A 244,040-nucleotide genomic window follows, 5' to 3' on the forward strand; every position below is an offset into this window, starting at 1 on the left:
CTACCACTTGGTAAGCAAGCATATTCTTGAAATCCAGTGACAAGTTCGCATACAAAATTAGCACATCCAAAGCAAGAATTCGGATCTTCAAAAGTACATGTCTTGAAAAACACTTCGTTACAATCCAATTGTGTTGTTGTTGTTGTTGGAAAAGGTGTCGTGCTAGAAACCTGTTGTTGGAAAAGGCAGAACGGTTAATAATGTTCTCTAATACAATGTCTGAGTTTTACAAATTTGACTCAATCTAGTTTCCTTGTAAAACAACACTGCCACATATCTTTGAATTGTAATAAGTTATACGTATTCATACTTACAGGTGCAGCCTTAGAAAACATAGAGATTGATAGTAGCAACATGAATAATAAAACGAGCTTCATCATGGCTAACAATTAAAAAATTAAAATTAATAAAATCGATAACTAAAAAAATAAAATATATATATGGGTTTTCACTACAATTTTTACCAACAACAACAAAAAGTTTCAGAATGGTAAAAACTATACTATTTTGTGGGTTTAAATTATCTCGGTAAGATATGTGACACAAAGCAACTTGACTGGTAATAATTATGAGAACTACCTACCACTAAATTTTGCACTTACATCTTTTTTTTAAAAAAAAATCTATTATTTGCTTATCTTCCTTTAGTCAAAAAACAAACCGACTAGCAGTAATAACTGCTTCTATATAAATTAATTGATCTATGATAAGGTATATATACATACATACAAGTATGTGGAGGAGGGGCATAAAATTCAAAATGTGTTACTAAGGTGGATTACAACTTCCGTTACTGGTTTTCCTTCTTGTTTGTTAATTGTAGGTCGGACCCAATTACGATCCTCGTTTTCACCTTTTCATCCACCATAACCACCTTATATAACCTTTGATATAGCCTTATCTGCTTTATCTTAAAAAAAATCTACCATATCTCTTCCAATTAAAGAATTGCACACAATTGGATGACTACAGCCAATTCACGTCAACATTTTTGACTGCTCTAGCCATTCCGTCAACTCTAAACTTTGCTTTGCGAAGGTCGATGTCAACTGTAGTATTACCTCCCACTTCTCCTCAGCCAACATTAGTAAACTTTAACATACACCTCCTTCTATTACCCAGTAAACACAAAGACGTCTTAAAGACGTCTTTTCTCGTCTCTAATCTCGTTCAAAAGAAACGTCTTAAAGACGTTTTTATTTGGTCTCCGTTAGACCAGTTATATCTCATTCTAAAGAAACGTCTCAAAGACGTCTTTATTTGGTTTCTGTAAGACCAGTTATATCTCGTTCTAAAGAAACGTCTCAAAGACGTCTTTATTTGGTCTCTGTAATACCAGTAAAATCTCGTTCGAAAGAAACGTCTGAAAGACGTCTTCATTTGGTCTCTGTAAGACCAGTAAAATCTCGTTGAAAATAAACGTCTCAAAGACGTCTTTATTTGGTCTCTCTAGACAAGTATAATCTCGTTCGAAATAAATGTCATCATTTCAAAGATAATTTCACAAGAAACAAATAACTACGTTATTTTTTTTGCTTATTCGCAATAATTGGCGTAGAAATAAACGCTTTTGATATTTACGAATTTTTTATACAGAGGTAGCCAAAAATTCGAATTAAATTTGTCCAAAAAAGGATACATTTTACAATGAAAATAGCGTTCGAAATACCACATAGAATAAACTTGTAAAGAACATCGTTCTATTTCAACAAATGTTGCATTTGACGTTTACTTTTGAACAAAAATCAATAATTTGCTCCATAACACAACAAGTAAATAGTAGCTAAAGCAAAAGGCTGTATTTATCCGAGATATGAATAGACAATAAAGAAAATATTTTGCTGATTAAAAGTAAGTATCTTAAATATTTTTGTACTTTCTCGGGCAGAAACATTTGTGATTTTTGGTTTTCAAGGGGAGCTTTCATCAATACTTGGGAAAATAATACTTTAAATGCTTAGTTTTAGCTTCACTATCCCTTCCCCTTCAATTGCACGTTACACATGGTCTAAAGTTTTAGACCTATAAAGTTTGGTATTGAAAAAAAAAAACAGTAGCTACTTTATATATTGGCGTACTGACTGAAATGCATTTTATTAAAGGATTGTTTGGAATATTTTTTCAAAGAATAAACACATCATCCAACGTGCACAATATGCACATATATTTTACAAGCAGAGCTCAGACCGAAGTGTTAGTGATTGGCGAAAATAAATTGACGCTGTTGTTCAAGACAACCTTCAAAGATACTAACTGTTATTGTTCATGGTCAACAATTTTAATTTTGTAGTATTACACTGTATATTTTGTGTTATACATGCACGTTTTTTTATAAGCAAAACAGCTTCAAATGCTTGATTGTTGCTTATCTGTTGCTCATTGAACATTCATCTTTTAGAACAAGAAAAGTTTCCTAAAGTAACGATTTTGTTTTCGTTGTTGTTTCTTATATAAAAGCTTGTATGTGATATCATTTTATTCTGATTAAACTGTTTTTTATATAAATGATAAAAATATAATTTTTCTATTAAATTCTTCATCATCGTTTTCTTAACCCTTTTTTTGTTTTGGTTTGTCACATCTCCATCAGAATTAAAATTACTAAAATCTTAGTACGCATAGGCTAAAATTATTTGAAGCAGGCCTGCCTTGGCAGTATAACGTTTAAAAGAGACTAAATAAAGACGTCTTTAAGACGTTTCGGTATCTACGGGAACGTCTCAAAAACGTCTTTAAAACGTCTTTTTACGTTTCTCAAAGACGTCTTTACGCGTTACGCTTTTAGACGGGTCAAAGACGTCTTAGAGACGTCTCATCTGGTCTCCAAAAGACGTTTTTAAAACGTCTCGTGTTTACTGGGTAGTGGACGTCATTTGAGAGCAGTCTCTAGCAATAAAAATTCACTGTAAACGTACTAATTAACATAATCATTTCTACTTCTTGTAAACGTCATCTTTAACATATGCCTGTTTGTTGCAGGCTGCGCATATGCACTTATTAACTAACGAAAATGTTTATAAATGTTTAAAATAATTACAGCAGATAGCTTGTTGGGTACCTACTTAATTGTCGATAAAGCAATTGGCTATACATGTGCGAAAAAGCATTGAGACTAACGAACTTTTGACAAAACATTCTCCCTGTACATTTGACAAACAATCGTTACTCCTATTTCAATGGCAAAATACCGTTAGTGAGTTTCTTTGGTCTTCGGCAATACAAAGAGGTCTTTTTTTAAAACAAATTTCTGTGCATTTGTTCCAATATATTATTGACATCATCTGTTTCTTTTTTCGGTTTTGTCGCGCATTTTGTGTTTTTCTGAGCTAACAATCAATATTCAAAGATAATAAATAAAATGTAGTTCGTATCAACTTTTTTATGAGAATAAAATTAAGTTCTTGATCTAATTGAGATGAAACGGAACATGACAGTAAAAAAGTAGATAGGTTTCCTATATCATAAAAGAAAAAAAAGGATGGAGAAATTTTATTTTATGTTAACGATGATCATTCATTACTACAACATGATTAATACTGAAATAGTGCCAATACAGATCTTCCCACTGTTAATGCATAGGAAATATCATTGCCAACATTCACATTACTTCAACTTTTTGTATATTAAAATGTCTTTCTAACAGTTGTAATTATTTTAAAGTCATTTTTGAACATATTTCTAATATAATACCGTTTGTAGGGATAAAATTTGGTAACAGATAAAAAGTAAGACACCTTTTTTAAGACGCATTTGTGATAAAAAAACAACTAATACCACTGAACATATTCTGAAGTCCAAAACATATTTTTAACAGGCACAAATATCACAAAACAATATATAATTATTATCTGTTATTGTTATCTGTGAAAAATCACATCCATCTGAAATTGGAAAGTTTAGCAAACTTACTTCCTAATAAGTTCACCGTTTTAATTATATTATATACGTTACGCAGTGCTCTCACAAACAACTATTAATTCTAGGCCAATTTTTCTGCGAATCTCTTTATAAAAACTGCGAATTCTGAGCTTTATTTCTTTATTATTAATTTGCTTTTATATTTTTCGTTGCGTTCACTTTGGTATTAAAATTTCGATTTATTCTAATTTCACACACATAGAAAACATAATTTTTAATCTTGGTCTATAAGTTGCTATTCAAATATAAAATTAAAATTTTTCCTAAAGAAATTTAATTGATGAACAACAACTGCATGTCAAAGCGATATCTATCATTTCATGCTTACAGTGATGGACATACTTTTGCATTTTCGGACTTTTAATATTTTATACAAGTTAACAAATATTCAAGCAATATAAAAAACTATAGAATTGATAACGTGCTTAGCTCTCTAATAGCTGGTCTGTGTTTTCTCAATTTCCGGTCTGCAAAACATACTACCTGTATTGTTTCACCAAATAATAAATACAATACTTCATACATTACACCAAATACTCAAGTTATATATAAAAGTTGAAAAAACATCATATATATATATTCCATATAAATGGAATATAAAAGAACAAATTTCAGCTTCTTTATCCCCCGCAAAAAATGCCTTACCCTCATCATAACGACTGATATTTTCCAAATATTTTTTCATCTCCGTAATACCAGATAAAAGTTAGGAAATGCCACGGAATATAAAGCATTCAAAAAACGTTACAGCACATTGAATATGGCGCAGGTTTTTTATGCCACGTGCAAAAATTTACTCAACCAATGTACAATTCGAATATAAGACAGTGTCTTCTAAAACTTCAAAACGTGCCTGTCACGGTCATGTCTTGATGGCGTTATACAATGTGTCACAATAAGTACAAATAGCCCGTTAAAAAACGAACGACATTTGTTTCGACGCGTGTCGGGTATGAACACATCTTTTAAAGAATAACAGTGCTGTTAGCGATCACTTGCGGGTTTGTGAAAATGGACAATTATCGTTTGGCCCACGAATTAAAAGAGAGCCTGCTAATTATACGTGATTATATATTATATATTATACGTCAACGAACATGCACTAAACATATTATATCATCAAATTGTTAGAAGAAGTCACAGTCTTAACTTACTATGTGCTTTATAGTAACTACCCGTTATGCTACAGTTAGAATTTGTTTCATTGTTAAAAAATCTGTATTATCGTCCTCTAATCCGGCGGTTGTTTAGATTTTTTAAGGAAAAAAAGGGCTAAGTGCGGCAATCACATATGTTTGAACGCGCGTAACCATGTTTTTGCTCCTAAGAATTTGTAACAATGTAAAAATCAAATGGGAGAAAAATCAAGTTGGTAATATAAAATAAACATAACAATATCTTTAGAAAAAAAGAATGGTATTTGAAAGTAGAAATCGTCAGTTATCCATCGAGAAAGTTTAAGAAAGAAGAAAGTGACTACGAAGTTTTGATGGTTAAGACTCTAACAGAAAGATTGCCTTCCCATTTTGTATAAAGTTAATGCGTAATCCGATTTAAACATTTCGAGGGGAATTGGCTTGTGAATATTGCTATCATATCCATAAAACGTAAGTTGTAATCTCCTTTTGCTTTCTTTGCCAATCAGAAAAAGTCAAATGCAAGAAATAATATACAATAGGCAGGTGTCGCTACTTTAAGACCTTCTTAATAATTATCTTTTGTTGGCTCATATGTAATAAATAATCATACATTTGATGTCCTCTCTTTATAGCAACCCAAACATCTGGCCAATCGACAACGAAAAAATAATGCCAGGAAATGTGAAAAGAGATAAATTTCTGGAAATGATCATTCAGAATCTACAATGTTTTTGTATCAACAAAGAACACAGATGTTGCTGGCAAGGAAGAATTGCTGAAGTTGAAGTAAGATTGTTTAACTGCAAACAAATGTTTTGAGAATGTCAATTAATAATCTCCTGCCGGAGATCGAATAAAGATGGAACCTTAATTTAGAGAAAGGTTTTACTTTTAAATTCATCAATTTTAAAAGCTAGAAAATTTAGGCAAACGAATGCCTTTCTTTAAAATAAATCACTTCAGTTTAAATGCTTTTAGAGTACATCAAAACTTTTTAATTATAAAGATTGTTTGTTGCAAAAAAATTTAAAAGAATTACTTTTTCGTATACGCGACTTGCATTATGGATAACTATATATACATTGTCAAATAACGCTGAACTCGAACTCTCGTACACCCATGTACTCCTTTAAAGAAGTTTGTTCTCAGCAAAAGTTCAGAGCAGATAAAAAACCATTTAAAAAGATTTATAAAATATATCTGATAAGAAAGAACGTGTCACTCTTAAATGACGTCAATATATATATACACAGTCATAGAATTATTTTTAAAGTATACTAAGCATTACAAACAAACTAAGACAACTGCGAGGGAGATCCCTAATTGTTTTCGTTGCAGCTTAGTTTCAGAACTAGTTGCGAAATCATTCAACAAGTAGGCACTTTTATGGTCCTGAAAAAGTCTGAAGCCTATTAAAGAAGATCTCTGAGCGTAGGCCTATTAGGCATTATTCAATCACATCATTGCCTTATAAAAACGCTTCAATAACTTCACGAACATGCACTAAACATATTATATCATCAAATTGATAAAAAATGTCAACGAAGTTACAGACTTACTTATTTCGCGGTATATAGTAACTAGCCGTTATGCTACAGTTAGAATTTGTTTCATTATTAAGAAATCTATATTATCTTCCTCTACTCCGGCGGTTGTGTAGATTAACTGAATCCATAGATTTAATGTCGGAAGGCTTTTAGGGACAATAGAAGCCATAGCTAAGCGCGGCAGTCATATATGTTTGAACGCGCGCTAAGCCATGTTTTTACTCCTAAGGATCTGTAACATCAATGTGAAAATCAAATTGGAGAAAAATAAATAAACATAAAATATTTTCAGAAAAAAATAAAATAAAAAAGAAATGGTATTTGAAAGTAAAAATCGTCGGCTATCCATCGAAAAAGCTCAAGACAGAAAAGAAAGTGGCTACGACGTTTTGTTGGTTAAGCCATTAACAGAAAGATTGACATGCCCATTTTGTATGAAGTTGATGCGCAATCCGATTCAAACATTTCGAGGCGAATTAGCTTGTGAATATTGCTATCAAATCCATAAAACGTAAGTTGCAATCTCCTTTTGCTTTCTTTGCCAATCAGAAAAAGTCAAATGCAAGAATTAATATATAATAGGCAGGTGTGGCTACTTTAGGTCTTCTTAATAATTATCTTTTTTTTTGGCTCATATGTAATAAATAATCATGCATTTGATGCTATCTTTTTGTAGTGACGCAAACATATGCCCAATCGACAAAGAAAAAATAATACCAGGAAATGTGAATAGAGATAAATTTCAGGAAATGATCATTCAGAATCTACAATGTTTTTGTATCAACAAAGAACGCGGATGTTGTTGGCAAGAAAGAGTTGCTAAAGTTGAGGCAAGAATGTTTGTTGCAAAAAATTTTTTTAAGAAACTGAATTAATAATCTGCTACCTGAGATCGAATTGAGATGAAACTTTAGTTTAAGGAAAAGGTTGACGTTCGATTTCATCAATTTTTAAAGCAAACAAAATTTAAGCAAACGAATGCCTGTCTTTAAAATATATCACTTCAGTTTAAATGTTTTAAAAGTACATCAAAACTCTATAAATAACCAGAAATAAGTACAAAATAATTAATGCTTTAAGTTGCATATCTAGGATCACCAGAGCAACTGTTGTTTCAAGCCAATGAAATGCTTCTTCTGCCACGAGAAACTTAAAAAAACGGCAAATCACTGATTTCCATTTGAAACGATGTTCTTTTTTTTTAGACAGAACTACATGTATTCATAAAGCAGATGGATGTTCATTTAAGGTATAACTTATATTTAATACCGTTTATTATTATTTTTCAAATAAACGTGTGAGTATGAGGTCTGAGGAAATTACTCACTTTTAATAAGTTTGTTAATATGTTTGTTTATGTTTAAGTCAGATCTGTCAAAATTTATTTTTCATGAGACAGCTAAGAGTCTTTTTTTTTTAGATAAGTCATGTTTTCTTTGAATTATAGTTTTAAAGTTCTGCAATTGATTGAATTTATTTATTCATTCCTCATTTCTCTTATACTGTTTTATTACACAGGTATTAACCTTCTTTTCACTCATCTTTTTATAGCGTCCTTATAATTTTTACATTTTCCCACATTAAAAGACGAAGGTATTATTGTACGAATTCTTTTAGCCATCTTGTATCGAAAAGCATGTCATTCAGCTATTTATAACACAAATTAATAACATTAAGTTTGTAAGTACAGGTTGACCGTTGTGTCTCAAGTAAAATTTGTCTATGGAGGAACATCACAATCCAAAATTTCTAACTCTATTACAATGCAAAACAATATATAAAATTGCCATAGCCTTTCATCAGTTTGTGCAACAATCCATAATAGCAATCGCAATTAAAAAAGTGTCTATAAACTTTACCGAAAGTAGCTAGAAGTTTTTAGAGGACTTGATATAAAATTTCCTGATTGTCCAACGTTCAGCTACTGAATTTCAAGGAAATCATTTAGTGCTCTCTAAAAAACTTTAAGCCAACTTAGTGCAAGATGATAGCTATCCAGCAGTTGCTAGTTAGCTGAATTACAATTTTAAACTAACCTTTACAAATTTTTACTTTATATAACGAAGTTATATTTTGATAGCAGTTCTCCTGCCAGTTTTCTTTCCCCTTTCTTATGTGATTGATACTAAGCAATCAAACGCAAAAATCGAAGTTTTTTGTCATATCCCATTCCCTACACACACAGATATGCTGTGCTGACTATGTTGCCGACTCTTTATAGAGCAGCAATAAAACCTATCCATAACAGTAAACACTTCTTAACTTGACCTTAACCTTTAATTATGAAAATAGTTTGTTTAACACACTTGTGACATCAATCATACACATGAATGTTGGTTATTGGAATTGAATTAAAGTTTGGGAAATTTCAATCTTTAACTTGCATTTCTCTAGTTATGTTCTTTAACTCACCACATTAAAAAGATATCGGATTTACGTATGTTTCAGTTCTACTTAAATAATTCTATTTTCACATATTTTCTTACAATTAAAAAATTCCTCATTTAAATTTCATAATTTTATTGTGACTCAATCACAAAAGTTGGTGCATTTTTCTTTTTTCTTAATGTTGAAGTGTTTATTTTAACGTGTCTGATTTCATCAAGTACATCCATTTACTTTGCAGATATCTCAATGAAAATCGAGTCGTCTTTGATAAAACCTTCGTTTAAAAGCTTTTCCTTGGATACAAACAATGGGCAACCAGCTGCTACATTCATCTCTTTAGTGGGCTTGCGAAAACTGGATGAAGTACCATCTGGTAAAAAACTCTCCTCTATGCTCTTGCTGTAATCTCTTTGGTTGATCAATTTGAACATCACATGTTTATTGAAAGGCCATTCCAGCAAATTATCATACTCAGATTTCATTACAACCATAAACAAAGACAAATGAGAGCATCTCCCCATTCCATCTCCATTCAGATATAATCGTCCACAGAATTTGTATCCATATCTACTTGTAAAACAAGGAGCACTGTGTAATGCTGTCACTTTGCCTGTAACAGCTTGTTGCATTCTATACGTTACGTTATCAATTTTCCATAGCATTCTTCCATTGTAGGACGTGTTCTCACTTAACTGCTGTTTTAATTCCAAAGTTGAAGTTTTTTGTTTCAGCTCGTTCATTTCAAATGTGGTCGATAAATCAGGTGTCGCGAGATGGTCTTGTGTCGGCCTCTTCTTAACTGCATTTGATAGCTCAATAAGTTCCGCATTAGTCATTTCCATGTGTTTCTTCATGTTTTCGATTTCTGCCAGCAACAACTCGACGGTGTTTTTTAATGATGAAATATTAGAATTTAACTCGACTTTGCTTTTTTGGATTTCTAATTCTTGTTGGGCAAGTTTTTCTTTTAGATGTTCGCACTGAGTATTGCAATCTTGAAGATTTCGCTGTTGCAAAAATGCATGGTGATGGGTATTCTCTTTTAGGTGAATTACATGCTCTTCGATGCCAGATGGCTAAAAGAATTCGTGCAATAATACGTTCGTCTTTTAATGTGGGAAAATATAGAAATTATAAAGACGCTATAAAAAGATGAGTGATAAGAAGGTTAATACTTGTGTAATAAAATAGTATAGGAGTAAAGTGGGATGAATGTTCAAACGATTTTTAAGGAAAGCAATAAATGCAGAGTTTAAAACGATAATTCAAAGAAAATATGATTTATCTCCATTACTTAACTGTCTCATGAAATATAAAACGTGAAGAGTAAACTCGAGAGGTCCGATGTGAACATAAACAAACATATTTATAAATTATAAAAATACTAATATAAGGCCTTACATGTTTATTTGAAAAATTATAATAACGGTAATACCTTAAATGAACATCCATCTGCTTTATGAATACATGTAGTTCTCTCTAAAAGAGCTGGACATTGTTTCAAATGGAAATCAGTGATATGGCTTTCTTCAAGTTTCTCGTGGCAGAAGAAGCATTTCATTGGCTTGAAGCAACAGTTGCTCTGGTGGTCCTAGATATGCAACTTAAAGCATTAATTATTTTGTACTTATTTTTGATGTACTTTTAAAACATTTAAACTGAAGTAATTTATTTCGAAGATAGGCATTCGTTTGCTTAAATTTTGTTTGCTTTAAAAATTGATGAAATCGAAGGTCAACCTTTTCCTTAAACTAAAGTTTCATCTCAATTCGATCTCAGGTAGCAGATTATTAATTCAGTTTCTTTAAAAAATTTTTTTGCAACAAACAATCTTGCCTCAACTTCAGCAACTCTTCCTTGCCAACAACATCTGCGTTCTTTGTTGATACAAAAACATTGTAGATTCTGAATGATCATTTCCTGAAATTTATCTCTATTCACATTTCCTGGTATTATTTTTTCTTTGTCGATTGGGCATATGTTTGCGTCACTACAAAAAGATAGCATCAAATGCATGATTATTTATTACATATGAGCCAACAAAAGATAATTATTAAAAAGGCCTTAAAGTAGCGACACCTGCCTATTATGTATTATTTCTTGCATTTGAATTTTTCTGATTGGCAAAGAAAGCAAAAGGAAATTGCAACTTACGTTATATGGATTTGATAGCAATATTCACAAGCTAATTCGCCTCGAAATGTTTGTATCGGATTACGCATCAACTTCTTACAAAATGGACATGTCAATCTTTCTGTTAATGGCTTCACTAACAAAACGTCGTACCCACTTCCTTTTCTTCCTTGAGCTTTTTCGATGGATAATCGACGATTTCTACTTTCAAGTACCATTTTTTTTTTTTATTCTGAAAATATTTTATGTTTATTTACTTTATCTTAGCAATCTTATTTTTCTTCGATTTGATTTTCACTGTGGTGTTACAAATCCTTAGGAGTAAAAACATGGCTTAGGGTGCGTTCACACATATATAACTGCCGCGCTTAGCTATGGCTTCTCTTGTCCCTAAAAGCCTTTCGACATTAAATCTATGGATTCAGTTAATCTACACAACCGCCGGAGTAGAGGGAGATAATACAGATTTCTTTATAATGAAACAAATTCTAACTGTAACATAACGGCTAGTTACTATATACCGCGAAATAAGTAAGTCTGTAACTTCGTTGACATTTTTTAACAATTTGATGGTATAATATGTTTAGTGCATGTTCGTTGACGTTATTAAAGCGTTTTTATAAGGCAATGATATGATTGGATAATGACTAAAGGCCTACGCTCAGAGATCTGCTTTAATAGGCTTCAGACTTTTTCAGTACCATAAAAGTACCTACTTGTTGAATGATTTCGCAACTAGTTCTGAAACTACGCTGCAACGAAAACAATTAGGGATCTCCCTCGCACTTGTCCTAATTTGTTTGTAATGCTTAGTATAGTTTAAAAATAGTTCTATGACTGTGTATATATATTGACGTCATTTAAGAGTGACACGTTCTTTCTTATCAGATATATTTTATAAATCTTTTTAAATGGTTTTTTATCTGCTGTGAACTTTTGCTGAGAACATACTTCTTTAAAGGAGTACATTGGTGTACGAGAGTTCGTGTTCAGCGTTATTCGACAATGTATATATAATTATCCACAATGCAAGTCGCGTATACGAAAAAGTAATGAAATTTTTGTAGAGAGATATGGGCCAACCCTATTTTTTTATATTTCGGTGTTTTATTTCTAGATGTGGTTTTGGTTTCAAATTTTACGAAATTTCCTTTTTTTCTATCATAGATATGAAAAGTTTATTACCATTACTAAAACAAAAGTGGGATTTGGGAGAAAAAGATGACGTCATTAAAAAATAATGACGTCATAATTAATTTTTTGACGTCAAATCATTTCTTCTATTTTGCTTAGTTACTGCGCCAATTTTTATTATTATTCAAATTTTAAAGCGTTAAAAAGAGCACTTGAAGGAGACTTTATCAAATCTTGTGGTGTATGTATAGTACGTATAGCTAGGGTAATAAAATGCTCTTATTTGTTTCCATACTCTGACATAACTAATAAAAGTTATAACGTTGTTATCAGTTAAAGCAGCTTCGTCATTGCTATAAGCTGTATTCAACATCTGTACAAAACTACAATTAATTTGTTATTACTAATATTAAATACAAAAATCAATATCTAAGCAAACAGTATTGTCGTAGTAGAAACATGACGTATACTTTCACTTTCGCATATGATTCACGTCCTTCAACTCCTTCTAGATATTAAATTTTTAACGAAACATAGAACAAACTTTTTGTCGTATACAAAAGGAAAAATCAGCCTAATTGTTTTTGCTACACAATTAGAGGTTTCTAAATAGTCGAAAATGATAAAAACGCCCAGCTTTTCAAAAACGGAAGTCTAACCGTTTAAAAAAATAGAAAAGAAATGTTCCATTAGCTTACCCTTACTTGTTAGGCTGAAATAACTTAAGACTAAATTGGACCCCTTTTAAAACATTCTTGTTGAAATCGAACTTTTGCCTTTGATCTATCTCTATTATACTTATTTTGTTTTAAATTTTTTTTATATCGCCACGTTACTGCATCGTTTATTAATGCTCAACCAGATATTGTGTCTTGTGCGTTTTTTTACAACCCTGGTATGCCCCAGTTAATAGCCCTACTGTAGTTATGTAGGTATAACCTACAAAAAAAAGGAAAAAATGAAGAAAGTAACAATAAATGCATAGATAGCGTTAGAGTTACTACTAATATTTAATTTAACGCATTTACACATATTGCCCAAATATGGCTCATGTAACTCTTTCAGTAACACAACCAAATGCAGGTACCAGACAAATTCACAGGCAGGTATATATATAGCTACCTGACAGAATGTGTCTTTGATTGTTGCGTAAAAAGAATTACAAAAAGAATTCTAAATATCTTGTTTTGTTTACTGAATTCTTTCTTTAGCTTTATTTGTTTTCTAAACATAGATTTTGACGTACTATTTTACTTATATAAGCAATTACAGAAATATATTTTAAAAAACACAGTATGTTCTCATGTTATGAGCCTACATGGACATGTATTGCATTATTTGTCTTGAAACCTCTTTTAGTGACCTTTATTTCGTTATGAGTTTTTTTATGTAACGCGCTTCAAAACAATTTTTCGAGGTGCTAATAGACGTTTGAAAGACAACGAGACATAAAAAAGAGAGCTGAGAGACTAGCGATGTAGCAGTGAGACGAAAAAAAGTAAGACCTTTACAACTTGCAAAAGTACTAAGACCTTTGATGACGTAGCAGAAGTACTAAGACCTTTGATGACGTAGCAAAAGTACTAAGACTTGTGATGACGTAGCAAAAGTACTAAGATCTGTGATGACGTAGCAAAAGTACTAAGACCTTTACAACTTGCAGAAGTACTAAGACCTTTGATGACGTAGCAAAAGTACTAAGACTTGTGATGACGTAGCAAAAGTACTAAGATCTGTGATGACGTAGCAAAAGTACTGACACGTTTGATGACTTGGCAAAAGTACTGAAACCTTAAATGACTTGGCAAATGTACTGACACGTTTGATGACCTAGTAAAAGTACTGAGACCAGTTATTCAGTAAACGTACCGACACACATGTGATTTGTCACAAACACTGTGATGTACAGAACTATTGACACATTTGTGACAGAGCAACAACACTGAGATGTCGAGGAGTGCTGTTTTCCCACAATATAATACAAACACAAAAGTTCCCTGTAACATGTTTATTCCTATATTAATTTGATTCTGTTGTGTAAAGACTCGTTTCTATTTTACTTCATTTATTACTAGAGCGCAAATAGCTTATAAGTAATTTTGTTAGTGCGTGCGCACTTGAAAAAAATTAGGGACTCTGTTTGTGTGACTCTGTTTGTGCGTCCCCCCCCCCCCCCCTCAATAACTTTTGATAGGGTCGTTCAAAGTAATGAAACTTGGTACAGTTGTAGAACGCCTTAGTACAAACTCATTCAGATCAAAATATAATTTGATTACGTTATTTCGGTCTCCTTTATATAAACCTATTGGTATGCATCTTTGGTAACACAAAAATATTTATTAGCATATATAAAGATATTTAAAAAACAAAACAATGCAACAAAATTGTTTTATATTAACTTGCTGGAAAAAGAATTTCAAAAAACCCAGACTGTTGTTCAAAAATGGCAAAAAGTTTCAAGAAATTAAATTTATTTTTACTCAAATTTTTTTTCGGCTGAATCTGTGATAACAGTTAGACAAAGTCAACAAATTACAATATTCAATGTTATACACAAAAAAAGTTATCCTATTTAAAATTGCCGCGGGCTCTTTATTCCCCTCCCCTCCTAATCTCCCCTGCCCAGGTATAATAGGGTTAAATGACAAAAGCATCAATAGATCTGAAAAGAGAGTCTTTTTATCTTTATCCCTATAACATGAAGCTTTTTTGAAGAAATGACTTAATTTTTCTTGTGAATGGCGTTATCAAAATAGATTTTTTTATGTGAAGCCCGTTTTTTAGTATTCAGTCTTTAGATCCGCGAAAAATTAAAACCATAGGACTAGCAATTCTTGGCAAATTATAATATATTGTAAAATTGAACGATATGCAATGTATGACGTCATTTTTGACGTCACTAAATTGATTTCTAGCCTGCAAGAACATTTCTATTAAAATTATGCGAGCGTGCCAAGTTTCGTCACTTAAAGGAAAAAAGTGATAAAAAAATTTTTCTTGAATCTGGTAACTTAAAAATGCATAAATGTTTGTCTCAAAAAACCGAAACAGTCCTAAAATACCCCATTATTTTATCCTACGTTGTTATGTGCATTCCGTTGCCCTATATTTTACATTGTCGTGTCGCGTTACTATTGAGATAAATAGATAGAATATATGAAGCATTAAAAGTTTGTGTGGCTTCTATGTAAGAATCTCCTAGAATAAGTCTTGTAGTTATAAAAATGTAAGTGAATTATCCTTTGTATAAAATATAATATCCTAACATTAAGATTTAGTTGTGGCTGTTGTTTTTACGCAAAAAGCAGTTACGCTTTTTATGTTATGACTCTTGCTGGTGATATTTACCCAAGAGTTTATGACCTACAGTTTTTTTATGCCTATCCCAAGGTTAGTAGGATCAAACAAGCCCAGATAAAGTAGGGCTAAGGGCTGTTCAAAACTTTATGTCGAGGTCTCAGATTGTTGACAAACTAGTTTAAAAAATTTAATTGCATTCAAATGGAAAAACATTTCCCCGTTACATAGATCTTCGATGCGCATGGTCTAGATCTCGGCAAACATGCAGCATATATTACCATACATGAACCATTTCTTCAGCGAGATAATTAAAAAAAATAATAAAAATTAAACAATAAACTCTTATCACATGGTAATTTTTTTTCAGAAACTAAGAATAATATCATTGTGAAAGATTTCCCTACCACGGCCCTGTTAAAAACATTAAAGTTTTGGGCATTTTAAAGAATCGCACTAAAATAATTTTATGTAAAATGTTATAAGTACCCCTGGACTATAATGCTTCCAATGGTGGAAAATTGCAATGAAATAAAAGAAATTTTTTTGTCTTGTGGCAACCATTAGCATAATCATTTCATAAGTATGCATTTAACTAAACAACCTAACGTCTGAAGTCCTAAAACCTCTGTACCAGAGTGTCTTGAAAAGTTCAAAACGCGCGGCTCTATTACAGAAATACAGAAGTAATGGTGTAATCACCTTTGGCAGCAAAATTAACTGCCAATTATTTTATTATATTTTGTCCATTATTTTAGATGATCCTATAAACTTTAATATGAATTAAACTTACTCCTGTTTTTGTTATATATTGTGTTTCTAAGATGTCTTTTTCGTTCTGTTCTGCTTCTGTACAGAATTATTTTCTGCATACTGTTTTATTTGCCAATGGGTACGTTTCTAAGAAAAATGGAAAAACCCAATGGCCGAAGAAAACCCGACATGCACTTACTATATTCTTAGAAAAATTGAAATTCTATCGGGTTTAAAAGACTTTGATCTGGAGTCTATTTGGAGTCTGTATAGACTGTTTGCCAGCGGTTCTTGCAGTCAAAATAATGAAAGAAAAATATAAAAATTATACAAAGAATTTTCTTTCTTTTAATTGACTTTTTTTTAAAAAAAGAACGTTCCCTGAATCTCTCATTTCTTATGAAAATAACATTAATTTTTAATTAGCTAATTAAGTTTCGCATTGAATAAGTGTAGAATCGGGGGAAAACAATTGTTGAAAAGGCGAACGAGATTTCGCGGAATTAGCGAGAATACAAGTTACCAATTTTTGTGACTTCCGAAATCACTCCAAGTAAGTAATTATTAGTCCAAAGGTTCTTTATTCACTAGTCAAAAGTTGTTAACAAAAAGCCATTCAATATTTCGAAAATTTTGACTGCAGAAGACTTTGGTGGAAATGTATCTGTGGATTCTGTACTAAAGATATTTAAAGATTGTTGTGATCAAACTGCATCGTTAAAATTTATCAGACAGTTAGCTCATGACCTATTTGCTATACTAAAACCGTTTTCAATGCAATCTCCGTAGCTTTTTTTAGCACTTCTACTAAAGTATTTCTGAGAATTTAGTTAGAAGAGTTTTGTTTTTATATTAACATTCGCAAACCATTCAAAAATAATTTTTTATGCTTATGTGAGTATTAGTTTAGTTTTTTTAAAACGATGGGTAATTCCCTTGATGAAATAATTTATGCAGCAGGCAAAACAGCAATTGTTTTAGAAAGTTGGGAAATTCCCTTTTAACACTTAAATCACAGGGAGAATCTTTTGTAAAAAAAATTATCATAATTAATTTTTGCTGATGAAAAAGGGTATTTCACGTGGAAATAAATTTTGTAATCAGAAGAAAAAAATAAAATAGAAGAAATAGAATAAATAAACTGTATGGAGAATCTTACAAATACGGCAGAAATGCACGATCCGGTAAAACCTGACGAATCACCTGTAGGGAAAACTTTGAGAAAGGTTTCTTGTCTACACGTAATCAACTTAAACACACAACATGCTTTAAAAAGTCATTCGAATCATGGCAAGCAAGATGAAAAGACGTGTCGCTCCGGTTCCTGCCTCCCGGATTATCATAGCAAACGTTTTTTAAAAAAGAAAGAAAAAAATGAAGAGATTCATATGGTTAAAACCCTTGCTAAAACGAAGGGTAAATCTGGCGTAACATTAAGACCGAATCCAGATGTTTTTGATAAATTCGCCATATTCTCTTAATTTCATCTTGATTGTTTTTACTGTAGCTATCTTATTTTTAACTGTATTTTGCAAAATATTCCAAAAGTGATACATGACGTCACCGTTTAAAACAAGAGATTTACGGAAATTCAACAATATCATCCGTTTGATCGAAAAAGATAAAACCGGTCATCGTTTAGAAATGACGGGTGGGCATAAAACCTGTTCCATTTTGACCTATGGCTCATCTGTCAGGTTAAGACCTTCGGTTTAAACGGATTGTAGAGACCAACAATGAAATTTTTTTGACGTTCCCCGCTAATTTAAAACTTACTTAAAGAAATCTGGATTGGTTCTCAAGAATTTTGGCTTTAACGTTTGGATAATTTATGTATTAATACGCCTTGTGTGTTTTTGTGCACGGCAAATTCAAGGACAAAAAATTACGAGTTTCCTACCCTGAGTCCTTCATGGCGTGGACAAGTGGGAACTTTTTTAAGGAACTCAATTTTTTTGTTTTTGCTTCGCAACGGTATTGTTGTCATGTGACGTTTTTCGAATGCGTTCATTGCTTCAGAACGTTCGATTAAGAATCGAATCCTGTTTTGTGCCAAGAAAAAAAAAGGCAAACTGTGTAAAACGATAAAAGCTGAAGTTTTATGTTTAAGAAAATAACTATGGTTTAAACCGAGAAGAGAAAAAAGAGGGGAAATTCAGTGAATTCATTTACAAAAACATATGAAGAACTGAAGAACAGGATGGTTTTAGAGATGCAGCTTAGCAAGGTTTGATGTAGCTAGGTATATTTTCTGGATAGCATAAAACCAGCCACCCGTAACCAGGAAGTAGAACTTTTTTTCTATCTGATATAGCTAGCTAGCCAGCCATAGGCATTTCGGACCTAGCTTCATGGAGAAATAAAGTTTCCATTTTATCTCCCCAGCAACCCCAGATAACCCTTGAGTTATATTCTTTTAGTTATTTGTATCAAACTAGCCTTATAATATTTGCTAAAAATATGACTCCAAATTATTTGACTTGAGCTTTTAAGCATAAATCGCGGAAGATTTTACAAGCCACGACATCTTTGAAGAAGAAAGCGTTACAACCAATAGCCTTCATATTTTTACTGATATTTACTATTATTTTAGGGAAAATTAAACAATACTTTTATGCCTCAAAATAGTGTAGTTTTCGCATCTCTTGAAACTTACATGGGTGAGGAGCACATGTAATATCGGACAATGATTTTTACGTAACAAGTGGTGGTAAACATGTGTAGGATTTCGTTGTTCTGATGTTCTGAAAAAATATTTTGAAATTTCGTGCTAAATTTTGTTAGCCAGGCAGTGCTACATGTAAAATATCAAAATGACTGGCTTTTGTAAAATCTTATTTTACAAGGGTTTTTGACAATTTTGGTAAAAAAAATATGCAGAAGAGGATAATTGTCCATTTATGATATGTGTGTGTGCAAACGGGTTGAAATTTTATGTGCTGTAAACTTCTGTTGGAGAAAGAACTGATTTTTTATTTCAGAATTACTCTGCACTACCATTCCTTCTGAATTTCATGTAAATCTTAATTTATTATAATGTTTAATACACTCCTAAAAGACCTACTTGTGTTATTCCAATTTACTCTTTACAAACCTTTTTTCTTTTTTGACATCCATCCAATAAACATAATAACGAAATGATTGAATTTTGCAAATCAGTTTTTATCTGTTTATTTTCAAGCGTTTTTTTTTACAACTTGTGTAAGCTTTTGTGTGAATGGACTGTATGCAATATTATCAAAATGCTGATTTTGGTTGGTTTAGAACTATTTTATGCAAACATACTTCTTTGATATTTTGGATTAAAGTATTGTTTTAGAGATCATATACATGCAATTTACCGAAATAATTAAAGTTAAAGATTTTGAATTTGTCCACATTTTGATTAAACTTTAAAGTTTTATATCAAAAAAGTTAAATTTTTTCAAATTACATTTGTGAGGAAGGACTATAAATATGGCGTACTAAAAAAACCGTATTGTGCGTAGATTTCACCCTTTAACCCTATTCGATATTGGCTATTACTCGAAACTACCCATCAAATCTCCATGAAACCCTTATAATAGGGAAAATATAATAACTCTTGCTAAGAATATCATTGGTATTTTAACTTACAACACAACTTTTGTTTTATTAAGACGAATTATTTTTCATGTTTTGAACACGTGATTAGTCTAGTTTCTCGACAAAAACCGGATTTTCGGGCAATATTTGGCAACTTTTAAGGCGATCCATGTAAAATCCGTAAAATATGTTAAATAAATTGTATTTAGCTTTAAGAAATTTTAAACATAATGTAAAATTCGCTCTAGAACTAAAGTAATTGAATTTTAAGCAGATGGTGGCATTCCCCCCACACACTCTTTTGCTTAATAATAATTTTTTATTTTATGCCAATAAGTGTCTCTATCACTGCATGAAAATTGTTGTTATCCAACCAGAGAATCTGCCTCGTTAATTATAGCCTTTAAATATGCGTTGGCTTCTAGGGATTTCGCCCCTGTACCCTACTAGGTGGCTTACAGCATCCCCTGGAACCCATCTGTTTCGGCAACTCACTCGTTGATTGCCACTAAAATCTCAAAATCTACCACTATGCCTAAGCCCCCCTTTGGAAATTGTGTCCCCCTCCCCCCTCCCCCCTAGTTTTTTTAATGTTTTTAGGCGTTAGGGAATAAAGGGAAATTTTGTTACCTATTTTTGTTAAAATAGAAAATAAACAAAACATAATAGTCCAGGAGCTCATAACAGAACTTTAGGTCCCATTTTCTACAAAAGGTTTGACCCTCTAAATAGGTTGGTAGTATCACGGACAATAAAAATCACATGGTCAGCTGACCCAATTTGGGGGCGTTTGGGTCCCAGGCCCCTAAAATTACCCTAATTCGAGACTCCTATTTGGTCCCATAATTCTCAAAGCTTAAAAGTTAGTAACGTGTGTCATTATATGAGAGAATCTGAAAAATGATAAAGCTTACCGAAAAATTGGGTCTTAAGACTGGGTCAGACCCCCCTCAAAGACCATATTTAGGACCTTAATTTGTCCCCATAAGCTACAAACTCCAAATTTTGCACAAACATTCTCTAACATAGTGTAATGTCAGTGGTCATAAAGCTGACCAAAAATTTGGGTCTCTTGGCCTAGTCAGACCAAGTCTCGCCCCAAATCCCTATTTTAAACAACTTTTAGAGGGTAAAAAAAACCAATGACTACAAAGCCCAAACTCAATATTTGTGTTCTATACTAACTATGTAATACATAAATGGTCGAGCTTACCAAAAAATGCGGTCCTATCAGCAGGTCAGACAAAGATCTGAACAGGGACTCAAATTAGACCTCATAAGGTACAAACTTAAAATTTTGTAAGACTATTGTGATTTGGCAAAAAGCAAACCAAAAATTACGGTCTCTTGATCAGGTCAGACAATAGTTAGCGATATCAAATTAAAAAAGAAATGCTCTGATAGCATTTAATAAAATATAAATATGTACAATAGGTTATAGCAGCATGATTGATATTGTTCTGCATCAGCATCTAAAGATGAGAAATGTCATTCAGTCATAAGATCTAGTTTAAACTACAATACAACATTAAAAAATATTAAAAAGGTTACTCAGTTCTAGAATATATGACATTGAATCCTATTCTGTAAATTTTTTGTCATATCCCACAAAAAAAATCTAACCTTAAATTATCATTACACGTCTTCGTCACTAGTTTCGTCATCACTGTCTGAATCGTCATCACTTGACAGTTCATCAAACCCTTCAAAATCTTAAGGAGAATGAAATACTTTTAATATTTAAAATAGCGGCGGCAGTAGCGGAAATAAAGAATTGCTTCCGAGTAATAATTAAAAAACTAAGTGACTAGATTGTAAAACTTAATATCCAAAATTTTACCTTCTACTTCTCTGGAGAATCCATAATAATTTTCATTGCTGGTGACATCTACTGCTTTTGGAGACATTTCGCCTTCGTACCACTTAATGATATAGCTGCCATCTTTCAGCAGCCAACCCATGTCTTCAGGAAGGTGATTTGGAGGCTCGGACGTTATTGATGACATCCATAACTGTGCAACATACTTTGTTCGATAAATCTTTTGACGCAACACTCGTAAACAAGGTGGTAGAGAACTTCCATCAAACTTTTTAACACAGGAAATTGCTTCATTTTCTCCTTTTGGTTTATACTTTTCCAAAAACATTACCAACCTAGCTTCATCTACAGATGATAGATTCCTTTTTCCATATGGGGCGAGACGCGGTCTGACTAGGCCAAGAGACCCAAATTTTTGGTCAGCTTTATGACCACTGACATTACACTATGTTAGAGAATGTTTGTGCAAAATTTGGAGTTTGTAGCTTATGGGGACAAATTAAGGTCCTAAATATGGTCTTTGAGGGGGGTCTGACCCAGTCTTAAGACCCAATTTTTCGGTAAGCTTTATCATTTTTCAGATTCTCTCATATAATGACACACGTTACTAACTTTTAAGCTTTGAGAATTATGGGACCAAATAGGAGTCTCGAATTAGGGTAATTTTAGGGGCCTGGGACCCAAACGCCCCCAAATTGGGTCAGCTGACCATGTGATTTTTATTGTCCGTGATACTACCAACCTATTTAGAGGGTCAAACCTTTTGTAGAAAATGGGACCTAAAGTTCTGTTATGAGCTCCTGGACTATAATAATTATTTTTATTTCCCGTTCTGACATCAAAAAAAGTAGAAATGGTTATTTATGCTATGCACAATGTTAATCAACCCGTCCTAGTGATAACTTTTACTTTCTTTTTCTTCTAAACTGGAAACGAAACAGATGTGGAATGAATCGACATGGTTGAAACTCTGAATCAACACTTTCTCTATGACGTAATCAGAAATCTTGTAAATGGCGGAAAAGAAAGTACTCCCACATAAATTATAGAAACTCATTAATCTATAATCAATCAATAAGAAAGGCCCAAGCAAAACGTACAATTGGTTGACAAAAACATCAACATAACATTCTTTTTGATTAACATATTACTTGTAGTTGCTGAAATGTAACGTGACAAATTCCTCGTAATATTGTTTCAAATTGGCTTTGAATAAACTTTCTTTAAAAGTTTCGAAACCTTTTGAAAAAAACAAAAATATTATCCCTTCGCTTTAACAACTAAATAGCTCCATCCATGTCAGAATGAACTAACAACCACAGCTTGGAAGATCTTTCCTCTAGAGTCACATCCATCCCAAAAAATTATTTAAAACTGACCAAATCTTCCACTTTTAACTCTTTGACGATGCAGTTAAAGAATCCTGTATCATATCTTCTTTTCAGCGAATTTTTTGTTTTTACCTCTGACAAGTATATCATTGTCAGAATCTAGTACAAACATCTGAGTAAGCAACAGGAAAATGCTCCGTACTTTTTAAGCTAGTAAAGACTCTTCTGTAGATCCGGGAGAGCAAGCTATAGCCACCTTAAAAGTTTGACATTTACTTTTCAGAGTAGAAGGACATTTAAATATTGCCTATCCTGCAATAGAAACTCCTTAAAAGCCCACAATGTGGTTTAGATATTTTTAAATAGACACACATTTTTCAAAATCTTTTATAACTAAATGCTTTCTTTCTTACCCTCACTAATATTGTTGCTTGAGTAAATACACCGTTCTCGTAACTGATAGCGCAATGTTTTGGTTTACGTAAAAACCAAAACGGGACACATTTATTATTGTCAGTGTATAAAGACCTTGTGAAAATGGACTTTTTTATTGCTTTTGGACCAAGAAATGCCGATAGCATTTACTAACGAAGAATATGAGAGGCATATCGACATTTTGTGTGAAACCTTTTTAGAAAAAGTAGCTACTTTCGTTTAAAAAAGACAACAGATTTTTAGTGGTAAAACTTCCAACTAAGGGATATAGAAAAACAAAATTCAGGAATAACACATTGTATTTTTTCTTGTAAACTCTTTAGTATATTTTACTTTGTGTAAAGGAATCTTATTAAACAGCTTTTCTCATTGTAGGGACCAAAGGTTCCCTGGTTAACGAGAAAGTTTGCTAGCTAATCAAAATATATCTAGCACAAATTCATGAGGCAAAATTAATTAAAGGCGAGTAATCACCCTTATCGAAAAAAATTAACATATCCATTTTTTATATTTATTTTAAAGTTCAGACGGAGTTATGACTTTCCTGAAAATTTGAGGATATAAAACCTACTAAAAATGGAAATAATGGTACTTCAATATCTTGAATTTATTGAGGTTTTTTTCCAGCCGCTATATTTAACTTGTCTTGTTGATCTCTCATTCTCGTCTAATAATAAGCGGGCCATCGCAAAATGTTCGTGCGAAACCGTAGGTAAACAAACGGCCTTATCTTTAAATGAGCACTGAGATGGAGTTCGATAAAATCGCCATTATGGTCGGCTCCGTTCACGCTGTTCTTTTTTGGGTTGTTTTTCTTTGTAAAACATGGCATCAAAGAGTGGAAAGAAATTTTGGTTCTGTTTAAAAAGAGGCCGCGCGTAAAAATATCCGTATCACTTTCTCCACTTAAATTTAATTTTCGTCTATTCTATTTGTCATTGTTTTTGGACACAAGACAAAACAAAACAGAAAGAAGAAATCACAGCATTGCCTCGTGGTTGTTAATTATGATAATTAATGCTTATCACGCTCTTTCTTTTTTTATTAGCTGACCGGGATTATTAATTAATTAATATATTTTCTTTATCACCAAAAAGGTACATCTCGTTTATAAACTATTTACAGTGTTTTTTTTTATTTTATTATCTTATATATTCTTCCATAACTTCTTTGAAACAAAGTCTACTGTTTGTAAGGTACCAAGATAACATGCAATTTTTAATTAGTTTTATGTTTTCAATTCTTTCTACAGTTGCTGGATAATCCATAATATTAAAACGAGGAATTTTCCGCGTTATAAGAACAGTCCCAAAATTTATGTTTGAAGTTGAGCAAATTCTAATCAAATCCGAGATGAAGGAATTTGGTGCATTGTGTTGTAGTTGATACATAGATAGTTTCTTTGTTGTCGTATTGTTCATTAATATGAAAAATGCAGTGATTTTGTTACTGTATATTGTGTATTTAATATATGGTATGTTCAAAGCATCGAAAAGTAAGTTCCTGCTAAACTTCGAAACATTGAATAAACATTTTATCATCATGTTTGCATGACGTTCAAGTAATGATATAAATGAATCAGACAGTCTACAAAGTTCAAGTCCATAGGTTATGTTTGGTATTACTTGAGAAAGAAAAATAGATTTAATTGTATTGGGATGGCAAAATCGTATTCCTGATAAAATTAAAACAATCACTGATGCCCACGCTTCCTGTATTCGGTGTGATGAAAGGGAGAACTGTAAATCGACACAGCGGTCATGACTCAACTTCTAGTGAAATCCCAAATGAACAAGAGAAAACTTTGGATAAATGATGTTGCTATCAATTTTAATTTGATGATTTGTTAAATGACTTTTTCCAGAAACAATAAATTCTGCTTTTTTGTAGTTGAATTTTATTGAATGACTTTTTCCATACTCAACGCACGTATCGATCAATTTCTATAAACCAGAAAGGGTTGAACTCATTAGTGTATTATGTCATCTGCATAAGCTGTAATCGATGTACCTACTCCTTCAATGGTGGTTCCAACATTTAGTGATTCTATTTTTAATAAGAGTTGATTGGTGTAGATGTTATATAAATAAGGTGACAAAATGGAACCTTGATGTACTCCTTGAGTAAGTTTAAATTCTGAAGATACTTGATCGAGATAAGAAACAGATGCGGTACCATTTATATATATTTTATAAATAATATTTATGACAGATGAAGGAAGATGAGTATCAGATGTCAGTTTGTTGAAAAGTGATGACCAATTACATGATTCAAATGCCTTTTCAGCGTCAAGACTGCAAATGTAAACAGTGCTTCCCTTTGAGTTGTATGATTTGATTGTTTCATTAATAACATATTCACCATGAAGCGTAGACGATTTATTTTTAAAACCATATTGAGACGAAAAGCTATCTTTAATATTTGAAAATTTAATAATTAATTGCATATTATAAGCTAAAAACCCAACGGGGGAGAATGCTCATTGTGATAGTTGAAGATAGTTGAAGCACTATGGAGATAATTAAATTTCGAGCCTGGAAGGGGAAATTCTAAATGTTTGGGTATTCTAATTGTGTAGATTTGATACTGTCTCCATAAGGAAACGACTAACTGTTTGAACAAAGGAAAATAATAAAAAAGTAAGACAGCTAGCGAGGCGAAGCTGTCTTCAGAAACAACAAGAAGAAGTGATCAGTGTTGCAAAGAAGTCTGATTTCAGTAAGTTAAAACGTTTAAATAATAAAGAATAACACAGAAACTTCGATTGATTTATCTGATTTATCATGTTCGGAACTTTGTTGATACATTTGTAAAAGCATTACGATGGAAACACAGCTACGGATACTCTTCCTCCTTCATTATTTTTTCTGTAATGGCAACCATGTGATCGATTTTGCTGTGCGTTTATTATCGCATGATTCGTGCAATGAAATGCAATGGCGGTTCTGTAGGCGAAGAGAAATTGGGGTTAGTTTGTTATTTCCATGAAACATTTATACATGTTCTGGCTGTCAGTTTTCAATAAAATTTTCTGGGTAATGTTTTCTCATGTATATCTTTAAATTCTGTAGGCACCTCAAAAAAAGTTGCCTACAGGGTGATTACGTGCCTTTAAACGAACCTTTTCAGTTTTTTTATTAGCTAAAAACACTAAAACCAAATGCAAATAAATCTTTTAACGCATTAAAAAAACTTTGCGAAGGAATTAACGGTTTAAATAAATTACTTCTTCGGTATATATATCATTTTATTTTGCCTGCAACCTTGTGATCATGATTTGTTATCAGCTCACGTGTAAATACGCGAAATGTGGTTTTGGTATGAAATTTTGCCAATAACTAACAATTCAATCTATATCTCAATGCTTCTCTAGTTTTGCAACTAGGACAAGTAAGAAGGGCTGGTTAAGAAAAGGTTGATAATGTGTTGTTGTGCACGTAAAGTACTCTGTAAACATGACAATGTTCTCAGTACAATCTGCACGATGTGGTAGTAGATTTGTAATCTATTAACAATCTATTATTAAAAGTGATGACTCACTAGTGGTAAAATTAAAAGTGATGACTCACTAGTGGTAAAATTAAAAGTGATGAATAATACTGGTAAAAATTCCAACCAAGCTGTTAGCTAATATCCTGGGAAATAAAGCATATCATGTAGGGCTTCTTACCAATAAAAGTTTCACTTTTACACATATTTTTTAAAAAATGTATGACTTTGTAGAATTTAGAGCCTAGAATGCTCTTAACTTTGTAAAATTTATGAACTTAAGATCTAGCTTGCATTGTCAATTTTTAGGCTCTAGTAAATACTAAAATGAAATGAAAAATTTCTCGCGTATCTAAAATATTGTTTAAGATAAGCATATATCAGGTTTTGCAGAAGGTTTAGCATAATTGTGGCTAAAATAGTAGAATCTCCCCTGTCTTTATTACAATCTTTAAAGGCACAATTAATTGCACTTTTTTTGTAATAACTTTCACTAAGAATAATTACAGAATAAAAACAGTCTCTGTCATTTATTTGAATATTTTCAGTTTGAAAATAACATGTACATATACTATGATGTATTTGTCGAAAAATCTTTCCAACATGCGAAACTCGTCCAGCAATTTGATAAGTAGGGCATATGCAGGTTATTCGGCAGGGAAGCAGTCTTTTCTACAAAATCTATAAGAGGATTTTGAATTGTGTAAAATTATTTATGTTATGAAAGTATTATACAAGCAACTTTTATCAGGCAACAATAAACCACTGAAAAAAAACCCGATATCATAGCTAGTACTCTGTACATAGAAAAAAGTTGAAATAACCAATTAACATAACGAAAACAAAAGTCAAACTTCTTAGAACTAATTATCATATAGTTATTGACCCATTATGTATCAACCTCGTTTCTCCAGGGCTGCTTTTTATTTTCTGCTGCGCGAGTGAGGTAGCTAAGGTACTTGCTTGTCGAAGTTTGAATTCGATTAGCTTCCAACTATTTTTAAACATGTCGGATAAATTTCTTGTGTTTTGTGTTTTAATTTTTCACTTGTACTTGTAGTGAAAGTTTCTTTAAAAATAAAAAGAGGTAATGCTTAGAGAAATGAGAATATGTAAAAAATAACACTAACCGACACTATGTTGGGAAATATCAAGAAAATAACAATCAGGAGAGAAAATTATTCTGCACAAAAAATGAGTGTTTACAAGCTTTAGCAATCTCGTGATGGTTGCAACCTTCAACGCAACAATTTCTTCACATCGTTTTCTGATCATATTTCCCAAAAATGCGCTGGCATCTTTTTCAGGTAGCACCAGTAAAATAAGGTTAAAAAGTTACATGAACGGAAGTCCATGGTCACAGAGCATCTGTTCTTATGGTCCATTTATGCCACTGTTTTGGTTTCAGAATCATTTGTTTGGTCCCATTTTTTACGATAGCATTAGCATTAAAATTGTGTTTAAGTAACCAAAAGGTAAAATGACAATCATGGCGTCAATTTTGAACTCAACAAAAATGTGTCTATATTTTTCATTTATTCTGGTTCCAAAGAACTTATAGTCATTTCTTGAGCTTGTGGAAATTTTGCATGCAGATAAAGAAAAAAATACTCCAGCAAAATAATCGTAATGGTAGAAAAATAAATATGAGTTTAGATAATATACTATACGGATCTAGGAAAGAATTATTGCATTAGGCAAAGCTATAAGCCATTAAGCCTGGCGTAGGAACTTACTTATGCTTACCACAGGCTCTCCTTTTTCCTTTTAAACCTAACAGGTTTAAAAGGCTTTAAAAATACGTTAGATCCCCTAGTTGTATCTCGACGCTTTCGCTTTAGGTGACATATCGCTTTATACTTCTTCAACAACGCACGGCCACAATATTTTTTAGCTGCAGTCATCTCAGGATATGAGATGCACAGCAAGAGAATCAATACAACGCAAAGTTTGAGATGTAACATCTATGGAGAAGAAGAAAACAAAATTCTAGTAAAAAACGTCAACAATATTGTTTGGTTCATTGCTTTTTAAAGGGATATAGAAAAACATTTTGTTGGGAAAAGGGCATTAAGAAGTTTCAAGAATAACAAAATGTTCTTCTAAAACATTTTAATATATTTCACTTTGCATAAAAGAATTTTATTAAACAGCTTATTACAATGTAGAGAACCAAATAGGTTCCCTGGTTAACGACAAATGTCACTAGGTAATCAAAATACATCTAGCACAAAAGTGTCTTCTTTCGGAGGTAGAATTAATTAAACAAACCTTATTAGTTTTTTTATTTGCTCGCAACACTGAAACTAAATGCAAATGAATCTTCTAACGCATCAAAAACTTTGTAAAGGGCTGAACGCTTTAAATAAGTTGCTTCTTCTTCCTATATATCATTTCAAGTTGCGTGCGGTCGGCCAACCTTGTCACCATGATGTGTTATCAGCTCAGCTAAATATGTGAAAGTTAGTTTGGGTATGAAATTTATTACCAATCTAGTTCTCGTGCTTCTCTAGTTTCAAAACATGGACAAGGGCTGGAAACGAGAACGTTAATAATGTGTGGCTGTGCACGTAGAGTACTTTGTAAACATAGCAATATTGTCACTAATCTGTTTAAGATAACCCATAACCAAAAGTAATTAAAGTAGAAGGCTCTCTACTAAAAACCAGATGACCCTTCATCTGGTTTTAAGTAGAGAGCCTGCTCAAAAAGTGGGGGGTCTTCACAGCAACTGGTGAAACTACAACAACCATTAAATTAAGCAAGAAGAAAGCCGAAGAAGTCGGATGTAACAGTACTTCTTTGTAGTGCGAAAGGTAATCTTGCTTATATTGGTGGAAGTTGGTAAATATGCGATAAAAAATTTATTATGCAGCATGCATCTTTTTTTATCACTCAACTGTAAAATACTTTTATCACTTAACTTCTTGAAGAAAATAGTTTTTCTGTATCATTAGGTTTCTTTTATTATGTTAGACAATACGTTGTATTTTGATTGGTTTATTTTTACGCCTCATGCGTTAATGTAAAAAAGTTGTAAATTTTAAAACAGCGTGGTTAGACCAGCAAAGAATTTGATAAACACAGACAGAGTTATTTATCTTTTTCTGGTTTTCTAACTTCTTTCAGCTGGTATACACAAAGCCGAATGTATCGTGTTCCACTCAACATTGATTGTAGCAACACTAGCACCACCACAGGCGGCGCCAGAATGAGAATCTTCTCCATTTATAAGTTTCCTACAATTATGTGCTTTCTTAAATTGTTGATATCAAACGGGACTTTCCACAACCTGCACTTCCTATCAGAAAGATGTGAAGCTTAACTAATTCTCCTTAACAAATCCATCAATTCCCCTCAATATGGGCAAGTGAATGTTAACCCAAGCCATGCAAGAGAAATTGGGAAAATGGCACACTGTGTGAGCCGTTGGATGTTGCAAGGAGCCATTTCCCGTTTTGGAAATAATAGACAGGGTATATCCCACGATATTTGTGAGGCTAGCCCTGTATCTATTTTCAGTGTCGGACACAAAAAGCGTTCCCAATGATTTTCATACAAATACAAAAAACGACGATGTTTTCGGTAGGATAAGCAATATTAATAACACGGCGATGACGAAGTTCAAAATGAAAGTGAAATAGGCGCTTTTTCCATTATAATGACCTTCTTTTCGTCATTATTATTTTTTGGCTAAGAAGTTGGTTTAAGATAAAAATACAACATTTAGAAACGAAAAATATTTCTTGATTTTGGTGTAAATTTAAAATGTTTTAGTTCTTATTCAATTTTTTATTTATTTATTTATTTTGTTAAAACTATATGTCTAATTAATGATAGTTCTAAATTTTTTTTTTTATTTATAGGCATAACTGAAATAAAAGAAAACAGTGTATTTTGTTCGAAATTTTAAGAATTTTTTAACACAACACAAAATGTAACAAATATAAACTATAGAGGCATGAAATTAAATGCATCATTAATCTAGTCAACAAAATCAAGTCTACTCCGTTAAAATCGTCCAACTTTAAGTAATCCTCCGAATTATCTGCATATAAGACATGCCACTCGTTCAATTTGACGTTGTACCATCTGGTAACACTAACGTGCCATTCTTCATAACATATAGTAAAATATCTATTTACAAGTGGATTTTTGTAGTTTCTGTCGACTGCAAGATCTATTATTCTTTGGAAACTTTTTCGGTTACTCTGGAATAACAGATTCTATAGCAACTTTAGCCGTTTGCTTAGTAAGCCCCATTTAGAATCGTAGTTCATTGCATTGCTTTTTTGTAGATATGCTGCCTCTTGCGTTTTTGGTTAACCAGGCTGGCTCGGATGGCAGGCTGATATTTTGTTACGTTCATATGAGGCGAGCTGGACCGGTTAAGGCAACTGAAAATAGTAACAAAAGTTGGTTCATAGATTTTATATCGTGTTCCAAGGAAATTTAAATTACAGGGAGTTCTTCAAAAAATGCAATGCATGAAAAAACTACAAATAATGATTGTTTTGTCAAAACAACGATAAATACACAACAATAAAATTTGATGATAATGTTATTCTTCTGAAGTGTTTTTATATATTTATTGTTCTAATGAATATGTGATATTATTTTCACCAAAAAAGTTAAACCTTCAATATTTTTGGCATTTCTGTACAGAAAGAAAATGCTTTCTACAAATAAAATAATCTTGATCATGCTCAAAAGTAAATAAAGTCAGCCCCCGCCTGACCGTTCATATGGACAATTTTAATCCCGCCTAGCCAACATCTTGGTAAAAACAAGCGAGTTCTCACCCGGGTAACTGATCCATCCCGCTTCAATATAGAACAGCCCCTTAATTTTATTTTGTATTTTTGAATAAATGGACAAGCAGTAATAGCAGTCTTTATTTAAAGATTATTATTTTTGTGCGAAGCTGTATGAAAATTGTTTGCGTTTGCACCCAACCATGCAAATGAGATACGTAATTTTTTTCTTTTTTCCGTTTTAATTTTATTGTAAAGTTGTCTGTAAACAGCATAGTGCCCTTTACTCGGTCGATTTTTTTTCAGAATTTTGAAGTTGCTTTAGAAGTGAAGCATCGCATATTTTCTTCTCCTGTTTTTCCACTTTGAGACAAGTGATTTGCCAATTCCAGATTTTATTGCCATGTCCTGGTCAGAAATTCTCTTTTTCTTGGATGCCTTAATTACTCTCACCTTAAAACTGTTGTTGCTCCCTAAAGACAATCGTAGACGAGCACGAAGAAGGCGATAAAGATATTGAAATCGATTAGTGTTTGTTTTTATTATACTTTTACAAAGATATGTTGTGATGTGTTTATTAAAATCGTTGTTTTTATTTTTTAGCGCACTAGATTTTTGCATAATTTTTAAACCTTCCTCCCATTTAACCCCACCCAGACACTGCCCTAACTAGGATGGACAATGTTTTCAATACATCCATATAAAAATCTCATTTCGGGTCTATTCAAAGGTAATCTAAGAGGTAAGTTATTAGAGGTAACGTTAGGAAACAATTGGTGACATAAATTGATGAGAAAGGCTGCTATAGGTTAATTTTTGCATGTGATTTCTGCGGCTGAAATTTAACAATGGAGTGAGACGAAACTAGAGAATATCTCGCTTTATTTGAAACCATAAAGCAATATGGCAGTCAGGGGTAACTGGAAATGAGGCTAAAGTAGGGTTAGCTTAGTTAGAAGGGCTTCTTCTATGTCAGCGATATGTCATCTTTTTGTACAATTGTTCAGACAACGTATGATCGCGTTATCTTATCTGGAGTAAAGTTACTCTGTTAAAAAAAATTTGTCTACTTTGCTTAGTGGGACTAAAAATTACACGTCAAATCTTTGCATCATCTAATTAGGCCATGAATAGATCATTAAGGCGATTCACATCCATGTGGAAGTTATCCCACGGCGAATTAAGTCTGTACTAAACTGTAACCGTGGCCACAAAACAAAGTAGATTCGACATAACATAGACTTGCGTCACTAAATCAATAAAACTATACCATTTATATTTTAGTCATGGAAAGCAGATTATATAGAATGTTTAAATGACTATGTAACGTAAGAACGACAGGCGGCAAAAGTTATGTCAATAATCAAAACCAACTACTGCTGTTAACATGTGTCCTGTTTAATAAGTACAATTAAAAAAAATCTAAAAAGTACTCATTAAAAATTATCATAAATGTTAAAAACATGTAAAGTTAAAAAAAACCAGCAACAACAACAACAACAACATCAACAACAACAACAACAACAACAATATTCTTTTCAGTAAGATGTCAAGAACATGAGGCTCAAAAGTCAAGGAAAGGCACTATAAAAACTCTCTGGTCGTGAGATTAATGCCAAAATGTATTTTGTTGAAGATATTTTCCTGAGGACGACTTATATAAACTGTAAGTTCCGCAGTTTCTAATGTCTTCCACTCACACTCGAAGACACGCAGATGCAGACCATTACAAGCAGATAACTGGGGATACAGAAAAGCTAAATGGAAACTCATTCTACGGTGGGACAATCAAGGAATTGGCAAGGCATGCCAATACAACCTTCACCCGCGACAAAAAGAAAATAGATCAAGCCATGCGATCGTCATTTCTCCATGACCTTAATGAGAGGACACAAAAGATATTCTAAAACTTTAACAAATATTTTATTCCTAAAACTTTTAAGCCATGGTGAGAAACAACGCAAAGGGCATGACAAAGCTGTAGAACAAATACAGGTTGCCAAGCACAACCAAGAATAGACAAGCATAACTGGATTGGTTTTCTGAAGAAAGTGAATGCCAACGCAAAGCAAGCGTAGATCTCACCTAGTTGACCCAGAAAGTACTACATTGCTACGCTAAACAAGGCTCCAAACCTCTCTGATTTCTTCGTTTGAGGAACAAAAGAACAGTGAACTTACGTTTATTTCGGGATCCTTGGCTCTTTTAGGGTACGCCTTGTACAACTACAACTGAGCAGAGCGCGTTTTAAAAACACAATGTTTTGTCGGGTAATAGGGACATGACAAAAGCACGTACGATGTCTGACGAAAAGGCGAAGAAGCTTAGCAAGTTATTCTACCAGCCAGTGCATCTCTGAAGCGGACGAAAGGCGATAAAACTTCTAGCTGCAGAAAGCAAGTTGTTGCGAAACAAAGTCACACACTAGCTTTTGCGCCAGCTACCTTGCCTTGAGCATAGTCTTGCATCAACCGAGATTCAGACCAAATTCTCGGCGATTAAAGAGACCCCGATAAAAACAGTAGAATGCAACAATTCTAGCAAGGAGAAGCTCAAGATTCTGTTCAAGGAGCAGCAAATTATCGTAACTACTGTCAGTAAGCTGATCTCTACAATAATACCTCTAGTTACAGGTGGAAGTGGAGCAGCGGGTGCCGTGAGCAATAAGTTCTTAACGCGCCGATGTTGTTCTGGGAGGTGTAACGTTAGCGATGGGAGTCAGCAAAGCGATCTGAGGAATTGCCCGTTTCGAAAGAAAGCCTAGAATAAACTCGCTTGTTCATGAAAAATAATTTGTATATTATTTAATAACAATGACTAAACAAATGAGTGGTAATATTTTTAAAGGATGATTTTTGGTGGCAATAATACGAATGAAAACCAAACTTTACCAAAGTGTAACTTTTTGGTTGCGATTGCTTAAATAGCGTACTGTAGTTTTACATTTCTAACCACAACAGAATATGATGAGGCTTTAGATTAATTTGAAAGTATATTTTTTCATTGTGAAAATTACAAAAAATCGTTCAGTATACAAAACTTTAACGTGCAAAAATATGCAAAATCTATCAATATCACGGACACCCAAAGTTTCACATACAAACCAAACCAAGTGTTCTGTCTATTTAAGTTTGCATATTATCGGTTACATTTTATTGTGGCTGTCGCAATGCAATATAAAAAGCGTAAGGGATTCTCTCAGCTGTTTTCTCAGTTTGAAACACTCTTTGTTTTACAAATACGTAAAAGAAATTATGACACCAATAAAAAAAATACAACATATATTCTAACAATATTCCGCAATCTCGTGGTTAGTGCATCCTGTATCTCTATCGCAACATTCGTGGATTATATTATGCGCAGCACGACGGTTTCGAGTGTTATGAACCAAGAATTTGCTAGCTTCCTTTGCAGATAACACCACTAAAATAAAAGTATAACATTAAGTTAATAGAGCTACTGCTTAACGCCATGCCTAAAGTAACTTATTTATATCATACTGATAGACACGCCTACCTGTATCTCGACGCTGCCTTAATTGTTCGTTACATACAAACTGGATTCGATTTGACAAAACTGCACCACAAGTTTTTAAACTTTTTTGAATCTTCTGAGAACATGAGATGTCAAATAGGAGAATTACAACAACCCAAATTTTTAGATACATCATCTATGAAGAAAAAAAAGTTAGCTAAGCCGTAAACTAGAAATGTTGTTCTGCAAATGATGTATCGTCTCCCATTTTTTGACACTGCATTTACTTTAATTGGATACTAATGCATCACAAACCTTTTCGTCTTCTTGTCTTCCTTGCAACACAAAAACTAATTTTTTTAGATCAACAACTGCTTGGTATATGTTCTTGAATGTTTTTTATCAACCTGATTCCCACGATTTATTTACAGGTTTCAATCAAATAGAAAAAAATAATCTTAAACGTTTAAGAATTTTTATAATCTCTAACTCTATAGCGCCCAACAGTTCAAATGAAATTCTACTTAAAAAACAAATAACTTAGTTATGTCCCAAGCTGTTAGAAATATACATAGATAATCTTGCATTTTCTGAGTCCACAAAAAATCTACGTTTTCATAATCATATGCATAAATTGCGTTACCAAGAAGACAGGTTAAGGGTTAAAAAAATGCCAAATGGTAACCAAGACTTCAGGAAACCGTCAAAAATCTCTAACTCTTTAGCACCCTACAGTTCAAATGAAATTCTACTTAAAAAACAAATGGCTTAGTTATGTTCCAAGCTGTGAGAAATAAACCCAGATAAACATGCATTTTCTGAGCCATTAAATCCATGTTTTCATATGCATAATTTACGTTACCGAGAAAACAGATTAAGGGTTAAAAAATGCAAAATGGTAACTGAAATGGTAACTGTCAAGTAGTTTTAATATAACTAAAATTGCCAACCGACCCTTGACTTTTTTGTAGCTGATTTTGTAAGTCAGACCAGAAAATATTTGTAGAAATTTTAAGCAGGTAGTATGCCACGCCCATTTTTAAAAGCTATATCTTATAATGTTCGAATTAATTAATATGTCAATAACTTTTTCATTAAAATTCTACATGTCAAACACATAAGTTGAAAATAGTTTAAATACATTACGCCCATACTGCAAACACTCATTATCTCCCACAAGGCGTTAATGTTTTCTTAACGGCTGTTGGTTTTTGACTTTAGTAACCTACACGAAAGTCGAGCTAATTGGCGGTGGAAAGGTTTTTAATTACTGAGGAAAGAAACAACAACTTTAATCATCTTAAATATCATATTGGACACCAAATATAACTAAAAATGACAGAAAAGTTAACCACATATATTGAAAATCAATGATTTATTCGACATAAGTACTTCTTACATTGTTTTCAACTTTTCTAATAAAATAAACTATAAACCTTTTGAACTAGCTAGCTAGCTATATCTTCCGAAGTTTAGCAAAGAAGTCTATTGGAATTTTAATCAACAGCAATGGCTTTAAAAGCTCCTCGTTTTGTCTCTGTACCCTCGTCAAAACAAACTTGCGATTTTCTATTTAATATATTTTACAGACCGTAGCTTACTTTGCCGCCAGAAAGAATAAGGAAACTTTTCCCTTTTTTTGAAAATAAAAGTAAAAAAGTAGCTAATTAACCATAAAAAAATAATTATTCATAAACAGGTTGTCTAGACGTCTATATGTTCCTAAAGTGTGTATAATTTCTTGCACCTTGACCTTTTAAGTGGGATGTTTATTGCATTCATTCTCCGGAAATTGCGGGGATTGAGCTTATTGAGTCGTTTCGAAGCCCCTTTAGAGTTACCGTCACTCACTTTTTCAATTTTAGTGTTTCGTTTTTTGAGGTATTTGTGGGCTTTGCGTCATGTAAATTTTTTTTGATCCAACAAGAACGAGTTAATATATTAATTAATAGCAACCTACACGAGTGGACCTGCACCACTGTGTTACTTTTGCCAATAAAAACTACCGTGGAGAAGTCGTTCTTACGTAACGACTGATTGAGATAGAAGCCCATTAATAAGGTGTTCTCGTTGTAGATATACAGAAATCAAAAACGTTCAAACAAGAAACAGTGCAACCTGCAACTTGCAGCAGACATCATTAGTGTATTTTCCTACATTTGTATTAAAATTTTTCTTTAGTTATTATTTCCTATTTTCACGAATGATTGCCACCAATACGACCGTATCATAAAGAAATATTACTTTTATTGATATATAAACCAGTCGCGAAAGGGTTAAAATATTAGCTAATTTACGCGAACATAATGAATTATCATTTTATGTATATTCTGTTATTTTATTTCTCCTTATCTCATTTAATCCTTTAGCAGAGCAGTTAAGCCGCCTTGCTAAAATTTTAGATCTAAATATTAAAAGTTTTAACAATAAAGATTAACGACATTCATGACATTTTTGTAGTGAAAGTGTATATTATCTTTAAAATTTGTTATTACATCAGCAGTAACAGAATTTCAAAAGCATTAACTGGCTGCTTCTCCCATTGACTTCAGGGCATGAGTCATAATAAACTCAACAAGCTTCAGCAATCTCGTGTTGGCTGCAACCTTCAAGGCAACATTCTTCATGCAAACTACGTCGATTTCTGATCTTATGCACCAAGAACGCATTAGCTTGTTTTTCAGGTAACACAGCTAAAAAAATGTTAAGAAACTATATTACCCTAAAAAAAAAATACAGCTGACTGGGAGGGCTGTGTTATGGCCGTTACCATAGTGACACTATTTGTATCCTTGACTGTTTTGACATCAGTTAAACAATCTCTGATTATAGCCATCGTAAATTCTCTTGATTTAGCCCAAAAACATGATAGATAATTAAAGTGTCAAGTTTAGAATATAAGAACGTTTACATATCCGTTTCTGATCATCCTACCTGTATCTCGTCGTTTTCTCTTTAAGTGACATATCTGTTTGTACTTCAGCAATAACGATCGACCGCAAATAATCCTTCTAGCTGCAGTCATCTCAGGATATGAGATGCACAATAAGAGAATTACTACAACGCAAACTTTAAGATACACATCTATTGAGAAGTAAACAAATAAAATTAGAAAAATGTTACTCATTGGATACTTATTAAACACAAAAATCAGTCAAACCCACCGTCTATACTTCACGTGTTTGCAACACCCAAACGAATCTTCTAAAGCATTAAAAGTCATGTATATCATTATGTGATCATTTCCATCAACCTTTTGCCCATGCTTTTCCTGTTAGTTTTTAGGCAATGCGTAAAAAATGTTTGGGCATGAACTTACCGATTGAAACTGAGATGACAGAAACTAAAATATGCACAGTAATCGTGAAGAACTTTCTAACCTACTTAATCTGCTCTCAAAAATGATAACACTCAACAATTTTTCTACTAAAAATAAAGTTCACGATATGTCAAATGATGCACGAAAGCTGTTTCTCATTACTATACTTCCTAGAAATTTTTTTACTAATCTACAGAATAAAATGTATTTTTTGAAAGCTTGATAACTTTAAACATATTAATAGATTTTCTGACCTTTTCTAACATGATACCATTTCACCCCTTTTTACGCTGGCTACATAGTGTTATTAAACACTATGTATATCAACGCCACACAACCTTATTATACATTATATGGCGGCAACTTCTTAAAAATAATTTGAGCATCAGTAAATGTTATCAGAAGTTTCAGGAAGAATTTGATTTTTCGCCGCCCTAAATAATTTGCAACAGTCTATAGAAAAACAAACCGAACGACACCATATAACATAGAAGAAGATGTAATAGAGGGAGTATAAGTAAGCCATAACATGACATCAACAAGACAATAATAATTGACGTAACTGATTATTTTGGTTTAAAGAAATAAGGGAAAATACAACACGAATTAATCAAATACTCGATTCTCCTCTTTTCTTGTAATTGATTGGTATGAAGCGCGATCTTAAAATGCAGACTGGCAAAACAAGAAGCGGAGTTTAATTAACGCAAACATAAGCTCGTTACGGCAAATTAATTAGGGTCTCACAAATAAATAGGCGCACTTCACATTGATATACTTGTTGTGATGGGATTGTTGTAGATAATAATAATCAAAATGTATTATTGGTTAACCTGCTCGGGAATGGGATATCTATACATCTTTGGCAATCTGAGACGATCAGGAATATGAATGCGTAAATTGTTATAAAAAACCTTGAACGTTTGCCAAAATCCCATATAAAGCGGACTCCTTCACTGTGCTTTAGTGATTATATGATATGGTCTAATTGCTAATTTTATATATATCTTACAATATGCAATGAGTTTTACTTTTAATTCAAGAGCTTTTAACAAAGTTAGACATTGAATTCTTCTCCCTGGCTATAAGAAAAGAATCTTTATTTAACAGATTGTCCAAGTTAGCATGCCAATATTTTTAACCGTACAACTTCTAGCTACCTGTGATGGAGTTCGAAAGTACATTTTTTACATTCTTCTTCGCTAATGTCTTTACAATCAGTACATACGTTAAAACATTTTAATTAATCTTTCATTGATTCCATTAAAGGTGATTACCCTGCTATGAACACTCCATGCAACACATCCCATCACCAATACGCCAGCACACAAAATTAATCCATTTAAAACATAATATGGAAGTTTATATGCGTGTTCTGTTCCTGGAAGAAAAACATCTTTATACTTCAAGACAGAGTGATGGTAATCAGGGTCCATTTTCTGTAAAATTTCAATCGCTGCTCTTTGTCCTGATTGTATTGCGCCATCAATAAGTCCGCGCCATATAGTCGCTGATTCGGTACCGGCAAAGTGAACGCTAAAAATAGGAAATAGGACTCGAAATAACACAAACTTTGTTGGGACAAAAACTTGTTGTTGCTGATAAAAAAGTAAAAATTTGAAAAAAATGAGTTTTTAATTCGTAAAAACATCAGTTTTTATTTTACACAAAGCAGATAAGCACTTGTCGGTCTAAAATAAAAACAACATTTTCGGATTAAACATTATTACTATTATAAAAGTTATTGATTAGTAAAATAGAATGAAAACCGAGCATAATTTAAATCAAAATAACATACTTATAAAAAGGCTTTCTCAACCAGACATCGCCATATAAAGAGATCGCACCTGGTGCAGAAAAATCCACAGGACAACCGCCGTTGTATGGTTCTTTTTCCCAGTTCTATAACCCAAATAAGAAATTTGATATTCTAAAATAAACAGTGTCATTTTTTATCAAAGTATTGAAGGTGACCTAGTTGAAAGACACTCTTAGTAAAATCATTAATTCTTCTTCTTAACTGCTTAATTTGATAATTACCGTTTTTTTGGGACCTACAGGGTCCTACTCGCATCTTTTAACTGGCCTCCGGGCTGTTTTGAGAGGTCCCCTGCTGGTTGTGACAGTTTATTAATACTTTCTTGTATTTATTCAGTTTAATTTTTGTAAACTTTCATTCCCAGAAAAGATTATCTGTATCTGTATCTTTTGCTCACCGTTTTGTGTAAAGTCATTCTCGCCAATCTTTCTTATATTTTTTTGATGTTATTTACATGACTGTATTATTAATACGTCGGCGTTCGCGTCAGCAATTGCCGAGTGTTGACGTAAATTAGAAAGGATTTTTCTAAGGATGAGACTAGGCGGTTGACGGTTAAAGATGGCGGACGTCTCCAATGCCGATTGATCGGAACAAAGTAAATGATCCGTCATGCAAGTTTCAATTAAGTGTCAAAACGCGAAGAATTAATTGAAGTAACGACGAAACATCATTTTCACAGTTTATTGGATAAAAATGATTAAAAGAGGTCATAAGCAACCATCGTCATCGAATTCAAGAATTGATAGTGTTGAGCAGAGTCAAGAGACTTTTCCGTGTATGAAATGTCACCGAAAGTTTAAAACATATAGAGGTTTGGTACAGCACTTGAAGTATTGTAAAGTGTTGACACAGAACATTGCACAAACACAACAGGATACAAATCAACAAAGTAACGTTCCCGAAGACGCAACTTCATCTCAACATCATTTTGCTGATGCTCCAGAGAAGTTTTATTGGAGTAATGTGAAGTGAAGCAGTCAATGACATCGAGGAATGTTACAGCAGAATTGTTTATTGGAAACGAAACTTGTTTATGCTGCCTAATGGAAACGCAGGTAAATCCTACATACGTGAGACCACAAGATTGCTCAATGCGTGGATTGAAAACACACCTTTAAGAGCTATAGCATTAAAAGCTATACATATCATGCCTGCTCTGCTGCTGCAAAAACCATCACAAGCATCGAAATCTAAGGAGCACGTAGAAGCATTAAACAGACGTCTAACACAATGGTTTAAAGGAGATTTTATGAGCTTAATGGATGAGGCACAGACGATTCAAAGCCGACTACCTAAAGTAATAAAAAAGCAAGATATTGCAGTTATTTCAAGGAAGTTCCGGAACCATATGCAAAAAGGAGATGTTCATAAAGCGATTAATGTGGTGACGAACAATATGTCTGGAGGAATACTTCCTTTGAATGACGAAACTCTTGAAATGCTAAGACAAAAGCATCCTGAAGGAAGTGAATCATACGAAGACACGCTGATACAAGGTCCGATCAAATCAGTTAATGCCGTTGTATATGACGTCATTGACGAAGACATGATAATGCGAGCAGCGAAGACAACAAAAGGCGGCTCCGGACCATCTGGAATGGATGCGAATGGATGGATCAAAATCATAGCGTCTAGAGTTTATGGCGACACTGGAACAGATTTACGGAAAGCGATAGCTAAGTTTGCAAGAAGACTTTGCCATGAAGAAGTAAACGATAATTCTTTAGAGGCGTTTTTAGGATGTCGTCTTGTGCCTTTAGACAAGAACCCTGGTCTTAGACCTATCGGAGTAGGAGAGGTTTCAAGACGCATTATTGGAAAAGCCGTGATGTACGCATCAAAGAATGATGTTATTGAATCTTGTTCAAAAATTCAAATGTGCTCCGGTCATGAATCTGGGTGCGAAGCTGCTATACATGCAATGAAAGATGCATACTCTAGTGAAGAAGCCGAATGTGTCTTATTAGTTGATGCTGCAAATGCCTTCAATAGCTTGAACCGTAGTGCAACACTTCATAATACCAAGATCATTTGCCCGATTCTAGCAACATACATCAACAACTGCTACATAAAGCCTGCGAGACTTTTTGTGATTGGTGGAACTGAACTGAGTTCAAGAGAAGGTACCACTCAAGGCGACCCGTTGGGGATGGCCATTTACGCAATAGGACTCACACCATTACTTGATAGAATGAAAAACATTACTGATATTGATATGAAATTGGTAGCTTTTGCTGATGACTTAACAGCTGTTGGAAATTTTTCCACCATTCGGAAATGGTGGGACGAGCTCATTGTGGAAGGCCCAAAATTTGGTTACCAACCACAGCCAAAGAAATCATGGCTTATTGTGAAAGATAAGAACATTGAAGGAGCAAAAACACACTTCAAAGAAACAAATATCCAAATTACATGTACAGGAGAACGACATCTCGGAGCAGTTATTGGCAGTGAGACTTTTCGAAAAGAGTACGTTGAAGACATTGTCGCGAAATGGGTGAAAGAAATCACACTAATTTCAGAAATAGCTGTTATCGAACCACAAGCAGCTTACACATGCTATGTTAGTGGATATCAACATCGCTTCACATACTATTTACGGACCATCCCAGAAATATCATCATTACTGCGACCAGTGGAAAGTGTAATAAGACACCAACTGTTGCCGGCTATTACTGGTGGTCATATTGTAAACGATGTAGAGAGGGAGCTAATGTCTTTGCCACCACGTCTCGGGGGTCTAGGAATAAAAATCCTTGAGAATGTTTCTGACACAGAATACGAGAATTCTCGGAAAATGACGACGGAGCTCGTAAATATTCTTCTCAGACAAAATGAAAATGCGAACGAGATCAGCAAAACGAAAAGCCAAATAAAGTCTGAGAGAAATAAAAGCCATCAAAACATTCTGCAAGGACTATTGTCACAAATGGATGAAAGTGCTAAGAGGCAGAACGAAGCAAATCAGGAAATAGGTGCGTCAAAATGGTTGACGACTCTGCCAATAAAAGAGAGTGGTTACTACCTCACAAAGGAGCAGTTTTTCGACGCATTGAGAATTCGATATAACTGGGAATTACCCAGGTTACCATTTGAATGTGCATGTGGCTCAAAGTTTGATCTTGCTCATGCGTTATCCTGCAAAAAGGGTGGGTTTGTCACACAACGTCATAACGAAGGTCGTGATATAACTGCTCAGCTTTTGAAAGAAGTGTGTAAAGACGTACGAATTGAACCGATGCTTGCTCCACTACAAAACGAACGCTTTGACCAGAAAAGTGCGATCACATCCAATGAAGCTCGATTAGATGTTAGCGCACTTGGTTTCTGGATTCCTGGCCAACGGGTATTCTGCGATGCCAGGGTCTTTGACCTTAACGCCCAGAGGTATAGGAACACAGAAATCAAACGTTGCTATGAAAGAAATGAGCAAGAAAAGAAAAGGTTATACAACGAAAGGGTTTTGCAGGTTGAAAATGGTTCTTTTACACCTTTGGTGTTTTCTACACACGGTGGGTTAGGAAGAGAATGCAAGAGATTCTATCAACATCTTGCTGAGTTGATAGCAGATAAACGTGGTATACCAACGTCTATCGCTACGACGTTTGTCAGAACGAAAATTTGCTTTTCGTTACTCCGATCGACATTGCTATGCCTGCGTGGATCAAGATCATTGCGGCGGGATGTTAACATATCTGATATCGACATGTCTTTGACCAACACACTATCGGAAATAAGGGAATTCCGATAGCCGAAATAGTATTATATATATATTATATATTTTGAGCGGCGGTCTCTCGCTATAGAAATAGACCAAAACAAAATTATATAAAATAACGTATGTTTGAATTTTCAAGGTATCAAGCCGAATAAACGGATGATACTATGTAATTTTATAATTTCTAAATATAATATAGTCAATTTTAAAAAAATTAGAAAGGATTGTGGCGCAAACATTACGTAGTATAATACTGTATAGACTAATTTTTACGAAGAGCAGCCTTTTTTGCCAAAAAGCCATAAGTTCGCAGCACAGTTAAAAATAATGACAAAAATAAATACGACACGACAAACCTGTACAACTAAATCCATCGGTGTTTCGGCGTCAGGTCCAAAAAATAAAACCAACGATCTAAGAATGCCTTCCTCTAACTCAGCCTAAAGAATACGTAAAAAGCACACTGAAAAATGTGTTCAATTACCATCGATTTTTTGTAATTTTTAAAATTGTGGTAAAGAGTTTGTGGCCAAAAAATATTGTCTTTTTTTTTGACCGCTTTTTTTATCACTTGCAGTATCGAAAGATTAAAACAAATAGTTGCGTGATTAAGATAAAGTACTAGTCTTAAGTATTATTTAAATCTTTGCATATTAAAACAATAGTAAGCAGACTTCTAAATACAACAAATATATAATATATATAAAGATTTTCTATTTTCTTATTCCAATTTTCTAAGGTCTGTACAAAAAATTTTTTTTTGGGCAGTTTGAAATATAAATTTTGAAACGTTTATTACATGCGTTTTAAAGTTAAACCCTAATAAACTTTAATCTGCAATCATTCTTACTGCCTAAAAGTTACCCTGCAAATTAAACTCACAGCTGTTCTATCACCAAATGATCCTTCAATAAAACCAAGGATTGCCGGGCTTCCTAAGGTAGTGGTTGCATCAAATGTTATATGTACTGGATGTGGTGTTTCCATCTCATAAAAAGGCCAGTGGAACGTTAACCCAGACAAGCCATGATCAACCCAAAATCTTCTTTCGTAGGTAGCAACAAACTTAATAAGATGACCAGGGTGCTGATGTTCAATAAATTTTGAGTGATAACACGGTAGTGGAGGAGAGAATTCAATTTTAGCTATATCGAATATAGATGAAAACTATGAAACCAAAGTGGGCTTAAACCGGTTTGAGTCCTTTAGGTCCGCGGTGTATTCCTAAAACTTAATATGAGTTTTTTGGGCAGTATTTTAGCCGGATCTTTATGCTTTCGATCAATGGAACACAAAAAATACGGCTTCAAAACTGCCACCCCCTAAATAAAAATTCAACTAACACCATGCTGCAGCTTGGAAATCTACTTCGTTTAATTTCCACATTGCTCAAAAAACTAAATTTACAAAATCAGACTGTTGCTACAAAAGCTGATCTTGTTTCAAACAAACATCCAGGAATTTAGAGGAAAAGTATCGATGACAAGATGTTATACCAATAGTTAAATAGGAGATTAACTGTCAAGGATCTGTTCTATAAACTTACATCGAAGGTGTGGTGGAATAGTTAGGATAACATACTTCGAAGCAAACGTTTGCCCATCTAGGGTTCCAATTCGACATATACCTTCTTCAGACTAAAAGAGAAATTCCCATTAATTTTCGTAGTACCAGTTGGTATTTTTAAAACCAACCAATTATACATATTTTGACATAAAATCACATCTCTGGCATCAACATGCTTTACACCCAGTACTATTTGTGACTAAAACTGTGCGAGACAAAAAAACTTTCGAAACATTTAAATTCAGGCATATAAATACGAAGCCTAAATATGGGAGAATTTCATCTTGTTATAGTTGAGACTATAAAACAAAGTTTTTCGTTAAAAGGTAATGAAAGAAGGTTTTACCATGTCAATCTTGGTGACAGGTGTATTGGTCAGTATGTTTTCGTGTCTAATACAATCAGCAAGTCTGTCTACCAATTGAAACATACCACCCTTTAAAAAAGTAACATCAATCAATTTGGACGTTTGAATGTCGATTAAACGTTTGTAGGAAAACAGCAGAGCTCAAGCAAATTCAAAGTTACTGACGTTAGGATTTTTTTAATACTTTCCACTTTGTTTCTGTAAACTTTATAATAAATCTATATTTTTTCACAGGTCAAAAATTATGAGAACAGAAAAATATTGAGGATTTCTGGCCAATATTTTCTAATTTATGCTGATTAATGACAACTCAAAAACTTTCAACATATGCTGAGGAAAAAAACTTTTTCAAAAACTTAACTTGAAGAACACATAATGTTTAACTCCTACGTTAAGCATCATCCAAAAGGAAATTTTATGTTTGGCATGGATTTAGGAAATAATGTGAAATCATTACCATCTACACTGTGTAAAGCATGTTTGTTTTACTTAAGGTTAAATACTTGTCTACCTGACTTAAAATAAAACTCACGAAAAATTTTACATCAAAAGATCCTCATTATAATGTAATTACATGTGGCACACTAAGATTAAATGCAAAACCAAAATTTAAAGGTATACCTTCACTTTATATTCTTGTGCATTTCCTTCAAAAGTATCGTCCAGCATTGATGCACATCCTCCACCGCATTTGAAGTACATCAACACATAAAGAAACGACACTTGGCGTGGATGCAGCCCAAACACACTTAATACACTAAGGTCCAACAATTTTCGACAGGCTGTATGAAATAAAGCAAAAATTTGCATATATCTTTGTATAACAAAACTGGCTTACTCTAAAATGGTTTTTATTTCCACTACTGTGAAGTATTATATAGGTGAATATTTATCATATCATAGCATTCTCTGTTGAGAATGAAATACGGATGTGCTATGATAAATATTCACCTATACGATACACACCATCCGGATAAACTATCTGAGTTCATCACTAACATATTGCCGCACGTAGTGTAGTGGGTTCGTTTGCGGCTTCCAGTTCTGGGGGACCGCGAATCGAATACCGCTCACTGCTTGGCAGTATGTTAGTGATGAACAAAGTAGTTCTTCTTCAATGTGAAGTATTACTTGCAAAATTTCACTGATTAAATTTTTTATGTGAATAGTTATGCTCACATTACTGTGGAAAGTTTATCATTTCTTGAACACGATAGTTTAGTAGGCGACGTTTCGGGAGATCCTTCTCCCATGATCGGGCAAAGTAAAATTGTGTTGAGTATGTATTTATATAATTGCAGAGGATCGAAATTCATAAAAATTAACCAATCAGAAACGAGCTGATAATTACAGTTAATTACGGTAATTAACATTTTTTTTTATGCTCATAGTTATGCTCATAGCTATAATTTTTCTAGAATTCCTGTTTCCCGTCGGATTGTTGTTATCAAAGAAACAAATGGCAACAGGGATCAAAATAAAACACTGATCACAAACCCTGTGTAAAAAACAACCAATTCTTTGCAGTCTCCATCGTCATGGAGTCCCATTCTCTTGCTGATGGATGAGACATGGGGTCCTCAATTGATATCATTTGTGCCAAATCATCAAACTATACCAAAAACAAAATTAATGAGTAATGAAGTAAGTTCTTGGGGGAAATTATTAATATTAAGAGCATATATTAACCTTTTTAAAGCCTCTAACCAAATCATAAATGTGCGGCAAGGCATCCAACGTGACATCGAGCAAATCATTTGTGTAAAATTTTTTTCCTTTGTCTAAAATATTCATTGTTTTGCCATCTGTGTATTGTTTATATGTTTCTAAACCATGTTCTTCCAATAAACGCACAACATTCTTCTGAGTGCTAAAATGTTTAATACTCACATTCAATACAAGTTCTATTTATGTCATTTTTAGATAAAGATGATGTGTTACACAATAAAAATGCCGAGTTGGTCTGGGTGACATTCAAGTTGGATTATACTTTAGTAATGGATATAAAAAATCGACCTTTTCTGTATGATTAGTGCAATTCTTTAAAGTATGTACTGAAATAACAGGTTTACTATTATTTAATTTTTCAAAAAAGTACAATTCTCTTACAGACTAGAGGAAGCTGCTAAATAAAATAATGCAATAAGAGTTTAGGTATATGAACAGGACATTACTTAAAGTCATCAAAATAATTAAATGCGTTTTAACACTTCGTCTACCTAAATGGAAATTTTAATGGCACTTACAGGTAATCACTAACCTATTAGTGCCTGCTAACATTTTTAACAGGTGTATCTTCGCAGATATTATTTTGAATATAAATAAGTTTTGACTACAGAATAATTATACAGTAGCAAATAATTAAACTTTTTTTCGTAAAAAACTTGTACCCAGGGCACGCGCTTTATGTTTCATTCATGATAAGAACCATCTTTCAATGACGTACAAGTCACATTGTATATTCAGCGCTAAATAATTTTTCTTTTTCTGCCAAACTATTTAGAATGATTATCCTTCTTCTAGACAAAAGCCATATGATTAGAAGGATAAGAATAACACCACAAGGCTTTGGGGACTATATACTTCAAGATTCCAACAAATATTTTAAAATTGCACAAAAAAATTTGTGCTAAAATTATTTTCCTACAAAGTCCTTCCAAAGTCAAGTCCAATTCAGTGGCAAAGAGATTTTTACATCCTTATGCTGGGAACATTATTTTAGGAATCTGCAAGAACTTCATGGCTCAACTCGCAAAGGCCATTTATAACCAACCTTGCAAACCATTGACCACCAAGATCGAAACTTTCAGTTCCATTTGCCGTAGACAGCTTTTTACCAAGTACTCGACCACCACATCTGCCTAAAACAATCACAAAGTTTCTACCAGTGTAGTGTTGACTTTACTATTTCAGCAAACATTATAAAAGGGAGCTTAGTTATCAAGCAGTTTGTAAAAACACAAAAGGTGAAAGCTCCTTTCCAAATATTCACATTTAAGGAAAATCAGAATTAATTATGCTGCATAAATTATGATGTCATTAATTTATGGAGGATAGTTAAATCTGAAATCTGAATTAAAAATTCTTTAAATGTAAATATGTGAGAACGAAAAAAGCTTTTTAAAAATTTAAAAACTTAGGGTGAGGTAGGGGATAAGGGTGCAAATGGGCCTACAGGCAGTTACTCTACTCTTGCTTAGGTAAGGTAATAAAACTTGACATACTTTCAGAAAGTATTAATATAAACATAGATGTCCAAAATATATTTTTGAAATAATTTTAAATTGTTTAAGCAATACTAATGCCGCAGCCTTATCTTTTGCCAGACTTACTGACTGGACTACAAAAAGTTGATTTCTTGTAATAAAAAAAAATCTTGATTATGCCATTGGGATAGAAAATGACATCATATTTGTGGGAAAATTCAATATTTTAACGATAAAAGTAACAAGATCGCGGTAGTTAAATTAAGGTTACTGTAACACTTGATGAGTAGTCTCAGAAAACCCCTATAATTTATCAATACTTTTATCTTTTTTTTGTTTGTTTCTGAATGGTGAAGGGTCTCCTTAAGACACAAGAGAGGAGTTGAACGTCCTCCACCATACCTTAGTTTAAAGGAGCGATTGTGGAAGTCCCATGAAATGCCACATAGTGATGGTGTCACTTTAAAAAACACCCAGTCCGGTCTGTGAACGGTTGGCGCTAGGAAGGGCATCCAGCTGTAAAACAATGCAAAAACTCTTTATTAATGGCCGTAAGAATAGTTGATCAGACAAACTGCGTAAACGGGGCTGGAACTCTAAGGACTGAAGGTGTCGCGCACGGTAGGACAGATGTCAGGTGTGAGCATCGTCAGACCGTTACCCAGCTATCACATCACAAGGTAGATAACACTAGGTTGAGGATAGCTAGTGTAAATGTTGGTACTCTGAGAGGTAGAGCAGGTGAAGTAGTTGAAATGTTAGAACGTAGATCAGTTGATATGTGTTGTGTGCAGGAAGTCAGGTGGAGAGGAGCTTCAGTGAGATTTGTGGAAGGTAGGAGGGCAAGGTATAAGCTTTTTTGGATTGGTAATAGTGATGGATATGGAGGAGTTGGCATATTCGTTGCAGAGAAGTGAGTAGAAAAAGTAATAGATGTTATGCGTGGTAATAGTCGTATTATAGTGATAAAGTTTTTGATAGGTAATAGGATTGTCACTTTTCTGTCAGTTTATGCTCCACAGTGTGGACTCAGTGAGGAAGATAAAGATAAGTTTTATGATGAGTTAATAGCAGTCACATCAAAGTTTGGAGACACTGAACTTGTCATGGTGGGCGGCGACTTTAATGGTCATGTTGGGAAGTCATCTGAAGGTTATAGAGGTGTGCATGGAGGCTATGGATTTGGGAGCAGAAATAAGGAAGGGGAGAGATTGCTTGAGTTTGGAATGGCAACGGACATGGTGGTTTGCAACACATCATTCAGTAAGAGACAGAGTAGGCTGATAACATATGAGTCAGGTGGTTGTAAGACACAGATAGATTACTTCCTGGTTAGAAAGTTAGACAAGAAAGTGGTGAAGGACGTGAAAGTTATATCAGGGGAAGAGTGTGATTCCCAGCATAGGTTGCTGGTTTGTGATATTATCTTGAAGAGTGTTAAAGAAGCCAAGGGAAAGTACAGGCCCCGTCGAAAAGTCTGGAAGCTGAAGGAAGAGATTGTAGCAAGACAATTTAGTTCAAAAGTTCAGCAGTTAGCCTACAATAGTCAATGTGATAGTGATAATGTTGAAAGTACTTGGACTACTTTGAAGAATTGTCTTCTAGAAGCTTCTGATGATACCTGTGGGTGGACGAAAGGACCAGCTAGACATAGACAGACCTGATGGTGGAATAATGAGGTTGACCAGTGTATAAAGGAAAAGAGGAAACTTTGGAAAGAGTGGAAGTCAGGTGGTAGTAAAAATATTTACTTAGAAGCTAAGTGTCGCGCTCGTACAGCAGTGTATAAGGCAAAATCAGAAGCAGAGAGAAACAGATTTGCAGATGTGTTAAGAAGGGAAGACCAGCGCAATGAGGTATTCAAGATAGCAAAGCAAATGAAGAAGACTAATCAAGATGTTGTAGGTGAGAAGTGTATACGTAATGATGAAGGTGTTTTGGCTAGCACAGAGGAGGAGAAAAGGGTAGCTTGGAAGAATCATTATCAGAGGTTGCTTAACACTGAGTTTGATTGGGACGAGGATAATTTGTCTGATGATGATGTTGTAGAAGGGACAGCTATTCAGACCAAGACAGAATGGGTAGTAGAGGCTATTAGGAAATTGAAGATTGGCAAGGCTGCAGGAGTACCAGGTATTGTTGCAGAGATGGTAAAAGCATCTGGATATATTGGAGTTGAGCTTATTACAAGTCTTGCTAACCAGATTATAAAGGATGGTGCTATTCCGAGTGAGTGGCAGTCGAGTGTAATAGTGAATTGTTTCAAGGACAAGGGTGATGCATTAGAAAGGGGTAACTATAGAGGTTTGAAGTTGGTTGATCAAGTAATGAAAGTTATTGAAAGAGTGATTGATAAGTTACTTAGAGAAAGAATTGATATAGATAGATTGATATAGATGCATTAGAAAGGGGTAACTATAGAGGTTTGAAGTTGGTTGATCAAGTAATGAAAGTTATTGGAAGAGTGATTGATAAGTTACTTAGAGAAAGAATTGATATAGATGCATTAGAAAGGGGTAACTATAGAGGTTTGAAGTTGGTTGATCAAGTAATGAAAGTTATTGAAAGAGTGATTGATAAGTTACTTAGAGAAAGAATTGATATAGATAAGATGCAATTTGGTTTTGTTCCAGGGCGTGGCACTACAGTTGCAATATTTTCACTCAGACAGCTTCAGGAAAAGTATTTAGGAAAGAGAAAGAATCTCTATTTTGCCTTTGTAGATTTAGAGAAAGCTTTTGATAGAGTGCCACGTAAAGTTATTTGGTGGATTAACGATTCACTTAGTGATGAATTTAGTGTAAATGTTGGTGTACATCAGGGTTCTGTACTTAGTCCTTTGTTGTTTATTCTAGTCTTAGAAGCGCTGTCGATGGAGTTCAGAACAGGTTGTCCATGGGAGTTATTGTATGCAGATGATTTGGTTCTCATAGCAGAGTCGATGGAAGAATTAGTTAAAAAGTTTGAGAAGTGGAAGTAAGGACTACAAGAGAAAGGGCTAAAGGTAAACACAGCAAAGTGTAAAGTCATGATTAGTAGCATTGCAGCCACGTGTGACCTTGTAGTTGGAAAGTGGCCTTGTGGAGTTTGCAGGAAAGGGGTTGGTAGTAACTCAATTTTTTGTCAGACTTGCAAGCATTGGGTACATAAGAAGTGCAGTGGTATTAGTGGAAGGTTAAGAGCTGACATACAGTTTGAATGCAAGCGTTGCAAAGGTGATATTATAGAGAATGAAGTATTTCCAGCTTTAATGATGTACAACAGTGGCTCGTTAGAGATAGTTGAGAACTTCTGTTACTTAGGTGATATGTTGGGCAGTGAAGGGGGTGTTGGAAGAAGTGTTACTTGCAGGATAGGTTCTGCTTGGAAAAAGTTCAGAGAGTTACTTCCTTTGTTGACTAGTAGAGTCCTGTCAATTGAGGTAAAGGTAGGTTGTATGAGGCCTGTGTAAGAAGTGTTATGTTGTACAGTAGTGAGACATGGGCAGTGAAGCAGGAAGATCTTGACCGTTTAGAAAGGAATGATATGAGAATGGTAAGGTGGATGTGTAACACCAGTCTGAGAGACAGAAAGAGTTCAGATAAGCTAAGAAGCAGGCTAAGTCTCCGTAGAATTAAGGATGTTATCCAGATAAGAAGATTGAACTGGCTGGGGCACTTGGAAAGAATGGAGGAGGATAATTGGGTAAGAAAGTGTAGAGACTTGATAGTTCCTGGGGCAAAGCCCAGAGGCAGACCGAGAAAGACTTGGCAGGAGGTTATAAGGACAGACTTAGAGGAAGTTGAGTTTAGATCTAATACAGTCTAGATCAGATTGGAAGAGGGTCATTAATATACCCCGTCCAACCCATGCTAGCATGGAAAACGGACGTTAAGCCGAGAATGATGATGATGATGATGAATGCTAGATGAAAGACTTATTTGATGGTTTTATTTTCGTGAGATGTTAATTTTCCAAAAAGAAAATATAATTAAATAAACACACACCTTTTTTTTCACCGTACATTTTAAAATGGCTTCTTTTTCCGTAAGCGTGGTTGCAGACTTCTCGTTTTTGCACCATTATATTCAGCATAAATTAAATTCAAAAAGGTTCTCGGTTTTTTTTTAATAACATCGTTTTCAATGAGTCTATAGGAAGCTTTCGGAAGAAGAGATCACAAACGTAAAGGCTATAAGGATATAACACCTCTGAAAAGGCTTTTCTACAAAAAAGGGATGATTGAAATATTTTCATGGAATTTAAAATTTGCCATTCAAAGGAGAATTTCTTTTTCTATATATCATGAATTTTTTTGCAAAAAAACTCAAAGAAAAATTTGTTTCCTTTACAGTAACCCTAATGAATAAATATAAACAACAATGTAAAATTTATTTTAAAAATAAATCTTCAGGTCTAAATTGAATCAACAAAAACAGTTAAAACCATTTAAAAAATATCAACACACGTACGTAAGGTTCTAAGGACCTTAAAATAATATTTGTCAGCCAGAATTTTTTAGGATTTTCAGACTGAATAAAGTTAATTTGCTTCTACTGTCCCACAAAAAACAACTTAAAGGCAAACTCACCACAAAGAATTTTCTATAAGTTTAATGCCCTGAGTAAGGTTTGAGAACTGAGCACCACTGAATTAACTGTCAATGGGCAGATGTGAAAACATTTACATACACATTCAAAAATAAAGAAAAATGGGTGCGAAGATTGCAATCTAGAGCTTCCTATTGAAACATTGAATTCCCTTTTTTAACATACAAACTTCTTAATTGCAATAAGTGGGTCGGTCAAAACAAGAATGCATATAACATTCTTTCTTAATAGCAACTTTATCAAAATTTCTGATGAATACTGTATATAATGGTTGACACACATTCAGTACTTTCATTACTTCTCAAAAATTCTGTTTTTTTTTTTTTAAAAAAAAATTATTTACTGCTTATATATGATAGCAAATTAAGGTTACTGTAAAGGAAACAATTTTTTTTTTCCGTTTTTGAAAAAAATTCATCACATATAGAAAAAAAAATTATCTTTAGAATGACATACTTTATATTCCATAAAAATATTTGGAACATCCTTTTTTCTGGAAAGAGCCTTTTCAGAGGTGTTATATCGTTCACACCTATCAGAAAATATGTGCAAAATGAGTTGAGCATATTTTTAGTAAACATTATGCATGATATGGAGCTATCATATAAATATATGTATAATAATATTTTTTAAGATAGTTTATATTCACCATCGATATATATAATGTTGTTGCATAAAAAATCATCAAAAAAATCAAAATTAAGGAGTATGCATATGAGTTTTCTTTCGAACCCTGACTTCCGTCTGTTAATAATTCTGGATGCGTGCACGTATATTCAGCATAAAGAAAAAGTTCGCACTTCTATCATCTTTCTGCATACTCAGTTCATACATTTCCATAACACCTACAAAAATCTTTATAAACAAATATCTCGTTAGTAAATTTTCGCATACATGCTATTTCGTTTGTGGTCTCTTTTCCGAAAGCTTCCTATTGGGTCATTGAAAGTTTCGGTCATGGAAAGTTGAACAATTTATGCACAAAAAGTTCCTGGATTTTTTTGTATAAATTACTGATTAGCGAATTATGACGACAGAAAAAAATATGCATTTCTTTGAATGATTATATATAATTACAAATAATTTCATAACAGTTAGAAAAAAAACACGGGAACCTTTTTGAAGTTAATTTATGCTAAATATTATGGTGCAAAAACAAGAAGTCTGCAAGCATGCGTTTAACAAAAGAAGCCATTTTAAAATAAACGGTGAAAAAAAATGATGTGTGTTTATTTATTTTTTCTTTTTGGAAAATTAACATCTCACAAAAATAACACTATGAAAGAAGTCTTTCATCAAGCATTCAGAAACAAAAAAAAAATACAGAAAAATATAAAAGTATTGATAAATTATAAGGGTTTTACCGAGTCTACTCATCAAGTGATTTTTTTTATTTACAGTAACCTTAAATTTATGTATATAAGATCATATAAATATGAAATTTAATTTTTTCCAGGTATAGCAATCTACATTTTTGTCATTTTGTAAAATGTTCGAAATTCCCATGTTTAATTTTTTTGTTGCATAATATTTCTCAACCAGTTCATCATTATCATAGCAACAATTTTCGCTTGCTTTTTTGCGCATCTTTTCTCTAAATTTATGGCTACTTAAACTAAGAAATTATATAAATTTTATATTTATAATTACCTTATAGACAATGTAATTTGCTTTTATTATCAGTAAATACGTTTTTTAAAAATAACAGAATAATGAATACACGTCTGAACCATTACAGTATATATCCTTGAGCACCATCTTGGATTTTGATTTCCTTTATTATCCTGTTAACAAAGTTGAAATGCAATCTCTTCTTTTTTGTGATGATAAAAAACAAAATTTTAGCAATAAAAACAGAAAAAACCCATAACAACCTACCCTTGGCCTCCAACATCTTTATCTTCACATTTTCTGTATACTTTTGTAAAAAATTAGCAGCAGCAAGGCCACTAACACCAGCACCAATTATTATTACATCATCAATTGTGGTTGTTTGGGCCATAGCACCGATCAGCAATAATTATGCTACTAAAGAAATTAAACATACCCTATATGTAATGCTAGGCTAATACTAACATGGAGACGTTTGCCTACAGATTAACAAAGATTATTAAGCTACGTCATATTTATAACTGATAGCTACATAATCCAAAAGTTAATGCCATTTTTTTCTTAAAAGAGGATAACTAGCTACCTATCACTAGCTTTGTCAGCTTGTTACTAGCTCTAGCTAGATAGCTAGCTAGCTTATAGCGACCGTTAAAAAATATTATTTGGCACTTATAAAAGGAACATAATCTATTATTATTATGTTCCTTTTATGTTATGTCCTTTTATTTTCCCTTTATGTTTTATATTATCTCTTACGTATTATAGAACACATTGAGGCCAACTGACAACTATCACTTCTGGCCAAGCAAAAATCCCTTGTGGCATAGCTATACTTTCTGAATTTAGCCATTTAAAGCAGGGCGATAAGTTTTTTAAAAGACAATTATAAATTTTGACCTAACAATTGTAAAATTTTTTAGACAATATGATTTTATTTAGGTGTATATGCACGTTACTACAATAACAGACAAAAGGAGCCAGTTATTATATACGTCAAAACGTATATATCTGATCTATATCTGACTGACACATGGTTACGTTGATGACTCAATATTAGTATAATATATAGCTACACCATGCCACTATAATGCCGGCGTGATAAAGCCTCAACTTAGGTTTATAGAGGTTCACGTCAGCAATAAATCGCCCGCAAGACAAAAATGGAATTAGAAAGACTGCATGTGTCTAAAAAAATACTGAAAACTTAACTAGCTAGCTTTGTGGTAGAGCGTTCGCTTTTTGAGTGCGGAAGGTCTTGGGTTCAAACCCCACCGAATCATGTCAGAGACTATAAAAGTGTGAATCTATCCTTTCTGCTTAGAGTTCAGCATGAGAATAGGATTGATATCTTATGCGGTTGTCTAGTTGAGTGATTGCTGTGCTTGCACAACTTTCATAGCTCAAATGGCTTTAAATGTGCTAGGACTTTCTTCGCAGGACCCTTGTTGATAGCAGTACCAACAGGAACTAAAGAGGCTATCCTGGGTAAATAATTTCAATAATAAAATAATAATAGGCATCTTCAGTAATTCTAATCACAAAACCCTCTGAGAATTCTGTGGCTTGGTAGCTAGCTATAGGTAGCTAAAAGTACTTTCACTTTTAACTATAATATGAAATAAAGATAGCTAAAAATCATAATTAAAAAAGTGTATAGCTACCTAGCTACCTTGGTTTGCACAACCTTTGTGTAGCTACAAAAGTACGTCTTGGACCTTTGCTAGCTAGCTAGCATAGATGGCTGAAAACTTTAAAATAAATATATATTTAAAATTTGTTTGTAGCCAAAAAAAGCGAAGCAACACTGCAATCATGTTTTCTTGAAGCAAAAACACTTTAGCTAACTTGTTTCAGATTAAAAATAAAACTCTATCCTTGATTTCGATCCAAGATTGTTCTGCATAAATTATAGCAATACGATGTTCTCGGCGGTCCGCATGCAATTCTTAACAAAATGACCAAATTTTGCATAAATTAAAAATCAGCACGAATCGTGCTGATTTTAACCAGCCTGGCCAGGGTCATTTCTTCGCGCCGTCTCGGATATTAAAAAAGCGAAAAATTGCCCTGGGAACGAGGTTGAGCAAACTGGAAAAATACCCAACAAAGCAACACAATAACATAAAATTTCACGCACGTGGTTTTTCTATTTAGTAGAAAAGTGTGAGATTTGCAATTTATATAAAATTGATAACTCGTGCTTTTTTTAATGTTAGTTCATTTCATTTAAAAACATTTCACGATCGATTCGCCTTCATTTTGGCGTGAGAGGTAAACAGATTGGGGAAAGGACAAAAAGAAGATATATGGCTGATTAATAAAACTTAATGAAAGTACAGTTTTTGTTATTATCTGTTATTGTTAGTACTTGTTCTGGTTTCCATTTTCACTGATTGAATGTTTTTTTACCAACTAAATGTTTTTCTTTACCAAATGGCGGAGGTTATTCATAATCCAATCTCGTTAGGTAAGTTTAGAACTGTAAAGAAATTGCTTGTTCTTGTGTTACATTAGAAAAAAATGGTCCTATAAAGCCTCTTTTTTTAGATTCATCGAGTGATGAATAATTATAAAAAGCTATACCGAATGAATTAATTAATGAAATGGACATGTGAGGTTAAAAATGAGAATCTTGAAGACGATGAAAATATAAACGCTGTAGGGGTAGAGGAAATCAGTGCCAAAAGATTGTGATGTACATGTGGACTGTTCGGAAAATGACGAAGTACGAATCATAAGCAAAAAAGGCCCCATGGAAGGACTGAAAAGAACCCAGAGGATACTTTGTTTTTCACCTGAGGAGAAAGACGTCATATTGGGAAACAAAAAGCTCACCGATGAATCCATCAACATGGCACAAAATCTACTGCGTAAACAGTTCCCAATATTTGTTAGATTCCATGATACAACGCTTGCGCTGGCTAACGGTTTTGAAAAAATCAAAACATACATATCTAGAAAGTGAAAGCTCTGGAAACGAGATTGACACATAGGATCCCTGCACTGGATATGCATAGGTTATGTGAAACACCCTCGTGAAACAAACAGCGTGTGTATCTATACGAAATCTAAATTCGAGTACTTTTTATGTCTTCTTAGTATCCCAAATGGCGGACATGAGCAACCGCAAGGAGAATATGCTAAATGTTGAGATCGAACAGCTGCAGCGGCAGCTCAATTACGTCGATGGCGGGCTTTTTGCAATAGCATTTGCGACAAGTATTGCTTTCGGCAAAGATTCGAGGAAACAGAATTACGAAGACGCATCGCTATTATGTAACCATCTGGTTAAATGCTTTGAACAAAACAAAATGGAACCTATTCCAACCCTTAAAAATAAATTGTTGCGTTGTAGAAGAAAATCTACAACTGTTGAATTATTTTGCTCCTGTAGAATGCCATACGGCAGAACTGATAAAAATGAAGGCAAGGATATGGTGGAATGCAAAAAATGTATGGATTGGTTCCAATAAATAAAAATACGAAGAAAAAGAAAAATACGAAGACATACCTCACTATGTTTTTGAAAGAAGTTATCGCAAAAAATGGTTTTGTTCCAGCTGCAATTGATTTCAGCCCTCACATTAAGTAAGCTAACTGGTATTATTTTGTTATTTTTATTTTAAAGCTAACTAAATCTGTTGAGGAATTTTTTCCCTACATCCCATGATCCCATGACGCGCGGGGAAGGAGGAAGGGGGTGGGGAGCGTGTAAGCAAAGAAATCCTGGAAATGAAGTGTGAACGTATTTTTGGATATTTTTGGCTGATTTGGATAAGAGTTATTGCTTTGCTGCATTATACTGGCTGAACTTGAATTATTTTTTTTTTTTGCAACTTTGAACCTACCAATGGACTCTTGTAACTATTGTTTTCCACTTTCCACAGCGTTACACAGTTTCGTATCTCTAGATTTGTCCCATATATGGTGAAATTGTGTCCATATAACGCAAATATTTTCGTCTAGAAAAAAATAATGACGCGACAGCTGCAGCAGAATGTAAAGGCAGTTCTGTAAGAGCAGGGCAGAAAATACATAATCAGGGCAACATAATCAGTACATGTTGTGTTTGAGGTTATCGAGACGTTAAGTTCAGTAGCGTTCGCACATACAACAATGGCGACGAGTACCTTTTTACCAGATTTTCTTAAATTTTCCTCTCGACGAAAGTGAAATGCACAGTGTTGGTATACGTTGGAAGAAATATGTTAGTAGATTTAATAACTTTATAATGGCAATGAACATCGAAGACCAAACAAGAAAGAGAGCTTTGGTTTTACATTACGGAGGATTTGAATTACAAGATATTTTTGAAGTACTTGACAATACTGGAACTACGATCGAAGATTTAACTAATGCATTTAGTCGATATTTTGAGCCGAAAATGAACGAATGTTTTGAAGTTTGGAATTTTCAAAAAACAATACAGAATGATGGCGAAACTTTACACTCTTATTATGTACGACTTAAACTATTGCTTCACGTGGTAAGTTCGACAGTATCAACCAACAGATCAAAACACAGCTAATTTTAGAAACAACGTCAAACAAGCTTAGAAAATACTGTTTCAGTAACAAAGAAGCATCTCTACAGGACATTCTCACACGAGGTAAATTAACGAAGACGTGGAGCATCAATCTCAAGAAATTGAAGCTGGAGCAACAAACCATATAGGTGACGCTTCACAAGCAGAGGAAGTTCAAGTTTTACGTAAACAAATTGCTGATCTACAAATACAAGCCCAAAAAAAAGAAACACCAAGTAAGTCATGTTTTAACTGCGGAAATGCTTGGCCCCATGCAAAACAGTGCCCTGCTAAAAATCAAGTATGTCGATCGTGTGGAAAATTGAATCACTTCGCACGTGTATGTCGCTCATCTCGTAAACATAGTATGAACCCACCACCTTCTCGTTACCTTGTTCGTTTCGTTCAACCAGGCACCGAACAGTCTGTCGACCCTTCGGCAGAAAATTGCTTCTCCATTATTCGCGTCAACTCGCTTCATCCTAAGGACAAACTCAGGACATTCAAAACCAGCATTAAGGTATCTGGACATTTTATTCCAGTTTTAATAGACACAGGTTGTAGTACAAACATATTGAATATAGAAACGTTTCAACGTTTACAAAAAACGAAACAACATAAGTTAAGAAAATCGGAAGTGTGTTTAGTACCTTACGGATCATCAACAGAAACTTCACAGCTGAAAATAGTGGGCGTGGTTCAGTGTCTCTCTGAGTCAAAAAGGAAACTCATTCTTGATGAGTTTTTTGTTCTTAACACAAAAGCACCGAATCTGATTGGCGGAAATCTTGCAATTGAATTAGGACTATTGAGCACAACGTTTCAAGAAATACTCTTCCGATCGTACAACTTATATTTCGGAGCGTCTCCATTCTCTTCCTACAGAATATACAGCAGTTTTTAATGGGACAGGAAAGCTCAAAGATCAGCCAGTAAAATTACACATCGATGAAAGCGTTAAACCTGTCGCTCAAAAGCCACGACGTATCCCTTTTCACCTCCGTCAAAAAGTTGAAAAAGAACTAGACAAACTCAGAAAAGCCGATATAATCGAGGACGTCACTGACCAGCCGACACCCTGGGTTTCACCGATCGTTGTTGTACCAAAAAAAAAAGAATCCGCACGAAATTCGTTTGTGTATAGACATGCGCCAAGCAAACAGAGCCATAAAGCGCACACGTCATCCTGCGCCATCTATAGACGATCTGATTCACGACCTAAACGGCGCGAAATACTTTTGTAAACTCGACATGACCAGTGCCTTTTTTTAGCTTGAGTTAGAGCCTGGTTCAAGATCATTAACAACATTTTCGACACACCAGGGTTTGCATCGATACAAACGGCTTAACTTTGGTACCTCATCGGCCTCTGAAGAGCTACAAATAAAACTAGAGATTATTTTAAGAGACATCCCAGGCTGCAAGAATATAGCAAGCTAACGACATCATCCTCTTTGCCCAAAGTCTAGAAGAACTGGACACAATCTTGGAGAAAGTCTTATAACGTTTCCAGTCATACGGACTAACATTGAATCTTGAAAAATGTGAGTTCGATAAATCATCAGTAGAATTTTTTGGCTTAATCTTTTCAGCCGCAGGAATAAGCCCAAGCCCAGAGAAATTCAGAGCGATACAGCTGTTAGCACCACCGACCAATCCAACCGAAATGCGATCTTTCCTAGATATGACGAATTTCTTAGGTCAATTTTTACCCCATTACGCTGACATGGCTACACTGCTGCGAAATCTCACCAAACAAGGTACAACATGGTCCTTGTGACCAGTCGAGCACTCTGCGTTGAATCAACTGAAACAATCCCTGTCATCAAATACTGTTATGAGCTATTTCTCACCACAGAAGTCCACCGCGATTGTAACTGATGCTGGTCCACATGGCATCAGTGCTATACTACTGCAACACACGCCACAAACGGAAGACTATCGCGTTATGGCATACTCAAGCCGAGCATTATCAGGTACAGAATCTCGTTATAGTCAATTAGAAAAGGAATGTTTAGCAATTGTCCACGGATGCAAAAAAATCTCCTTATATATACTAGGCATAGATTTTGAAATTCTTACAGACCGCAAACCATTGGTATCATTACTCAGTAACCCGAAGTCAACTTTACCTTTACGTATAGAACGATGGTGTTTACGGCTACAAGGGTTTAGCTTCAATATTTATCATATCAATGGTTTTTTCAACCCGGCAGACTATTGTTCCCGACACACCGTTCCCGACAGTAATACAAACTCTACCAGAATCATCGAAGAATACGTAAATTTTACAACAAAGCATGCAGAACCGATAGCCATTACCTTAGACGAGATAAAATTGCACACGAAAAATGACCCGATCCTGCAATGTCTGAAAGAACTTATTCGCTCTACTAAATGGTATTCAATAGACACAATATCCACACAATATCCCGACTGTAACGTTAAAGACCTTCACCTTTATAACAAAATACGCAACGAGTTGATTGTAACAACGACGAATCCTTGATGCTTAGCGGAAATCGAATTGTAGCACCGACCAGCTTACGCCACAGAATGCTTAAACTAGCTCATGAAACACACCTTGGAATGACAAAAACGAAATCCATACTGCGTGACAAAACTTATTTTCCGGATATTAACCAACAAGTCGAAACACTTTGCAAGAACTGTTCACTGTGTATCGTAAATTCAAGAATGAATCCACCGCCACCACTGAAACCATCCCCCCTACCACTATCGCCGTGGCACACATTGAACATAGACTTTCTGGGACCGTTACCAAATCGCACACACTAACTGGTAGTAATAGACCAACGTACACGCTTTTCCGAAGTTGAAATCGCGGGCTCAACAGCTGCTTTACCGACTTTAGGAGCTCTCAGTAAAATTTTTGCAACGCATGGACTCCCTTATAAAATCATTTCTGATAACGGCAGTCCATTTCACAGCAACGAATTTAAACGCTACATGCATGCTAAAGGAATAGACCATCACAGAATCACACCGCTACATCCGAAAGCAAATTCAACTGCCGAAAATTTTATGCGCAACCTTAACAAAACCCTACGGATCGCTACTATAGAAGGGAAGTCTTGAAAAATCGCACTCTATAATTTCCTGTTAAATTATCGCATATCAACACATTCAACAATCGGAGTCATTCCAGCTGAAGCGCTTTTTCAACGACAAGTTAGAGGAAAATTGCCCAGTCTTAACAACCAACCGAACAGGGATGCCATCAAGGAGGCACCACACCGTGATGCACAACAAAAACTTCAAATGAAAAAGTATGTCGACGCCCGATTTCATGCTCGCCAACCAGCTATAGACAAAGGTGACTACGTGTTGGTAAAACAGTCGAAACGCAACAAGCTTTCAAGCCCTTTTGCTCCAAAACCATACTGCATCATACGAGTTCAAGGTATGAAATTGACGACAAGCCGACCGGGACATACTATCACACGCAACGTTCAACAACTTTGATCAAGAGGGGAGGAAGAGGACGATATTGATACTCCAGGAGAATACGAAACTACCACCAGACCTACGGAGTTATATGTACGAAAATATCCTCAAAGAATTAAAAGAAGACCAGACTATTTTCATGAAAATGTACCTACCTGAGCAACAGTAACGGATTTATTGTAAATCTATATAAAAAAAAAGACAATCGCGAAACTTGTTATGTTTAGTAAAGTGACAATGGACACATTGAACTAAAGAGAGGGGAAATGTTGTGTTTGATGTTATCGAGACGTTAAGTTCAGTTGAAAATATATAGAGTAGCGTTTGTACGTGTTTTTATTGCTTCTAAGTACAACAGGACAGGCTGGCTTATTATTCAAAACATATTATTTGGCACTTAAAAAAGGGCAGGCCAGTTTATATACGACAGTCTAATATCATTTCTCACTTATTATAGAACGCACATAATCGGGGAAGGCCAGCTTATGTATGACAGTCAAAATTATTCGAGACTTATAGAGCAAATATAATCGGGGCGACCGCTTTCATATCATTTGTCATCACTTCTGACAAGCAAATAGCCCTGGTAGCAAAGTTGTTGTTGATCTCAAATGAAACGAAATTTTGGTATTCACAAGCTTAATAACTTTTCACCAAACTTAATTCCCGCAAAAAGAATAATTTAGGTTTCGTGAGATTTAGTTGCTTCAAAGTGTATTATGTTGAAATGTATTTACTACAAGAGGAGTTTATAGTAAGAATTACATTGATACTTTTTTCTTTCACCATGTCTAGTTTGTAGGGGTGTTGAAGAAAATGCCAATCACAGCGTTCATAATCCGGTCACCGCGACATAACCAGTGCAAAAAAAACATAATCGGACCATGCGTGCATAATATCCGGCTGTCCCGGTTGGGCAGAACAGTTCTGACTTGGATTTTAAACGTTCTTGCTGAAAAAACTGAATATTATCGGAGTCGCAAGGAATGCTAACTATATACAACAGGATACCTTTACTTTTTACCTTTTTTGGTAGCTAAACATTTTTCGTTGAGGTAATTACAACACTAGCTAGCTTTAGTCTAGCTGATTGTTGACACAATACTATTGTGTCAACAGTCAGGTATCACCTAACTTTTCTTTTTCTTTTGGCTAGCTTAATAGCAATTTGCATGAAAATGTAGCTAGCTATGTTGCATCAGCATTCACTGATGATACGCACTCTAGTAGAGTACTCCAAAGCCTTTCTAATGCACTTCAAAAGGACATGTACTTTGTAGACTTTGTAGGTGTTATGAGTGTTATTAAACGTACTAGATAAATGCACATATTTGACATGGCTGGACTCACAAATTTAAGGGATATACCCTGTTTATTACTTCCAGGAAAGGCCTGGAAGTAATATAGATGGGAAATCCTAGAGTATTTAATGCTCATTTTAAGGTTTTGCAGACCTTTTTAAAAAAAGCCTTCACTCTTTTAATCAACTGTTTCATAAAGCCCGACTCACACCAGACATAAACATTTCAGAAATAACGTGTCATGAACTGTTGTGTACATTATAACATGTTGCGCATTCGAAGCGGTAGTTGCATTCATTTCGTTTTTATCTATTTAACTAATCGTTCTCTTGTGGTTACTTAAAAAAACTGCTGTTTCTCTGTTGGTTAGTTCAAAATACTGGTGGTTATCTGGTGGTTACTTTAAAATACTGCTGATTACTGCTGGTTCCTACTTTTAGGAAAAGCGGCCATGCCCCAATTTCCCTTAATGGCCTGGGTTTTGGTAACATTTACTTGCCCATATTAAATCGCTACCAAGAGGAATTGAGCCCCAGTCTCCCACAAAAAGTTAGAGAGTTAAAACCACTAATCTACGGCGCCACAATAATTATTTACATATTTGGCGGTTGGCAATGTAAAACTGTGTATTTATTATTAGATAACATAATTTCCTTATTTATATAGCTTCGGAAGAAATGAGATTTTCAATGTGAATAATGAGATACGAAATGGATCTACGAAAAGATTGGCATACAAATTTAGCAGCACATTCTATGGTCATAGAGAAAGACAATATGTTGCCTTAGTTATATATATTTTGTTTTCATTTGTTATATATCTTATACTCAGTAGCAGCATGAACACTCAGGAAAGTTATAAAAACTTAAATTATTGTTTGTTCAAGCATGTATATATGTAAACCAAAAACATATTTGCTTTATTTTATGTACATAAAATAATTTCGTTGAAAGCACTCCTTTTCTATTCCTAAGGCAGATTTTCAAATAGAATTTATTAAATATTTAAACACAGCTTTAATTAAAGTCAGGAAGAAGTCTGTGTTAAATATCAAGAGCTTTGTTACCTGAACTTGACATTATAGAAAAAGTTATTAACACCTTTTACACCTACGCAGACTACATATCTTGGTAAAGTCGTACAATGTTAGCTCCTTAGTGTGAACAAGGCGTTAGGATCAGTGACAATAAGAATTTCATGACAGTTAGATATTTATGTTAACAAATTATGAAACAAACAATGATAGAAGCTCCAGTACAGTGATTGTATTATAATATACGTGGATATTTTTTATTACTTTTGTAAATATTCAGGCTTTTATATAAAATCACGCAGCATATTTAATAATGGAAATGTCGTTTTGCACAATCTTCTTAGTCACTCTGTACTCAAACGTACCGTATTAACCAATCTTCACTCTGGTCCGGCTACTATTAAAAACTTTAATATTCCACTGCTGTATGAAAAATTGAACGTAAATCGTAAAATGCGTTTGTTCCATTAATTGTGCCGAGGCTTTAATTTCATTCCACTTAATCTGCTACTGTTGTAGGCTTGAGAGCATTTATTACTAAGTCTGTGGAACACATCTTGAAAAAAACGCGTGCCTTGAAAATACCCAGATTCTCGATTTTTGGCGTGCTCGCTTAAGCCACAAGCAAAATCGTAAAAAATGGTTTCGTACCCTTTTTCCAAATGGGTATACAATGATGTCAGTGCGTCCTTTCTTCCTTCCGTCCTGGTATAATGTGAAACCCAAGACAGTGACCATGATAAGGACAAAACCACAAAAAAGATATGTTGTTCCTCTTTTGGACACGTCCGTGTACATCTTCCGACATTTAACCTCCGGGGTGTCATCATTTGCGGTGTCATTTATTTCCCTTTTATCCATAGAAAAACTTTGCATTCTTCTTAATTGCTCTCCATTCTCAGTAAAGTAGTACGCTCGACCGTACTTCGCCGGGTTTTAAGTACCTTCTAATTTCTGAGTTGGTGCAGGTGGAGTATTAAAAGAATGTATAGATTTTACACGCTCGCATACGTGTGCAAAAAAGCTAAGCGTGTCGTCGTCGGGAATCGTCCCATTATGAACGAGGAATGATTGTATCATTAACCATGTCATCTCAGGACAATATGTCTCAACATCTTCGGCTAACGCCAAATACAATATTTCCCGAATTTAAATTATCGATTACATCATCGGCATGAAAATGAGCCACTTCTTAGTAAACTTTGTAAACATAAAGAATACAGCTGGTGAGTGTGATACTTTTATGCGTTGTGAATGATCTTTTATTGTGTATTTTTCTAAAGGATTGCAGGTTTTTCTAAACGAAACTACTTATAATGTATTTAAAAACATACTTGTCTTGTAAAAGAAAAAAATGTATTTGTGATGGCAAGTAGCAATCAGAAAAGTCAGCAAGAAATTGATCATAATTTAATCTATCCAGGTATATCGATCTCTCGACCTGGTAACTTTTGTTGCGTACTGTTATGCAAAAGTGCTATTCTTAATAAACCCAGAGTTAACAGGCATTGAAAAATTTTCATTTCCATCGGATCCAAGTTTGAGAAAACAATGGGTAAGTATCATTTCAAGATATCGTAGAAGGGGAGGTGTGATGTGTTCACAGTAAACAAGAACACAAAAGTTGCGAAGTGTACTTTGAAGTACACTGTGTAAAATTGGGTTTTGGTTGTGGACGGAAAACATCAATGGCTCTGTGCCAAATATATTTACATTCAAACAAAATAATACAACAAAAAAAGGAAAAGTCGGAAAAAAAGAGCACTTCCAGTAGTATTCAAAACAGATTCTGAAAGCATATATGCTGAGGTCACTGAAAAACAACCTGGTTTTTCCACTCCTGATGAATTAGAAACTATCAAAACTGAGAATTCAATGTTAAAAGAAACACTAATTGATGATGCTATAAACGAATTTACTGAACAGCTAGGCGTGTGTAATGTTGATCCAATCTTTTGGGATGAATACAGGATCTACATCAATAAACTCATAGGGTTGTATTTCGTTATGTTTTGATTTATTTGAAGTATTTAATATATTAATATTAGTGACAACCTTAAAGTTATGTCCTGATGGTAGAAGTTTGTGTAACAAAGTAGATCCGCCAAGAAGGTTCCCATATTTGGTGTTGTTTCTTCTTTTTCGTGTAACGTCAATACAGTGAGCAAAACCAACCCGTATGTATGTAGATCCGACAAGAAATTTCCCATATTTAGTGTTGTTTTTTCTTTTTCATGTACTGTTAATACAGTGAGTATAACCAACCTGTATGTATGTAGATCCGACAAGAAATTTCCCATATTTAGTGTTGTTTTTTCTTTTTCATGTACTGTTAATACAGTGAGTATAACCAACCCGTATGTATGTAGATCCGACAAGAAATTTCCCATCTTTAGTGTTGTTTTTTCTTTTTCATGTACTGTTAATACAGTGAGTATAACCAACCCGTATGTATGTAGATCCGACAAGAAAGTTCCCATATTTAGTGTTGTTTTTTCTTTTTCGTGTACTGTTAATACAGTGAGCAAAACCAACCCGTCTGTCAACCATAAGCGTATCTTCTTGAAGTTTTAATCTTGGATTTATGTTACACAAGCTATCATTAATTCTAGGATCATATAACGTTAGATGTATACCTTTTTGTCAGCATTACTTTTTACAGGGCTGAGCATAACTAAGTCTTTAAAAATTCTATTTGCACTTGGTCATTGTCTGGTCTTGCTTGTGGACGAGATTACTTCGGGAATTTTGTTTTTAAACGATATAATGAAAAGTCTGCTATCTCAAGTAATAATGCCATTATGTGATTGCAATATGACCTTTCTCCTGCAGGAAAAGTATATACAGCTGATGCTACTGTACCATTCACTTTGTCAAGACATTACATCTTGCTTTGACATAAAGAGCAAATGTAGTTGTTGTTGTGAAAATGCTACCAGCAGATACTTATCGTTATCCCTAAACTTTCTGCCACGCTCCAAAGTCTTAATAATTTCCACACCATGTTGTTTACCACGATGCATTTCAATTTCTTTTATCGTAAACAGTGGCATTCCCTCTAGGTTCCCCCCCCCTGTTTTTTCTTGAGTTTCATCGAAGACTAAATCTATATTTTTCTCAATTTTATTAAGCAAAATATCTCTCATAGTATTGTCTTTCTCCATGTTTATATGAATGCGAAAAATGTTTACCAAGATTTGCCTCGTTTTCATGCACACAATATTTTACAAAATATATATTCGAGAAAAGTGTATTGTCCATACTGCTAGTGTTAAAAAACTGATCAGCTTTTCTGCTAAAGCGATAGAACATATGACATCAACGAAACAATCAGTAAACAGCATCGATAACAACTTGACGGCTGCCAGTTGTTCGTTTCGATCTATACCTTCCTGTTGCATATTGAAAACGCGAAAAATAAATGGTACAACTCGATCATCATGTAACTGCCTTATTCTTCGAACATGAGTGAAGAAATCTGGTTATAATCCTCATCAATTATAAATCGACACATTTGTTGAAAAGTGTCTCGCGTCAATTTGCAAAATGCTGCGAGGTTGTTCATGGATGTGAGAATAAAGCTCCGATCAAATCATCTCAGTTTTTGTTTCCAAAATTTAAGATTCATTGAAGCGTTCAATAGGTGAAACAAATGCTTGTTTAAAATTTTATCTAATTTTTGTTCCATCACAACCAAGTGCACTATATTTTCCGCCGCACCAAGAGCAGGACATACGAAAGTCGATTTTTATATATATATATATATATATATATATATATATATATATATATATATATATATATATATATATATATATATATATATATATATATATATATATATATATATATATATATATATATATATATATATATATATATATATATATATATATATATATATATATATATATATATATATATATATATATATATATATATATATATATATATATATATATATATATATATATATATATATATATATATATATATATATATATATATATATATATATATATATATATATATATATATATATATAGTTAACGGGTAAGTATTATCAGGAATTTTAAGGAATACTCATGATAACGACGCTAGTGTTGGAGGTTATAAAATTTCGAGTTGTTTAGAGTTTCGGGAGTTTACAGGCAAAATCTGTTGACTTCTAAACCACTTTCAATAATAACTTTGGGAGTAACCTCCATGTCTTCAACTAACACCTCCGGAACTTTTTCTAATGATGTCACCATTGCATCATATTCTACTTCATCCGCACTTATGGTGTCCATACTTAACTTATTAACTATGAAATTAAAAAATAACTACATCTGTGAAAGGGGATAACAGTTCGAATTAATAAACACAGCACAGTCGCACATCGCGCACACGCGCATGCCCACAGTCAAACCCAACAAGTCAACGTCATGCTGTGTTTATCCATACATAGTCCCTAGTATGCTGTGCTTAATCATGGAGTTCAGGGGTAAGTCCCTATCATACGCAAATGAGTTAAAATTTCTAGCACATACTGCAGGGAAAATTCCCTCCGCTAATAATTAACGCATGCGCAGTAAAGATGTGAACAAACGTCCCCCCTTCAAGGCTGAGTTGCATACGCAGGGGGAAGAAGAATTGGAGTCAAGAAAAGTCGGAGAAAATGATTGGGAAGGATCCCCCGGTGATCATGCACGTGCCAGATCAATTCAAGACACCAGGCATGTGCAACAAGGTTGTTAGAAGGAATTCATGGCTATTCAAGTGTATCCCAAGAGGTTCAAAACGTGATACATGTGCAACAAAGCTGTTGAGGAGTATCCTGGGATGGTCATGCACGTGCCCGAGAGGTTCAAAACGCGATACAAGTGGCGCAGCGCCGTTAAAAGAAATCCCCGTCTGTTTGAATATGTCCCGGATTGGTTTGTAACCTGCGACATGCTACACCGATACTGGATTACTCGATGCCTATTGTCAGAGGAAAGCTGAGAAGGGCAGAATTAAGGAGGAGCTGCTTCCATTGGCCTGGCATCCCGGCAGGGCTGTGGACTGGTGCTTTTCGGAGGATGAAAAGGCAGATATCGAAAAGTTGTGGTCTTAGGCGCGACAACATACGTATAGGTTTTAATTGGTTTTTGACCAAATAAAACTTTGCACCTTGTTGGAATGTATATAAAATAGTACATATATAATAGTACTCTGTTACTGGTGCTCTGTAGAACTGTGCGAGAAAGTCAAGTTCCCCAAGAGATACAACCCTCTACAGGTGAGTACAAAATATACGGCCAAATCTGGATTTTTCATGTCAAGGAAAACATAGCTGCTCATATGGCCGAACATGACGACGACGGTGACGACGGGTATGTGTACGAGGACTACTTTTGTAGTAATGCGTGCTGCCTGGCTTACATGGAGGACCGAAAGTATGACAGCGCGTACAAAATGTCGGTGTGGTTGTTGAAAAGGCGCTGTAAAGGCTTACCTGCCCCGGACTGGAGACGCCTTAAAAGAGTTTGGGGCGATTTGACGCAGAAGGAATTTTTGGAGTTGGCTTAAAAAAATTCTGAAAATACTACTAATAAATGTGCATTAACTGTCAGCAAACATTTGGAAATGCTGTAATCATGACCTTTATACCCGGCATAGGACTTTCTCTACCACTAATGGCTGATGAACGAAGGATGAAAGACGTAATATTATGGAGAATTCAAAACCTAGACGATTGCCTTAATGACTTAGAATTAGATTCAAAAAACCATATATTTTGTAGGCCACGCAAGACCTATAAAATATAAAAAATTAAGGGCTGTAAACAGGTAGGGAATCTAGGTAGTGCTTGCATACTGGACAGATGCTAGTTTTTTTTAAAACCTCCTCCTTTCCCTCCTGTTTTCCCTTAGCAACTAGTTCACCCCGCTTCTGTTCATTGATGGCATTAACAACACGGCTAACACGTTGACGTATCTGTTCCTTAAGTGTTGTGAGGGTGAACTCATAGTCTCTGATGACTCCGTTCTCAATTGTTTTTGAGATTAATCGATCATAAATTTCAATTTACTTTCGCTGACTAGCCTAATACCCTCGTGTTTCTTAGATTTAATAGCTGATCTCTTTGAGGCGTTTCTGAGACCTGCTTGACCTATACCTGCGGCAATCGCAATACCGCCCATGGCAATACAGAGGGGGCTTCGTGGGCCGAGGCTAACGCCCCGTTCTCAACGCCCGATGTAATGATGCTAATACTCAGCAGTCCATGGTCGCAGAATCTGACCCAGGTCCCATGCATTTTAAAATTTTTTGCAAGCCTATCCCGCTCTTTGATTTCCTTTCGCAGGTACTGTTCTATTCTCTCAATACTTTTGAGCCTGTAGACCTGGCTTTCCTCCGCCATGTCGGCGCTTTGTATAGGTGCACTCGGTAAATTTGGGTACAGCTTAGCTATATCATTCGTTTCTTCTATAAGAATCTGCATTGTAATCCCAGTGAAGGATACATTTTTTTCATGATGATATTCTTCTGTTAGCATAAACTTCAGGCGATCCGTGGAGCCCTTTAGAGGTAGGTAGATAGGAGTATCAAAAGAGCAAGTCAGCATGTCCCCCCAAGTGTTTAGCTTCTTGGTGGAAAGCATAGCCAGAATTTTAGACTTTTTACCATCAAATAGGCAGTCATCTTCATCCAGCTGCGGGTAAACAAGGCGTAGTCGAATATAGACGTCGGTTTTATAATATGCATCATAATCACCCTTTATATAGTACTTTGTCGGGGGATGGTAGGGTAGGCCCAATAGCTCTTGCAAGGCTCTGGTAATCACCACCGAGTACCCGTCACTGACACAGAGCCTACAGAGCCCATTTTTCAAAACGTAGAGTTTGATTTTGTCCTCTGCGTGACTGTTGACGATAGCAGCCAAATCTTCGATGTTGTACAGACCATTAAGGATCTCAATCCTTGTCACTCTTTGATGGGACACTATTTTACGTATGGTATACAGTTATGGAAGGTCAAAACCAACACAAGGATACCAAGACTACATTAATCACAAAGGGGATCGGTATCATCATTGCCTACATCTTGCTTACAAATAGCTAATATTAGGTCTTTTCATGTAGACCACGACAGAACCCAACAGAAGCAGCGATGCTCATGTACAGATGTTTGGTCACATATTCGATAACTTTGGCAGCTACTCTGAAAAAGAACGAGACTATGGCACCCATAATCCCAGGAAGGGCAGCACCTGATTTACCTGCCAGATATTTCAGGAATCTGCCAAGCCTTTGTCGAGAGCTACAACAAGGTACTTGCCGAAAGACTTTTTAAACAGCGACATGCACAGGAGGTGGTTTCTGGGGAGTCTAGTACCATTTGGATGAAACACCTGCACGATATCGTCAAAAATTTCAACAATACCAAGACGGCTATGATGGAGATGAAGCCCAAGAAAGCAATTAAACTTGATAAGGTACCACTTGCCAAGGGGCAACACTATTCCGAGGAAAAGCCCTTACCTGAAAATGGGTTTACTTATATCTGTTACAACCAGGAGAGGAGCGTGGTGACTCGAAAAGACGTGCAACTGATGCCTTTCGGACGAAACATACTTAAAGGTTGGATCGTATAGTAGCAGGTAGTCGCGTGCTGTACTATTTAGAAAATGGTCCTGATCTTAGCTTCGTGTCTGAGGAATTGATGCTAATTGCCGAGGATGTTCAGGTACCTCCGGATGTTATCAAGGAGTGGTAATAGCTTTTCATTCGTTCCTCTAGGGTATCCAGATATATTTCATCTTCACATAGATCATCTTCATTTAGATACCCTAAATATTTCAAAGGGTGTAGGGTATAGAACGGGTATCCATAGACGATACCTTTGATAACATTGGTTCAATATCAAGGTCAATATGGACTAAGCGTCTATCTTTTATGGCAAACTTAAGTATGTCACCTATTATTGTGATATCTGCCAAATCCGATAGCTTCAACTCTTTATCCTTGATGACCTGATAACAGATTGAGCCATACTTGTTCTCTTTAATATCAACAATATGCAGCCCTAGACGTTCAATATCATCCTCAAGATCCTCGTCGATCTCGCTTCTTGCAAATGTTCCCTGCGTGACGCTACCCTGCTTAAAAGATCTTCGTCAGTAGGGTATTCAAATCCTTCGTAGTATAGTCTGTCCCAAACCTAAAATGTTCCAGGCAGGTAGGGCAATAACCAGTCACAGATGCGCCCCGATACAACAGCGTAGCACAAGTATTTGTATATCATAGTTGATTGTAAATTGATTTTTTTGTACATATTCTTCCATCTTTTGATATTTCACTGGCTTTTAACATACAACCGAAAGGGTCAAAAATGATAATTTTACTATTCATAAGAGTAGTAAAATTAGTGCTTGCCCCTAGTCCTCTAGTGCTGGAGCATCCAGGCCGTAAATGTCATCCCAAGTAAGGTCGATAAGCCTGAAATGGTTTCTATAACGGTCCACTTCAAACCGATTAAAGGCGTGATACCGTTGGGATTGTCTATAACTACAATCTCCTCCGCACCTGGGTAGTTGTTCTTGAACCCAATCTCTACTTGCTAATATTGCACCTCTGAACACGCGTGCAGTGATAGGGAAAATGATGGTATTCGTCGTCATCCTGTGCGCTGCGCTTGCGATGAATTATGATGACGTTGTCTTTACCTGAATCTTGGGCACATGCCCAAGATTCAGGTAAAGACAACGCACATGTCTTTCTCTAAGCCTTGCATTTTCCTGGGTCTGTGCTGCAAGTTGCTGATCTCTATCCTCAATTTCATCCCCCAGTACCACGAGTTGCTTGTCTTTGTCGTCTAAGTCACCTTCAAGGATGGCAATATTTATATCCCTGGGTAGCACCTCTTCTACAACTCACTCCAAACAGGGTTCTGCTTTGGGATGACCACATCATAACAGGAAACAACAGTGTCTGAATGTAGTGTCCAGCTCCTGAGGACCAGCGTCGCCTATCCGCATTTTATACTTCTTAGGAACATATCGCTGAATAGCTTTTACTCCCGCTTCTCGCTTATAGCCTGATGCTCTCCAAACATCGGAGGCTACAATACATTGACTTTTATCCTCGACATAAAATGATCGGACTTGTTTTCCTTGGAAATAATCAAACGTTGCAAGAGACATTTCTAATATAACAAAGCCAGCTGGAAGATTTTCCAAGTCCTAGGGTGCTCCAATCTCACATACAGGCAGGTATGTTTGGATTTCCTCAATTCAATTTTAATCTCATCCCAGTGTGAGATGAGATTCATTTTTTCGTCCAGCAGCTTCATGTCCAATACTTCGTGGGGGTACCATGAAAACAACTGTTTCTTCTGCCTTCTCAAATTTTTAGGCAAGACAGTATAGCTCTGGGTTAAGAGCTAAAGACTATGCTTTCGATGTCTACTTGAAATAGCCAATTCAAGAAGGGCTTGTCGCCGCTTGTCGCCGCTTGTCAAGGCTTTCATCGGCTATGACGTCATTAATCACAAACAACGTCTCTTCGCCTGCTAGTAAAGATGATAATCTTTGGGTCCATTTAAAGAGTTGATCTTTAGAGTCTATAAGGAACACATAGGGGTCTTTTCAGATGGACGCTCTCTAAAGGTAGGTAAAGGTAATCAATACACCACCAGATTATTCACCAAGGACCTAATGCCTTTCATATTCAGATTTCTGTAAAATGATTCCTTTGGAGGTAGCTCCAACTCTTCAAATTTTTGCTAATCATCCATATACTCATAAAGGTATACGCCTTTTTCAAGCATCAGGCGGAATACGTCGTCCTTATCGATGAATTTTACCATGGAGGGCACGTTTGCCCTTAGTTTCTCCTTGTCCAATTGCTTCGTGGTTTTCGAGTTGCAATTTTTACACCAAACTTTTGCCACATATTTGGCGTCTATACCCTGAAATTCTAGACAGGTATCTGCACAATGTTGACATTTCATACCTGCTGCGTTTGTTCCAATAAGATTGCTTGCCAATTTGTTTAATGAGGATGGCATGAATCGGCAGCTATCGATGAACCTAGTCTCGATCTTCTTATAGACTTCTCCATCGCCATACCCCATACCTGCAAGCAGTACCTTGATTTTAACGTTGAAACTGGTATACTTTTCACTATTCTCTGCTATGCATCCAATGTCCCGGGTGTCATATTTTTCCCCCAATTCCTGGATGAAGAGATGGGCATCATACCCGGAGAGATTATGAAAGATGACAGGTATTTTGTATTTGAGGTTACAGCTGTTATGCGCAGCGCCTCTATATAGTCCCGCATAGTGACAGTGGTTCCGGACCTTCTGGTTATTTTCGCAGCCGTCAAACGGCTTTAAGCAGATATGGCAGTGCGTGGTCTCGTCATGTTCTCTTTTTAGGACCTCTGTTAAAGGCATCATGGCTTGCTGCGGGTATGTAATGTATAGTCTCTTCATCTCATCCTCCAGGTGGTCCCAGTTTTTCCTTTATATGGTTCAGATTCTACCCTTTTGTATCTCAATAATAATAAGTAGTCCATAAATTAAATAGAGTATATATTGTTTAAATGAATTTCTGTGCAACTCATTATTTTGATTTTGCATTAAGCACAATAAACACATATAAGCAAAAAAATTAAAGTAATCAAAGAAATAAATCAAAAAAAGAACTATTTACTAAAAAGATTAATTCCAGTGCCTTTTAGATCTTGCCTCTAAAAAATCTACGATTTACATTTCATTTAGCCCTGTCGTTTTGCTTTTTTACCTACTAACTAGCGTGTGTACAAAAATTATAAATTTTAAGTAATTTCGGAAATTCATTTATTGTACAGATTTCATACTCAGGAACTATTCACCAGATGTTTTAATTTTTGCTGTCGATGGATATAAATATATATTGGCGTTGATTCCATATGGGTAAGTAAATATTAGCACAGCCCTGGGTTAACCTAAGTGGTGGGCCATTTAAAGGTGCTGGAAGTCATCTAATAGAGTACAGACCCTAACTATGTCTGTGTATAACTCAAAATGAGCATTAATGTAGGTAGCTATAGCTAGATGTACATGAGAATATGTCACAACAGTCGTGTTATTTTAACAAACATTTTAGAGAGTAAGAACAAAGCTAGTTTAAATTATATCATAATAATCTTTTAACAACGACATATGAGCACATTAAAACAACACTCCTTTCCACAACAATATTAGAAGAGAAGGAATCCTTCTTTCACTAATTAGCAAAGATTTTTTGTAGCTAACTGGTTGATTAGGCTAGTCAGTTCTCGACACATTAAGCTTCATCAACTTAAAAAGTTCTAGCTAAAGGCAACAATAACAAAGCCTTGCATTGTTATCTTAGGGTGTCTTAGCTATAAACGGCTTACTTCGCGTTTTTTGTGACTGATGCTAGTGGAATGTTGCAGCTACGCTACATCCTTTCTGCCATCTTTGTTTGCATTTTTACTTTCACGGATGTTACGTACACCACAGCACGTGCAGCATCTCTAGCCAATCAGAAAGCTGGAAATTTGAGATACAAAACTGTGAGCGTAATACACTCGTAAAACTGAATGTTTGCTTTCCTTTAACTCAAATATTTAAAAAAATTTTAATAAAATTTTACGGCGTGGCTAAAGAACCGGTACCGGCTCTTTAACTAAAGTCACGTGATTTATGTAGACCGCCATGCTATACGGCGTGCATTCCCTCCATGCGCGCTCTTTCCAAAATGGTTCTCATTGCGGAAGGTCAGTTGTACTCTTCATTTGAAGAATTATAACAAAAATGTGCTTGTATAAACAGAGAAATTTTGCTGAATTGTGGATAAGGGATTGTACAACTATGAAAGCAGCACAGGGAAGGGTTAAAAATCAATTAAATCCTGATTTGAAATATTGCGAGTTAAAGTATGTATGTGTTAGAGGAGGAAAGTCGCTCAAATCTCGTGGGTCATCAGGATTGCGAACTTCATCGTAAGTAATTTCTTTTTTATTTATGCTTTTTTGTGAGAAGATTCTCCTAAATTGACAGCTTCATTATTTTTTGATGTTTTCCATAGAACTATGTAACAAGGATGCCCCTTTACCATAGCTGTAAGAGTGTCTATAAGGATGGAAAACACTTGCAAGTAAATCCTGTCAGTGAGGTAAGTATGCCTTATTTCAATGCACATCTACCTGTTCAAAGTTTTACATTTTTCTTGGTTAATCTTTGCCTTTAACAATTATAAGATGTCCATCTGCAGTAAAAAATCTTTTGTATAATTTCCGTAAGTTTAATAAAAAGAACAAGAGGCATATTTCCCTGTTTTTAGTCAACGAGCTAAGAGGGTTCCTTTCATACTCATGCTGCCATTACATAACGTTTGATGTTTCAAGTGGAGTTTATGACTGTGACAAATAACGTACCACAGAATTTATTAATTAGAGCTGTTATTGCGCTAAATGTTTTTGAATAAGTTTTACAGTAATGCAATTCTCACAGTTCCTTAGGAATTGTGTAAAACTACTGTGGTCTAAAGGTAAGATTCTTGTGGAGAATTTCATAAGAGATCCAGGTTCAAATCCTGACAGGAGTTAATATGGCCAAGGGTAATGCCTCTCTTTGATCATGCTACTTTGTTTTTTGCAGATACAGTGTGCAAAAGCAGCATTTGGAAATATGGCGTGACAAGTGAATAAATGTATATTCAAGTTCTTAGAATGTTTTCTTCCCGTTGCATTTTTTGATCATATATTACTCCAATATCCACTTTTATTTCATAAGTTACTGATTATTTAAAAACTTTTAACCAGTCTCTAAGTATATCTGAGAAAAAACCAGTGCTTTAAGTCTATTGAATCGCACGTAAAAAAACAGGCGCTCCTAATGTGTCTCACGAAAAAAAAACGGCACTCTAATATCTCTACAAGAACCGGCACTTCAAGGTAACCTTGTCTTCTACAAAAAAACCGGCACTCTAAATCTCGTAAGTATCTTACAAAAAACCCGGCTCTCTAGGTCTAATGAGTCTTACGAAAAAAACCGGTGCTCCAATATCTCTACAAGAGCCGGCACTCCAAATGTAAACTTGTCTTCTACAAAAAACGACACTCTAAAGGTAACCTTGTCTCGTGTACAAAGTAACCGGCACTCTAAGTCTAATGAGTATCTTCCATAAAAAACGACACTAACTGTTACGAGAAAAACCCGGTTCCCTAAGTATTACTGAAAACAAACCGGCACTCTATGTCTACTATCTTTTACAAAAAAACTCGGCACTTTAAACTTGAGAACGCTCACCAAAAATATTTAGCCTCAATAGCATATAAACTTTAAAATAAAGTATTGTTCATTGGATAATAAAACAATTTTTGTCTGTTAGGATTCTTGTTGGCTTAAAACTCATTTTAGCCTTGTTCCCAGAAAAAATTCTATCAAAACGAGGATAAGTTTAAGGCGTCCAGCCTAGCTGCGCTGTCTCTGTCTATCTCTCCATCTATCTCCTCAGACGATTTTAAAGATTCCGCCTTCCCTGGCGGAAATCAAATATAGTTTTTTGCTTTCTAGGAAGAAAACTGCATGTTCACATTGCGCCGTGCAAACACACAGGTCCATATGAAATAGGAAAATCCATATACCTAGTTAGAAAAACAATGGTAAAGGTAACTAATTTTGGGGATTTGGTGCTGTCAAGAACTACTCGTACAATGACTCCTATGAGAAAATGAATAAACTTCTTTAGGTATTTGGCAAGTCGAACATTTTTTGTATCACAGTAGTTGTTAATAATATACTAATTTATTCAGACCAAACATATTAACAGTTTCAGTTTCTACTTTATTAGAGAGTTATTAAACACTATCTCCTTCACCTCAACTGATAACAGTTCTATTAGAAACGAAAGCGAATACATACTTGTTTAATCAAACAAAAGCAACACAAGCCATGAATGATCTATTTTAATGTTTTTCAAAATAACTTCTATTATATTCTGCGTCTGCAAATAGGGAATCTCTTATTTTTATGGTTATGGTATTAAACACAAAATATTACTTTGCGATGACAAAATAAGAAAAATCTTACGAAAAAAGGCACATTTAAATCATTGACCTTTTGCAATAGCTGTCTTCATTGTTATGTGCCAATCCTAGAGATTCAAGCATTGTATCGAGGAGTATCGAGTCTGAGGTGCTGCATCACAACGAGCCCGGGTTAGAGTACCTAGGTTTCCGAAGTGGTCTTTGTGTAAATCCTTCACTTTACGTTTTATCTTGTTCAAAATATATACTTGTTTTTTCTCTCGATAATTGGAATACATATAATACACCTTCTCCAAATTAGTTTTCTTTGATGTACCCCTGCTATTTCTAAACTTTTTCGAGCAAAATGAATGTGATTTTTGATGTCCTTACCTGCAGTATATAGAATGTGAAATGTTCATGCAGCAAACAATCAACTTGCTGTAACAGGTTCAGATCAAACTCTGCTTAAAATCTAAGCTTATTAGTACAAGTCCAAAATTAAGAAGATTTTAATCTTGCCACCTCTTACAGGTATAACGTGAACACTATTTTGTTTCAATTACTCCGATCATGTTTCATATCTGCGTGAATTAAAAGCTGATATAAAAGCTGATATTATTGCATGAGCAATCTGCTATTTGTTAATAAACAAGGCAGGCCAGTAAGGAAAGCGTTTTATAAAAAAAAATTAATAGGAATTGAGTTAAAATATGTTTTCTTTGTGTATGCAAGTAGTCCTTGAATCGGATTTGACACATGGATTTGGCGTAAACCCACATAATTTTCGTCAAATCGCATATAGAACTGACGGATTAGTCATAGTACTAGTGGAATCCAAAGTGTAGTAGTCGGAGTTGGCACTTTACATAAGTGTACAATTAGTGACAGTCTTCGTATTACACTCAAGTCCTCAATACTATATTTGATATCTTAATACTTTGCTGTGTTTCTTTATCATAGAGTTTTACTGATTGTACGTGTTTATTTTCATAATTACGATCCGTTACTTATCTGTATTTCTTAACAGGAACTTTAACCGTCTGTAAACAATTTGAAGACACAACAGGGCAATTTGTTTTTTCTAACAGTCATCCACATAACCAATTGCTTTTGTTAGGCACAAGTTTGTAATTTTTGCGCCACTTTGTAATACCTGCGCTACTTTGTAATTATTTTGGGCCACTTTGTAATTTCTGCGCCACTTTGTAATTATTTTGCACCACTTGGTAATTTTCAAGCTGCGCCACTTTGTAATTCATTTCTGCGCCACTAAATGATGATGATGATGATGATGGTGATGGTGATGGTGATGATGATGATGATGATGATGATGATGGTGACGGTGACGGTGACGGTGACGGTGACGGTGACGGTGATGATGATGATGATGATGACAAAAATAAATGAAGCTGCGTATATAAACAATTAAATCAGCGTCAGTTTTGCCAAAAATCTTTTCTCTTTTTAAAGTATAATACAAATAATACAATATAAAGACTAACTTCCAAAAAAAGTAAATGAAACATAAAGAAATGAATGAAACAATGGAATCCTCTTTTACACACTAAAAAGCGGCAGCAAAAGAAAGATTTAAAAAATAAAAGAGTGTTATTCTTTAAAGCATTCGCTGGCTTGTTTTATAAAAATTTTTCCTCTGCACGCTTACGTCTTTGCTTTTTCAATTTTAAATACTCATTGTCATAATCATATGTAAAGACTGAAGCTTGGACAAAAAAAATGTTGTTCCTATAAAAGAAGAGAGTTTTTACAAATAGTCATTTTTGAGACAAACGTGAAAGAAGGCGAAACAAATAAACGTACTTCATTTGCCGTTACTGGTCTTGGTATGGCTTTATTTGTGAACTTGACCGTATATCTCTTAAACTCGGCGTCGTTTGATGTGACTCGTAAGATGTTGCTACGACTGATTCCAGCGTAGCCGTTCAAAGCACGCGTTCGCAGCTTCTTGTAACCTACAGACTTTTTTTAAAGGTCTTCCAAACACACTGCTTGACCTCATCTTTTTTCAAAACCCGCTGTCTGTCAAACAAAAGTAACCCATGTGCACCAAGAGACAGTTTTTCCTTCAATCGCCAGTATTTTACATATGCACTCCTTTGTTCTTTTGTCTTGTCGTTTGAAGGTACAGTGAATCGTCCATCCTTTTTTAACAATTGACTTATCATTTCATACTCTTGTTTTTCATAGCATGTATGTATGCTCCCAAAATATGGCTTACATAAAAGCATACTAAAATAATTACTTTCATGAACATTTTCAACTGACAATACAACCTTAACTGCATGTAGTTCAAATTATTTCGGTGCATCAAGTATTAACGCTATATAGCAGTTAGGCAGACAAAACACCTGTCGATAATGCTACATCACTTGCAGAGTAACTCATTTTCAATATTTTATTTCCTTTGTTATTTAATAGATGTGTTAAGAACACCTGTTGCTCAAATACCTGCCGCCGCCAAACATGTTGCTTTCTATCTATTTTAAGTGCGATAATAGAACTCATGATAAACACTTTTCTTATAAATAAAAAAATTGCTAAAAAAATCAATGTGCATTTTATATATTTTATATATAAAACACGTAAGATACAAAGTGCACAGCTTTCCTAATTACAAAGTGGCGCAGAAATGAATTACAAAGTGGAGCAGCTTAAAAATTACACAGTTGCGCAGAAATGAATTACAAAGTGGCGCAGAAATGAATTACAAAGTGGCGCAGAAATGAATTACAAAGTGGTGCAGAAATTACAGAGCGGCACAAAATAATTACAAAGTAGCGCACGTATTACAAAGTGGCGCAAAAATTACAAAGTGGCGCATAACAACTTTATTTTTTTCTTGTTTAGTTTTTTTCTTGCTTAATTGGAAAATGATGTACGAAAAAAAAGAAACTCTTATCAGATGTAGACTTTGTATGCACCACAACTTCCTACCTTCTAGCACATTTGAAGCAGTGGTTCTGATTAGACACTAATTCAAATTTCCATTTTGAAAAAGTACTTTTCATAAGATAAACAAGGTTTTCTTTATTTGCAAAAAATCAATTCATTGCCATAGAAAGTACAAAAGAATAAGTGTACACAGTTCTACAAAAAGGGATCGAGCAAACTACACCCTACTATTTTAACATAAAGGAAGAAAATGCAATTTTGGGTGTAGTTGTAAAAAGCGTTTCCTCAAACAACCTCCTTATTACATCTCTTGGCATCTGTTAGATGACTGTTCAAAATAAATCATTTGACATAATAGTGATTTTCGTTAACCTATCTCAACAAGTCTACATTTGCATTTTTCGCAGGATTATTCTTCGGAAGGTGATGTCCGTTTTTGAAGATAATGAAACTTGTCAAAAAAAAAATCTGGCAATTTGTAAAAAAAGTAATCAAACAATACAAAGCGTGGTGTAACGTTCAGCCAAAAGTTGATTTAAGCACTGCCAGTCTAGGTACGTTGAGTTTGTGACGTGCTTTCCTTGAAACTGTTGCAAGAATATTATTGACCCTGAGGAAGAAGGACGTTGTGTTTAAGGGGAAAGCGAGAATAGACCACAAGAACAAAAGCAAACGAGATGTTCGTATTATTATAGCGATGGCTATATATTGTCATGTCTACTTACTCAAAAGACTCTTTTTAGCTATCCCGATGGCTATGCTACATGTTGAGATTAAGCAAGATTAAAACTTGCTTTAGAACTAAAGTAATTAAATTTTAAGCACATAGTGGTATCTTACTGATGCAGAAAGCACAGCATCCCCACAATTTTTAAAATTTATTGCAGAGTGGGAATACGAACATCAACTAAATATTGCGTACTGAACCGCATACAACAATCAAGAAACTTTTAAATGTTTAGTGACAATAAATCTAGAAGTAAACAAAAAAACCTTTTCACAGTGAGAATAAACCCCAGGGAACAAACTTTCGCAAAGACCAAAAATGGTAATTTCTGTTTAGAATATGTTTACTTTTTCGAAAAAAGAAAAATAACCAAACATGCGCAATGCGCTATATGCAACATTTACATTTTACAAATAAAAAAATCTGTTGTTGAACTGATGTGTGTTTGTGAGGTGACATGGCCTTTAAAAGCTTGAAAATTTCAAAACTAACTTTCATAAACACGTTTTCTTTCAGCCCGTTTACAATTGAACAACGCAAACCACTGACCCGAAACATTGCTAAAATAAGCAAGAATGCAAAACCCATTACCTGGAAAGGTAATGGGTTTGGTAATATAGGTAATAAAGGTAATATAGGCATGACAAATTAAATAGACTTGTCCAAATTCATCTGTACGGGTATTATATGCATTTAGTTGAGATGAAGGTTGTTGTCCAGTCGAAGATAAACAAAGTGTATACAGTACGTAAATTATCTCAACTAAGATGGCCATGTCATGCATTTTTACGACATGTTGAATTAGCACCTTGTTCACACCATTGAGATGATTAAAGAATGTGAATAGTACTGACATTAACTGGCTTCCTGTCTCCTAAATGTATTAATCTTACCTGCGAGAAACATTCTTGGCACAGATATATACATCAAATTAATATTTTCTAGAACACTTCGTACATATTTCCTATCTATTTACTTTATGTTTACATAAGGAAATCTTCGCCTTGCTCTGGGATTTATAAATAATTTTTATTCTACCTTTATGTATTTAAAATTATATATTCTAATAGTTTATACTTCTTTATGAAAAAAATTTAGATTTAATGTGGTTGGTGTTGTTTTGTACGATGTAAACAAAAATTAATTAACGGTGATAACGAGATGACTTTTGGAAAGTCGAACGTTTTTTTCTCGCAGTAGTTATTAATAACGGACCAATCATATTAGATCACACATACTTAGAGTTCTAATTAGTACTTTAATATTACGGAGTCTCATACCGCGCAGGTCTGGCCACTAGGGAAGCCCTTGTAGGAGCAAAATTTTATATCCCCCGCATAGAGTAAGGCATTTGCCAAGAAAAACATGCAGTACGCAGAGAACTATTCACTTTTTCCTTTGTATTCTCACTTTTTAAACTGGTGCGATATATTGAATTTACAATTATTTAAAGGAAGGATACTCAGTATTGACATTAGATTGCATATTATGAAAGTTCAAGACCTAAACTTGGTTATTAATTTAATTGCTTCAAGTTGTGGGGTACACTCATCATGAAAAGTTGGCAGTCAAAAGAGAAAGAAACCTTATTTTGGTAGCTAGTTACATCACAAGTTTTAATATTGTCTTAAAAATATCACAGTGTTGATCAAAGAGGAATTGCTAGCATGTCATTCAAGATTTATATAGCTACTAGTACAGCCAAAATAATGTAGCTCATTAAACACAAGTAAAGAAAAAAATGGGTTTTTTTCTAAAATAATAGTTTCATGCTCATTAAACAGATACCTAGCTAGCTATAATATTAAAAAATCCAAAATTTCCTATTTTGTGTTTGCTAGGAAACTTTATTTAACTAACCAGGACGAAGCAACCTACATTTTTTATAAAACAAATTAAAAAGTGTCAAAAAGCTGGCTGTATCTGTCTCGTAGTCTTTGTTAGCTAGGGGTCACACTGGGTCACTCATATATATCGTAGCCTTATTCATAGAGTAGTCAGATATATAGGTGGGCAAGTGCCAAGATGCTAAAAATAGGATCATAAAAACTCATTTCTAATATCACTCAACTTCAAAAAACATCAAACAGTGTAGTTTGAACACCAACTTAGCCTTAAAAATTGCTACGCCTCAATTTTGCATTGGAATAATTTTTATCTGTAAAGTACAAAGTTTCGACCGCTGTGAAAAATAAAAGAACATAATATACTGTGGTTAAAATAAACAAATTTAATGGAAAATAACTTTTTTAAAAATTTAGTGACTTTAACTGTTTTCGTCAAATATTTTCGGTTGCCAATTTTTTCTTATGTCAATGTACCAAAATTACTATGCTATCACAAAATTGTAAAAGTGGACCTTGCCTAAATTTATTCCTGCATTTTACCAAAATTAAGAGCACAGTAATACAGTGTAACATGCTATTATATGTATCCCTTCCTAGCTAGTTAGGTAATATTTATATACAATAATTTCTAACGAAAAGTCAAAGCCAGTCATTATATCGTTGAAGTGTGTATTTTATTTTCAATCGATTTCATCTGTGCTTTTTTATATAACTAGTTAGCTATACTTTGCAAATAAATCCTTTATTAAATGCTCTTCCACGTTAATCCATGTCAAACTTGCAGATCCATATATAGCTAGCTAGCTAGCTATAGCTTACTGTAAAAAAACTTCCTTTAAGTCTTTTTATAGCTAGCTGTAATTTTTATTTCTTCTTGCCAAAGTGCACTGATAATGATAGAATAGTGTTTCTTTTTAACCATTACTTTATTCCTCACAACACAAAATGTATGGTATATGTAGCTTGCAACAGGAAGCAAATCCCTAAAACCAACATCAACAATATGTCCTCTCTTGCCTCTCTATAAAAGTCAGTAATTTAAGTTTTCTTCGATTCCAACATCTTACCCATGCCAATATACCACAAAGAGGGTTAGCAACACCATTTAAACGTGTTATGAAAAAGCAAAACGTCAGTTGGCCGAGTGTCTGGTCTTTCAGAGGTGTCCTCACACCTGTCCTCACAGGTCTCCAATTAAATTCTATTCCATTCGACAAATATTCTACGCAAAGATTCCAACTTTTTCACATGAATTATTCATTATTCAAGAAGTACCCACAAATAATGAAATAAAATTGTAGATATATTCGTTGGAAAAGTGAGGTTATTCCAAGAACACAAAACCTCGAGGGACCCAGGACAGAAAGACAAAACAATAGTTTTTATACGAACAAGGAAGTTCTTAAATTTTCTTCTTTATAGCTCTTAAAAATTCCAATGATTTATATGTAATTAAAAGAACTAAACTAAACTTTAATCCCTATTTCTCGTATATTAATTTAAAATAATTCAAATTCTCAAAAACTTCTTGTCCTTCTACTCTCCTTCAGAACTTTTTAAAAAACTCGTTTCGTAATAAATGTAAGCTCAACAATACCCGCAAACTCTAAGCAATAAACACCTATGATTTCTAGCAAACGGAAAAGTGATTAAATATGAAAATTTTATGTTATTCTTTACTTTGCACACCAAATATTTTTCGTCAAGAATAAGAGATCCCGAATGTGTTAACGCCAATGAAATTGTAGTAATTACTGTAGGGGAAATCCCTATCAGTACGAGGACACTCCTGCTAAATTGTCAGTGATTATTTCTAATGATCGTTATCGTTAAAACTATACCGACAAACGCAAAAAACACTGGTTTTGCAATACAATAGAAAATTGAATAGAATATTTTCTCGTTGTGTATCCATCTCTTTTCGTATGTTTTGACGTATCAACTTGGCGTGAACCAGAACTTACATGTAACGCGCATTGGTAATGATGTTTACATATATTCTTTTACATTAACATGTCAAGACTAAAAATAAATCCACACAAAGAGTTTTCTCCTAGGGCAGAAATATATACGCATTTTTGACTTTTCTAGAAGGAACAAAACCTATTAATATCTGTTTAATAATCGCGTGCGGCTAAACTTTAGACCTGCATTGTATATATCAACAGAAATAGCAACAGGTAGTTACCCTCCTACTCAGCCGGAACTAAGGGGCTGTTCATGGGGGGGATCTCGCTACTATCAAGAAACACATACAAAATAAAAAATGTGTTTATATGACAACCGAGACAATCCGCCTTGCCGAGATCTCGCTTGTTTGTACCGGGATCTCGGCTAGGCTGGATGGAAATTTTCTATATGAACGGGCCAGCCCTGCCAGGCGGGCTGACTCACTCTATTTTTAAGCATATCAGGATTATTTTTTGTAGAAAACATTCTTTTTTCTTTACAGAAATGCCAAAAATATTGAAGATTTAACTTTTTTGGGCAAAATAATATCACATATTCATTGGAACAATAAATATATGAAAACGCTTCAGAAGAACAACATTATCATTAAATTTTATTGTTGTGTATTTATCGTTGCTTTGACGAAATAATCATTATTTGTAGTTTTTCATGCATTGCATTTTTTGAAGAATTCCTTGTAATTTAAATTTCCATTAAAACGCCAACAAAAATTTATGAATAAAATATCGTGACTATTTTCAGCCCGCCTTAACCGGTCCAGGTCGCCTCATATGAACGTAACAAAATATCAGCCCATCTAATCGAGCCAGCCCGGTCAACCGGGCCAGCTGGCCTCATATGAACAGCCCCTGAGCCTATCAACAGGAAAACCTAATAATCTATTTTGTGTACTGTTACTACGCAACCAATTAATTTACTTTCTACCAATAACACTTGCTCCTTGCTTATGTAGGAATAAAAACATACGCGAAGATTAAAAGAAAACAACTCTTCTTGAAAAGGATGATTCAAATTGTAAAATGAATAGCACGGTTTATTTTGCCTAAAAATGAATCAACCTTATGCAGAAGGATTCAAATTGCTATAGTTGTAACTTCAGGAAAACTTGTCATATAACCGAAGACATAACCAATGTCTGTGTATTTGCATACTTTCTTTATAGTATAACAATCAATAAAAACAAACACTATTAGAAGTTTGTTACAACAGACGAGTTCAAAAATATATATCTATTAATTGTAATATGGTAACAAAGGTGGATCACGCTAACTTTATCCTGATAATTAATTGGTATCTTCACCAAAATGGAAGTACATATATCTGTCAGTGTGATTGTTGTGAGGAACATTTTCACAAAAAACTATTTGTTACATCTTTTTCGTGTGTTAAAAGAGTTATAAAATAGATGATATGTCGTCATGGTGATATAATATTTTGTTTACTTATCCTAATCAATCCATTATTGGATTTTCCGCAGGAAAATCCATTGAAGAGTGGAACTCCGCTTTTTTTAGGTATTTGTTTCAATTTGTATGTAAATTGTATATAAACCTACCTTTCGATTATTAGAGAAGAAAAATCAGGTTATCTGCAATCGAATAACAAAAGCGACCTATGAGGATAGTAAATAGGGGAAAAAATACTCAATGATAATATATTCGTTATCGAAATTGCATTTTTTCTCACTTCCTCATTCCTGAAGAATATCACAAACTTGAAGCTTTTCTGCACGTTAAACGTTCATAAGACACATTTACTCTTAAACACCAATTCTTTTCCTCGCACTTTTATTTGCATATATGCTAGGCGGAGATGGTGTAGTGGTAACGTGTTCAGCCTGCAATCATAAGATTTCAGTTTTCAGTTACCACTACGGTGCCCTCTAAATATAGAGTTGTCAGCCTATTTGGTGCTATCTACTGACTGCTAATCTTGTGTGGCAGACAGGCAAGCAAGTTAAAAGCAATGCTATACGTAATTATAACAGTATTGTAACATAATTACAGCCAGCTGTTAAAATGGAATCTCAAACTACTAGATTTGTTTATTATATGACTGAAACCGTAGTTGAAACTAGATTGACATTTGGAACATTGAAAAAAATATATATATGTATGGACAACGTTTCGGGTTTTCACACCCGTTTTCAAGTCATATATAATATAATATAATATAATATAATATAATATAATATAATATAATATAATATAATATAATATAATATAATATAATATAATATAATATAATATAATATAATATAATATAATATAATATAATATAATATAATATAATATAATATAATATAATATAATATATGTATTACAAAACGTATTAAAACGTAAATAATGAAAAATTACGCCTAATTAAGTAAATACAACTGTGCTGACCTGATGTTATTATTAAGTACGGGATTATCACGCAAGATGAAAAGGCTCTCTTTGATTTCAAGTGAGAAACGGCTATTCCCATGAGCAAGATTGCTGAAATTGTCAAGACACGAAACGTAGTTGTTGCATTGTTTCAGATGGTCTTTGATAGCAAATTGTTGCGTTGACAACGATTTCTTACCTGTCAGTGGTGTAACACCAAGGTACTCGTTTATTCTATCTTTGAGATGTCTCGATGTCTCATCTATATAGGTGGCATTGCCGCCACCTCACATAACATCATATGACACCGGACATCTACCATAGTTATTTAAAATCTTTTTTGGTTGAAGATTTCTTGCCTTTCCTTAATTACCAGTTTGAAACTACTTCAGTAGTTTTCTCGTGTTCTTATCAACTATTACTACCAGAACGATTTAATTCATAATGTTCACAAGCTTCTGTACCAACTTTGTCAACAATTAGTTTAAATACAACTCGTGGGCGTATTAACATAGAGATATTTTTGAACCAATTTAACTTAACATTTTTAATTTTATTCAACCACTAGTATAAAGACAAAGATTTTAATTCAATTTAGTCAGGCTGTCAGGGAACAACTTTAGATATGTTGAACCAAACAAACTCGACACAAGTGTTCACCGAAAGGTTGTCAACATTGAATCGTTGTTTAATCTTTGGTTTCTCTCTTGTATTCTGCATCGGCGTTCTGGGGAATTCTTTTATTATTTACGTATTTGGAAATAAACGTAATAAAGTTCTTTCAAAGGTTGAAATCTCAATACTTTTTCTGGCAGTAGCTGATTTAATTGCATCTACTGGAAATCCACTAATGTTTATATACTACACAGTTACAAACTATCAGAGATGGGATTTTGGTGAAGTTGGTTGTAAAACTCTGCCTGTTCTTGGGCCTGTAGCCACATGTTGGTCTCAAGGTATAATCCTTATTATGGCTATTGACAGAGATCGATCAATCGTCACCCCGTTAAAAAGTCAATTCACAAAACGCAAAATTTGTTGGGCGGTACTTTTCGCAGCAATTTATGCGATAGCGTCTTACTTCGACTATATATGGCATGTAACATCTCATGGTTTGCATTGTATGACACCAAATCCAAACAATCTTGACAATGTGATTCCGCGAGTTTTTTCTCTACTGTTAACGGATTTGATTTTCTTGATTGCTTTCCTGATAACCGTACCAAGAGTATTAATCATACTCAAAAAGAAGAACTTCGTGTTTAAGGGAAAAGCGAGAAGAGCCCAAAAAAACAAAAGCAAACGAGCTGTTCGTATAATTCTAGCGATGGCTGTTGCCTTTGTTATATGTATTTACCCAAGAGATTTGCTTCAGGTATCGTTTCATATGACCGAGGTGTTTCCACCGCGTATCCTTCCTGATTATGAGGTAGCCAATGTTGTAAATGCATCTTTGAAACTTCTTCATGCTGGAAACAGCTGCGTAAACATTTTCATCTACTCAATACTGAATAAAAAAGTGAGAAGAGAGATGCGAAAATTTTTTGGCATTTTGGAAGCTGCGAAGTGCAAAAAGGAAAATTTAAAGACAATTAAAGAAATGGCACAGGTTGTTCCTGTTAACACAGGAACCGATACTCGTGTGGAGGATGGTGGTATGCGGAACAGGACGGCATCAATCGAAACAATACTAACAGATATCTAAATAAAAACATGATAAAAACGTTATATCTTTGTTTGTATGAATTTTCAGGATGTTGAAATGAAAATAACTTGTAAACGTCTCCCTTGACGCAAGGAAATTTTTGGCTTCTTAATATGAGAGATCCAAAAGACAATAATCGCTGGGACAAGGGGCTTGTAAATGTTTGTTTATTTTTATATACACATGCATGAAAGTGCATTGAAAAAAAATATTTTTAATCTTAGATTTTTTTGATTTTTTTTGCTTGTTTAACCTTACTTATTATATCTTATTGTCAATGAAAATGAAATATACACAAGATTAATAATTCCGATTTGACATTTAACGAAATGCGACTTTTTGCAAAGTACCTCCAAATTTGGCCATTATTTAAAAGGAAGAAGGTCGTTTTTCAAGCACACAAAATTTGATTAATGTAAGCTAAGAAAAAAGTGTATATAGTCGCGAAAATGAATATAAGGGAGATAAATTCCCGTTCCTACCAAAGACTGCTGTCCTTCAAATTACATACAGTTGACAACCGAGACATAACCATACTTACTATACGCTTTCTTGATCACACCATTAAAATTAACAGTGCCAATAATTCTTTCTTTCTTATGACAGCGATATAAAAGACAAGCTCTTAAGGCTTACACTATTAAACTTCGTGATAGAGAAGGTCATAAAAATTAAGCCAGAACGGCTTCTTATCAAACGTAAGTGTGTGAAACGCAATAAATATATAACCTATTCACGTTACGCGTGTTGAAAAAGTATTTAAAATCGTATATTTGTCCCTTGTGTATGCATACCGAACAAATCTTCAAAAGTGTGAATGATAAAGAGACATTATTAGTTGCTCTCAGGATAATGAAATTGGCTGGTGTGGAAGATAAAATCAAGAATTATCAGTGATAGGTCCAGATAACTTGCCTTTACATAATACAGCTGTATCGTAGAGTTTTATACAAACCGCATTAAGAGAACTTGGGTGAGATAATTATCTACCAGAGGATTGTGAGGATCGATATAAAAAATGACCTTTTAAAATTAGAGCTGGCGTAGACTGGATTGCTGTTTAATTAGAATCTGCGTCATCAATACGGCCTGATGGTCGTATTATTCTTAATGCCGTGTGGTAAGTGTAATTGTATTTCTGCTCGATCTGGATATATTAGGTAATATTTCCATACGGCGACTTACATATCACGTAATTTGTATGCGTCCCATAGTGAGAACTGGGTCATCTTTGTTTATATTAACCATATTTTCGTCATCAAAGTAACTGTGCTTTGCTTAACACAAAGTTTATTGTCGAAAGAAATAAACAAGTATCTTCAGGATTTAATTCAGATTTTATCACCACTGAATCGCACCTGTAAAGAGTTAGAAACATTTCAGTGTTTTTCAACAGTGAACAATGCGTAACAAAAGTTTTCTTAGAGAAATAATAAAAATAAAAAAGAACAACTTGTAACGTTAATCTGCTCACCAAGTTGGATTAAGTTCCTTACGTTATGCTTTGATATGATATCATCTACACCATACCTTTCTGTGGTTGTACACAAACTAGTTCAATAAGCGACCAGTTGCTGAGGATCTAGGCCTCAAATTAGGCTAAAACTTCAGCAACTTAACAACGTTTACGCCTCACATTTATTCCCAGAACACCCTTACTTAGCATAGATATTATGTTAAAAGCAATTATTTTTGCGTCGTGAAATAGGGTCGTAATCTATCATTAGAATCACGGTGTAAGTTGAAATTTGTCATACATAATGACGAACACAGTTCAAGGTCAAGGTATGGTTCACGATATCATTTCTGTGTCGGTAAAGAATTTAGATGCTAAGCAACCAGATATATAATTTCAGGGATAGCAATGTTTCTGCCCATAGCAGCCTAAGAATTGACTGAAAAATAGGCTTCTTATAAAATACATATACTTATTTATCTTTGGCATCTGTTACTTCTGAGAAGCAATTATATAAAGTTTATTTACATCGTCATGGCTATCGTCAAGATTATTCATTTACCTGCTTGATTAAATCCGGAGTCCGAAAATCCTACCGAAAGTGACACAGCTTTACTCATATCCTTGTGATATTTGTAATTAATAAATTATCCATACAAAGGTTTCCAACTCAATGGGAAAAAGGGGCTTTAAGTACATTATCTCTTTCAGGAAAGAATAACTAATTACACTTGTGATAACAAAGAGGATTTAATACAAACAAATAACGCACATATTTTGATGATTAATATTTTTTTTGTATTAATAACAGAATATATTTTTTATTACTTCAATCTGATCAATTTTTAGGTGAACTTTTATTGGGGAGCGGCACATTGAGGTAAATTTGGCAACATCGTAGCTAAGTATAACCAGTAAGGGACTTAAATTTATAAGTACTCGTATTATCATTGTCATTTCATATCATTCTTTGGAAAGAAGAAAGTTGTAATCCTGTTTAGCAAAGAAAAGTTGTCTAAATTCTAACTATTTCATCTATTTGTTTTTTCCAATTTTGTTTTCTGCTTTTTTTATCACGTTATCTTTTTAGGGGCAAACGGACTACTTACCTTACAGTCTAGTCTGCCAAATGTAATCGCATTTTTTTAAATACCAGAAAATATGTCGTATAATATTTCTCTTTTTTAAAAATAAAAAACAAATTTGAGTTTCTCCTATGCTTGATTATTAACTATCGGAAAGAATACACGTTTTTTTTACAAAATTAACGACCTTACAAATGAAGAAAGAAAATACTTTTTTTATTTTTAATGAGTATCCAGATTGAGGTAAAAAAAACCAAACAAGGAAACATTGTGGTTGTATGTAGAACGTCAAACGTTTTACTGAAGTAAATGTGTTATATAAAAAATCCTACTGACAAAATCACTTAGAAAAATCGTTAATAAGTTGTTTTGTTGTTTTACCTGTTCAACAGTTTGAACAGGTGAGATGAAGAAAAGTTTTAACTTGCAAGTTCCCTTGTCAGTTTCGCAATTCGAGTCGTTTTGAATGAAGCAATATTTTTTTCAATTTTCTTTTTTTCTTCTTCTTTCAACGTTGTCGCTTTCTTGTAGTGTTACGTAATCAACTTTTGGTGCCTTTTCCATATGACAGGTCTCATAAAAACTAATAACATCGTTCTGGTTTCATAAAGTTCCTGTTAACGTTATTCAAAAATGTCTTCTTTGAATCCCTTTTCTAAACCACTTATATGAGCTGTGCCTCGCTAAAGGACACTGCTTATTTTATATGTTCAAAGCTTATTATATAATTAGAGGCCTTTGTTAAATCCTCCATCAAAATCTCTTGAAGAATAGGTTCTTATCTTCTATAAAATAAATATCTTCTTATCTTCTTAATGATAAGAAGACAATTTTCTCAGAAAATATTTCCCGATTGTCGTACATGTTGCCATATGACCGTTTCATCGTGAAATTCAAGAAATTTTCCTGTTTCTATTTCCACCGAAATTATAGAAAAAGTCATTTAGTGGATTTCTGCTTGTGAAGCGTGCTTAGGGTGAACTGTAATAAATGACGTTAGCTTCCGTACCAACATTATAAACAATTAAAATCTAATTTGTCACCAAGTGAATAATTAACTTTTATTAAATCACGTTTTAACGTCGTACTACGTCAGTACCCCAGTTAAAAGGCACGCTATTTTTTTGATTTAGTCAAACAGTGCTTTAGCAAATAATTTGGATACAATGAACCTAACAAACACGACACAAGCTGTTACCGAAAGGTTGTCAACATTGAATCGTTGTTTAATCTTTGGTTTCTCTCTTGTATTCTGCATCGGTGTTCTGGGGAATTCTTTTATTATTTACGTATTTGGAATTAAACGTAAAAAAGTACTTTCAAAGGTTGAAATTTCAATACTTTTTCTGGCAGTAGCTGATTTGATTGCATCTATTGGAAATCCACTAATGTTTATATACTACACAGTTACAAACTATCAGAGATGGGATTTTGGTGAAGTTGGTTGTAAAACTCTGCCTGTCCTTGGCCCTGTAGCAACATGTTGGTCTCAAGGTATAATTCTTATTATGGCTATTGACCGAGATCGCTTAATCGTATCACCCTTAAGAAGACAATTCACGAAAAGAATAATATGTTGGGCGGTACTTTTGGCGGCGATTTACGCGATAGCTTCTTATTTTGATTACATATGGCATGTGACATCCCACGGAAAGCATTGTATGACACCAAATCCAAGCAATCTCGACAATGTTATTCCGCGAGTTCTTTCTCTCTTGTTAACAGATTTGATTTTCTTGATTGCTTTTCTTGTAACTGTTCCAAGGATATTAATGACCCTGAGGAAGAAGAATCTTGTGTTTAATGGGAAAGCGAGAATAGATCACAAAAACAAAAATAAACGAGCTGTTCGTATAATTCTAGCGATGGCTGTTGCCTTTGTTATATGTATTTACCCAAGAGATTTGCTTCAAGTATCGTTTCATTTGACCGAGTTGTTTCCTGTGCGTATCCTTCCTGATTATGAGGTAGCCAATGTTGTGAATGCATTTTTGAAACTTCTTCATGCTGGAAACAGCTGCATAAATATTTTCATCTACTCAATACTGAATAATAAAGTGAAAAGAGAGATGCAAATATATTTTAGTTTTCGAAAAATAGGAAATAGCAGAGAGAGAAGATTGAAAGAGATTGCGGCAGTGCTAAGCAGTGTTCCTGCTTCTGTGGAATGCGACAACTCCATGAAAAAAGACGTAATGCGAAATAGAACGGTATCGACTGAGACAATTTTAACAGAAAACTTATGACCTAAGTGTTGATATCTGTGCAAGATTGGACACGAAAGTGCTTGCGAAGTATATAGAAAATACAGCCATGATGACAGGAATAAAGAATTAGAACGCAAGAATCCCTATTATTTTTTCAATGTAAATATTTAAATACTTATGCTCACACATTATTTTGTCGCATTCGATTTCTTTGATATACAAGGGCTAGATTTTACAAAATTAAGGGGCTGTTCACATGGAGGCGGGCTGCCATATTCATATAAAGTTTTTTACATCTCGGCCAGCCGGGATGGAAAAGTTCTTTACATTTCACAAAAGATTCATAAACAATGAAGACAAAAGAACATATTTCAAACTTTAAATAATTGATGACAATTTTTTTAAATCTAATATTAATTTCATCTCGCCTAGGCGGGCTGGCTCGCCTGTCATATGAACGCATTTTTATATTTCTATGCGTTGCTTAAGAACAGCGAGATCCCGCCTGACCGAGATCTCGGTACAAACAAGCGATATCTCGGCAAGGTGGGCTGGCTCGGTTATCATATGAACACATTTTTATTTTTTCATGTGTTTCTTATAGCAGTAAATGCTGAAACTTCCAAATCACATCACAAGTCAATAACCAATCAAATCCGTTTCTCCAGTAAGTAGAATATCAGAAAGTCTATCACAGAATCTCATTTTGTTAGACAACATTGTTTTTACAGGCGTTTTTGAAATTGGAAAAAAAAATTGATAATCTAATGGTTTCAACATAGCGAAATTAAAAATGTACTACTCGGTAGGCCCCGAAAAACCCAGCGAATCTACCGTCATACATATTCCCCGCATCGCCATTTTCGGCCATCCTGTTATCATGACGTAATAAAATTTATTTGGACGTGGCTTATTACTCTGGTTATATGTGCAATTATGATGCTTTTAAAAAAAAATTGTGGAAAGATTGCAGGAATATAAGCCACCATTTTGAACAGACTAATATAAGGCTTAAAAGTCACCTGACGATATAGTATACAATACAATGAGAAAAATAGAGGGGTAAATAAAAAAGTGGAAATATGAATATATGTTTTTATCAACATTGTTTTTCTAACCCACTGTAACAACAGATGTTCTCAGATCATAGTTTTTTTAACCTTAATGAAATTTTTCAAAATTAACTGAATATCAACCATAAAACAGCATAACTTTATAGCTTTTGATCAAAAGGGGTTAATTTCCAGCCTGTGAACAGTACTTAAATTCCACAGACGGCTATTCTGTAACCACCAGAGAAGGAGACTATCTCCAATACAATTACTTTAAAGGAATATAATAATAAAGGAAAATCTGCAATACAATTACTTTAAAGGAAAAAACTTTCGCAAATTCGCGATTTTGTCGCCTCGCGAAAGTTTCTTCCTTTAACGTAAGATCATTATAATGATTCTGCAATGTTGGTATGTGACGGTAAGTTCAAGAAGGTGATGACAGCATGTGACTTTGTTTAACCCGAAGCGTTTTTATGCTTTTATTCCTTGTTATATGTTTCTCTTTGTGAACTTCAAAGTTCATTAGTTCAAATAATAGTTACTCAATTGATTTAAGACACAAAATTATCCTTTGCGAGAGTTCTTAGCCGAGGGAAAGTTTACTCACCGACCCTCAAAATTATTCAACTCTCCCCAATTTTTTCTCGATCAGGCTAAATTTTATTATAATTTAATACTTTACTTTTAAGAAAAGTTGGGTTGGGATTGAAGAACACAATGTGTATGATTATAATCGTAGAATAACTCCTTCGTCCCGGTTGGCAAACCTGCCTTCCGAAGTGCACAAAAGATACATATTTCGCATACCAAGATTTACTTGAACACAACACAAATGCATCTAGAACTATACATGGTTGCGTAAGTTAACTTGGTACACTTATAAAATATCTTGACACAAGTGCATTCCTAGAAATGGTGACGTCATTGAATCGAAGTGACGTTACACAGGCCAATGGTTTTCTTTTCCTGCAAAACTTCTTATGAAACTTCTTATTAAATGAAAAAAAAACAGCTGGGCTGGAGCGTTCACATTAGAAATTTCCAGTCTGCCGAACCCAGATCTCGGTTCAACGTAACAAAACCTCGGTGAACCGAGCTGGCTCATTTAAATGATCACATTTTTACTTTTTTAAGGGAAATCGTTAATAGAAGTAAGGTCATTGCAAAATGGTAGAAACGCAAATGAATAAATGGTGAAATAAATAATTTTATCTCTACGTCTGGTATGATAATAACTACATCAAAAAAAAATATTTTTAACTTTAAACGCCAGTTGAAATACTACATTAAGAACTAAAATTTTTGAGGGAAAAAATGTCGGACACAATTTTTTACTTCAACGGAAAAATTTTAACCGAATTTCAAAAGTAATAATTACGGAAAATGGCATTAAAGAAGAAGGATAGACCCATTTATAGCGTACATATATTCAATCAAGATCTAAAAAAGGGTCTTCAGGATCCAACTTTATAGATAGAGCCTTAGCAAAATGTGAAAGTAACAAAAATAATAGATTCTAGAACTTCAGTTTTTATTGATTTTCTGATTACCCTATATATAACTTCTATGCACTGGTCCTTTTAAAAAGAATTAGAAAAAACAAAAATTTTCAGACAAAAAAAACTTCGGCAGACACAAATTTTAAACGAAAAAAATTTCCGGACAAAAAAAAAATCCGTAAGCTTTTCCGTCCGAATATTTTCGTTCCTAATGTACTCACTCTCGAACAAGCAGAAAACGAAAAATTGCGAAAGGAAAATTAAACAAATGTTATGAATAATAATCACGGTAACTAAGTATCAATATTTATGTAAATATGTTTAAAATATTAAACGGGATAGGTGAACACTTACTTACATTACCTCATATTTTCTAAACCTTGATGTCATTTATTGATTAGCATAATTATCAGCATAATTATCCAAAGTCGAAATTCTTGAGAATCGATCAGGATAGACAAATCAAGATAGACAAAATTTCAAGCTCTTTTATATAAAGCCAACTTACGTATTTGCAGAAGGTAAGCTTCTAATCAATTACTAGTAATCAATTTTATAAAAAACTTCAAGTGCTGACAACTGACCGCTACTCCTTGGCGTAACCTTTTTTCCTTCTCCGCTGCTTTCATAATAAATGTATCCATATCTTCTTAAAGCATACAATTTCTGACTGCCAAAGCATGGACCATATGAAGAAGAATAACAGACTGGAATGTTACCCGTCAACGTAATCTTGGAAAGACTTGGTTCAATGGAAAAGAGAAATGAATTTTCGCTCCTGGAGGTACCGTATGCTGAAATTTAATATTAATACAAAGTGGTTGACCAGCAGAAAAATCCTCAGGAGTGTCTTTTTATTCAAGCATAATTAGTGATCTACTTTGTTGGGGTCCATGTCAATTTTTTTAAAAATATATATTACATTTGCTATTTTGTTCCTAAGGATAGTGCGTTCTTCAGTAAAACACAACTTTTACGTCACTAACCAACCAGTACAGTATGCATACAATATGTCCTGAAAGGGACAAAATAGTAACAAAAAATTTCTGCTTATGTCATCACATTTTTGCAAATTCCTTAAAACCCATTTGTTTTAGTTCTAAAATGAGTTTTAACATTCTGTTTGAAGTTTCTGGTGGTGCCTAAATAGATCAATATAAAAACGCGGCAAGATTCGCTGTTAGTTTTCTAAATACAGTTTTTTCTTGCATTTTATCGTGTTCTTGCGCTCTATATTCATAGGATAAGAGATATAATAAAAGTAAAACGCACTGGTTACAGTTGAAACAAATTTGTCTGTGAATAAAACTCATTACCTTTCCAGGGCGCCTTACTGAATTCTCCAAATATCTTTGTGCTTAAAAACTTAAAAATTGCCAACACGTTCTATCTGTTATCACATATGGTATGAAATTCGGACAAGCTGTTCCTACTACCACCATTATATCGCCAGCATAAAACATAAGTTCCCAAAACTAACCCCTCTTTCAACCATTTTCCAATTTGAACAATTTGATCCTGGGAGACAATTAAAGATAGAACTGAAAAAAAAAAATTGAAAAATTCTTTAAACTATAATATCAAATATCGGATTTCACATTTGAGCTTGTGTCAATCTTTCTATTACCCTCCTTTATCACACATTTGTATACTCCTGGAACTTGTACATTCGTGGTGATGGTAAAACTGTCTGCTTTCTTAATTACTTCGGAAATCATTGGTTTGTTCTGATAAAAAGAATAAAACGTTCCCTTCATGTGATATTGTGCACCAAAGCCGAACATGTCAACGTAGCTGAATTATTCGTAACTTGCATGAAAAATGGAGGTTTGGACAAAAACGATAACTGTCTTGAATTCAGCTGAACGCTTTTTGTGGCTTTTCCTACAAAAAAAGATTGGAAATTAAAGTTCCTTATAGGTTCTAGGCTTTTATAGGTCAACTTCTTAATGAAGACATTATTATCTTTGCATGCAGTGATGCAAAAATGTAGAATCTCCTCAATTTAAACGCATTAATAACCACAACTCGAATTAGATCAATTAAGTCTGTGTCCAATCGATAAGGTGTATAAGGTTATATAATAATACGCTAATTGCGCCTGTCTGTGACAGGCAAAGTAGGTGTAGTGTTTTACTTCGGACATTCATAGTTCCACTAAATTTTTTTTGTATATATTCGTGTTTAATTTAACAGGTGAAAACAAAAGATAAGGTATAATCATTTTTTAATGTTCCCTAACGCACAAGACACAAACTGTTGTCTATATCGTTTAATTTTTTATTATACTTTATTATACCTAAAATCTGTTCATAATAAAAAGAGCTATATTTTCACAAAATTTTTAACTTGTTTTGAAAATTGGATGTTTTAACAGTCATTTTATTTATAGAATAGTAAAATTTTTCACGCACCATACATCTAGTTTTATATAAAAACTAGTCGGTGGCCCGCAGGAAATATATATAAATTGTCGAAGGTCAAACAAAATTCACAAAAATAATTCCAAATACATATAGTGAACAGGAAAACATTTTTTTACTTAAATTAAAATCAATTTCAACAAGGGAATAAAATAATCAACAAACAATAATTATACTTATAAAAACTTCTTAAAATTTATTGTTCTTCTTATCATAACATTTTTTCAAAGTAAATTTAAGGGCGCGAAAAAGTTTTCAATGAAATAGACAACGCAGTGTTAATTGTCTGTAACTTTGTCTGCGTACCTATTTATAACAAATAAAATGCATTGAGGAACAATAAAAGTTAATTACCCATGACATTTGTATCAAAAAGATTAGAAATTAAATTTTTTTGTCAAGGCAAAATAAAAATAAAATTTTAAGATAGCGCGGCAAAAAGATGAATGAGTTTACGCTGCACGTAACTCTTTTGAACGCACCTGGTATTATTAAAAAGATACACTATTTCCGTTTGTCTGTGACTGGCAAAATTGATGTGATGCTTTCCCTTTCACTGATAATGATATCAGCATAGGAGCTATAGTTTAGTGGAATAGGAGAAGCCAACATTGTCGGATCAGACGCGCCATATAAAAAAATTTTTCAATTCAACTTTCTAGAATACAAAGGGCTAGATCACATGTGAACAGAAACTAATAATTTCAAGCATTACGAAGATAACAGTGATACCTTATTTCTAAATCGACAAACTTTTTTTAACTGAACTGGTAATGCACTGACCTAAATAATTTTCCGCAGTACAGACATAAAATCCTTCGTCTTCGACACGAACTTTTATAATATAAATTACCATTAGCAACGTGAACACGGCTTTCTGGGAAACTGCCATAACCTCTTTTCCATGTCACTTTAGCTGTTGGTTCCGAGACTACAAAACATTCAGGAAGGGTAAAGTTAGATCCAAGGTTTGCAAGTATTGGTCCCTGTGGTAGTGACATGATAGGGGAAGCTATAAAAATAGCGTAAGAAGTTCATAACAATACTTATTCAATTAAGTTGTTCATGCGCATGTGCGAGCTATTTAGAAAAATAGTTTAATTAGTACAATGTATTCGTCGGTCAACAGGGATTCAACCGTGTCAAACATATTTACAGCATCACTATTTCGTGTAATATTTTTCGCTTGTTAGCATGAAGTATAAATTTTGCTATCCCGGGGACGTCTAAAATAAACATGCGCAACTGTGTATCGAAAATTAATAATTAAGGGAGTTGGTACAATTCTGGGGACATAAAAAGCATGGGTTTTCTGCAGAAATATACATGTCTCTGCGATGAAACATTATTCTTGACTTTATTTTTCAGACTATTTACAGTCAAATTTGAAATGTTTCAATTTGATTACAGGGCAATCCTCCAAAATGTCACAATAAATTGATAGTTAAACTATCTTTTAACTGTGACACACACATATGTATTATATAAGTTTTCATACCTTGGACAGTTAATACGCCACTTGCATTCGCCGATTCTAAGATACTTTCTCCAATGCATTTTGCCTTTCCACGATCACTACAAGAAATATTTTTAACCGTAAGGAAAGATGTCATTTCAGATGTTATCCGATGCATTTTAGTGTATTAATGTTGCTTTCATTTGCTACCACGTTTAGATGTGCTTCTTTTATCTCAGGAAAGAAGAAACCAAGTCCTTGTTTTCCATTTTTACCTGGTGGTCCTCTTGGTCCAGGTGGTCCAGGGGGGACCCTTAGTTAAAGAAAAAAAGTATTTTTATTTTTGTAATATGATCAATTATCTAATACAGAACCCCTATAGTTAAAATTTTTTTTGTCGATTCTTGCTTTTCTCTTTTCTAAATTCATTAAGTACCCAAAAATTCATGTCCAGAGTGTCCAGAGGGATACATACCTGCAGATCTTCTCAAAGCTCACGCAAATGTTTTTGTTAAGCAGTTGAGTCATTGTTTTAATGACTCAGTAGATAGGTGCATCATTCCTGAATCTTTGAGATTTACGGATGTGTCTCCACTCTACAAAGCAATGTCTAGGGTCTGCAAAGAAATTTATCGGCCAGTTAGTAAACTGCCAAACATGGCTAAGTTGTTTGAAACAATCTTATTTGAACAGATAAGTGAGTTCATGGAGGGAAAAATGTCCCCTATCTTGCCTGGATTCAGGAAAGGTAGCCAACATGCTCTTTTTAATCTAATGTGCTTTCTTCAAAAAAAGTTAGACTCTAAAAAGTGTGTTGCTGCCTTGCTCATGGATCTAAGTAAGGCTTTGGACTGTATTAAGCACAGGCTGCTTATTGCTAAGCTTCATGCTTATGGATTTTCTTCTAGTGCATTATCTTTTATTTGGAGCTATTTAAAGCAGCGCTTTCAGAGACTAGGTGTTTTGGTTGTTGGAAGGAAATTTTTTCTGGTATACCAAAGGGGTCAATTTTGGGGCCGTTACTATTTAACATATTTTTAAATGATTTTCTTTTTAAATATAACGTGAATATGCCGTCCTGCTCTGATTTTCTAGTGTGTAACTAACTAACGATAATACTTTTTGTGCATCAGCTGAAACCTTTCACGAAGTAAAATATATGTTAGAACAACTTTTTAGGTCAGCAGTTTTATGGTTTTCCGATAATAGCTTGCAATTAAACGATTTTATAATATTTAGAAAGCCAGAAAGTCCACAAATCCGGCATTTAAATTTAAATGGAGCAATTTTATCTGCATCCAAATGTGTAAAGCTTCTTGGTATTAAATTTGAGAGTCAACTCACTTTTGCAGAACATATAAACACACTGTGCAAAAGAGCTAGCTGTAAATCTAATGCCCTGAAGAGAATTTCCTGGATTGTTGACAATAAACAAAACGTTTATTGTATGGAATATTCTTAGCATCTGAGTTCAATTATTGTCCTTTAGTCTGGGGATTTAATAGCAGGAAATTTATTTCTAAGGTGGATAGAGTTTAAAAGAGGGCAAGGCTCAGTCTAAAGTGGAATCCACTTCTTCTACGAAAAGTATTCATATGCAACATTGTAGACAATTACTAAAAGAGGTCTACAAGACGAAATGGAAATTGAAGCCTTCTTACATGGAAAGTGTGTTTCAGTTTAGAAATGATACTGGATACAATTTAAGGTCATCAAGTGCTTTAGTTAGATGTAGAGTACAATTTTCAAAATATGGGTTGCAAACATTTGGATATATAGCCTCCCAATTATGGAATTCTTTTCTGATGAAATCAAATCTGCAGAGTCTTTGGTTAAATTCTGTAGAGGTATAAGTGAATTTTCTGTGCAGAATACATAATTAATTTAGGATTTATTTAATTTTTCGTTTAGACAGTCGATTTTAATTAGTCTTAATAGACTAACCATCTTATCCAGTAAAGTCTTTCATGATTTTCAGCCAAAAAGCTTCCCGATTGACCTTATTAGTATATTTTAAATCTTTTGTACATTATCGACTGTAAATAAAGCAATCTATTCTATCTATTCTATTCTATTCTAAGGTAAAAACAAAAAAGATCACAACTTCTACACGACGTTGATTAGATGCCCTGTGGCCACAGAATTCTATGAAAAAAGAAAACAAAGATGAAGACAAAAATGTTGTTCTCAAAATTTTCGCGGGGATTTATTTTCGCGAATGAGCCCTTTTTAAAATTTTCACGAGGATCAATTTCTTGAATTAGCCTTCTTAAAACTCGCGAGTACTTGTTTTCGCGAATTTATATGGTATTTCTTTTTTGAATGCATTGTTTTATGTGGCATGTTGGTGTTTTTTCCACCTACATGAATGCGTGCGCATGCCCTATGTTCTAAACACAAAATCAAAACATTACGTCGCACGGAAAGTTGTCTATAAAAGATTCAAAAATCCCACATCTTGATCAGCCATCTTCTCACCCCGAATAAATTATCTTGTGTTGGTTACATAAAATTATAAATAACACCTCAAAAGTTACTTGTCAAATGTTCTTGAGGTAGTATTCTTTAAATGTTTCGATATTTAATGCAGAAGTTTTAGTTCTGATTTTCTTGTAGTATCGCAACCTGAACAATAAAAACTCCTAATTTTAATGGCTGATTGCTTTGCAAGAAGCTTCAATGCTAAATTGTTCTTGTTCCAACAAATGGATATTCATATCATGTATAACCACGAGTTTAAAAAGCATGTTTTTATTACCCTTACTTGATTGATGAACAGCCGGTAGAATATCAATCACATTATCGTCTCCAACACACTAACCAACTCATAAAACGCAAAGCTTTTTCTTCATCCACATTTACTTGTTAAAGCCCATAGCTCTTTTAGGTTAAACTAAATCCATCGGCCAAAATAATGAACTGCATTGACGAAAACATCTGTATCTGGTGAGGCAATGATGATTGTATTCACCGTGATGTTTCACTCCATGATTCCACATCCGAAATTCCAGTTACCGTCACAAAAAGAAGAGGTTAAATCTCTGAATACAGCCAAAATATACAGAAATCTTGTTTAAAATTTGAACTTCTGGCAACCACTATTTTCTTTCTTCTTATTTTCTTTGCCAAAGGTAGCTACTGTAATGAAGACAAGGCGGCTAAACAAGTATCCCAATCTTGCCAGATCGAATTTTCAACATTGTTTGCTTTCTAATAACTTTGTTTTAATATTCTCAAGATATCACAAAAAACACCCAAAAGGGAAAATTCCACCACATTTGAAATGGGTTTACTCATAAGTAATTTTTTAAACAAGCTCTATTACTTTGAAAAGGAAAATAAAAGATTTCATTGAAATTAAATTAAATTTGTGACAGAGTCAATTATTGTAACTAGTCGTTAGCTCGTGGAAAATCCACGGGTTCGCCCGTCCTTTTTACACCGCATTGCGTGCTTCTCGCTATTGCACAGTTAAGTTACCATTTTGTGTGACAGACAGACAGACAGACGTATAAGGGTATTATAATATAGATCGTTGCCCGTGGAAAAATCCACGGGATCGGCCGTCCTTTATATTAACCCGTCGCAACAAAGTGGATAAAAGTATATCGCATTTGATATTCGTGTTTCCGTAACATTATTTTTTAACTCAGCGGGGGGTCCGCGCAGAGACAGACAGACGGAATACGGCTATTATAATAGAGACTAGTCGTTGCCCGTGGAAAAATCCACGGGTTCACCCGTCCTTTGTATTTACCCGTCGCAACAAAGTTTGATATTCCTGTTTCCGTAACATCATTTTCTAACTCGGCGGGGGTCCGCGCAGAGACAGACAGACGACGGCTATTATTATAGAGATATAACAAAACAACCATGTAAAAATTGTATTGCATGTTCTTAGGTCAAAAATTAGTTTGGTTCGTTGTCGACCAAGGTTTCTATTGAGATTTCCAATCAGCGTAGAATTCGCTAAAAAGGGATGGGTCACTTGCCTGAAATTGGGAGATTGATGTTTCGGCACCTCACAAGGCTAAGTAAACAGAATGTGAAATCAAACCAAATCTAGATGAAAGTACATCCAGAACTTAACCTCTGTAGTACAGCTGACCTTCTTAAACACGATGGATTTAAGGAATTTTGACTTCTTTGTCAAAATATTTAATGATTCTTATTCCTTTTGCCCCCTACTCCCCCCTAACCCCCTTTCACCTTTATATCCAGGCTAACAAAAGTAAAAAAAAATACAACATTAGTTTTAAAGGCGTGTATGAAAATATTTTTACTGTTATCTTCTGCATTTAATCAGAAGTTTACAAAAATTAGTGAAATTATCTATGATAACAAAAGAGAAATTACACATTTATACACATGCTATAAATAAGTACGGTACACTTTTCATAAAATTATTTCCATTATTCTAAGGCAGCACTCTGCATTTTATATTCTGCAGAAATAACAATGCTTTATCTTATTTTAAGAATAAGAACTGGCTGCTCGCAAAGCTAACCCAGTGTGTCATTATTTTTATTAAAAAAAATCTACGTTAAAAATAAATGTGCACCTTTCTTTTCTGGGGGGAGGAAGAAAATCGCATTTATCTGTACTAGCCCCCAAAAGATTTTTGTCTCTCTACTGCCAAATTTTCCTTTTCAGTAAATTTACACCTTAATACTAAAAAAATAAAATAAAAAATATAATCTTCATTAAGTTTTCTTGGTTAAATCACTGCAAAATAATTCACTGAAATGAATAATTTTTCAGTCTATTAAAATTATTTGAAAAGCACGTAAATCAACTTGAAAAATTTTTTTTGATATTTCTTTAACAGTGTCAACCTGTATAACAATTATGACGTAAGAGAGACAAAAATGTCTCTCCATATATATAAAAAATAATATCCTAGGTAAACACTAGTTTAAACAAAAAAATGTAGGACATGAACGTGCAAAACGAGCACATAATTTAAATCCATTGGCTCGACTTTAACCCCCCCCCCCCCCCCCTCACCTTGATCGTATCTCAAAACCAAAACATTCCATATCATGTAAGAAGATAAGATTATTTCTTAACAACAAGAACTCCTTTCCATAGTCTTTTCTTTAATAAAATTTAAATAAAACGAAAAAATCTTCAACTAAACTATGACCTACCATAGTTTATGCGAAAATTCGATTTTTTAGTACGATTGGCTACTTTGCACGTACATAAAACCGTGTTGCCAATATAAAAAAACAACGAACAAAACAAATAAAACAAATTAAAGATTTAAAAAAATAAGTGCGTAAATCAGTCAATAAAAAACGTCAAATATAAAATCAATATGAATAGCTGCTTGTCAGCATTTTATTCTTCACATATTACGCTTGCTCAATTAAGCTAGAGTGTCATTAAAAATTTCCAATGACAATTTTTTGTGTAAAAACTTACAGAAGGTTTAGAACAAGTTAAGTTTTTTTCAGGCTGGACTGTTTTTTAAAAATGACTTCGTTTTTTGAAAGATTTTAGCCTCGTGTTGCTTATAAAGGTATATATGTCTATTAATAACAATTGGGTGCGCCGCAGCTTACATTTCTTCCATCAAAAGATACAGGCTAGTGCAATTCATCGTGAAATGAATTTATACGTAGCGGCAAGAAAGTTGTGAAGCGATCAAAATATTTTACCTAAATCCAATTGAGTTTTTTTGGCCAACAAAGGCCACCCCTTTTCGTTTAACTCCACCTGGCACGTTTATCTACCTTATGGGGTTTTTTATCCAGCTTTTGCAATTATATTAGATACACAGAAACAAATATTTGCATGCTCCATATTAAAAAATTACTTTAATTCTTCTTACCACGAACGACAAAACGTGGTTAGATAAAAAAGGCTAATCCGTGAAAAGTCACCAAATTTAGTGCTAGTGACTAGTTGTTACATTCAGTTGTTACATTCGATGTAAAAAAAATTGCATGCCGACGTAACCTGGATGGCAAGTTGGACATCGGAAATTATTACATAGTTACAGTGGCAGCCACAGAACAAAACACTGTCCACAAAGCACAACTTTTATTCGTCTATATACAGTTTGATGGAAAAATAATGTGTTAACAAAAAACATTTAAAAAAGTAACGCGTTGAATAAGACCCTTTCTTCCCAGTCTTTACAAAGCGAGTCTCTTTCCAGCAGAAACCATTAACTACAACTACACTAGGACCGACCTGGTTTTGTTTTTTCTTTTATTATTACCATGACTATGTTGGATTGAAAAAGTTCTGCGTCGATGCGTCGTTGTTAAAACGCTACCTATACACAACCCACTCTGACCTGACGGCGTACATCCATGTTCGTCTGTTGGTAGCTGCATTATAAACGACACTATGGCTAATTGTTCATTGGCTAAATTCTCACATGCTACGGGGTTTGGTTGCACCTAAAAATCAGACAAAAGATCTGATCAGAGTTCTTGTACTGTGGGGTAAGTAGGTGGGCTAGGAGATATGAATAAGAGAGAAAGAGGCAGAGGGGATGAGAAGGGAAAGGGGGAGACGCGTGTAATGAAATAAAAAAACGTACCTTTTCAAATAACGAACTTTTATCTGGCAGAAGAACAGTAAAGGATTTAAACGGCCTACTTATTCGTTCTTGATGTTCTTGCCTTTGTCGCTAAAAAAGAGAACAGGTTAAAACCATCTAACTAATTTCGAAGGGCCTTGCATTATAGTTGCGTTTGAAAGCAGCTCATCATAGGGCTTCTATGAAGACTGATAGTTACGCAAATTAGAGTTTAAATAAAAAAAGCGTTTTTAAACCCAAAAAGGAAACTTAATACACCTTTCCCATATTCCATTAATTTTTCTAAGGATGTACAGAATTACATGAAGCCGATTCTTTAAAAAAAAAGCATAGTTGTTGCTGTAAAAAAACCATTTATCCTTAGGTAAACTTTCTGCCTTACTCTAATATCCTTATCCTAATATCCATACTATTTTCACCCCTCTTTTACCAATGCATTTCAATTATCAACGGTGTCATTCGCACCATATTTTTTATTCCTTTTTCTTAAGTTTCGTTAAACATTTATTCTCACATTTAGAGTTTTGAAACATTGTCTTCGTCCATGTTTACAATGAACGGGAATATGTTTACCAAGATTTGCCTTGTTTTCATGCACGCAACTTTTTTACAAAATATAAATTTCGGAAATCTCTGTGGTCAGTTTCAATACTTTTTACAGAATATAAAGTGGGAAATTTCCGTGGTCAGTTCTAATACTTTATAACAAACGGTAAATCCGACGACTCACCCTACTATGTCTATATATATCGTATCTTTGTTTGATCTTCCATAAGACAATCAGCACAATTAACAGCGAGCAGAAAACTCTGACGATAGAAAAAAATATAGACAATAAATTTAGGAAAAGGGTAAGAATAACACGCTAAAATCATGCCGAATGTGATTGGTTAGCAATAAAGAAGGCAACAACCATACACCAAAATATTTTAAGGCTTGCAAAAGAACTTTATATAGGACGTGTAGAAAAAGTTTTTTTTGTATAAAAAATGTAATGAGAAAATCTGCCAATGTTTACAAATTATTTATACAGGTTTATATATACAGGTTTACAGTTTGTTTACAGGTCTTTTTTAACCTTCAGAAGGGATAAACTTTTTAAAGGAATAGAATCAAGGCTCCACTTACATTAAAAACATTATAAGAAAGTACACCAAGTCAAACTCTGGCGGGGGATGGCTGTACGATATCTAGACAAAACGCGAATATTATAAAGGCTCTACTTACACTAAGAACATAACAAGAAAGTGCACCCAATTAAATGGTTGCGGGGGATGACTATACGATATCTAGACGCAGAAAAAACATTAATATAACAATAGCCTATTAATTACTATATGGCAAGATTTACATGGTGGAAAGACTACCATTTTCGTAATAACAGACTCGAGCGGAATCGAACAGATTTCGTATATTTAAACTTTCAATTTTACATTTAGGAGTGTTCGACATTCTGCAGGAAAATTATAACACTCTGTTAGATGAATTTGGTTTGAACTGAGCCCTTTAAGCCTTTCTTGAAGGAATTGTTTTAACGTAGTAAAGGATTAGCAGGGACATCAAATTGAGACAGATCCGTAATTGCAGACTAGGTGTAGTAACTGCTTCGTGTATCTTACATAATAATACAAAGTGTATGTGTCATAGTGGATGTGTCCATTTTTATTTTGAAGTCGTCGAAACATTCTTTTGTCAATATCCTATATTAAATTAATGAAGCCATTACGGTGCACTTAAAACTTTGAGGCCGAATAACTTGGAAACGAGGTGGCGACGTCAATAATTTTTCACCTCATGGGTAACTAGGGACCACCTAGGAGCAGGGTAATTTTCCTCTTAGAATAACGTGATGTCATTTCACACAAAGCACGGGCACACACACAAATCACAAACACACACAGCACACATGCATAAAAAGCACGGCTTTTATTAGAGCATCTAGTTCCTTCCTTTCCCAAGTTACAATTTGGATTGGATATCAACTAAAGCGGTCAAACTCAAATAAACTTCTCACCTTGAAACTGAAATACTCGTCTTCCTGCCAGCCGTAAACGATCGCGCGCAATTCAGCCGCGCTGTCGTATACGTACGAGTCCTCATCTAAGTTAACTTGAATGTTCTCGATTGTAGTTGCCCGTCGCACCGATGTAAATTTACCGTTTGCTAAAAAAAATTAGAAAATTCTTGTCGTCTGCGAACCAAAAGTAACCGTTTCTTAAAACAAGTTTCGTCAAATATTTTTTATATATCTTGGATCAAAAATGCATAATAAAAGTCTAATCAACACTGGCGTTTTGCTACGCATACAGGTTAAGATAGCAATCAGAAGAAGACTCAGGCTGGCGAAAAACAGAAGAAATTCCAGTACGAATGGCCAGCCTGCGTTATATGTTAACACCTACCGTAGTGTATTGTCAAATTCAAGTATGCTGTGCCACCAGCTACCTTGATAATTTCAAATCTGAAATCTTTTTTTTGCTAAAAAAAAGAAAAAGCGTAGAAAATAAAAATAAACATATTATAAATTACTTTGAGCATGAAGGGGTTTTTACTTAAAGCACTGTTTGACCCTATTAGGCTTAGGGTTCTGGGGTCTTTAAACACTGAAGAAGGTAAAAAGGGGATTATTGCGCTAAAAAGATAAGCAGACTTAAAGTGATAAAACTAGGCAAAAATTCAGTAAAAGGCAAAAAAGAAATAAAATTACATTTTTTTACTGATGACAGCACTTTCGTGATGACGTCACCAAAAAAATACTAAAACTTGGATTGTGTTTTAAATTTCGAGGAACTAAATTAATTCTCTTTATCATTTTTTCCAGGGTTTAATCAAGGCTAACAAAAATTGACTGAGAGTCCATCATTCTTACAATGTGACAAGTGTCAAGTTTAACAATGTCCATAGAAGATGTCAAATATAAATATAATATTACGTAAACAATAAACGCCAACTGTGCTAAAAAGAAAGTGCGTAATTATACAGTACTGGAGAGTACTAATTTAGGGCCATCTTTATAAATTTTTAATATTTTCTTTAAATTCTACACAATAAACATGAATAAAAAATTTCCGAAAACAAAATAAGAAAATAAGGAGAAAACATAATATATGTTTAAGCACTTACAGAACGAGGCTTTCCAGTGAAGCCAGCTATGATTGTTCGGGTTAAATTCGTAGTGTACTGAAAATCCACACTAAGTCTTGCTATAAAAATTAGGATTACAAAGAAAGAGGTAAAAACTGATGTGTGCTTGCAAATACAATGTCATCTATTGCTTAATAGGTTCATCGTGACCAAAAATGTTGGAACTATTTAAAAATGTTTTTACAGCTAAATGACAGATATACTTTTTTCGCAACACGAAGCTTCAAGCGCACTAAGATTTTTGCGACAGAAGCATCAATTTCCGACTTCCTAACCTGAATGCACATAAGAAAAGTCCAATTTTTTTTACTAAAAAGTTAACTGGCAGTCCGTTAAGTGCAGGGGTGACGTAGATTTGACATCCTTAAATTGGCTATTTTCGAACAAACTCGACCCCTGGTAAGTAAACTATACACCAGCCATTTAACCAGCAAATATAATAAAGCATGCGCATACAATACATGAAAAATAACCTCTTGAGGGAGGCGAAACTTACAGTAGCACATACCACCGTTTGTGGAGTTGCCCTGGAAATTTTTACTACTGTCGCACCTAAATAGAGTTGCAGAGAAACATGTCATAAAACAATTCAAGTTTCAGTAGACCGTAGAAGAAAGATATATTTAGATAAACTAGTGGAACTTTTATTCATTTGATGGAGGTACTTTTAGTATAATTTGGGGGAAAAACACAAATTATAAAGGAAATAGACTTTTATTGTCGTTATATTTGTCTCGAAACTACATGAAATACAAGAGCCATGAAATAATTAGTCATCATAGAGATTTGTCTAACGTTTTATATATTATAACAATTCCTTACCTCGTATTGGCATCAGTTACAAAAGAGGTGAGGAATTAAAGCCATGAAAAAACTCAAGGGGCAGAAACAAGGATTATTGAAATTTATTAAAACTAAAGTTTGATTTTAATACTTGCACTAGCCTTTATAAGCATGTTAAATGTAAATTTGATCTGATAGTCAACAAACAACAATTAATCAGCTTGGAAAAGAGGGAAACTTAGCAACTATAGGTCTCAAAAAACATTTTGCGTGTCGTAATTTAACAATCATCGGAAGAACAATAAAGCTTACTTTTCGCAATGAGTGCCTATCGCACCTCGCATGTTGCACGTACACTCGCCTTTCTCTGTGCAAGCTTTCGTGTGACCATTACATTGGCATTCTGCGGAAAAAATTTACATGTTAAAGTTGACATTGTTGGTAAAAATTTAAGTAGTTTAAGTAAATTCCAAAAGTAATTCGGGTAAAAACCTACAAAATTTAGTATGATTAACGCACGAAAAGTAAGCCCAAAATATATACACCGAATCTTTTAACTTTCCTTTAAAAACACACTATACCTTCTTTATAATTTATTTTAAAAAAAAACATAGAAAAAAGTCTATAAACAAACTTTTTACACACAAAAAATAATATGCCCCATGAGAATGAGCACCTAATGTGTCTTGATTTTCAGAAGACTCTCTTAAAGCTATTATTATGCATGCACTAAACAAAAAATATTAGTTATGCAAAGATTTTTCGTGAAATAAACAAAAACCCTAACGCCTGTTGCAAGGAGAAATACATGTTACAATTTGTACAAATTAAGGAGTTTTTTTTAAAAACAATGACGTCACATAATCGATACCTTTACAAGTGCCATTGTTTGTCGGGTCACCATAGTAACCTTTTATACACATCTCACAGTGCTTTCCTAAAAAAAAGAACAAAACAGCAATCAAAGAGAGGTAATTCATAGAACATCAGTTATTACTAAAACAAAAATTTTCCACCATGTCTTCCACTATAAGTATTATAATAGTTTTAAGGTGATAAAATCTTAAATGTCAAATTGAAGGACTCTTTTTAGTTTCTGTAAACTTATAACATTGCCATTTCTTAAATTTTTTTAACACCCGACCCGAACCTCTCCCCCAGAACTTTAAACTCCTTCAGGAAACACATTGAACTGGAAAAAACAGAAGCAAGTTCAAAACAGATTATCAATACAAAAAAAAATTACGATATTACGATAAAACAGAAATTGAAATTCAACTTTTTGTTCCATCATTACAAATGGGTGTTTGAGTGATAATGATGCTTTCGAGCATCCATAATTTTAATACCTGCACGCAAAATAAATTAAATTTAAAAAAAAAAACCAGGTATGCTGTAACCATGTGCAATATATGCATTTCTTAAGCCACTCAAATCAGTCAAAAAGCATTGCCAGAGAATTATTTTCTGGTTTGCCTTTAGAAACTGATAAAAAGACGCACAGTACCCCGTCGATATTTTTACCAAATTTATCATAGGCAAAACAAATGGTAACTAAGGAAGCAAATAACTAACACACAACATACCCTCAACATTTCCAAAACATTTGATACACTCGTTTGTGCCATTAAAACAGGTACTGTGCCCGTTACAGTGACAAGCTAGAAACAAAATTATAAAACTATCTTCATTCAGTTGTAAATATGTTAAAAACAAAAAAAATCAGAATAATAATACCACACAAATATAGACAAAATGACAAAACAATGAAGCCTGCAGTCGCACTGTACGTAGCACTTTTTATTTATCTACTGTTAAGTCTTATTTAACCTCAAAGTCAAAGTTTTTATTTTGTTACATAAAAATACCAAGCCAAAAGAATTGATGTTGAACTGACCAAACATTACGAAGAGCAAGTAAATTAAACTTTTGGTCAAATTTGAGATATGTACAGTAACTATGCTGTTTGTAACACATATTTTTTAAGTAATAAACCCTTGAAGGTGAGTGTTTTTCAAATGTAAGTCTATATTATGATAGGATACCATATATAATAAAATAGAAACTTTGATTACGGGGAGATAGTTACATGGCTTCATGCTGATTAAGTGTAAGTACGGTTTGTTATTTTTAGTGAGTTAGAAATGAAAAAAATCTCCTTTCATTACTTTTACTACATTAAAAAAAAAATCATATTCAATCAATACAATCATACCAGGACATTCAGTAAAACTCCAATGTTCTGTCGGGCAAGTTGAATTTCCAATAGGATGGGAATCTGTTCCTGCCATGCATCTGCCTATTCCTGTGTTCGTTCCATCGTCACACCATCCACAACCTGGATGCTTGAAACATTTCTGGCAGGTGGTCTGTAATTCGCATCGTGTAGCTGGAAGCAAACATAGGTGTGAAGCACACATAGAGCAATCTACTAATGGCAAATACGTCTTACAGTGTAGTAGGTTCTCTTCACAGCTGATTACCCAAAATTGCAGTATCAGAAGTATTTAAATAAACATGCAGTATGTCTTTGTGTGTTGTGTGTTTAATCTCATAGCAGCAAGATGTTCAAACTTTTCTATAAATGACTGGGGTGTACGATAATAAAAATTTTAAAAGTAGGATAGTTAAAGCTTGGTTTAAACAAGAGTTTTAAGTGAGTCAGGTTGTTTATTAACTTAAAACCATAATGCGTACGTTTATGAGTTTAACATTTCGGGCATTAAACTCACTTAAACGACAAAAAGTTAAACTCAGCTATCAAAAAAAAATTTTCTTTGACTATAAGTTTAAATATAGCGACAATGCTACAACTGATGATGATCATTCTCCGTGACGCTGGAGTTCGTTGAAAAAATGGTTGAAAACTGCTAGATCCTTTCTTTGACTAGAAATCCACCAAATATATTCCACTGCTGTGAAATACACGACATTTCGTTAATTTTTCCTTAAAACTTGTTACGCACATCTCTTTTTTTTAACTGATTTGAGATGAAGATAGTTTTACTTAAATTACAGCGCGTGTGAGTCAAAGGTCAAATGCAAACTCTTTTAGAATCATACCTGTTAAATTCACATAATCCTCTAGTGTAAGCCAAGCTTAACAGTTTCAGCTCTATAATACCCATTAACAGAGAAACAAATAATTTACCTTTGCACACCCCAACTTTACCAGATATCCATTCTAAACACTGACCATATGGAAATTCAATCACATAACTGCTCACACTAATACATGTGCTTGTCGAGTTGCACCACATGCATTGTGTTCCTGGCGCCGCAATGCAGGAGGTACATGTTTGAAAATCGTGGCAAGAAGTGATATTTTTGTCGCCAAAACAGCTTGTTTTATTCTCACCTGCAAAAAACAGTTCAGGGAGAGTGCTAAATAGTTATTTTGTCTCACTTTATACTCCCCTTCATGTCTAATCTTTCTCTTAAGCTTTTTTAATAAAATAGAGCATTGTAAATTGTGTCCTTTCGCAGCAGCAGGTGTCGATACTTCATAATTCAAAGAGGAGAGAAAAAGCAAGTAAAAATACACAGAACAAAATTTGAAATCAAAACATTTTTATGGAAAATATATTTCTCCTTAAACTTGTATCAACTTATAGGTGAATATTTATCATAGCACATCCGTATTTCATTCTCAACAGAGAATGCTTCACCCCGATCAGACGTCTGATCATGACGGGCGAGTATAATGCGTGTAAGTCATATTGAAGAAGAACTACTTTGTTTATCACTAACATACTGCCAAGCAGCAAGCGGGATTCGATCCGCAGTCCCCAGAATTCTCTGTTGAGAATGAAATACGGATGTGCTATGATAAATATTCACCTATATGTATACACACCATCCGGATAAATTATCTGAGTTCATCACTAACATATAGCCGCACGTAGTGTAGTGGGTTCGTCTGCGGCTCCCAGTTCTGGGGACCGCGGATCGAATCCCGCTCGCTGCTTGGCAGTATGTTAGTGATGAACAAAGTAGTTCTTCTTCAATATGACTTGTATCAACTTGTTGTAAACTACCATACAAACGACATAGCCTGTAGGGTATAACCAAACATAATCAACAATAAGTATAAATAGAATTACCAATACCTTTCCAATCCTGGCAGCTTTCTTTCCAGTGGCAAGACTTATTTTGATTGCAACTAACGCAATTTTTCAACTGGTTGCAACTTCTAACTAAAGTTTTTGGATTCTACAAAAGTAAAATCATGACCATCCATAAATAAAAGGGGACAACTATAAATTTATTTGAAGTTTAAGGCAAGTTACTTGTTCACCAGAAATAGCTTCTAGTGTGTTAATTCATACTATCCAACTACCACTATTCATATTCTTTTTGGAAGTTCTAGTAGGCGAATCCAAGTAAATTCCAAAGAAAAATTGGAAACAATAAAAGTTAATATCGTCTACTAGATAACACAAACTTTTTAAATTAAAGGAGAACAATTACCCTTTGCTCCTTGTTAACACAATTTCCATCTTTCCATATGCATGCCAATTCCGGACAATTAGCTTCGGTTTTGTAATTTTTGCAAGGTGTATCAGAAGCTAATTAAAAAACAACAACAATACAATACAATACAACAATTGTGGTTTGGAAAATGTGCATTCAGACTGTCAAATGTCAAGTGTTACGAAAAGTATAAATCTTATTTTGTACTTTAAGCATTCATCAGCTTTTTTTTAAATTGTATCTTATTGTGAACTAGATTATAAAAGGTTTAAAAACAAAAATTAGATGACAAAAAATCGGTGAAAATAAAACAGATCTGCATGAAATTCTAAGAATCTTTAAAAAGAAGAAATAGATGGGAATGCTATGCTTAAACATTTAAAGAAATATAAAATGGCCTAAATATATAAAATGGTTAAAAGAACCTTTAAAATAAAAAAACCTACCATTGCAGAGTGGCTTCTCAATTGATGTTTTTGCAAGATACCTGCTGGCAAATCCCATACATGTGTTTTCTTTCTTCGAGGTCTTGCTCCAAGTACAGCCATAAGTTACTGGTGCCATAAGACAAGCTGTTTTATCAGTGTAGTTATTACAATTACCTATTAACAAAGAACGGATTAAAAATATTTTCAACAGACTCAAATGGACCAGGAACAAATTGCTATGAAATTCTGTAGTGTTTACATGGGGTTGTTCAAAGTCGCTTTACACATGTAATAGTTTTTAAGGGTGAAATAAAATTCTACTTAAGTCATTTTAATGGAAATGAGTATCGCTTTGCCCTAAAACATGTAAAACATTTATAAAAACTAACTAGACGTCAAAATGAAATTTTCATTTCGCCTTCTAATATGAAAATTCATGTAAAGGCTTCCTTAGACAGTCAAAAAGATATCTAAGGATTCAGCAAATTAAAAAACATTAGGACATGAAAAGTCTTCACAGAATAAAAAGATACCAACCACTGATCTTTACTTCGAAAACATCTTTTCTAAGGGTGCCATCAAAACCACCGAATATGAACATAGAACTAAAAATATGGCAGTGATTAAGAAAGTAAAGTAAAGCAAATGTGTCAAAATTCCTTTTTAAAAAAATACCATCAACCTTCCGGATGAATGGTATGTACTTGCACACGAAATGGTATTTCAAAAATGCAACATGTGTATTACCCATTGACAGCAATACCAGTATGACCATAACGACCTTTTGCATAAATTGAATTTCGAATGCTTGACCAAATCCATTTTTTGCAGTCTAAATTTGAATTCTGACTTTACATTTATGCAAATATAAAAACTACTTTGTTTTGCTATTGAGAAATGTCCTTCTATAAATTAAATCAGTGCAATGAAAAAATAGTTACCAATATTATATATTTGCACTTCTTCGGAATAGCATTTTCTTTTTGTGTTTCCCACAGTAGAAGCATCATGTGCATTACCACCATATATAATTAAACTGCGTCCAACAATAACTGCAGAGTGAAGCATTCGAGGACTGTCAGATTGTGGTGATGTCCTCCTAAAAATGAAAGTAATTTAAAGCTATTTACCTGCAGTTAATATAATCATAATTGAAATGACTGGTCTTAAATATACAATATATATTAAAAAACGTTTTTAAATCTTATAGAGTTTATTACTCGGTAATCTCATAATTGAAAAATAAGATACAACAGGGAAAACAATGGTACTACCCTATTCTTCCTAATTTTCACCAATTTTCACAAAAACATAATTCCTGGAAATTGGTATGATTACACACAGTAAATGCATTAAAATTTAGTAAAAAGTTTATATAAAAGTCAATGCTTGAAGACACCTGTGATCACTCATGTGCACTTGCAGGCACACTTGAACACCTGTTGTTAAGACGACCAATATTGCATGTGCAGTATGATTTTACATCTTAGACATTGCATGTGCCAAATTACATTGACTTAATTATACAAAGCAAAAATACGACTGGTTTGTTACAAAATTATTGAAACTAGACTGTGTGATGTTCAATAGCTGACACATTCTGGTATAAAACTATGAAAATAAAGCCTAATAGAGTTAGTGAACTATATATCAACTGGAAAGATGACCATATAAAGCCTAAAAATTACTGTAACTTGTTGTGACACTAAGAAATGAGACAACAAATAACATAATGAATTGTTCACCGCAACACATAATACCTAAATGTGTCAATAGGAGCATCATGGGTTGTCACGAGAGAAAGGAAAGGATTTAATTATGTTAAGAACCTAATTTTAGGCATAGATAAATCTATGATGAAAAAAGATTCCTGACTTTTTATAAAACCCTTTTTATGTGAAAAAAAACCCTAAAAGTTCTTTATATGCTACAAAGATAGCAGAAGTTAAAAACAATAGCAAGTTTGTGATAACTCATTTCGTTACTTCTCAGTAATAATGCCTTACCATGACTGTGCTGCTACATCGAATATAAGAAGTTGAGATGTGATATTTTTGTCAAAAAATCCACCAAAAACATAAACAACATTTTCCTTAATATCATAAGTGGCTGAATGGCCAAAACGTCCAGGCACATACTCTTTCGTGGAAACAATTGACCACTCCTTAGTACCTATAAATTTTAAAATAAATTTGTTAGACTTAGTTCTATTTTAAACTTAAAAATGTAACACATCCATGCTTAAAAATTTGATTTTTCAAAAGTACCAATAAATGCAAAAAAAATTCACAAGGATCTTAAACATAATGGCAGATAGAAACTTCAGTTTAGAAACCTTTTTGGCCTCATAAATTCTAACAAATGGTATTAAGAAAGGAACACCGATTTAGGGTTTTAGCTTTTAAAGACACCTCAAAGTCGACATGGAAAGGCTAGATGTATTATCTAAATTTCAAAAATACACTCAAAATCATCAAATTTTAAAATTAAAAATGATCAAAAAGCCTGGAAACCAGGCTTTAAACTACAAAACAATTGTTTAAATGTATAGGCTACATTAGAAATAAATGATAAATGATCAATGCATTATCTGACAAAAAAATATAAAAATATATAACTGTTATATAGTCTGTTGTTTAAAACTAAGGCTACTGAAACTACTTACCAAAATCATACTGCTGAATTAAATTTACTACCAAGTCTTCTTCGTTAAACCCGAAAAAGACGTACATCTTTCCTTCAGCAACAACAGATGCATGACCAGTAACAGGGATGACACTATTACTTGTCAAATCTTTCCAAGTTTTTGTTGGTTCATGAAAACGTTTTAATTGGTTTGTGATTGTCCCACTGGGCAAAGTACCACCGAACAGATAGAAAAATGTCTAGATACAAAAAAATAACATAAATCCTTGGGTTAGGTAGAGTCAAACCTGTTAAGACAGTCACTCAGGAAAGCAGCAACAAAATTCCCTTCCACTATGTCAAAATAATTTGTGTAGAGTAAAGTGAAAGTTATCAGAAGTATACCAACTGATTTCTAATTGATAAGTATGTACCAACCGTGGAAATCCAACCTTAGTAGGGTCGCAAGTGCTTAAGGTTCATATAAACATTTACATTACGAACTTTGCTGTCATAAAGGTAATTTTTTATGTGTTTTAACAGTGCTAATATCATCAATGAAATAAACCAATATGACTTGCCACAGAAATAGAATTGATATAATGAACTTTGAAAGAAATTTCTTCTTGTTAAAGGAATCTTGTTTCATTATTTAAGATCAGAGCGAAACAAAAAATCATGCTATTTTCAAACTAATATTCTTGTAATTGTACTTATCTGTCTTAAGAACAGAAAAAACAACACAACACTTACACCATATGCCACCATGGTATGACCATATCTGTTTTCAAATGTAACTCCTATCTCAGAGTCCCACTTCTTAGATTCAATACTATATCTAAAAGAAGAACATAGTTTTATCGGTAATTGCCAACACTAATTATCAAAACATTTTCTAGAACTCTTCAAATTGGGTAATACAAAATACATGGGCTATCAAATTGCCTTTGTTTATTATTCCATCAATAATGTCTTATTGTGCTGCGTTACTAGGTTTAGCTAAGGTTTGGGTGGGGGGAAAGTTGGTGTAGTGGAGACAAAACTTTTAACTAAATTTTGGTAGCTTACTTGCAACATGTTAGTGTATAATATAAGTCCCTAAAACAACAATCATTACACTTTGGTTTTTTTAGTGAGCTATAATGTCCAAAGTCAAACCTATTATTAATTTCACCTGCAGGATGTACAAAACACAGTTATGTTGTCTTTCCATTACTGAATGACAAAAAAAGTTATTCAGGCAGTCAGAAAAATGATCCTTTTTGTATTTTTGACAGCGTCATTTCTTGTGTGTAGAACTTTTATTTAGGATGCTGTGACTAAAGTTCTTCGTTATTTTTTTTAAAAAAAATTATAGCCAAAAAGTTTTAACATCATTTCTTTATCCTCACACCACACAGGGGCGGCTATTTTGGTGAAGGAACATACTACAAATCTCAGGGGACAAGATATTCTTTTTTGCCAACACAAATGCTAATATGCTAACAAAGTAGGCAGGCTAATGGCATGTGATGTTTATAACTTGCGCAAACATGAGAAGTGCTAAGTTAGAAAAGCTGGGTAATATCTTAAAACCTTAAACACTTAGGGATAATTATTAAAAGATAGAAATTTAGTTGAAAAATTCTTTAATCAGTTGTTTTTTAAGGCAAAATGTTCACATAACCAATTCACCTAGAGCTGATTCCGAAGCTTGGAATTTTTAAACAAATATCACAAACATTCATTGAACTTTTAAAATAATTTAAACAATAAGAAAATTGGTCTTTTAAATACATGTTCATACTCAAAATAAGGACCAGAGTAAAACCTCAATGTTAAATAAATACCCATATGCTTCTGATATTGTCATGTACAATATAGATGATAAAGATGCAATTACTTAAAGCAACATACGTTAACATTGTGGTCAGATTGCTAGTTGAGTAACCACCATAAATATACATTTTATGTGAAGAAAGTACTGCAGCATGAGAGGATCTTCCTAAATGAAAAAGTTACGACAAAATTAAACATAAAAATATACACAGTTTCTCTAACACCATAATTTCTTGGTTCCAATTGATTGCAAAGTTTTGTTTAACTGAGGACAAAAAAAAGGCTAGAGATATAGTTACCTATTTTTAAACCAGCCAAAGTTTTATTTTTGCAGTTTGTACACTTTTTCAAAGCACTGCCATACAAATTAAATGTCTCGTTGCAACAAAGTTTTTGTTGACATCTTGTACCAGTCCAGCCACTCTCACATTCACAGACGTTATGCTCTTTACATATGCCATGGTAATTACAAGCTTCAGCAGAGCATTCACTTATTCTGGAAAATTAAAAATATCACAACAACACTAAAATATTACTTGAGAAAGTGCAAAATCATAACTAGTATGGTGGCACACCAGTGCAACCACCAGACAACTTTTTCTTTGTTTAAAAAGGTTTAGTTAATATGTCAAATCAATAGCAACTTATGTGCATTGTTGGACCTGCTTCACTGTGTTACTTTTGTGGATACAACCCTTGAGAACCCGTCCCTAGGTAGCAATTGATGGAGATATTTATCTCAAACATACATGTTCGTGTTAGTAAATATGATCTCCCTCATCCAAAGAGCATCATTGTTTTTGCCTTGCATAAACAGTAGACAAAATGCTCCCCACAATCTGCACACCAAAGTTCAACTCAATACTAAAAATTTAAATAATATATATTGGGGTAAATATCATGCCCTAAATGACTGGTGGTGGATCGACCTCAGCAGTCAATTAATTACAAACTTAGAAACGATACTAAATACTTAGCAAGATGCAGACCTATCATTAAAAATAAAGGACCCACGCAAAAAAACATGCGCCCCACGCTTCGATAATTATATTTGTGCAAGTTCTTTTCAAAATCTAAAAGTTCCAAACAAATGTCAAAAATGTGAAGTAACAAAATTCATTTGCCCTCGTACACTGTACTGGGGTTGCTACTTTGGCTTGGGAACAAGCAAAGTACAATGTTCACGATGGGAATTTCAACCAACATATCAAAGAGTAAATAATGGAACAAACAATATTTATATGACTGCTTGCAAAACAAACAATTATGGAATGTTGAACAGTGGTTAATGCCAGTTCCAACAATAGATCATGAAAATCATTATGTAAAATAATATTCCGTTGCCAAAAAATCTTTTTATCCTTTACTTATTTTATATTTCTCTAAAAGACAACCATACAAGCACTTCAAATAATGTTTTAATTTTTTTTGAAATCCTACAATTATACTTTCCTAAGAAACGTAAGGATTAAGCAAACTGGGAATAATTATCATTAATGTTCTACTGCGAAGAAATTAACCATCAAAGCCCATATTTAAAGTCAACGTATACAGCCTATAGCTAATCAACCAACTCCAGACTTAGAAAAAGAATTACATAGACTAAGATGCATATCATCAACAAGGCTCTTCTTTAGTTGGTAACCATGTGATGAGACACGTTGAAAGTCTTCAAAATTGCATTTACAAGCTGAACAAGCAATATAAAATTATTATTTTTAATTTAAATTATTTTTTAATTTGGAAACTAAAATATGTTTATCTAATAAAAAACAAATTATTAGAAAAACAAATTCAGATTGTCAAGTTCAGAAATTAAAATTGCTCAGCTAGCCAAAATTTTTGTGGAATTTGGGGAGGAGTTAATGGCTCAACTATTATCCTATTTCTTAGAATTGGGCACGTCTTTGCATGTGTGAGAGCAACAATAGTCAATGTGATAGTGACAATGTTGAAAGTACTTGGACTACTTTGAAGAATTGTCTTCTAGAAGCTTCTGATGTACCTGTCGGTGGACGAAAGGACCAGCTAGACATAGACAGACCTGGTGGTGGAATAATGAGGTTGACCAGTGTATAAAGGAAAAGAGGAAACTTTGGAAAGAGTGGAAGTCAGGTGGTAGTAAAAATATTTACTTAGAAGCTAAGCGTCATGCTCGTACAGCAGTGTATAAGGCAAAATCAGAAGCAGAGAGAAACAGATTTGCAGATGTGTTAAGAAGGGAAGACCAGCGAATGAGGTATTCAAGATAGCAAAGCAAATGAAGAAGACTAATCAAGATATTGTAGGTGAGAAGTGTATACGTAATGATGAAGGTGTTTTGGTTAGCACAGAGGAGGAGAAAAGGGTAGCTTGGAAGAATCATTATCAGAGGTTGCTTAACACTGAGTTTGATTGGGACGAGGATAATTTGTCTGATGATGATGTCGTAGAAGGGCCAGCTATGCAGATCAAGACAGAATGGGTAGTGGAGGCTATTAGGAAATTGAAGATTGGCAAGGCTGCAGGAGTATCAGGTATTGTTGCAGAGATGGTAAAAGCATCTGGATATATTGGAGTTGAGCTTATTACAAGTCTTGCTAACCAGATTATAAAGGATGGTGCTATTCCAAGTGAGTGGCAGTCGAGTGTAATAGTGAATTGTTTCAAGGGCAAGGGTAATGCATTAGAAAGGGGTAACTATAGAGGTTTGAAGTTGGTTGATCAAGTAATGAAAGTTATTGAAAGAGTGATTGATAAGTTACTTAGAGAAAGAATTGATATAGATAAGATGCAATTTGGTTTTGTTCCAGGGCGTGGCACTACAGATGCAATTTTTTTACTCAGACAGCTTCAGGAAAAGTATTTAGGAAAGAGAAAGAATCTCTATTTTGCCTTTGTAGATTTAGAGAAAGCTTTTGATAGAGTGCCACGTAAAGTTATTTGGTGGGCTAAAATTAGGTGTGGATGAGTGGCTAGTTACGATGGTTCAGTCTATGTACAGCAATGCTAAAAGTCGTGTCAGGATTACAATTCACTTAGTGATGAATTTAGTGTAAATGTTGGTGTACATCAGGGTTCTGTACTTAGTCCTCTGTTGTTTATTCTAGTCTTAGAAGCGCTGTCGATGGAGTTCAGAACAGGTTGTCCATGGGAGTTATTGTATGCAGATGATTTGGTTCTCATAGCAGAGTCGATGGAAGAATTAGTTGAAAAGTTTGAGAAGTGGAAGAAAGGACCAGAAGAGAAAGGGCTGAAGGTAAACACAGCAAAGTCTAAAGTCATAATAAGTAGCATTGCAGCCAAGTGTGACCTTGTAGTTGGAAAGTGGCCTTGTGGAGTTTGCAGGAAAGGGGTTGGTAGTAACTCAATTTTTTGTCAGACTTGCAAGCATTGGGTACATAAGAAGTGCAGTAGTATTAGTGGAAGGTTAAGGGCTGGCATACAGTTTGTATGCAAGCGTTGCAAAGGTGAGATTATAGAGAATGAAGTATTTCCAGCTTTAATGATGTACAACAGTGGCTCGTTAGAGATAGTTAAGAACTTCTGTTACTTATGTGATATGTTGGGCAGTAAAGGGGGTGTTGGAAGAAGTGTTACTTGCAGGATAGGTTCTGCTTGGAAAAAGTTTAGAGAGTTACTTCTTTTATTGACTAGCAGAGTCCTGTCAATTGAGGTACAAGGTATGTTGTATGAGGCCTGTGTAAGAAGTGTTATGTTGTACGGTAGTGAGACATGGGCAGTGAAGCAGGAAGATCTTGACCGTTTAGAAAGGAATGATATGAGAATGGTTAGGTGGATGTGTAATGCCAGACTGGGAGACAGAAAGAGTTCAGATGAGCTAAGAAGCAGGCTAAGTCTCCGTAGAATTAAAGATGTTATCCAGATAAGAAGATTGAATTGGCTGGGGCACTTGGAAAGAATGGAGGAGGATAATTGGGTAAGAAAGTGTAGAGACTTGATAGTTGCTGGGGCAAAGCCCAGAGGCAGACCGAGAAAGACTTGGCAGGAGGTTATAAGGACAGACTTGATAGAGAGGAAGTTGAGTTTAGATTAACACAGTCTAGATCAGATTGGAAGAGGGTCATTAATATACCCCGTCCAACCCATGCTAGCATGGAAAACGGACGTTAAGCCGAGAATGATAAATGATGATATATACTCAGATTGAGTTAAGACATGGCACTAAAAATTAATGTAGTCGATTACAATACCCTCCCTCGAGAACCCCACTTCCTTGAATAAGCCCAAATAAGAAACTCTAAAAATTATTTTGGACAAATTATGTTCTAATTTCAAATAATGTGAACTGATCTAGTGACGCTCACATATTTACGCCATAACAAGTAGATACTGACTTTCAACTATTTTTTCAAATATTTTGTTAATATTTTTGTAATATTAAAAGTATTTTCACAAGCTTAGAGTTGCCTCCCCCCTTACTTCTTACTTTTAACAAATCCTCCATCCTCAAAATAATTTCTGAGAAATAGGCACACAGAGGGGGCTTAATCAAGTATTAACGGTGGCAGTAGTGAAACATATAAATATTACAAATATTACATTATACCTATATGAAATGTTAAATCCACGGTCGTTCATGTTGGCATCACTATAGAAGTAGAGATATGCTGCTCCTGAATATGCTGTCACTGTCTTCATTGGATCTCCTTTATTTACAACAACACCACTGCAAAAAAATAATATTAGATATTTAAAAAATGCACCCTATTTTTATAGACTCACAAATTAAAAATTTGATGTGTTATACAACATTAAATTAAGAGAAGCTATTTATTCTAAACTCTTAAAATATTTTTTCTGCCTGTGACTGATTTGGTAAAAATTTGGTTTTTTTTACTTAAAAGTAGTTGTACGTAGTCCTTAAATCACACTACACCCTACTTAGACACGTTGTTAAAATAAACCGGATTCACATAATGAGCAAAGTTATTTTAAGGGCTTGGTTAATCACTTGAAACCACTTCCAACTTCCACTAAACACATTTTTATCAAACCAGTTTCAGCATCTGAACAGTTTCTTCTTTTATGCTCTATTGTTTGTTGTTAGTTTCTGTTGAGCAATAAATTATACAATCAGAAGTTCTACGTGTTGGATTAAATTTTAATGTTTCTCAACCTTTAAAGAGTTTTTAACAGCATTAGATTTGCACAGCATATAGCATATTACATTATGTTACCTGAAGAACTTAACAGAAAACTTTCCCAAAATATAATGTATTTCCTGCTTTCAAACGGAAACTATTAACAAAACAATTGAGAATATTTTTTATACTGGTTTTTAATAGGGAAAGAAAACTTTGCTTCAGTTTTAAGAGACTGGAAACGCTATGTGACGCATGTCCAGCATAGCACTTCCCCACTTTTAAAACTACACACACACACATATTACCTGAATGCAGCAATTAACGGATCATATATCGAAACACCATCATAAATATACAGGTGATCCCATAAGCATTCTGTTGCAAAATTATGTACATAAATTTGTATTGGTACGTTTTTCCTAAGAAAGGAGTACAGAACATGAATGACAATGTGAAAATGGTGCAACTTATAACATGACTAACAGACCACTGCTTAAAAAAATTATTTTGTATTGTTTCCTGTTTTTAATAATGACTTGCTTATGAATCTAAAAATATGATTTGCTTTACTAGGAAATCGTTTTATTTTATTTTTTATATATAATTGCATCAAGAACATTTCTTTATTTTACTTTATGTGAAATAGTTTCAAAAAAAAATTAAGTCAAAATTGTTTTAATATAAGTTCATTTTTACCAACAGTACAGTTGGAATTCAAAATACAGCATGCCTATCAATAAGGGGAATCGCTCTTGCTCACGCAAAGGCTCGCCTAATTCTAAGAAATGAGAAACTATAGCTGAGCCATTAATTGCTCCCCCAATTCTAAAAAAAAAGAATTTCTAAATGAGCAATATCAATTCATGCCACATGGAAATCAATGTTCCCTTTCTTATTATTTACAGTAAAAAAGAACTAAAATATAGATAAAAAAGATAAAATAAAATAGATAAAAAAGACTTTGTAATAAAATGTGTGTTTTTAAGGTTATTCTATTTATTTAGATTGTTCGCCCAGTTTAAAATATTGTAATCTAGGGGTTGAGATTTATTGCTCTGGTGTTATTTTCTTATTGATACGCCTGCTATAGCATATACAAGAAACTTGTATGAATAGTTTAGACAGTAATTAAATTTATGAAAACAAATAATAACATTGTGATACCCTTAGTTTTCTTAAAAAATAATTGCCTTGTTGGTAGAGAATGACTCAATGCAATTGATTATTTGAATCACAATAAGTTCCAAGTTCACTCTTATTATTCTATTATGAAAAATGCTTTAGAAATTATTAGTGGCAATGGTAGAAAAGAAGTTACAGAGTAGTCTTGTCAATGAAGAAAAGATTATATATACTGCAATTCACTTGAAAACCATCCAAACAGGATCTTAAAGTAAACTAATATGTTGTCGCAGCTCACAACTACCAACATTGGAAAGTAAAATTGTCATATCATATACTTAATTTAAAACTTCCCAAATTATTGCTACTTTGCAGGACTTTTGTTCAATTTTTTAGAGGCTTAAAAGAAGATTTTTACTCTTAACTATTTTTTAACTTGAAGAAGACCAACAAGAACAGAGTTTTTATAAATACTCGTACATAAGCTACACTGACTGCACCTGCAAAAAAATGGGTGTATTGTACACCTTAAAAGTACATAAAGTCTATTTCAATTACTTTCTCAAGTTGGTCAATACAAATTTGTTACGTTTTTTTAAATAGTTTATCGAAGTTTTAGGGTTCTTCAGGACATTTGTTCACATTTAGGGTTTTTTCAAGGTTTCAGGGTGTATTAGACACCCTGTAACCTTTTTGTACTAAAAAACTATCAATATAGACCACAGTATTTTATTTGAAAAACATTATACAGGATGGTAAAAATCCTAAACATTGTTGAAATTCACAAACAGAATCGTGGAAGGTTTAATATCCAAAGTTAATAATAAAAAAAAATACTCATTTTTTATATAAATACTTTCCATATAGTGTTTCAAAATTATTTTCATTTTTAGTGATGCTGTTCCAAAACAATTAAGAAAATTATTAAAAGGATTTCCATGTGATCAGAATTGTTTTTATCAAAAAACAATCATGGAGACAATATCTCTAGGGAGTACTTGTTGTTGATTTTACTATATAAACAAAACAACCAACCTTTGACTGTCAATTAAGTACATATACTTCGAAGCACAGTGATAGTTATCTTGTGAGTCAAATATAAATCCAGTCTTTGAGGTAAATCTATGAGAAAGTTCTAGAAAAATCAAAAGGCATATAATGCTAATGATGGATCAGTCTTTTATATCTAATTTGTAAGAAAACATCGATTTTTATATACAATGAAACAATATATTGTTTGTCTAGCAAAACTTTTTGTGGAACAGAGAGGTAGTTAATGAGCTAATAATTCTTAATTCAGAAAACTTAAAAACTTAATTCAGCTAAAAATTCTTAGAATTGAGAATTTTTGTGTGCATAAGAGCAATCCCATGCTGATTACTGACAGGCCTGCTGTTCAAGAAACGCGTTATGGCACTTGTTTTACTTTATAATCGTAAGCCCTAAGTAAGCCCTTACCTTCTTTGCAAATACAATTTTCATTTCTTTGAAACTGCTAAGCAAATCCTGTGGCTTTTGCAACTAAACTGTGAGCACACTCAGAAGCATAAAATTACGTAACATAAGGGATTACAAGCCTATCAATAAGGGGAGAGTGGTCGTTCTTGCTCACGCAAAACTTGCTCAATTCTGAGAAATAAGAAACTAGCTAAGCCATTAATTGCTTCCATAATTCCATAAAACGTTAAAAATATGCAGTTTCAATCCAAACAAATTGAACGCTTCTGACAGTGCAAATAATAAGGAAAAATATGTATCTAAGCAATCAGAAGGACGAGGTTTAAAAAAATATTTTTAGCTAATAAAACTGATAGGACTATGTAACAAAACACTGATAAGCAGCAAAAAACATGTTGATAGCCTAACTAGGAGATATAAATCGCCTAAATATCATAGACTATCATAGCCTAATTTAGGGTTTTCCCTGACTGTAACACTAGCTATGAATTGTATTTAATATATGCTGTTAATAAATATATAAAAAATAGGTTGATAAAACCAACAGATGAGTTGCAAATGTTTACAAAGTTCCCTATATGTGCGCTCAACCTGATGGGCAAGAAAAAAAAGGTTGAAAATGAATTGGAATTTTTTTTTTCTCAACTATTATCGTCTTTGTTTAAGACCAGACATTACTAATTTTAGTGTTAGTTTTTTTTCACTTAATATTTTTGATAGTTGCGGTCTGTTGTTTATCATTCGCCAAGTCTGAATGGCTAGCAGCCGGCCAATGATATTCGAAATATTAAATGGCCAGCAGTTAAAAATTTGTACTATGTTATGCATGCCATCGATTCTCCATATGCTGAATGGCCGGCAGTAGAAAATACGTAACTTATGTGCGGTCATTGTTATCCTATATACTAAATGGTCGGCAGTTTTAGACGTCACATATATTTCATTTGTCAATCATTAATGTTATACATATACTACGTAGCCGGTTATGGAGACATGCTGTTTATAATTTTTGCCTGTGCACCACATGGCATGCAAGCACATTGTTCTCAATGCAAAATCAAAACATTACGTCATGCCACAATTTATCTATACCCTTTTTATTTTGCTACTTTAAGGGAAGAAGCGTGTAGCTAGCTAGCTATGTATATACTTCCTTGTTTGCCATGATCAAAATAGCTAAGCTATAAAGCGTTTATCTTATACATAGCTAGCTATATATACAAATATTTACTTCAAAAACAAAAAAAAATGTAGCCTAACTTCAATAAAAAGACTAACAATTAAAAAAAAATAGCTAAGGACATGTAAAGACTAGCTAAGAAAAATTTAAAAGGTAGCCAACAGATAAATTTTTTTTACCTTGTTCGTCCAAACTGACAAAATGTGCCCCAAAGATTGCTAGGGCAAGAGCAGGATGAGCTATTTGGATTCCAGAAACTTGAAATTCCCGAGCAGCTTTTCGAGTCAGTTTGGCATGCAAATACATTTCGAAAACATATTAATATGATAATGAGAACGATGGCCGAAGCCTCCATTTTTTTCGTTTTATTTTGATTTTGTTCGGCTACCGGATTTTAATCAGAGGTTTATTGCTGGTTCGGTATTTTGCGATGGATGTAAAACGCTAAACAGCGGAACACGACTACTCTGAAACAAATCACCCCAAAACACCGGAACTCCGAAACAAGTCCACCCCCGAGACACCGGAACTCCGGGAAATAAGTCACTTCCGGAACAGCGGAAAAACTATGTTTTTCATTCAGCACAATATTCTTCTGAATTTTCCTCAAAATGACAATTATTAATTAGGTTTACTGCCTAGGCTTTATCTATTGGTTACCCACAACCAAGTATTAAATGGTCAATCAATTTTATAAAGCTCCATGAATGGACAAAATTGAAAACATAATAATAATAAGTGAAAAATCGTTTTTTGCATGAAAAAAGGTTTTTTATATTAAAACTAGTGGATAAGGCCCGTAGAGATAACCACTTAAGCGAAAAAGAAATAACAAATATTCATCATTTGAATTTTGATGGCGTCAGCAATGATCTGTCGATGATGGGTAAGAAATTTTTTCACAATTTTCTTTAGCCGTTGCAGAGTTTGAAACGCTGATTAAAATAAGGCATAATTTTTGAAATTTTATGGGGACGTTTAAAAGAGGGAGCGTTTAAAAGAGGGGGGCGTTTATTAAATTTTTTACACTTTTTTCTTGTTTGCAGTTTTTAAGGATTCAACAACTTTACAATATATCTAGTTCATCGTCATCTTCGTCAATAACATTTAAGTCACCCGAAGCATGAGCTACATCTTCCTCTGTTATCTCGAATGGATTTTTATCTAAATCCTTATCGGCGAAATTCAACATTTGATTTTTCAGTAATTCTCTACCAGCTTCACATTTTTTCCCTTGTTTGAAACAAGAGATCAGTTCATCCTGTGAACCGGCAATCGCCAACGCTAAACCACACAATTTCACTGATTTCGCCAATGTTTCATTCGTTATATTCTCCTATGATTTAATCACCCATCCCACAATCAATCTTCTAGGGACAGGTTTCATGTTTCCAGCTTCGGTATAAGCATGCTTTCCATTTGCAAGCCAATTGTCATAACATTATTGTATTTTCCCTTTAAATGGCTTATTTCAGGAAACATCGGGGGCTTGAATATACTTGGTACATCCACCTGAAACAATGACAGTTTCGCTTTTGCCATTTGTCAATGCTCTCCTAACCCCACCCGTTAAGTGAGCTTCAAAAGAATCCCAAGATGGGAGTCGTTTTTGGAACGAAAATTGACCTAAAAATTCCTGGTACCAGCGCAATTTCAATTGTTCATTCACCCAACCGTTGGCTGAACTTGTGACCGAACATTTTCGTTTGAATTCTTCATGGAGGGCTTTGCTTTCCCGTTTAGCTCTTTTAAATACAATGAAAGCTTTGCATCGGCTTCCATCTGCTTTAGCTGCCAGACATACAGACACACGGACCTTGTCATGTCCAGTTGATTTCATAGGAACCTCCTTCGATCCTGTTTTTTCAACTGTTGTATTTGAAACCATGTCATTTCAGACAGGAGTTTCATCCATAGCAATTATAGCAGAATCGGGAAAATTGTACTGCTTTTGAAGTCGACGTATATGCAAAACATATGATACAATGCGATCATTCTTTCTGAGCTGTCGTCGTTTTTCTGCGTAGAAAGAATCCATGCTTTCGCAAAACTTTCTCACACCATCCACGGCTTGCAACGAAAGAATCTTGGATAGCAGGGTCATCGTTTTTTTTTTCATCGAAGATGCTTTTAGCCTTCCACATTATAATTTTGCGACTCACTTTGATCATACACCCAATGTACTAAATTATCTTCCAGTTCTTCATCTATGCATTTTCTCCCTCCATCTTCAAGACATTGCCTGTTTGATTTTGTTGAGTTAATTTGCTCAATATCGTTTTTCCATTCTCTCACACGCTTTGGTTCAACATTGAAACGGGATGCAGCAGCTCGATTGCTGTTTGTTTCAGGATACTCACAGACCTGTCTTTTGAAATCCATAGTATAAGAACGCCGTTTTTTCCTCTTGAGGATGCTAAATCACTTGCTTTTTCAGCCATCTCGATAAGAAAATTTTCAAAATACGCAATACACTGCTCACTGCTTTTTTTTATCAACAAGTAACTTTTTCAACACAATAGTTTTACGAAACCTATTCACAGAAATGACTTTTGCACATTTGCTGCACAAAAATTCAAAGCTTTTTTATTTGAAAATAAATTTGACACTTGTTTGTTTTCGTTAACACAGAAAAGTGCAGAGAACTATAAGCGAATCATGTCCCGAGTTATGCCATGGGAAAAGTTTATAGTTTGTTATAAGACTGAAGTTTCATGTATCATTCGTGGTCACCATGTTTACAAGGAAGTATTGGATGCTGTGATAGGAGAAATTCTTGACGCTGCTGTGGATGAAAGAAAAGAAGCAAAAGGATATGACAAACATGCGGTTGGTTTTTTACAAAAACAATATCCTAGTGGGACACATACCAATTGAGATTTCAAGTTTACGCTATCATTTCAAGATTCAGGGAATAAAATAAAGCAAAAACAACTGGTAAACGGCATCGTGAAATTGGACTTGTTGTACTGGCAAAGTTTATCTTCACAACAGAAGATAAAAGATATTCACAGGTTTTAGAGAATGAACTTAAAAAGCGAAAAACTAAATTTCCAAATTTAAACCTAAGATTTAGGAAAAAAGGTGTTTATAGAAAATTTCCTTTTTATACCGATGTATAGTTGTATTTATGAAATTTCTATATTATAATAACACCATTAATTAAAAGAGCATAACAATAACAGTTATTCATTTTTTATGAAATGATTTAACATTATAGTTAAATAAAAATGTATATTTATACATTACAATAAAATAGTTTGTTGGCCTGTTTCTACAGTATTCTCTCCAATTAACGCACACTTTAAAAGGCGGACACCTCTGTTTGGCGGACACTTTGGTCATACGCCAGCCATTTTCTAGTCAAAATCTCATAAAAACTTTGTAAAAAGCGGCTACCTAATTAGTGGACACTTTAATTGGATAATATTTTTGCACGAAAGAACAAATATGGCTTTTTTTCTCTTCAATTAGCGGACAGTCAAAAAAAATCAAAAACGAGCAAAGGCAAATAGACAAAAATTAATAGCTTTTCTAACATTTATTTCAAACATATTACAACTTTTGTGTCCACTTGCTTTTAATCTCGTCAATTTTCTTTTTCATCAACCTCTTTATCAGCTTGGCCATGAAAGCAATAAATAACAAGAAACTCTACACTATAGCCACCTCCACGATTCAATTGCTCTCCAATGACTTTAGCTGCAATAGCAGCGTTTGGAACCTTTAAAAACATTAACCAAATTACTAAAATATTATGTGAAATATTAACATTTGTTATTTTTCCTTTCTTTTTGTGATGCAAAAGTCGGCTTTATTTTCTAATTTGCGGCTTAAAATGTTAAACTTTCCAAAAGGCGGATACTTCCAATTAGCAGATACTTTGGTCATACATCGATGGTGGCCACTAATTGGAGATTATTCTGTATAGCGAAAGGTCACTGCTTCACGAAAAGAAGAATACTTTTCTGGTGATGTCGAAATAAGTATGATATATAAAATTAGCGGAACTACACGTCGCCAAAAATACGGTAAGTTGTTTCACTAATCGTGTAATTAACCTTGTATTCCTCGCATACTCATGTAAAGCAAAACATAAAAAATAACAGCGACAGCATTGGGAGACACACTTTTTGAGATCACAAAAATTTATCAAAACATCGAGAAAAATTTCGTTGCGGAAATAATTCGTCAGGCAAGATTTACGCAGGGGAAAATTGTCATCACTTGTAAAACATTTCGTCATTTTTCCGCACAGGTAGTCAATATCCGTCTCATCACTTTCAATTTTGCTTGAAAGGAATAACAATAGTTCCCATCGAAAGTGTCGATGACAAGCGTCAGATTACAGCCACATAAAAAATGAAAGTGGACTGTTTTACTGAGACGGTGTTACGATAGGCTGTACCCTGTGTTTTCATTTGAACCGACTTGTAGCGTAACTATGCCTGTGTTAATGTTTCATCCTGAAAAGTTGCATGGCTTATCTCTATTTTAAGTCTGACGTTCAACGACGCGTTATACAGCTTTTCCATAATCATAGCCGTCTGTTGTTTATAATGGTAACCGATTGCCACTTTGTGCTATGGATATACAAAATAGATATACCCAAATAGCAATCAAGGATCGAAATATGGTAAACAGGCGAGTGCTACAAGATGGACTAACTAACTGCTTGGAAACATAAAGCTTCTAAATCTACGATTTGTGGTTTCATGACTTTCACGGAAAAAATGGAAAACAAAGGTAGGTAGAAAGTCTTCTCTGTATGATTTAAATATGATTTGGTAGACAATGTGTTTCCACTGTTTGAAAAATAAATAAAATACGATAATAGCCTATACTCAACTTTTCGCCAGAAGAATCTCCCGACAAAGTCTACATAATAGGCATATTAAAGAGATTAAACAGCAATTCTCATCTTCTTTAAGACTATCAAGAAATATGGTTAGCTACGATGCAACAAAACAACAGCAATGCATGATACCCAAACAAAAAATGATCGTAAATAGTAACTCAAATAAGAAGAAAACAGAATATCGATACAATGCAAGAAAACTGTAAGGAGTGACACATCTAAGCAGTACCTGGATGACTTACTTAGCTACAAACTTATACAAATTAAGGCTTATTAAACTAGCTTAAGTCTTCAAGTTTTACTACTTACCTGGTTTATTAATTTTTAGTTTTCAGCCATTCCTATTCCAAAATTGTTTTTTATGAAATTATTTTGAGGAACCATTTAATGCACCGATAAACATGCGTGACTATGCCGACTTTCAGACGATTTTTAAGGAGGTTAAAATGACGAATCACGATGATGCTTCAAAAATGATAACCAGAATAGTATTTCTTTTTATCACTTGTTCCGAGCAGAATCTGGATACCTTAAAATGGTAAACGCAAGGTCAAAGTTCAGTATTTTTTGCGTATTTTTTTATGTTTTGCAAAAGTTTAAAAGGACTGAAAACGGGATTGTCACTGCCGCTTTATGATAGGTCAGAGCATTAGTATATAATATTTAAGCTCTGAAAGTCTGTGAAATTTTGTGAAACAATGAGACTCAAACTCTAACTGTCGGAAAAGTCCATAAAACTCGTAATAAAATGTATTATTGGATCAAAAAATAATTTACAAAAAATAATAGGCGTTTACCCCACCCTGCCTTTATCACAAAAAGACCTAAAAAATCTATTAATACGCTGAGAAATAAAGATTGAAAATATCAAAAACACAATACGACATTGTCGGGTATTTGCCGCCGTTCCACGACGACATCTTACAGATGCCTTCATATTAAACCTAGTTTTTATCTGTAAACAAAAGTGGCCGATAAAACCTCACAAAAACCAAAGAGAATTTTAAAAGAGATTAAAATAATAAAAATAAATAAAAGGGCTACTTTATCAGGACAAGTATTCTATTTAATCATGAATATGGTATTCAATTTAGCTAGATAACTCAATCTTCTGTGGCCGCCTATTCGCAAAAGCTTAAACGTGATCACACTGAGAAATAAAACTCATCCGTCTAAAATACTTGGTTAAAGTATTTATTGTGCTGGTTATTTGTGCCTGATCATAACAGGACCATTAAAAGTGGCTAACGAAAAAAAAATAAAACAGGAAACAGAAAAAAAAATTCGGGAGAAAAAAATACAGAAACAAAGTCGGGTTAAAAATGATCTGGAAATGAAATTCAGAAAATAGAATAGGGTAGGATAAGGGAAGAATTAAGAAATTTGTATTTTTGCAGCATGCAATTGAAGAAGTTCTTCAACTTCTTTAATCGCAGCCACACTTTCAGTTTCTTTTTAGAAATCTTAATAATAATAAAATTGCTACGCAATACCTTTGAAATAACATAAAACTTGTTACGAAACAGGGCAGTAAAGCCTTTTGCTTGCCCTGTACATTACGTATACCGTTCATCTTGCTCAGAAATATTTCTCTTGAGATTTTCAATGGCAGGATGCCATTGAGAATCTTAAGAGAAATATTTTGTAAGCACCAATTACTTCCAGCTCTCTCATTTTGTATGCCATATTGAAGACACAGCTTTTCAATTCATCGTTTTCTCTTGCCAAAACATTATGTTCATCTTTCACCTTCTCCAGTAGTTCTTCAATTCTGAATCTTTTCCTTGTTTCCCCTTTTGGTGAAGATGGCTACAGAAGCTGTTAAAGACTCGCAGTCTTCAACAATTTTCGTGGAGCTGGTGAAGACTCACAGTCTTCAACACCTTCCGTTGCCATCTTCACCACAGCTTTTATTGCTCCTTGAAGGATCTCTAGAATCGCATTTTCTTTCTATTTAAGTGATTGAATGTTGTGTGACATTCTTTGTTGCAACTTTTGATCTCCTGCAGATGTTTTTTTATTTATCTTTTCGTTGTTCTCTCTTAACCCATCAATATTCATGGCGAATCATACCAAAACATGTATATACAAAATCCTGGTTTTTAGTAGCAGCGTTCTGATTATCTAATCATCATCGCCTAAAAGCGACGATGAGATAACCAGGTTTATCAAATCTATTTAAGCATAATCCTAGTTATTTTGGTCACACACACTTGCTTTTACACTTTTTGGTAATAAAGCTGACCAATTCTGACTAACTCGTCGTACGTTATCATTTATATCATTTAATGGTACTACAGTCGGCCTCGTTATCTCGACTTCCCGTTATCTCAATCTTTTCGCATCTCGACCAATTTTCATCAATCCCTTCGGCATTTCAACCTCCCGTATGCTAAAAAACGTCCAATATCTCAACTACCCGTTATCTCGAACTTTCCTTATCTCGACCTATTTTTACGGTCCCTTTTATATACATTCTATTACGTTATCTCGACCTTTTCTGTAGTTTTTCGAATTTCATTATACAAACAAATTCGATCAGGGAACATTCGAAATTCTCAAACTTTCTTCAAATCAAGATTTCAAATGTTTACAATTTTCTCTTCGTTTACACATCATGTCTGGGATAAAGCGTAAGAGCAATACTTGTTATTGGTAAATCCCTCGATGTTTTAAAAACGTAAGTTCTCTTCCTCGCAGATATAGGTTCAAACAGAAAAGCTGAACGGATAGCTTCTTGTTTGAAGAATGGGTTCGAGAGATCGATCGGGAATCCCAAAGAGAAAATCGAAAAATCGCCTTGGTAATTAACCCCGCCCATCAATTGATAATCTCACAAACGTAGCACCCAATACAACGTCAGTTTCCCAACCTATGGACCAAGGAATCATTAAGTGTCTAAAAGCTGTACCGCCGTTGTATGGTAAAGCTCATGATTCAAACGTCTGAATCAAGGAAAATTTCTATTGAGCCTAGCCGAGTTACAAGTAGAGGATCCCAGCTTGTTACTTGGCACACAAACAGATAACCCGGTAAAACCCGGTATAAACTCGGTATAAACGTAGACGTCAAAGAGGGAAAGAATGATGATTACGAAATTGAAGTATATGATGAACCCATCGAAAACCCATTGAAAATCGAAGTTGATGCTTCCCTAGAAACAAAGAATTTTATCCCTTTTTACCGGTAACGGCAACGACAACGACATGCGCTCTTTATTACAGGGTTTGAAATCCTTTGTAAGGGCAGAATATCACCTAAAACGCAAAGTAGCATTTTGAATTTTTTAAAATGATTAAATACATATAGTATGGGAATAGTAATAATTGATTCTTCTGATTAATAATAGTCCATCCCTGACCAGGGTTAAAAATTTAAATAATATTCTCTAATGCTTTCATGATATTGACAAATTTTCCTTATCTCGACCTTTTTCACGATCGACGCTCCTTATCTGGACTATCCACTATCTCGAAATTTCGTATCTCCACCTTTTTCACCAGTCCTGTGGAAGGTCAAGATAACGAGCGTCGACTGTAGCCACGTTTCTGAGACGAAATCTTCCTCGATATAAGGTAGCGCAGGGGCGGCGTCACAATTTCCAAAGTGGGGGGGGGGGGCTAGCCTGCAGGTTCTCTGGTTGGGTAACATCAATTTTCATGCAGTGATAGAGACACTTTTTGGTAGAAAATAAAAATTTCTTACTTAGCAAATAAGTGGGGCCGAAGCCACACACCCTCAGCCCCCTTAGTGGCGCCGCCCCTGTAGCGTAGTTGTCGCGCCACTATGTGCATTTTACATTATTCCGGAGGTCTGGCTTGCGGATTTACTTAAGTGTTCCGGATTGTTTCGAGTTTGACGGCAAGTGGTATTAAGGGGGACTTTCACAAAGCGAATTGAACGGCGAATTCGACGGCGAATTGTATCTGACCATGCGCAGTTTTGTTTGTTTTGATATTAAATCGAAATAGTCGCTTCGCTGAAAAGTAGAAGAAGTTCCTACTTTTTCGCGGCTAAAGGTTTCGCTGCTAGTTTTTGACCAATTAGAACGCGGTTAACTAATGTAAACAATGAATTTATCGCCTAATTTATTTTGTCGTGAAAATTAAAAGGGAATTCGCTATCGAATTCGCCGTCGAAATCGCCGTTCAATTCGCTTCGTGAAAATCCCCCTTTACTTTCCCGCAATAGGATTGTTTATGTCACGTGCTCGTAGCTCTCTGCTGCCTGAAATCGAAAGTTGTGGGTTCTTTCTTCTACTTCTTTTGCTATTTTACTGTTAACATGCACAGTACGTACAATTATTAACAAGTTCAAGGTTTGATTAATCATTTATGATTTATGATCGTTTATGATTTATGATCATTTATGATTTTATCTATACAATAGCTAGCATGTCTTCTAATTTTAATGTTGGCAAAAATTCCTTGCCACGTCCTACGCGTCAGTCAGGGTAAACACTTAATTAGGCACGGTAGGCTAATTAGGGCATACCACCTAATTAGGTGACACATTGTAAACTAGTTAGGCCATATGTAATCTAGTTAAGACATTACAATATTTAATGACTTTTCACACATTCACACATACCATCATCATTCATCATTCTCGGCTTAACGTTCGTTTTCCATGCTAGCATGGGTTGGACAGGTTATATTAATGACCCTCTTGCAATCTGTTCTAGACAGTGTTAGATCTAAACTCAACTTCCTCTGTATCAAGTCTGTCCTTATAACCCCCTGCCAAGTCTTTCTCGGTCTGCCTCTGGGCTTTACCCCAGGAACTATCAAGTCTCTACACTTTCTCTACCCAATTATCCCCTTCCATTCTTTCCAAATGCCCCAGCCAATTCAATCTCCTTATATATCTGGATAACATCTTTAATTCTATGGATACTTAGCCTGCTTCTTAGCTCATCTGAACTCTTTCTGTCTTTCAGACTGGCGTTACACATCCACCTAACCATTCTCATATCATTTCTTTCTAAACGGTCAAGATCTTCCTGCTTCGCTGCCCATGTCTCACTACCATACAACATAGCACTTCTTACACAGGCCTCATACAACCTACCTTTTAATTCAATTGGCAAGACTCTGCTAGTCAACAGAGGAATTCTTCCAACACCTTCACTGCCCAACATATCACCTAAGCAACAGAAGTTCTCAACTATCTCTAACGAGCCACTGTTGTACATCATTGAAGCTGGAAATACTTCATTCTCAATAATCTCACCTTTGCAACGCTTGCATACAAACTGGATGTCAGCTCTTAACCTTCCACCAATACTACTGCACTTCTTATGTTGCAAGTCTGACAAAAAATTGAGTTACTACCAAAAATCACAAAAAAATCTTTGTTCAGAATACATGGAATCATAGTCCCAATGTTCAGAATATATACATGGAATCACAGTCCCGATGTTTACTTGCGCGCACATTTAAGTGATTACGTAATGCCTGTTGTGTGCGCAGAAATGAAGGTAAAAATGTAAACAAACCAAGCAGACAAGTTATCTCAATTTCTGCGCATGCAGGGAAAACATGGCACTATGATTGAGTGTATGGATAGTCTACGCGACCATGATTCCAAAATTGTCTCTCGTGCCTCGATATGTTCGCGCAGGTAAGAATTATGGTAAAATGAAATATATAACCTAATTAGGTTAAGTGTCGATAGTAAAATACGCAAAAATTTAATGAAGATACTCTTTCACAAAACGCAAAAAAAAAATTTTTTTGTTAAGATGGATGTGGTAATAATTATTTTGTTTGTTTTGTAACTTTTCTTTTTGATTCACTTCCTGTTTTAACAACGTTAACATTTTCGTCAAACACTACCACGTTTTCGTCCGCCATATTTTTTTCCCTGCGGCATGGATGGCTGAAATCCATTATTTAAAACGACAATTAGTGCCACACGAGTTTTGGGCCATAAGTTGCCAATGTGTTATGCGAATACAACGATGATTTGAGGGAAAACACTTTTACTTAACCAAGTGAAATTGAACTAAATGTCTAGAACACAAAACAGAGGCCCCAGACTCTGTACATATACACTATTATAAACAAAAATATGCACCATGTTGTCAATCTAAGTCAAATAGTCATCAATAGCTTCGAAACTGCACAATAAATTATTTTAATTGGTAAAACGGCGCCAATGATTTTATGCAAACTAAAATTATATTGCACCTTTGGTCAGTGGGTTGCCCTTTTGAATTCAATTTTAAGCAAAAAAAACATATACTCACCCTATTCAGATAAGTCTTACCTGATCTGCTGCACACTTACATGATCAGTTGATTTACACCAAGCAGGCTGGAGTTACTTGCTCAGGGAAAAATCCTTATTGACTGAAAATGTTTCTTCTCATTTGTATTTCCCTTTTTAGGTGCAAATATCACCAATTTCAGCAAGAGTTTCTTTACTAGCTGCATATTTTTGTCGTGAGATCAAATTGTTGCATTATTTGCTCCCAATTTGAGCAAATATATATTTAATTTTGCATTCATTTTTTTCAATGCATCGTGAAAGATGTTTCATTGCTTGGAAATTTTTATGTGCTTACTTTGTTAGCTGGAATGTGTTACTGATTCACCATTCACAGTGCAAATTTTACCACATAATGGATTCTGTGCAGTCCAAATATGGCCTATAACCTGCTATTGTTGTTTAGTTCTGATTTAGGTTGATGGCTGTAACATGTTTGTTTTGTTGTTGGCATGGGATGTTTTTAAGTGTAACTGAAAAAATATTACAACAACAAGATGGAATTTATTTTTTTCTATTTTATATTTTACCCCCTATGTTTAAGCACAAAGGCCCCATTAACTAATAACTTAAAATAACAACCAAATTTGGGTCTAAGCTGCAATTGACATATAAATTGATGATGTTGTAATGCATAACTGTTATACTTTTACACAAAATGTTAGGTTTAATGGAGCTAAACTGCAAGTTTCGCTCATGTTAATTGTGGTGACAGAAATACAGTTCTTTAGCATTTTGGTTAGTATATATTAGGTTTACCTTAGTCATTGAAAATATCAGGTAGAACCTGGCAAGTGGGGGTGGTTTCTACCTATAGACCTGATCTTAAAGGTTGCCAGGGACACTAGTCTCACTTGCCTGTAAAGGAACTGGGCCCTACCAAGGTCTTGATTATTACTGGTTGTATATAAAAACCCAACACCCCACACTGCACAAGTTCTTCAGATGTACCTAAAAGTTTACAGCCTTTTAGGCAAGTAATTTGTTGATACAAGTGATTGTTGAAACGTACCTGACGCTCAGGGCGTGTATACATGTCTTCACCATATTTTCTGACGCTCATTGGGGTGCGCCTGACGCTCAGGCCATCTCAATCAGCAGCACTTAAATAGGAAACATGCACCTGACGCTCAGGGCATGTCGATGCACCTGACGCTCAGGGCATCTCAATAAAAACACCAGTAATTAGCATGTGCCTGACGCTCAGGACATGTCGATGCGCCTGACGCTTAGGGCATCTCTCATACACCTGACGCTCAGGGTATGAATAAAAACATCATTATTCTCTAATACACCACGGAAGAAAACACCATAATTAGCATGTGCCTGACGCTCAGGACATGTTGATGCATCTGACACTCAGTGCATCTCATCTGTATCATGCACCTGACGCTCAGGGCATCTCAATAAAAACACCAGTAATTAGCATGTGCCTGACGCTCAGGACATGTCAATGCGCCTGACGCTCAGGGCATCTCTCATACACCTGACGCTCAGGGTATGAATAAAAACATCATTATTCTCTAACACACCAAGGAAGAAAACACCATAATTAGCATGTGCCTGACGCTCAGGACATGTCGATGCATCTGACGCTCAGTGCATCTCATCTGTATCATGTACCTGATGCTCAGGGCATGAAGAGGCCTATAATGCGTATCCTGACGCTCAGGATACGCATTATATATTGGGGCATATCCTGACGCTCAGGATATGCATTTTGAGCATATGAAAAAGCACGAAGGAGGCACCTTCATTCCTACCCATTCCTCAAAAAATTTTCCATAAATAATCTGTGCATACTGAACGTGTTGTTAAATACTCATTCCAATAGAAATACATTGTTTCTATCAATTTGTGGTATTATTCTGGAACCCAAAGCAATTAATTATGCTATAAAAATTTAGTGAAATGCAACAATGTGTTGTGTTTAAATGGAAGTCTCATTGTCTTTTTTGTAGTTAATAGTTGCTAAGAGGTATTAACATGAATATCTAAAGCCATATGATGTTAGAATGTCATAGTACATTGGGATGTCCGAGTGCCCATCAGTTAATACTATCATAATTTTATCTTTTAATATTTTCCTTTCCTACATTATATTTCAAGATCACAATTGATATATATATATATATATTTTAAGTTTGATTTTGCTGTAAAAGTTGTCTAGTAATGTTTGTTAAGTATTATCAAATTAATACATTTTGTGCATGTAAATAATAATAATTTTAACATTTTTAGGAAGATAATCTACGCCATGGTTTAAATATTAACTGCAAACTATCAAAGTAAAGTTAATGTAAAAGATTTTGCTGTATAATGGAAGGACAACAGAAATCTCTAATTAACAGACTACAAAATTCTCCGGAGGCAATTATTATTCTGTATTTGTTTGCAGTGATGTTTGTCTCTCCAATCCAAGAGCAATATCTATATGAAGACTTCAGCAGGCAGGTTGGATTTAACTATAGCCATAAGGGGTCAACATTAAACCAATGCCCAACCAATAAACCTATGAATTCCACCAATAGAATTTTACAAAAAAAGGTTTGTAACTTTTATATACCTTAAATATTTTTATTGGTTTTGTATTATAATGGGTGAGTTCATTCAAAGACTCATAAAAAGTTGAATCAGAACACTCACAAAGTTAAAACATTTTTGTGGCTTATGTTTTTTTCATAAACTTTGAAAACTATTAATTAAATGATTCGGTTGTCCAGTCGTGATCTGAAAACTCGCAATAAAAAGATATATAGTTTCACTTTGTTTCCTAGGTCCAATCTAAAGTTGCTACATTCCTCACAAGAACTCAACTTTGTACAGCTTTACCTGCCACTTTTTTGTGCCTATTTTTGGGCCCTGTTGTCGACCGATTTGGAAGAAAACCAGTTATCGTGTATGGGATCACTGGAACCTTCTTTGGAAGCATTGTTTTAGTATTAATGGTCACCCTGAAACTGAACATTAACTTTATTTATTTATCAAGTTTGTTATTTGGCTTAAGTGGTTATTACAATACAATAATTATGGCAGTAGCGGCATATTTATCTGATATTGTTGATAAGGAGTTACTAGCCCTAAGAATTGGTATGTATCAAGTTGTATGTATCAAAGTTTTGTTTTCTGTAGAAAATGTTCCAGAGCACAACATGTTTTTTATTGTTCTGTGGGAATAGAGAGACACCCTACACAACATATTTTTATTGTTGTGTGAGAATAGAAATATATCCTACTAAAATGTAAGGTATCTTCAAATGAAATTAAAACTTTGTGTCATTTATTTTCCAGAATGTTGGTTTTCATATGATCCAATTGTTACCCTTCATTAAAGTGTGTAGAGTTTTTTGGTTACCCTAAGCGGTAATAAATCCTATAAATTGGATTGAATATCCATGTGATTAAAACATCAGTTTATAAATAAGAAAAAAAGATGAAATAGGATTAAAAAGTAGAAAAAACAAATTTAAGGTACAGGAATTTAGCTCTTAAGTAGATTTATCTATCATTCTATAGAGCATCTAAAGCTTTAATTTCCCAGACAAGACTCTAAACTCAATCTGGCAGTGGAAAAAGACAGTAGTGTACGAGTAGTTTAGTTATTTCTGTTTCTTTTTTAGCTATTGTGGATATGTTGGTTTTCGCTGGAATAACACTTAGTAATTATTCAAGCGGTGTTTTCCTACAGAAGTTTGGTTTCCAGGCTTCATTTATCAGCGTATCTGCCGCTATGTTAGTTGCATCGCTCTGTGCAATGTTCCTGCTGAAAGAATCATTACCTGTTGAGAAAAGACTAAAAGGAAGCATGCTGGCTTGCTCCATGCCGTGCCAGGCCTGTCGTGTTATGTTCTCTTCAAGACCGAAGAAGTGGAAATTTCTAACATATGCTGCTATTAATTTACTTCTTGTATTATCTGCTCCTGGATCAATCTTGCCGGTGATGGTTTTGTATTTCCTAAACACACCGTTCTGTTGGTCACCTCAGAATATTGGCTACTATCGTGGCACCTTCTTTGCAGTGAGTGGTATTGGTTGCGTCATAGGCGTAAAAATATTACGAAAAATATTTTCTGATAACTCCACCCTGGTTCTTTCTATACTATCGTCTGCAGGATATTTAGTGGTGATAGCGTTTTCGAAAACTATGCTAACGGCTTATTTAGGTGAGGGTTTTTACATGGTTATTTATAATTTTTCATGTCGTAGGATCGTGGGAATTTATTTTGGTGTCTGAGATTTTTCCGAATATATCATTGCGCGTAACAGACTATTGTTTGTGCTTTTATAAACTGTAAGAAAAAATCACGATGTGAAATAGTGGCCTGTCTTATTCGCACTAAATTTTGCGCTAAAAAAGTTCATTACTGATTGAAATTTAGTACAGGTATTAAATTCATGTTTAATAAAGTTTATCCTCCGGTTTGGTGATTTCATGACTGGGCAATCAGTAATAACATAACGTCTGAGGGGTTGGGGGTATGATAATTTCTGTTATTTAGGGTAGAGCGGGGGTGGGGGCAGAGATTTTTTGTTATGTAACAGAGAATTGTGTTTTGAAATATATTGTGTCTCGGTGAAAATGGCGAATTTGAGTGTTACTTAATTATGGAATGACCCTTAAAAGATTTCTTCTGCTTCATATTGTGATATTTGTACCTTCTAGGTTTACTGGCGTGTATCTTCGGTTTTGTTTCTAATCCTATTTTGAGTGGTTCGCTATCGGGGATGGTTAAGCAAACAGAACAGGGTAAGTGTGACATGGCTTGTGTATAAAAATATGCATACGTTACAACGATTTTCATGTCGAGGACAAGCTCTCGTTCAAACAAACAAATATAAGATTTATTTGGATTTCCCTCTTTAAGTAGCCGTAGACAAATTCTTTTTTTTTTTTTTTGATAAATTCCGCCAGCTTACGACTGCCAGATGGCTAATATCTGTTTATCCCTTTGAGCCAAGTACGTGTTCCATATTATTGAGTAGGCTATTTCCAAGGTTTCTACTTTGTTAACATATTTTTCTTCCTTGGCACCCCCTAGTTTTACTACTTTCACACCGTTAGATTTTACTAGGTCTTTTAAAGATTGCATACCATCTTTTGCCTACCATCTTTTGCCTTTGCGAATGTGTGTGTAAGATTTGTATCTGTGTATTAGATAAATAACAGTTGTTGTTTTTTTTCAGGATCTTTGTTTGCCTTTCTAAACTGTTTCCGCACGATGTTTACCTTTTTTGGAAATCTGTTGTATCAAAAGTTTTATCAAGCTCTCAATGAGCATGACCGAGCTGGTGGAACGTTTATAATTGGAAGTTTCACATGTGTCTTTCCGCTTCTTTTAATATTGTAAGTTGCCGTCATTTTTTTAGTGTGTTTGCTAGTTGTTAAGACTACCGTTAATACTATTTTGTCCCAATTTTAGACTTGTCCGATGTAAGGATACACAGAGAATTGTTGACATGCAAAATAACAATGTGGATGATCACGAGAAGAAACCCTTGCTTGAAACATGAATGCTTACCAAACATCCTTGTTCAACTTTCTATCCATATTTTCTGTTTTTTCCTTTTGTTGTTGTTGTTGTTGTTGTTGTTGTTGTTGTTGTTGTTGTTGTTGTCGTTGTCGTTGTCCTTGCTTCGATACTATTTTTCTGTTTATTATTTGTCGCTACCTTATATACAGATGGTATTTTTGTAATTTTATATTGTAGTTAGTTTTCTTTTAACTCTTTTTTTTCTCATTTTTTTATATATATAAGGGTACTCTTTCAACAATTATAATCGTCATAGTAACGCTTTATATCTTCTGTATTTTTCCCATCAATAGACCATTTTAAGTTTTTGGCTATTTATAGTAGATTTTGATGGTTATTTTGTTCGCCTAATTCAACGGAAAAAATTCTTATGAAATTTTTTTACTTTTTTAGCATTTAATCTACGTCCATGACATGTATGTGTCGATAGGGGGGTTACTGACTTTTTAACTCATTAGTTTAAATTATACTTTCAAACTCCTATAATAAAAATTTTACTGTAATTTCATTGTAAATATGATGTAAAGAAAATTTATGCTCTTAAAGATAATCAACATGACTGGTACCTTTTTCGTATGCGTAAATTTCCCTAAGATTTGTCATAAGAATAAAGATTTGCATTGTCATAAGACCTGAGAGTTGTATTTAGTATATAGTAGTGTTTGCTACTGTAATCTTTCTATTTAGTGTTAAATGACCATCCACCCTTGCGCTACGCCGTATTTTTATCAGTTCTTACAGGACTGCGAGAGAAAAGATCAGTGAAGCTAAGCTATATCAGCGTTGAATTGGAAAAGAATATTAACGCAACAAAAATACAGTGGGAAGAGATGATATACACGATTGCGAAGGTTTTACCTATCGGCTACATCTATTCTTGTAAGCTCAAAGAAATATTAGGATTTTCTTCTCTCGCGAAAGTTTGTCTCGCTTTTAAATTAGAAACAAGAAGCCCGATGGCTTAAAGATTTTCGCCATCAGCATGAATAATAAGTATTTAATGCCAGACTATTCTCAGAGAACAAAAACGCGATGCATATTATCTGCATCCAAAGTTTAACAAGTTTAAAAACAAAAAAGAAAACAAAGTAAACCCAGCGTAAATATTTTTCGTTCTGAAGACGAAATTGGTTTGAGGTAGCCCTTTTAGAAGATTTCGTAACTCTGAAATATACATTTTTGACGAGTGTACCGACTTCAAAGGTGTTGAGAACATTCTCATGGACATAGGTGTGGTCAATAAGTGAACCGGATATATGAGTTGGAGAGGTTACAACTTGTTTATATTCAGTGAGAAAATCAAAAAAATAGTTTTCGTCACTAAATGCATTTACATTAAAATCTCAGCGATTTCGTTTCCCAAAAAATGTTCAATAAGGTATAATGCCTCTCGATTAAGAGAATTTTTACGATATAGAAGTAAAAAACTAACAGTATTCTTTTGAAACGTTTTCTTTGTCATTTTTAAAAAATATTGCACCTGGGATTTTCACAATGTCAAACAATTTTATAGTTTCATTATGACCAACTAAAAGACTAGAAAACCTATCCACATTGTTGTTTGGAATTAAACTAAAATAATCTAGTTTTGTGTCGCAATGTGAATTAAATGATATCTGATTTTTTGTTAGGCATAATAAATCACTTTCCATAAGAACGCAATCAGACTTAATATCATTTGTATGTTTGTTGTAGGATCTTGTATTAAGCAAAGTTACTATTATAGAATTTTCACTGATTACGCCAGTATCTTTTAATGTCAATTTTGAATGTTCTCGCATAAAATTGTATTGCTTGGTTGCTCGTGTGTCTGATTTAATAGCTGATCTGGAAAATGTTCCCGTTAGGTATAAACCCTTTAAGCTTGTGACTCGACTTAATGCAACATAGATTTGTCCTGAGTGAAAGGCTCGTTCCTTTGTTAAATCAAAACAAACAACAATTTTATCAAACGTTTTTCCTTGAACCTTGTGAACAGTACAGGCCAATGACAGCATTAGTGGTAATTGCATTCGTTTCTTAGTAGGTGAAGTTAGATTCTGTTTATTAAATTTGATTTCCTTTTCTATCCTGCTTATTGGAATAACATTTTCTTGCATAGCATATGGATCTGTTCTCATAGCTTTAACTCCTGTACTTTTGTCTTCCATTCTCAAATATATTTTTGTTACTTTTCCTAATCCATCGGTTTTTATACGATGAACAGTTCCAATCTCCCATTAATAAGTTTATCTGATATGTCGATATTTGATGTCAACTTTTGCATTAAGTTTTAAAAGAAGTTTTTGAGCTAGTCCACCTGTCTCCATTTGAGTGCGGCTTTTTGATCATATTCTAGAGAAAGTTTACGGGTGACATAAAAGTTGACAACCTGACAATAGACCTTATTTCAAAATGGGCCGTGGACATAGCAGTTACAAAGCCTTAGAACAAGAATGTTACCGTCACAACCTAATTGCGTGCGATATTTGGAGTTTGTGTTGTTCAAGTTGGTAATTATCCTTACTAGTATTTGTTGTCATCATTTCTATCAGCTATGCTTTCATTAGGTATCATAAAATACAAACTGTTCCAACCTCTAATGCCCGACAAGATATTCCAAGATTATCAAAAACGTCAAGATGTAAAGAAATACATGGAAATTGACGAGCGAGCTTATAAACATATGCATGAACAAGGCCGTTAAGTGCAGATGGAAAGTGTAATGACAAATTATGACCGGCGAGCCAAGGTACCCCAACATATATACGAAGAGATGTTACATTTACAAAAATTGATGGCATGTTTCCTAATACAAGATTTGAGAAAGAAAGTTATCCTGAATGGGTGACGGGACAAGTTGCACAACACTACGCCAGATTTGGTTTCAGTGATTTGCAAGAATATGACACAGTTATCAAAAGCCTCATTTGCGTATATTGGAATACGGACCCGATTTCGATAGCGTTAAAGTAGCTACGGGCAAAAACAAGTACAAAAGACTCCGCAAGCCGTATCAGTCAAGATATGGCAGAATGTATGAAAACTATACCCCAAGCTTCGTTGAACGAAAGATGTTCAGTAAGTTTATTAGAACACCATTGGAAAAAAACTCATTGTATTCGCAAGAGGATCCACCAAAATGGCCAATTAGCATTTAACTTCCGTCCCACCTCAAGCCCCTTCGCTGGTCAGAAAACAATCAGAGATATTCGTTATATTTGTGATCCACTCCGCCATGGCACACAATTTACTTTTATTAATCTAAATTAAAAGTTAAGAGTTAAAATGACTATTAATTTGTTTGTGGAGAATCCTGATTACCGTAATCCTGTTGCATTAGAACCGAAAAGAAAATTGGCCCACAATAGAGTTATATTCCCTTATGCTACTGATTTCACGACAAGAACTGTCACTATGAATAACCCGTTGCAATTGGATAACGCTAAATTCGAATTTGCGGAAAATCATTTTTGATTGGTACGAACTACAGTTAGCAACTATGCCTGTTAGTTCTAAAATTTTACCAAGCATTGAAGAAGAGAAAGATGTAAATTAATATCGTAATAATATATTCTTGTCACTAACACTATCTGTTTTTATATACCCGTATAAATAATACAACAAGAAGCCCTGGGGGCTCTAAGAATTTCCGCGCGCTACCAAAATATTTGATGAAAACCTGCTAATTCGTTGTGTTATTGTGCCAAACATTCGAAGGGGTTTGGTGCATGAACCTCTGAAGATAAAGCACACCAGTGACATTATATCTTACAAAAAACGCAAACAAAACGAAACGTGTCATAATAAACTCACATTTTAAAAGAAATTACTAACAAAAAATACAGCCTATCATTCATGGTTGAAAGTCTTGCGATTGAAACGTTTATGGTCTTAAACGGCATTAGTTGACAAAAAATCAAAATTTTGATGTGACCATCATTTTCAGCATACTTTTTTTATTAACTGTGTCAATTTTTGTCGAAAATAAAGCAGTTTTAATTTTTGGATAAATTTTGGCCTGAAATGACATTTAGGCAAGAAGAAATCAAACTTTTGTACCATCATCATTTTCAGCATACTTTATTTGTTAACTGTGCCAGATTTAGCCGAAAATGAAGTGATTTCAATTTTTGGACTAATTTTGGCCTAAAATGGCATTTAGGTGACAAAAATCAAATTTTGATGTCACCATTATGTTCAGCATACTTTATTTGTTAAGTGTTCCAAATTTTGTTGAAAATAAAGTAGTTCTAATTTTTGGACCAATTTTGGCCTAAAATGACATTTAGGTGACAAAAATCAAAATTATTATGTCACCATTATGTTCAGCATACTTTTTTTGTTAATTGTGCCAAAATTTGTCAAAGATAAAGTAGTTTTAATTTTTGGACCAACTTTGGCCTAAAATGACATTTAAGGTGGCAAAAAACCAAAATTTTGATGTCACCCTCATGTTCACCATACTTTTTTTGTTAATTGTGCCAAAATTTGTCAAAAATAAAGTAGTTTTAATTTTTGGACCAACTTTGGCCTAAAATGACATTTAGGTAAGAAGAAATCAAAATTTTCATGTCACCATCATGTTCAGCATACTTTAATTGTTTACGGTGCCAAATTTTGTTAAAAATAAAGTAGTTTTAATTTTTGGACCAATTTTGGCCTAAAATGACATTTAAGGTGGCAAAAAACCAAAATTTTGATGTCACCATCATGTTCACCATACTTTTTTTGTTAATTGTGCCAAAATTTGTCAAAAATAAAGTAGTTTTAATTTTTGGACCAACTTTGGCCTAAAATGACATTTAGGTAAGAAGAAATCAAAATTTTCATGTCACCATCATGTTCAGCATACTTTAATTGTTTACTGTGCCAAATTTTGTTAAAAATAAAGTAGTTTTAATTTTTGGACCAATTTTGGCCTGAAATGACATTTAGGTAAGAAGAAATCAAAATTTTGATGTCACCATCATGTTCAGCATACTTTATTTGTTAAGTGTTCCAAATTTTGTTGAAAATAAAGTAGTTCTAATTTTTGGACCAATTTTGGCCTAAAATGACATTTAGGTGACAAAAATCAAAATTATTATGTCACCATTATGTTCAGCATACTTTTTTGTTAACTGTGCCAAATTTTGTCGAAAACAAATACAAATTTTGGCCTGAAGCGTCAATACTAGACTTCCCAGTAGTTAAGGAGCTTGGGTACGAAGTTTACATCTGTAATGGACCAACGTGAAATCCCAGGGTCGATTTTTTCTCAAAAAATGCTCCGAAATAAAAAACGACGGTTTTAAAGAATTTCCTACGCCTTCGGGCGCGGAAATTCAATAAGTCTTCACTACATATCCTTATGGCACCTATACAATCTGAATCAATGATCTGATTGGTTAATTTTTATGAATTTCGATCCTCTGCAATTATATAGATACATCCTCAAAATCATTTTACTTCGCCCGATGATGGGAGAAGTATCTCCCGAAACGTCGCCTACTAAACTATCATGTTCAAGAAATGATAAACTTTTCACAGTAATATGACTATTTCCAACTCTCGCTTCGTACTGTCGGACAAGATAGGAGATGAGGTTCTTGAAGTATTTTTCATTATGCACTTTCTTGATTTGTTGGCGCCATCCGCTCTCCTTGCAGTGGGTAACACGGAGATTGTTATGTTTGTTCCTTTGACATGAAATAAATAAATATTAAGCTCTAGCTCACCCGTCACCCCAGTTTATTGCTTTCTCGTTGGTCTAGAAATATTTGCCACTAAAGCTTGGTTTTTATCTGGTGTTAATTCGCGATAAGCAGGTGAACTAATTGGAATTGATTTTTCAACACATACCAATAAATAAATTTATTTTGATATTTTAACGTCAGCCGTTACAACGTTTACATTAAGCATGCCTCAAGCTGCAATAAAATGACAAGTCGGAAAACGGCAAACGAACAATTAAGGCGCTGGGGGAAATCAATAAAAGTTTGGCTTTAGAAAAACCTCTATTTAGAGGTTACGTAAATGAAAAAAGAAATAAAGATTTAGTTTGTATATCTTTTTGTTTTCGACGTTCAAATTTCTTTACCACTGCTTCTCTAACCAGTCATGCTTTTGCAATATTAAAAAAATTGCAGTGAGACAGCAATGGAACAAAGTTTTTTGCGACGTCTGCCGTAAACAAGATGTTGGCATCGTTACTTTAATGTCAGACATTTTCAAGGGAAATAAATTCGCGATTCAGAAAAGCCTCAAATTTTTTCATTTTTCGGAATTAATGAAAAATAAACTTTCGCTAATGTAAAAAAAAGAATTAGAGTTGAATTTCCCATTTTAAACAGAGTACTCACAGTGTTTATGGGTTTAAACGAAAATTTTAATCAGAAGTGGTTTTTACGAAGTAGGATCTTCGAATACGCGAATCAAGGCTTTCGTCAGTTTCCCCAATTTAATTTCGCGCTTTATAAAAATGTGTATTTCACGGATTTTAATCTTCGGAAAAAAAAACGAAACCGCGAAATTGAGGAAAGTAACAGTACTATCAACAAATGAAGCAAGGTTTTATAAAAGGCAATTAGCCAAGTTGAAAATAGCTACTGCTTTTTTAAGTTACCTTAAAGGATAATTATTACGTCTTTGCTAATGCTTCAGCTGAACGACTAAACAAAGAAGTGGTACCTGAGCCAACAGAATACCTTGTTAAAATCACAATGAGAAAGAAAAACCTCTTAGTTATTCTTTTAATTGGTGCGGCCAAAAAGAAGTAATTATTTTAGTCATGCCGCACTAATAATAATAAGAGGAGGTAAATTACTGTCATATTATCTTTCCAACACTAATAATTAAAGGAATATTTGAAAAATTAGAGAGAAAAATATTTTTTTATCTATTTCTTTGTTTTTTGTTTTCATTATTTATGCAATGTTGTTTTTTTGTCCGTGTATGTTTCTTTTTCTTTTCTTCTATTTGCTTCTCAAACTTCTCAAGCGATTTCTTCTTACACATTTGAAAACTTGTTTTGAGAATTGTATGCGGCTACTAGATGCTTTCTCACAAAACTGATGAAGCAGAGGAAACCTCGTCAAAGAATAAATCAGATATTCTGATGATTCCGGCTAGTTGAAGTTTCAAATGCTAACCTATGGCTGTCTGCATAAATAAGCCGTACAAAGCCATTCTCAGAAAATGTTGAGGGAGGTTTGTGGCGGAAATGATAGATAAAAAACACAATCAGACAAGAATCAGACAAACACAAAAAAAGACGAACTATTTATTTTGTAAGATTTTCCTTCCTACTATATAAAATAGAAAAAAAAAAACAATAAAAAGTGGAAAATGTGTCAATTCTATTTTCGTCTGATTAGAAAAAGTCAACCCGCACTTATAAGAGGAAATTTATCTCCTTATAAATAAATTTTGATCCTTTAGGAGAAAAAATGAATACTCCCAAAACTTACGCACGAAAGTTTCTACGATAAAAAGTACTTTAGGGGCGAAAGTTTCGAGAGGTCCAAAATCGCACATACTTTTTCGAATTGTAAGTTTAGGACAAATTTCGAAAAAAAAAAAAAACTTTCGCGAAAATAAAAAATTACTTCATTGCAAGGGAAAATCTTTTAACAAATGACAACAATTCTTTTTCTTTTTCTTTTTTTTTATTAATCAAAAGTTAATATCACTGCTTCAAGGATCAGGATATCCGAAAAACGTTCGTAGCAACATAGATAAATAAAAACACCAAACGTTTTATAATATTTTTGTGGTAAAAAAAAAATGTTTGATCGTCTTGAAAAATATCCATAACTTCGCGTGGTAAAACTTTCACATTTTGTTAATTTATAATTTCCAAAGGTATAAACTTTCGCGGAAATAACAAAAAACGCGAAAAAAGGAAAATGTTTCTGCCACTAAAGTTTCTCCCCTTTGTACTTTACTGTCGCTTTTCCCCGGATTGTTTTTTCGCTTTAAATAACTACAGTAGCTGCTATTTCCTTCTATAAGTCCAAATGTTCTAACAATTATATTGAAAAATACTAAATCAAATCTCTCCAATAACCGGCAAAAAATAGTGGCTCCACCGTGTACTGTGCCAGCATAGGTTTGCTGTAGTAAGTTGATTTTCTTTGTTGTAAACATTCAGGCATGTTCGAACGTTGCATTTCGAACGTTTTGTAACACTTCTCTTTTTTGTGCTACTTACCAATATTCGAATTAAATTATGTTCAGTTTGAAACGTTATTTTTATATTTGGCGTTATTTTTATCAGCAGAATGAGGAATTGTAAATCAATCTTTTTACTATTATTTTACATCAGCGCAACAGTTTCAAGTATTAAAGGTAGGAAAAATGTTATTTTTATAACAAGTAGTAATTTATTTGTCGTACAGATGCAACTTAATAATAATAATAAATCTTTAGAGCGGCTAACCCATTAAATCACAATAACATATAGTTAGTAGATTGTTCCCACTGGGAGCCACTGGAAGTTCTTTAAACGAAAACAAGATAAGCAGCTACAGCTAAAAATAGGTACCCTAAAATTGGGCACAAGAGGGTCAAAGTAATTGTTTTTAAAATAGTTTTTAGAATGCAAGGTATTTAATGGTTTTACTAGGACGGCCAATGTAACAATGCCAACGATGCAATTTTTAGGCAGTTTTTACAGGGAAAATTGAAGCCACCACATTTGAATTTGTTATAACACCGGACATTGTTTCTTTGAATATCAGATCTTTATACCTGAAGAACTTAGAGAGACGCGTATAGGTTATGAAAATAACTAAAAGATTACATCAACTAAGATTACTTTTAATTAGTTTTTGAAGCCTGGTTGTCGTTTGTAAAGATACTCGCCTAGATAAGGAAGAACAAGTACACGTTTTTTCGTTTTAACCGTAGGAACAAGAGACTTCTCTCGATCCCTGGTGTTTGTAATTTTTTTTGTATGCGCTTTAGCCTGACTGTTACTTATAAGTTGTTTTGGTTATCAAAGAGCTACTTAATGTTGCTTTTAAAACTAAAACGCGTAGATAATCATGTATTTTCTTAACATAGCGTTACTTTACGACGAAAGAATGCTATCAATCAATCAGTCTATATTTCTGAAATATACAAATATAATTTACAGGAACATACACGAATTAACCTATAGCAGACTTTGCTCGTGCATATGGTTTTGATATTAGAAGATTTTCACATTCTATTTTTGGCCATATTTTTTTTCTAGCTCAAGCATTGTGCTCTTGTTTTGATTGCTTACGTCAAGACATTTGCTCGTACGAAGAAAATGCTACCACAACGAAATTGATTCTACACGTGATATCCACTTATCAGCTTTTGTCAATTTCAGAAGTGAATGCAATAAAGGAGAATATATCAATGCAAGTACAGGATGCTTGTACAGTGAACAAGTTAAAATATTTGGTGACTTACCTACTTGACTTACCTGAAGCAAGCCCCTCATCAGGTGAGTAGAAAGAGGAAGGTTACTTCTTTTTTTTACCTTTAAAGCAAGGCAGGAAATATTGGTTTAAGAAGGAATCAGCAAAGCATACTAGGAACAGCCTGGCAGTGTATAAAATAATCAAAGCGTTGAACACCATGTAACCACATCCTGTTGCTCTTTTTGTAGCGTTTTCTATTGCCTTTGAATATCAGGGTGAATAATAGTCAGGCTAAATACTTTTTCGAACACTGATTTATACAGATTCCTAGGTTTTTCGAACTATTTCTTTCGGGCATTTGGATTTATTTGAAGCAACTGTTTTAATTTACCCTGAATATTTCAACATTGTGTTTTTCGAATTCCTCGATTTTCTGAATCGTTCCCTTTGATAGAATACCAAGCGTACAAATTATTTGCGAAAGAAATTTTGGAAATCTTTGCCGATTATTGATCCAAGAATACTTCTTTTTGCAGAATATATTTTTACGGGTTATTATATTTCCTAAATATGCGGAACTCAGTTTTTTGCCTAACATAGCATTTAAAATAAAGGTGTTTTTGAATGAACAGGGAAGAACTCATTGGCTTACCTCCTACAAATAAATCGAAGTACAAAGAATTGCAAAACTTCGCAGCTGTTGTGAATGGAAGAAAACGGAAAATTATGCTAATAGTATTAATGAAACAAACAAGGAAGAACTCATTGGCTTACCTCCTACAAATAAATCGAAGTACAAAGAATTGCAAAATTTTGCAGCTGTTGTGGATGGAAGAAAAAGGAAAAATTATGCGGAAACTTTTTTGCGGATGACCGATTTCTAATAATTTTTGCGGAACTGGATCTGCAAATTCGAAAAAAAAATTATTTCGGAAAAAAATTTTTACCCTTAAAGTAACCGCAATTTTTCGAACTTATATGTCCAAATTAACTAGAAATATTAAAAAAAAAATTCTTTTAGTTTGCTTGTCTATGTCATTATAACACAAGAAACAAAATTCGATTACGAGTTTCTCTAATACTTGTGTAAACGGAATAAAAAAAATGTTGAAAGAAATGTACAAAAAGCATGTTCACTATTTTTTAGTTAATTCAGCTCTTTTATCCGAAAACTTCAATTTTTCAAGCTATTTTGCCTTTCCCGTGAGAATTCGAAAATCTGGGGTTAATGTGTATTTGCAAAGATTTAGTTATTGTCCCTGAATTCTTACTTCATATGGTTGCTTGAAAAATAAAATAAGAAAAGAAATAAAAAGGGTCTGTGTATATTTGACTGCCAAGCTTCCAAAGCTTTGAAGTCACGTAATATTGCTAAAAATACAAGTCTGTGCTTAAGTTAGACGTTATCGAAATAAATACTTTGTTCAAAATGTTATACTATATTTCTTTTTTTGTTTAACTTATAGTTTTTTTAACATCTGTTGTCGTAAAAATCTCAATTTTATTTTCGAATGTAAAACACGGTTACGATTCCATCATATTTTTTTAATCATTGTTGACTCCGTTGGTGAGCCCATTTTTACCATTGCAATGATTGTCCTCCTCCTCTTCGTTTTGTTTCGATAGAATAGGTTCAATGTCTTCATGCTTTGGCATAACCACTGAAAACTGCGCAGTTCCTTGTTTTTGTAGCGGTCGTAGAGATATGGCTGGTAAAACACCAGGTATATCTTTTTTCTTTACTTTTGAAAAAATTGTTGTCAGGGCTTGGCGAAACGGTTTTAATCGGATCGTGCACACGAACGGATTCACAGCACTGTTTGATACGATAAAAAGAAACTGCAGGTCACGCAAAACGTGTCGGAACGTGCAATGACATTTTGGGCAAAACTTAAGCGTATACATCATGATAATAGCAGGCGTGTAGCATATAAAAAACATGAACAGCATTACTAAAAACAACTTAGTGACTTTCTTATCGGCCTTACGTGTTGATTTGCTTCTATTGGTGATGGTCTTGCGTTCCCTTGAATAAATAACTAATTTCCGTAATAACCGAAACGTAACTCCGCATATAACAATGGCAAAAAAGAAGGAAACTTGAGCAAAAATAAACAGGAAGTTGATAAAACCTGCGACAAGATACAAACAGGAGATGATAATAGCAGTGACCCATATCGCGACGAATATCATTAGACACACTCTTGTATTCAAAAGGCGTCGATATTTTATTGGCCAGTTAATTGCTATATACCGATCCACGCAAAAGGCTGTTAAATTTAGTATGCTCGCAGTGCAGGATATAAAATAAGTCATCCGAGTAATTATGACATGCTCGTTTTTCTTAGTTCCTAACGCTTCCAGTGAATGCGTGGCGACAATTAAAGGGAGCGTAATTACACCAACAACCAAGTCTGTTACAGCTAAGTTGACCAAGATAAACATAAATGGCGTTCGTAGTCTCTTGTGAGGATCTTTATAAACAGCGAAACAAACTAATAAGTTACCAACTACGGTGAAGATTAGCAGTATTGCTGAAAGCACCGCTGTAGATAATGATAGCCATGTTGGTGCCCATATATGGGAGCACGGAGTTTCAATCATCACAGCTGAAAGAGAAACGACTCATAGATTAAACTTTCAAACTCGACAAGCTTTTGTTCTGCGCGAAAGAATATCTCTTTAATACAAAAATACAATATTATTTTGTTCTTCTGCAGTTGTTACTCGAAAGTTTATTTTTAGCTGCTAGATTATTATCTTTCATACATTATGCATATCTATTCCTTCATTTATGTTTCGTTTACATAAATTGAGTTTTGAAGGAGTTTTATTAAAATATTATTTGTGACGTTACAGTTCACTATTTGGGACACATTTAGATCGTTAGCTGTCACGATTAGAAACTTATTATCCTTAAGTGCGCGATAGTATCAAATGAATGAAGTGCGAAAATAACTAAAAATCAACTGCGATGGTAATGCAGTTTTTCAGGTTTAATTGGAACTACAAAATGAATCTGTATACAAGATCTTTTTTGCTGTAGTTGTGGGGCTAAGAAAACGAAAAGTAGTTGTTTTGGCGAAATATTCAGCGTACACAAACAATAAGAGAGTAGCAAGTAGACTCGAAGGAGAGACTCGTTAAAACACCACTTTTAAGATGAAACTTTACTTTTGTTTACTAAAATACATCTAAACTAAACCTATTGTTTTTTATGCCTTGTTCCAAATAAGTGCCCCCTTCTGATAGCCGTGTGATGAAATAAGTGCCCCCTGTAACTATAGGGGGGAGGGGTTTATTCCGGCAGGGGCGGTTATTCGGATGAGGGCGCTTGTTCCGTCATTTATGGTATATGATCAAAACGCCAAATGAATAGAACACATTTTCATTTCTTTAGTAGATCTTTCATAATGCTGTAACCTTAGCAACATTAACGTGTTTATACTTTTGTCGCTGAATAGAGTGGCCCCCAACTGCAAACCAAACAAAAATTTTCTAAGAAAAAGCGAACATTATAAACAAAACTACGAACATTTTAGACAAAAGTACGAAAATTTATGACTAAAGTACAAGCGTATTAAACAAAAATACAAACATTTTTCACAAAACTACGAACATATTTAACAAAAGTACGAACATTTTAGACAAAGTACAAACATTTCTGACAAAAAATACGAAGTGTTGAAATAAGCAAGATTTAATCTAGACAAAACTGCGATCTTTAAGCATTTACCCATCTGTGTTTGCATTAGCGTGGAAAGAGAAGATAAGCTGAAGAATGTACCTTTTTCTTTTCAATTTCAAAAAAACATGCATGAATTGGAAAAAGTAATTAATTCATCTGTCCCATGCTATTGGACTTTCCAAAGCTGGAAATTACACAAAAAGAATTATTTGACATTAATTTCATATGCCACTTGAGTAGACTGACGTGGATAATGTATTAAAGTATTTATTGTATACGACGTTGGTATATATGTATATTCGTTCAATAAAAATTGATTCAATCGGAAATTCATTTTCATTTAACACAGCCTTATATCCTGTTTTATGCTCCGTGATTATCTTTGAAATGAAAAAAATCGAGCCATTTATCAACTTAAACTTTCTAAGAATACCTTTTATGTAATTTGAAATAGCCACGATGCTACCAATCAATCTGGTTATATATATACCCTTTTTCACCAACCAAATTGGAAAGAGAAAGCGACATTCTTTATCTTCATCTGCTCTTTCCACGCGAATGCAAACACAAATGGGTGAATACTAGAAGAACGAATCGCGCTTTTGTTTCGATTCGTCTCTCTTATTGCAACGCCTTGTTCGTATGTTCGTATTTTTTGTCAAAAATGCTCGTACTTTCGTCTAACATGATCGTACTTTTGTTAATTATGTTCGTACTTTCGTCTAACATAATTGTACTTTTGTCAAAAATGCTCGTACTTTCGTCTAACATAATCGTACTTTTGTCAAAAATGCTCGTACTTTCGTCTAACATGTTCATACTTTTGTCAAAAATGTTCGAAGTTTTGTTGAATATGCTTTTTGTTTTGTCAAACATGTTCGTAGTTTTGTTAAATATGTTATAAATATGTTGTTGAATAGGTTGGTAGTTTTGTGGAATTGTCCGTAGTTTTGTCGAATGTGTTCGTATTTCTTGTTCGTTTAGTTAGTAGTTGTGGGCCACTGTAGATGATTAATTAATTAAAGATAATTCAGTAATTCCATGATTGATTGACTGATTCAGGCGATATAACATAGTGATTTTTACATGATGCGATAGTACAGAACTACGGCACCGAACAAGGAGTACCGTTGTTCAACGTTTTGCAATGGTGCAGTAAAAATCCGAGATGTCAGACAAAAATGCCCATAACCTTTTTAGTCACGCAAATTTTGTGCAACGAACTATTTTTTCCAAAACCAAAAGTCTCAATTAATCCGATTTTTATTGTTTTACCACCTTAGAAAAACAAATTATGTAGGCTTTTGGAAAATCGGTTTACACTTTTTTTTCTGAAGAAAAAACGTTCCTAAATACTTTCTCTTTCCCTTGATAAGAAAATCTAAAAAAAAACGTCTTTAAGTTTTAGAAAAGTGACTGAAAAAAAAACGTAACCATGATATTTTAAGAATGGACAATTTTTACGTCGGACAAAAATGAAAAATTTTCACCAAGTGACAAATAATTTGTTTGATGGAAATTTTTTCTGACAATTTTTTGTCTAGTCCCGCGCAGTGATACATAAGCCCGGTAATAACAGAAATCCGGTAATAACAGAAGACCGGTAATAACAGAAGACCGGTAATATTAGAATCAGCAACAACAACAGTAATTATAGCGACAACAGAGTATTTGACTGTTGATGCGGATTACGCAGATTACGCAGCTAAAAAAATGTGTGTATGATTCAACACAGATTGTATTTATCTAATTAAACCAAATATCTTGAAACATTTTTTTTATTATTTATTATTTTTCTAACTTACCTTAAAGTTCGATTTCAGCAAACCATATCAAAATAAGAAATTATTTGTTTTCCTTTTTTTTCTGGAGCTTGTTAAAAATTAATATTTACTAAATAGATTTTGTTCAAAGTATGGAAAAGCCAAGTTCTTTCCTTAACAATAAACTCGCCGTTTTAATTTTGTCTCTTCTTCAATCCCAATTCTATTAACTCAATGTCACAACAAGGATAGAAAATCCATATTGAACATATCTGTATAAAAAGCACATAAAAAACCTCTGCATTGCATTTCTTATGAAATTTCTTATAATTCGAATTAATTTTCCTGAACCCTAAAAAACATTAAGAGCAGGTGGAAGTGTTCTTTAGCCAATTTTGGTAACAATAAAATTTAAAAGTTAGCTGGATTGATCTTTTGTAGCCGCAAGAGAAATGGGAAACAATATGCTTTTTATTCTTTTTCTTTTTCAATAACACAGCATCAAAATTTGAAAACCTATGAAAGAATTTTTCATTATACAAAAACATATACTTTTTTATTTTATATTTATTTATTATTATTCTTTTGTTTTTTAAACTGATGTATTTATTGCGGGGTCTTTTTCCTTTTTGAATTAAATATTGGCCCCATGCTATGAATATGATTAATCATCATAATACAAGCGAAATTTTATAAAGATAGGATCCAGTGACCATTTGGTAATTCCTCTTAAGGAAGTTTATAATTTTTTTTTATAAATTAAAATATTTTTCTCCATATGTGTGCAGACAAAGTGTGATGTAAATCTAGGCTAGGTCAGTTTTTTGACTGCGTGAAAATTCACACTTGTAATAAAGCTCCCTATTCGAGGGGAGATAGCTGATTGTATTTCTAAAAAAGGAAATACAAATACTTTTATCATGAACCAAAGTTGGTTTAATTATTTTCAAGCAATTAGATACCATTAATTTAATAATATTTTTGTAGGGAAAACATATTGTGGGTGTTTTTTTTTTCTTTTATCTCCTTTTCCTATCTAAATGTCGCAGCTTTTTATTCTCAGCTAAAAAAATAACGAACGTGACAAAAACTAAGATTTATAAACAAATAAATAATGCCGCTTTTTAAAAAGTTTTGCTTACAAACTTTTTTTTTTTTTTGAAATAATGTGAAGTAACAGCCACAAAATATTATTATTTGGAATGGACTTATAAAGTTAAAAGGTTGTAGCTACAAAAGGTAACAAATATTGTTGCATGATAAAAAGAAAATACAACCAAAATTTGCACTCTTCAATTTGCACTTCTGATTTGTAATTTACATTATTAAATTTTAAAAACAGAAATATCACTGAAACTATTTATTTGCTACAAAAAATTTCATTCTTACCTAAATATGACCATACCAGAACCTTATTTTTTTTACGTAAAGACACTTTAAAGTTCAATTTGTTTAAGACCTGACGATAAACAAGTGTTAGGAGCGATTACTTAGAGTACTGTATAGTAATAACGACGACGTAAATTATTTTATGTGTAACAAACAGAGTATTTGTATGTCAATAATAAGACTTCGTACAACTTAGTATAATAGATGCCGAAATATAACTAATTAAACGTGCTCCGTAATAGATCCACGTAATAATCCACGGTTGGTTGTGGAATAATATAATACATAATGAGTAGCAATTTACGTCATAACAGGCAAAGAGAGCCGAGAAAGTCATTTTCCGGCATTCAAGAGACTCGAAAATGCAAAATTTACCACCTCGTTAACCAGTCTCGTCGGCGTCCTGATGCCAAAAAGCATGTCAGGGGTCCTTTGCAGTTAAATATTTAAGTCGGTCCAAAAATGAGGATAAAATCGTTTGACTAAGAAAATATTATTCCTATTACATTAAGGTCTATCGAATCGATTTATAATTTGAGTGCAAACCCTCTCTTCACTCTCAGTCTCGCGTGATGAGTAATGAAGGATACAGTACAAATTAAATCAGTTACCTGGCTAGCATAACTGTAAGGGTAAGGCCAAAAGTGCAGCTCTTTACTTCCGTGTGGAGGCAATTTTATCCAATGTGGCTTGGTACTTGTTAAAAGTCTTACTAAAAATTTACGCGCACAACAAATATGAGAGCATCAAGCTGGCGTACTGGTTTTTATAAAGTGTTATACTAAACTTACTTACAAACACTTCGCGTAATTATGCTATTATTTCCTCATAAGTATGCCTTCTTGGGTCTTCTGGTAGTGAAGACCGTTTATACGCGTCTAATAACTTTGTTTGTTTTTGTTCCTTGTACGAAAAGCTTTTACGTGCAACTTTTCCTCTACGATAATTATCTTTGATTGTGTTAACACAGATAACCATCTTTCAATACAAAAGACGTAACAGCATAAATAATTCTTAAGAAACTATGAAATTTTGCGTGGAAGTTTTACACGCTACGGAAGTAGTCGTCCATTCTAATTGAATTACAGTGGAAATTAAGCTTTTCTTATTTTTAAACTCCCCTAGGTGCCCTGATAACTCGGCACGCTAAAGCCTGCAACTTAATTTCAATGTATATTTATTTATTTATCTTTTAGTATGCAATGACAGCATGCCATGCGCTTCGTACCAGTGTTATCAGAGTATTTTAGTAAGTAATAACAATATAATATATGAAATATTTAGTGCCCTTATTCGTCTATTTAAACTATAAAACGATCTATAACTTTTCAGAACATGGAAGATTGGGTACAGTTTAATTCGTCGTGTAAAACAGAAAGTGAATTCACCGCAGAAAGAATCACATTGCATGACTCAATGGACACCATAAAGATATTGATGAATGAAATTAAGAAGAACGTAAGTTTTTCGCCAACTTCAGAAATAAATTGTACTGTGGTAGAAAAGTTTTTTCACAAATTTATGTCAAAGAAAGCTAATGTGTTTTTTTTGTTTCTGTTGTTTCTTTAGCCTTGTGAGCAGGGCTCTTTTTTGTTTGTTGACACGTCAATGACAAAAAGGAAAAAAGAGATTTAGTAATAAAGTGGATTTTCCTTTAGAATGGTGTGACATAAAAAATTGTTTATCGTTTTACTGCCGTTTCGCTTTTTTTACTTTTTTATTTTAGACCATGGCAAATTCAACGTTGGAGGAATTTTCTCAATTTATGCAAATACACGATCCAACATGTCCAAAGCAAAAAAAATTTTCAATCACTGATATCGTCACAATGTCTGTAAGATTGTTGAGAAATGTTTTTTCATGCTCCTCAACGGCACATGTAAGTATTTCTACCAATATAGGTAAATCACAGGGTTACCACTGGAATATAATACTTTAATTAGAAAAAATCATACAACAGAAATTTTCGCGTTTATTACTAATTTTGGCCTTTCTCGGCTTTTTTAAAAATGCTAAGAAATGCCAAACTTATCTAAAAGATTTGCGTATTTTTGAACTCGCATTTTTTTGACTGAAATCTTTAATTGATTTTCTATGCATGACTTTTCCACATTCTGTGTGATTCTGTTTTTGTTTACGTGTGTGAGTTTATGTTACTACACAGAAAGTTGCAATGCACCTTTTCACAGTTGAGTAAACATACTCTTATTTTATCCAACTGAAGTTATCTGTTTAACTAGTTGCACCGTACTAATCATCTTAAAACCAATTTAGAAAGCATAACTTCAATAATTAAAGCTGAAAACGACCTTTCCTTTTTACCAAAAATACCCACTGCTGTGGGATGGCAAACGTGTTTGTTGTTGTTTTCTTCAGTTTCTGCGCTGTAGCCTTTTTCGTAGCTGCACGGCATTGTCTTTTGAAACGACTACTTCGTGTATTACTACATATCATAATAACTGTGAAAACGTGTATGACGCAAAATTCACTACAGTGCTTTCTGCCACCTTAATTATACATTCAATTTTTAAACTCATACATAGAATTATTAGCTAACAATACAGCAATTGTTTTTAAAACTGTTTCAGGATGTCTTAGTAGTTCTGCTTATAAACTTCTTGTCTGCAAATCTGATGTAAACAGCCTCCTGAAATCTACAGGCACAATCACACAACCAATATACACAGTCTGCTTCAAAGTTTCAAATTTTATTATTTAAATTCATTCAGCTTTGTTCTTAAATTTTACTTCGGAAATTGCAAAACTAAAATTTTGTTTGTGCAACTCTGCTGAACCCAAAGTACCTTAATTAAGTACCTTAATTAAATTCCGAGTCAGTAAATGCTTTTGTAATTTGTTTTTCCTGTCTAAAATTTTAATTAAAAATAATTAGGCGTATGCAAATCTGTATTTTAGATTCCGCCTAACTTTCTTTCACAACCATGTTCCCATGACATATACCTTCATCATAGTGACCAAAAGCCGTCCTATGTTGACAACCCTTCACATTATGAACCGTATCCAACACCAAATATGTCTGCAGATTACCCAAATGATAAAGAATATGATGGGAGCAACAGCATGACAAGCGATGGCAGTTATGTAACTAAAGATAGCGGCAGCACTTCTAGAAAAGGAGAGTCTTTTCATCCAATGCAAAACGACATGCATCATCAATGGATGTCTAAACCAGCGCCTGCACTGAGCAATGTATTAAGCAAAAAAATGACAATGCTTTTTCGCGTCAATCATATCATTACCTTTCATCAACCAAATGGCAGCAAGACTTGTCTTGATCAATCGGATATTGAAAAAATAGTAAGCTAGTTTGTTTGTTTTTTGTTTTGTATCTTTAAGCCTGGTTTTCACTTATTAAAAAAGCAGAACGCCATGGGAATTGTTTAAACTGCAATCTGACTAGTTATTTTGCTGTAATTCTTGCTTGGTTTGTTTGTTTTGCGTCGATAGAATTATTCGTCAGCAAAAACAGGACTTTAAATTAATGTTTTCGTTTTTAAGTGGGAATTAAACTATGTGGGGGAATATATATTTGACTACATTAATATGCAGCGTTTTCCCGCTGCATATTAATTCCTTATTTAATTGGCTGCTATTTATATAAGTGAAATCTGATGCGCTTATTGGTTCCTAAATATATACGTAAATCTGATTCGTTTAAACTTTTTAAAGTGCGTAAAAGAAAAATAAAGTTTGGTACAGCAAAAATATAAAAATAAACATATTTATAAACTTCTTTATGTGCCAGTTTTTATAGATTGATATTAAAAACAAATATTTATTAAAGATAAATCATACGAGTACAGAAAGATGATAAGTAGCTACCTTTCTTTGCATCGATTCGTTATCAGTGCAATTCCCACCAAATAATACTAACACCAGCGATTTTATCATGAAATTTATAAAGTTTTCTTCGTTGCTCCAAATAATAGACAACTCCATGTTTACTTTTTTTTAAAAAAATTAACTCTACTATTTATAAAATTTCAGATTTAGAACTTACCCACGCAGAAGGCTCTCTTACGTCAATTTGGTTTATATATAGTTCTTCGCTTTAGTTATAAACCCCACGTTAAATATTCGTTTTTATGCTCAAATGTTTTCCTCTAAAAAGCTTTTTAAGCTCCACCTCTTGTAAAGAAATGTGAAGACGTCATATTTTTTCACTACTGTTGATTTCATGTTGTTTATTTTCCAATAAATGGTTTATTTTTAGGAAAGATGTGGGGAATTCAGCGACCCCTATCGCGTTGAGAAAATGCATTTGATTTCAATATTACAAAAAGATATTTTGGGATGTAAAAGCTGTGTATACAACCAGGTATATACCACATGTCATGTCTTTAGTATACATTCCAGTAACATTGTCACGACAAACATTAACCAGGTTTTGAGTCATAAATCTTTGTGAGTCGCTAGAAAAAGAACAATATATTTTCTTACAATTATAACAATGAATTAATGAAGAAAAATTTTAAACTCTTTTTAGACCTCACATTTGAGCAACTCTTCTTCTTCTTGTGGTGTATATGATACGTCATTATACATGCTACGTCAGCAGTGGATTACAAATACATATTCTGTTTTAATGGAATGTTCTCCTTATGACGTAAGTAAAAAAAAAGCTTGTCACGTTTCTTTCCCTTTCTGACTTTTATAAAAACATTCATCTTAGCGTTTTCTAGTAGACATCGCGTGGTGTTGAATGCAATTAATTATGAAAATGGTGAACAATGATAAATTTAATTAAATATCTCTAAGATTGCAGGAGGAGTTCTCTCTCTGCACCGGATGTAACATTCTCACCCTAACACGATATATCTCAGCCACAATTTAAAGAAGATGGTAGATAAACACAAATGATAAAGCGTTGCTCCTTTTAACAAAGGGCTGCTTTTTAATAGATTTATATGTTATTTGCACAGTTTTTCCCAATTCAGCCTTATGATTCTTCTCCTTATTTACAGTTTGCGCAATTTTCTATAAGCTCTACTGATTCAGCGGCTTTGGGAATGACAATATTGGATCCGCGTGATAAATTACTTTAGAACTGAGGTTTTGAAAATCATTACCGGGCTAGCACTGATTTTCAATTAGCGAACCGCGTACCTTAACCCTGTTTGGTCCCGGGTTTTTTTAACATGATTTTTATAGTTAAATTTTTTCTGCGTTAATTAAATTAATAACACACTCTTTAAACGAAAAGATAGACATTAAAATTTGACATGAAATGTTATTTAGGGTTAAAAGTAGTTTTTCCAAAAAGTTTAAATAATCGCTCCTTTTGGCTCTAATATTATATTTGTAACTGCCCCTGGACGCTTATTGAAAAAGGGCGCTTATTAAAATATTTACAAACTAGAGTGTGCGCCGAGAGGGGCGCTTAATCGATAATTTATATTATGACATCAAATTAACAAAGTGATGGCAATAAATTATTGCGTGTTAGATTGTTGCGTCATGCTTTAAAAATTTATTTGAAATGCCACTTCCTGGTTAACTTTTACTTCCGTTCTAGAACAAATTTTAACATTCTTTTTAAATTTTCTGGTAGCGAAATAAATGTTATTTAGCATATCCAAAGGTTTAAGAGGACGATTCTAGTCAAAATAACGCTAATTCAGCGCAATAAATTTTTTTTAGAAATTGAAAACTATTTTAAAGACGTTGGTTTTGAGGTCAAACCTTTACAAATAATAATTGGTAATGAATAAACATGATATATCTTTCAAAAATACATATTGTATTTTTCAACCTATTTTGTCACTAAATATGACTTGATTTTCAAAACAACTCATTACATTTGACACCATTCGCCATATAAAGTCCTTGTAAAATTTAACAAATTTTTAATTCGTCCATTTTAACCATGTCAAATTTTCTTCCACCTCAGATAATAGTTGGATTCTTTTATTGTAGAGCTCGTGTTGCTTAAAAGTTGCTTAACAAAGAATGTAAAGATTTCTAAGATTATTAAAAATCCTGTGTTCACTTATAATTGTTTGATTTATCGTCACATTTTTACATAATACCCAGACTTAGTTTAAGGCGATTCAGTTAAGCGTTTATCAGATAAAAAATAATGTAGTGCTTTTACACGCAAAAACATATTTCAAAGGAAAAATACACTTAAAAAAGAATTACTTCAGTGGACAAACCTTTAAGTAAGTTATTTGAAAAGTTCACGAAATTCACATGAACAAATCTTTCAGCCTAGATGCCAGAAAAGATCCCTATTAGCAGCAGGCGAGGGGAAATGTCAGTATGAACGGAAATTTTTGTCATGCGTTCTCGTTTCATAAATTGTAACCATAGAGTATTAATATCTAGAATTCTTTTCTTAGAGAGAATGTATTGAGAAAAGAGTAAGAGAATCTCCCCCAGCATTTTTCCACGTGGCTTTTAACTTGATGAGAGGATATGTTGATTGTCGAAACTGCACTGTTAAGGTTAGTAAGGTTGCCAGAATTTGTCCTTATTATTCATCTCTATAATAATAGCCGTCGTCTGTCTTTTTCTGCGCGGACCCCCCGCTGAGTTAGAAAATGATGTTACGGAAACACGAATTTCAAATGCGATATATTTTTATCCACTTTGTTGCGACGGGTAAATATAAAGGACGGTCGAACCCGTGGATTTTTCCACGGGCTAACGACTAGTCTGTACTATGATACCCAACTTTCCTTTTGTGAGGCAAAGATAGTAGCGATTGACGGCAGAATCCCGTGGGTTTCCCCGACTGGTAAATTGCCGTAGATTTCCACATCTGAACGACTATTTTAATTAACTTGCTTTCGTGTTGAGCTAGGCACAAATTCGTCGAGTGAATATCTACATGGCTGAAAGACAACAGTCAAAATGACCCTTCTCTTGCAAAGTCGATGCTTGGACTACAAAAAGCCATAATTGTTGCACATTGACGTTTTTAAATTTACCTTCTGTAATGCCAAAAAATGCATTTTCCCGTCTGGATTTAATTAATTTCAAATCAAACTCTACAAATATTCAGCTCTTGTAACTTTTATTTGCGATAAGATTACGGCTTTGGCCTATTTACTGCACGGCATTTGTATGTACTACGTCAAAGTTTAGTTAAATATATAAAAATTTTAATTTATTGAAAAAAAAAAACAGTTTACATAGCAACTTCTTTTTTGTTGTTGAAGGATAACTGTCATCATTCAGAAGTTTGCAAAAACGCAAATCTGACGGTATCACCATTAGCAAAGTATCAGGCGTTGCCAAATCTAATCTCTGCCTCAAGATGGTGTCTAAAGAAACTTGGTAAACGATTTTGTAGAATCTTTTTTTGTTATTAGTCTTATGCGAAAATTTATGTGCAGTGCGAAATTTGAACCAGTCATCGCACAGAAGTTAGTGAGGTTTAAGTATATTACCGAAATTAATTTTTACATCAAATGTTTTTTTTAAATAATTTTGCGATAACTAATTTTAATCAAATTTAAATTGTAATTAAATTTCGGGAATTTCGCTAAAAAGAAATTTTTAAGGTATTCCGTATTTCAAGGGCTTTAGGAGACATAGGAGAGCAGAAGTTGAAATTCACATACCATATAGACAAATCAAAAGAAGAAGAACTGAAATTGCTTTACAAAAATAAAAAAGAACAAGCTAGGAATTTCGCGAGCAGTAAGTTCCCCAAAAATTCTTGCAGGAACTAATTTTCGCGAAATTGACAAAACTTTGCAAACTTCGCAAAAATGAGTTCCCCTAAAATAGCCATCTTTTATAGAATTCAAGGTAAAACACAATTGTTTAGCAAATCTACTTGTCTATTGTAGAACAACAAATGTCCAACCATCACCATACTCACTCAGATGCAAAGTTAAATGACATCGACAAAAACATACAGGCTGGTGAAGAGATAGCAAATACCCACTCCGGATTGTTGGAAGCTGAATTCATCATTAAGACTATAAACACTGTATTGTCTGCAACCGAGGGAAATGACACTACGTGGGAACAAAATGCATTTAGAGATGGTTTGATAAAACAGGTTTTTCAGTATTTACTCGCTTTATACGGACAGGAAATCAATCATACGTAAAACATATTATCCTACGACAACTTGAGATTGACTATCCTAGTTCTGCTTCATCGCTTCTTAACCCCTGCTATCGCTGGTTTTCACCAAAGGTTTTCTTATTCTGTTTTTAGGAATCTGACTGCGAATCAGTAGAACAGCTGTCTACGCCAGAATGTATGATGCATGCAGTTAAACTTCACGTTAAGGCATACCTCCATATGCTGGCAGGTCTTTTAAATTGCCATGTTCAAAATTATTATGAGGGAATGGACATCTGTAAGGTGAGGAATATTTGTGGCATAAGGTGAGGAAAGAATAAACTTTATAACCAACGTTTTACCCTACATCATTGGATTAAAAAATAAAAAGATTTATTTTGATACTTTTTTGTTTAAATTGGTGTCAGCTGGACCTTAAAAACTTTGAAATCGGACTAGATGACCTTAAAAACCACTAGAAAAAAAAGTCCAAAAATCATTTTTCTCTAAATTGATACATTTCATTACATTTTGTAAGTGTTTTTCAGAGATACCTTTTGTGTCTGTGTGCCTATGAAACTTAAAAAAAACTCCCAAATTCGCGAAGATAACTGTACGTAAATTCTAATTAGTTGGCGGTCAATATAGCGTGGGAGGCACTTCCTAACAACGGAATCCTTAAGTTAACAAATTTTCGCGAATATTAATTTTCGCGGATTTCAATTAGAAACGTCTTTTCATTAAAATCTATCTTCCTATTTTTTTGGAAAAACAAAATGATTTTTTTTATGTTCTTTTTCTTGTTTTTCTGGATAAATATTCTTTTTTGTAGCTGATAAAAATAATGCTCAGTCATTGTGATACAGTATCCTCTCCACTTAGCGGGCAGTCTAAAAAGCGGACACTTTGGTCATACACCGGCCGTTTTCTAGTCAAAGTATCACAAAAAACTTTGCAAAAAGCAGACACTTAATTAGCGGACACTCTAATTAGCGGACAATATTTTTTGCACTAAAGAGCAAATATGGCTTTTCTTTCTCCAATTAGCGGCAGTCCAAAAAAATCAAAAGCGAGCAAAGAAAAATAGACAAAAATGAATAGTTTTTCTAACAGTTATTTCAAACATTTTACAACTTTTGTGTCTAGTTTGCTTTTACCCTTTAATTGTCAGTTTTCTTTATCAACAACTTTATAAGCGTAAAGACTAAAAAAATAGAATCTTTAATCACTTATCCATCATTTGGTCGAGAATATCCACCTAATTATGCGAAAGATAAAACGTCACTCGGTCCGTGAAATATTCACGCTGAATCTAACTGTAAACAATAAAGATGGCCGACACTGTGCATACATGTTTTGTATCAGAAAAAAATATTTGGAAAATACATTTTGGCAAGAAACTTTTATGGCTTCAATTAGTTTTAACTGTATGTAACTACACGCTACTTATGCTGAAATTAATATTAGCAGCCGACCAAGAGATTGTCTAGCTAGCTAGTTATAAAACAAGAAGTGTAGACATCTCTTTAATAATGGCCGTCGTCCGTCTGTCTCTACGCAGACCCCCCGCTGAGTTGGAAAATGATGTTACAAAAACATGAATATCAAATGCGATATATTTTTATCCACTTTGTTGCGACGGGTAGATATAAAGGACGGGCGAACCCGTGGGTTCTTCCATGGGCTAACAACTAGTGTCTTTAATAATAGCCGTCGTCTGTCTGTCTCTGCCCGGACCGCCCGCTGAGTAAGAGAGACGTGCTACGGAAACACAAATATCAAATGCGATATATTTTTGTCCACTTTGTTGCGACGGGTAAATTTAAAGGATGGGCGACTAACGACTAGTCTCAGACACACAGACAGACATACTCTATTATTATTATTACAGAGATCATTTGTTATTTTTCCTTGTGACACAAAAATCGGCTTTATTTTCTAATTTGCGGCTTAAAATGTAAAACTTTCCAAAGGGCGGAGACTTCGAATTAGCGGACGCTTTGGTCATACACAGATAGTGTCCGCTAATTTGAAAGTATACTGTATATAATAATTAGGCCTGAAAAATTAAAATTGCAAAAAAACTGGGAAAGCTCTGTATATTTTACAAAATTTTAAAATCAGATGACATAATCTATAAATAATAATATTACGTTTATATTGTATTTGCTGTATCTATATTTTTGCAAATGTTATTATCAGATCAACAGAAACGACACATTTGATGATTCTTGCAAATTTGATGAAACAACAGGACAGCCATTGGATGATAATGTAAATGATGTAATTCAAGTCAATGAGCTCACAGCGACGTTTTTTCCTTTTTGTGGCCGAGAAAGAATGACCAATCCTCTAAAGAAAGCTACAGTAAGAATATTTATTAATTTTTCTGGCATAGGGATTATTCTTTAATTATTTTGATGCGTTGTAAAACTGTTTACTCTGGCGTATTATTATTTTCTGGGTTAAAAGATTATTTTAGACTTAAGGCAATAAATATCTTATTCAAACGACTGTTTCTCCTTTTCCTTCAAAAAAACAGAAAGTATAACGCAAAAATATCAGCCGACGTCATTTTATTTATAAAATGCCGTATTTTCGCGATAATTGACATATTGAACAAACAAAACATGCTAAATATGCGATAACATCAAAAATTGGTTCCATCTTTGCAAAAAAAATTGACAAGATATAGGAACTGCTTTGTATTTAAAAAAATTAGCACAGTGGGCAAGCGAAACATGTTAAATATGATGATGACATTAAACGTCTTGTCAAATTGTTCAAAAATTAAAAGTGCGCCGTCAATGCTATATTTTTGCTTCAAATATACCTAAAATTATAATCGTTGTTTCAAACTATCATGTGAGGGTCGCAATGTTTTAGTCTGTTAAGTTTTCCATTAGAATATGTAATCGTTGTTGTAACTATTTTCTTTATATTCAATATATAGAAAGTTGGTAAATTGAAAAATTTCGAAACCCCTCACCACAAGGAGTTATTTAGGCAATTTTTTATACTAAATTCACGCAATTCAACTTGTTCTTTTGTCATAGATTATTTGCCGACTGCCGACTCCCGAAATGTGGTAATTGCTGCAAACATAGCGTGGCCATTTTTCTTAAACTTCGTGGTTTTTGCGTGCCCTAACGTAAATTATTTTGTATCTGCTTACCTAACCTACACATCTAAAAAAGTAGTACTTCTGAAGCCTACCAGTTGCGGAAAGTTCGCGAGTTGCTGTTTGCCATTTTCTTAGAATGGCTGATAAAGGGCCATTGTTTTAATATTTTCGTTGGAATTGCAGGCCAAGATTTTGTGAATAGTTTATTTACATTTAGATAACATGTTCACTCTATGCTTCGATAATTGGCACTGAAGGTAAAATATTTGGTCAAGCCGAAAACTTAGAAAGCTATAATGAAATGAAAAAAAAGAATCCAAATTTGTTCACAACAGACGAAGAAGGCCTGTCGATGATTAAAAAGTTGTACGAGGTATGCTTTCAATTATGTTTAATTTAAAAAGCATGGTGACATGGTTTGCTATTATCAAACGTTTGCTTTTTAACTTTATTTGATATTTTAACGGCGTTATTAACACGTTATAACGCGGACTGTAAAAAGTATACCAGTGTTAAAGTTCATCTTGCTTACTTTAAACTGATTGGCTCATCATTTAGAAGTGTCATAACGCATTAATAACAGCGTTACAGATTTCACAAAATTTCGAACGTAGAAAACTTTCGAACAATGCTCAGACAGACGTTCCAAAACTATGATTTCTAACCGTTATAACGCGTTAAAACGCTTCTTTACAGCAACCGTCGTTCATTGAGGCGTTATACAAGCGTTATAACGCCATACACTTAAAAGCTTATTCTAACCGTTATAACGCGTTATAAGGGATCGTCTCAACCATCATTTCACATTACACGATCTACGGCGGTCTTTTCGCTTTCTACGATCCTGTTTTCATGATTTTTAAACAATCTACGGCGATGTTTTCGCTTTCTACGATCCTGTTTTCATGATTTTTAAACAATCTACGGCGATGTTTTCACTTTCTACGATGCCGTTTTCATGATTTTTCAACAATCTACGGTGATCTTTTCACTTTCTACGATCCTGTTTTCATCTTACGATATGTCAAACGGGTTTTTGACAAGATTGTTATCGACGAAATAAAACATTTGCAGCTATTATTTTTTAGAACACTTGTTCTAAAACATAGTAGCTAAATATAAATGGAACCTTCACACGTTGTTGTAAATAAACTTTTTTTATAACAACGTAATATAATTGCACGCTGGCTAACACTGACGACAATGTGTAAGTTGGAAAGAAAATAAATTAATAATAAAATTTCTGATCTAAAGTTTACTTTTTAAACTCGTTGAACGCGAAGTCAAAGTTATTGTTTCATGATCGAATTTTGTTTAACGGGATTCGAAAAAACGCTGCTAAAAACAAAACATGATGGGATAGTGTTATTAACGCGTTATAACGCTGGGTGTTTTAACGCCCTTTTAACGCTTGTAGATCAAAGTTTTAAAGCAACGTTAAAAGTGGAAGCGTTATTACGGCGTTATAACAGCGTTTTAACAGCGTTATAATAATGAAACGGTCGAAAATTGCAAACCATGTCACGATGAATATGCTGCATTATGCCATGCTGCAGCAAAACCAGGAGTAGTGGATACTGATTGGCTGCAAATTAAATAAAGCTAGTTTTAGTTCTCGTGCAATTGTCTGTAGAATTAGAGCAGTGCAAATGCTGTGAGTAACAGGTGCCATTTCAACTAATATCTAATTAAATAAATATTATAATAAAATATTATGAGGTGCCTAGGAGGATTTGGGGTATGGGGTGCCTGGGAAAATTGTGGGTAAGATAACAAACCAAAATTTATTATCCCAATCTATCCCTGTTCGTGTTCAATATTATATGTCAATGTTTTATTCTATAGATCAACAAGTGTTCTGAGAGATGCCCTGCTGGATTTAAGTACTGTCTGTCAGAAAGGACATGCTTTCCTGAATGGGTACCATGTGGACACAGTTCTTTTCCTGATATAACATCGTTCATGCTTCCCAGAATGTACTCCAACTCCTCAATAAGTCCTTCAACTGCTGTTAAGACCTTCTCTAATGGTAACATCAGCCTCATGAATAGATATGACAAATTCCAAAATGATGGCTCCTGGGAATATAATATCGATGGTCATTGGAAAAAACTGTCTGATATCCCTGTAGAGACTGGAGTCAAACTAAGTGCGGACAGTTTGATTCGATACCATCAAAGTAAAATCAGTTTTGGCGTTCGAATGTTATATTACTACGATGATTACTCTGGTGTTCCATTGGGACAAGCAACCAATCCCAGTTATATGAACGTTGTGAAAAGAGCGTTTATGATTATTCATCCGGTCCCAACAAAGTCTAATTTTACAGTGTATTTCTCGAATAGAACATATATTTTAAATGAGGACGACTATTGGAATAAAGGTATAATGGTGGAAGACATTGTTAATATACACACGCCAGTGGAAAAAAATGGACAAGAGATACCTGACGAATATAGACATATAATTCCCCAAGAAGAATTGTCATTATTCCGTGTAAGTATAGAACAATTCGAACTGTCAAGGCCAGTTGCCCTAATACACAATAATCACCCAGAAGCTGGTCGAATGGAGTTAGAAGTTTATACAAATTACGGAGTAAAACACCCTTACCTGCAGGCAAGCCACGCGTCGTTAGATTACCAACATGCTCGATTTGTATTCAGACCTAGACACGACTATTTTGGCAACATAACTATTGATATCGACATATGCGATTGCTTAGCAAAATCAATTCTTACAACGCGCAAAACGGTGACAATTAATGTGGCAGTCCTTCCAATTAATGATTCTCCTGATTATGATAATGGACTAGCTGTTCTACCCTCTATTCCATATAACCTTACCACTAACCCTAACGATGGATTCCTGGTCAGAGACTTAATACAAGGTAGCAATGTATACGATGTTGAACAAGGTACAGATATTGGAATTGCTGTCTATAAGGTAGCCTCGGTAAATGCTTATGGTAAATGGCAAGTCCAGCATTCTGAGGGAAATTGGGTAGATATTGCAATAGAAAATCAAATGGATCCATTTAAATATAACCAACATCCAATTGATACGTTGGTTAATTCATATCATTTGGAAGCTAGTCAAAGAATACGTTTTCTGCTGAACAAAGATCTTCTTTGGACGTACAGCATGGCAGTAGAGAACGCATACCTTGTGTTTAGCTTTTGGGATCGCACCGACGGAAGTCAACTTGGTAACGCTTGTTTTTTAGTGTTTTTAACCCCATTTTACTGAGTTGAAAAATACAGGGTTCAGGAAAGTCGTTAAAATACCTGAAAAGAATAACTTTTTTGTGCTTTTTAATTCTTTTGATATTAAGTATTATTTTCGAAAAAAATAAAGATACCTCGGATTTAATATTTTTATTAAAATTACATAAAGCACGTCTTTAAACAAGACTTTGTACTCTTTACATGCTGCCATTTTTCTATTACAAATAAAAATATTGCACAAATAACGAGCTATAAGTGAAAGTTACTCCATTCTACAGTCAAGTAAAGTACTTTAACAGCATTCTTTAAACAGGTTTAAACAACCATACCATTGAAGAAATCATTAATTCTCGAGCCTATTCGCGACCTGTTCTTGGAGTGCAGCTTCGTAAAGGGTGCAATGATAAGCCTGGTTCAATGGCAAATTATGATCAGTGTGGAATATGTGGAGGAAATGGGAAGCGCTGTGTCGGTTGCGATGGTGTTTTAAATTCTGGTATGGTATTATGATTTTAACTATTGTATGTAACTAGTCTGTGGCCCGTGGAAAAATCTACGGGTTCGCCCAGGGTTTTTTATAATCTCAATACGTGCCTCTCTCTACTTGCGGTACCATTTTGCGTGACTAATTCGTGGAAAAATCCACGGGGTCGCCTGTCCTTTATATATCAAATTTCGTGTTTTCGTTACAGGACGCGTCTTTCGCTGACAGACAGACGATCGACGGCTATTATTAAAGGGATAGCCGGTAGCCCGTGGAAAAATCCACGGGGTCGCCTGTCCATTATAAATTGCATTTCGTGTTTCCGTAACACGACTTTTTTCTCGCGCACAAACAGATAGACGGAATGCGGCTATTACTAAACAGATAAATGAAATCGTGCTTTTGTGATCTATTTTTAAAACTAAGTTATTTACAAAAGTGCATAATGTTTGTAACGTCTCGATTATTCAGATATAACAGTAACTAGATCTTAATATTACAAATAATTCGCGACAGTAATAGTTACGGGACAAGTGTTTGCGATCAGACCTCCTAAAATTCGTGATTCGCGGTACATGTTTAAGATTTCCCAAAAATCGTGATTTACAGTTACTATTTTTGTGAATCGATGCTCTTATAAGTTATTATTTATTATTCGTTTCCATAATATAAATTATATGTTGCATATAAAGGGTGTGGATAACTTTAAGAAAAACAATTGTTTGCGAATTAGTGGGATACTAGTCGTTAGTCTGTGGAAAAATCCACGGGTTCGCCCATCGCAGCTAAGCTACCATTTTGCGTCACAGACAGACGGACGGACGGACGGACGTATACGGGTATTATAATATAGATTATAAGGTATTTTTTCATTAAAAATTACCATAGATAGAAAATCATTGTTTTATTGTGTAGACTTTTGTATTCTTTCTTAGTATCTGAAGTTTAGGGGAAGTGGTTTATCAATCTTAACGCGACATTTTACACCTTAATTTTAATTCATCAATTTAATGCAATTTTAGAAAAGCTTAGAAAGGTCTGACACATCGGAGCTCCAATAGTCATTTCTCGTATCCGATTTTCTTGATATACCGCAGGTTTTTTCATACATTTTTACATTAAAGGGGTTTCAACACGGGTGTTGGTTTTAACTTTTTAGTGACTTACACGAAAGTTGAAATAATGGCGGTGGAAAAGTTTATTGAATCGTTTCGTAGCCCCTTTAACTAAATAATAATGTTGAAATCCTTATATAAAATTCAAAATTATACAGAAAATTTGAACCCACTACAAACTTTTGATATTTTCTGTATCCAAACCTCCTTTTGAAAATAAGAGATGGAATGATAGAGAAGAAAATAAAAAACTTTTTACTACAGTGAACACCACTGTGTAGCTGTTTTCCTTGAAGCTGTATCAACTTAAAATCTTTAGCAAACTTATTCTCATGAACACAGGTACAATACGAGAAAAGTTTATTCTTTTAAAATTATTCTTTAGGCGCTGTAATCGACAAATGTGGAAACTGCACGGGCGGAACCACTGGGTTATCCTACAACTTCATGAAAGATTGTGCTGGTACGTGCGGCCAATCAGATTTCGGGGAATGTAACATCTGCCAAATGAAAGGGGGGAAATCAAAGAGAAACTTCAAAGATTGCCATGGCACTTGTTTTGGGCGTGCCAAAATTGATAAATGCGGTGTTTGTTCAGGAGGTTTGACAGGAAAGGGAAGATACGATTTACTCGACGTATGTGGCGTGTGCAATGGTGACGACTCCACTTGCAAAGGATGTGATGACGTTCCAAATAGCGGGAAAAAGATTGACTTGTGTGGTTATTGTTTGAGTCCTAGTGATCCCATCTTTGATCAGTCATGCGTGAAAGTTGTAAAAGTGGTTCCTAAGTCCGCGACAACAAGTGGTGGTGAAGAGCTCACAGTCCATGGAGCTGGCTTTTATGATAATAATATATACTGTTTATTGGTGGACTCAACGCATGACTATGATACGCTGTTTGTTGCAGGTATGGTAGCTTCTTAAGTTTTTCTATTTTTACAGTTTTTGCGTGTTATTTACCTTAAGGGTACTAAATTTTGCGAGAATTAAATTTCGTATATTGAAAAGATTTTTCTTGGGAACTAATTTTTGCGATTGCGTGACTTGCAAAAAATATTTTTGCTTTTTAATAAAACTTGAGAAAGTCGTTGGGTTTTTAAAACATTATTATCCTTAACAAAAATGACCTTTCTACTATAAATGGCCTAAGTATTTAGTATATGTAATAGTATAATTTTCCGAAATTGTGTCTTTTCACGGAAATTTATTTTCTCAAACTATGTGTCAAGAATTATTTCGTGGACATTACATTTCGCGGTATAAGACCCTGTTTCCAGTTGCTATTTTATCCTGTTTATCTTTCACATTAGCGCAAAAAAATTTTAGCAGTATAATGTATTATAAGGGAGATTGGACAGATTAAGAGAAATGAAAGAGTTAAATACAGGAGTGTTATAATTATTTATTCAGGTAGCAGAATGAAAACCCAATTTATGATTCAAACTCTCCAAATGTCTCCGGGTACCTACAATTTGGAGTGTTACATTTACGACAACAGATACATCATCGAAAACTTTCGCGTCTATGCTTCAGATGATGTGACCATAACGAGTATTACACCACCTCGTGTTGCTATTAATGAGAATGTCAACGTTACCATTAGTGGAAGTGGATTTATCAATACAGGTAAGTAAGTTTTTTTTAAGTTTTTTCAGAGTTCACTGTGACTTTTCCTTTCAAAGCCAATGATTTCATTAATAAAATTAAAATTCTCACTGGATTGTTTTTTCTAGACCTAGAAAACCCAAAAGGTTGTATTGGACGTTGTATTAAGTTAAAAATCAGTTTAGAACCTTAAAATTTAAAAACTTTTATAATACATATCGGCGACTGTGCTTAATAGTTTCTTTTTTTCTTTCTCACAAAACACATGCTTCAACAAAGAAAGATCTTTCTAAAAAACAGAGAATTGTGTTTTATAATCACGCTTATAAAGTGACCTTTCTTGTGACTTTTATAATCTGTTTTTCGTCATAGGTGAATTACGATGCATTTACCGTCAAGAAAATAAGTTGGTTCAAGTAACTGGTTTTTATGTTGATAGCACACAAGTCATCTGCCCTATAAAAACAAGCAGCAAGTCGATGATGTCAGAGCTCTCTGTTATATTTACCAACAAAGATATCCGTTATTCAGAATTCAAGCGACTTTCTAAAGTACCACTCGTTGTATATGCTCCTCCACCGCACATGTTATCAGCTAAAATGTCACCAGACTACAGAAGAATCTCCTTAACATTTCTACAACCTGCATGGAGCGCCAAGAAACAGTGTAAAGATCTATTCACTAAAGCCACTGTTGCAGCTTTGGGTTCAAAGTTTCGCTGTTTCTTTAAGGGAACGCGAGAGTTACGCGTAATTGTAGGTCGAGGAGCAACCATCAAGCCAGGAAAAACAGTAAGCTTGTTAAAAGATTCGTTTAAGGCTCGATTTCAACAGGTAGCTGATTTCATGCCAGCCACTGATATCTCCTTAGCAGGTTCAAACACACCCATTGTTCCAATGGCAGATATTTCCGGTCCCAACACAATTGGCGCCTGCAATAGATTGAGAATAACTGGCAGGAAGTCACGTGGTTCAGGAGGTAGACCATTAGTATACACTTGGGATGTTGAATTTGCACAAGATGTGAACGTAGGACTTTTGTCAAGCAATATAACAAATGAGTTAGCGAGCATAAAAAACAGATTATCATCTCTGTCGCCTTCCACAAATACTCTCGTTTTTAACAAAAATGAACTCGCCATAAGCACGCAAGCTGTTTACGTTGCATATAACTTTACTTTGAGTGTTACAAATTTCCTAGATGTAGAAAGTGTGAAGGCAAGTCTAGTTACAACGAAAATTAACACTATCCTACCTAAAGTCAGTGTACTCGGTGGAAGAAGGCAACGTATAAAAACGAAACGTTTAAATAAAATTCAAAGCCGAGCAAGAACTCCGTCTTGTGTGGACGCTGTTGGTGGATTAAATTTCGATTGGGATATCAACGATTTCTCAATTCAGTTAGACGATCAGTCGAAGCACAGTGCTAATCTTTACATATACCCTGGCACACTAGAAGGTGGAGAGACATATACCCTTACATTACTAGTATCATTGAAAGCCGATCCTATGATTTCCACAAGCGTTACTATACAGCTAGATGTTATCAGTAGTCCATTAGTTGCAAAAATCAAAGGTGGTAATAGAATTGTAAGCAAGCTAAGTAACTTTGTCTTGGATGGATCACTCTCGTACGATCCTGATAGAGGAACAACTGAGGAATGGTTTGAGTGGTCATGTTATGACTCTCATAGCCATCCTTGTTTTATTCCGAACATCAACAACACGGACCAATACGTACGCCTCGAATTACCATCAGCAAGAAAGGTGATGATTAACAGCGATCTACTGGACGTTAACGGAACTTATTTATTTAATTTAAATTATAACAAAGGACTTAAAACATCATCTAAAGCAGTGAATATAACAATTGCTCCAGGCAACCCCCCTAAAGTGAAAATTTTTCCACGACGGAGTGCTAAAGAGAACACCGAGAAGGCCATTAAAATTCGTTCGAAAGTATTTAGTAACAGTGGAGATACGAAGATATGGGTAGAGTGTGTAAATACAGAGGAATATGCTTTTGTTAACCTAACAGAACCTGGAGTTCTTCTGACCCCTATTGAAATGTACAGAACAAGAAGGGGTATGTTTCCATTTGGAATTGTCTTAAATAAAGGTGTCTTAGATGGGGGATTGGCATATAAATTCATAATATATGCCGAAAATAGTGATGGTTTGGGACGCGGAGAGCTTGTTTTGGACACAAATTCCCCTCCTGCGATTGGTTCTTTCGAATCTGACGTTCTAAATGGTACTGCGTTAACGACCGACTTCACACTGAACTCGGTGGAAGGTTGGGAAGATGACGATGATGATTTACCATTGACATATAAATATGGCTTTTATGCTGGCGAAGGACACAAACACTATTTAGGCGCACCAAGTTTTGAAAACGAGGTTAGCATCAAGCTACCTAGTGGAGACCAGAAAACAAATGGCTCGTTAAATTTGTTTGTAGAAGTTTCTGACGTTCATGGAGCGATGTCAGAGGCGTCGTTAACAGTAACTGTTTCACCTCCAACAATGGATTCGTCAACAATTATCAATATAAAATCGTCAGTGGATGAAGCTATTGAGTCTGATGACCTGTCTTTGGCATTGAGTTCAATTTCGTCAACAATTACAACATTTGAAGAGACCACACCAGGTAATCCGATTTACCATAAAATCAATTCACGTTTATTACAGCAGAGGCCTGATATAGACTTTTACGGTTCTTTTTGTGTCCAAGCGCCAAAACCTATTCGTTTCATTGTTATATAACAACATGTTGTTATAAATGCTGATCTGTCTGGTTAATAAAATAAATATAAATTTATTCTTTTGTTAGGAAAGTGTCCCAGCTATTAAGAATAACTCAAATCTCTCCACTCGCTTGTTAAGAACTGGATTTAGGCAGCAATTATATGCAAATATTGACGGTAATTTGACATGCATACATTAAGATCAGCATAAGTTTCGTTTCATAATTTAAACTCTAGACCATTTTGTTTCTTCACTTAAATAATTATTATTTTTTATCCTTACAATAAGTTATAAGAATTTATGACAATCGCTGATTTGTGCTAAACAATTTTAGTATTATAAAAACTTTCCATAACTTAACGTTTCAGTCGTTTTAAACGGAAACATGACAGATAGCGAACTCGAGGAGGCAGCTATATTATCGGACGCGTTGCAGGAGTTTAAAGAAAATGTCACCAAAAGTGTGCTTGCAATGGTGGACGAAGTAAAAGATACAGAGACGCAAGACATCCTGCTTCAATCGATCAGCGAAATGACGAAAGGTGGCGAAGAGTTCGACGACTCAACAAAGTTACAGGTTGTATCAAAGGTGACTAGCATCGTAAAAGATCAAATTGGCGAGGTCTCTAAAAGAAAAAGAAGATCTATTGATGAAGGTGGCTCTTTAGATGATGGAAAGACACCAGAAGAGGTCAATAATTTTCATTCCTTGTGCTATTCTCCCTAGTTGAAGCTTAAGTAAACGCTTTTTATACTAAGCAACGTGACTTTCTTTAGACTCTCTCTTGTAGAGAAAATTTTGGAACGTTAAAACTAATTTGACTTTGATTTAAAAAGGCTACTGTCCATATTGATATTTTTTTCACATTTTTTGTTTTAAAATCAAAGCCGAACCATAAGCCTGAATTTTCCATAAAAACGCGAAAGTTTTAGGAAGACTTCATTAGTACGTGTACGTAAGTGTCGCTAATTCATAGTTCTTTTATTTGATACTTTCAGGTAAAAACAATTCTCCAAACATTTGATAACGTCATCACACCAACGAAAACGGACAACGTCACAATGTCAACGAAAAAAACGTTGACAGATCTTACCACAAGTCTTCTCTCTGCAATGTGTAAAAACATAGCTTTCGAACAGCCTGCAGTCGTAGCCGAATCTTCGCTTGTTTCTCTGCAAACAGTCAAGAATAATTTCGCTGACGCTGACAATGTCTCTATAGCTTTGAGTGACGGAAGTGATGGTAACAAACCCATCAAAGTTCTCTTTGGTGACGAAATGCAATCAATGTTCGAATTGTGGACATGTGGAGCAGAAAATTGTTCCGGTGAGTTTTGTAGCACAAAAAACCGCTACAAATTCTAGCATATCCTGTGTATCTTAATATTAATGATTTTCCAGTCAAAAACTTTTTTTGGTACTACACATGAATTCTCACCACATTGGATGTTTACTGAACATTGTCTTTAATTATTTTGTATTAAGGCACCTGCATTGGATCTGCCCAATACAAAGATGATTTGTTTTCAAGTGACTTGGAAGATACTTACATTTCAGACATTGTGTCTGTGCAACTATATGATCCTGAGATTCATTCTGTATTATCTGTTGGTATTCTATCTAAACCTGTTATTTTGGAAATTCCCTTGAGAAATGGCACTGACTTGAGTTATAAGTACAAGGTAAGAATCGAAATGTATATTTATTTACGAATGCGGTATTTTGTATAAAAATCTAAAGCAAAACACGATGAGTACCATGGTCATAAGATCATGTGATGACGAAAAAATTGATTTATACGCTTAGTTGAATAACGAATATGGTTTCAAGCATAGGTTTGAAACAAAGGTTTGAATTTCTTTCTTCTCCTGTTCCTAAAATGAAAACGGTAAGAAAAGTAATTGCCTTGTTCGAGAACATAATAGATTACTAATAGCTGTTCAAAAAGTCTTGTCCTGGCAAAATTAAGGCTATAAGGAAACTGGGGTTTATTCTAATCAAAATAATAGGAAAATTCTGAGGCTCAGGTCGAGAGGCTTTGATCACTACTATCATTGTATCAGGTCGTCTGGCCGCACACTGCTTTAGTATTGTATAAGACATCAGAATTCTTCCCATTTGCTTCCAAATTTATTTCCTAAACAAGATTTCTTTGTTTTCAGTGTCAAATGTGGAACGACTTCACCAATACATGGGCAAATAATACTTGTGTAAGCGGAAACAAAGTCAAAGTAATGGAGTCACTCCCACATGCTGTTTGTGAGTGCTATCAACTTGGAGTTGTTGGTGTCGTAGCAACCCATATAAAGAGTGATAATATAACTTTTGGTAACGCATCTATCAAAGAAACGAACCCGTCTCAAATCGCCTTAGGTATCGGAGTTATTATATTTTTTTGCTATTATTACTATACGACTATTTGGGTTGCCTAGATAATGAATGTTCAAGAAATTGTATTAATTATTTATCTGACACTTTGAAGGTATCATTTCATTTACCAATCGAGGTTAAGCATCGTCATATACAGTCGTCTTTTGAGTTCGTTTATATAACAACCTATATTTCCCAAGCTCGTTAACAACTTACCTTGACCTTACCCGCTATTCAAAAGAAGGATTGGCGACTAAAACTTCACTAAACGATTTCAGTGATTTTAAAAACTGTCACCATTATGTTTTAATGTTTTTATCATTTAGTTGAAATCAGATTTCTGGATGATTTCGATGTTATTGTTGGTCGTGTATCAAAGAGCGAATTGGAAGCATCGGTTAAATCAGCCATCGTGTCACTCCTGCAAATCGAAGACTGGAGAATACGAAACCTGGTTTGCGTCAACGGATCCATCATTGCCAAATTTGACTTCCTACCACCGGATGAGAATCTGGTACCGAATGCATTAGAAGTATTCAATACACAGCTGGAGCTTTTGAAATCAAGCGTCAAAGATGGAAGTCTTAGTGTGCAGCTGAGTGACGGAAGTTCTTTGTCGGTCGATGTTGATTATGAAATAGTAAAAAGTGAAGAGCCGAATAAAGCTAACATTAAGGATTCAGACTCTCTACTACCGCTGTATATTTCACTGGGTGTGGTCGGTGGAATTGCTTTAATAGCCATCGCTGTGTATGTTGTGATAAAGTTTAAGCCTTTAACTCGTTCCTACGTTGCATAGAATGTCTCTAGTTTTAACTGGTTTATTGTCTCGGATGTTTTAATTATTTAACTGTTTTAATTATTTATTGCTTATAAAACTATGTTCAGCTAAAAAGTTCTTTTTTAGAGTTATTGAGTCTCTAACCTCGTCCTAGTGCGCGCTATGTCTCCGATAGTCAGACGAGATATGTGGTTGCTCAAAAGCTAAAGATACTGTATAATGTGCGCACATTACAATAGATAAAAAAGGACCACATTGGGTAAACCTAATATTTTTAAATTTCTTCACCCACAAAACAACAGTGGGAGCATTCTCTTTTTTTAGAGTAAAAGAACTAAAATTTTCAATCGTTATGGTCTTGTAGGTTGTCCATAAGGTTTCATTCGTTGTAAACTGGATCTGCGCTCCAGTGGGACCACATAAATGGACTTAAGAAGGTATCTGACTTCACATTTAGCCTTTAGACTTTGAAACTTTTTTCTTGAAACATTTTAAATATTAAAACAATGATTTTTAGCCGACAATAACCTGCTGCAAAATTAAGCACCCAAGCATAATATTCGGATTATTTATTTACTTTACAGACACGATGAAGAAATTAATAAAAATTCAATCAAATTAAAATTACACCTAAAAATGATATTTCGGTAAATTTATCAAAGCTGATTTGTATGCAAAAGACCTTACTTATATTTTTACGATGAATGCGTTCACGAAATAGTTTTTCTTGTTTATTAAAATGTGCGGACGTCACAAAAAAGGACCTAAGACAAAAATGGAGAACCTTAGGCCTATTAGTAGAGTCCCATCTGTCTCTAAAGAAATTGACCGTATGTCGGTGAGATGTTGCTGTTATTGAGCTGTTATAGACTGTATTTCGCAGCATGTCTTTTTATACTTGCTGCAGGATAGGTGGCATAGATCCAGGAAAACATGTAGCAGCTGTTTTGATGGATTTTGATTGACGCATTTGACTGCCTTAACTATAAATTAATTCGTAAAAGGCATGCGGACTAGAAATGACTTAAGCCCATCCTATATGCAAAGTATTGTTACTTTTGTAGAAACTCACTATACAGTTTATGAAGGGGGGGACTTCCTTAATCTGCAGTAACAACATGTATAACACATCGTATATTTTTAAGTAACCGATCAATAGAGCAGGGAAATTGTTACATCCTACCTAACATTACATACTAAACAAGGGATTTTCTGTAGATCGGCAGTGCGGGCATGTACTTGGAAGATTTTTAATGGACACTAACGAAATGAATTTGAATTTTTGAGTTTAAGAAGCACTTAGAACTTTTATCCATAATCTACACGGGGCGGCAACCTCGTCCCCAGGGCATCTTGTATCTTTTCTGACCCGCCGTCCCAGGGTCAGAAAAGATACAAGATGCCCTGGGGACGAGGTTGCACGGGACGGGTATGTGAACAAAGTTTCCTTCTTGGTTTTAGTGAAAACACTAATTGAGTGAGTTTTTAATTACATGTCATGTCTCTAGTAAGCATATTTACTCATCCTATTGATTTGAAAAATACATACGAAAAATGCTTACGATTTAAAAACATTAATTTGCATGTGACTTATTAGACAGTAATTTTAATTACGTTGTCATAGGGAACAAGAAACAATGGTATTGATGCTGTTAAATTTCACAAAACGCATCGTCTTTCTTAAAATTTTTGAAAGTTAATTTCACGAAAATTTCTGATCGCGAAAGTTTCTTTCTTTATGGTATACTATTCTTTCGTAATGGCTTAAAAATATTTCGATTTTGTATTCGACCTGAGCGTCCCCCCCGGTTTGAACTTCCTGTCAACAAACGTAACACAATTTGCTCCGCGCTGATTGATTTTTTTTTCTCTCGATCACCTGCGAATCAGAATAATCAATTCCTATTTACATTATTGGGTTAATGAGATGCACCAAAACAATTTTGCCTACTCACCATGCTTTTTTTTACTGATCCAGTTTTTTTTGCTTTATCAATTATGTAACTTAATTTTACCTCCAAGGACAAAGAACGTGGATGAGATTGTCATTTTTTTGTTAGTTGCTTTAGTTCTGTACTTTTTTTTTATCAACTAATCTACTTAACTTATAGCTAGCTAGATAGCTATTTTAAGTACAGCGTAAATGGATGGACAGCAATGATTTTATCTGCTGTCGCTAGCCAGCTAGCTAGGTACCTTATATTTATGTTTATAAATGAGTTTCCAATGTTTACAAAGTGCCATATAATGCATATAATGCGTAGTGAATACCACGTTTTTGACTATCTAGTATATATTTAGCTACCACCTGCTTTTTCTGGTAGATATATAAGCTTTGCATATTTTGTGAAAAACCAGGCAAATCCACAGTGAGAATGGTGCACTGTATAGCATAGCCAGCAGGAGACCTAAGCTAGCGCAATTTTCTTACCATGGAAAATCAGAATGGCACCGTAGCTAAGTGGTTATATAACTCTCACACGTGCAGGGGACCAGGATTTGATTCCTTTTAGCAATGATTCAATATAGCTAGGTTCAATATAGGTCATGTAAGGGAATTGTGTATATGACAATGTAGGCCATTGTATGTTGCAACAACAAATGTGAAGTGTCTTATTGTACTTTTAGCATTTGAAGTTCTATTTTTTTAAATTACAATTAAAATTGATAAATTTAAGGTAAATTATAAACATAGTCTTCTGGAACATTATAACATTTAAAATAAAATCTAGAAAGCTTTTTGCAGTATATTACTACATTTTCAGGTAAAACTATAAAATTCTTGTTTATAAAACTGCTATTTTTTAACATACATATGTTTGGCATATAGCTAATAAGGGTGGCAAGTTTGGTAATGTTTTAGCTCATTTAATCTTTTGAATTTGTATCTTTTGAGTTAGTTAGGTTGATATTTGGTGCTGTTGGGGCTTGTTGATTTTATTTTATGGGTCAATGAACTTGTTTTAAACCCCTTAACTAGCCACTTGTTTACACCTACTCTAACCATATAGATAACTGCATGTGGCAGTCTATCATAAGCTTTCTCCAAACCTACAAAATTTCCCGACATGAAATGCCATTTGCCTGCTTTTAACACTGCAAACTTTTATTTCGTGTCAACAAACAAGTGTTTTGTTTTAACAATTTATATTTTGTTTTGCAATTACCAGGCATTTCGTGAAAGGCGTACGATCGCACGTGCACGCCCCCACACACGCGCAGATTTGTTTAGGCGTGCAATTAACCGCACGTCCAAATTTTGTTTTCTTTATGTCTGCGATAGCTTTCTGAAATTATAGAAATTACGACAAAAGCCAAATATGAAGTCAGAGAATGATTTAAGAATGCTTTACAACCCTTATTGTTAACTTAAATCTATTTTATGTACGTCGAAAACTGCATAGTTAAAATGCATAAAAGAAGCAAAATAATGAATTGTTACAGATCGTCTGTAACAACGATGTACGGAAGATTCTTTCTCGTGTTTTTATAACTTTATTATCCATTTTTATCTTACCAATCATAGAAGGACAAAGTTTCATGTGTCTGATTAATTCTATTTTTAATTTTTTTATCACATTTTTTGTTGCCACCTGTTGTTTGAAAGCAGCCAATATAAAAAAGAAAAGAAAGAAGGAATATCATTCAAAATAAATTGCTACATTTTTTACTTATTTTTAACAGCTTTTATCAATTTAGTCATGGGCTAAATACATGTCAATAACACCTAAAAATGATACCTGTCATATATACTGCTCTATTACCAGAAGCAAATCATTTCAATATGCTCAATGCGATTGCAAATATATAAACAAACAACACAAAAGAAATATTGATCTCTACAATCATGTTTTAGAGAGAGTGAAAAAATCATTATTGAGAAAAAAAAATAAAGTAGTGAAGTAAGGTTAAAGTATTGGATTCTTTTAAAAAACTTTGTTCAGATTAATTTTTTAATGTGCATGATTTATGTCATTTGTTAAAAGAATGCGGCAAATATATATGTTCCATTCAGTAACTTTTTTGTGATTTTATAATTCAAGCTTTATATATTTATAATCGTCTTTCGGAAAAATAAAGTTCAAAAATAACTAAAACAAAATAAGTAAAAAATAAATAAAATCTTTAATAATAATGATTTATTATTATAGTAAGAAATTTTATGATCCATCCTTAGCATTGAAATGTTAATTATCGTTATTAGCCACGCTTTAACTTTCCCTAATTTAAATTACATTAAATATTGTTTGTCCAACATGTACTTACAAATGATTACTGTGGAAAGATTATCATTTCTTGAACATGATAGTTTAGTAGGCGACGTTTCGGGAGATCCTTCTCCCATCATCGGGCAAAGTAAAATGATGTTGCGCATGTATTTATATAATTGCAGAGGATCGAAATTCATAAAAATTAACCAATGAGAAACAAGCTGATAATTACAGTTAATTACGGTAATTAACATTTTCGTACCTGGATGTAGGTAACTACTTCTTCTGTAGGGCTGGTAATCAAATCTCTTGGAATTGATTCGAGATGCTGTTTATGTGTTTGTTACGTTCTACACTGTTGATGGTTTCTTTAATCTTCCTGGCAGTTGTTCTGGATTCTCTGTCTATGATTTTCTTCTCATCCCATAAACTGATGAATTCTGCTCCAGCTGTGGTCCGCAATTTTGTTTTTCTTCACATCTCCGTTTCTCACTGCGCGCATATGTTCTTGTACTCGTTGCTTAAACTTTCTTTTTGTTTCACCTATATACACTGCATCACAATCTTTACACAGGATTTCGTAAACAACATTGCTTTGTTCTTCCAGGTTTATTTTGTCTTTTGGTTTAGACAAAGTGCTTCTTAGGGTGTCTTTAGAGGTAAGAATGCATTTGATCTTGTGTTGCCTTAAAACTGGACGAATGATCTCGCTGGTACCTGGTACGAAAGGTAGGAATGCTCATGCGATAAATTCCTCTGATGTTTCCTTGTTGTCTCCGTTGCATCTTCTCTTCATTTTATTTTGTACTTGCGTGATGACTTTATGACTGTATCCATTGCGATTAATGCATTTCTTACACGTCGAATTTTCATTTTCCTCTCCTGTTTGTCACTGACTACTATGTTGGCACGATTCAGTAATGAAGATATGACACTTTCTTTGCAAGATTTCTGATGGTTTGATTCAAAGTTAAGGTACTGGTCAGTGTGTGTTGGTTTACGATACACTGAAACTGAAATGGTACCATTCTTGCGTTTGACCAAAGTGTCCAGGAAAGTGATACTTTCATCGTGTTCAAGCTCAACAGTGAATTTGATTTGTCGATGTAGGCCGTTGATGTGTTCATGGAACTCTTCTAGATGAGATCATTTGATTATGGCGAATACGTCGTCAACAAATCTTTTCCAAACCTTTCAACGTCTGTCTGATGTGACTAATGCTGTTGTCTCCTGTGCTTGCATGTATATTTCTGCGACTACTGATGATGCAGGGCCTCCCATGGCAACTCCGTCTGTTTGAGTGTAGAAGTTCTTATTAACAGATACCATGTTTTGGTTAGAACAAGTTCGACCAAACGCAGAAAATCCGGTACTGGAATCTTTGTCTTTTCACCGAATGCAGCATCGTTTTTGATAAGGTCTTTAATGATGTTTAAGGTGTCTTTTATGGGAACATTTGTGTAGAGTGATGTGACATCAAATGATACCATGCATTCGTGGTCTGCTATCTTTATTGCTCTGATGTATTCCGAAAATTCTTTTTAGTTTTTGCTGTGGTCACTTGCTGTGAATTTGCTGAGGATGAAAGCAAAAAATTTTGATAGGTTGTATAACGGTGTTCCAGTGCAGGAAGCTATTGGTCGAATTGGATCTCCCTGTTTATGAATTTTTGGTAGTCCGTAAAATCGCGGTGGTGGTCCGTCACAAGGTTTCAGTCGGTAATACTGCTTATCGTCGATGTATTCTTTTCTCTTCAACTCCATTAAGATGTTCCTCGCTTCTTGTTTGATGACTTCTGTGGGATCTTTCTTGAGAAGTTGGTAAGGGATCGTCTCAAAATGTTCGTACGTTTTTTTCGTATAATTATACGAACGCTACGAAGTACTTCGTTTCGTGAAACGAATGTCATACGAAGTGCTTCGTTTAAAATAAAAAATATAAACGAAGTTTATACGAACTTTTTTAATACATGATACGAACTTAAACGAAGTTTTTTTATCATACAAAATAAAATGATACGAACTTTGAACGAAGTAAATTGCTATACGATCTTGAAACGAACTTCAAAAGTACCGGCGTAATAGCGCGTAATTATTTCAATACAAAATCAGAAACAAAAGAATTAAACGAAGTTTTTTTGACATAGGAAAAGAAATGATACGAACTTTAAACGAAGTAAATTGCTATACGAACTTAAAACGAACTTCAAAAGTACCGGCGTAATTGCGCATAATTATTTCAATACGAAACCAGAAATAAAAGAAGTAAAATATACGATTTATTTTAATAGTTTCAACCAAACTTAAATTTAATATCAAGCATTTGTATTTCCTTTTTAAAATATCGAATTTAATTAAATTAAACAGTTTTTTTTAAAACTAGCTACTTTCATAGCATGTCTAAAAATTACGACAGTGATATCGATTGGATATATGACACAGCCAGTTCCGACGACGAGACTGATTTGTTGCAAAGTATATATTTTTTTATTTTTTTCTCCCCTTTTTTTAAACTCTTAAATTTATTAATGTAGTTAAAATTCAATTTACTTATTTTTTTAGATAAAAATAAAAGACGAGGAAGACCAAGCATACACGAGAAATATCCGGAAATAATTACTTGTGTCAAGACGTTGATAGAACAGGGTTCTGCTGAAGCTCACTTACGTCGGAGAGACAGTGTTATGTACACAAATGGGCTTTCTTTGAATGATATCGTTATGCACGTCAAAAAAACCTTGGGTATAACTGTTAGTCGCCACACCATTCACAGATTAATGCTTCCACCCCGAAAAAAAAACACAGCGAGTAAAAACTACAAATGTCTGATAGACGCACGTGTTCCTCCAAAAAGAAATACAAAAGAAAAAAAAACACACGACGACTTTCATTTCACTTGCGGTCAAGTTCGCATAGTTAACGAAATGGGATATCTTTGCAAAGAAAACACACTTATGCTGTCCGTAGACAATAAAAATAAAGTTGATGTGGGTATTCCAGCGAACAGCAGACGAACGAAAATACGCACTTTTCATTTGGTTAACGAAGCACCAAATTATAATGATCACGATTTTCCAAATCCAAACTCAAAGCTTGTGCCTGCTGGCTACCAAATACTAAAGGACCGAATACAGCGGAGTCGTTCTCTTTCTCCTGCAAAGAAAATTACTTTTCGACGCAAGCGATCTTTATCCGAAGGATCAAACATTGACAACCAACTCAAACGATTTGTAAGAATATCGAAAGACAAGTTGAATCGTTCAATAATAAACTGGCCGCGTTCTGGAAAACTTCTGGTGCAGTTGTATCCATCGCGTCTTATTGAAAGCACCAACGTGATGCACGTCAATCATATGATAAATTTGATTGAAAAAGAAAGAAAAATAAAAGAAATCGTTAATGTTGTTGCGATTGCTGACGGAGGCCCTGACTGGTCAGTTAAGGGCATTATTAATTTCATGTCTATGGGTTTGATTTTATATTGCATCATTAAATTATGTCTTTATAAACTTCTCTTTTTTTAGTTAAAATGGTGAATATGTAGCGGTTAACGTTTTAAAAAAAAACTGTTGAGCTTGTTACGTCATAGCGTTATTCATTCTCACTTATTCTATTCAAAACTGAAACTTTACAGCATGATAGTTCTGTACAAGTTGCTAAATTTGGAGCCACGTGTACTATCTTATGTCGTAACCGTTGATCTTTGCTAAACTATTGCTAAATAATTGATAACTTATCGAATAGTTCACTGTCTGTTTTTTAAGAACGTGTTTCTTACACGTTTTAAAAAAAATATATATAAGTAGAGTGGGGGAAGCTAACTGACACATCTATATATTTACACAAAGACAAATTTCCAAGATTTTAATGTAAAAATAAGTTTTTAACTTGAAAAACATTCTTCTCGGGATCTGCATTTATTTTCATTTTTTCTGGAAAATCTACAACAATGTCTTCCGAGGTTGTTTACAAGAAAAAGACAAGAGTACAAGCCTTGGATCCCGAATCAAAGCATTGGCTGTTAGCGACGATCACTGATGTTCAACTTGAAAGTGCGAAAGTTACTTGGAATGGTTACTCCAAAGAGTACGATTGCTGGCTAAATAAAAAAGACATTCGTATGCCGGTTAAAATAAGACCAATGATTTCCAGAAATTTAATATCGAAGAAAAACTTTCCAAATCGAAAACATCCAAAAGATCTCCAATATGAAGATGTCATTTACGACATGAAAAGAAATCAGAAATTTATTGTTGACACAAACGATCAATACGAGGCTAAAGTATGTCGACAAATACTTATGCTGATAATTACTACTATTTTTTTAATGCTAAATTCTAACATTTTTTTATATTATTATTAGATTACTACAACCACTGGAGAAGCAGTTCTTTACGAAAACCTCAAAGAATACGATGGTGAAATCGTTGCAGTAGCGGAAGAACCTGATGCAAACATGCTACAACTAGATTTTTCAGATGACACAACCGTTGAAGTATCAACAGAAGAAAAGTCGTGTTTACCGGCTTTAAAGTCTTTAGACATTTTGTTTGAACCTGCCTTAAAAAGGTCATCTTCACTTTCACCAAAGGACCTTCCAACCCTTCAAGAAGAAACATTTCAGCCTGAAATCCATGAAACAACAGAATGTTTAGAAGAAGGAGAGAGTATATCTTCACTGCTGAAGAAATTATTTCGAGAAATAAAAGAAATTAAGGTCGACATACGGGAAATTCGAGAAAGAATTGACATAAACGAGGCTACCACTAATCAAATAAATGATAAAGTAGAACTTGTGGAAACAACTACAAAACACATTGAGACGCATTTAAAAAGAAGAAAGGAGAAAAGTAAACTTTCATCTGAAACATTTTTTGTTCGTCCAGACAGTACCAGAGCATTTCAAGTCACCCCCACTGTTAACGCCACTAACATTACTTCCGAAGAATTTAACATGACACCTGAAGTCACAAGTATCCTGGCCGATATCACTAATGTGACGCCTGAACACGTTAATGTCGCGCCCGAAGAAATGCAACCTCCGCAAATTTCCTACATGCATTTACTGGAAAATCCCATGACTACTGACCCAACCACATTTCAGCTTTTTACTGAAATGAATGATCCAGTTAACTCGACGCCACTTCCAAAAAAAAGAAAAATAAATTCTTGTGCTTGTTATATAAAACAGCAACTGCAAGCGTTGTATACCGAGGAAGAGCTAGCGGTAGGAAGAATACAAGGTGGTGTTCGAAATTACCAAACAGGAGCGTTAAACACTTCTTCCCTCTCTCCGAATCGTATGAGTGTTATAGTGCGTCAAGCAAAAAAACGGTACAGCGATGAATTTATGGAAATGAAAAATTTAAATGAAATTGTGAACTCAAAATGCAGACAAGTAAAACGAAAATTAATCGCCAAACAAAAAGCCAGAGACAATGTTTAACGAAACGAACTTTATAATTGTTGAAAAAAATTAAATATAAAGACTATAGATAATAGTCCAATTACAATAAACGAACTTCCTATAAGCAAATTTTTATACGAACTTCTTTAAAAATGATACGAACTACATACGAACTTTATTTTAAATGATACGAACTTTATACGAACTTTTAATTTTGATGATACGAAAAAGTTCGTATTAAAAATAAAATGATACGAAAGATTTAATAAATCGATACGAAGTTTTTTATACGAATTATACGAACTACGTACGAACATTTTGAGACGGTCCCTAAGGCCCGTTGTTGATGTGTTCATTGCACTTGTTGATGTAGTCAAGTGTATTCATGATAACTGTTGTTCCCCCCTTGTCTTCTGGTAGGAATATGATATCTTTGTCCTTCTTTAGATTCTTCAATGACAGTCTTTAAGATTTTTGCAAATTGTCCTTTGGTGTTTTGCTTTTCTGTAGCGTGAGGCTTACTTTAGCTCTTACTGTGTCTGCCTCTTCTTTTGGTAGATCTTTAATTGCCTCTTCCACTTTTGCAACTATTTCTTTCTTTGGAATTGAAGCTGGTGTCATGCAGAAATTCATTCCTTTTGATAGAAGGTTTGTTTCTTCTGTCCTGAGTTGTCTGTTGGAGAGATTGACAATCCATTTGCTCTTTTCTATACCCGTTTGTGTATCATCATTGAATCTGTCATTGATTTTGTTGAACTTTATCATATCGTTTTGTTGAACTTTATCCTCAATTTTCTTTGCCCGATGATGGGAGAAGGATCTCCCGAAACGTCGCCTACTAAACTATCATGTTCAAGAAATGATAAACTTTCCACAGTAATATGAATACTGAACAGACAAACCAAAATAATATCTTTAATTAATGACTTTACTCACAATTTTTCGGACCATGTGAAATTTGTTGTAACTTGCACCTTACACCAAAACAATAGCCTCTGTGCGGGGTAAGAGGGTTAAGGAAATTTGTTCTTACTTTTGCTTCTCAAAAATTTAATAAGATCGCATATCATGCGCGCATTGCACACATGAAATTATTGGGCCCTCTTTTCCTAAAATTTTGTGATAGTAGATGTTATTAATTCTACTCATGATTTTCTATCTAATTCATTTAGAAATATGCAATTAATAAATTAAAAAAATCGATAGATAGTATATAATAATTAAATCTCATTATGGCAAGCTTTTGGAAACAGCTTAGCTTGCTGCTGTGGAAGAATTATGCCATCAGAAAGAGACAGATAGTATGTATCTTTGTTATTTCTTTTGTTATGCAAATTTTCATGTATCTTTTACGAGTCATGTGGTAATAATGGTAACATGCCTTTTGTGCAGGGAGTGTCATTCTAAAGGAGAAAAAAGTATTTTTACAACCTATAAAACCTATTTGTTTTCTCAACCTAGAGAGGTTAAGCAAAATATAATGTTAAACCAACCTTATAGCAAAGTTTTCAAACATTTTAAGATTTGTAATAGATTCTAGGTCTGTAATATTAAATAAAAAAATTGACCACTAAGCATTAAAAAGATCAAGTTTGAATCTTTGTAATCCAAAACACTAGCGTGACAGTGCATTTGCAGTAAACTGATCCGTGGCTATCTTTTTTATCACTACAATACAAGACTTTTTTGTGTATTTAAAGTGGTTAATTTGTAAGTTGTAATTTTATTTAGTTTCGGAATTGTATGGAAATATTGTGGCCACTCGCCATCTTTTTAATTCTTGTGTCTGTACGTCGTGAAAGACCCCCAGAGAATGTTCCTCCAAGTGGGCGTAAGTTTAGATATATTTTTAGTTAAACGCTCTGTCTGATCAGGTTAAACATATCAAATAACTATTTTAAGTTAAGAAGGATGAATATGTATTTTTATTTTTGCCATAATATTTTTCTGGGTGATAAATTTTTGGGCTATAAAATCCTTTTTTTAACTTAAAATGTATTGGTTTAATACACTTGAGCGTGTCTTTTTATGAGCAATGACAAATTCAGCCAACATATATGTAAAAACCTTGTGAATGGCATTCAAATGTACCAACTTTACCTTGCAGCAGCCTCAACAAAATTACCACTTTATAAAATTGTTGTATGTTATAATGTGTTTTATAAGTATGTGCATGTTAAAAATATAGGCAATATTTTTTGTAGCACCTTATTTCTGACCTGATGGATTTTTGTTGTTGATATTTTAGAATCAATCTATTTTGTACCTCGTGCTCTTCCATCTGCTGGTGCCATACCATTTGTACAATCTTTATATTGCAATTTTAAAGACGTCAACAAGTTCTTAGCGAGTCCACAGGAACTTCCAAAATTCACTAGCTCAGTGTAAGTCTTTTCTAGGGGTTTTTAGATTTTTTTGCATATAAAATTATAAAAGAAAATAGGGATTCTTAAGTACTTTTACAAGTTGGACTTACTAAAAGATTTGCATGAGAAATTCAAAATTATATATCCACTTTTTGAAATTCGAGATGTGGTTTTTTAAATACTTATTTATTTCTATTGACGCTTGACTGCCACTTTCACCTTCTTCTTTGAAATGAGAAGTTAGAGTAGTTATGGCATGTTCCAATGGTTTTCCATTTTTGTTTACATGCACCAGTTGAGCATAAAGAGTGGCAGCATTAAGGATGGCTGCAATATTGTTCCATGTATGCCTTTAAAAAAAAGTAATTGGACGAGGGCAATTGTTGACATAGTTGACATACTCTAAATTCACATCTAGTTACCTTAATTCTTTGTATCTAACATTGTTAAGTGGAAACACACTTTAATGATGTGCTCCCTACATATTGCATATAAAGAAACCTTAATTAGGCAGTAATCTCTGTCTCTTACTGTATTATGAAATGCATTAACCCTATTCGGTCCGGGGGGGGGGGGGATTCCGCCCCCCCCTGTTTTTTTTTTAATAACTCCTGATTGCTTTGTTATATGGCTATGATACTACTGAGTTTCAACATTTATCTATTAGACACCTGCATGCTAATTTTTTAGGTCCCATACCTTTCAGAGGCTTTGATATTGGCCATTACTCGAAACTACCCCTAAAAATCTCTATGAAATCCTTATAATGGGGAAAATATAATAACTCCTGTTAGGATTATCCTTAGAACTTGAAACTTGCAACACAACTTTGTTTCATCAAGAAGAATCATTTTGAATAATTTGAACACGTGACTAATCCGATTTCCCGATTTTGTCGGATTTTACCCGAAAATTGGAAAAAAACGGATTTTCGGGCAATTTTTGGCAATTTTTCATCCGATCCATGTAAAAACCGGAAGATATGTTAAATAACTTTTATTTAGCTTTCAGAAACTTCAAACAGAATGTAAAAATTCGCTCTAGAACAAAAGTAATTATATTTTAAGCAGATAGTGGCATTTTTAACAATTTTCAAGCTTTTGATGACGTCACAGAAAATGTGCTGACGCAAGCAAATTTTTTTTGGCGCCATTTTGTTCCTTTTATGACGTACTATAAGTGTGCCAAGTTTGATTCAATTTGAACAACCCTATGAAAAGTTATTGAGGGCTATGTTCGAAAAACCCCGGACCGAATAGGGTTAAAGAAGTGTTATACAAAATGCATGAAATTGCTTTCGTAGCTCAATTACTTTCGTAGCTCTTTACATTGATCTTTTTTTAAACTTTTTCTTTGATGGGCAACTTTAGGAGACTTCGTCCCCAAAGTCTGTTAGTTAGGTTTTTTATATTAATCCCTAGGAACGACAAGGTTGACGAGGACCAGACTTCTTTCTATCACAATCATTTGAGTAATCATAACCTGGATACAGCAGGTTATAGATTAGTAAATTTTATTTGAGTATATCATGCTGTGGGCTATAAAAGTCATTAATTACATAATAGGGTAAAAAATAGGCTGAAGAAGGTGAAAGTGACACTCAAGCATCGATATAAATAAATAATAAAATATTAAAAAACAATATCTGGAGTTTAACAAAAAATGGATATGTCTTTGGGAATTTCTCATGTGAACACGTTGTGATTATAACATTGTGTTTCATTTAATATTGAACAGGTTGATTGGCTAGGTTAGAACGGATTTATTAATACATATTTTAAAGAAATTAGTAGATGAAATACATGTACTATTTGTCCCAAACATGTATAGTTTTGATTCTGTTATGTCTTTTTTAGCTTTTCTAAGTTTGCGAGTGATCTCAGTCCAATATTAACCAACCAAACTAAACTGGGTTTATTAAGAAATATTTCAGCCAACATCAGTGCATTAGTCAGCCAGAGCCTTGGTATATTTCGGAGCTTTAACCAATCAGGTATACATTATATAGTTAACACGGGAGTATGTACATTATACGAGACACATTGAAAATTTGTTTTAGACTTCAAAGGTTAACTACACCACCTAAAATTTCGTAAATAGCCTAAAATTTGGACCAAAGTTATTGACTTCTCCTAAAAGTTATGAAATTTATATATCCTAACATGCATTTATTCTTTTTGTACTTTTAATTATAGTTTTATAAAAGATTAGCCAGTACGCATTATCAATTCAAGGAAAAGTTTGATTATGGGTTGCCTAAAATTTTGTCAAAATCTCCTAGGAAATGAAATCGTTTTTATATGTATATTAGTGTTTTGCTCCTAAATTTTGACTCCCAAGCCTCCTAAAATTGTAAAATTTCAAATCTGTGGCCAGTTGTGTTTTGTACATACTGCTATTATAGAATTTCCTATCACCGATTTATTGGGAGATAACAGTGCTGCAGCTACCACGTTGCTAAAATCGGCAGGCTTAAGCGATTCTGTGGTTGCATCTTTGATTGGAAGCAAAGTAAAGGTTTGTAAATCTGCTCATTATTTATAAAATTTTTCACAGCATAGTTTTCTCTAATTGTAAATTATTGTACTTAAATGTCAAAAACAACCAAAAATATTAGTTGAATAAAATTTCAGGGTAAAAACACTGGCTGAAACATTTATGCTAGATTTTCAGAAAATCCCAAGAAAGTTTAAAAGAATTATAATTACTTAATTTGGAGAAACCTGAGTTTAACAATATTTGATGCTCTTAATACAAGTGCTAATGGGTATTCTGTCCAAAAGTTAACAATCATGTTTTATGTGTCTATAAAATTAGGAAAGTAAAAAAATTAAACAAATTTATGCAGAATCAACATTTTAGTTGGTAATGTACATAGCGTTTATCGCAAAAAAAGTAAATAGTTATAATTTTAAAAGCAAAAAGGACTTTGTGCAGATAAATAAAAAGAAACTGTTTATATTTTAGTTTCATTTTATTGTTGCTTTTACTCTTCTCTGATAAATCATTTTATTTCTTTTTAGTTTTCTGGTGCTGTTAAGTTCACAAGGAGCCTGAATTTAGGAGAAATTAGAAAATTGGTTAGCAATAGTAGCTTATTAATAACTACTTTCTTGGTATGTAGCATATATTTTTTTAAATATATTTTAGTCAGTGCAGATAAGAAAATTCGCGAAATTTGTTTATTCTTTGTCAATAAAGTGTAGAGGTTGAAACGTTGGTCAAAATAATGTACAGGATCATATGTTCTCGACAAACGCCTGAAGATATCAGGGATTAAAATTTTTTCGGACATCAGCAATCACCGTCAAAACCACCAAAATTTTTTTTTAGAACTTTGTATACCTGTTGTTTTATTTATTTTGACCAGCGTTTCAACCTCTACACATTATTGACAAAGAATAAGAAAATTTTGCGAATTTTTTTATCTGCACCACATTGCTGACGTCAGCAAAACATCTAAAACAACTTTTATTGACCTTTTGCCTAAGTGGATTTCTCCACAGGTCTTATCGACTATAGTTCCTGATGAAGACTTGCAAGAGCTGAAATAGAGAATAAACTTATGTCTCCCTTTCACTGTTTTAATGTAACTTTGTGTATTATACATTCAAGATTTTTATATAAATATAAACTACACACGTTTCTTAAAACTTACAGTATATATAATATATTTAAAATTTGGATTTCATTTTTTTTTTTTTTATTGGAACAACTTTTTTAACAAACTTTTTTCTTTTCTTTGGCAAGGATTTCTTATGTAAAAATATAATTAATTTAGTAAAAATGAAGAACATATGTGCTTTTTTTAAAACATAAGAAAAATTGAAATTGTGTGGCAGTTTTTGGTAAAGCTGTTGTTAATTTTAAAGTTTAAAAGTTGTGTTAGCAAGAAATTGCACATGTGACATTTTAACATTGCAATAAATTAGAAAGACTGTTAAATGGTAATCAATGCAACTCAAAATAGTCATTTTAATTTTTTCCGTAATTTTTTTTAGGAAATAGGAAAAGGTTTATGCAATAATGAAACACTGTCCATGCTACTGGATTTCCCTAAAAATGTGTCTTCGGTAAATATTTATTTGTTGTTAAAATCTTTTTTTTAGTAGGCTCTCATTTATAGTCAAGGTTTATGTGTGAATCATTTTTTTAATAATCTAACATCTATTTCTTTTATCACATGCCTTGTTATTAGCATCCTAAATAGATTGTAATTTTATGAGAGTGATAAATAATTTTTTACTTGACAATGCTTTTCGCAGTTTACAACAACGACTTAACCTGATGAATTAAACTAAGCAAATAGCTCTGTTGAGAGGGGAACCCAATAATATGTAAAAATAAATGGCTGTTCATTTTGCTGTGTACTTTGAATACACAAAAGCTGGTACACAAGCCTTCGAATATTGTTTTACCAAAGAAATTACCTAAGTGTTAACAATTACAAGGGATTTACTCTATCTACTATGAAATTATCCAAATATTTTTATAATATTTATTTTTACCAAACCTTTTAAAATTAAAATAGTGCTGAGGAGAATGCCAAAGCACACTGAAGTAATTCTGAAGGCTTGTTTGTGCTTTTGGTCATTGTGTTTGCCAAGGCTTATTGAGTTTTTGACTATTGTTTAAGGCATTTTTTTCTGACAAAGGCCTTAGATGTATATAAATGCTTAAAATTGCAGTACTGCTTTAGCTATTATTTATCGAAGCGAATAGTTCTGAAATTCAAAGGCCGTGTACATCTTTTGTAGTACTTTGTGAAGAACTGTAGTAAATGTTATAGTGTCAAGCAAAATATGTACTTTATTTTTAAGGCTGATATTAGTAAGGAAGTATGCAACTTGTCACCTTTAAATTTGATCATCCTGGGGAATGGCATAAGTCAATACGTGAGTCAGCATAGCAGCACCATTATTGCTGAATTAATGGTAATAATATTTATACTATTATAGTCTTATACTTATATTATATACTATTATATTATATATTTATACTATTATAGCATATGATCAAGGTTTGTAATGATTTTGTAATAGCAATTATGATAATAAAATATTAGAATAAATAGTCCAAAAGCTGGAAATGTCATAATGTAAAATGACTTATATTCAATAAAAAATCTATTTTTGGTATACAAATTTCCAACTAATACAGGAATAAAAATAAAGAAAGAAAGAAATCACAGATATTCAGTATTAATTCAGTTGATCTTATTTGACCTATTTTCACATAGAACATAACCAAAATTGACATGGAAACAATTGAAATGATTGAGACTGAGATTAATGTTCTCACATCAGAAGTAAGTGTATCATTTACAAATACCATGAATATATGTGTAGTTTTGAATTTGGTTTGTAAACTTATCTTGGTTTAATGTTGCAGTTGAATCTTATTTTTTTAAGTATAAAAGCATTTTGATATTTTTTTAAGTTTCAGGAACTTAGAGGTTATGAGGGGATTTTCAGTGATGTTGTTGGGTTTATTCGTGGAAATGATTCTGGTGCAGGAATTCCTAGCATTGCAAGAGATTTTACTTTAAGAGAATTTATATGTGGCAAAAATGATACAAAGAGCCACACATCTAAAACAGGAAATTCAACAACAACAGCACGTCCAACAACAACAGCAGGTGACACAACAAGCGAAACGACAACTAAAGCAACTTCAACAAGTCAAACAACAAATAAACCAACTACAACACCCAAAAAAACTACTAAAGTCCATGGTGGTGCGTTATAAATTTAATTCTCATTTGACCAGAGCTGAAATCTAAATTGAAGTTCTACTCACAGTAAAAGTGCTTACAAAATTACAATACACACCTGTTCAGAATAAAACTTTATAAAATATGTTTTTGTTAGAAAGAGATTATCAAATTTGCTGCAATAAAAATGCATGCAGTGAAACTTATTGTAAAACTGTTAAAAAAAATGCCATTGCTGTATTTTATTAAAAAAAGCATTCTATTTTTAAAGCATTAAAAAAACTTTTAAAAGCTTAAACAATTGTTTTTTGTTATGGTCTGCATTTATGTTTAGTGGGTAAATTTGATGTGCAAAAAAAAATAAAAATAAAAGTGATCAGAATTCACAACCAAATAATTTGAACCCAAACCTTGTGATAGAGATAAAAAATGTTTTCGCTATAACAAAAATGAAGCTGTATTTGTATAAAGGGCTATCAGGGCAACAAACAAAGGTTAGGAGCAACATTTTTTTTCCTGCTATGCACTATACATTAAATGGGAAAGTGATTAGTAGTTGAAGTATCTCAACAATATTGAATGTGTGTTTGACAACTTGTTTATGTTTTAAAGGTGGAAAGGATAAACAATGTAATCTTATTCCTCCATGGAGTAGAAGTGATTGTGGCTGGGGTGGAATATCCGAAAGCCAATGCCTTCGCCAAGGCTGCTGCTTTGATAGCAGTATAAAGAAAGCAAAATATTGTTTCTGTAAAACACGTAAGTTCGATGATTTCATAAAAAATAATCTTGGAATCAATCTTGTCTTTTACATTGTTTACCTATGCATTATTTTCTTCTTGTAAAAAAAACATTATGTTTTACTACAACCAGTTTTCCCAATCACTCTAACTTCAGACAAGAAAATCCTCATGCGCAATCCTGAATTTGGCTAGGAAGAGTGATCTCACACTGTTAAAAACTTACTTTGTGGTGAATTATGTTTTAGTTAGCAGAAATAGCTGTTGCAATGTACGCAATCGATTTCTGACTCTGTTATCCAGTGGGTCAGGTGGCTCGTCTGCAATGTCTCAATTCTTCACGCTGGCTTTACAAGGCAAGATCTTGTACACACCAGATAATAACAAAACAAGGGAAGTAGTTGGAAGAATATCTTCATTTTTGTCATCGGTACGTATTTTTTAGTTGTTTTTTTTTAAAACATTTGTACCAAGCTTTAAGTAATCTTAAGTCCTATAGTCTTTTTATTTTCCAAACAATTTAAACATGGTAATACATACTGGTATGTGACGTTGCTAGGATGCAATGTATCGTCATTATTTTGTTTTTTGATGCTATATAAATATTGCCAGTCATGGTGCACAACATTAGGAAGATTTGTTTATCACTTTTTTAACTATAGCTTTAAAATTTTCTTATTATAAGAGAAAATGTTATGTCTTTTAGTTTTCAAGGGGATTAAAGGCAGTTGCTAATTTGAAACCACTTATTAGTTATGGCCTTAACATTACAGAAAGCTTTGTCAGGAACAGACAGCAATTGGAACAGGTAAATTTGCATTTTCCATGAACCAAGTAATACTTAATGTAATGTAACATTAGAGTAATGTGTGATGTCTATTGCAAATCAGGCTTCTCTATTTCTGGATACTTAATTGCTCAAAATAAATAAATTTATTAAAGGCTTATAACCAGGTATGTTAAGATACAGTCAATGTACGCTTTGCTTTGTCATGTGACCAAGGAAATAGAGGGTGGAATAAGCGGGAAAATATCACACATCGTTAGTTAGATTTGCAGGCCAACCCAACCTCTTGGTGTGAGATTTTTCAAGTACAGTAATTATATATTTCTTGTTATTCTTTTGTAATTTTATATTTCAATACCCAGTCCGATTTACTACACTTTTATCGCATATACGAAGGTTTTAAAGAGTTAAAAAATCAAGTTATTTTCAATTGGATGCAATAAATGAGAAAATAACGATGTGAGCATATGTAACAAAAATTTGAACTTTTGGCAACAAATTTATGGACAATATCTTGGTCAAGTAATTGTGACATATACTTAATAATAAGTAACTATATAACAAAGTATTTTTTTTTTGTTTTCTCGGGACTTTATCCATTAATACTAGTTTTTTAAAAGAAATCTTTAACTTGTGTCAGGAAAATTATGTTAAATTGGTTTTTGTATACATGAAATACCAAACTATTCAAACTTCTCTGTGGGAGAGCCAACGGAATAAACATTTAGCACAGATGCTATGGTTAAAGGTAGGGGGAAAGTCGGCTCACCCAAAATACCTAGATTGTTAGTGGTTGAAACTTATTGTCTTATTTTTTTTTGTTGATTCTGGTAAGAGGTCTCAACCTTACTGTTGTAGTGAATACCAATGACTTGGTCAAGTAGTAGGTGTCAGGTTAATCAAATAATTTCCAAGTTTTAATTATATGTTAATTAAATTAGATGACCTGGCTTGGTGCGATGTCTGAAGTAGATCTTGGCTATTTTTGTATTTTTAACCTTGTTTAGATTGAGTCTTTGGCAAAAATTATTTTGAACCTTAACATTACAAGTTATGATCCACAGATACAAAAATCGCTACAAACGGTAGGTATTTATCAGGTATTTCCTTTCGTTGAATATCTAGGTCACTCCAGCTCAGTGGGATTCAGTGACAAAAAGCCACTTCCACTAATTATTTAAAGAACTAATAAAAGTTGTACTAGTTGTTAGCCCATGGAAAATCCACAAGAAGCATCAAATTTTATTTTAAATCAAAATATTTTATGTATTCTTAATACTTAATTTAGCCTAGAGATTCAACAAAAAATATAAAATATCTGCATCTCTTAAGGCTAAATGGAACAGGTTGAAATAACTGCCTTCTTTCTCCTAAGGTGTTGGTAGGGGCTATTAGGGACTAAAATGGCACTAATTTCCTAAACCTGGGTCAACCCACCCATTTTGGAACAGACACATTGATGATATCAACAAAACACCTTTAGGCCTCAATATCTATGTAAATTTTTTTGTGCACCTAAGTGAATTTTTTAACGAGCTTATTGATTAGTTAGGTATCAATGCAATACACATATTGCTATTCTCTTTGTAATTGTTTGATATTTTTTAACATTTTAAACAAGAATCTAAAAGTTTGCATTGGGGTTAAAATGCTGAAACCAATTGTGTTAGGTGTATTTTATTCCAACTTGCTCTGTTTTAAACCTTTTTTTAATGTTTTGTCTTACTTCTGAAATAAAAAGATTTTGTTTTGAAAGTAAATGATAAAAAAATATTTTTTTAAAAGAACATGTCCATTATCGAATTGTACATAATTTTGAATTTATTACAAAGTTTTTGATAATTTCTTTTCAAAAAAGCCACTTTGTTTTAAAACAAAAAAACCATTAGAATTCAAAATATGCAAAAACTTAATAAAATATAGTTTTTGCACATTTTTATTAGGTTAAGGTAACTGTTAGCCATTAATCTTTACTACAAAATTTTTTTGATATGTACACTTTAGTTTATCATCATAAAAAAAGCAGAAATTGTTTAAAAATATGCTTTAAAACATAGTTGTTTTTTTTATTCTATGACCCAACTTTTTGTCTGTGAGCCAAACATGATAGCTAGAGGATGATTTCCGTGGATTTTCCTACGTGTGAATTGCCATGGATTCCCTTCTCCTTTTTGTGAACAGTTGCTAAATAGGGCATTTCCTTCAACTCATCAGGAATTCAGATGTTTGAAAGATTTTTTAAATAAAATGGAGAAATAAAAAAAACACTTACATTTACGTTGCATACCTTGGCATGTTTTTTTCTGATGAGAGCGTGTTATGTGACACAAGGGAAAAAATCAAAGCAGACACTGTTCTCTAATTGTTATATGCTTTTAAATTTATTTAAAGTGTTAGCATTTTTAATTGATTTTATGCATAAGCCAAAATAAATCATTTTCTTTTAGTTCGTCAGTTTTATGAAGAAGAATGAAAGATATTTAAACTCTTCAATGATTACAGAATCACGAATACAATTTGTGAAGAACTACACAAATTTATTCCTCATGCTTTTTGATGAATTAGAAGCTGTCACGCGCTGCTACAATTTGTCAACTTTTTTCCAGCCAGTAAAAGAGGAAGAATTAACAAAGTATGCCACAATCAAATCAAATGGATTCTTTTTATCAGGTATGTTTTGACATTTTGTACTTGGTACTTGATGTTTTGTAATTGATTTGTGTTAACTTACCTTATATTGTGAAGATCAAGGCATTTACAATTGTCAATTTTCAATATGGAAGGTTTATCATTTCTTAAACTGGATGATTAAGTAGGTGATGCCCTGAATGGCGCTTCTTTTATTATAAGGAAAAGTGTGATATAAGATGTAAACTGTCCTGTTCAAGAAATATAATAAACCCTGAAAATATTAATATGAATGTTGAACAGAGAAACAGAAGTAATATCTTCAATGTTATGTTTAATTATGTTACCAATTTTTTGCAGCTTGAATACAGTATGATCATGTACAAAGGTGTTTACTATTTGCCCAAAGCTAAAGTTCAAGTGTTTAGTAATTCCCAGTTATAAATATCCCTGAGATGGTTGTTTTGTTTCAAAGCGTATGTAAAAACAGAAAGCATTTCAAGAATTAAACTTCCAGGAAATATCTGAACCATTTTGCTTTGCAAGAACTTTTAAAACCTTCCAAAAAGTTCAATTTTTGAAAAGTTCTAGTCACATAAATTATGTATAGCTTTTAAATGATTTCTAAAATCTTCCATAATGAATGTTGTGAAAACTAGTCAATGAAAAAATCCATGGAAAATCCCCCCTTCATTGCTTACGGCTACTTTTTTTGGCTCACAGACAGATAGACAGACATAATGACAATCATTATAATTATAGAATTAAATTTTTACATTTAGCTATTGTATTTAACAATCTTCACAATGATGCTCCATACCCTAAGAGGCTAAGTTACACGTTAAGATACAATCCAGACTTTGCCCCAAGTACAGCTCGTACTAAATCAAGGTAAGAAATTTTATATTTAGTTTTTTGATTTAAATTTGTCCTGCAACCCGAAGAACCAAAAGAGATTGTGATTTCCTCAAGGAGAACCAGAAATACTTGGAAAGGTTTCTGTCTACGAAAATTTGTTTTGCTTATTTTGTCTATTAAGAATTTTTATTTAATAGACTACTTTCGGTGAAATCTAAATGTTTTTAGAAACTATTTTACAATTAGAAACTAACAGCTGGTGTTGACTTTTAATATGTAAGTTTGGTTTCTAATCTTACAATAACTGAAAAATTGTTTATAAGTTCGTTTAAATAAAACTTTTAAACAAAATGTTTTTAGAAACTATTTTACAATTAGAAACTAACAGCTTGTGTTGACTTTTAATATGTAAGTTTGGTTTCTAATCTTACAATAGCTGAAAAATTGTTTATAAGTTCGTTTAAATAAAACTTTTAAACAAAATGTCTCATGTAATAATTAGAGAACAATTAGAATAATTAGAAATTTAATTAAACCAAAAAATTATAATTATGTTGGAACAATTATACAATACTTTGATACTTTGATTAAAACTAACACATAATCATGATTGTACCAAGATATTTATTATAGCTAATATTATTATAACGAACTAGTTAGTGGTACGTGGAAAATTTTACGGGTTTGCCCGTTCTTTTTATGCTGTATTGCATATTCCATTTTGTATGACAGTCAGACAGACGTATACGGGTATTATAATATAAATAATATAGCAATAGCTATCTATTTTTTCTAATTTTTGCCCTATCCTTTTTAAGTAGCAACCCCCTACTTTTTTACTCACTGCTAGCATAGCTATATCACTATTTTTTCTTGCACTATCAAGGGCATTGTAAACTTCCTAAAAGATGTAGTAATGTTATGACAACATGTAAAAAGACATTAACACCTTCATAATACAGAATTAGCTGTTGATAAAAGGACATTTCAGTAGTTTGTAATTTCAAATTTTCTTTTAAAATCATCACTCATCCTTATCATAACACACAAAGAAAGTAAGAAAAAGATAAGATAAAAAAAGTGATTTATTTAGAAATAAATAATGATAAAAGTTACAAGACAGTCAATGCCCAAATTGTTTTATTTCAATGTTTTTAATGCACTTACCAAGTGCTAAAGTTGTGATAATATCAGTTACGTAAATTTTTATTTGTGTCTTGTGTGGTTCATGTGAAGATATAAAAAATTTATGCTGCAATAAAAACAATGTATTTAAAATTCGTATTTATTTGAATTTTGTGTTTTTAGTTTTGTAATCACATTTACGCATCATTAAGCACCATATTTACATTCACGTTTTAATGATTCTTACGTAATATTATATCTATTAGTTTTCTTTTCATGTCTTTGTTCATCAATACGTAAACAATTGGATCTGAGATTGTTTTCAGTATGAATCCATACTGTATAAATAGTAAATGCAATTGGTTTGTTTCTCTTCTACCTGTTACTAATTGGTTTATTGCATCAATTAATTTTGGAACATAGCATACCATAAAGGTTAACACAACACCAAAGCAAATTCTAGCTGCTTTTATCTCCCGTTGCTTTGTTTTATTTTTGTGATCAACTTTATTCTTCGTTGCTGCTATCAACCTTATTTGCTTTTTTGCAATAATAAATAACAGTGTATTGCTGGCTACTAAGAATATATAGGCTACTATAATAATGACAATCCATCCGTAAGATGACAAGAAATAACCTTCTTCCCTTTCTAAAACAGCAACAATAATTCCACTGATTCCATATGCAATAGAAAGAAGCCAAATAGATGCAATGACCATGTATATATGAGCTACTTTAATTTTATTGATGTAAAAGAAAGGATATATTACTGCAATAAAACGCTCCACTGAGATTGCTACCATCATTAACGCAGAGAGAATGAAAAAAGATGTTACAAACCATAAATATATCCAAAAAATCTTAAACCAAATTTTATCACTACTGTTAAAGCCATAATATGAATACATAAGAAATACATTTAAACCAATGAAAATCAGCGAAGAAAATGCATCGCTGGCCAGTAAGCTCAACAAAAACTTTGTTGAGTGAGATTTTGATAGTTTTTTTTCTTTCCATATCCAAAAAAAAAACAATGAAACTAAGTATAAAGCCAAAAATTGACAGAACTGTTAATATTATGTGATGTGTGAACATGCTTGTGTACACATAAAATTTTGTGTAAAGTTTTTTCTGATATAAAAGAATCGTTATTTCACCTGCAGAAAGAAAAACAAACATACAAATTGATTCTATTCGCAATATCAATTGTTAAACCCTCTAATTTTCTTTTTCCTCCTTTTTATATGTTATTATTCTTTGAATTTTATGGCTTCAAAAAAGGGGTTGAAAAGGAAAGAAAACATTGAATCAATAAAACTAAATTTTGGAAACAACTGCTGTATTCTTAAATCTAAAAGAAAAATCACATGTTCACGAAGCAGAGCAAACAACATCAATGCCATAATGCTTAAAGAAAATGTACAGTTAAAAAATTAAATTTTTACTAAAATTCTTAGAGGATGAATTTTTTTTAAATCAGATTTAAAGGGAACCCAAGGTATAAAATGATGTACTTAATTAACAAGTCTTTTTAATTTTTTTAAAAAGCTTTTTTCGTTCTCAAAATATTCACATTTTAAGAATTTCAGATTTAATTATGCTCCATAAATTATGATGTCATATTAAGTAATAGCAAATTTTGACTTTTTCTGTCATCAGTAATTTTAGACCTGTTACAAACTTTATAAATGTATAAAGGTGAATTGATTAACATAAATTTTTTTTGCCAAAATGACACTTGTTTGCTTATCCCAGGCCTTCTAATTTTTTGTTGATGTCCCAATAACTCAGGATGTGCAACTTCGTTTTCAATAAAATTTTATGGGTAAGCTTGTAAAAGTCCTATATGTTCACTCACAAAATTTGGTCAACGAAAGAACGTAAGTCCTCCAAGAAATAAAAAAAACCTGAGCATTTATAAGCTTCTAATTGAATTTTAAATCTAAATTTAAAAGCCCTCTTGGCTATGAGTGAAAAATAATAGGATAAGAAATATCCTGTTCTTATCATGACAATCCGAAATAATTTGGACTCAGAGGTAATTTGTACCTTTGATTCAGTTTATAGTTTACTTCGATTTCATGTTGTTTAAGTATACGTGAAAACAAAAGGAAATTAACAAGTACACCTTGCAATGTTTTTCATATAAACAGTTGTTTCCTTATATTGGATCTTTCCAAAACAGTCTTTTTCTTTCACATTAACATGCTGATGTACATCTCTTTCAGTGGTAGCCCTTCTTAAACTTCCTTCAAGATCAATGAAATGTATAAATAATATGGCAATGTATTGTTAATAAATTCAATAATGGTAACAGTTTGGGCGTAGGCCTTTTTGTTTTCTTATTTGCAGCAACAGCAAGGTATTATTTGTGTTATACTTCGTTTTAAGTTTTTGTTTATCAGTGCATATATGATTGGGTCCAATATCGTGTTCAATACAATCCCATACCCAATAATCATTGCATGCCATTTATTGGGGTAGTTTTTATCAGTTACCAACTGAATTATTGCATCAACAAACTTTGGTGTGTAGGTTATAGTAAATGCTAAAACAACACCAAAACAAACCTTTGCAGCTTTTATTTCTTTAAGCATTGTTTTATGCTTTTTAAGATATTTGTTGTTGGTAGTAAGTGCCACTGAAGCTATTGAGTTGAGTTGACTTCTAGCAATAAAAAATAAGGCTGTGTTGCATGTAATCAAAAAAATATAAGATGTTATGACTATTATGATCCAACCATAAGATGACATCTCAAAGCCATCTTCTTTTCCTAACAATCCCAATGTCATCCCACTTGCACCGTAGACAAAAACCAGCAACCAGCTACAGCTTATTGCTATTTCTATGTGTGAACTTCTAACGTATGTTGAATAGACATATGGATATTTCACAGCAATATAGCGTTCAAGAGAAATTAATATCAGCGTAAATGCTGACAAAATGACAGAGGTCGTTGTCAGCCATAAGAACACTACAAGATGCCTGTACCAATTCATAAAATTGATTTTGTGGTGAAGCTGATTTATAATCAAACTACTCAGTATAATCATAAACATTGCTGTTATTGAATCACACAACAACAAACTTGAGAGTAATTTTCCAGTATTTGTCCTGTATATTTTCTTTGTGTATATTATTGCTAAGATGAACAATGAAAGCCCAAGTCCAACAAGGGCTAGTGAAATATTAATAATATACTGAGTTTCATTTGCTGCTAGATCATCAACCGGTGCCATGTTGATTAAGTTGTGTTACTTCTTTTTACAACTTTAGACTTTAACTTTTGATTTTATGAGAAGCCATTTGAGTACAGAAAGTTCCTTTACTTCATAAGGAACTAAATTTATTTTTTATGTTCATTTTATTGTAATGTTCTTCTTTCATTTGATTTTTTTCAAACGTTTTATACAAACATAAGTCACAATCAAATGTTTTGTTAAGTGTACAATAAGATATTAGATAAAAAACAACATGCTGTGAAGTTCATGAGATCAACATTGTTACCTGTTTACTATTTTTATTCCATTGCTCTGTAAATAAGACCAAGAATTATGTATTACAGAGTAAGCACACCCTTTTCTTGTTTTATAGGTTCAATGAAATAAAGATAAACCAAGTTTTAAAATTTATTGTGAGGAATCGATGGTGACTTAGATGTTATTAATACGTTTTTTATGTTTTAGCTTAACTCCCTTATCAGGAATAACATTGTTTTTAAACTCTCACTTGATTCATAAATCATACAGCATAATAAAAATAAGGTTTCTTTGATTATTTTTAATCCAGCATCATAAAAATTTTGAAACTGATTAATAAGGTTTTCTTTCAAACAAAAAGAAAATAAAAGCCATAAGAATTGTGTAAATTTTTCAAAAAAGTCTTGACTAATTATTTGGGCACATTTTTTGCATTTTGTCACTTTTTGAGAGAAGGGTTGATTGTCATAATTATTGTAAACACCTTTAAATTGTAAAACATAGCAGATGAAAGATTTGTAGCTACTCAACATTGATAGCAGCATATAATATCATATTGAAACAGACCACAGTTGAACAAATATTTTTACTAAAACACGATACTACTGTTGAATTGCTTCACAATGTAATTAAAGAACAAAACAAATTAAAAAGGAGAGAAGAGAAAAAAAAGAATAAAGAGAGAATAAATGAAATATTTTTATATTCTGTTAACCCTATCGTGATCTAATTTTTTTAACAGTCTAGTATGAATTTGTTTGTTTACTTTTTATTATTTTTTTCTTTACTTTTTTTACAACAAAACTACAGAAGATGAACATCAGTAATTAACATCTTGCTTTAAAACAAGATTTTTTCTTGTAAAGGAACAAAAAAAAAATCATTTTTCAATTTTATGTCACACAATGTTTATTTTTAAACAACAAAATATTTATAAAGGATTATTGTATCTTCTTAAGAATTTACACTTAAAAATCACAATTTCTTTAATAGTTTATAAATACATATTTTATTCATGTTTATCCAACCAAAATAATGCTGACGTAATGTCAAAAAACAGGTTTTCGTAACTATTTACGAATAAAAAAATATTTTTGTGGGCAAAAAAAAGGATAAATGGATGTGATCCAAGAAAAATCGTTATACTTTTCTACTTGTAAATTTTGCCAAAGTAACTTTACTTTCTGACTGCAATAAAGACAATATTACCATCAAGAATGCGTAAAATAGACCGGTTTCTGCTATGCTAGAACATTTTTTTTCATAACCCCCACCTATGTTAATATTACTTGCAAACAATATTACAATTTAAACCTGTCTTAATATCCTAATATTTTCTTTAGGGTGATTTGTTTTCGAAGATTGTACTTTTTCATATGTGTATTATCACAAGTTCTATTGTTACTTTTCAAACAGAACTTTCCCTTTGTGATTGTGTCTTTCATGCGCAATAAAGAAATTTTGCTTTTTTTAATTAAATCATTTTTGTTCTAGAGCTTTTAATTAAGTTAAAATATTTGGTCTTTTATAACACCCTCAAGTTTTTTTGTGAAGGAAGCTGTAAACACATGCTGGGGATATATTTTTCCACAAGTTAACATGTCTTTTGTGTTACGTTTCGAATAACTTCACATTTTTGATATCTGAACATTAAATGATGTTTCTCTATCGTTTGATGTACTAGATCTTCCCAAAATATTTCTGGAAATCTGCTGTCTTAATTTTTTGTTGATAAACACATATATAATTGGATCTACAATGGTGTTTAAAACCAGCCCATAATCAACAAAAATGTCAATTAACCGATTACTTGTTTCTACACCATGTATCAATTTAAGAATGATTTGCAACATTGTTGGACTGTAAAATATAATAAGTGTTATTACTACTCCATAGCAAATTTTCGCAGCTCTTATTTGATGAGATTCCTGCCATGCCTGTGCGGATTTCACTGTGATGGGAGTTATAACAACAGCTATGGATTTGAGCTGTTTCCAAGCAGTTATAAAGATAATTGTGTTAACTATCATTAAAATAATAATAGTGGAAGGGATAACAGAGGCAATTGAATAGAACAGGACCATAACACGGTCTGCATAATCCACCATCCATAAAGTGAAACCCATGATCAAGTATAAAATGTTAATTGTCCAGTCCAACCCTATTATTAAAAACACGTGGTTATCTTGAACTTTGTTTAAATAAAAGTAAGGCCACATTATGGCAACTAATCGATCTCCAGATATAAAAATTGTGTTTATTGCTGAATGAATCATGGAACTTGTAATTAACCACAGTGGCAACTCTATACATGTTGCATATTTTGTGTCGCCAATAACATTATGTTCGTACAATAGTCGTATAGTTGAATACATAATCATTCCACTAGCTGTGCTGATATCACAAAACATCAGACTAAGTAGAAAGCGACTTGAATTTTGTTCTCTGAGGTTGCTAGATTTCATGATATAATAGATGACAATAACAGTCATTATCACTGACGCTACTGCTAGTATGGCCATCATGTAATGTGAAAATTTCGATACAGGATCATTTAACATCACCATGTTGCTGTACGACTGAGTGGTGTGTGCGGTTTTATGGTATGGTTGCTTTTGTGATAAAATCGTTTTTTATATATTATATATCAATTTTTTTAGATCAACTTTAAAAAACATCTGCTTTCTCAAATTTATTGTGCAAAGCCTATTGGTAATTTCCTTTTGTCTACCCAGTGTTTACATTGCACATACTTTTTCAAGTCTTTTTTTCCTTCAGAACTTCATAATACTAAAAGGTTTCATTAACACATCTATTCTTTAATTTACATTACTTTAATGTTCTTCTTCAATGGAAAAGGTACGTGTTGACGTGTGTTTCAAAATAACAATTGCTTTGTAAATACGCCATCTTCAGTAAAAGCATATGTTTATCCATATGTTAGTAACTTATTGTTTGTTTACTTTTTAGCTCAAACGAACATTTCTTATTTTTTTTAGCTAAACCGACCATTTCTTTGTTTTTTTATATTAAGTAAGAAATAAGAAGTATATAAGATACTATTAGTAGTATTATTTGCTATTTAAATCGGTATGTTTTTGATGAGTCTGTAAAATTACTAAATAATATATATTTTATTTGGATTTATTGTAATTGTTTTGTAAAAGTATTGTTATAATATAGACGTAAATCCAGGATCTGACATCAATAATTCCTATTGTTTTGGGTAGACGTAGCCCAAAGATTGCCTTAAACAAGTCCGAATGCTAGTTTTTTTTATATAGAATAAACTTTGCACTTCCCTTTTTTTCCATTTTTTTTATTTTGTTCATTTTTAGAAAATTTTTTCATTTTGTTCATTTTTAGAAAATTTTTCCATGTTTCTAGCTTCTTACCAAAGAATTTTTAATTTGGAATCAATGATGTTGGGAAAGAATTTGTTTAGAAATAGGGGGTATAGGAAAATTAGGATGTTTTGTAAGCATTCAATATCTTAACAAGATCTTTAGACACTTATAAAAATACCTGTTGTGTCTGATGTTAAAAATTTTAGAATCTTTTTTTTTTGTTTTGTTCTGTGCAAAAAAAAAAAAAAATGAATAAAATGTATAAAAAACACAACACTATTACAAATTTTTTGCAATTTCCTATTTTACTTTAGCACAGAATAGACACTCCTAAAAATTTTAACAAAAAACAAAAATACCTTGAGATGAGTCTTATAGAATTTGTTGTTCTTTTGTTCCTTAAATGAAGTAAAGGGGTCCCTATCCTCTGTACATTCAGCAATCTGTTAGATTTTCTAGACATCAACATTTTTTTTACGTATTAATCGTCACCAATATCCCATAATCTCGATTTTTTAAAAAAATTAATATCTTGATGGTTCTTTACAGGTGATTACACCCAGAAATGTAATAATTATCTCAACTTGGGTTGTTTTTTTTACGCCAGATTATAGGGTGCTTAAAATTCATACAAAGGATACCACTTTTGTTTTAGATACTGGAGACCTGGTCCAGGTCCCTGGGGCAGCACAGGATTTTGGACCTTCAGATACTTAAATTTTGGTTTTGTATTTTTGCAAGATATGATTGAGAGAACATTTATAAATATCATCACAAACAAGACTGTATCAGAACCTGGTATCTATGTCCAACCATTTCCATATCCATGTTACATCAAAGACCAGTAAGTTGATAGTGTCATTTTTCTGTATTGAATAAATTTAGTTTGATTAACAAGGCTTACTAACTCAGAGATCTTGATTTTAGTTCTTGTAATTTTTTTTGTTAAATTATTTGTTTATATTGATATTTTATAAAAATATTTTATATTAAAAAGCTTGTTATTATCTGCGTGAAAATAAATTTATTCCAAAATATTATTTTCCTTTTTTATATCAAACTTGAAGATTTGTGATAGAAATTTAAGGCAGTACTGCTCACTCTTATATACATGCTATCAATTCTTAGGTCTACCTATGCTGTCTATGTAATAATCTTTTGTTGACCAAATTTCTAAATTATTTTAATAATTAAAAAAAACGCTTTGCATCTAATAGACCTCCCCTTAAACCCCCATAAATCATTGTTCCCTTTCTTAAGGTTTATTAACGGTCTGGGAAATTTCATGCCACTTTTCATGACATTGGCCTGGGTGTACACGATTGCAATGATTGTTAAAAGTATCGTCTATGAGAAAGAACTTCGTCTAAAGGAAGTGATGAAGGTAAAATAATGCTTGGTCTTTTTTTTACTTTTTTCATTATTTAATGTGTTATTTTTTTAAAAGTTCAGATTCTGTTTCTAAAAATGTTTTTTTGTTTAAACTATTATTACTGTACTTTTTTCGTACGTAATTATCTTGTAATTAATATAGAAAGTGTTGCGGAGCGTGGGACTGAGTCCCCTAGGTTTGCAAGCGAAAAAATTTACATGCATCTTTCGGTTGAAAAAAGTTTCCATGTGCTCCATGGTAATTGATCAAACGGTTTCATCTTCGCCTTGATGAAACATTATCTTGGGGCTTTCTGTATTAGCAGTACCGCAGTGTGTTCGGGACGCAATATTGCATGTGCCAGTGACATATTTTGTTTAGAACCTGATGTGTCAGAAAAGCCTAAAAAGGTTAAACTGAACAAGAACGATGTCCGACATCAGTGTACAGTTCGTGTCAAGTTACAAAAATGTAAAATATTTCTTTATCGGAAAATTATTTCCTGGTTTAGAAATTATGAGATTTCCCAATCTGGAAATTTTTGTTTTATACAAAAGTATAAAAACTTGATGTACTAGGAGAAAATCAAGGAAATACATCACGCTCTAATATATTTATGGGAACGAGGAAAATAGCTCCGCTGCGCTCCTCAAAAAGTTGTACCTTTACGGCTTCTGCATTTAACGCATAACACAGAGTCCACCTTCCATTATTTTTTTTTGTTTTTATTAATAGTATTTTTCGTAAAAGATTGCTTGCTGAACAAAGAAATGCTAGATTTTATTTTCACATATTTGTCTTAATGCAAAAAAATTCTCCCTTGGTTATATTTAGCAGGAGATTGATTTTTAAGATGCTTCCTACAGTGATTGGGTTAAACACATCTTTGTAGCATATCCATTTAGTATAACACTCTTTTTAAACTACAAATAAGTTGAAACATAAACATAAAAATCAGTTTTCATACAAGGTGATGCTTAGGACTATTAATCATCATTCATGTGAAATGTTGTTTCTTTTACAGGTTATGGGATTAACCAACACGATACACTGGACTGCATGGTTTATAACAAGCTTCACTACCATGTTCATTGCAGTTGTTATTCTCACAATTCTGTTAAAGATGGGAAACATTCTGATCTACTCCAATCCTTTGGTTATAATTTTTGTACTCCTGAGTTTCACAAGTGCTTCTATTGCAATGGCTTTTTTGATCAGTGTATTCTTTTCGAAAGCAAACATCTCTGCTGCATGTGGAGGTATCATTTACTTTTTCACTTACTTGCCATATCCTTTGACTTTGTGGTATGAAGAAACAATGAACTTCAGTGAAAAAGGACTAGTTGTAAGCTGAGTTTTTATTTTATTTTGTTTTATGTTTTGTTTTTTTTCTTTGTTTTTTTATTTTTGCTGATTTCTGTTAAGGAGTTCATAAGCATAGCTACAAGCATATGGATTTAGGTGCTTAAATTATTAATTGCCAAAAAACTAAAGATTATAGCTTTTTCAAAGCTTGTTAAGACTCGTCTTTAACTTTCAATGCTGCAAAGTGCTCAGGCAAAAATACTGAATATTCTAAGCTTCAGCCAAGAGTACTTTAAAGAAAACAATTTGTATAAAACCAGTAAAAGAAAACAATGTAATCACAAGTTATGACAATGTTGAACAAAACTAACAAAAAAACTGAAAGGTTACAATAACTGAAATCAATTTCTTTGTCCTTATTGCAATTGTTTAGTAGCAAGTAAAATTGGATGATATGAAATACAATCACATTATCCAAAGCAGTACTTTTAAATATATTTTGTTATATCTTTAGTCCATGTTCTCTACTACTGCTTTTGGATTATCCTTTAAATACATCTCTCGCTGGGAAGAACAAGGGATTGGAGCGCAATGGTCAAATTTCTATAAGAACCCAATGGTATCAGATACATTTAGTTTGGGCTGGTCTGTGAACTTTATGTTGCTTGATACTGTTATTTACTTCTTATTGATGTGGTATTTTGAGCATGTTTTACCTGGTAAGTGAAAATAATAGGGATTTTCCCTGTTTTTTATGTTTACTTGCAGAAAAGACAAATATTTTTACATTTACAACCTCTTAACCCTATTTGGTATGGGCTTTTTTGACCCTTGTAAGTATGGGGGGGGGGGCATAAAGTGCCCGCAGGATGTAACTTTTGTTCAGTTTGGTTTTAAGTGGCGAAACTTGGCACAAAGAAACATCAATATGTTTTGACTTAATTAGTGACAAAATATTTAGATTGACATGTCATCACAGGAAGTCATAATGAGACAATGGTTAAAGATAATATATCTTTCTTGGAAATTTTCGTTTTTTATCTTTTTTAAAACTATTTACAGTACTAGTCATTAAAAAGTAATATAAGAATATAAGATATTATTAGGAACATTAACAGGTGGTATAAAGACAAAGGATTATTTTAAGGAGAAAATGGAAATGGATCATAAATCAAATCTTCAAGAATTTTTTTTTTCAAAAATCTATGTTTGAGAACCTTAGTGATAGTAGTTGTCATAGAATAAAACGTGGTATATCTATTAGCACTTACGTCAGTAGCTACTCAATAGAGACAATTCGGATTGAAATGGGACAAAATGACCTATGACGTTATCATATGACAATGGAAATAGAGAAATATGAAATTACAAACATACTTTTCTGTAAATTACCAATATTCCGGTCTGCAAATTACACAGTATGCATGTCAATATTGTATGATGACTTTTTGTCACTATCACATACATAATCACATATTCATACAACTGGTTAGTTTAGAAACCATTTATTTTTAGCACTACATTAAAAAAGTCGATATGACCACCTGTTAAAAAGGACAAAGTGACATTGACAGGACCATTTTTTGGAAATATTTTTTTTTATTTTCCGAAAGTCCAATAAAATTTAGGAAAAGTCACAAACTTTCAGGTAATTTTATCCAGTATTTAAAAAGTTAGACTTTGAAAATGCCGCTGGCACGTTATGCCCCCCCCCTTTTTCGGAACCTTTATTAAAAACGTAGTTTTCATATTTTTGTCATTTGCAACAGTTAAAATGAATGTCAAAAATTTTAAAAATTTTCGTTTAGCAAGTGACTATGACCTATTTTTTGCCCTATTTTCAGGGCAGTATGGAGTACCAAAGCCTTGGTATTTTCCATTTACAAGTTCTTATTGGTTAGAAAAAGGAAGAAGGGCAAAAGTAGCAGCTCAAACAGAACAATATACTCACAACACCTACTTTAAATATGAAAATGAGGTAGGTTTTTTATTATTTGGTTGAATTTAACGGACAAGGAATTAAAGTGAAATATTGTTAAACTTAGAAAATAGATTGATGATGCTGTGAGTGTGGCACCCTGTAAAAATACACACAAAAAAGCTACATTTAATTAAAAAGAACTTTTTTCAGACTTTTTAACCGATTAGTGTCTTAATATGTTAACAAATTTGACTAAATAATTGAAATGTCACACGCGTACCAAAATAATACTCAATTTAGATATTTATAAGCAAATATCGCTTAAAAAATAAATCAACCAATAGATCTTTTGAAACGGAATTTTTACTACACCTGCATGAATAGTGGTAATTAACGTACTCTTGGAAGTGTTCACAAAGATTTCACAAATTATTTTTATTCAAAAATTGTTGAAATTTCGCGAAATTTTTGAACCAATAAAAATATTGGTCAACCTCTGTTCAAGTCCAAAAAATAGACCTGAAATGAATTCATTATTGCGAAAAAAACTAAATTAATTCCCAACAACAAGCCTTAAAATGGTTCATTTGCGAACAAAAATATTCACAAAATATCTTATCAAGACTTCATCACGAAAATTAATCTTTGTGAATGTAATTTTTGGACCTCTTGAAAAATAAATTCTCTGCAATAATCAATCAACTTTATTATGAAATTAAAGTAAACACTCTATTTAGCAACCTATCTGTAATAAAGATTTTGGAATAGACGCCCTTCTTAAACAGTTTAATTGTAAGGCTGTGCTTCGGTTTGTCCCTGTGTTAGATATTAAATTTGTACCTTTTTGTTGAGGAGAGTAATTGAGTATTTAAGGTAATGTAGGAGATTAAAAACAATGTATTCACTTGTAAATAATTTGTAGAGAATATTTTATGTGACGATAAATTAAAATTATTTTAGGAAGGTGAGGATATAGATCCTGAAGAATTACAACCACGAAATGTTTTTTCAAAAAAATTTGAGAATGATCCTGATATGAAAATCGGTGTAGATATCAAAAACTTAGTAAAGGTATCAAACATTATTGTTGCAACAATTATGAAAAGAATCAGCCTTTCTAGTTATTGTCATGTCAGCAGCTAATTGGGGACAGAACCTTTATTTACCTAATGTAAAGTTTTATCACATCAAGATTTGTCTCAACGACAATTGATTGCATACTTCGATTAGAAAGGGAAAAAATTAGGTTATATCAGAACTATATGTGATAAGTTTTACCAACAAAGAGTGTTACTGAAGCAAGAGTAAAGGAATTCTTTTTATGTCAACGTTAGATGTCACGGCTTTTTCATATAATTTTTTACTACTTTGGTACCACCTTTGTTTGATTATCGTGTGCTGTCCCATTCATAGTAAAAACCACTGATTATGTGCACATGGTTAGCAATTTTGTATTTTAAGTCATTGCTTGTTTGGTTTTGCAGGTGTACAGTCGTGGAAACAAAAAAGCATTGGATGGTTTAAACATGAAATTGTTTGAAAGTCAAGTTACTGCTTTGCTTGGACATAACGGAGCTGGAAAATCAACAACAATGTCTATACTTACTGGGTTGTTCCCTCCTACATCGGGAACAGCTGTTGTGTATGGACATGATATAAAAACAGACATTGAAGGTGTACGAAAAAGTTTAGGGCTTTGTCCTCAACATAATGTTTTATTTGATCAGTTGACAGTGGAAGAACACATGTGGTTTTATGGTAGATTAAAAGGGATGGGAAAAGATGAAATTCGTAAGGAGATTGAAAGGTAAGGCATTTTTTCCATTACCAATATCTTGGCATCATTGGTTTTCTGATTAAGGAAGTTGTTAAAAAAAATTTTGGCAACAGAAAAAAACCTCTGAGTATTTTAATTGTGTACTTATTTGGAACTTATTTGGAAAAGGTATAAACATTTATTTTTTTGATATAACTTTATGTAGATTTTTGGTTGATGTTGGTTTGCCAAAAAAAAGGAATGAACTATCGTGCAATCTTTCTGGTGGCATGAAGCGAAAGTTATCTGTGGCTATGGCATTTATTGCTGAATCAAAAACTGTGATCTTAGACGAGCCAACCTCTGGAGTTGATCCTTACTCAAGAAGAGGGATATGGGACCTAATTTTGAAACATAAGCAAGGTTAGTTCTGATTTTGAGAGTTGTAAAAGCATGAAGGACTCGTACACTATAACTTAGTTCTTTAAATGAGACATTTCACAGTGCTTAATATTAGATTACTTTAATTTGAGAAAATCTTATAGGAAGACGTGATTTCTGGCTTTTTTCTGTGAAACGTGTGTCGCTAAACTTTCAAAAAATGACAACAAAGGGAGGTTTATTTAGTTCAAACTTTCTAAATGGCTGATTTGCGAAAATTTATTCACTAAATTCTTTTGAAAATGTTTTGCTTTAAAAGATATGTTTTACCTAATATTCGGAACTGAGAAGTATATTTGGATTTTAGAAAAAAATAAATAAAGCAATGAAGGTTTAAAGGTGCAAAAAAATCCCCTAAAAAAATCTTTTGAAGTGGCTTTTTCCTCTTGTCTTCCATTTACAAAATAATATGCGTTTTGTTCACTGCTTTTTTAAGTCAGTAGGGTAAAAACGAAATAAAAAATATTTTCAACTAGGACATTTATTTCAAACTTTTTTCTTAGCAGGAAATTTGAAAACTTATAAGTTACAAAATTTCGAAGTTTATTGCAAAGGTTTTCTGTTGGAAAATTTACAATTTGTGAATTTTTAAAAGTCTATACCAAAAAATGCACAAGTTTTTACACTTCCCTAAGATTCTCTGACTTAAGTACTGAATTAATTATTGTTTAAATAATTTTCACAAGAAGTATTAAGCAATCGACTTATTTACACAAGTGTCTCACAACTTGACAATTGTTTTTAATTTTTTTTATCTAGGAAGAACAATCTTGTTGTCTACACATTACATGGACGAAGCTGATTTATTGGGAGACCGCATAAGCATTATCTCCAATGGCCAACTACAGTGTTGTGGTACACCTCTGTTTTTAAAGAGGTGTTTCAGTAAGGGGTATTTCTTGGCTGTAACTAAAGATGACGACAGTACAGCAGTATTTGATGCTGACGAAATAACAAAGTTCATCGCCTCGTTTGTGCCTGGTGCAAAGTTAAATGAAAACTTTGGAACCGAATTAACTTTTATACTACCATCTTCAGCCAGATTAACTGGGGAATTTGCAAACTTGTTTGAAAACTTAGAAGGGAGTTTGAAAACGCTTGGTGTTAAAAATTATGGAATATCTGATACGACTTTGGAAGAGGTGAAGACTATTTTGTTACGTATGTTGATCTAGTTAAAAATTAGTGGCATGATTGTAGAATTTCTTTGTTGGAAACGCTTTTATGAAAATTTACATTTAAGACTGAAACAACTGGAATTCTTTTTGTTCATATCGTTTGTAGAGTAACAGAAAATTTTATTTGTTTAATTTAAAGTTTCAATTGTTGTTGCAAACTGCTCCTATACTCACGTTTCATATGTTTTCCTTGTCACTAGGTATTCCTCACAGCTTGTGAAGATAAAATAGATCATTTAGATGATGGTATGTTAGCGTTTCCTTTGCTGTGTTGTTTCTCATTTGTTTGAAATATATTATGTTCCTCTAAACTATTCAGTTAGCGAAGCTGACTTAATTAGCTAAAGTCTTCTGCTAAGAAATACTCCTAAAAATGAGCTTATATATAAGGTGAAATCCTCCTAATTTTACTAGCAGCCCACCCAGGTGAGATAGGATACTCTATGTAACACACCCCAGCACTGCTTGGTAGGAGAAATGTTAGGCAAAACAACATACATAAATCAATCGATGATGTAAACAATAGTAACTTGGTGTACAGCATAGCCCACCTAATGTAAAAAGTCACTTAATTAAGATTCAATTTTTTGTTTCCTCCTTTTTTTAATTTCTTATAGGTTTATTAATATTTATGAGAAATAACTAATATTAAATGTTTTTTTATAGATACTGTTTCATTAACTGGTCCTGTTCAGTCACGCAGACATACATTTAGCGATACAGTTAGTATAAGTTCGATAAACTCACGAAGTGAACTTGTTTCAGAATCAGACACGCTTCCCAGTAAGTAGATTTGTTTTGTCGTCGCTGTTTAAGAAGTTTATAGTGCTCAGAGTAGTGTCTTGTTGACTAACAAAATCTATTCTATTGTATATGACGCTCTTTGGAAATGTAGTTTTTAGATTTCTGCTATTGCATATCCTTTTTTATCAATACCGTAATAGCACTTAAATAAAATTCTTTAAATAGATCTTAAAACCTTTTTTTGCCACCCATTTCCAGCCAATGTTTATTACTATCAATTTCGTATAACAAAAATTAGTATAAAAAATAATATTAATATAACACTGGAAATTGACAATTTATTTATTTTAAAATGTGTTTTGCCGAATTCTGTTTTTTATTCGCCACTCACAATTTTTCCTCTTGAGACCTGCATCAAAACACAAAAAACCTTGTGTTATTCGGTTCATTGTTGTCCACGTTATGAAAAAAGAATCGCAATGTTCCCTTTTTAAAAAGTTATTCACAAGAATATTTTCTTTCAAGAAAAGCAATCGATGTTCCTGCAGTAAAATAATTGACTAATTAAGATACTCGTTGCATAGGAAATTTCGACGCGCTTAAATGACAATTCGAGACGAATAGTGTACACCTGTTCTCAGATTGTTTCGCTTGTTCGTGCTAGCAGTTGTATCACCATATATTTGTTCACATTTTCGTTACTTACGTTGTTCATGCTTATTTTTTTTAAGCCATTGATGATGTGTGCGAGCAAAGTCGTTCTTGGGGACCTCTGTTATGGTTCCAACAATATAAAGCCATCCTAATCAAAAGATTTCATCATGCTCGCAGAAGCAAGAAAGGGTTTTTCTCACAGATATTGTTGCCAGCTATATTCATCATAGCAGCAATGAGGGTCTCAATGATTCGTCCTTCAACAGATATGCCTTCATTGGAGTTGTCAACAGCAATGTTCGATAAGCCAAGCTACGTTGTTATTGATAATATTAATGTGAATAATTTTTCAGAAAAATTGATGAGTGCTTATGTGAAGTCTCCCAGCTTAGGTAAGTCCTAGGGCTTTTTTGTCTTTTTAAGTGGGGGAGAGGGGAGGGGGAGTGGGGGTGGGGTTGGGTTGGGGATACACCATGTTTAAGAGACTTCTTATTTCCTATAACCTTTAAACAAAATTGATATTTTATATATCGTGCATATAGCAGTGTTAGGGAATCATTTGTACTTTATATTTTTTTAGGTGGTGGCCATTGTGTTAAACTAGCAAATTGCGCTGCGAAAAACATTCAACCTTTTTACCACCGTGTACGCGGTGTACAAAAGAAGAAAATTTATTCCAACTGCTCATGTTCATCTGGTAAACAGATGTGTCCAAAGAATGCTGCTGGTCCCCCTCCTCCTTCAAAGGTAGTGGACACTGGGGACACCGTTCAAGACGTGACTGGAAGAGATATGAATGATTACTTGCTAAAAACAACAGATGATTACATTAGACAAAGGTAAAGGATTTTAAACTTTGTGATTATTTAGGCAATAGACCAATAAACAGATTAACTAGAGTAGACGACAAAGTATATACAGCAGATACTTTGCAAAGGACGATCAAGCTGGCTTCTTTTCAAAGCTTAAGCTCCTCGAAGTATGAGGAAAACTCCTAGATAATAACTTTTCTGAAATTTTTTTGTGTGTATGTTTTGTTACCCACAAGCTATGGGAATTGTTTGCGTTTCGTTTTTCGCTAACACTCCAGAAAAAAAACACTTTGAAAATAGGTGACCAGATATTGGTTTTTACCTACACATTTCTCTCTCTCCATGTTTGTATCTGTGTCTTAATAAAGGCCTGGGTTTTAGTGTTATGTTTTGATGTGATTAAAATGCAATGTGTTTTGTACAGCAAACTTAAAAACAGTTCGTCATCGTGGCATACATGCAATTAAATACATGCAATATTATAAGAGATAGCTCCAACAATTGTCAATGCCACTGTTGAAGCAACTAATGGTTATGAAAAAAAGGGAAAAAAATAAACATAGACATAGAAAGTGTGCAGTTTTGGATGGCAAAAAATATAAGATTTGCAATTGACTTTTTTCTTGTTTTTTTATTTTGTGTTTTTCCCAAATGGTAATAATATCTATATGGAAGTTGTTCTATTCTATTCAGATTCTATATTAAATTCTATGTTTTCGATTGGTTAATTAAAGCAACAAAAAAAGAAACAGGTCTAAAGTTGCACACGAGTAGCAACACACGTTGAACGCCGAGTTTGCAACATCTTAAGCATCACAAGGCCTAAATTCTATAAAACACAAAGCAACTAGTGAGCAAGAGCTAGCCTACAGTGAGTGTGAATAAAAAGTAAAGAAAACAACAACAGAGGTTTACCAAAACAGCAATACTTTCTGAAACGTAGTGTGGGTTTCGTACAAAAAACGTATTTAGCGCTGAAGTTTGATTTTGATTACCCAAGTAAGCAACCAATTGCATAAATGGATGAACGAATTTGTTCCTCCAAGTAGATATCTAACAAGCAACAAGCAACTGTTAAACCTGTAATATATAGAAACTTAAGCATCCTTAATCATTAACGCTTAATCAAAATTTTGTTTTGTTTATAACTAAAAATAATTGTTTGTTTAGGTTTGGGGGTGCAACATTTGGTGAAACTCTGTTTCAACTACCTGATCTTAATATGAGTGATTTTGCTTTGGCATCGAGTATTGGTGTACGAAGAAATGTCAAGGTAAGATTCTACATTTTATTTTGCCCACAAAAAAAACAGATCACGTAAAATTCTTTGTCACCTGAAAGATTTATGGGACGTTTTTTGCTGTTAATTAAATACCAATTTTTCATTACGACCTTGCATGTCTAGAAAAGAGATCACGTGATATCATCTTGTGACCTCAAAATTTTTATTAAATCTTTTTTTTTTTTTTTGAGTATTGTAAAAAAATTTACTCAATGAAACTTACTTTATGAAATAACATTTTTTTTAGGTTTGGTATAACAACAAAGCATACCACGCGCTCCCAACATTCATCAACGCTATGAATAACGCGATTTTAAGAGCAAACCTAAACACGACAGAAAATCCTTTAGAATATGGTAAGGGACGTCATGTAATTCGTTCCTTCATTTTACTAGGTGTTTATATCATATATATTTCTAAAAAATCGGAGTATGCTATAAAAGTAACGACATTTTTATTTTTTATTTTCGTCAATTATTATTCTAGTAAAGCTAGTTTTAACTATGAAAGGTGATCTCATTCTGGTTGCTGGTGTGTTCTAGGTATTGTAGCTAACAGTCATCCAATGGATTTTAATGAAGAACAACTTGAAGATAAAGTACTGTAAGAATCAACTTTTTTTGTGTATCGCTTACTTAAAAACTTAAGGCCGATTTACACAGCGAATTCGACAGTGAAATATCGTGTTTTCATTTTAATTTAAAAAACTCCACTGTGCTGAAAATTAATATACTAACCAAGTAGAACGCAACTGTTTGTGTTTTGTTTTAAAAAATCCCAGAACTAAAAGTAATTAAAAATAACTATTTTATTCTTCATATCTAAAGGAGTGTTTACATTCAATATCTTAAATTCTCCACATGATTTTATAGTTTGTGTCAGCATCGAATTTGCTCTTCAAAATTCGCCTAAAAGTTTCCGCACTGTGTGAGGACTTATACCTGCTCAGTTTCCACCGTGAGCCATTCCTTCCTCATTATCGTACTTCAATTTCTCGGTATATGCCATTTTGACAGAGAACTCATCATGGACACCTGATCGACATGAGGTAATACACGGAAGTGTAGTCCCGATCCTCGGCCGTTTGCAACTTTTTGGTTACAGAATATTTTTTAACCGCTTTACAATAACATGACTCCTTTCATAGCTTCATAGCTATCTTATTTTATCTCATTTTAGACGTGATGGCATTACAAGCCTTTTTGTCGCCATCTTTGTTATCTTGGCGCTCGCCTTTGTACCTGCAAGTTTTGTGGTGTACTTGGTTGAAGATAGAGTGAGCAAGTCAAAACATTTACAGTTGGTGAGCGGTGTGAATCCGATCGTTTACTGGATGGCAAATTTTTCTTGGGATTTAGTAAGCTATTTGTGTAAATTTACCTTTTGCGACAAGGAGGATGTAGAACCTAGCAATTTGATGAGCTCGTTGTTGGACACTTTAAGTTTCTTTATTCTGAAACCTACGTTAGACAAAATGCTGATTTTGCTTATGCTTTTATTACTAAATCTGCGAAAAATGAATTTTGTAGTTGTCCGCAAAATATATTCCGCCAAAGAAAGAATTTTTGTACCGCAAATCTAAAAATAAGTTCTGCAAACCAACTCTTCCGAAAATGATTTGTACCATAATTATTATAAGTGTCAGTAAAATCACCGTAATACCAGTCTTTGGTGTTTGTAAGACAGACCACTTTAACATTATTCGCAAATGTTGTCACATGAACGTTTTTTCTTGAACATTTAAGGTTCGTCTCCAATAGGCAGACTATTTCAAGCGAAGTAAATTTATGCATTTTGATTGGCTGGTGGAACGTTTCATCGTTCAAATTAGTTACATTTTAACGGCAGAAAAGTCATATATTGCGCTTCGTTTAGTTGCCCCCTTGTTTACTTTTTGTGAGCCACGCTGTTAGGTTAAAAATGTGCTAAGTGGAACTCTTTTCTTTGGTTCTAAAGAGATTCCGCTAATCTGGAGTCAACCGTATTATCAAAGTCTTAATTATTTTAAATAAAAAGTCAATATGTGTTGATATTTATTATTAATATTGCTTTCTTTCTAGATAAATTATCTCATTCCAGCAATGTGTTGCATTATTATCTTTCTGGCTTTCAATCAACAGGCTTATGTCTCGTCGGAAAACATAGGACCAACACTGGCCTTGCTATTTTTGTATGGGTAAGCGAAGCAAGAAAATGTTCCTTTTGTCATGCCAGGTTTTCATCACGTGTTGAAACTGTCAGCTGTACCGCCGTTACTCCTCGCTTACTTAAAATTATGAAGTTAGATTACATTTCGCAGAGCTTCTCTAAAATAATAGCTGTCGTCTCCTTGTTTGTCTGTCTATAAGGAAAACACGAAATGCGATATAGAAAGGACGGGCGACCCCGTAGATTTTTCGACGGATTGACAGATTCAGCTTCAGAGAGTGAAAATTTGAATTACAGAGAGAAATTAAGTTAATTTCAAAATCTAAAGACATAATTCAAGTTTCATTCAATCTTTATTTTCATAGTTTACACAATAAAGAAACTCTGGTTTGAATATTTGATCAGAATCATGCTAAAAGGACTAAAACTGTTCGAATTATAGAAAGTTTCGAATTAGAGGAATTCGAATTGTAAAGTTTTTTATAAGAGTTTTTCAAGGAAAATTGACGGTGACAGAGCACTCGTTCGAATTATAAAAATATTCGAATTATAGAGATATGAATTAGAGGGAGTCAACTGTAAATGCATTTTTTTATTTAGGTGGTCGATGACACCATTGATGTATCCCTTCTCGTTTTTCTTTGACGTGCCAAGCACAGCTTACATTGTGCTGATTGCTATGAATTTATTTGTCGGAACCATAGGAACTCTTGCAACGTTCATTTTGGAATTCTTCGGCGCCGAGGATGAGGTTTGTGTTTTTGTGTTTCGTTTCCGATCATTGGATGGCGGAAAGTCGAAACTCGAATATACTCGCCTGTTCGTGACCTAACAATATCTATGATATTCAATGACTGAACTGATAACAGTAATGTCAAATTTGTCAATGTCGACAAATTGGATTCGACAAAATGGACTATGTATCGTCCCCTTTGGTTGTAAAAACCGATTTTGCTGTGTTTTTTATTCTTACTGTATAAGAAGTTAAAAGTAATCTCACATGTGTTTTACCCCGGTTTATTTTAATATTTATTTAGAAACTCAAAAACATTAACACAATATTAAAACGGGCTCTCCTCATCTTTCCGAATTATTGTCTCGGGAGAGGTCTGATGGATGTTGCTGGCAATCAAATCAAAGCCGATTCTTACAGCAGAGTTGGTAGGTTTTTCTTGTTGTTGTGGTTGTTGTTGTTGTGGTTGTTGTTGTTGTTGTTGTTGTTTTAATTTCCTTCTGAGGAGTGAAAAAAATCAAGGTAAAATAATGATGGAAACGATACACTCGTAAAAAATTAATTAACCAGTCTCTTCTAACACACGGATGCACTCTAAGCAACATGGCCTACTTGTCTACAACCTTAGAATAATACGAAAGTTGCTTTCATATCTCTTCAATAGGTCAGAACAAGTTCGTGGATCCATTTGAGTGGGAGATGATTGGTAGAAATGTATTCGCCATGTTTTTGTGTGGCATACTCTACATGATAGTGACGATTTTGTTTCAATACCGATTCTTCGTCAAACCCTGGTGAGTGTAATGTTGTTATCTTTAAAAGGTTTTAACTATCAGATTTATCGTCTTACTTATGTCTTTTGCGACACTATCGTCTAGTTCTTTGTATAAGAAGGGTGCCAGTCCATATCTTACTAAATGTTTCGACTAGTCCTCTATTTTACGAGTTGTACTGTATAGTTGTATTTTTTACGCGACATTGTTTGCGGTAATTTGATTGATTTTCTCAAAAAATAATTTATGACCGGAAATTCTTGGAAAGTTCTATTCGCGAAATTACTAGAAATGACTTATGCACTAAAATTAACTTCTGGAAAAACAAAAAACTGCGAAAAATACTAATTTGTGAAAATATTTCTTCGCAACAAAACCTTAAAATAGTTGATTCGGGAAAAAAACTCTTCGCGAAATATCTTGACATGATTGGCTTGCAAAATTAAGTCTTTACGAAAACCGCGAGCCTGATTTTAGCATTTCCTTACCTTACAATTATGTTCTAACCTGTGAGAGCTTTGTTATCCCTCCAGGACGTCAAAAGTGAGTTCAAAAGAGAAGATAAACGAAGAAGAAGATGTAGCGAAGGAAAGAAAGCGTGTGTTGGAAGGTGAAGTTGATAAAGAAGAAAATGTAGTGCTGAAAACTACAAACCTGACTAAGGTAGTTCTTCTTGACTAAATAAAATCCTTCTGGATCCTGTTTCCATTTTAGTTGAACTACTCATCATCACCACTGACTTGCCTGCAAACTTATTAGACGGTCCTAATTTTAAACTTGTTTCATTGAGTTCTTCTCTGTAGGTGTACAAGAGCTTACTTGGAAAAAAGAAAACGTTAGCTGTAGACCGACTAAATTTGGGTGTACAGAAAGGGGAGGTAGGTCCTAATCGCCTGCGTTTTTTTTATTATCTACTTACAACTAATAAATAGCGGTGCCTTTATTAGTGCGCATTGTTTTGTACTAAAATATCAGAACATTCGCTTGCATTTTTAGTGTTTTGGTTTACTCGGTGTGAACGGAGCAGGAAAAACAAGTACATTTAAAATGATGACTGGTGATAGTGCTATTACTGCTGGTGATGCGTTTGTGAAAGGTCACAGGTGAGAATGAATTTTAATGGCGAAATAAACCACTTCAGAGTGGGCGTGTCTTTTTTAGTTTGCAAACCACACTTTCTTAACGGAAGCCCTTCTTTAGTTTGAAGTCCTTGTGTTTGAAAGGGGCGTTTTTATAAGGTGGTACAAAGCAACACGTAGTTTGAAGTGTAGGGTATTTTAAAAGAAAAGAGGGTTAATGCGTCTTTGCGTAGTTATCAAACACAAATTTAAAAGCGTTAATGTTTATTTAATTTTTATTTTTATAGTGTTCGTACTAACATGAATTCAGCTCGTCAATACATGGGATATTGTCCACAATTCGACGCCCTTGACGAACTGTTGACAGGAAAGGAGTTGCTGTTTTATTATGCTCAAATACGTGGCATGTCCAGGAAAGACAGTGTAAAGGTATAGAAAGTCATTCTTTAACTAGACCGTTATATCCAGATCGATTTATTAGGTGAAGGTCAATTTTAATACGATTCTTTTTGTCTTTTTGTTCTTTTTCAAATTCAACTAGTGTTTAGATTCTTTTCCCCATACATGATAAGCCAGCGAGATATTTTTGATATTTTCAATTTTAAATGGTGTATACTTAACATGTGTATTTTTCAAAAACATTACACTGGAATTTTAATAGGATTTTTTGATTTGTTCCAAAATATTTTGTGTTCTATCATGGGTTTTTTTCAACGAGACAAAAAAGTGATTACTTTGGGACGTTTATGGATGATGCTACAAGCATTCGAATGAGTTTTGTAGCTCGCCTGTTGTTGCACTTGATTACTTTTTTTATACAACCTTATATTTAGATGGCTGACTGGGCAATCGAGACTCTTGGTCTTACGCCCTACAAGGATAAATTGTGTGGTGATTACAGCGGAGGAAACAAACGCAAACTATCGACAGCGATTGCTCTACTTGGAAGTCCACCACTTATATTTTTGGTCAGTAGCATCGAATGTATTTTTTACGTCCATGTTTAATATCATGTTGGTCATTTCTTTGTTTTATCCACGTTTTATTTATTTTCTTTATAAATAGCTAATTTTAATTTTTGGTTTTCCATTTCTTTCCTGTTAAGTGTAGATACTTTTTATTATTCGCGCTATAATAATAGGCTACTACTGTGTGTCTGTCTGTGACATTTGCAAATGGATTTTATTTTTGACTTTTTTTTAGCAAATTCTAGAAAACATTTCCTATAAAACTATTTTGACATCTACAACACTTGGCATTATTACCTCACTTTAACGTTCATAACTAATAATAATTTTTAATAAATTTGGTAAAACTATTGCTTTCCACAATTTTGAGGCCAAATAGCTTGGAAACGGGTGAAAACTAGGGTCCTCTTAACTACTTAGGACCAAACTTGTACCAATTTCCTAAAGCTGGGTTAACCCACCAGTCGTTTTGAAACAGTCAGATTGATGACGTCATTAAAAAACTTTGAATCCCAATATCTCTTTAGCCGTTCGTCAGAAGTACATGATCAAATATATTTTCTTGATCCGCTGGGGAATTTCTCACGTCATCAAAATTCAAATGACTGTTCTTTTCCATTGTTCTTTTGCCTAAATGGATTTTTCCCTGGACTTTCTCGACTAATCCCTATAATAATAGCCGTTTTCTGTCTGTTGGCTAAAACTCAGTCATGATAAACCGCGCACAAAATCTTCAAAATACAAATAACAAATGCGATATATTTTTATCGACTTTGCTGCCACAGGGAATTTCCACCGCCTAAGGACTTGTTTTAATTATTCTTCTATCTGGTAATGCCGAAAATAGTTTGTCTTTTGTTTTTTAATATATGAGTTTCCGAGTTGGATTGTTTAAAAATAAAATTAAGCCCTTTACTCCCCTGTGATAACCTTGCCTGGAAATCTTGGTAAAATTAATTATTCTTTTCTTACTTATTCAGGATGAACCTACCACAGGTATGGATCCTGGTGCACGTAGATTTCTTTGGAATGTTGTGTCTGGACTTTTGAAAGCTGGCAAATCTGTTGTGCTGACGTCACACAGGTATGTATTTCATAGATTGTTTCCTATTTAGTGGGTTTGTTCCTAAACCCACTTGCATAAAGTAAAATCGGGCATGATATGTCCTGCTTTCCTAAAAAATTAAAATTTGTTTAGACTTTCACTTTTAAGAAAGTATCCTTGATTGTTTTACTTGAGTGTAGAATAGGAACCGTTTTTTATATCTTTTCATACTTTCTTGTTAAGTATATACTAGTTGAATAGCCCGTGGAATACTCCAATACGTTCAGAGGCAAACAGTCACAAAGAATATTTTTTATAGTGACACTACTAATGATCCGTTCACACTTCAAAAAGATGCATAGAATGGATAAAATAAAACTGGATTTTGTTGTTACAGACTATACTAAAATTATTTTTTTCCGAATGCAACAGATTGATTTTAGGTTATTTAAACAAAGAAAATATTTTTTAGCATGGAAGAATGTGAAACGTTATGTACAAGACTTGCTATCATGGTAAACGGTGAATTCCAATGTCTTGGAAGTCCTCAGCAACTTCGAAGCAAGTAAGTAGAATTCCTAAAACTAAGTTTTCCTCATGTCTGTTGCGAGTCAATAGAATTCAGATGTACTCTCAACATCTCCATGAGAAAAAGGCAAAGGTTCCCGATCAATGTGTCGTGCATTCCAAAAAACGTACAATATATTTGACTATAATAAAATATTTTTATTTAGATTTGGTACTGGATATACAGTGATACTTCGCGCCAAGCTCCCATGCATAGCCAGCGTTCAAGATTTTATTCTAGCTAACTTCACAGATGCCAAATTAAAAGTAATTTCTTTTTTTAACCGGCAGGGGTTGCTTAAACAGGGGAAATACAATTGGTTTAGCTAAAACAGATGATTAGTTACCCATTATAAACCTTTTAGTTCTTATCTGTATAATCCGAAGGAGTTTGACCCAATTACCTGTTACACTAAAGGAAAATACTAGGCCATTATTTAGACAGATAAACCACAGTTATTATTAAATAGATCAAAATATATATCTACAGAAGTGTGTAAGCAAGTCTAAAACTAATCCTGCAAATTTGTGATTAAAAAATAAGCCTGGTCATGTAAACGTATGCAAAATAGTGCATTGTCAAATTTTTAGTACGAAACAAGAATTTTGTCGAATCAATCCCAAATTTGTAACATTTATTTATCAAGTATTGTTGCTATGCGCCAGTTAGATAAGCTTCTCAAGTTATATCTAAAATAAGAACCCTTATTGGATATGCTATCTGACACCTGCTATTGGATCTTTCTTGAGGTCTCAGTATAAAAAAAATTTGTTATGACATCAGTTATCGATTTAAACATTTAAATGGTGGAAAGTGTGTTTTAATTTATTTGTATTTCATTTTATAGGACCATCATCACTATATGCTGGAATACCAAATTCCAACAACTGATTTATCTTTGTCTCAAGTATTTCAAAAATTGGAAATATTAAGAAAAACGGATACAATTGAAGATTACTCGGTCACGCAAACAACACTAGATCAGGTAAATCATAAATCGGGTAATTTGTCTCTTGTCCAGCTTCGCGAAATACTTAGAATATTGCGTGACAGTAGGCTCATGTTTAAAAATTTAAAATCCTGTTTTTCATGAAAAACATGGCCCAAGTCTATGTTGTATATCATTTCTATACCGTTTTGTTTTAAAGATATTTGTCAATTTTGCTCGCGAACAAATCGAAGCTGTCCAAATTGATGACAATGATGGTAGTGATCCTGTGGACACATCAATAGCATTAGCTGACATGCCACCCAATCAAGTGGTAGTTTAACCCTCCCGAGCATCTTATGCACCCAGGCACCACAGAATTAACACAAAGCATGTAATATAATTCTCGTATCGTTGACTAAGGGTTTTCTTATGTTTTATCACATGTTTTTTAAAGGCTTTTGTTTTTAAACTCAGTCTCAATACACTTACCTAGACTCGAAATCTGTCTAAAATCTTAATTCTCCTTGATTTTAACCCAATTTGAGTGGAGGGCCTAAAAAAAATCCACTTTTATTCAAATAATTTCCAAAGCATACTGTTTCAAGGGTATAAAGTTTGAGTATTCCTTAATTTTAGCTAGCTTCAAGACAGTCAAAAAAATTAGCTTGAAGTATCTTTATTAGGAATTGCAAAGTCATGTTTTCCCTTTTTAATGCGTTTATCAGTGAGTGTTTATCAGTGAGTGTTTTTCTTGTTGCGAAATTGGGTTTTTTCCGATGTTTTAGCCTTTTCATGTTTTGAAATATATGATGATGACGATGATGCTATCTCTTTTATCTCAATCGTCCTTTAAACATTTGTACTAAGTTTTGTGGTCATACGATGTCCCCTCCATCATCTCAGTTTTAGCCTGAATAGGGCTAAACCTTCACATATGCCGATTAGGGTTGCGCTTATAAGAAATATTTGTCTTATTGTTGTGGCCGGTTCCACTAATATAAAACTGTATATTATGTTGAGGGAATTCTAAGAACTTTTTCTCTAAATTAAAAGGTAAAAGACTCAAAATCATAAACGATAAACCGTATGAAATAAAAGATAAATTATATAAATTCCAGTTCTCTCAACCAAGAGATTGATTGACAATTTTAGAATTTTAAGTAACTTCGCAAAGACTTTTTCGCTCCATTTTTTGTTTATTTTCAAAGGCCGTTTTGTGTGGCACTATTTGTTAATTTATAGCATAGGACGTTTTTAATTTAATATTTTCTATTTTATATATTTTGTTTCTTATTATTTGTTTGCGATTTGTTGTTGTAATTTGGGTGCTTTCTAAACGTTTTTAGTTATTTTTTGGGTGCTTCAAAATTTTAGAAGAATTTTGGGGCTTAAACGTTATTAAAAGACAAAAATGAAATGTCAATGTCGATGCAAAATTTTTGCAGAACTTAATTTTCGCTATTTTTTCGAAAAATTAAGTTCTCCAATATTTGACGTTACAGAGCAAATAATTAAAATCAGTTTTGCAAAAGTATGCAAAAGTTGATTAATTTTAAAAATAAGTTTTGCGATTTTTTTTTAAAACTATTGAATGTCAAACACGTGAAATCTTTCGAGACGACGAGTAAGATGAAGATTTTACCTAACATACGCTCTTCACTTTCTTTGAGAAATATTTAAAATGCATAATTAGAGTCCTAAAAAAACCTTAAAGAGATATTTTATTTGCAAAATTTTACCCCAAAATTTTGATTTTAAGCTTTATCAAATGTTATGGAGTATCTGTTATGCTCAATATCTCGTATGTATTAATATTTATTCGTTGTTATTTTATTATTTTATAACCTTGTGAGATATTTCTATACACGCCTTTTTTATGAGAATATGTGTTATAAGAATATCAAGGCGAGATTTCAGTTTAATAACAATACTTCCTTACTAACTAATAATTTTGGTATTCTTATAAAGAAGCGTGTAGTTGTATCACATTTTTTCAAAGATCTTGACCTTGTACAAGTATTTTTATGTACTGAATTTATTAACTAAAATAAGGTTGCATGTATATTGTGTCACCACTTAACAAGTATTAAAACGAAAATAAAAAATAATCTGATTTCACAAATTATATGTTTTTTCTGTCGAAAAAAAGCGATGGACTCGAAGTTGCTTTCTTTACGCGCGAAAAAACATAATAGCATTGATTATTATTATTAACAATTATAATTTTACAGGTTGACTACGTTAGAAATATTTACAATCCTGGTATCAATGTAGGACCTGTTGAAACAAAAAAATAGTAATAAATAAAATTTTAAAATAGGTAATAATTTAGGTAATTTTTTTTTCTATACATATTATACAAAAATAAATAAATAAATAAGGTAATCGAAAGTAAATAAATTAATTAGATAGGTGAGATGGAAAAAAGCAAACTGGTACACTGATGACACTGGTATACTGATGACGTAAGAATGGGATAGCATGAAAATTAATTATTTGCCTGTTTCTTTTTGCTATCTGTACGTGAAAACTAACAAATTGATGATGTTTTACTCCTAGCAACCATAACTCTGAGGAATTTTTCAAAATGATGTCAAAACGTCAGGAAAAGGTCAGAAGTATAGCATTGCTTTAACATGTCAGAAAAATGTCGGGATTTTAGGTTTAAATTTACGACCTAAACTATTTTTATTTTTTAAAATATGAAATTCTCGCACATCATAATGAAATCAGCTGATCTGATTGGACAAGCTTTATCTTCTGGTGGACACGTGAAAAGTGAAATTAAATTCCTTTTTTTTTATAACACGCGAAACCAAAATAAAAGTAATATTTGCGTTATGCTGCGTTTCTTATTGGAAACCTGTTGTATATCATTGTGGTGTGTCAGTGTTTAATGTCAATAATCCAAGGTTCCAATGAAATATCACAGTCCCAGAAAAGCATGTCGGATTAAGTTGAAAATTTATACACACATCAATTTACTGATGCTGAATATGACGTTAAGGTCAAAACATCAAAATTCTAAAATTTAAAAAAACATGTAATTCGAGAAACGTGTACTGAACACTTACAATCCTGGGCATAATATATTGGAAAAGTTGGGCGGAATTTCGATGATCTTAATACCACAAGCAATTAAGAAAGCCATTTTCTATGTAAGTAATATGCGCTCTGGATGGACTTACCTCAGTTCAATTGTTTGTCACTATTCACATGTTCACAGCCAGCAGACTTAGGACTCCAAAACCTTTCCAAAATAAAAACTGAGTCCAAAAGGGAGAAAAGAAAGTGAAAGCTATTAAAAACACATTACTGTTTCATGAAGAAATCTAAGATAAATGATTGTTTTTAGTTAAAAATATGTTCCTTTCCCATATTTAATGTAAGACCTTAAGCCGCATGTTAAAAATCGCACGAAAAGTTAGTTCACGTTTTCGCGTTTAAATGATGCCATCATTGTCTTATAACCTAATTTTGTGTGATTTATTTTCTGAACACGGCGTTTTACACTTGCAACGGAATCCATGATTGTTGGTGTGTGTTTACAATTAACATTCGAATCATTTATATCATTCGAATTACGTCAATTTCTTCGATTGCCGCTTTTACAGCATTTAAAGCTCCAGCTTCATATAGTTTGAGTTAGATCAGGAAAAAAGCTTATGGTACAACAATAATTGTTCGAATGAAGAAGTCATTTGAGTGGTTTGCCGCCAACCTCGTTCCCAGCGCCTGTTGTTTTTTTTTATCTCAGGACGGCGAGACATATCGCCCTCGGAGAAAAGATGCAAAAAGTGGAACTTCTGAGCACTGTCTAAATGATGCTGTTTGTCCGTTTCAGGAAAGAGCTGAAAAAATGTTCAATTTCCCAAAATTATTTTCCGTGTGTCGCATCAGCGTGGCACGATGCATCTGAAACTCACCTTTAGTGTTTTCTTGTAAAATGACACAAATAAAAATATTTGCGTCCATAATGGCGGCAGTAGAAGCTCGGACAGAAAGGGGGGAAAACTAAAATGTAAAGTAAAATACGAGATTAGATGGAGCTCTTCCATAGATAACTATAAATACCTACAGTGATATATTCATTTCAGAATATAATGGGCGTGTTGTTGTGCTGATTTCTTTTTCACGTGACCTTGATTTCCCAGCTAAAGACTTCAATCATTATGGAAATGCTTAAAAATCATTATGGAAATGCTTAAATCAGAACTGCTTATGCAATACGAAAGAGCACACAAACATAGTACCACATGCCAGGAATTCAACTAATAATAAACTGGGCCAAAAATTTGGACATGGAGGTCATGTTAAAGTCATATAGTTATAGCTAGCTAGCTAGCTATAGATGAAGCGTGGCGTTGTTTATTTATTTTTTTAGGGTAAAAGCCCTTAGCTTGACACCAGCATTTGTGTGGCAGAAAAAAGAATGCTGGGATTTGGTGAAGAGAGGTTTTCTGTGGATTTTTTTTGCAGGAAAGCATCATATGAGGTTTTAAACTATTATATATCAGGTGTAAATCGATGCTTTATGATTTATTTGCATTTATTTATAGTACTAAGAATGCCTTGGTGTGACGAAGTGGACTGATAATTACTTTGATTTACCTAGTGCCCCCTCTTTTTTTCTGCCCTGCAGATGCCAGAGCCCAAAGAGCTTACTGATGAAAATGTAAAGAACAAAATTAATCTATATACTATAGCTAACCTATTAGCAGAACATGGATTGTACTGGTAGCATATAGGTTTTAGGTTCGAATTCCCACCCCAGCCCACTTTAAATGTAGTATTGTCAACCCATTCAGTGCTCTACTGACTGCTAATCGTTGGTTTGACAGGCGAGCAAGTTAAAGCAATGCTATACGTATCTCCAGTGGTAATGCTACATATAGTCTGGCAGCTATATAAAAGCAGTGTCATAAAGGGTAAAATAGCTATATATAGAATTATATCTATATATATATATCAGATTATATTACATCTATATAAAAACTACATCAATTGATGTTGATTTTTTAAAGTTCTATCTTCAAAGTTCTTGAAAACGGATTCCTCTTTTTCTTCTGTCGTGTCTCACTATGCAAAGTGTCAACTTATGCATAGCGAGACACAACTTCTAAACAATTGCTTCTATGAAAAGAAAACTGGTTAAAGCAAAAGTTTACATATTAAAAAATTATAATTTAAATTATTAGACCATAGAGACTGACTTTTTTCAGCAAAGCCTTAAGGTGAACCAATAAAATGTTTGTTTCATCTAGCAGAAAATAATTTTGCTTCTTATTAACATTACTTGATCCTCTGATGCAAATCACTAGAGACCTATGCAAGTTATAAGTTGATTTTCCTTTAAGCCATTTTTAGAATTTAACAAACGTTTGTTTTGATTGCTGCTCCAAAAATGGATTATAAAATATGCAGCATTCCACTGGACATGTTGCCAAAACATGAAAATACCAAGGAATAATGCCTTCTGTTGGGTTCTGCTTAATTCCTAGGTAGTTATCCTAGGTAATTCTTCAACAGTAATGATAACTCGCCTATATCCTGCTTAAGCACCAACCAAAAACAATATTTTTATTGTCAGAGAATACATGATCATACCATTCACTTAATTTGTTCATTACAGCATTTCTTGAAAACAATCTGCTTTATTATTGTTTGGGTTAAAGTTATTACAGTTAATAAAGTAGAGGGGTAACTTTTAAGTAACAGTATAGTTTTAGCTTTTTCCCAACCAGCATTTCCACATTTTTTGCATTATATTGAGATACATAAAACATAGCCAATGTTGTCAATGCTCTAGGAGAAGTGAATTATTGTAAACTTAAGTTGTTGCAGCATTTGATATTTCTTTACCTTTTTAAGTGTATTTACCTCTATGCTGCTTTGCTGCATGTTTGAAATCTTTTTTTACAATGTTGGGTGACTGGTGGTGCCATCAATGGGTGGGTTAAAATTCATTTATGACAAGTTAGTTTCAAAAGTTTGATAGTGACCCACACAATGCTTTATGTAGATTTTGCCGAAAAACATTATCTATAGCTTGAGAAGGTTTATGTAGATTAAATTGTACTGTTAAGTAAATATTTGAGAGAACTATAAGTTAGAATACATTATTTTAACAAAACTATGTTAACATTTGAAATTTTTCCTAAATCCTTTTAAACTAGTTCATTTTTTTTTTCATTTTCAGCATTATCTCTTAACTAGTC

General features: G+C 33.5%; 15 protein-coding genes across 22 annotated transcripts; 7 read left to right on the top strand and 8 right to left on the bottom strand.

Annotated features, from left to right (window-relative positions):
* The first annotated feature begins 6,898 nt into the window (after positions 1-6,898).
* On the top strand, positions 6,899-7,503 carry LOC130644453 (TNF receptor-associated factor 5-like). The gene is made up of 2 exons (XM_057450071.1): positions 6,899-7,115; positions 7,281-7,503. Exons 1-2 carry the CDS (start codon positions 6,919-6,921, stop codon positions 7,477-7,479), a joined length of 396 nt encoding a protein of 131 aa, XP_057306054.1. The 5' UTR covers positions 6,899-6,918; the 3' UTR covers positions 7,480-7,503.
* A 1,528-nt stretch (positions 7,504-9,031) lies between these two features.
* On the bottom strand, positions 9,032-16,399 carry LOC130644452 (TNF receptor-associated factor 3-like). 2 transcript variants are annotated; one of them, XM_057450070.1, is made up of 5 exons: positions 16,350-16,399; positions 11,147-11,357; positions 10,829-10,982; positions 10,428-10,583; positions 9,032-10,068 (listed from the first exon to the last, which is right to left on the bottom strand). In XM_057450070.1, the coding sequence occupies exons 2-5, from the start codon at positions 11,341-11,343 to the stop codon at positions 9,220-9,222; spliced, it is 1,356 nt and encodes a 451-aa protein (XP_057306053.1). In that variant the 5' UTR covers positions 11,344-11,357; positions 16,350-16,399; the 3' UTR covers positions 9,032-9,219. The 2 variants fall into 2 exon arrangements, with proteins under 2 accessions (XP_057306053.1, XP_057306052.1); XM_057450069.1 differs by lacking the exon at positions 16,350-16,399 and having other exon boundaries at positions 11,147-11,512.
* A 4,864-nt stretch (positions 16,400-21,263) lies between these two features.
* LOC130645930 (uncharacterized) lies at positions 21,264-23,173 on the bottom strand. Its single transcript, XM_057452056.1, has 4 exons — positions 23,072-23,173; positions 21,714-22,137; positions 21,497-21,585; positions 21,264-21,345 (listed from the first exon to the last, which is right to left on the bottom strand). The coding sequence occupies exons 1-3, from the start codon at positions 23,171-23,173 to the stop codon at positions 21,509-21,511; spliced, it is 603 nt and encodes a 200-aa protein (XP_057308039.1). The 3' UTR covers positions 21,264-21,345; positions 21,497-21,508.
* A 14,907-nt stretch (positions 23,174-38,080) lies between these two features.
* Positions 38,081-55,811, bottom strand: LOC130644454 (probable flavin-containing monoamine oxidase A). Of its 2 annotated transcripts, XM_057450072.1 has the most exons (11): positions 55,641-55,811; positions 48,741-48,828; positions 47,657-47,837; positions 47,465-47,579; positions 46,589-46,749; positions 45,947-46,036; positions 45,581-45,671; positions 44,917-45,179; positions 44,391-44,474; positions 40,293-40,396; positions 38,081-40,030 (listed from the first exon to the last, which is right to left on the bottom strand). In XM_057450072.1, exons 1-11 carry the CDS (start codon positions 55,762-55,764, stop codon positions 39,724-39,726), a joined length of 1,608 nt encoding a protein of 535 aa, XP_057306055.1. In that variant the 5' UTR covers positions 55,765-55,811; the 3' UTR covers positions 38,081-39,723. The 2 variants fall into 2 exon arrangements, with proteins under 2 accessions (XP_057306055.1, XP_057306056.1); XM_057450073.1 differs by lacking the exon at positions 45,947-46,036.
* A 34,353-nt stretch (positions 55,812-90,164) lies between these two features.
* On the top strand, positions 90,165-91,244 carry LOC130645931 (melanin-concentrating hormone receptor 1-like). Its single transcript, XM_057452057.1, has one exon. It carries the CDS (start codon positions 90,165-90,167, stop codon positions 91,242-91,244), a length of 1,080 nt encoding a protein of 359 aa, XP_057308040.1.
* Positions 91,245-98,053: 6,809 nt separating this feature from the next.
* On the bottom strand, positions 98,054-102,748 carry LOC130644458 (uncharacterized). Its single transcript, XM_057450078.1, has 2 exons — positions 101,753-102,748; positions 98,054-100,430 (listed from the first exon to the last, which is right to left on the bottom strand). The coding sequence occupies exons 1-2, from the start codon at positions 101,968-101,970 to the stop codon at positions 100,346-100,348; spliced, it is 303 nt and encodes a 100-aa protein (XP_057306061.1). The 5' UTR covers positions 101,971-102,748; the 3' UTR covers positions 98,054-100,345.
* A 3,930-nt stretch (positions 102,749-106,678) lies between these two features.
* Positions 106,679-131,492, bottom strand: LOC130644455 (attractin-like protein 1). 3 transcript variants are annotated; one of them, XM_057450074.1, is made up of 28 exons: positions 131,279-131,492; positions 129,497-129,583; positions 127,645-127,758; positions 126,802-126,921; positions 122,552-122,748; positions 122,331-122,418; positions 121,188-121,272; positions 120,475-120,694; positions 119,816-119,981; positions 118,751-118,908; positions 118,557-118,641; positions 118,347-118,414; positions 117,828-117,983; positions 117,379-117,476; positions 117,018-117,120; positions 116,060-116,266; positions 115,124-115,297; positions 114,495-114,569; positions 113,780-113,845; positions 113,221-113,311; positions 112,622-112,677; positions 112,105-112,184; positions 111,384-111,459; positions 110,996-111,144; positions 110,110-110,171; positions 109,712-109,790; positions 108,982-109,071; positions 106,679-108,838 (listed from the first exon to the last, which is right to left on the bottom strand). In XM_057450074.1, the coding sequence occupies exons 1-28, from the start codon at positions 131,452-131,454 to the stop codon at positions 108,611-108,613; spliced, it is 3,354 nt and encodes a 1,117-aa protein (XP_057306057.1). In that variant the 5' UTR covers positions 131,455-131,492; the 3' UTR covers positions 106,679-108,610. The 3 variants fall into 3 exon arrangements, with proteins under 3 accessions (XP_057306057.1, XP_057306058.1, XP_057306059.1); XM_057450075.1 differs by lacking the exon at positions 110,110-110,171 and adding an exon at positions 110,209-110,270; XM_057450076.1 differs by lacking the exons at positions 126,802-126,921; positions 127,645-127,758; positions 129,497-129,583; positions 131,279-131,492 and adding an exon at positions 123,002-126,786.
* Positions 131,493-140,179: 8,687 nt separating this feature from the next.
* LOC130644457 (solute carrier family 46 member 3-like) lies at positions 140,180-148,316 on the top strand. The gene is made up of 7 exons (XM_057450077.1): positions 140,180-140,248; positions 144,468-144,773; positions 145,004-145,316; positions 145,847-146,389; positions 146,890-146,973; positions 147,411-147,570; positions 147,647-148,316. The coding sequence occupies exons 2-7, from the start codon at positions 144,546-144,548 to the stop codon at positions 147,735-147,737; spliced, it is 1,419 nt and encodes a 472-aa protein (XP_057306060.1). The 5' UTR covers positions 140,180-140,248; positions 144,468-144,545; the 3' UTR covers positions 147,738-148,316.
* A 7,634-nt stretch (positions 148,317-155,950) lies between these two features.
* Positions 155,951-187,566, top strand: LOC130644459 (uncharacterized). The gene is made up of 24 exons (XM_057450079.1): positions 155,951-156,067; positions 156,957-157,196; positions 165,150-165,202; positions 165,286-165,411; positions 165,680-165,832; positions 166,870-167,271; positions 168,188-168,292; positions 168,461-168,580; positions 170,316-170,420; positions 171,138-171,255; positions 171,774-171,988; positions 172,150-172,299; positions 174,199-174,363; positions 175,338-175,493; positions 176,966-178,328; positions 178,661-178,843; positions 180,332-180,856; positions 181,360-181,575; positions 181,927-184,203; positions 184,670-184,992; positions 185,301-185,628; positions 185,787-185,983; positions 186,464-186,674; positions 186,998-187,566. The coding sequence occupies exons 1-24, from the start codon at positions 156,001-156,003 to the stop codon at positions 187,468-187,470; spliced, it is 8,271 nt and encodes a 2,756-aa protein (XP_057306062.1). The 5' UTR covers positions 155,951-156,000; the 3' UTR covers positions 187,471-187,566.
* Positions 158,423-167,919, bottom strand: LOC130644460 (melanocyte-stimulating hormone receptor-like). Of its 4 annotated transcripts, none has more exons than XM_057450081.1 (2): positions 167,797-167,919; positions 158,423-159,722 (listed from the first exon to the last, which is right to left on the bottom strand). In XM_057450081.1, the coding sequence occupies exon 2, from the start codon at positions 159,715-159,717 to the stop codon at positions 158,659-158,661; it is 1,059 nt and encodes a 352-aa protein (XP_057306064.1). In that variant the 5' UTR covers positions 159,718-159,722; positions 167,797-167,919; the 3' UTR covers positions 158,423-158,658. The 4 variants fall into 4 exon arrangements, with proteins under 4 accessions (XP_057306064.1, XP_057306066.1, XP_057306065.1 ...); XM_057450083.1 differs by lacking the exon at positions 167,797-167,919 and adding an exon at positions 164,749-164,825; XM_057450082.1 differs by lacking the exon at positions 167,797-167,919 and adding an exon at positions 164,565-164,714.
* A 4,999-nt stretch (positions 187,567-192,565) lies between the features above and the next one.
* Positions 192,566-195,243, top strand: LOC130644463 (uncharacterized). Its single transcript, XM_057450085.1, has 2 exons — positions 192,566-194,137; positions 194,225-195,243. The coding sequence occupies exons 1-2, from the start codon at positions 194,059-194,061 to the stop codon at positions 195,184-195,186; spliced, it is 1,041 nt and encodes a 346-aa protein (XP_057306068.1). The 5' UTR covers positions 192,566-194,058; the 3' UTR covers positions 195,187-195,243.
* Positions 195,244-195,379: 136 nt separating this feature from the next.
* LOC130644462 (uncharacterized protein PF3D7_1120000-like) lies at positions 195,380-197,971 on the top strand. The gene is made up of 2 exons (XM_057450084.1): positions 195,380-195,944; positions 196,026-197,971. Exons 1-2 carry the CDS (start codon positions 195,612-195,614, stop codon positions 197,106-197,108), a joined length of 1,416 nt encoding a protein of 471 aa, XP_057306067.1. The 5' UTR covers positions 195,380-195,611; the 3' UTR covers positions 197,109-197,971.
* Positions 197,972-198,236: 265 nt separating this feature from the next.
* On the top strand, positions 198,237-239,944 carry LOC130644464 (retinal-specific phospholipid-transporting ATPase ABCA4-like). Its single transcript, XM_057450086.1, has 47 exons — positions 198,237-198,370; positions 198,801-198,900; positions 199,318-199,453; positions 201,292-201,428; positions 201,840-201,952; positions 202,459-202,551; positions 203,437-203,508; positions 204,256-204,369; positions 204,675-204,743; positions 204,875-205,172; positions 205,761-205,907; positions 206,137-206,318; positions 206,595-206,696; positions 207,683-207,760; positions 209,123-209,345; positions 210,086-210,194; positions 218,768-218,956; positions 219,373-219,496; positions 220,509-220,829; positions 221,304-221,508; positions 222,634-222,767; positions 223,671-223,781; positions 224,195-224,517; positions 224,693-224,889; positions 225,667-226,049; positions 226,286-226,331; positions 226,752-226,868; positions 227,561-227,875; positions 228,064-228,322; positions 229,466-229,568; positions 229,825-229,933; positions 230,120-230,180; positions 230,757-230,934; positions 231,638-231,753; positions 232,326-232,476; positions 232,763-232,886; positions 233,123-233,252; positions 233,765-233,894; positions 234,035-234,109; positions 234,228-234,334; positions 234,598-234,739; positions 235,144-235,278; positions 236,259-236,362; positions 236,796-236,888; positions 237,058-237,157; positions 237,739-237,876; positions 238,040-239,944. The coding sequence occupies exons 1-47, from the start codon at positions 198,302-198,304 to the stop codon at positions 238,160-238,162; spliced, it is 6,885 nt and encodes a 2,294-aa protein (XP_057306069.1). The 5' UTR covers positions 198,237-198,301; the 3' UTR covers positions 238,163-239,944.
* LOC130644466 (G-protein coupled receptor 183-like) lies at positions 211,229-212,535 on the bottom strand. Its single transcript, XM_057450089.1, has one exon. It carries the CDS (start codon positions 212,192-212,194, stop codon positions 211,520-211,522), a length of 675 nt encoding a protein of 224 aa, XP_057306072.1. The 5' UTR covers positions 212,195-212,535; the 3' UTR covers positions 211,229-211,519.
* Positions 212,853-214,860, bottom strand: LOC130644465 (trace amine-associated receptor 7c-like). The gene has a single exon (XM_057450088.1). The coding sequence runs from the start codon at positions 214,523-214,525 to the stop codon at positions 213,629-213,631; it is 897 nt and encodes a 298-aa protein (XP_057306071.1). The 5' UTR covers positions 214,526-214,860; the 3' UTR covers positions 212,853-213,628.
* Positions 239,945-244,040: the final 4,096 nt, after the last annotated feature.

The sequence above is a fragment of the Hydractinia symbiolongicarpus genome, chromosome 5, assembly GCF_029227915.1.
Source record: "Hydractinia symbiolongicarpus strain clone_291-10 chromosome 5, HSymV2.1, whole genome shotgun sequence".
Classification (NCBI taxonomy): Eukaryota; Metazoa; Cnidaria; class Hydrozoa; order Anthoathecata; family Hydractiniidae; genus Hydractinia; species Hydractinia symbiolongicarpus.

Coding starts and splice junctions, on each gene's coding strand:
- LOC130644453 (XM_057450071.1), top strand. CDS start 6,919: ATGGTATTTGAAAGTAAAAATCGTCGGCTATCCATCGAAAAAGCTCAA. Junction 7,116..7,280: donor TGCTATCAAATCCATAAAAC/GTAAGTTGCAAT, acceptor ATCTTTTTGTAG/TGACGCAAACATATGCCCAA.
- LOC130644452 (XM_057450070.1), bottom strand. CDS start 11,343: ATGGTACTTGAAAGTAGAAATCGTCGATTATCCATCGAAAAAGCTCAA. Junction 10,584..10,828: donor GAAGAGTTGCTGAAGTTGAG/GCAAGATTGTTT, acceptor TTGCATATCTAG/GACCACCAGAGCAACTGTTG. Junction 10,069..10,427: donor CAGATGGATGTTCATTTAAG/GTATTACCGTTA, acceptor GAATTCTTTTAG/CCATCTGGCATCGAAGAGCA.
- LOC130645930 (XM_057452056.1), bottom strand. CDS start 23,173: ATGATATACTTGTCAGAGGTAAAAACAAAAAATTCGCTGAAAAGAAGA. Junction 22,138..23,071: donor AGTTAAAAGTGGAAGATTTG/GTCAGTTTTAAA, acceptor TCTCTAACATAG/TGTAATGTCAGTGGTCATAA. Junction 21,586..21,713: donor ATTCTCCAGAGAAGTAGAAG/GTAAAATTTTGG, acceptor ATTCTCCTTAAG/ATTTTGAAGGGTTTGATGAA.
- LOC130644454 (XM_057450072.1), bottom strand. CDS start 55,764: ATGGCCCAAACAACCACAATTGATGATGTAATAATAATTGGTGCTGGT. Junction 48,829..55,640: donor AAAGATGTTGGAGGCCAAGG/GTAGGTTGTTAT, acceptor TGATTGTTTTAG/GCAGATGTGGTGGTCGAGTA. Junction 45,180..45,580: donor TATTCCACCACACCTTCGAT/GTAAGTTTATAG, acceptor TATTCGATATAG/CTAAAATTGAATTCTCTCCT.
- LOC130645931 (XM_057452057.1), top strand. CDS start 90,165: ATGTTGAACCAAACAAACTCGACACAAGTGTTCACCGAAAGGTTGTCA.
- LOC130644458 (XM_057450078.1), bottom strand. CDS start 101,970: ATGTCACTACCACAGGGACCAATACTTGCAAACCTTGGATCTAACTTT. Junction 100,431..101,752: donor TACTGCGGAAAATTATTTAG/GTCAGTGCATTA, acceptor CTTTTTTTGTAG/GAAAAGCCACAAAAAGCGTT.
- LOC130644455 (XM_057450074.1), bottom strand. CDS start 131,454: ATGGAGGCTTCGGCCATCGTTCTCATTATCATATTAATATGTTTTCGA. Junction 113,846..114,494: donor ATGTTTTGGAAATGTTGAGG/GTATGTTGTGTG, acceptor TCTTTTTTTTAG/GAAAGCACTGTGAGATGTGT. Junction 112,678..113,220: donor ATAGGCACTCATTGCGAAAA/GTAAGCTTTATT, acceptor AACTCTATTTAG/GTGCGACAGTAGTAAAAATT.
- LOC130644457 (XM_057450077.1), top strand. CDS start 144,546: ATGGAAGGACAACAGAAATCTCTAATTAACAGACTACAAAATTCTCCG. Junction 146,974..147,410: donor GGTTAAGCAAACAGAACAGG/GTAAGTGTGACA, acceptor GTTTTTTTTCAG/GATCTTTGTTTGCCTTTCTA. Junction 147,571..147,646: donor TTTCCGCTTCTTTTAATATT/GTAAGTTGCCGT, acceptor TCCCAATTTTAG/ACTTGTCCGATGTAAGGATA.
- LOC130644459 (XM_057450079.1), top strand. CDS start 156,001: ATGAGGAATTGTAAATCAATCTTTTTACTATTATTTTACATCAGCGCA. Junction 184,204..184,669: donor ATTTGAAGAGACCACACCAG/GTAATCCGATTT, acceptor TTAACGTTTCAG/TCGTTTTAAACGGAAACATG. Junction 185,629..185,786: donor TGGAGCAGAAAATTGTTCCG/GTGAGTTTTGTA, acceptor TTTTGTATTAAG/GCACCTGCATTGGATCTGCC.
- LOC130644460 (XM_057450081.1), bottom strand. CDS start 159,717: ATGATTGAAACTCCGTGCTCCCATATATGGGCACCAACATGGCTATCA.
- LOC130644463 (XM_057450085.1), top strand. CDS start 194,059: ATGTCTAAAAATTACGACAGTGATATCGATTGGATATATGACACAGCC. Junction 194,138..194,224: donor CGAGACTGATTTGTTGCAAA/GTATATATTTTT, acceptor TTATTTTTTTAG/ATAAAAATAAAAGACGAGGA.
- LOC130644462 (XM_057450084.1), top strand. CDS start 195,612: ATGTCTTCCGAGGTTGTTTACAAGAAAAAGACAAGAGTACAAGCCTTG. Junction 195,945..196,025: donor ACGATCAATACGAGGCTAAA/GTATGTCGACAA, acceptor TATTATTATTAG/ATTACTACAACCACTGGAGA.
- LOC130644464 (XM_057450086.1), top strand. CDS start 198,302: ATGGCAAGCTTTTGGAAACAGCTTAGCTTGCTGCTGTGGAAGAATTAT. Junction 206,697..207,682: donor ACAGACAGCAATTGGAACAG/GTAAATTTGCAT, acceptor AACCTTGTTTAG/ATTGAGTCTTTGGCAAAAAT. Junction 228,323..229,465: donor GATGATTACATTAGACAAAG/GTAAAGGATTTT, acceptor TTGTTTGTTTAG/GTTTGGGGGTGCAACATTTG.
- LOC130644466 (XM_057450089.1), bottom strand. CDS start 212,194: ATGTATTCATATTATGGCTTTAACAGTAGTGATAAAATTTGGTTTAAG.
- LOC130644465 (XM_057450088.1), bottom strand. CDS start 214,525: ATGGCACCGGTTGATGATCTAGCAGCAAATGAAACTCAGTATATTATT.